Below are 288,358 nucleotides of genomic sequence, written 5' to 3' on the forward strand. Positions count from 1 at the left end.
GAACAACTACAAATACCTAGGTGTCTGGCTAGACTGTAAACCCTCCTTCCAGACTCATATTAAGCATCTCCAATCCAAAGTTTGTTCCTATTTCGGAACAAAGCCTCCTTCACTCATGCTGCTAAACATACCCTTGTAAAACTGACTATCCTACCGATCCTCGACTTCTTCGGCGATGTCATTTACAAAATAGCCTCCAACACTCTACTCAGCAAATTGGATGCAGTCTATCACGGTGCCATCTGTTTTGTCACCAAAGCCCCATATACTACCCACCATTGTGACCTGTATGCTCTTATTGGCTGGTCCTCGCTACATTTTTGTTGCCAAACCCACTGGCTCCAGGTCATCTATAAGTCTTTGCTAGGTAAAGCCCCACCTTATCTCAGCACACTGGTCACCATAGGAGCACCCACCCGTAGCACGTGCTTCAACAGGTATATTTCACTGGTTATCCCCAAAGTCAACACCTACTTTGGCCGCATTTCCTTCCAGTTCTCTGCTGCCAATGACTGGAACAAATTGCAAATATCACTGAAGTTGGAGACTCATATCTCCCTCACTATCTTCAAGCATCGGCTGTCAGAGCAGCTTACCGATCGCTGCAGCTGTACACAGCCCATCTGTAAATAGCCCATCCAACCAATTACCTACCTCATCACCATATTTGTTTTCGTTTTTTTTTCCTACTCTTTTGCACACCAGTATTTCTACTTGCACATCCTCATCTGCACATCTATCACTCCAGTGTTAATTGCTAAATTGTAATTACTTTGCATCTATGGCCTATTTATTGCCTTACTACATTTGCACACACTGTATACAGACTTTCTAATGTGTTTTTGACTAGTTAAAAAAAAAATCCAATGTGTAACTGTTGTTTTTGTCGCACTGCTTTGCTTTGTCTTAGCCAGGTCGCTGTTGTAAATGAGAACTTATTCTCAACTGAAAGTTGCCCTCATGCACCCATAACAACATAATTGTAAAATAGTCCCAACATCATCGTCTTGAAAACTGAGTCTAGCCCAAACCACTTTGATCCATCCCATATTTAGCCTGTAGTATGGAGTGGGACGACACTACTGCCAAAAGGCACTAACGTGTGTGTGTGTGTGTGTGTGTGTGTGTACAGGGAGAAAAACAATAGGGAAAAGCACATGTTTTAAGTGCTGGCCCCATAGAGAAACAGAGCTGTGCTGTTTTGGTACGTACCCAAACGGGACTTTATTTTCCTTTTCTTTTTTTTACAGTGGACGTTACATTCATTTGGGGAAACTTGATCGGGCTGGCCGCAAATGATTAGAATCACATGTTTTTTAAAGGCCCTGCTCTGGCATCGTGATGTAGTTACGGGGGCTGGAGGGGGGGGGGGGGGGTTGTAAACTGCTGGGTATAACAGTCACTTATCACACACAGCAGAAAGGGAAGGAGGGAGAGAATGAGAGGGGGACAGAGTGAGATCAGGAGCCCTCTTTGAATACGTTGAATATGCATCCATTATTTTCCTTGATGTAGCCTGATCACTGATTTTCAAATCATTGGATAAGCAAAACCAATGATTCAACTACATCGCTTTCCACCAATACAGCTATGTTATATCAGTGATTACTTGAGGGACAGGAGGGAATTATATACTTTCAAAAGGTCTCAGGAGAGAAATAGTGAGTGAGCGATGGAAGAGAGAAAGGCGGTGAGGCAAACGAGCAAGACCGAGACTAGCAAGTCCAGATGTGCCAGACTATCGAGAAATTTAAGCATGTTTGATAAATGAGGCCCCTGAAATATTTGTTCCAGAGTTTGCTTAAACAGGGCCTATTAGTTTGATTCTCCCTGCTGCCCAACATCCTCCCAGTACTTAAAGGGGAAGTTCAGTGTTTTACATATACTGTACACAGTATATTGCTAAAGTTTGTAGTGGCTGTTTAGAGAAAACAAAACAATGAATTACAGTTTCTCCTGGCCATATACTACTTTCAGTATGTGGTGCCATCTACATTTTAAGTTGTAAAATACTGAATTTTTTCTATAACGCAGCTCGTTCCAAAACACACCAGATCAACTTTATTAGTGCTACGGCAAAGGAACAGAACAGTGCATGATGTGGGACTATCACATTTCACCAGCCGTCCTCGTTCCAGATGTTAGAACGTTCTATTACGCTTGGTGGTAAAGTTTCCCCTAGGTAGAGATCTAGGACCAGCTTGCCTTCCCCAATCTATCCTTAACCATTGTGGGAAAAATGCTAAACTGACACAGAATCAGTTTCTAGGGGTAACTTCGTAAGCCCTCTATTACTCTCAGCTGATTTGGGATCAATTAAGAGAGGGAAGGAATACACAGGAGAGCCCTGGACTCTGTAAATTTAAATCAACGTTTTCCCTAATCGCTGTAAGAATTGTAAAGCGATTACGTGGCAGATGAGTGGGCTAGGGCTGGTTCCTAAATGGCACCCTGTTCCTTATATAGTGTACTACTTTTAACCAGGGCCCATTAGCGCTTTGGTTTAAAGTAGTGCACTATATAGGGAATAGGATGCCAAATGGGATGCAGATTGATTCTGTTCTCGGTACATCTGGACCACAGAGTTGGAAGATTGAAGCTATATGACCCTGTATAGTATAATGGGCTTTACTCGGTAATATGATGACTTGAAACAAATCCAGTTGTTTTGCTTTGGAGTGTGAATGTACAGAGGCTTGCGAAAGTATTCACCCCCTTGGCATTTTTCCTATTTTGTTGCCTTACAACCTGGAATTAAAATAGATTTTGGGGGGGTTTGTGTCATTTGATTTACACAACATGCATACCACTTTCAAGATGCAAAACATATTTATTGTGAAACAAACAAATAAGACAAAAAAACAGAACTTGAGCGTGCATAACTATTCACCCCCCCCAAAGTCAATACTTTGTAGAGCCACCTTTTGCAGCAATTACAGCTGCAAGTCTCTTGGGGTATGTCTCTATAAGCTTGGCACATCTAGCCACTGGGATATTTGCCCAAAACTGCTCCAACTTCTTCAAGTTGGATGGGTTCCGCTGGTGTACAGCAATCTTTAAGTCATACCACAGATGATCAATTGAATTGAGGTCTGGGCTTTGACTAGGCCATTCCATTCCCCTTAAACCACTCAAGTGTTGATTTAGCAGTATACGTAGGATCATTGTTCTGCTGGAAGGTGAACCTCTGTCCCAGTCTCAAATTTCTGGAAGACTGTAACAAGTTTCCCTCAAGAATTTCCCTGTATTTACCCCATCCATCATTCCTTCAATTCTGACCAGTTTCCCAGTCCCTACCGGTGAAAAAACATCCCCAGAGCATGATGCTGCCACCACCATGCTTCACTGTGGGGATGATATTTTCGGGGTGAGGGGAGGTTTTGGGTTTGCGCCAGACATAGCGTTTTCCTTCATGGGCAAAACACTCAATTTTAGTCTCATCTGACCAGAGTACCTTCTTCCATATGTTTGGGGAGTCTCCCACATGCCTTTTGGTGAACACCAAACGTGTTTGCTTATTTTTTTCCTTTAAGCAATGGCTTTTTCTGGCCACTCTTCCATAAAGCCCAGCTCTGTGGAGTGTGGTCCTTTGGGCAGATACTCCAATCTCCGCTGTGGAGCTTTGCAGCTCCTTCAGGGTTATTTTTGGTCTCTTTGTTGCCTCTCTGATTAATGTCCTCCTTGCCTGGTCTGTCAGTTTTGGTGGGCGGCCCTCTCTTGGCAGGTTTGTGGTGTCATATTCTTAAAACATTTTAATAATGGATTTAATGGTGCTCTGTAGGATGTTCAAAGTTTCTAATATTGTTTTATAACCCAACCCTGATCTGTACTTTTCCACAACTTTATCACTGACCTGTTTGGAGAGCTCCTTGATCTTCATGGTGCCGCTTGCTTGGTGAACCCCTTACTTAGTGGTGTTGCAGACACTTTGGCCTTTCAGAACAGGTGTATACAGTTTAAGTCGGAAGTTCACATATACCTTAGCCAAATAGATTTAAACTCAGTTTTTCACAATTCCTGACATCTTAGGTCAGTTAGGATCCCTACTTTATTTTAAGAATGTGAAATGTCAGAATAATAGAGTGATTTATTTCAGCTTTTATTTCTTTCATCACAGTCCCAGTGGGTCAGAAGTTTACACTCAATTAGTATTTGATAGCGATGCCTTTAAATTGTTTCACTTATGTGTAACGTTTCGGGTAACTTTCCACAAGCTTCCCACAATAGGTTGGGTGAATTTTGGCCATTCCCCCTGACAGAGCTGGTGTAACTGAGTCAGGTTTGTAGGCCTCCTTGCTCGCACACGCTTTTTCAGTTCTGCCCATACATACATATAGAATTGAGGTCAGGGCTTTGTGATGGACAACAAAGTCAAGGTACTGGAATGGCCTTAAGCCATTTTGCCACAAGTTTGGAAGTATGCTTGGGGTCCATTTGGAAGACCCGTTTGTGACCAAGCTTTAACTTCCATTTCTTGAAATGTTGCTTCAATATATCCACAATTTTTCTACCTCATGATGCCATCTATTTTGTGAAGTGCCCCAGACCCTCCTGCAGCAAAGCACCCCCACAACCTGATGCTGCCACCCCCGTGCTTCACGGTTGGGATGGTGTTCTTCAGTTTGAAAGCTTCCCCCCTTTTCCTCCAAACATAACAATGGTCATTATCTCTATGAGACCGAGCGCGTCTCCTTCCTGAGCGGTATGACGGCTGCGTGGTCCCATGTTGTTTATAGTTGCGTGCTATTGTTTGTACAGATGAATGTGGTACCTACAGGCATTTGGAAATTGCTCCCAAGGATGAACCAGACTTGTGGAGGTCAACAATTTGACCTGATTTGGCTGATTTCTTTTAATTCTCCCATGATGTCACGCAAAGAGGCACTGAGCTTGAAGGTAGGTCTTGCAATAGATCCACAGGTACACCTCCAATTGACTCAAATGATGTCAATTAGCCTATCAGAAGCTTCTAAAGCCATGACATAATTTCCTAGAATTTTCCAAGCTGTTTAAAGGCACAGTCAACTTAGTGTATGAAAACCTCTGACCAACTGGAATTGTGATATAGTGTATAAGTGAAATAATCTGTCTGTAAACAATTGTTTGAACAATGACTTGTGTCATGCACAAAGTAGATGTCCTAACCGACTTGCCAAAACTATAGTTTGTTAAGAAGACATTTGTGGAGTGGTTGAAAAATGAGTGTATGTAAACTTCCGACTTCAACTGTGTATACTGAGATCATGTGACAGATCATGTGACACTTAAATTGCACACAGGTGGACTTTATTTGTCTAATTATGTGACTTCTGATGGTAATTGGTTGCACCAGATCATGTTTAGGGGCTTCATAGCAAAGGGGGTGAGTACATATGCAAGCACCACTTTAGAATTTTTTGAAACAAGTTATTTTTTTTACTTCACCAATTCGGACTATTTTGTGTATGTCCATTACATGAAATCCAAATAAAAATCCATTTAAATTACAGGTTGTAATGCAACAAAATAGGAAAAACACCAAGGGGATGAATACTTTTGCAAAGCACTATCATTAGAATGTGTGAAATTGAGTCCCAGATGGTGCACTTGACACTAGCAATGACAATGAGGTTACAAGAACCACATGTTTTGTTGTCCACTAATGACCAGGTTGAGAGAGGGGTACTGAGGTACAGTAACACATCCCCACTAAGTACACTTTCCTGCCACCCCAATCTCAATTCAGACATAAAGTGTACTTCCTAGGGAACAATTCACCTTTTTTGTGATTCCTCACATCCTTTTCAATCATATTGGAGGAGATAGTCCAAGGTCCCTCCACTCTGACCTTTTTTCTAATGGGTTTTGAGAAGGTGAGGAGAGAGTGCGACAAACCCAGGAAAGGTTAACTGAGAATGATCCCACCCATGTTAGTGAAGGAGGTTCTCCAGAGTCTGGTGGATGACAACATGGTGGACTGTGACAGTGGGCACCTCAGACTACTATTGGGCTTTCCCCAGCAAGGCCCTGCACACCCGCAAGCGCAGGTTGGAGGAGCTGGACAAGCCTATGGCGGTCTAAGCCAATGCCTACAAAACATACTGCTGCAGCAGGGGTTAGAATCTGACCCACTGCTACAGAAATTCTCTGTCTTCTATTTATCCTATCCAATAAAAACAAAATATGTGTCTGGGACATCCCCCTCAATTGTGTGAGCTTCTCTGACACTGCAGGGGGGGGGGGGATTCTGGTTTAAAATAGGGCAAAGTACACTGTCAACCCCCCCATCTGACCTCTAACCTTAAGCTAATGCTGGGGGTCTACTGGCCTCTCCGCCCCTCCACTTTTAACAGCTTGCTAGACTCTTTATCGAGTTCATGCTGGCGATTAACGTGGTTCTTATTACAGAACATCACAGGCCTATAGACCTCACATTTAACATTACATTACATTTAAGTCATTTAGCAGACACTCTTATCCAGAGCGACTTACAAATTGGTGCATTCACCTTATGACATCCAGTGGAACAGTCACTTTACAATAGTGCATCTAAATCTTAAAGGGGGGGGGGTGAGAGGGATTACTTATCCTATCCTAGGTATTCCTTAAAGAGGTGGGGTTTCAGGTGTCTCCGGAAGGTGGTGATTGACTCCGCTGTCCTGGCGTCGTGAGGGAGTTTGTTCCACCATTGGGGGGCCAGAGCAGCGAACAGTTTTGACTGGGCTGAGCGGGAGCTGTACTTCCTCAGTGGTAGGGAGGCGAGCAGCCCAGAGGTGGATGAACGCAGTGCCCTTGTTTGGGTGTAGGGCCTGATCAGAGCCTGGAGGTACTGAGGTGCCGTTCCCTCACAGCTCCGTAGGCAAGCACCATGGTCTTGTAGCGGATGCGAGCTTCAACTGGAAGCCAGTGGAGAGAGCGGAGGAGCGGGGTGACGTGAGAGAACTTGGGAAGGTTGAACACCAGACGGGCTGCGGCGTTCTGGATGAGTTGTAGGGGTTTAATGGCACAGGCAGGGAGCCCAGCCAACAGCGAGTTGCAGTAATCCAGACGGGAGATGACAAGTGCCTGGATTAGGACCTGCGCCGCTTCCTGTGTGAGGCAGGGTCGTACTCTGCGGATGTTGTAGAGCATGAACCTACAGGAACGGGCCACCGCCTTGATGTTAGTTGAGAACGACAGGGTGTTGTCCAGGATCACGCCAAGGTTCTTAGCGCTCTGGGAGGAGGACACAATGGAGTTGTCAACCGTGATGGCGAGATCATGGAACGGGCAGTCCTTCCCCGGGAGGAAGAGCAGCTCCGTCTTCCCGAGGTTCAGCTTGAGGTGGTGATCCGTCATCCACACTGATATGTCTACCAGACATGCAGAGATGTGATTCGCCACCTGGTCATCAGAAGGGGGAAAGGAGAAGATTAATTGTGTGTCGTCTGCATAGCAATGATAGGAGAGACCATGTGAGGTTATGACAGAGCCAAGTGACTTGGTGTATAGCGAGAATAGGAGAGGGCCTAGAACAGAGCCCTGGGGGACACCAGTGGTGAGAGCGCGTGGTGAGGAGACAGATTCTCGCCACGCCACCTGGTAGGAGCGACCTGTCAGGTAGGACGCAATCCAAGCGTGGGCCGCGCCGGAGATGCCCAACTCGGAGAGGGTGGAGAGGAGGATCTGATGGTTCACAGTATCGAAGGCAGCCGATAGATCTAGAAGGATGAGAGCAGAGGAGAGAGAGTTAGCTTTAGCGGTGCGGAGCGCCTCCGTGATACAGAGGAGAGCAGTCTCAGTTGAATGACTAGTCTTGAAACCTGACTGATTTGGATCAAGAAGGTCATTCAGAGAGGGATAGCGGGAGAGCTGGCCAAGGATGGCACGTTCAAGAGTTTTGGAGAGAAAAGAAAGAAGGGATACTGGTCTGTAGTTGTTGACATCGGAGGGATCGAGTGTAGGTTTTTTCAGAAGGGGTGCAACTCTTGCTCTCTTGAAGACGGAAGGGACGTAGACAGCAGTCAGGGATGAGTTGATGAGCGAGGTGAGGTAAGGGAGAAGGTCTCCGGAAATGGTCTGGAGAAGAGAGGAGGGGATAGGGTCAAGCGGGCAGGTTGTTGGGCGGCCGGCCGTCACAAGACGCGAGATTTCATCTGGAGAGAGAGGGGAGAAAGAGGTCAGAGCACAGGGTAGGGCAGTGTGAGCAGAACCAGCGGTGTCGTTTGACTTAGCAAACGAGGATCGGATGTCGTCGACCTTCTTTTCAAAATGGTTGACGAAGTCATCTGCAGAGAGGGAGGAGGGGGGAGGGGGAGGAGGATTCAGGAGGGAGGAGAATGTGGCAAAGAGCTTCCTAGAGTTAGAGGCAGATGCTTGGAATTTAGAGTGGTAGAAAGTGGCTTTAGCAGCAGAGACAGAGGAGGAAAATGTAGAGAGGAGGGAGTGAAAGGATGCCAGGTCCGCAGGGAGGCGAGTTTTCCTCCATTTCCGCTCGGCTGCCCGGAGCCCTGTTCTGTGAGCTCGCAATGAGTCATCGAGCCACGGAGCGGGAGGGGAGGACCGAGCCGGCCTGGAGGATAGGGGACATAGAGAGTCAAAGGATGCAGAGAGGGAGGAGAGGAGGGTTGAGGAGGCAGAATCAGGAGATAGGTTGGAGAAGGTTTGAGCAGAGGGAAGAGATGATAGGATGGAAGAGGAGAGAGTAGCGGGGGAGAGAGAGCGAAGGTTGGGACGGCGCGATACCATCCGAGTAGGGGCAGTGTGGGAAGTGGTAGTGGTCGGAGACTTGGAGGGGAGTTGCAATGAGGTTAGTGGAAGAACAGCATCTAGTAAAGATGAGGTCGAGCGTATTGCCTGCCTTGTGAGTAGGGGGGGAAGGTGAGAGGGTGAGGTCAAAAGAGGAGAGGAGTGGAAAGAAGGAGGCAGAGAGGAATGTGTCAAAGGTAGACGTGGGGAGGTTAAAGTCGCCCAGAACTGTGAGAGGTGAGCCGTCCTCAGGAAAGGAGCTTATCAAGGCATCAAGCTCATTGATGAACTCTCCGAGGGAACCTGGAGGGCGATAAATGATAAGGATGTTAAGCTTGAAAGGGCTGGTAACTGTGACAGCATGGAATTCAAAGGAGGCGATAGACAGATGGGTAAGGGGAGAAAGAGAGAATGACCACTTGGGAGAGATGAGGATCCCGGTGCCACCACCCCGCTGACCAGAGGCTCTCGGGGTGTGCGAGAACACGTGGGCGGACGAAGAGAGAGCAGTAGGAGTAGCAGTGTTGTCTGTGGTGATCCATGTTTCCGTCAGTGCCAAGAAGTCGAGGGACTGGAGGGAGGCATAGGCTGAGATGAACTCTGCCTTGTTGGCCACAGATCGGCAGTTCCAGAGGCTACCGGAGACCTGGAACTCCACGTGGGTCGTGCGCACTGGGACCACCAGATTAGGGTGGCCGCGGCCACGCGGTGTGGAGCGTTTGTATGGTCTGTGCAGAGAGGAGAGAACAGGGATAGACAGACACATAGTTGACAGGCTACGGATGAGGCTATGCTAATGCAAAGGAGATTGGAATGACAAGTGGACTACACGTCTCGAATGTTCAGAAAGTTAAGCTTACGTAGCAAGAATCTTATTGACTAAAATGATTAAAATGATACAGTACTGCTGAAGTAGGCTAGCTGGCAATGGGTGCGTTGTTGACACTACACTAATCAAGTCGTTCCGTTGAGTGTAATAGTTTCGACAGTGCTGCTATTCGGGGGCTAGCTGGCTAGCTAGCAGTGTTGATTACGTTACGTTGCGTTAAAAGAACGACAATAGCTGGCTAGCTAACCTAGAAAATTGCTCTAGACTACACAATTATCTTTGATACAAAGACGGCTATGTAGCTAGCTATGTAGCTAGCTACAATCAAACAAATCAAACCGTTGTACTGTAATGAAATGAAATGAAAATGTGATACTACCTGTGAATGCGACCGGGTTGTTGAGTTCTATTCAGAAGACGTTGGCTAGCTGTTGGCTAGCTAGCAGAGTCTCCTACGTTAAGGACGACAAATAGCTGGCTAGCTAACCTCGGTAAATTAAGATAATCACTCTAAGACTACACAATTATCTTGGATACGAAGACAGCAAAGACAGCTATGTAGCTAGCTAACACTACACTAATCAAGTCGTTCAGTTGAGTGTAATAGTCACCACCTAGGTTGTCCCAAATGGCCCCCGATTCTCGATGTAGTGCAATACTTTTTACCAGGGCACGTAGGGTAATTTATTATTTAAGTTATGATGCCCTGGTAAAAAGTATTGCACTACATAGATAATAGGGGGGGGGGGGGCTTTTGGGATGCTGCCCTTATCTGCATAGTCTCAAGCCCACAGACAGACCGGCGCATTTCCTGTCCCAAATGCGTTATCTGTTCTTAACTGTACTCTGATTTCTGTAGCTAGCACACCAAGCAGGCACACTTGTTTGCAGTAAAGCGTATGCTTTCACTGTAAGTGGGAGGTAAAGGAATTACTTCAACACTCAAACGTGAATAATTTAATAATTTAATGTTTGCACAAAACTCAAACTGTTCATGTTGTGTGATCAGTATTTAATTTTGTTAATCAAATGGCACTTTACATATCTTCAAAATAATGACTGAAGACAAAATTAAAATGTACCTAGACTGGCTTCAGCGGTCCAGAGTTGAGTTTGAGGGGAGCGGTTAAGACCGCTGTCTTCATAGCACACAGAGCCTACCATGTCGGCATGTGTTGGAAATCCAGCCCACACCCTAATGGCACAATCTTCTCTCCCATCTTCCCTGTCTTTCTCTCACCATCTCTATCCCCAACAAAAATAATATATGTAAGGAGTACATTGTCAACTCAGTGTCTCATTTGATCATGATCACGAGGAAGCTCTAGGTTCAGAACCAAAGTAGCCTACATCTAAGACCTAATAGTCTCATTGCAGAGTTGTGGGTAGGGACTCGTTATCAGTAGCAGCGCTGAAGGTGGTGGCGGTGTCACTTAAACAGTTGGTGGTCCTCTCATTAGGGTTTCATCCTCGTGATTACCAAGTTCCCCACCCCACAGACCAGACAGTATGAAGGTGTGTACTGGGCGGTGAATAAACTGCTTCTAGTCGCCAGTGGTGCAACTAATGCGGCGGCCGCCGAGTTGGATATTAAACACAGTGGCGTGAATATGTGGTCTGTTATCGGTGACATATTTATATGGGAACCCTCCCGTCTCTCATTCTATAAACAGTGTACAAGGAAGGGGATTGGTTCTTTGTTTTACAGTCAAAGTTTTATTAAAATTGTATTTGACTTATTGGTTTGTCACTGTCTGAACTTTTGAATACAAACCGTTTAATGCGAGTTATGATGTATAGAGAGATGTAAATTAAATGACACCCTATTCCCTGTGTAGTGCACTATTTTTGACCAGAACTCATAGGGAGACAGGGCCAATGTGTAAGAATACTAACCAGTGCCATGACTTTTGATTGAGTGAGAAATATTATAGCTGCCCACAAAACACAACATTGATGTGAAAATGAAATGTGTTAATTCTAAAAATATTTTCTCGCCATAGCATACCGAGGAGAAACAAAGGAAGATGTCTCTGCAGCAGGCTGTCCACAAATCAAAAGTAGGACGTGAAGAAACCGCAAGTACATTTACGCACACATGCCAGCCTTAAAGGCCGCCCATTTTATTGTCCTTCATTTTATCACTGAATTTATCACTGTCTCACAGCAAGACTTAATGATGAGTGTTTTGTTTATCTGCAAATAATTTAGAGATTTTTTTTCTATTGTAAGATATAATGACTAGAATCCACACCTCTAAGGGGGGTTGGGGTGTGTATTTTGTTGCATATACAGTGCATTTGGAAAGTATTCAGACCCCTTGACTTTTTCCACATTTACATGGCAGCCTTATTCTAAAATGTATTAAATTGTTGTTCCCCCTCATAAATCTACACTCAATACCAATAAGGACAAAGCAAAAACAGGTTTTTAGAAATGTTTGCTGATTTATTAAGAATAAAAAATGGATAGGGAGCGTTGCTGCACAGCTATTTTCAGGTCTCTCCAGAGATGTTCAAGTCCGTGCTCTGGCTGGGCCACTCAAGGACATTCTGAGACTTGTCCCGAAGCCACTCCTGCGTTGTCTTGGCTGTGTGCTTAGGGTCGTTGTCCTGTTGGAAGGTGAACCTTCGCCCCAGTATGAGGTCCTGAGCGACTGGAGCAGGTTTTCATCAAGGATCTCTCTGTACTTTGCTCCGTTCATCTTTCCCTCGATCCTGACTAGTCTCCCAGTCCCCGCCGCTGAAAAACATCCCCACAGCATGATGCTGACACCACCAGGTTTCACAGTAGGGATGGTTTCCGGTTCCTCCAGACGTGACGTTTGGCATTCAGAACAAAGAGTTCATTCTTTGTTTCATATCAGACCAGAGAATCAGAATCTTGTTTCTCATGCTCTGAGAGTCTTTAGGTGCCTTTTGGAAAACTCCAAGCTGGCTATCAGGTTATCAGGTGCCTTTTTTTTACTGGTGGAGTGCTGCAGAGACGGTTGTCCTTCTGGAAGGTTCTCCCATCTCCACAGAGGAATTCTGGAGCTCTGTCAGTGACCATCGGGTTCTTGGTCACCTCCCTGACCAAGACCCTTCTCCCCCGATTGCTCAGTTTGGCCGGGCGGCCAGCTCTAGGAAGAGTCTTGGTGGTTCTAAACGTCTTCCATTTAAGAATGATTGAGGCCGCTGTGTTCTTCGGGACCTTCAATGCTGTATAAATGTTTTGGTACCCTTCCCCAGATCTGTGCATAGACACAATCCTGTCTCGGAGCTCTACGAAAAAGTAATCTCTCCTCCCAGGCTTTTTCTTCTTTGAACTTATATGGTGATTGGCATCTAAACATTCATAGTATTACCACGACGACTGACAACACAGTTCGTCTTTCAATCACCCACGTGAGTATAACCAATGAGGAGATGGCACGTGGGGTACATGCTTCTATAAACCAATGAGGAGGCAAGACGCACCGCGATCTTTGTCAGAAATAGAAAGGATTTTTATTTCGTTTTTTTTTAGCCCTTGACAACGCAGACGCTTGTTGATGCACACGAGCAGTGTGGGTGCAATAAATGAATAATATAGATTTCCAAATTTATTTTACGACGCGAGCACACCCAACGCGAGTGGTGTAGGCAGGGTATTAGTGATGAATAGGGATCAATAGTTAAATTTTGAGATATTATTTTTGACAATGTATTATTTTTGACAATGTAATGTTTTGACTATCGCAATATTATTTTTGAGGTAGTTGGTTGTACTTGCACAAACTCCTTCCTTCATAGCTTGTTCTCAATCTTTTTAAATGGGGAGCCAATTTTGTTTTCAACACATTTCCCTGACTGATCAAATATACTTTTCTTTTGTCTCTCTGTAGCAGACATGGTGAGCAGTATGTTTGGAACATCGAATCGCAATAAAATCAGTATCGAATCGCAATACATATTGAATTGTGAGAATTGCAATCCGTATCATATCGGCATCTAAGTATGGTGATAATATTGTATCGGGAGATCCCTGGCAATTCCCTGCCCTAATGTGTTTGCACACTTAGTGTGTGTGTCTGTCTTTTGGGTTTTCACCTCTGTGTGTGTGTGTGTCCACCTATAAAGGAGGAGCGGGCCACTCTTCTAAAGGAACTGTGGGCTCTGAGGGAGAAGAGGAGTCATCTGAAGGCAAAGCTGGAGAAGTACAGGGAGTGTGACCCGGAAGTGATCGAGAAGATGCGTGAGTACCCTGTAACCAGCCTCTGAAAAACATGGAGGCTACGTCTCAATAATCTGACCTTTTTCCTGAAGTGTGCACCCGTTCACTACTCACCACAAATTTACAAGCATTGGATTGGTGTAGGAATGAGCTAGAGGGAGTTAACACCATTTTCTTCTACCAGTCATTTCCATGAAGGGAAGTGAACAAGTGCACACTTCAGGAACAAGGATTAGGAGAATCATTGGGATACACCTGGAAATACACCCAGATGTCCCTCCAAATGTCAGGCGCTAACTTTTTAGAAATCCATACTCCTTCTGGTTCTCGAGAAAGAGGCTATTTAGTATTTTATATGTCATATCAACAATGAGTCCTGCTTCAACCACAAGCTCATTTGACTGGATTTTGAACCTTGCCCTCATTTTGTCTATCTTCAAACCTTTGCCATTGTTGAAGCCTCCCCATTCAAATTCAGTTTGGATCTAATTAATAAAAGGAGGGAATCCAATGAAACACCAGGTGCCTAGTCTGGACAGATGGCTCAATCCACAGCTGTCCATCAGGCAGGTGGAAGCCTGGACAGCATCCAAGAGAGAAAGCAATCAAGCAGCCTCATTCATACTTGCTTACATTTCTAAAATCTGGATCTGCTCAAGTGGGTAGAAATAGAATGGATAGATTGGACATGGACCCAGTCTAGCACAATGAAATAGGATCCATAGAACAGACACTCCTCATGATTAGTTATGGCTCATCCAAAATGGTGACGCCATCAGATTTGTGCAACTTGCAGTGGCGTGAAGCACGTAAAAAAGGCAAAGAAATGATGCACTGAGAATCTAGTCATCGAGCATTCCAAATATAGCCATTTTAAACAACTGCCGGTCCACCGCTACTGAACATGGCTTTAAATCGGAATGCCCGTTCTATCCCTCTAGAAAACTAAGCTTCCCAGCTGTTCTAGTTCAGTGCCTTCCCCTCCTCGACTTCTCTGGTTTCACAACTTGCTCAGTTTAACCCATCTATTAAATCAGGAACTCCAACTAAGCCCATAGTTGTTATTGCATACACAACATGGCTGACCTCTTGGGCCTGCACAAAACTTAACCGGTCGGGATTGACAGCTTGTAACGGTCTGCCCGTCTCCTGATTTTATAGACTGTTTATTTTTACACACCTCTCAACTGGTATAGGCATTACAAACGATTGGCCATTTGGACCCTAAAAAGGAATCTTTGTAGTGGCTTTTTGTGTGTGTGTGTGTGTGTCAAATCAAATTTTATTTGTCACATACACATGATTAGCAGATGTTAATGCGAGCGTAGCGAAATGCTTGTGCTTCTAGTTCTGACAGTGATGTAATATCTAACAATTCCCGAACAACTACCTAATACACACAAATCTAAAGGGGTGAATGAGAATATGTACATGTAAATATATGGATGAGCGATGGTGCAATAGATGGTATAAAATACAGTACGTGATATGAATAATGTAAGATATGTAAACATATGTGGCATTATTTAGAGTGCATTGCATAAAGTGACGAGTGATCCATTTATTAGTGGCCTGTAATTGGGTCTCAATGTAGGCAGCAGCCTCTCAGAGTTAATGATTGCTGTTAACAGCAAGGTGCTTTTACACCTGCATTGTTTGCTGTTTGGGGTTTTAGGCTGGGTTTCTGTACAGCACTTTGAGATATCAGCTGATGTACGAAGGGCTATATAAATAAATTTGATTTGATTTGATTTGATTTAACAGTCTGATGGCCTTGAGATTGACAGCTTCTGTCTCTCAGTCCCAGCTTTGATGCACCTGTACTAACCTTGGGTTCTGGGTGGTAGCTGTGTGAACAGGCAGTGGCTCGGGTGGTTGTTGTCCTTGATGATCTTTTTGGCCTTCCTGTGACATCGGGTGCTGTAGGTGTCATGGAGGGCAGGTAGTTTGCCCCCGGTGATGCGTTGTGCAGACCGCACCACCCTCTGGAGGGCCTTGCGGTTGAGGGCGGAGCAGTTGCCATACCAGGCTGTGATACAGCCTGACAGGATGCTCTCGATTGTACATCTGTAGAAGTTTGTTAGGGTTTTGGGTGACAAGCCACATTTCTTCAGCCTCCTGAGGTTGAAGAGGCGCTGTTGCGCCTTCTTCACCACACTGTCTCTGTGGGTGGACCATTTGTCTGATGTGTACGCCGAGGAACTTAACTTTTCACCTTTTCCACTGCTGTCCCATCGACGTGGATAGGGGGGGTGCTCCCTCTGCTGTTTCCTGAAGTCCATTATCATCTCCTTTGTTTTGTTGCCATTGAGTGAGAGGTTGTTTTCTTAACACCATACTCAGAGTGCCCTCACCACCTCCCTATAGGCTGTCTCGTTGTTGTTGGTAATCAAGCCCACTACTGTCGTGTCGTCTGCAAACTTGATGATTGAGCTGTAGCCCCACCCGTAACCCTTGCGAGGGTTAACTCGGAGAAGGGGAGAAAGAGGGGGGGGGGGCGCAAGTCCTTGTTAGCGGGCCGTGACAGTGTCACAGGGTGGGTTTGAGACCCAGGGCCTCCAGTTTGATGATGAGCTTGGAGGGTACTATGGTGTTGAATGCTGAGTTGTATTCAATGAACAGCATTTTTACATAGGTATTCCTTTTGTCCAGATGGGATTGTGCCGTGTGACGGCGATTGTGGACCTGTTGTGGTGGTATGTGAACTGAAGTGGGTCTTGGGTGGACGTTAAAGCTGGAGGTGATATGTTCCTTGACTAGTCTCTCGAAGCACTTCATGATGATAGAACAACAGATTGGGATAGGGAGCGATTGAATCTGTCCGTAAACACACCAGCCAGCTGGGGTGCGCACGCTTGGAGGACTCGGCTTGGGATGCCGTCTGGGCCAGCAGCCCTGCGAGGGTTAACACGTTTAAAATGTTTTACTCATGTCAGCCATGGAGAGGGAGAGAGTCCTTGTTAGCGGGCTGCGACGGTGGCACTGTATTATCCTCAAAGCAGGCAAAGAAGGCATTTTGCTTGTTTGCCTTGCGGCGGGAATAGCTGCGCCGTTTATATTCCCAGACCTCTTTCCATGGTAAATGTGGTGGTTCCCGCTTTCAGTTTTGTGCGAATGCCGCCATCCATCCATGGTTTCTGGTTAGGGTAGGTTTTAATAGTCAGTGGGTACAACGTCTCCAAGTCGGCATATAGGTTGATGTTGACCGGAACATATTTCAGTCCGCGTGATCAAAACGATCTTGAAGCGCGGCTTCCGATTGGTCGGAGTAGCGTTGAATGGCTCTCGTCACTGGTTCGTCCTGTTTGAGTTTCTGCCAATAAGACGGAAGGAGCAAGATGGCGTCGTGGTCGGATTTGCCGACGGGAGGGCTTTGTATGCATCGCGGAAGTTGGAGTAGCAGTGGTCGAGGGTATTCCGCATGCGCGTAGCTCAATCAATGTGTTGAAGGAATTTAGGGTAGACTTGTTCTCAAATTTACTTTGTTAAAATCCCCAGCTACAGTAAATGCAGCCTCAGGATATATGGTTTCCAGTTTGCATATAGTCGAGTGAAGTTCCTTGTTGGCTGTCTTGGTGTCAGCTTGAGGAGGAATGTACACAGCTGTGACTATAACTGACGAGAATTCTCTTGGTAGGTAAAATGGCCAGCACTTGATTGTAAGTAGTTCTAGATCGGGTGAGCAGAAGGACTTGAGTTCCTGTATGTTATGATTACATCATGAGTCGTTAATCATAAAGCATACATTCCCGCTCTTCCTTTTCCTAGAGAGGTGTTTATCTCCGTCGGCCCAATGCATGGACAAGCAGAGTGCCCGTTTTTAGTCCAAGCGCCTTTGCGTACCCATGTGACTCTAATTTGTGACTTGATTCATCTTGTCATCCTCTCTCTCTCAATGCTACGAGGCCTCGCTATTGAGTTGTCAATAGTTGTCATTTTTATAGCCCCAACACTGCGCTCCGCTAGTGTCACGGACACGGACTGTGCTCAGAATTTTGGGGAAACATCTGGCCTCATGTCCATTACGAAGTCCCCTTGAAAAAACAGCCCATTTCCCAATGCTGTACTCACACGGCTAAACCACTACAACAGCTGTGTGGCTCCCGCGACAGGGAACTCTTTTAGTCTGTTCTTTTATGGGTTGAACGGGTTCAATTCATTTTGCCTGTGCAATTGCTCTGCACATCAAAATAATAGGCGCAAGCGCACCAGGGAAGGCCCTTGCAGGTGTGTGTTTAAGTTTCTATTAGTGGTATGTACGGGATACATACTGTCCAAATGAAATGCTTACATGCAGGTTCCTTCTTGACAATGCAACGACAATAACAAAGACTATGGACAAGGTAAAAGGCTCACTAGAATAGAATAAACATTTTAGCATGAGTGCCTTCTGAAAGTATTCACCCCCCTTAACGATCTGGCATTAATGGCTGTGTTCCTAGGTTCCCTTTCTAGGGAGTTTTTCTTAGCCACCTTGCTTCTACATCTGGATTGCTTGTTTGCTCTTTGGGGTTTTAGGCTGGGTTTCTGTATAAGCACTTTGTGACATCTTATGTAAAAAGGGCTTTATAAATACATTTGATTGACCCCTTGATTTTTTCCCCCACATTTTGTTACAAAGTGGGATTCAAATGGTTGTGTTGTAATGTTTTGTCAACGATCTACACACGACACAAATAACTAACATTTGTAAAAAGAAATATGAAAAATAAAATGCATTATGTCTTGATTTCAGATAAGTATTTAAACCCCTGAGTCAATACATGTTAGAATCACCTTTTGGATTGCGTCCTACCTGACAGGTCGCTCCTACCAGGTGGCGTGGCGAGAATCTGTCTCCTCACCACGCGCTCTCACCACTGGTGTCCCCCAGGGCTCTGTTCTAGGCCCTCTCCTATTCTCGCTATACACCAAGTCACTTGGCTCTGTCATAACCTCACATGGTCTCTCCTATCATTGCTATGCAGACGACACACAATTAATCTTCTCCTTTCCCCCTTCTGATGACCAGGTGGCGAATCGCATCTCTGCATGTCTGGCAGACATATCAGTGTGGATGACGGATCACCACCTCAAGCTGAACCTCGGCAAGACGGAGCTGCTCTTCCTCCCGGGGAAGGACTGCCCGTTCAATGATCTCGCCATCACGGTTGACAACTCCATTGTGTCCTCCTCCCAGAGCGCTAAGAACCTTGGCGTGATCCTGGACAACACCCTGTCGTTCTCAACTAACATCAAGGCGGTGGCCCGTTCCTGTAGGTTCATGCTCTACAACATCCGCAGAGTACGACCCTACCTCACACATGAAGCGGCGCAGGTCCTAATCCAGGCACTTGTCATCTCCCGTCTGGATTACTGCAACTCGCTATTGGCTGGGCTCCCTGCCTGTGCCATTAAACCCCTACAACTCATCCAGAACGCCGCAGCCCATCTGGTGTTCAACCTTCCCAAGTTCTCTCACGTCACCCCGCTCCTCCGCTCTCTCCACTGGCTTCCAGTTGAAGCCCGCATCCGCTACAAGACCATGGTGCTTGCCTACGGAGCTGTGAGGGGAACGGCACCTCAGTACCTCCAGGCTCTGATCAGGCCCTACACCCAAACAAGGGCACTGCGTTCATCCACCTCTGGCCTGCTCGCCTCCCTACCACTGAGGAAGTACAGTTCCCGCTCAGCCCAGTCAAAACTGTTCGCTGCTCTGGCCCCCCCAATGGTGGAACAAACTCCCTCACGACGCCAGGACAGCGGAGTCAATCACCACCTTCCGGAGACACCTGAAACCCCACCTCTTTAAGGAATACCTAGGATAGGATAAGTAATGCTTCTCACCCCCCCCCCCCCCTTTAAGATTTAGATGCACTATTGTAAAGTGACTGTTCTACTGAATGTCATAAGGTGAATGCACCAATTTGTAAGTCGCTCTGGATAAGAGCGTCTGTTAAATGAGTTAAATGTAATGTAATGTAATTACAGCTATGAGTCTTTCTGGGTAAGTCTCTACCCAGGATTGTGCACCATATACCCATTTATTTATTCAACCATTTTCAGGTTTTGCCATAGATTTTCAAGCAGATTTAAGTGAAAATCTAACTTGGCCACTCGGGAACAGTCACCATCTTCTTGGTAAGTAACTCCAGTGTAGATTTGGCCTTGTGTTTTAGGTTATTGTCCTGCTGAAAGGTGAACTCATCTCCCAGCGTCTGGTGGAAACCAAATTTTGCTCTAGGATTTTACCTGTGCTTAACTCCCATTTTTTCTTTTATATCCTGAAAAACTCCCCAGTCCTTAAAAATTACAAGCATACCCATAACAAGATGCAGCCACCACTATGCTTGAAATGTGTTGTATTGTATTTGCCCGAAAGATAACACTTTGTATTCATAATTTCTTTGCCACATTTTTTGCATTATTACTTGTTGCAAACAGGATATATTTTTTTATTCTGTAAAGTCTTCCTCCTTTTCACTCTGTCAATTAGGTTAGTATTGTGGAGTAACTACAATGTTGATCCATCCTAAGTTCCTTATCACAGCCATTAAACTCTAACTGTTTTAAAGTCCCCATTGGCCTCACAGTGAAATCCTTGAGTGGTTTCCTTCCTCTCCGGCAACTGAGTTAGGAAGGACACCTGTATCTTTGTAGTGACTGGGTGTACCTGATGATCTTCTTGGCCTTCCTGCGACACCTGGTGTTGTCTGTGTCCTGTAGGGCAGGCAGTGTACACCCAATGATGCATTCAGCTGCACGTATCACCCTCTGAAGAGCCTTGCGGTCCGTGAAGAGTCTTGCTGTACCAGGCGGTGATGCAGCCTGACCGTATGCTCTACATGGTGCTCCTGTCGAACACTGAGGGCCCTCGGGGACAGCATCCTGAGGTTGAAGAGTTGCTGTCGTGCCTTCACTACGGTGTCTGTGGGGTTAGACCGTTTCAGCTTCTCTGACATGTGTACGCAGAGGAATTTGAAATTATTGACCGCCTCAACGATGGCCCCGTTCATGAGGATGGGAGCGTGTCCAACATGGTTCTTCTTGAAGTCCACAATCAGCTCCTTTGTTTTGCTAACGTTGATGGAGACGTTTACCTGGCACCATGCCGTCCGAGTGCCTACCTCCTCCCTGTAGGTTGGCTCTTCGTTGTTGGTGATGTTGATCTTCGTTGTTGTCTTCAGCGAACTTGATGATGGAGTTGGAACTACCCATGCAGTCATGGGTATGCAGAGAATGCAGGAGGGGACTGAGGATGCACCCTTGTGGGGCCCTCGTGTTGAGGATCAGTGTCGAGGTAATGTTGCCTCCCTTCACCACCTGGGCTCGGCATGTCAGGAAGTCCAGGACTCCGTTGCATAGGGAGGAGTTCAGACCCAGAGCTGTGAGCTTTGTCGTCGATGAACAGCATCCTTCCATATACATCACATACATATTCCTTTTGTCCAGGTGGGTAAGGGCAGTGAAAAGGCGAATGCGTCGTCCATGGATCTGTCAGGGCGGTAGGCAAATTGGAGAGAGTCGGGGAGGGAGGAGGTGATATGGTCTTTGACTAGCCTTGAAGCATTTCATGAAGACTGAAGTGAGTGATACTGTTCTTTAGTCTTTCAGATCAGTTACTTTCACTTTCTTGGGCAACAGGGATGATGGTATAAATCTTGAATTAGGTGGGTATAGAGGCCTGAGCTAGGTAGAGATTGAAAATGTCAGAGAACACAACAGCCAGCTGGTCTGCACATGACAATTCTGTGGAGTTGATGAGGGGATGATGGCTCATAATAATGTCTGGAATGGAGTCAATGGAATGGTATCAACCATCTGGTTCCACATTTCAGCTTTTCTTATGAGCAGTCTTTCCCTCAGCAGCCTCCACTGACACAATACCTGTTAGCAAAGGTGTCAGCTAAAGGTGACCTGCTTGCGGGGCTTTGTAGTCTTGCATGATGGTCTACATTGAGGCCAATTAGCATTTTTGAATCAGATTGAATAGAGCTGAATATATTAACAAGTCACCTTGTCCGAGAGATTTACATGGTTATCAAAACATCACGACAGGTTAAACCTACACAACTTATTTGAAGTGTTCCTAAAATCCCCTATGGGATTTACATGGTTATCAAAACATCACGACAGGTTAAACCTACACAAAACTTATTTGAAGTGTTCCTAAAATCCCCTATGGGAAAAATGAATGGTGGAGAAATTATTGGAACCATTTCCCTGTTTTGACCACTAGGTTTTATGGGTATTATGACACCTCCACTATGGGGCTCTATAACAAAGGGGTTGAATACTTATTGACTCAAGATATTTCAGCTTTTCATTTTTTATTAATTTGTAAAAATGTCAAAATATAATTCCACTTTGACATGGAGTATTGTGTGTAGACCAGTACCCCAAAATCTCAATTTTATCAATTTTAAATTTGGGCTGCAACACAACACAATGTGTAAAAAGTCCAGGGGTGTGAATACTTTCTGAAGGCATTGTAATACAGGAAGGCACAATTTAATATTTACACTTGTTTTGGGTAAGGGGGGGGGATTGGGGAACTGTTAAAATTGTGCAGTATTTCACAATCATAGTAAGAGTGTGTGTGTGTGTGTGTGTGTGGCATGAATGTATGTGTGAGCAAGTGCATGTTCGTGTGCATTGCAACCACTGAAGGCATCCCCCATCACTCACTTATCTTGACTGGTATCTGAACCCCCCCCCCCCCTCCCCCAAAAAAAGTTTTATAATTGTGGCCCATCTACTGTGGCTCCCTGGTGAAAGTGGATGCCCACCGCTCCTCCTCACCCTAGCCCCCACAGCCCGTCCCCTGAGCTCTGAAAGACAAGGACACGGCAAACTGTCAAACCCTCACCCGTGTGTGTGTTCTGCTTAAGCCTGAATGATGAGGAGTGAAAGTCAAATAATGTGATCCATATCCTATAGATGCATGGCACTCCCAGATGGATGGCTGGAGGGAGGGAGGGGGGGACCTCCCCCTATTCTGGTTCACCCTGCTAGTGGGTTTACCCACATGTCCTTCAGGAACTGATTGATTCTGGTGACACCGTTGTCGGCAGTGTGGATGCCAAGGCGCAGGCGGATGCCAAGGATGTCTCCGCCCCTACCGCTTCGCCCTTCTCTCTTTTTCACCACCATCTGCAGTGAGGGAAAAAATTATTTGATCCCCTGCTGATTTTGTACGTTTGCCGACTGACAAAAAAATTATCAGTCTATAATTTTAATGTTAGGTTTATTTGAACAGTGAGAGACAGAATAACAACAAAATAATCCAGAAAAACATGTCAAAAATGTTATAAATTGATTTGCATTTTAATGAGGGAAATAAGTATTTGACCCCCTCTCAATCAGAAAGATTTCTGGCTCCCAGGTGTCTTTTATGCAGGTAACGAGCTGAGATTAGGAGCACACTCTTAAACGGAGTGCTCCTAATCTTAGCTTGTTATCTGTATAAAAGACACCTGTCCACAGAAGCAATCAATCAATCAGATTACAAACTCTCTACCATGGCCAAGACCGAAGAGCTCTCTAAGGATGTGGCAGGGTAGCCTAGTGGTTAGAGCGTTGGACTAGTAACAGGGAGGTTGCGAGTTCAAACCCCCGAGCTGACAAGGTACAAATCTGTCGTTCTGCCCCTGAACAGGCAGTTAACCCACTGTTCCCAGGCCACCATTGAAAATAAGAATGTGTTCTTAACTGACTTGCCTGGTTAAATAAAGGTTAAAAAAAAACAACAACAAAAATGTCAGGGACAAGATTGTAGACCTACACAAGGCTGGAATGGGCTACAAGACCATCGCCAAGCAGCTTGGTAAGAAGGTGACAACAGTTGGTGCGATTATTCACAAATGGAAGAAACACAAAAGAACTGAGTTACCCCCAAAAAACAAATGTCTGCACTATACTATTGCATGGGTCTCTACTCAAATCAAATAGAATTTTATTGCTCACGTACACATTTTGCAGATGTTATCGCGGGTGTACCAAAATGCTTATGTTCTTATCTCCAACAGTGCAGTAATACCTTAAAATACAGAAGTTCTGTGACAATACTGGCCAGTTACATGCTGTATTACCTATCTCCCTCAGTAAACAGGATGCTATGATAGGAAGACAGACTTGTAAAAAAGAGCTTTGACCTTTGAAAACAATGGCAAAAAAAACTCGCTCTTTTGAAAAAGGTCATCAGTGTGTCGTCGGCTAAGTGAAACACTTCTCTACAATGGCATTTTGACTTTCGATACAAACTCGGGCTTGAGCAGAGTTTTTAAAAGTTTTTCCACATTGATCAAAATAACAAACTCATTCTTTTCAATCATATTCCAATATGCCTGTGACGTCCTAATAGAATGTGAGCTCACTTTCAGGGCTGGACAGTGCGATCATTTTACTCACACATGTGCCTAAATATTTGAATGAAAGTAGTTTTACCTTTAAGTGGTGAGGCAACTTGGGAGTGTAGCTTGCTAGCTGACTGACTTGACTGCTGACATTGATTGAGAAACCACTAATGTGATGGAAATTAACAGTTTCCAGTTTTTAGAAATGTTAAAAGTATTGAGAATGAAATATATAATTAAGTATTCACACCCCTTTGCTATGACACTCCGAATTGAGCTCAGGTGCATCCAATTTCCTTTGATCATCTTTGAGATGTCACTACAACTTGATTGGATTACACCTGTGGCCAATTCATTTGTTGGACATGATTTAGAAAGAAAACACACTAGTCTCCATCATTGAGAAATATGGAACTACCCAGACTCTGCCTACAGCTGGCCCTCTGACCAAACTGAGCAACTGGGTAAGAAGGATCTTGGTCATGGAGGTGAAGAACCCAATAACCACTCTGACAGAACTACAGAGTTCCTTGGCTGAGATGGGAGAACCTGCCAGAAGGACAACAGTCTCTACAGCACTTCACCAATCTGGGCTTTCTGGGAGAGAGGCCAGACGGAAGGCACGACGGCATGCTTGGAGTTTGCAAAATGGAAAGAGAGATCGATCATAAGGCAAAAGATTCTGTGGTCTGAGACACAAATGTAGCTCTTTGGCCTGAATGAAAAGCGCTATGTCTGGAGAAGGCACAGCTCATCACCCATCTAACACCATCCCTACTGTGAAGCATGATGGTGGCAGCATCATGCTATGGGGTTGCTTTTCAGCGGAAGGGACTGGGAGACTGGTAAGGATAGAGGGAACAATGAATGGATCCAAATGTAGGCAAATCCTTGATGAGAACCTGCTTCAAAAAGCAAAACAACCTTAGAATGGGACAAAGATTTACGTTCTAACAGGACAATGACCCTCAAGCATACAGCCAAAGCAACGCTGGAATGGCTTCAGAACAAGAATGTGAAAGTCCTTGAGCGGCCCAGCCAAAGCCCAGACTTGAATGCCATTGAAAATCTGTGGAAAGACTTGATTGCTGTTCACCGCCGCTCCCAGTCTAACCTAAGAGCTTGAGAAAATTTGCAAGGAAGAATGGGAGAAAATCACCAAATCCAGATGTGCAGAGCTGATAGACATACCCAAGACGACCCAAAGCTGTAATCGCCGCCAAATGTGCTTCAACAAAATGTATTTAATCTATTTTTGAATTCAGGTTGTAACACAACAAAATGTGCAGTAAGTCAAGTGGTATTAATACTTTCTGCACTAAGTACCCCAGCAGTTAGGTCATTTTATCTTTGAAAACTCAAACATTGAACTGATACTTTAAATTCAGCAATACAGTGTCTCCAATGGATGTGGGACAAGTAAATGGAGGTACATCAAACCTAAATTTACATTTTATAAGAAATCTTGACTCCATGTGAGCCTGCTTTGACTTAGCAGTTAGCCCGTTAGCACTGATGGGTTTGGAGTTTCAGTTATTGATATGCTACTTTCTCACAGATCCAGAGGAGCAATTCACTGCATTGTGTATTCTGCTAGCTCTCCTCTGTCTATCACACCACACGGTTCTTTTTTTCTTGCCCTGATAGCTGTTAGGCTCCCCTTGCACCCAGTACCCTGTGGTCAATGGGGTGCCGTCCACCCATTGAGGGGTCCCTTCTTCATCTCGGTCAGTGAGACCAATCCAGAATCCCCTGTCAACGTATTAATGGATGGACCTATTCCTCTCTGCTGTTTTGTGATCACCGGGTCTGTTCCTCTTCAAATCAAATTTTATTTGTCACATACACATGGTTAGCAGATGTTAATGCGAGTGTAGCGAAATGCTTGTGCTTCTAGTTCTGACAATGCAGTAATAACCAACAAGTAATCTAACTAACAATTCCAAAACTACTGTCTTATACACAGTGTAAGGGGATAAAGAATATGTACATAAAGATATATGAATGAGTGATGGTACAGAGCAGCATAGGCAAGATACAGTAGATGGTATCGAGTACAGTATATACATATGAGATGAGTATGTAAACAAAGTGGTATAGTTAGTGGCTAGTGATACATTACATAAGGATGCCGTCGATGATATAGAGTACAGTATATACGTATGCATATGAGATGAATAATGTAGGGTATGTAACATTATATTAGGTAGCATTGTTTAAAGTGGCTAGTGATATATTTTACATCATTTCCCATCAATTCCCATTATTAAAGTGGCTGGAGTTGAGTCAGTGTGTTGGCAGCAGCCACTCAATATTAGTGGTGGCTGTTTAACAGTCTGATGGCCTTGAGATAGAAGCTGTTTTTCAGTCTCTCGGTCCCAGCTTTGATGCACCTGTACTGACCTCGCCTTCTGGAAGATAGCGGGGTGAACAGGCAGTGGCTCGGGTGGTTGTTGTCCTTGATGATCTTTATGGCCTTCCTGTAACATCAGGTGGTGTAGGTGTCCTGGAGGGCAGGTAGTTTGCCCCCGGTGATGCGTTGTGCAGACCTCACTACCCTCTGGAGAGCCTTACGGTTGTGGGCGGAGCAGTTGCCGTACCAGGCGGTGATACAGCCCGCCAGGATGCTCTTGATTGTGCATCTGTAGAAGTTTGTGAGTGCTTTTGGTGACAAGCCAAATTTCTTCAGCCTCCTGAGGTTGAAGAGGCGCTGCTGCGCCTTCTTCACGATGCTGTCTGTGTCACTGGACCAATTCAGTTGGTCTGTGATGTGTATGCCGAGGAACTTAAAAATTAATGGTCCTGTTTGCACTCCTCCCAGGATTTAGTATAAGCACTACACTCACTGTCATGAGAGGTAGTAGAAACTGGAGCTTAAATATCTCCATCCCTGTTGAGAGGTTTGCTCTCATTAACGGCACTCAACAGTTAAGAAGTGCAGCTGAGCCAGACATTGCTGGCATGGTTCCTACAGGTAAGTCTGCTTTGAGTTAGCCACTAGCATGTATTCCCTCATTATTTGAGAAGCCAACCTGGAACTTTTGTGTACGGGTTGGCTACCATCTCACAGATACAAAAGTGCAGTTCACTGCATTCTCCTCTCGGGTAGAAAAATGGGTCCATCACTCTGCAGTCTGCCATGAGAACTCAGGTTCTCCTCCTCTCTCCTCCCTGCAGACAGAGGTGTGTCATCCGCCCATGTTTATGATCACCAGGTCTGCTTTCCTGCCAGGATTTAGTCTCAGTAGAGATGAAGTACAAACTGGAGCTAAAATGTCTCCATCCAAGTTTCTCTAGCCCAGAGAGCTTTTCTTGTAGACTGACAATCACTTTATTATAGTGTACACTCAGGCCTATGATCTCAGCCAGCAGGACAACAGCCCCAGACACACTGCAGCAACTTTGTACGGTCTGGACTGCTGATCTTCTGCTCGGCTCTTTGGGGTGTTGCCCTTTTGTCTCATTGCTGGGATCATGACACCTGAGGGTGCCTGCACTGTTGTAGACATTGACAAGATGCTTCTGTATGTATTCCTATTTACTCTTCTCTGCTTCACCCCTGTCAATGCTGTCTTTGTTGTCATAGATACTCTCAGACCTTTCCATGTACTACCTATGGCCTTCCGATTCAACCAGAATGTCTTTACTGCTGTCATAATACATGTCTCTTTGTCTGTGACAGTTCTGTTTAGTTAGGGACTTCCTGTCAAACCAGGAAGAGAAAGGCTTCTATATGTGAATGGCTGCAGTGCGGGTATTTTAAGTTCAGGCGGACAGATTGCTCGGCCAAAAAAGCATGAGGCTGAGGTTGAGGAGTGGGCCTAGCATATTCATCATTGAAAATTATGGCAAAAAATATACTAGTTCAGTAACTTCCAGAGTGAGACTAACTTATTTTATTAAAATGTTTTATTTAACCTTTTATTTAACTAGGCTTAACTCAGTTAAGAACCAATTCTTATGTAAAGTGTTGTTCCCATGTTTCATGAGCTTAAATAAAAAATCCCAGACATTTTCCATAAGCACAAAAAGCTGATTCTCTCAAATGTTGTGCACAAATGTGTTTACATACCTGTTAGTGAGCATTTCTCCTATGCCAAGATATTCCATCCACAACAGCATGTTCACTACACAGGTGCACCTTGTGCTGGGGACAATAAAAGGCCACTCTAAAATGTGCATCTTTGTCACACAACACAATGCCACAGATACTTAAAGTTGAGGGAGCGTGCAATTGGCATGCTGACTGCAGGAATGTCCACCAGAGCTGTTACCAGAATTGTTAATTTCTCTACCTTAAGCCTCCTCCAACGTTGTTTTAGAGAATTTGGCAGTACGTCCAACCAGCCTCACAGCCGCAGGCCACATGTAACCACGCCAGCCCAGGACCTTCACGTGCGGCTTCTTCACCTGGGGGATTGTCTGAGACCAGCCACCCAGACAGCTGATGAAGCTGTGGGTTTGCACAACCAAATAATTTCTGGAATAAAGTGTCAGAAATCGTCTTGGGAAGCTCACCTGCGTGCTTGTCGTCCTCACCAGAGTCTTGACCTGACTGCAATTTGGCGTAGTAACAAACTTGAGTGGGAAAATGCTCACTGCGTGTATGTGTGGGGGCAAATGCTCACTGGCATGCTGAAGAAGTGTTCTCTTCAGCGTTTCAACTTTACCGGGCAGACCGAAATCCTGAGCCCCATTGTTGTGCTATTCCTCCGCCGCCATCACCGCATGTTTCATCATGATAATGCCCCATTTTGAAAAGATCTGTACACAGTTCCTGGAAGCTGAAAATGTCCTAGTACTTCCATGGCCTGCATACTCACCAGACATGGCACCCATGTGAGCATGTTTGGGATGCTCTGGATTGCAGTGTACGACAGCGTGTTCCAGTTCCCACCAATATCCAGCAACTTCGCACAGTCATTGAAGAGCAGTGGCACAACATTCCACAGACCACAATCAACAGCCTGTTCAACTCTATGCGAAGGAGATGTCGTGCTGCATGAGGCAAATGGTGGTCACACCAGATACTGACTGGTTTTCTGATCCACACCCCTATATTTCAGTCAGTTTTTTTAAAGGTGTCTGTGACCAACAGATTCATATCTGTATTCCCAGGCATGTGAAATCCATAGGTTAGAGACCATTTATTTTAATTGTCTGATATGAACTGTAAGTCTGTAATATATTTGATTGTTGCGTTTTATCGTTTTGTTCAGTGTAGGTGAAACTCCGAGCAGATTTACTTTTAAAAGCCTGTGTCAGTCAACACTCGTCCATTTTTAACCTGAATTTCATTTTTTTTTAAGCTCAACTAGCTTCAGCAGTTTTAAATTGATCTACACTGCTGCTTGTCTTAACTTGCCATCCTTTTAGCAGCATCGGAGACATCAAGGATCGGTAAACAACTCCCTTCTAAAGCACAGCAACTCTTGTCATTATTGCCAGGGACAACATTTGCACACAGGCGCTATGGATATACTGTAAGTCCGCAATGGATGTTTAATCTTGGTTATAAATTCAGGGTTTAGTGTTAAGACTGACATGAGTGCTTTGTTTGGTGTCTAAGAGCTATGACGGCGTGGTGCTTTGTAAAGAATAGAGTTCAGTTAAAGTTGGCCCTTGTCTTTCAGCTTCAATCGGATTGCTTAAGTAAAATGTTTAAACAAAAATCCTAGACCAGCATCAAAACTGTGTGGACATAAACCTTGACTTATGCTTACTTATATTATACATTTTATGCTTACTTAAACACTTGATCATTACAAGCTTTTATTTCTTTGCACATAACTTTTTCTTGTAAATTTGAGTTGCCAGTGAAATCCAGGTGAGCAAGCAAGAGGGGAAGTGGAATTTGCAATTCAAAGCACGGCCTCTGAAATGTCAAGTTTGTTCCCCAAAACCAGTTTTTATTTTTGTATCCTCTCTCTCTTACACGAGAATCACTTATTGTTACTCATTTGACCATTCCCCACACAGCCTTTTGATTAAACCTGTGTAAGTACGTTGACTTGGACATAGTTACTGTTATGTATTCTTTGGTCTCAATGGGTTTGGTTAATTAGTTTTAAGAGAGCGAAATGGTATAGCTCTGTCATTATTCCTGATTGAGCTGTATTGAGTTATTCTTTGTGGACATAGGCCTGTGCGTGACAAAACAAAAAAGGCCACAAATTACATTTTATTTAATTCAGATGACTATTGCGTTTTGTTTCTACAGCAATAGCTACAAATCAAGTTACTTTCTGCCTCCACTTGCTGATCCGAAGCAAGATTTCTTTCATCTAATATCATCACCGGTGTCGAAAATCTGATCCAGGAACCGCTCCTTCGAGGGCATCTTTTCCCTGGAGACGGAGGTGTTACTTGGCTTCCAGCGACGAATGTGGCTTTGGCCAAGCTTATGTGGTCCACCTCCCCCTTGGCTGGTGCTCCCGTGCCCCTCTGCCAAGAAATTAGGGCCCCGGCGCTGCACTCTCTCCTCAACGCTAGGTAGCATGTTACACTGACATAGCAGATTGACCTGCCATCTCCGCCGCGGCTATTCATAAAAGGCTGTAATGGATGGCGCACACAGTGTAACTCACTTTGGAATTGAAAGTGGTTGGTGTGCGCTCAACGTGATGGTTTGGGCTTGTAAAGCGGCGTCAGACTGTGATTTCTCTGGTCAGAGCATTGAAAAAGAAACGCACTCCAAAGCATAATGTACTGTCGAGGTAAAGGACTCGATGTAAAACTGGCACTGTAGTGGTTATGTAGTAGTGTATAAACGTACCTTTTTTGTTTCCTGTAGTCAAGTGATGTGTACAAATGTTCTACTAAATGCATCAACTATTTCTGATGAAAGACTGAGGCTTGTTCTCAGACCCAGATTACTCCAGGACTAAAATGCATGCTCAAAGCCCTTTCCAGATACATTTGCCATTAAGGCCAGGACTAGGCACTGGGTCAGGGATACCGGCCATCAATGTCTGATTTTGTTTTTGGTCTTTGTCTAACATTTGTAGACAGTTGCATAAGTACAGTAACTATGTGTTGATGGTAGGTTTGTGTCTTGCAGGAAAGTCCAATGTCACAGCTAAAGAGGCGGTGTCCAGACGGACAGGTAAGTCAACTGAAAGACAAACCTGACTAACACACACACGAACAGGCCACGAAACTGTATGGACATTACACTGGGTTGGATGATTCAACATGGTGTAGGCATTACTGGCTATTTTCACACACACGTTTTCTTCCCCTGACCTTTTTTTTGAGTCGTGTAGGAAAAGGCACATCCATTACAAAGTGGTATTTCTCTGGGAATCCCATTCTGTGATGACAAAGCTTTTTTTTTGCCTTCACTGAAAACGCAGTACCTACTAACTAACTAACTAACTAACTAACTGCAGCCCTAAGCACTCCCCATTGTGGCCCGTGTAAACTCCCAGCATACCCTGCACAGGATTCCTGTGCACTACATGACCCCCGGCAGTAACCTGGGGTGACCAGTGACCTCAGGGTGATTATGGTCGTGGGGAGGGACTACAGGGAGTTAGAGGCTACTAGGTGGAGTTTAGTGAGGAGCAGGGTTAGTATTTACATACCAATTATCGTGTTGCAGTGGATAACTCGCCTTTAATTTACGGCCTTTCACACTGGGTGAACACACAGGCTTTCCCTCTCACTATCACACACACACACACCCAAGGGATCACACCACCACCCACTCTGTAAATAGTGTCATTGCATGACGTTAGCAAGTGAATGTTATCCGGCCTGGGTTTATTGTTAAGCCTGACAAGTCACTTAAAGGTGCAATTAGACCTATCCATTGATCCCATGGAGTGAAAGTGCTCTGCTAACCTTCTCATAAAGGATAAACTTTTACTCACAACAAATCTCTATTTGGCAACATTGACGTCAGAATTGTTTAAATGTGACTTAAATTATTTTTGTTCTGTTTGATGAATAATGCGACGCATCGGCGTGAGAACACAATCTGCGGTGATCCAATTGTTCTAATTTGACTTTTGTGAGTCAAATTAATTTAATTTCAGTCAGTTTTGAACGAATGAGATCAGTAAGAAACATGAGTTGTTTAATAAAGTAGTTTTCTAATCATTGAATTTTTGTCTCCAGATAACGTCTTTGCCATCAAGTCGTGGGCGAAGAGGAAGTTTGGTTTCGATGACGGACGCATCGATAAAGCCTTCGGGATACCTGAAGACTTAGATTACATGGACTGACTGCATGATCTGTCATTTCTATTAATTGTTTTTTGTTAATTGAGTGACAGCCATTGCACACATTGCAACGCAAGTCAGACATGTTACTTAGATCCACTCAGGCAAGCCCCTCAAAAAAACAGCCTTGTGCTTTTCGTAGTTGACTTGGAGCAGCTGCCATTTTGACGCTCGCTCATGGCCCTCGCAGGTGCAAATGCTGCTTCTGTGGCACTTGAGAAGGCGCTGTGCTAACCTTTTGGCTGTTCCGTCCGTGGTTTGGGGGGGGAGGGGCTACATTTGGGGGACACCTTTTTGCATGAAAATCAAGAGCCCAGAATCGTTGACGGAAATCTGTTTTGTCCAGCACCCCCCCACCACACACAGAAAAAGAGGGAGAGGGTCATTGTGGACATAACGTGCTTGGTGATTGACAATGCAGTGGAGAGCAAGGAGCACCGAATCACAAATAGGAGTGCCACTGAAATATTGTTGAGGAGGCTTTACAGTGGGGATATGTTTAGAATTCACCATTTAGAAGAGCCATAAATTATAACTCCCTGTAAATGTGCTTTATAGTTCTGTGGCTCTGTAGACTCGAGACAGGATTTCAGGTTTTGTTGTTGAAAACATGATGGATGATTTGTTTGAATGGAGAGGTGAATGACCGGTAACATTTCAAAGTCTTTGTGTTATATTTTCATAACTGTTGTCTTTCCACAGGCCTACATGTACCTTCATTGATTTCATATGCCTTGAATTTCCAAGCAACAGGGTGAATGCATCACCTGTCATTTTCTGTCAACTGGAATGTGGCGAAAACCTCTCAAACATAAAGGGCAGCACTTTTCTATTGTACTCCGGGATTTATTCCAACGTGGTAAGAGCAGAAGGGGTATTGTAGTTGTGATCGGTTCAGAATTATTTTTGTGCTTTTGCTGACTTGAAGTTGTGACTGTTTTTGTCAAACTGCACAAACAATGGGTAGAATTGCTGTGCTCATGGCGTTGACTCCAGATGCCATTATACTATTAGGGGTGAAATGTCAACCCATTTGTTCAAAATTAAAGTATCCTACCCACCTCTTCACGTTGTTCAAACTGTACATGGATTGTCACTGCAATTATTTACTGCTGTAACCTTGTGCATGTTCTTCAAAATGTTCAATGTATTCCTAATTCCATGCTCCCATTACAGCAGATTCAGCATTGTACATAGGGAAAGGGGGCCATCTAGTCAGTTGTAAAACTTGAATGCATTCTTCTGAAAACTCTCTTCCGCTTTTAACCAAATACCTCTGAATCAGAGGCGTGTAGGGGGTGGCTTTATTGACATCCATGTAATCAGTGCCTGGGGAGCAGTTGTTGTGGGAGGTTAATTGCCGTGCTCAGGGGCAGAACGGTAGATTGTTACCATGGTGGCTCTTGAGATTTGATCCAGCAACCTTTCGATTACCAGCCAGGCTCCTGCCACCCAGTAGGACCTGCTGCTACAAATATACTAATACTTTAATTAACAAAAATATAAACGCAATATGTAAAGTGTTACTTACATGAGCTGAAATAAAAGATCCCAGAAATGTTCCATACACATAAAAAGCTTATTTCCCTCCAATTTTGTGGATATATTTGTTGACATCCCTCTGTCTGCATTTCTCCTTTGCTAAGATAATCCATCCACCTGACAGGTGTGGCATGTCAAGAAGCTGATTAAACAGCATGATCATTGCAAAAGTACACCTTGTGCTGGGGACAATAAAATGCCACTCTAAAATGTGTAGTTTTGTCACAACACAATGCCACAGATGTCTCGTGTTTTGAGGGAGTGTGCAATTGGCATGCTGACTGCGAGAATGTCTACCAGAGCTGTTGCTAGTGAATTTAATGTTCATATCTATACCATAAGCTGCCTCCAATGTCGCTTAAGATAATTTGGCAGTACGTCCAACTGACCTCACAACCGCAGACAATGTGTAACTATGCCAGCCCAGGACATCCACCCGGGGGATCGTCTGAGACCAGCCAACTGGACAACTGATGAAACAGGAGTATTTCTGTATGTAATAAAGCCCTTTTGTGGAGAAAAAAATAATTCAGATTGGGTGGGCCTATGTGCGCCTACACCCACCCATTGCTGCACACCTGCCCAAGTCATGTGAAATCCATAGATTAGGTGCCTAATGACTATTTCAATCGACTGTTTCCTTAAATGAACTGACTCAGTAAAATGATTGCATGTTCCATTTACTTCTGTTCAGTATACTTTACCTGAATCCAGTGGGCAGATATTATTTCAAGCATAACATACCTAGTCTAAACATGTTAAGCCTAAACGTTTGAACAATGACACCCACCACGGAGAGTATGTGTGATATTTGTGTGTGAACCTGCTTAGCCTGTCCATTCTGATTCATGAGGTTGACCTGAATGTGCCAACTTTGAAGTCTGCACCAAAAAAAACTGTTCACCCTTGGAGCAGTTGTGTTCCACGTGTACTTAATTTAGATATAGGTTATTGACTTTTATGTATGCAACTAATTGTCTACCAACCATTGTTGCTAACCTAACACTGGCCTACAGCACATGGCCTGTTTCAATGTCGAACTTGAATACCAATGTCCTTTATAACTCTTGTTATAAAGTTAGTATTAGATAAAGTGCAAGAAATGTGAAAGGGTTCTCATGGCATAATTTGAGTTTGCAGGAACTTCAGATGTTCTAGCACTATGGATATGGCAGTTTGATTATTCTATATGGGAACCACATGATGGAATCTCCCTTAACCTTTGGAGTGATGACGTTATTGACTTTGTTCGTGATCCTTTGATTGGCACAATGTTTTTCAACCTCAGTAGTAGTTGGGTAGTATAGGTAATTTAAAAACATTGGGTCCACAAGCACATCATCAGAACCTAGATTTGCTTTGGGTTGACCGCATGACAGTTGTTTGCCAGCGCGGAGAAGCAAAAAAAAACGAAATAGAATGTTTCCCACAAACTTTGTTCTCTGCGAGATTTACTTGCGCATAGGACTGGCCATGCGATATTCCCATGAGTTTTTATAATTTGTTGCGTTTTAGTTCGTCATGTTCTGGTCAGCCTCATTGTGCCAAAATCAGCCAACGGAGGCAGGCAGATGAATGCAACCGCTTGGCTGTAGTCGGCGCATACTTTCCACACACACAGCGAGAAAGGGTTGAGGAACAGAACAGAACAGAACAGGGTGGGAGGGTTTGCGAGACGGGAGAGAAAGAGAAAAGCCAAGCGTAGCACAAGGCAGGCTGTTAGATGAACAGGGCAGCATGGCGGGGGTACGGGAGTTCCAACAAGGCAGCCGCTGTCACAGAACAACGTGGATTAATGTTATACTCGGAATTCTACCGCTACTTTTGCCCTGCGTACAGCATGGAGGGGCTCAATTACAAGGTCTGGAGAAGTACATTTTTCCCCCTTCAATAATTAAAACACCCATTGCGAAAATGTCGGCGAGAACTGCCGGTAACGTAACAGCTAACGTTACTGAGTTGACAGTGAAGACAAGTCGCTGTGCGAAAACGGGAACGCTATTGCAACCATCGTATTGTGGATTAAAAACGATAGTGTCGAATATGTTGGATGTATGCAGACATGTAGCTAACGTTATTCACTTATAAGGGCTAAGACTTATTTTATTTAGTATAAAAAAAAAAAGATTAGTGGCCAGTTTCCTGTGCTGGTTCATGCAAGCGATAACGTTGTTTCAGTGAAGTGTCGCGTTTACAGTAGCTAGCTAACTTCGCTACAATGAAACTTCGTTTAATTATTTTTAGCTAGCCGAATGCCATTGCTTTGACTTTGTTTTAAATGTTTCCATTTATTGATTGTTATACATGTATACCTCGGCTTTTATAAACGTTAAAGCTATGTGTTTACAAGCTAACCTAAAACCAAGCTAGCCAGTTAATAATAATAATAATAATTTGGCGGGTGCTTTTTGGCCTATTTAACACATGTACAGGTGTGTATTAATAATTGAATTGACAATGTGATTTATTGCATATTCCAACTCTCCCTGAGACACCCTCGGGGAGTGGGATCACGGACAGTTGAATACACACCTTTGTCAGTCAGGCATTTGCCCAAGTTTATGGTAAACGTTGACAAACAACCGTTTGCGCTGTCCACGCTCCACGGTAATACAATGGGGTAACGCATTTTTTTTTTATCTAGACAGTATTTCTTTAACGCTATCTGATGTGTTTGACAGCGAGTTTCTTGTAAGCTTTTCGTTGTTTACCTATTTCCCCCTCTCTTCCTCCCACCAAGCCCTGAGTCAAATGTCCAGCGTGGTCGAGGTTTGGCAAGCTGAGGATGCTGACCCAGTAGTCCCAACTCAGGTAACTTCAGTACCCAATTTATCGAGCTGGCATAAACCTTAGTTGCAGATTACATACAGACAGCCAGCCATTTACAGTACAGTTCAAAAGTTTGGGGTCACATAGAAATGTCTTTGTTTTTGAAAAAGCACATTTTTGTCCATTAAAATAACATCAAATGAATAAGAAATACAGTGTAGACATTGTTAATGTTGTAAATGACTATTGTTGCTGGAAACAGATGATTTTTAATGGAATATCTGCATAGGTGTACAGAGGCCCATTATCAGCAACCATCACTCCTGTGCAAAACACCAGTCTCAACTTCAACAGTGAAGAGGTGACTCTGGAATGCTGGCCTTCTTGGCAGAGTTCCTCTGTCCAGTGTCTGTGTTCTTTTGCCCATCTTAATTTTTGCAACTTTGCCAAGAAGGTCAGCATCCCGGAGTCACCTCTTCACTGTTGACATTGAGACTGGTGTTTTGTGGGTACTATTTAATGAACCTGCCAGTTGAGGACTTGTTTCTCAAACTAGACACTAATGTACTTGTCCTCTTGCTCAGTTGTGCACCGGGGCCTCTCACTCTTCCTATTCTGGTTAGATTCAGTTTGCGCTGTTCTGTGAAGGGAGTAGTACACAACGTTGTATGAGATCTTCAGTTTGTCATGTTCTCACATGGAATAGCCTTCATTTCTCAGAACAAGAATAGACTGATGAATTTCCCCCAAAAATGTTTTGTTTCTGGCCATTTTGAGCCTGTAATCAAACCCACAAATGCTGATGCTGCAGATACTCAACTAGTCTAAAGAAGGCCAGTTTTGTTTCTTTAATCAGGACAATTGTTTTCAGCTGTGCTAACATAATTGCAAAAGGGTTTTCTAATGATCAATTTGCCTTTTAAAATGATAAACTTGGATAAGCTAACACAACGTGCCATTGGAACACAGGAGTGATGGTTGCTGATAATTGGCCTCTGTACGCCTATGTAGATATTCCATTTTTTTTTATCAGCCGTTTCCAGCTACAATAGTCACTTACTACATTCACAAAGTCTACACTTTATTTCTGATCAATTTAATGTTATTTAAATTGACAAATGTGCTTTTCTTTAAAAAACAAGGACATTTCTTAGTGACACAACTTTTGAACGGTAGTGAAAATTTCTTCACACAAAGCCCACCACCTGCATGGGTATATCACCCTGTTTGGCTCCCATTTGGACCTGCCTTGGAGCGCAATCATATCAAGGAGATTAGTTTGCTGCTGCTACATTGTATCACATTTGTGTATTCTCTAGTTCGTCAAACTGTTCATTGTTGTGAATATTTTGAAGTCAGCTAAACGTGTTTCTGTTTGAAACGTGAGGATTTATGGTTGAAGCGAGGAGTCCAAATGGAGGCGGGAAGAACTTGCCAAGGATACCTGGCATGTGGCCTGCCCTGTTACTTGTCTGAAGTGTGCAATAAGTGTGTCCGTGAATAGCAGAGCAAAGCCCTGTCTGAAATATCTACATTTCATACATATCTAACACATTTTATTTAGCGGAATAGAAGCCTGTGAAATGCTTGGTAAAGGGCGTGTCTGACAAATATGATTTAATTTGAACTCCATCTCATACATATCTAGCATTACTATGCTACAGAGAAAATAGCCTAGCTATTCAAATCAATGAAGTTGGCTAAATAGATTCAAATATGATTTAATTTGTCTGTATTACTGGCACTATGATGCAAGAGTTTCATGATGACACCTCACAAACTTCCCACATTTCAAGTAATGAGTTGTCAGTGCTGCGATGTGCTTTGCATTTTGGCCAAGTCTGCATTGTATGCTGCCGCTGTTATGTTTGACTAGTTATGTAATCCAGGAACACACTACAGTTTTTGTTTTACTGATTGTCAGTGAAGCTACGACGGACTGTCACATTAATACCTGCAGACAGAGGCTTCTTTTAATTGAAACTAGGATAAAATATATTTGAAAAGCTTTTAAATACCTGGTCGTTTAGGTTGTGTACACCTCTTGACAGTTGGTGCAGAACTGAAACATTATGCTTTCAATTGTTTGATTTTAAGTAGAATTTGACTAGTTCCATTTTTATGTAGAAATTGGGGGGGTGTATTCCCACCAAGAAAAGGAGGTGTACTGGGCATCACAATTTACTTAGGTGTACATCTGCTCAGTGCAAAGGGGAACCAAGTTCATTCTGCCAGGGTTGCAAATTATTGGGACCTGTTGATAGCAAGTTAAAGTTACTGACCGAATGCTGAAATTGTTTACATTCCTCAGTATTTGTCAGGCTCAGGTAGGCAGGGCTGTGCTGTGAATGGACTAGCTGTGTCTCAGGTTTATGGGAAATGTTTGCAGTGATTTCTTACGTAATCTGCCTGCACTTGGCTGTGTTCACCGACGCAAAACTTTTCTTATTAAATAAGTCCAGGTAGTCCTTCCCTATTTCAGTTTATTTTCTTCCGTTTGGTGCCTAATGTACACAGTCCAGGTTTAAGTTTGTTGTTGTTGTTGGGTGGAAGATGTTAGCAGCTCACTGAGGTGATTCGGCGCAAAGATATTATGGCTTGTTAGCCATGCCATAAAAGAACACTCCCTCTGTTAACCATAACTGGTTGATCTTGGTGTCGACAATTACAATGGAATAGTCAAATATTTTTAAAATCAGGATGGTTGTTCAACCAATTCTGTGCATTTTGAGGAGTGCAACTTGGTCCCAAAAAATAGATTTCACATAATTGTAACATTGTCATAAACAGCACGTGTTTAACTTCATTTACACGTTTTCCTATCTCAAGAGGTTAAATAAATGACTATAGTCAGTGCCTATTATGTGCCAAATAAAGTTACATGGTTGACTGTAACAGGGTTGATGATTTCATCTTAAATCAGCCAGAAATCCCCTTGTGATGGGGAATGGAAGCGTGTTGTGTGCAACAAGGAGTGGCAATTGAATGCAAGCTTCAAACATTTTAAATTGTTAAAACAATTCCAGCCTCTATGGGTATCAGGGTTGACGTGTTATGGTCGAACACGGTCAGTTTTCAACCAGAAAATGGCCAAAAAGAGTAAACAGCTTAACTGTTAAACATTATACTTTTTAATTATTTTACATTTGTTTCCAATAAAATACATTGACATTCATTGTACTGTTGAATGGATGGCACATTTTAGAGGACAAAACAAAACTTAACTCACACAAAAAATAAAAAACTTAGGTGCTGCACTCGAATCAAAAATAAATATTGAGTGGAGTGCAGCACAGAGAACCAGCAGATTATCAACCCAGTTATGAAGCGGGATGAGACTATTTATCCAGTATCGGCTGACATATTTTATGAAACATTTGACTTCTATTGGAGGTATTGTATCGAATATTTTCCATATGCATTACATTCCCTAAATCCTGTAACCACATTTCAAAGATAGGTGCAGTCTCCAATTTCCAAAATTGCAATATGAGCCTTTTGGCTAATAGAGCACAAAGACAGACAGCCTTCCCTTGCTGGTTATTCCCATCAACTGAGCGATCAATGGGTCTGGGGCTATAACTCTATCAAAGGCTTTAGATAAGTAATCAAAAATGAGAGCCCAGTAGGCAGGTAACTTAGGACATGTCCAAATTAAGTTGGTCAATGTCCCCTCATCCTGCTTTCACCTCTCACACAGTGGTGAGGTGTCCGGGAATATTGTATGCAGTTTCACTTTTGAGTAACGTAACCTTAAACGGTACAAGGTTGTGTCTGGCATTCACTGAACTGTGGTTTATATTCCTGAGAGCTTCTACCCAGTCCTGAGATTTCTGAACCAAGTTCCTGCTCCCAAGCCCTTTTAACTGTCTGTAGATACCTCTGTGGGCCTGTAGCACATCATAAAGTCTAGAGACTGACCCTTTTGAATGAGGTTTGACAAGGATAAGGCTATCTAATGTAGGATTATTTGGCTTAATGCCATACTGTGGGATATGTGTCCTTAAGAAATTGTTGATTTAGAGGTATCTGAAAAAAATGTTGTTGGCATGTCATACTTATTACACTGTAATTGTTGATGAAGCTAACTGACCATCAATGTATAATTGTTGTGAGCCCCTTCTCCCTCCACTGTGAAAACACACCAGGTCTACTCTGTGCCCGGTCACTATGTGGCATTTCTTATTTTTGAGCAAATTGTTGCTGTCATACCAAACTCAAAAGAAAAACATCCCTCCGTGCAGGAGCTTGTCATGCCACCTGTATTAAAAGTGATCATAAAACAGACCCCACACACCCCCTCCCGTCCCATTACAGGAGGGGACTTGCCCAAACAAAGCAACGCAAGGAGTGCTTTATGTCTAGGCACCCTAACTAGTCATCTATAGATGCTCTGCATATAAACTAATATTATATAACACTTAACTCTCACGTTATGTGGTGAGTGGTGCTAAAACATGATAGGCTAAACAATGCTATATAAGCAATAACATCTTACCCATTATTATAAGTCCCAATTTCTGATCGAAAAGACATAGGCAGGAAATTCAAACACATTTCTGGCCTTTATTTGGCCACTTAGCCGGTTGACACAGCAGTTCTGTATCCTCAGCCAGGGAGCATGCTTGACAAGAACATGTCAGCCTCTTTTGGGTTGTTAAATGTATGTGTTGATCCCATCAACTGTCACCTTAGACCGTGCTGGGAAGAGGAATCCATATCGGATGTTGGCCACCCTCGACCCTGCATTTCTTGTGGTCCTTCTGTAGCTCAGTTGGTAGAGCATGGCGCTTGTAACGCCAGGGTAGTGGGTTCGATCCCCGGGACCACCCATACGTAGAATGTATGCACACATGACTGTAAGTCGCTTTGGATAAAAGCGTCTGCTAAATGGCATATATTGCGCAACTCATCTCTCTGTTGGTTCCTCACCTCCAAAGTAAGATCTGGGTAGAAAGACAACCTGGTAGTTGTAGTTAAGGGGGAACCTTTGACTAGCCAGCTTGAGGATGCAATCCCTGGTCTGGGGATAGTTCAGCCGAACGAAGAATGGCCTTGGCGCGCCCTTGGCTGGTTTCGTTGCCAGGGATCTAGTCATTTTTGAATGTTGTGCACTGTTACTTTATGTCCTGTAGCCTGGCCTCGTGATCGACTGTAGTCTGCTCGATCTCATGCACCCTGCCCTTAGTTGCCTTCACAAGTCCAAGTCCAAATACTCTTTGAGATATCAGCCAACCTTGTGTCCACATTCCTGCTTAGTAAGTTTATAGCAGCCAGTACGTTCGAGTAGGTTCTTTGGGGAGCTCTTGGGAGCTAGCATCTTCAGCTAACACCTCATGGGTCGGCGATGTTGAAATTGGTTCCTTGTCTCTCATCCAAATGATCTTGTTTAGCGCCCCCTTTTTTTGGTGCCTTTTCGCTTTGACATATTGCCAGACAATGTTTGAAGTTATAGGTGGCGAGAGGCTAAGATAAGTATAGCACGCTCTCTCGTGCCCCCCGCTCAGTTTCTGTTTTTACTCATTGATTTGACTATTCATGTTTTTTTTTTTTAAGGAATAGTTCACCATATTTAAACGAGTTAATTTCACGTAAGAGGGTTGAGCTTAAAATGAGGGACAAATGAATCATTCATCAAATTAAGTAAATAATAATCTTCAGAAAGGACCTTGTCAAAGCAACAAAATAACTAAGGCTTTACAATGATGGTAAAAACTTGGTGAAATGTTGGGGTTAAGTGGGTTAAACTCTTCTTAGAAGCCAGCATGTATTTATTAAGGATCCCCATCTACTGCTGCCTAGGGGGTCCAGCAATATTAAGGCAGTTATATAAAATTAAGTGATAATGCCAGAGAAGCCGGCGTTTGGAGGATATATTGGCATGGGTGTTAGGCCCGTAACGGATGTATTCAGAACCCTTAACTTTTTTCCAAATTTTGTTACGTTACAGCAGTATTCTAAAATAGATTAAGTTGTTTTCCCTCATCAATCTAAAAAAAATGTAAATTAGAAATTTTCATAAGTATTCAGACCCTTTTCAGTACTTTGTTGAAGTACACTACCATTCAAAAGTTTGGGGTCATTTCGAAATGTTTATTTTTTAAGCCATTTTTTTTGTCCATTTAAATAACATCAAATTAATCAGAAATACAGTGTAGACATTTAATGTTGTAAATTACTATTGTAGCTGGAAACGGCAGATTCTTTTATGGAATATCTTCGTAGGCGTACAGAGGCCCATTATCAGCAACCATCACTCCTGTGTTCCAATGGCACATAGTGTTAGCTAATCAAGTTTATCATTTTAAAAGGCTAACTGATCATTAGAAAACCCTTTTGCAATTGTTAGCACAGCTGAAAACGGTTGTGCTGATTTAAAGAAGCAATAGTTGAGTATCTGGAGCATCAGCATTTGGGTTTGATTACAGGCTCACATTGGCCAGAAACAAAGACCTTTCTTCTGAAACTCGTCAGTCTATTCTTGTTCTGAGAAATGAAGGCTATTCCATGCGAGAAATTGCCAAGAAACTGAAGATCTCTTACAATGCTGTGTACTACTCCCTTCACAGAACAGTGCAAACTGGCCCTAACCAGAATAGAAATGAGTGGGAGGCCCCGGTGAACAACTGAGCAAGAGGACAAGTACATTAGTGTCTAGTTTGAGAAACAGACACATGACAAGTCCTCAACTGGCAGCTTCATTAAATAGTACTCGCAAAACACCCGTCTCCATGTCAACAGTGAAGAGGTGGGATGCTGGCCTTCTAGGCAGAATTGCAAAGAAAAGTCCATATCGCAGACTGGCCAATAAAAAGAAAAGATGGGCAAAAGAACAGATACTGGACAGAGGAAGATTGGAAGAAAGTGTTATGGACAGACAAATTTAAGTTTTAGGTGTTCAGATCACAAGAAGAACATTGTTGAGATGCAGATAAAATGAAAAGATGCTGGAGGAGTTCTTGACGCTATCTGTCAAGCATGGTGGAGGCAATGTAATGGTCTGGGGGTGTTTTGGTGGTGGTAAAGTGGGATATTTGTACAGGGCAAAAGGGATCTTAAAGAAGGAAGGCTATCATTCCATTTTGCAACGCCATGCCATATCCTGTGGATGGCACTTAATGACCCAAAGCACAGCTCCAAAGTATGCAAGAAAAATTTAGGGAAGAAGCATTCCATTCTGTCTATAATGGAGCGGCCAGCACAGTCACAGCTGTTGTGGGAGCAGCTTGACCGTATGGTACGTAAGGAGTGCCCATCAAGCCAACACAAATTGTGGGCGGTGCTTCAGGAAGCATGGGGTGACATCTCTTCAGATTACCTCAATAAATTGACAACTAGAATGCCAAAGGTCTGCAAGGCTGTAATTGCTGCAAATGGATGGTTCTTTGAAGAACGCAATTATTTAGAACCTTGCCAACGTCTTGACTATATTTCCTATTCATTTTGCAACTCATTTCATTGAAAACAAGGACATTTCTAAGTGACCCCAAACTTTTGAATGGTAGTGTACATTTTGGCAGTGACCACAGCCTCAAGTCTTCTTGGGTATGACACTACAAGCTTGGCACACCTGTATTTGGAGAGTTTCTCCCATTCTTCTCTGCAGATCTTCTCAAGCTCTCAGGTGGGATGGGGAGCGTTACTGCACAGCTATTTTCAGGTCTCTCCAGAGATGTTAGATCGGGTTCATATCCGGGCTCTGGCTGGGCCACTGAAGGACATTGAGACTTGTCCAGAAGCCACTCCTGCGTTGTCTTGGTTGTGTGCTTAGGGTCATTGTCCTGTTGGAAGGTGAACCTTCAGTCTGAGGTCCTGAGCAGGTTTTCACCAAGGATCTTTCTGTACTTTGCTCCGTTCAACTTTCCCTCTCCTGACTAGTCTCCCAGTCGCTGAAAAACATCCAAACAGCATGATGCTACCACCACCATGCTTCACCGTAGGGATGGTGCTAGGTTTCCCCTAGATGTGACGCTTGTCATTCAGGCAAAAGAGTTCAATGGTTTCATCAGACCAGGGAATCTTGTTTAGTCCTTTAGGTGCCTTTTAGCAAACTCCAAGTGGGCTGTCATTTGCCTTTTACTGAGGAGTGGCTTCCATCTGGCCACTCTACAATAAAGGCCTGATTTGGTGGAGTGCTGCAGAGATGTTTGTCCTTCTGGAAGATTCTCCCATCTTTACAGAGGAGCTCTGGAGCTGTCAGAGTGACCATCGGGCTCTTGGTCACCTCCCTGACCAAGACCCTTTTCCCCCGATTGCTCAGTTTGGCCGGATGGTCAGCTCTAGGAAGAGCTGCTGTTCCAAACCTTTTTAATTTAAGAATGATGGATGCCACTGTTCTTGGGGACCTTCAATGCTGCAGAAATGTTAAGGTACCCTTCCCCAGATCTGTGCCTCGACACAATTCTGTCTCTGAGCTCTACAGACAACTCCTTCGACTTCATTGATTGGTTTTTGCTCTGACATACATTGTGAACTTTGGGACCTTACATAGACAGGTGTGTGTCTTTCCAAATAATGTCCAATGAGTTGAATTTACCACGTGTGGACTCCCAATTTGTATTAACATCTCAAGGATGAACAATGGAAACACTCATCTACATAAGGTTTCATTTTTTTTAAATTTGTTAAAAATGTGCGAACATTTCTTAACCCGTTTTCGCTTTGTCATTATGGATGGGGTATTGAGTGTAGATAGAGGGGAAAAGTATTTAATCCATTTCAGAATAAGGCTAATGTGGAAAAAGTCGAGGGGTCTTAGTAGTTTCCAAATGCACTGTATATCCTCCAAACACCGGCTTTGAGGGCATTATCACCTTCATACAATGGATTACCAACATATTCAAATAATGATTGACTTATTTTAACATTATTTATTGATTAATTTATGCATACTACTTCTTTCCACGACATATAGTCCCGACACACAAATCTAAGGATGCTACACAACCCGGCTGGTTGTTCGTTCGAATGTTTCGGTTGCTAGAGACAAGACCCCAGTCACTCTTTCTAAATGTTCCATTGCCGTACTGGCTGGCAACGTTCTTATGCCTCCTTGCTTGCTAGCTGGCTAACTTAGTCGCGTCAAACAATTCAGCCAGAATAACAACAGTAGCTGGATTTGCATTTGTTTAATTAACCTCTTAGATGTAATGGTCCCATATTTGGGAGCCTATTATTCAGTTCAGTCTGGTATGAGAGCGGAAGCCCCTATCTGCAAAAGCAGGGTGTCTGTGGAAAGCTGATTATCTTGGCTATTGATTGCGGCCTTAAATCTTTGACTTACTACCATATATGGGCATACTTATATGTAAGGGCAGGCCGAGCCAATGACATTATTTCAAGATGGCTGCTATCTACATTCTGGTTAGCGTTATGAAGCATAAATAAGGAATACGTTGAAACACACCGAAAGCCGGGACTCCACACATGAGGATACATTATTTGTCTGCCTGTGACCTACCGTTATTGATTACCAGCGCCAAGAGTCAAAATGTTTACAGCAAACATCTTACAAGGTAAGCTTTGATTTAGTCTGTGTTTTAGCTATAGTTACTTGGGGGCATCAAGTTAATCCTTAGGTTGGTAGGACCAAATCTAGCCTATTGCCAATGTTATCTGATTATGTATGATTTAATGTCAAAATCTAATATCCACAGAGTGACTATCTTTGCGCATCAAAAATATGTTGCCGCCTGCTTAGGCGCCGTAGGCATCCATTACCCAGGGGATTGGCTACTATGGCACCTTGACAGTCTTGTAGCCAATGAGATGAGCTTTCCAGGGATATGCAGTTGACCTGAGTTGGACAAAGCAAGGCGTAAAACCTTTTATGTGTAATGCGAAATATTGCTACCTGGCTCAAGAGACGAGACAACCGAGCACGCTACATTACATTATAAACAGATTTCATTGCTTTATCATAAACAATGGCTTCTCAAAGGTGAAAAAACAACTAAATATCAAACAGGAACTTACAAAGGCAGCTATGAATAAGTTTAGTTTCTATTTTTTTAATTGAACCTTTATTTAACTAGGAAAATCAGTTAAACGGATTCTTATTGACAATGATTGCCTACACCGGCCAAACCCAGACAACACTGGGCCAATTGTGCGCCGTCCTATGGGACTCCCAATCATGGCCGGTTGTGATACAGCATGGATTCGAACCATTGTGTCTGTAGTGATGCCTTTAGCACTGAGATGCATTGCCTTAGACTCCTATATAAATAATCAAAATAACTTCACAGATCTTCATTGTAAAGGGTTTAAACACTATTTCCCATGCTTTGTCAATGAACCATAAACAATTAATGAACATGCACCTGTAGAACGGTCGTTAAGACTAACAGCTTACAGGCGGTAGGCAATTAAGGTCAGAGTTATGAACACTTAGGACACTAAAGAGGCCTTTCTACTGACTCTGAAAAACACCTGCTCATCTGCATGAACATGCAGATGTGGCCAGGGCAATAAATTGCAATAAATAAATAAAATGCTATGTCCATGCTGTGAGACGCCTAAGACGGCGTTATAGGGAGACAGGACGGACAGCTTGTCATCCTCGCAGTGGCAGACCAAGTGTAACAACACCTGCGCAGGATCGGTACATCTGAACATCACACCTGCGGGACAGGTATAAGATGGCAACAACAACTGCCCGAGTTACACCAGGAACGCACAATCCCTCCACCAGTACTCAGACTGTCCGCAGTAGGCTGAGAGAGGCTGGACTGAGGGCTTGTAGGCCTGTTGTAAGGCAGGTCCTCGCCAGACATCACCGGCAACAACGTCGCCTATAGTCACAAACCCACCGTTGCTGGACCAGACAGGACTGGAAAAAAAGTGCTCTTCACTGACAAGTTGTGCTTTTGTTTCACCAGAGGTGATGGTCGGATTCACGTTTACCGTGGCCTGTACTCTGGAGTGGGATCGATTTTTGGAGGTGGGGGGTCCGTCATGGTCAGAGGCGGTCTGTCACAGCATCATCGAACTGAGCTTGTTGTCATTGCAGGCAATTTAACTCTGTGTTCCAGGGAAGACATCCTCCTCCCTCATGTGGTAGCCTTCCTGCAGGCTCATCCTGACATGACCCTCCAGCATGACAATGCCACCAGCCATACTGCTTGTTCTGTGTGTGATTTCCTGCAAGACAGGAATGTCAGTGTTCTGCTATGGCCAGTAAAGAGCCCGGATCTCAATCCCATTGAGCACGTCTGGGACCTGTTGAATCGGAGGATGAGGGCTAGGGCAATCCCCCCCCAGAAATGTCCTGGAACTTGCAGGTGCCTTGGTGGAAGTAACATATCACAGCAAGAACTGGGAAATCTGGTGTATTCCATGAGGAGGAGAGATGATGCATAATGCAGCTGGTGGCCACACCAGATACTGTTACTTTTGATTCATTCACTTTGTTCATTATTACACATGTTTGTAGAACCTGTTCATATCTCAGTTGTTGATTCTTGTTATGTTCATACAAATATTTAAACATGTTAAGTTTGCTGAAAATAAACTCGGAATGTCGGACTCATCTGAGGAGCGATTTGGACAAAGAATTTAAACCTTAAACTTCTAGAAGGATTGGCTCCATTTAAGATCTGTAAGTAAATTATTTTCATTACTTTATATCGCTAATTTACTATGTATTGTTTTATAAGTTGTCTGCTTTTTGTGCTTTGGATTTAGTTTACATAGGCCTATAATTTCAATGTTATATAATTCCAAAGTAGTTACTGTTTTTCATATTAGTTTGTTTTCTTTCATCCTTGTATCTTTGGAGAGGCCACTGAACTCTCACCGCCATTGGTTATTTGTGGTTCTCACCTGCCTCAAGTGTTACTGTTTGCATTGTGTGTGTGCTTCACACCTATGTGCATCACTCTACAGATAAGGTTTAGGCTTGGTGTTTTTACTTTACAGTAATGCCATTTTATACCTTTTAGTCAACTGTAATTGTGTCTTGTAACAATATATTTATTTTATTCACCACAGAATGGAGGATGCAGATAATTTGGATGATGAAGTTTGGGAGCCACCCCTCCCCAGCAAGCACCCCGCCGGTCAAGGTATTCAATCCCCCCCACTGCTACGGCCATCACCCCATCTGATGGTTCTACATCCACCACTCGACAGGCCCCACTCCTCTTCAACCACCCCCACTGCAGTTTCAATCACCACGCCTGCTGATGGTTCTACATACACTTTTCATAGGCCTTTTGAAAAAGAAAATAGGATGAATGGTGCCACAAGCCCCTAACAGAATAATTTCCCCAAAACCAAGGTAAAACGACATGAAAGACATCGGCGAGGGGGACCATACATTGGATCAGGACTAACAAGCTGCTTTTTGTGAAATGGAAGGACACTAGCTAAGTAACCTTGCTCACCACACAGCATAAGGCATTCAATAATGACCATGTCTCAAGGAGGGTGAAAAATGCCAATGGGGCATGGGTGAGGAAGAATGTCCCCCTTTCTGTGAAGTACTACAATTCTAGCATGGGGTGTGTCGACCTATCTAATGCTCTGATAGGCTACGACCAGGTCCTCCACCAGGTCCTCCACAAGACCACGAAGTGGTCGAAGATGATTTTTTTCACTTTGTGGACATAGCTACAGTAAATGCTTTCATTCTCTGAAAGCAGGTGGCCAAAGCAAAAGGTCAAACCCCTCTCACCCAGTTCCGAGTGCAGCTGGTGTTGGAAACTGAAGAATTGGAGGCCTAAAGCAACCTCACAACCATCACAAGTCCCCCTACTTAAAGTGAGCGCCACTATCCAACACGCATGCCAAAAGACAAAAGAACTCCAAACGTTGCATAAAACACGGGGTAGAGGTTGAAATGCCACATCTTCTGTCTGAAATGCCAGTTTTCCTTTTGTTTGTTTCCTGGCAGAAAGGGACTGCTTCAAATACTATCATGACATGCACAAGCTACAGTGAAAGTGAAATCTAATCATCTACACCTGGGATGGAAAAGGAACACGAATGCCATTTTTGTAAATAGTTCAGCTTATTTTTATTTTTGCACCTCTTTTAGTGAAGGACACATGTGTATCCAAGTTTGTTTGATAAGACATTTAAAAAATATATTTTAAAAAGTATATATTTTTGTAAATAGTTCATTTGTATGTGGGACCAATACATTGGATATGCGTAGGCTAAACGTTCAGGAACTTTGGAGATGTTGAAAAAACACTTGGATATCCCTTGTATATCCCCTGACACCACCACAATGTTTGAGAGGTTGGTGTTGTAGAAATTCGTTTTTTATAGTGAACAATAGATACTTCCAGTGAGCAAAAACAGTGCAATTAACCACAAAGGACACTTTAATGTACCCTGGATTCCCCATAACACCACCCCACTGTTTGAGTGAAGTTCATATGGTAGAAATAGTTTTTATACTGAACAAATAGCATTTAGGGATTGCAAATATGTAATCGCAATGGAATTATATAATTTAGACATATGCCACTTTAGAGAGGTTTAGGGACACATGACCAAATGTCCCGTGACCACACTTACTAAAACATCTGCCCATTTCTAGTTGTTAGGTCTATCAATCCCATTTTTTCTGATATTGTTCACATGTTGTGGAAGCCATCTGATGTGTTTCCAGCTCTGGGCATCAATAATTCACTTATTGCTTGTCAATGAAAGATGAATTTCAAAATACAAAAACAAAAAAAAGGTTATTTTGTGTGCTTGTTCTTGTTTATTCTGAATTTACATAACTCCTATCTCCTGATCATTTCTTTATAATGTCCCAGATTATACTCCCACGTTTTGGCATGTCAGAATCATGAAATTCCACATGAATAGCAGTTACTTTTGGGTATGTCTATTTAGGTGGAAATCTACATTTTTCATTTTACATTTCAAGAAGTTAGTGTTTTTTTATAGTGACATTTATTTGGATACATCGATAACAATGAGCTAATGAGGCGCGAATTTGGCTGGCATTGAAAATGTGTTCTCTCGAAAGGACACTGATGTTCAGAGATGCAAGCCAACAACACAGCTAACACAATCACTTCAAAAATGATGCCAGCTGATTCATGATTTCAACTGGCTGAGAAACGCTGCCTGCCTGTCTCGTCCCGACACCTTCATTACTGGAGATCGAATGTGAATATTGAAAATGTCGGAGAGACACACCAAGGTTTATACGAGTCTCTGCTGTTAGAAAACCAAATGTTACACGGAACCCAAACCGGCTGCGCGTGTGCGCCATCGTGCATACATTTATTTTGTCCCCCCACACCAAACGCGATCACGACAGGTTAAAATATCAAAACAAACTGAACCAATTACATTAATTTGGGGACAGGTCAAAAAGCATTAAACATGTATGGCAATTTAGCTAGATAGCTTGCACTTGCTAGCTAATTTGTCCTATTTAGGTAGCTTGCTGTTGCTAGCTAATTTTTCCTGGGATATAAACATTGAGTTATTTTACCTGAAATGCACAAGGTCCTCTACTCCAATTAATCCACACAACGGTCAACCGTATCATTTCTAGTCATCTCTCCTTCCAGGCTTTTTCTTCTCTGGACATTATATTGCGATTGGCAACTTTAATAAATGAGGTGCATTACCGCCACTGACCTCGTTCATCTTTCAGTCACCCATGTGGGTATAACCAATGGGGAAATGGCACGTGGGTACCTGCTTCTATAAACCAATGAGGAGATGGGAGAGGCATCGACTTGCAGCACGATCTGTGTCAGAAATAGAACTGACTTATTTTAGTCCTTGGTAATACAGACGCGAGCGAGCAGTGTGGGTGCAATAATTGAATAATATAGATTTATACATGTATTTTGCGTAGTCAACCTGTTAGTCTAAATGAAATGTGACATGTAGTGGAGATCAAGTTTATAAATTGCCTTGCTGGGCTGATGAGAGAGACTGTTGATTGCACAATCAGATGGAATAGAGAAATTAGGCATTTTAACGTCATATTTAGCCGGTGGTAACTTGTGGAATAGACACTGTATGGAATGCAGTTTTAACCTATCAGCATTTAGGATTAGACCCACCCATTGTAAAATGAAATAGGTTTTAATTCTACAACAGGTGTGTGTCCTCGGGCCACTACTCTACTACCACATATCTACAACACACAATCCATATGTACTTGTGTAGAGTGCATGTGTTAGTATGTGTATGCGGACTGCAAGTGTGATTTATTCAATTCTCCATGTCTATAGTAAAGGGAACTTCAATTTAATATAACAGGCTTAAATTCAACAATTTCTACTTAAAATGTCAGACGGGTGCAAAATGCACATTTCATGGACCTATGTATTATCTGTTGTAAGCTCTTCTCTTAATGGGAAGTAAATACTCCTGTTTCCCTGATAGCTTTTATGCCTAAATGCACTGATGTCCAAACTGGTTTTTACAATAGATAGGCCTAGACTAAGTCTTCCATTGGAATTGTCGTAACATCGTAGTTCAAGATAAGTCAACTAGGTCTGTCTCTTTGGCTGTGTTTAGATAAGCAGCACAATTCAGATTTTTTTTCTTCTCTCCACAAATTGGTCTTTTGACGAATCAGCTCTGAAAAAGATCTGACTTAGATCTGATGTGATTGGTCAAAAGTCCAATTAGTGGAAAAAAGCTCAGACTTGGGTTGACTGAGCACAGCCCCAAAAAACAATCACAATTTCCATGCTTTGTAAAATGTTTAAATTGAGTTTGATCCATGAGTGACTAGGCCTATATGCATACAATGTCATAGATTAACCTACACTAAAGCACCCTGCCCTTCAACTATACTGAACAAAAATGCAACAATTTCAAAGATTTTATAAGGAATATAAGGAAATCAGTCACTTGAAATAAATAAATTAGGCCATAGCCTATGGATTTCACGTGACTGGGAATACAGATACCTGCCTCACAATGGGCCTCGGGATCTCATCACGGTATCTCTGCATACAAATTGCCACCGATAAAATGCAAATGTGTTTGGTGTCCGTAGCTTATGCTTGCCCATACCATAACTCCACTGCCACCATGTTCACAACTTTGACATCAGCAAACCGTTCACCCACACAATGCCATACACATTGTGAGGCGGGTTGGACGTACTGCAAAATTCTCTAAAACGAATATTCAATTCTCTAAAATGAATATTCAATTCTCTAGCAACAGCTCATGGGACATTCCTGCAGTCAGCATTGTGTGAAAAACCTGCACATTTTAGTGGTGGTTGATTTTAGTGGTGTCCCCAGCACAAGGTACACCTGTGTAATGATCATGCTTTTTAATCAGCTTCTTAATATGCTTGTCATGTGGATGGATTATCTTGGCAAATAAGAAATGCTCACTAACAGGGATGTAAACGAATTTGTGTACTAAATTGGAGAGAAATACGCTTTTTGTGCATATGGAACATTTATGGGATCTTTTATTTCAGCCCACCCACTTATTTATATTTTTGTTCAGTGTAGATTGGCACTTTATCACAGTTGTGTGTCTTGGTTGACCCCCTCCTCCCCCCCTTTTGTTTTTACACTGCTGCTACTCGCTGTTTGTTATCTAAACATAGTCATTTACCCCTACCTACATGTACCAATTACCTCGACTAAACTGTACCCCCACACATTGACTCGGCACTGGTACCCCCAGTTTATAGGATCGTTATTGTTACTATTTTATTTTCCACTTTAGTTTATTTAGGAAATATTTTCTAAACTCTTCTTGAAATGCATTGTTGGTTAAGGGTTTGTAAGTAAGCATTTCACGTTAAGGTCTACACTGGCGCATGTGTCAAATACAATTTGATTTGATTGCCTGGTCAAGGCTTTCAATTAGTGACCCTATGTATGCATAAAGACCCACGTTGCAGTGAACAAAGGCCCTATCAAGAAACTGCACCTATATTAACCCACATTAATGTAGCCTAGATACAGAATAATTGCATAGGTTGGCCTATAAGCACTATGGAAGTACCTTCTCCCTTCCCTCTGATAAACATGATGAAATTAGTTATGTTTTGTACACTCAGTGTATATGGTAAAAATAACACCTGCTCTTTCCATGGCATAGACTGACCAGGTGAATCCAGGTGAAAGCTATCATCCTTTATTGATGTCACTTTTTAAATTCACTTCAATCAGTGTAGATGAAGGGGAGAAGAAAGATTAAAGAATAATTTAAGCCTTGAGGCATGAATTGTGTATATGTGCCATTGAGGATGAATGGGCAAAACAAAATATTTTAGTGCCTTTCAACGTGGTATGGTAGTAGGTGCCAGGTTCACCAGTTTGTGTCAAGAACTGCAACGCTGCTGGGTTTTTCGCCGTTGAGAGTTTCCCGTGTGTATCAAGAATGGTCCACCACCCCAAAAGGCATCCAGCCAACTTGACAACTGTGGGAAACATTGGAGTTACATGGGACAAGCATCCCTGTGGAATGCTTTCGACACCTTGTAGAGTCCCTGCCCCAACAAATTAAGAGAAAAAGGTTCTGAATGGCAAAAGGGAGGGCTGCAACTCAACATTCGGAAGGTGTTCCTAATGTTTGGTATACTCTGTATATATTGCATATACCTATCCTACCCTTTTAGATTTACTCAGTGTCTAGAGATAGGGACTATGGGTAGTGTCAGGACAGGGCCTTGTCAATCAACACAATGCCCTTGCACACACAAGATTTGCATCAGGAGGACATACAATAGTCATCTATGACCTCTTGCGCACACCTGGTCCTGCTGGTTATGGAGTGGCTACTTAAATTTTATTTCAGCCATTTCCAGCCAATCAGAATGGGTTTTTCCCCCGCAAAATATCTTTATTACAGACAGAAATACTTCTCAGCACAACCCCTAACGCCCCACCCCACCCCTCAGACGGTCTCGCAGGTGAGGAAGCCAGTTGTGGAGTTCCTAGGCTGGCGTGGTTACACGTGATCTATGATTGTGAGGCCAGTTGGACGTACTGCCAAATTCTCTAAAACATAAGCCTATATGTTAGAGAAATGAACATTCAATTCTCTGGCAACAGCTCTGGCGGACATTCCTGCAGTCAGCATGCCAATTGCACGCCACTCTCTCAAAACTCAAGACATCTGCAGCATTGTGTTGTGACACAACTGCACATTTTAAAGTGGACTTTTATTGTCCACAGCACAAGGTGCAACTGTGTAATGACCATGCTGTTAAATCAGCTTCTTGATATGCCACACCTGTTAGGTGGATGGATTATCTTGGCTTAGGAGAAATGCTCACTAACAGTGATGTAAACATTTGTGCACAACATGAGAGAAATAACATTTTTGTTGCGTATGGATCTTTTTATTTACTGGACTGATAGCCTGCATCTGAGGGGAGGGATGGAGCGTCGGTGAGGCTGCCTGTCACCCGACTCACAATCTCTCCTGAGAAAAGGGGAAACAGTCTTCCAGCTGATAGCAAAACAAACTTAAGTCGCACTGCATTACTTCTGCATCATGCACCAATTCATGTTGTTACTCCTATGACCAGAGAAAGTGAAATGTTCCTCAATATTAAAAAAGACAAGCCGCAAATAATAAAACTTATCGAAAAACTTTGCTATAGTTATTCATTGCAGCTGCAGTGCTGGTTGTAGGCCAGCATTTTATGGCTTATGAAACTGTTGAACAGTGCTGAATAACAACTTAAAAACAGCAGCTCATTGCGTTATTCGTTGAGTCTCTCTAGTCATGGTTTTGAAATCTCACATAATCAACTTTGCTGTCAGAGGCTTCTTTTTACAGTATGGTGCAAGGAAACTGCAGACACGATCTGAGCTATCTGATTGGCCAGCAGTAGGTCTATAGGTGCACTTGATTTGCTCTGTGCCTGCCGGGTAGGCAGAGTTCTACCTTAAGACACATTAAATGGTTCAAAATGAGAACACTTTGCCTTCCTGGTGCTAGGGCTGCTGAATCAAGTGCACCTACCGTCACCAGCACACACACATAATAATAGGAACGCAAGGCTTTATCGTTGGGTTTTTACATAAGAACATAATGTACCCATCTACCTGCTTTGAGCGTCAGTCTTGTCATAATGGGTCACCACACTTAGGCGCATTTAGAAAGCTGGTCATTTTGATGTTTTTTTGTCATACTGAAACAGAAATGTTTTAAATGTACAAACTTAGACGGCAGCTAATTTGTTGATACATTTGGATTTATGTAAGCCTAACACACTTGATTAGTTATATTTGTCCATTGTTTATTCATGATCAAATGCTGAAATACTACTAATGCACTAAAATATAATTTTGCACTGTAATACAATGACTCAATATAGAAACGATTAGGCTAAACTGTAATTACAAGACAAATATACATTCTTTAACCTTCTATGTCTTGATGTAGTTGTTTTGTAATTTAGTTGCTTTGTTTGCTTGTCTACGTAGGTGGAAGAGCGCAGCAAAGACAGTCTTCCACTGGAAGAGAGGTAAGATCTCCTAATCCCCGATATCCCTTGGTGTCCAGAAACCAACATCCTTGTTATGTTATTCATTTGTTTCACTCACACAACACACAACAATCATAGGTGAGAAAAATTGCAGAGAAATAATATCCCGCCATCATCAGAAAGGATTTGCTACGAGTGGAGAGAACAGTCCACTTTCAGTGAGAATTAAGAACAGAATATTAAAATGTAGGTAAATTAGAACTATGGAAACAAAGCACTGCAGCAGTATGCAGTTTAATCGAAGCTCAGACTATGACAGGTGTGCATCTTTCAGATGAGAGAACCAAAGTGGGCAGAAGACAGAAAATTGGGGGTGGTTGTGCAGAGTGGAATAAGATGTCATTAAATCATGCATCATTTGGACTTGTCACACACATTCACATACACTAATGTGTAGCCTATAGCCTACACATTCCGATGCATTTATATTGTATCTATGTTGTGTGCATTTATTCATTGTGTACTGAAGGCTATGCCTAGCCTATATGTTGTGTTAGATACTCGAGTTTCAGGGGGGGGGGTTCTAAGAGGCCCTTATTGGGGTCTTTTCAATATGGTGTGGCGTTTATTTGGTATGAGTGTGGGTGCGTGAACACGAGTAGGAGAGTGGGGAGAGAGCGAAAGAGCGGCACAGTACTGCATTCCAGACATATTTTAGTACTCCTTTAAAGAAAATGCAGTAGAGGTCCATCTGACAAGACTTTTTTGTTTCACTCCAGAATGGGCAGTGTCTCCTTTCTTATCGAATAGAACGTTGATATGTTATACATCTTGAAGGCAGTTAAATGTGTTCTTGTTACATGAAAGACTGGAAGCATAGATGCCAATAGCTTATTTGAAGTGTTGACCATGGTGCTGCGTTTTAAGATAACAAAATGAATTGGCTTGGCAATGACTGAAGGAGTGAGGACATGGACTAGTCTCCTAACTAACATTCCACATTCAAGCACATTGATACTGTTAATAGGCCTATTTTGTGTTTTCTGGTTCGCCATCGCACTAGTGACTAGAGAATGACATTACAAGAGTTGACAACAAGTCTGAACTGGGACTTCTTTTGCTATTCTTCTTCTAAAGTTCTTTCTGATCTAACATATAGCTGGGATTGTCATGGCAGCCACTGCTGGCAAGCTGCGTACTGCTGGTTAGTGTCAGCTTCTTCTAAAAGGCCCCTGACAGTCAAGAAACAGAGCCCTGAGTCTCCAGTGTGTACTCAACTTGTCACTGTGGAACTGTAAGTGACTCCAGTTGCTTGCTCACAACACCCTAAAATGAATTATTGTTTTGTATGGCATTTGATTTATTTTTATTTAACCTTTATTTAACTAGGCAAGTCAGTTAAGAACAAATTGTTTTTTACAATGACTGGCTAACCCCGCCAAACCTGAACGACGCTTGGCCAATTGTGCGCCGCCCTACGGGACTCCCATTCACGGCTGGATGTGATACAGCCTGGATTCGAACCAGGGACTGTAGTGACGCCTGTTGCACTGAGAGCAGTGCCTTAGCTGGTAAAGCTCCTAAGTGGTGCAGCAGTCTAACACGTAGCTAATCTAGCCTACAACTTAGGCAGTTGCTAAAAATGTCCCCCAGTACAAACACACTGGGAAGGTGTTGATTCCTTGGACAGGGCTAACATTCAACAACACTAAATTGAATTTGATACTAAACAGTGCCTCAGCGCATTGGTAGCAAAATGCAGTGGGGTAAAGTACTTAAGTAAAAATACTTTAAAGTACTAAAGTAGTTTGGGGTATATGTACTTTACTTTTATGTCACTACATTCCTAAAGAAAATAATATACTTTTTACTCCATACATTTTCCCTGACACCCAAAAGTACTTATTACATTTTGACAGGAAAATGGTCTAATTCACACACTTATCAAGAGAACATCCCTGGTCATCCCTACTGCCTCTGATCTGAAGGACAAATACAAATGCTTAGTTTGTAAATATATATATATATATATATATAAAAAAATTGTGCTGTCTGGTTTGCTTAATGTAAGGAATTTGAAATCGTTTATATTTTTACTATTGATACTTAAGTACATGTTTAGCAATTCCATTTACTTTTTATACTGAAGTATATTTAAAACAATACTTTTAGACTTTTACTCAAGTAGTATTTTACTGGGTGACTCACTTTTACTTGAGTCATTTTCTATTAAGGCATCTTTATTTTTAATATGACAATTGAGTACTTTTTCCACCACTGGCAAAATGCCCATTAATGACTTCCTACAATCACCCGATCAGTAGCTAATACGAGCTAACTGGATGCACCGTTGATTTCCTCAGGCACAGTCCCTCTAGACCCAGTGTGGAAGTGTGTCTGAGCCCAGAGAAGTGATAAAGTGGGGACAGGTAGGGCTGGTTGAATCCCCTCCAGGACTGAGGCTCCAGGGCCTGGATTATTGTACCTCTTGACACAAGGTGCCATCGCTCTTCCCTGAAGAACAGGCTGGAGATAGGGGCAGCGTAACGGGGGCTAATGACCTTGTTGTCTGTGTGTGTGTCAGGGTTTGCGTTAACACTTGCCGGGGTTTGCCACAAAAATTATAATGAAAAGCTCATAGATAAAACTGTTGCCGGCCAAAATGCCTAGGAGAAAAAAAATCCCATCGCAAGATGCTTTTTATTAATTGATGAACATTTGACCGTCATGCTTATCGGTCTATAGGTACATTTGCGTAATTTAGTATTTAAATTGGCCTGTGTATATTAGTTAGTCATCATGCATCTTATTTATCCAACACAACTATCACACGTGTCCTCTGGAAAGATTTGTAGCAGTGGGGGGGGGTCCCCTCCTATAATTTGTATGTAAAAAGGACTGAGGAGATCAGTTCTGGTAAAGGACATTCTACTCCAAAATGAATTAAAATAAAGGTATCTAAAATAGAATTTCCCCCTCCCAGAAATTAGCCCAATAACACATTTGTAAAATTATTGGGCACATTGGTAAAACATATTGGGCCATGTACAGTATATAGCCTATACATGGTCCATATTATCAGGTATGCTATAAATAGGCAACCCCATGCTTCAGCCTATCTGAATTGACCCTATTGGGCTTATCATTAGCCAAATCTCAAATGTTATCTTTTAACGAGCTATCATCTCTATGAATTGTATGTCCCATAAACACTGAATATAATGTAGACCTGTTAGGGTAACTCGCCACCTGGGGTAAAAAGCCTGTACTTCTCACAGAAACCGGTTCATATCACAACTTTTCCTGCAACACTTTCCCTGGTGTCCACTACTCTTGCTCAACCAAAAATATAATCTGTCTCATCACAATTCAAGTCATTAAAAATGCATTATTTCAAGGTAGAGGCAATTGTACCCCAAGTCACCCTACAATTGACCGGTGTTACATGCAAATGATCATCAAAATATCAGGTTTCAAGAGCTGACCCAACCAAGAACAATATCCTTCATTTTGTAAAATACTGGCATGGTGCTTAACCCATTTAACTGACTAAACATTTGTGTGCACTGAGACATTCAACTTGGCAGCAATCTCATGACCTTCTTTCAGGTCATTGAGCCCTGACATCTTTCTATCCTGGCTGAAAGTTTCCCAATTATATGCCATGTAATTTTGGTGTTTCTTCCAAGGTCATAGTGACATTCTTAACTATTCAGTTGCTTCATGAAGAAATAGTTTTGAAAATGCTTATTTCATACAAAAATGAGGAACATTTCAACCAGTTAACAAAGTCATTGGTGTTAGATTTGACAATAGAAGAAACAAAACTACTGGAACTTATGATCAAATAGTCATAACTGTTCAATTTTCTTACGTTCCAATTCTCGAGACATTGCAATCATTGGTGTTAGATTTAAACACACAGCCTACATACAAGCCCACAGGTGCATGTTCATTAATTGTTTATGGTTCATTGAACAAGCATGGGAAACAGTATTTAAACCCTTTACAATGAAGATCTGTGAAGTTATTTGGATTTTAACTAATTATCTTTGAATGACAGGGTCCTGAAAAAGGGGTTTCTTTTTTTGCTGAGTTTACTTGTAAGAGGGGTTGCTTTAGCTTGACCCTGTAGCTCTTGAACTGCTTCTTCCATGGAAGATGAACTATTTACAGTCGTTTGACCTACACCTGCAGCTGTGCAATAGCAGATGCACACATCACGTGTGTTCTTGTTAGATATTTGGTACATGGTTACAACTACAATTTGAAGGAAAATCACAATTACTTGGCTGATTATCAACAGCTGTATTAGCATCCAAGTTTAAGTTTAACTAAATTTGACAAAATACATGACAACAATCTGCTTGACCACATTTTAGTCAGTTCTATAAGGACACATTCCATGCCTCACGAGCAAGTTGGTACTAGCATGGCAAACAAAACATATTAAGTTAATCTGCATTAATGCAGGAGTCTAGCTTTGAGCTCAACAACCGTTGGAGTCACCTTAACCTTCCCAATGTCTAGGTTGTATACAGTTGTCTGTATGAAGGTGTATATGTTGCGCAGCATTGTATTGTAAGCAGTACCAAAAGCAAAGTGAGTCTTGAAAAGCTCATCGAAGGCACCAAGAGCGCTCGTTGACGTGCAGGGCTCGCTTGTCCAGGATGATGAAGTAAGCATGGATGCTGCTTTTCCTGGTCCCAACTGCAATAACATGTGTTTGGCGGCTCTGGTCAATCGCATCAAGGTGATCCTGGATACTGATTCCTGCCGGAAAACGTATCACAAGATGCTGTTCAGCTTGAGATGCGGACATCTTGCCTGGTCTTTTGCGGCCTTGTGATGAAGGATGAATCAAATGGAGAAGGATGAAGGAAAGGTCACCATCCTATTCTAAACAAAGAGATCCTGATTTAAAATGGCAAATTCCATCATCAGTTACATTAACATTTCAGAGTTAGATGACATAGCTCTTTGCTATGAGACTTGAAATTGAGCTCAGGTGATCATCCTTGAAATGTTTCTAAAACTTAATTGTAGTCCACCTGTGGTAAATTCAATTGATTGGACATGATTTGGAAAGGCACACGCCTGTCTATATAAAGGTCCCACAGTTGACAGTGCATGTCAGAGCAAAAACCAGCCATGGGGGGGGGGGGGGGTCGAAGGAATTGTCCGTAGAGCTCCCAGACAAGATTGTGGTCGAGGCACAGATCTGGGGAATGGTACCAAAACATGACTGCAGCATTGAAGGTCCCCAAGAACACAGTGGCTTCCATCATTCTTCAATGGAATAAGTTTAGAACCACCAAGACTCTTCCTAGAGCTGGCCGCCTGGCCAAACTGATCAATCGGGGAGAAGGGCCTTCGTCAGGGAGGTGACCAAGAACCCAATGGTCACTCTGACAGAGCTCTAGAGTTACCTTCCAGAAGGACAACCATCTCTGCAGCACTCCACCAGTCAGGCCTATGGTAGAGTGGCCAGACGGAAGCCACTCCTCAGTAAAAGGCACATAACAGCCCTCCCAATGTAAGAGTGGCAAATGGCACCTAAAGAATCTGACCATGAGAAACAAGATTCTCTGGTCTGATGAAACCAAGATTGAACTCTTTGGCCTGAATGCCAAGCGTCACGTCTAGAGGAAACATGGCTTCATCTCTACAGTTTTTTATTTAACCTTTTATTTAACCAGGCAAGTCAGTTAAGAACAAATTCTTATTTTCAATGACTGCCTAGGAACAGTGGGTTAACTGCCTGTTCAGGGGCAGAACGACAGATTTGTACCTTGTCAACTCGGGGGTTTAACCATTAGGCTACCCTGCCGCCCCGTTAAGCATGGTGGTGTCAGCATCATGCTGTGAGGATGTTTTTCAGCGGCAGGAACTGGGAGACTAGTCAAGATTGAGGAAAAGATGAACAGAGCAAAGTAGAGAGATCCTTGATGAAAACCTGCAGTAGTGGTAGCCCTCTAGTAAGACTATCTTGTAGGGGCATTGAATATGCCTGCCACCCAATTCAACTGCGTGCGGATACATTTTTGAACCGCGACAGCGACCCCTATCCAACGCAGGAGAAAGCCATTTGTTATATATAATAATAAATGCCATTTAGCAGACGCTTTTATCCAAAGCGACTTACAGTCATGTGCATACATTCTACGTATGGGTGGTCCCGGGAATCGAACCCACTACCCTGGCGTTACAAGCGCCATGCTCTACCAACTGAGCTACAGAAGGAAAGTAATATTTTGCACCATTGTTCTTACATAATAACCTTATACAATTTCAGAAGCACGTCAGAGTGATGGACTGTGCCATCCCCCCACGGCTTCCACAATGAATCAGTCAACTCAGACAGGCTCGAATCAGACAGGTATCTTGTAAATCAGGATTTTTTTTTGTTGCTACTGCTCAACTAAACTCTCTGTTGACCAACAGCCTATCGACCCAACAATCGACCAGTCAACTAAATGGGGTCAGCCCTAACCCACATCCATCATTTTAGGTTCTGGGTGAAAAAAATGTTTAATGCATAGTCTCAGCTATCTTACTGCATTGCGCATATTGCAATTGCCAGGAAGATTGTTTGTTAGCTAGTTTGGTTATTATTAAATGGTGGTATTGACCAACTTGACCAACCTGTTGCATCTTGCCGTGTCAGCATCTGAGGGCCAGGAGTTTTCTGAACCCAAGTGATGTCTTATCAATAGGGCCTGGAGTTTTTCCCTCTTCAGTTCTTCCTGATCAGGTCATGTGATCAGGGAAACCGGTCTCTGTTGGTCTCTGTTATACACTCTACAGCATCTCTACACAAGGTGGAGTGTCTTATGAACAGCTGGCCAATTTTCTCAGCTGGTCCTCACCTCTTTCTCTTGAAGCATGTTTGTCAGGTTAACTGGTTCAAATAAGGGCACCGCTCATGTTTGCTTTATTCATGGTAGATCCAGGAATCAAATGACAACCAAACAGAACTTATTTCTGCACTGTGTCTGTGGACAAAACATGGTCTGGGGCACACAGCATGTTTGCTGAGAAAGGGAATTTTGCCAGGGGCTGTGGTTTAAAAAAATGAATAAACACACAGCCTTGTGCAAGGGCAGCTCTGAGTTCTCCTCCTTCAACAAACAGTAGACTTATATAAAACCACCTGACTGTTTCTCTGAGTGTGAGGGAGCGCGTGTCGTCATCCTTAAAGGTTTGCTTGACCATTGTAGACCAGTTTACACGTTCTTTAGGGAAAGTTAGATTTGCATTGCTCCTCTTTATAACTTAATAGCCTACATTCATAGCCATAAACACATTTGCTTGTAATTTGTATCAAGTAGCCTATTACATAAACAAAACCTTTTGCTTCAATGTTGACTAACCCCATCTCAATTACTAGTTTTGTTGACAGATGGATAGTGGATTGAGATACTGGTAGTTCAAAGAAATAGGGAAGATTTGGCTCCCTCCTCTCAGACGAAAAAAGTGTAAGGCGATCAACAATGCCCGAGTTTGATCTGTCCCTACTCCTTTTCAGAATCACATATTAGCTGTCAGCCACCATTGCAGAGTCAAGCGTCCAAACGCTGATGGCCCTGCCACAGCTTTTTCCTCAGTTGAGAACCTCGTTGACCTTTCACCAAAAATAATATTGCGATATTGTCAAAACGATACGATATGACAGGAGTCTCCAACAGATTGATCACGAGCTACCAGTAACTCGCCAAACAATTCTGAAAGTGCATACAATTTTTATGCATTCAACCACAAACTGTCAAACAAATCTCACAATTATCAGACACCGTAAACTCCCAGCTTCCATCTAATCAACTAAACATTGACATTATCCCACGCCTGTTAGCCACTATTATCTTAAAAGTCCAACCTTACACAAATGTCTGCCAAATACTTTCCAGCAATATTACCCGTCTGTGTGATGCGCGCATTTGTTTAGCACTCCGTATGTAGCCTGTTGGTGTGATAAGTATTTTGGGTTGACAGAAATACTTTCGTCAAAACCTTATCAATTAAATGTTAACTGCACAATAGGCTTACCTGGCGGAAGTATATCATGAGTAAGTATATAATTTGTAACAGAACCATCACTAGTGTCACGTATACTCCCTCTCCGGAGGTCGTCAGGCTACTCATTTTTACGCACACATGTCACCATCGTTACGCGCATCATCAGATTCACCTGGACTCAATCACCTGCCTGATTACCTTCCCTATATATGTCAATCCCTTTGGTTCTTTGCCTAGGTGTTATTGATCCTGTGTTTGTTAAGACGCTACTGTTATGTAGTCTCGTTCAGTGTTGTTGTTTTATTAAACGTTTCACCTACTTCTCGACTAACGCCTCACCAAAGGGAAGCATCTGAGTTATTTTTGTTGTTTTGTATGTGACGTCGGGTCCGGGTGCCACTCCCGGATTAACAGGGGATGCCTCCGCTGGCTCGCCAGGTTTACAATACCCCGTTGTCCGGTCAAGCATCCGTTGCCGAGTCTACCAAGGGTGCTTCAGCGAGCTCGTCAGGCTCCCGCAACCCCCAGTGTTTCTTTCATGTTTTATTTATTATTACATTTTCACTCTCTGTACTTGCTTCCCAACTCCCAGCGTACACGTTACGACCGGCATATTAGACACCACTTTCCTCACTCGCTATGTATGCCAGGGGAATCATGAAAAAAAATCGACATTGTTATTCTCCACCCTCCAAAGAAAATGTATATGTTCTGATGGGATTTAAGCATTGACAGAACATCCAATTTTGTTTGTCTATGAACATTTTTTTTAAAGATTTAAATACAAAACTGAGAACATGATTAAATTTAACTGACAAAAAAAATCACAAGTTTAACTTAAAAATAAATAAAAAAGCTCTCATGCTAGAAATGTTTGGAGACACCTGCAATATGATTTCTCATCAAAAAATAATATCCCGATATGTAACTATCGATTTTCCTCCGCACTACTTTCTACCCTTCATACCCCTGCCATAACCATCACATTCAACATAATCTGTTTTACTCTGAAACCAGTGGAGCGTTGTGCTATAGGCCTAAACCTGTATTGATATGACTACTAACCTCAATGTCAGCTAGCCTCACCCTTGCATGTGTGGTACTTTTGAGCGTTTGGGCAGGTAGACATCGCTATTTTTGTTTTAGCATGATAATAGTCACTACGGCTCAGAAATGATCTAATGGCTTTCTCTGTATAGCAGCTGTTGCTATGAGTCCATTATGCTAAAGTGCTATCTAAACCGATAGGCCTAGATGTATTTAGAGCTGTATCAATCCCTTTTTAGGGTATGTGTGTGTATGTGGCTTTGCTTGCAAGTCTCCCTTTCCCTATTTATGCCCGCTCGTCTCTCTCGCTCCCCATCAGGGATGACCCAGTGCAAAGCTGGCAGATGAGGGGTGGGTGAGTGCTAATTTTCACACCTCCTACGGTTCCTGCACCCACTCTCGTCTCTGCTCTTCTCCAGCGTCCCCAGAGCCAGCCAAGCCTCCAATTACTCACCATGACGCAAATAGACCCACCACCAGCAGACCGTCTGTGCGATATTTAGACCCACTAGCCAGCGGTTAACCCTTAAAATCTCAGTACAAATTGAGATTTTAAGGGTATAAAATTATTTAATTTGTTCTGCAGGTAGTTTTACCTGCTCAATCTATGCTGAAGTATCAACATTATTGAAATTAAAAAATCATTGCTGTTTGTTGTCAGTGGCCAATTACGGCTATTCATTGCTATTCAACCTCAATATCCACTTCACGTAGAACAATAGGGGTTACTAGGATATAATTACATCGTCCCCCACCTTTTATTCTACAACCTCTCATCTCCTACAGCGGTGGGGAAAAAAAGCTTTGTCTCACCATAATAACACATTGTATTGGTGAGAACAGGAGGGAAGCTAAAAAAAAATTGTGCTAAAGCCAGGCTTTCATATTGTAATGCAGGCTTATGATAGCTTTGATTCACATGAGTTATATTTAGAAACTCTCTTTCTCCTCTCTTTCTTCCTCTTCTCTTTCTCACCTCTTCTTTTAATTAGCTAGCACACAGCGCTAATGCCAGAGCTCTCCTCTCCCCTACAGGCAGGTCATTGGAGCCGTGAAACAGACACCCAATCATTGCGCTCGCACAGATTAGAAAGTTGGATACAAAACGGTCGCCAACGGAATTAGCCAACTGCCACCGTGTCGAATTCTTATCTCTGAGTTTCACTCTCTTGTCTTTCTTTGTATGAGAGTTCAGTGTGCTTTGAGCTCAATGATCATTGAGAAATAAAATGTATATCTACAGAAAGCTGATATCTTTAATACCCGCAATTGCATTTTGAAATGTTATACAATCACGAGGGGCACATGAGATTGTGAGGCTCGCTCATTACATCAACCGGCCCAAGTGAAACAGGCAGGCAACAGCGGCAGGGTAGACACTTTTGTTACAGGAAGGATGATGCACTTTACTGTTTAACAAATCACGGTTTCATCTGCCCAAACAATAGGATGATTGAGGTGATCAGATAGAATGTGCTGCTCACACCAGTGCAACCAATAAAAATGTTAACTTGCAAAACGAAGTCCAAAGGTCGCAAAATGCAACTAAATGGTCTCAATCTGGACATTTTGTGAATGTGTTTGGCTGGGTACATCTCTGGCTGTAGAGGAAACCAACTGATAAATTGTTTCAGTTTATCCTTATAATGCACCACACGGTTCGGGACATTAAACACTGAACAGGGTTATTATATTATTATATTATTATCTGAGTTCATCAGTGTCAGAACATAATTAGCATGGTCGTGTTCATTAGGCACCAAACCTGAGAAACGGACTAAAACGGGGAGGGACTTCCTGGGCTTGTCCAACAAGAAACGGTCAATGTCGTTTTCTGTTGCTTGCCCTAATGAATAGAACCCATGTCCGAAGAGACCGTCCTTTATGTAAAGTCTGTTCCCCATCAACAGTCTGCACTGTGACAAAATCTGTTTGGGCCGGGAGGGCAGAGCGAAACAGTGGGCCCCGCAATATTCAAATGAACCCCAACCTGTTGAAACCAGGTAATTACACTCTCTCTTTGTCTCTCTCTCTCTATAATATAATAATAATAATAATAATACTCAGGGAGATGCTTTTTTAGGCTCATTACTGTTTTTGTGACACAGGGAGATTTTAGTTGACTGAAGTTATTACACTAAACAAAAATATAAATGCTACATGTAAAGTGTTTAGTTACATGTTTCATGAGTTGAAATAAAATATCACAGAAATGTTCTATACACACACAAAGCGTTTTGTCAAATGTTATGCACAAATTTGTTTACATCCCTGTTAGTGAGCATTTCTCCTTTGCCGAAATGATCCATCCACCTGATGTGGCATATCAAGAAGCTGATTAAACATCATGATCATTACAAAGGTGCACCTTATGCTGGGGTAATAAAAGGCCAGTCTAAAAAGTGCAGTTTTGTCAGACAACACAATGCCACAGATGAGTCAAGTTTTAAGGGAGCGTGCAATTGTCATACTGACTGCAGGAATGTCCACCAGAGATGTTGCCAGAGAATTTAATGTTAATTTCTTTACCATAAGCCACCTCCAACGTTGTTTTAGAGAATTTGGCAGTATGTCCAACCATGCTTCACAACCGCAGACTACATGTATGGCGTCACATGGCCGAGCGGTTTGCTGATGTCAACATTGAACAAAGTGCCCCATGGTGGCGGTGGGATTATGGTATGGGCAGGCATAAGCTACGGACAATGAACACAATTGTATTTTATCGATGGCAATTTGAATACACAAAATACCGTGACGAGATCCTGAGGCCCACTTTCTTTTGAAGGTGTCTGTGACCAACAGATGCATATCTGTATTCCCAGTAATGTGAAATCCATAGATTAGGGCCCAATGAATTAATTTCAATGGACTGATTTCCTCATATGAACTGTAACTCAGTAAAATCAATGAAATTATTGAATGTTGCGTTTATATTTTATATTGAGCAACAGCTTCACACTGTCCATGTGAACGTGTAGATTAGAGGTCGACCGATATAATCGGAATGGCCGATTTAATTAGGGACGATTTCAAGTTTTCATAACAATCGGAAATCTGTATTTTTGGACACCGATTTGGCCAATCATTATTATTTTTCAAACATATTTAACTAGGCAAGTCAGTTAAGAACACATTCTTATTTTCAATGACGGCCTAGGAACGAACGGTGGGTTAACTGCCTTGTTCGGGGGCAGAACGACAGATTTTTACCTCTAGCCAAATAGCAGATTATGTGAAAATGGAGATGGCTGAACTTTCTTGTTACGCCGGATGACAGATTAATTGTTGTAACCTTCAACTCCATGCAAATTCTGCAACAATTTTTCCTGCTTTGTAAAACATGTCTCAGCAAAGACTGTACTTGTCAGACACTACCCTATAGCAGACATCTATAAGTCTAGATCATAAGGGCTGGAAGCCACAAGCCGCTCTCTGTTTCCTCTTTCATACATGTAGCCTAGGTACATCTGTGTCATGTCGATTGCACATTATGTTCTCAATTCTCATAAAGCTTCATCATGAGATCCTGTTTAGATCACACTCTGGACATGTTAAAGACCACCTTGAAGGGTTATTAACAATGTAGCCTATTTTGTCATACCAAAAACTTGCAAGTCCTGGTTGTGTTGGTTTTTAGTTGTCCTGGTTGTGTTGATTTCGAGCATTGGCTTGTACCTTGTTGTACATCCATAGTCTACATGTGGCTTGATGTCAATGTAGCCGTTAATGCCGCAAGCTAGTTGTGAGTAGGTTAACTTTAGGGCAGTATGTAGATTTCATCATTTTGATTTCATCTCTAGGATCAGGCTGGCAAAGTGAATGGCCTTGGGCTGTGCTAGGCTATATATTTTTGACACTGGCTGTGGCAAGCCTCCTAACTCACTGGGTACTCATCAGTCAGTGTTTTTTTTTGGAGGAATGTAGCTCGCATAAGACATCGCCTGTCTCACTTTGGAGCAGGGTTTTGTTTAGGGAAATGTGGCGCCAGACATTTGACCGGCAACGTTTTAATTTACAGGACATTTCAGAAATGTGCCGGCCTTGCGCTATTGCGCAATCTGACAGATTTTCCACTCAAAGGCTCTGTATCTGTATGCGTGTGATAAGACAGTTTACATAATGAATATACTGTACACACGCACCAATTTAATTCCAATAAATGATACTAATTCATCTATAGACCGATAAGAATGACCAGTCAAATGTATTTCCATAGACTGATATTTCCATTCATTAATTGGCTATAAAGCATTATTTCGTAATGGATTTTTTTATTCTTCTCCTGGACAATTGGCCAGCGGCAGTTTTATTTATTGGCCTTTCAACAAAAATGTACAGACAAAAGCCCGCTATTGGCTAATAGTAATTATCTACCTCAGATCAGCCATCTTGTTTGTGTTTATAAATCAGTGGTGTTTGTGTGTGAACTGATTAGGCCCGTGTATTTCTTAGGCTTGTCCTTCCAAATCCTTTTAGACAATGTCCGACATCCACTGCAAACAGCCTCGCTTTTTCCAAGCCCTTCATGTACTTAATGCCCTGTGACTACAGCATGCACTTTCTCCCCTTCACCTCTCCCTCCTCCCTTCCTTTCCCGTTGTCCTTTTATACCTCTACACAGCACACCGCATTGCAGGCCAGCGATGCAGATCCCTAGGATGCTATAAGCGGCGGCAGCAGTTGGCTGGCGGTGACTGGTATGAGAAGCTGTTAATAATGTGAATAACCACCCCTAGCCTGAATATATTCATGGCCTATTTTATTCTCTCCGTTAATGACTGGGGGAAGCTGCCAGTGTACAATGCCTCTCAACTCGTAACCACCCGCAAAGAGTCTGTTTGAACTAAATTCAGAACCTGTGCAGGTGGGATAGCGTGCTTCAGGGATGGTATATGTTCAGTCTCCTTTTTTTTCTTGGAAAATGGTGTGTGCGTTAGCGTGTGTCAGACCATTGAAGAATAAGGCATTTTAACATGCACGTCTTTTTGAACATGAGTCTGGAGTAGGACAAGGGTTTTATGGCAGAAGATGCATATTATAATAATTTGAATGTTTATCATGATAATGATATGAAGTGCGATAGATTGGATTCTATTGGACACGTTGAGTTTATATAGCTTCCACTCGAATCCATTATATCTCATTAGGAACCTATACTGTTGGCTTCCATCATTAGCAGGGTTGGGGTCAGTACCATTTCAATTCCAGTCAATTCAGAAAGTAAACAAAATACCTATTCCAAATATGACACATGACATCACACGATATATCGCTCATCCCTACAGGAAGTTGGGCCCAGTGTAGCCTGTTACTCAGTGAGGGACAGTGTAGGACACCAGAACTGAAAGGACAGCAAGCAGTGTTTCGGGTCTGCTTTATGATATGAGTCACCTCAACAGGCACCACCCAAAAAGACATACAAACATTCTGCGGTCCATAACATTCGTTACATCTGTACACACTGTACAATCCAGTAAGTCCCCAGTAGTAGTCAACTCTCTCTCCCACACCTCCCTGAGTATGTGAGGCGGGATCCCAGCTGTTGAAAGCTTGACAGGAAACTGACAATCTGGAACTGATGGAGAGACCTCGCCAGCTTCCAGCTTACCCTCGCCATCCAACATGGCTTCCTCAATGTGTTGATTTGATTCTTATCACCCAGGGAGGGGTGTGTGTGTAGGGTAGTCTTTCAGCCCATGTGTTGCGTTTTGAGTTTCCATGTGTGTTCTGTTGATGTATACTTGGGTCTGTTTTTATTGGATGATGATTGGAGTTGATGTTGATGACACACTTCAAACCCAGAGCTCCCTTTTCTGACTTCAGCATACTTGAGCATGCCAACTTCATGTATCATTGTGAACCCCTCAATCTACACCTATATTGTTAAAGCTAGTTAGGGTTCCATCTCTGTCTCTGCTGTCAACTCACTGAACAGCTGTGTCGGCCCTCTGTCAACGGGGCCAGATCAGGTTCTCCTCCTCACACACTACAGCTGCCGGCTCCCTGCTGTGCAGCCCTCCTTCATAGTGCTCATTAGGATGGGACGTGACACACACACACACGGCCACCACAAACAACACACTGGTCGCAGCAGGCTGGCAGAAATGACCTCATACTAGCCGTCATATAGTGTGTCATTGAGAGAGAAAGCACATGTTCACTTGTTGATTTTTGGTGAGAGTGGATGTGAGAGAGTAAGGGATAGGGTGTGTGTGCATGTGTACTAAACGAGTTCCCATTACAATATGTTGTAGGCTGTGTGTGGGTTTCTTTTTTAAAATGCTACCTCTATCTCATATCAGCTTCTTTTTCACCATAACCACTCATCTCTATTTGTGCAACAAATCAGTTTTTAGAGCGCAAATCTGACCGTCTGACGCAGGTGACAAGACAATGTAACCCACTCACAGTCTCGGGTAGATGGAGTAGGGTGAATGTGCCCTAAACTCTGATCTTGGGTCAGTTAAGCATTTTCCCCACAAATGGTTAAGGATAGGATTAGGGGATGGAAAGCTGATCCTAGATCTGGTGGATGGTGCCATGGTCTCAGACAGACTACCCTAACTGATGTACATGGAATTGTCAATGTTCCAGCCCACTCACTTATAGCCCAGGGCCCAGTGTTTCTCAATACTGGTCCTGGTGACCCAACTGGGTGCGCAATGCACAGTTTTGGTTTTGCCCTGGCAATAGCACACCACACTAACCTACCTGATCCCACTTATCAACTCATCATCAAGCCATGTGATTAGTGGAATCAGGTGTGTGCACCCATTTGGTTTCCCAGTAGGGCTGGGAATTGCCAGGGACCTGTATTGCGATGCTCGTGTTTCTCATGATTCTATATGTATTGCAAGTTGATATTTAGATTGTATTGTGATTCGATGTTCCAAACAATATTGATCACTGCTTCAGAGAAACGAGAGCACGTAAGAAAACAAGTTTTGATCAGATAAAATTGCTGAAAACAAATGAGCTCCCTATTTAACCTTTTCACACGTACCAAAAAAGGGTTTGATCATTCTACAGCATATGCTTAAACCAGTGTGATTAGAATGTTTATTTAGAACGCAACAGTCAGCATTTTTTTCACAGAAACATTTTGCACACAGTCCTTACAAAGTTATGTCCTGAATGTGACCAGTTTATTTTTGGATGCAATGTTCAGACACGCACAGAAATAGCACAGTATACACAATCATCCAAACCGGAAAATGTAGGCTACATTAGTCCTAGCGTTTACTAAGAAAAGATTGACATAACACAAGCGGTCATATTTGGAGAACTTTTGGCTGACAGAAACCACAATATGAATTAGCTAATAGCAATTACTATTTATAGTTCATCACATCACAGGTTTAGCTCAAAGTTGATTGAAATAATTGAGTAAAACACTTAAAAAAATCAAAAGTAATCCGGCGATGGGTAGTTTGTGCGCGCCGCCATTTTTGTTTTTTTCACGTCAACCAAAGATAATAAAAGGAGACTATGACTTTGGTCCGTTTGTTGTATGCATGTTCAAGGGGAGGGGGGTCAATGATCATTCACTTCTGGAAGTGTATTCGAAGATTAGTGAACGATTCCTTCACCTCATTATAACATCTTTGCTCTGACAGATGTTTACGTGACACCCAGAATGATTAGGGGAATAGGAACAGCTGGGGGCAGGAACGGAACGATAGAGAGAAGAGAGAGAGAGAGGGAGAGAGAAAAAAGGGAACGAACCTAAAAAGACCAGCAGGGGGAAAACGAACAGAAGGGAAAGCAAAATGACAAGACAATATAAGACAAAACATGACAGAAATGGACTACTTCTGTGTGAATTAATGAGGAGGCAGAATACACTTAAATTCAAACTGTTAGAAAATCATTGGAAATTGACAAGTTGAAACATAGCCTATAGATAATTAGCAGGTAGCGCGTGTTAACTGTCCTGTTGCATAACAATCACATTAAAGATATTTGGAACAAGCTATGAAGGAAAAATAATATTGCGACATCAATACGATATCGTCAAATATGATATATGTAACAATCGATTTACGTTTGATAAATAAGATGCATAACGAATATACTATACACCCGCCAATTTTACAACATTGAAGTCTCCTTGACAACATTGGATTCAGAACTCTGATAGTTTAGAGTTTCAGATATGAAACTGAAGTAGATGTGTGTGATGTCTAACGTCCGAGAGCTATTCTTATTGAGCTCAGAATTAGAAACTACCACTTTCTGTTGTAACGGTGTCACTGGCGATTGGCTTCGTTGTTTTTGCCGCGTGCACCGACGCTCACCTGTAGTGCAATGCAGGGGCATGTTCATTACGGCATCGGGAAACTTTCTAAAACGTTATGCACTTTTTTCTTCGTTGCAAATCAATTTTTTTAATGAGTAGCACGCTCAAGTGTCTCACAGAGGAGTCTAAATTTCGCCACCACTCTGGCTGCATTTTTAGGCAGGAGAGTCAACATTTGCCAAGTCGCCCAAGCGCTCACTTGTTTCAAATTATAAGGTCCCATTGGAACTCATTGAGGTGATAGGCGTACGTGTATATAAATGTGTTCTTCTCTTTTTGTCTTTCTTTCGCCAGCTCCTCGTTCTACGTGCCGGAGAATGGAAGGCCGCTGCGCTTCCAGCCGCCATCGCTGGAGTTTGGGACACAGTGAGTTTTTCTCTCACTTCCTGGTTTCGAAGAAAAGGATTCATAAACATAAGCCAATGTAAAGACATTGATAAATCCCGTGTTTGGAGCTGCTATAACCAACCACCTCGTTTTCGAGTACACATGGGTGCAAAAGACACCGACTCCAAATCACAATCCGACAGTTATAAGAGTAATGTGGAAAAAGCATTTGGAAAAGCATCGTATGACAAAATCAACAAAATATCTGTAATCTTTACCTAACATTGTCTGGATTATGTCACCGGAAGCCCCCAAGAAGAAGCAAAGCCATGGAAAGTTATGATAAAAAGCCATACAAGTGTAAAAGCTCTCTGTATAAAGCGGAGAGGGGCCTTTTAAATGCAGAGGAAGCCAAAGGAACAGACAGGCGACGACCATGAGCAGCTCTCTTCCCATCAGCCGAGACTGAATAAGAGAGAGGGTCAGACCCAAGGGGAAAGGTTTAGAACTCTGCTGTTTGGCTCCTTGCTCCCACCAGATTAGCCAGACTCTTTGTTGTGTTTGGACAGCCGTCCCCACTGCTACTATTTGCAGCTGAAAAAATGTTTCCTATGACATATATCTATTCATTCTTTTGAGCCACATTCAACAGACCCCCCCAAGGTCTACGTTTATTTCCCATTTCATTTTCTTTATCTATTGGTCCAAGTGTCCAAGATATCTTATTTGTTAATTAGTTATGTTGCTACATCTGAGAAATACCCCATTCCCAAACTTTGGGTGTAGATTATAATGAACGAACTAGGAAACACTAGGTCCGACCTAGGATGTATCCTCATCCATACCTTATTGCTACAGACAACGGTTGCTATATGACTGAATTGTTTAAACATTAAAATCCCACGCCCTTGTTTTGCCACAGTGGCATCAAGCAAAGCAGGCATAACATAACACAAGCACACCAGCGCAAGGTGTTAAACACAACCTCATCCCTGCCCACTAGCCTTGCTAGCCTCTCGCTAACTAGGCTAACCCAACGACCCAGTCATTTCAGCACTGACAATATACAGTGTTGATTTGCAACATTAGCACACCCTCCTCTCTCTGTTTGCCTGGCAGTGCAGAGGGACCCAGGCATGCCCAAAGAGACCCTTATTGACTTTTGTCCCAAATGTCACCCTCTTTCCTATATAGTGCACTACTTTGACCAGAGCCCAATGGCATCCTATTCCCTATATAATGCACTACTTTTACCAGAGCCATATGGACACACTATTCACGATGTGTAGTGCACTACTTTCGCAGTATTTACTGTCATCCCGTTGTTTAAACACACAACAAACCCCCTGTCCCCACTACAATGCAGGTCCCCAGTCATGTGTTATGAGTGGATAGGACAGGCAGTAGCTCCGCACAAAGTGGATGGAATTCTTGTCATTGCCATCAGCATTGATTTGAGGAAACATAGATTATATAAAATGTATGTAATTATAAAATAGGCTAAAACACATCTACAGTTGAAGTCAGAAGTTTACAACTTGGCCAAATACATTTCAACTCAGTTTTTCCACAATTCCTGACATTTAATCCTAGTAAAAATCCCAGGTCAGTCAAGATCACCACTTTATTTTAGAATGTGAAATGTCAGAATAATAGTAGAGAGAATGATTTATTTCAGCTTTTATTTCTTTCATCACATTCCCAGTGGGTCAGAAGTTTACATGTACTTAACTAGTATTTTGTAGCATTGCCTTTAGATTGTTTAACTTGGGTCAAACGTTTCGGGTAGCCTTCCACAAGCTTCCTACAATAATTTGGGTGAATTTTGGCCCATTCCTCCTGACAGAGCTGGTGTAGGCCTCGTTGCTCGCACATGCTTTTTCAGTTCTGCCCACAAATTTTCTAGAGGATTGAGGTCAGGGCTTTGTGATGGCCACTCCACTACCTTGACTTTGTTGTCCTTAAGCCATTTTGCCACAACTTTGGAAGTATGCTTGGGGTCATTGTCCATTTGGAAGACCCATTTGCGACCAAGCTTTAACTTCCTGACTGATGTCTTGAGATGTTGCTTCAATATATCCACATCATTTTCCATCCACATAATTTCCCTCCTCATAATGCCATCTATTTTTTGAAGTGCACCAGTCCCTCCTGCAGCAAAGCACCCCCACAACATGATGCTGCGATCCCCGTGCTTCACGGTTGGGATGGTGTGCAATTCTCCCCCTTTTTCCTCCAAACATAACAATGGTAATTTTGGCCAAAAAGTAATATGTTTGTTTCATCAGACCAGAGGACATTTCTCCAAAAAGTACGATCTTTGTCCCAATGTGCACTTGCAAACCGTAGTCTGGCTTTTTTATGGCGGTTTTGGAGCAGTGGCTTCTTCCTTGTTGAGAGGACTTTCAGGTTATGTCGATATAGGACTCGTTTTACTGTGAATATAGATACTTGTGTACCTGTTTCCTCCAGCATCTTCACAAGGTCCTTTGCTGTGGTTCTGGGTTTAATTTGCACTTTTCGCACCAAAGTACGTTCATCTCTAGGAGACAGAACGCGTCTCCTTCCTGAGCGGTATGACGGCTGCGTGGTCCCATGGTGTTTATAGTGGCATACTATTGTTTGTACAGATGAACGTGGTACCTTCAGGCGTTTGGAAATGGCTCCAAAGGATGAACCAGACTTGCGGAGGTCTTGGCTGATTTCTTTTGATTTTCCTATGATGTCAAGCAAATAGGCACTGAGTTTGAAGGTAGGCCTTGAAATACATCCACAGGTACACCTCCAATTGACTCAAATTATGTCAATTAGCCTATCAGAAGCTTCTAAAGCCATGACATAATCTTCTGGAATTTTCCAAGCTGTTTAAAGGCATAGTCAACTTAGTGTATGTAAACTTCTGACCCACTGGACTTGTGATACAGTGATTTATAAGTGAAATAATCTGTCTGTAAACAATTGTTGGAAAGATTACATGTATCGTGCACAAAGTAGATGTCCTAACCAACTTGCCAAAACTATAGTTTGTTTACAAGAAATTAGTGGAGTGGTTGAAAAATCAGTTTTTAATGACTCCAACCTGAGTGTATGTAAACTTCCGACTTCAACTGTATCTGTTTAACTTAATAACGTTAGGAAATTGAGTTTGACCTATCCAATGACTTCACATTGTACAGTAGCTCTAAAGGTTACTATCACGTACATGTATGTTTTGCTTGTGGTTATGATGACACTAGAATGAGGAAAGCTTGCACCTGCAGCTATTTACTTTTTTATCTGCAAACCTAGCCTTTAAGAGTGACATTTACAGAACTGTGGTGACACTGTGGTGACTATGTTGCTAGTCCCCCTTTTTATTACAAACACATCAAAATATTAAAAGGCTAAACAGAGAGCGCTAAGCGTAGCTCCAAAGGTCACCATAGAACTTTTAATACCAGCTTGCGCTCAGTTTGTTTTTTTGGTTGATTTGAACTCCTTTGATGTCGGCCCCAGAGAAGTGTCAGATGAGCAAAGGTGCCTTCCTCGTTTCCAGGAAGTGTTAACTTGTCATCAGCTAAATGTTGTTGTAGGGTGAAGTTGCCCCCAGACACAGATCTTGAGTCAATTTTGAATTTCTTCCACAAATGGTTAAGGTTAGAATTGGAGGAGGGGAAGCTGATCCTACCTAGAGGAAACATTACTATTAAGGGACAGTTCTACCTCATGCGTTGATGCTATGTCAATGTTGACACAACCGGAAACACTTTGCATTGAGTCGCACAGTTATGCCCTGAAATTACTCTGTAACTACAGTGGTAACTAGAATGTAATCATGGTAAAACTGCAAATGGTGTAGCAATGTCTAAATTGTACTTAAACAAAAGTTAGTTTTATAGTAGTTTACAAATGTCGATGTCTGAATGCTAGAAAGTATTTTACACTGATTAAACAGTATGATCATTAAACAGGTGCACCTTGTGCTTGGGACAATAAAATATACAAAAAAATGTGCAGCTTTGTCACACAACACAATGCCACAGATGTCTCAAGTTTTGAGGGAAGCGTGCAATTGGCATGCCGACTGCAGGAATGTCCGCCAGAGCTTTTGCCAGATAATTGAATGTTAATTTCTCTACCATAAGCTGCCTCCAATGTCGTTTTAGAGAATTTGGCAGTACGTCCAACCGTACTCACAACCGTAAACCACATGTGTGGGCGAGCGGCTAGCTGATGTCGACGTTGGTGACGGGGAGGTTATGGTATGGGCCGGCATAAGCTACAGACAATGAACACAATTTGCATTTTATCGATAGCAATTTAAATGCACAGAGATGCCATGACGAGGTCCATTGTCGTGCCATTCATCCACCGCCATCCCCTCATGTTTCAGCATGATAACGCACGGCTCCATGTCGCAAGAATCTGTACACAATTCTTGGAAGCTAAAATTGTCCCAGTTTTTCCATGGCCGGCATACTCACCAGACATATCAACCATTGAGCATGTTTGGAATGCTCTGGTTCAACGTCTACGAGGCTCTGGATCGATGTGTTCTAGTTCCCGCCAACATCCAATAACTTCACAGAAGAGGATTGGGACAACATTGCACAGGCCACCATCAACAGCCTGATCAGCTCTATGCAAGGGAGATGTCTCACTGCATGAGGCAAATGGTGGTCACACCAGATACTGACTGGTTTTCTGATCCATGCCCCTTCAAATTGTTGCATGTTGCTTTTATATTTTTGTTCAGTATAGCTTGATGTTTACAATGCCTGGATAGAACAATGAGTGGTGCTTGTTATGTCCATCTCTCTCCATCTCTATCTCTCTAGGCCACTGGGGCTGCCAAGAGCTGAAACCATATACATACACAACCCCAGCCAGGAACTCCCAGTGACATTGCTGTCAATGTTTACATCCAGCAGACATTTTCACATGCCTTCGTTCCACAGAAGGGTGAGTGTGTGTGTGTGTGCCCTTCCTTCACTCAGACACCCTCTCCCTCTCTCACTCAACCACACCCACGTTCATCCAACTTCTCCCTACAATCTCTATTTTGCTTCCCTCTCCTCTTTCTCTCTGTTTGTTTCTCTCCCTCGCGCTCTCTCTCTCTCTCCTTTCTCACTCACACTGTTTTTCTCTGCTCTCTCTTCTCTCTACTCCCCCCTCTTTCTCATGTCAGTCCCTTGGGCCACCAGTACAGCTATTTAAACTCTCAAACTGCCATTGAAACCCACAGAATTTCCCTGCTCTGCTTAGAAAGTATACCAAGCACAACAGCATTGCATCACACTCTGACGACAGTGCATGTTACAACATTGCATATCACACTTTCTCCTATCGATTTCACGTTGAAATTAGCTCACGATTCATTCACACAAGGCCTCATTCTCAGCATGATTCTTCAATATGCTGAGCTCTGCGCTCCCAAGTGGGGCAGCGGTCTAAGGCACTGCATCTCAGTGCAAGAGGTGTCACTACAGTCCCTGGTTCGAATCCAGGCTGTATCACATCCGGCTGTGATTGGCAGTCCCATAGGGCGGCGCACAATATGCCCAGCGTCGTCCGGGTTTGGCCGGGGTAGGCCGTCATTGTAGATAAGAATTTGTTCATAACTGACTTAAGAACAAATATATATAAAGTGTTGGAAGTTGTGTGCTCACCAGCATACCACTGAGAGTGAAGTCATGTATGAAGTCATGCTAGTATGGACATTGTAACATAGTCGTTGCCTTCGGTGAACCCTGACCCCGTGTCCTGTCTGCTTTCAGGTAATCCCACCCCGAGGGAAGGCCTCATTTAAACTCGTCTTCCTTCCGACAGTGGAGGGATTCATAGAAAACTCATTATTTATAAACACATCGGCCCATGGGGTGCTCTCTTACCAGGTCAGTAGTCATACGAGCATATGATACTAACACTACCCGTTCTGTTTCACAAACGGCTCCCTATTTAGTGCACTACTTTTCACCAGTGCACACATGACTCTGGTCAAAAGTAGTGCACAATAGACTAGGGTTCTATTTGGGACATATGCCCTGACCCACAACCAGTTTTTTTTTTTATACGGTCTAAAAAAGAACATTGTGTGCCCGGTGGAAGTTAGTTTTGCAACAGTTTTGCAACACAGGAAGTAACTGCTATGATGTGATATTTGGCACCCTTGACCACTGACCTTTTAAATACGCATCAAAGCAGATGGGTGTTAAGAGTGACATAAGCACTATTAATAGTTAATTAAGCATTAGTTCATGGTTCTTGGTAGGGAGATAAGGGTGCCTATGCCTAAATATATAGTGTTTATCAGTGAAAAGGGACAATTTACCCAATCATTAAATTACTTATGTTTCCATTAAATAAGCTATGGGTATTGTGATATTAAGATGATCCACTCTCTAGGGTTGTATACTTCATGGCCTCTATTAGCATAAGCAATATTAGCATGCTACCTTGGATTCATTCACACTCTTTGTTTTGTGATTTAATATTCTGTGGTCTAATCAGTCCCTTTAAAATGGCCAAGTAAACAAAACTCCACTGTTGAATTGCTCTCTCTTCTGACACATTAAATATCTCTCAAGGTAAAATAAGTAATTTTAGTCATTTATATGAACGGTCCCTTTAATAGTGATGTCCTTTCATTCAGGTTTTGGGGTTGGGTGTCCACCAGGGCTCTTTAAAGGGGGTCTATAGGAAGGACAGCGTCCTCATATTCCCCCCACATCCAGAGCATCAAGCTGAGCCAAACTCAGGTACGTCCATTCCATTCAACTTGATACACTTGATTTATTTCCCAACAGGCAATTGTTCCTGGACAAGAAAGTCAACATACAACATGTGGCAACAGGATAGATATGTTTACCTCAACATGTACCATAATGCCACACACATATCAATCAAATGTATTTACAAAGCCCTTTTTTACATCAGCCGATGTCACCAAGTGCTCTACAGAAACCCAGTCTAAAACTCCAAACAGCAAGCAATGCAGATGTAGAAGCACGGTTGCTAGGAAAAACTCCCTAGAAAGACAGGAACCTAGGAAGAAACCTAGAGAGGAACCAGGCTCTGAGGGGTGGCCAGTCCTCTTCTGGCTGTGCCAGGTGGAGATTATAACAGTACATGGCCAAGATTTTCAAACGTTCATAGATGACCATCAGGGTCAAATAACAATACTTACAGTGGTTGTAGAGGGTGCAACAGGTCAGCACCTCAGGAGTAAATGTCAGTTGGCTTTTCATAGCCGATCATTCAGAGTTAGAGACAGCAGATGCGGTAGCACTTCCGGTGAACAGGTTAGGGTTCCATAGCCGCAGGCAGAAGAGTTGAAACTGGAGCAGCAGCATGACCAAGTGGACTGGGGACAGCAAGGAGTCATCAGGTCAGGTAGTTCTGAGGCATGGTCCTAGGGCTTAGGTCCATCGAGAGAAGAGAGAAAAGAGAGAGAGAGAGAACAATTAAATTCGCACAGGACACCGGATAAGACAGGAGAAATACTCCAGATATAACAGACTAACCCTAGCCCTCCGACACATAAACTATTGCAGCATAATTACTGGAGGCTGAGACAGGAGGGGTTGGGAGACACTGTGGCCCTGTCCAACCAGGCAGGATATAACCCCACCCACATTGCCAAAGCACAGCCCTCACACCACTAGAGAGATATCGTCAAAGATATGGCGGAGTATAGCCTACGGCGGAGTATAGCCTACGAAGATAATCCCCACGGCACGTACCCAAGGGGGGCGCCAAATCAGTGAAGACCAAATCAGTGAATCAACCCACTCAAGTGACGCACCCCTGCTAGGGACGGCATGGAAGAGCACCAGTAAGCCAGTGACTCAGCTCCCGTAATAGGGTTAGAGGCAGAGAATCCCAGTGGAGAGAGGGGAACCGGCCAGACAGAGACAGCAAGTGCAGTTCGTTGCTGCAGTGCCTTTCCGTTCACCTTCACACCCCTGGGCCAGACTACACTCAATCATAGGACCTACTGAAGAGATGAGTCTTCAATAAAGACTCAAAGGTCGAGACCGAGTCTGCGTCTCTCACATGGATAGGCAGACCATTCCATGAAAATGGAGAATAGGAGAAAGCCCTGCCTCCATCTGTTTGCTTAGAAATTCTAGGGATAGTAAGGAGGCCTGCGTCTTGTGACCGTAGCGTACGTGTAGGTATGTATGGCACAACCAAATCGGATAAATAGGTAGGAGCAAGCCCATGTAAAGCTTTGTAGGTTAGCAGTAAAACCTTGAAATCAGCCCTAGCCTTAACAGGAAGCCAGTGTAGATAGGCTAGCACTGGAGTAATATGATATGGTTCTATTCAAGATTCGAGCAGGCGTGTTTAGCACAAAGTGAAGTTTATTTAGTGCTTTATCCGGGTAGCTAGAAAGTAGAGCATTGCAGTCGTCTAATCTAGAAGTGACAAAAGCATGGAGGAATTTTTCTGCATCATTTTTGGACAAAGTTTCAGATTTTTGCAATGTTAAAAAGATATCCTTGAAACAGTCTTGATATGTTCGTCAAAAGAGAGATCAGGGTCCAGAGTAACGCCAATGTCCTTCACAGTTTTATTTGAGACGACTGTACAACCATCAATATTAATTGTTTGATCCAACAGAAGATATTTTGTTTCTTGGGACCTAGAACAAGCATCTTTGTTTTGTCCGAGTATAAAAGTACAACATTTGCCGCCATCCACTTCCAAATGTCTGAAACACAGACTTCCAGGGAGGGCAATTTTGGGCCTTCACCATGTTTCAAAGAAATGTACAGCTGTGTATCATCCGCATAGCAGTGAAAGTTACATTATGTTTCTGAATGACATCACCAAGAGGTAAAATATATTGTGAAAACAATAGTGGTCTTAAAACAGAACCTTGAGGAACACAGAAATTTACAGTTGATTTCTCAGAGGACAAACCATCCACAGAGACAAACTGATATATTTCCGACAGATAAGATCTTAACCAGGCCAGAGCTTGTCCGTGTAGGCCAATTTGGGTTTCCAATCTCTCCAAAATGATGTGGTGATCGATGGTATCAAAAGTAGCAATAAGGTCTAGGAGCACGAGGTCAGATGCAGAGCCTTGGTCTGACGCCATTAAAAGGTCATTTACCACCTTCATGAGTGCAGTCTCAGTGCTATGATGGGGTCATAAATCAGACTGAACAGTTTCGTATACATTGTTTGTCTTCAGTAAGGCAGTGAGTTGCTTTTAACAAAAATGTTTTGACAGGAATGGGAGATTCGATATAGGCCAATTTAGTTTTTTTATTTTTCCTGGGTCAAGGTTTGGCTTTTTCAAGATAGGCTTTGGTACACATCTGGTGGATAGGGAGCCATTTATTATGTTCAACATAGGAGGGCCAAGCACAGGAAGCAGCTCTTTCAGTAGTTTAGTTGGAATAGGGTCCAGTATGCAGCCATAAGGTTTCATCAGTGTGTCGAGAGATATAGGATTAAAGAATGATAGTGTCTCCCTTAATCCTAGGTCCTGGCAGTGTTGTGCAGACTCAGGACAACTGAGCTTTGGAGAAATACGCAGATTTAAAGAGGAGTCTGTAATTTGCTTTCTAATGATCATGCACTTTTCGTCAAAGAAGTTCATGAATTTATCACTGCTGAAGTGAAAGGGTGTCCCACCTAGCCAACATCCAGTGAGATTGCAGAGCGCCAAATTCAGAAATACTGTTATGCAGGTGAATGAGGACCCAAAAGCGACTTGGCGAAAACAGAGTCTTTAATCCAGTTTAAGGAAATAGCAATACTCCTAGACAAATCGGAGCGGTAAATAAAGCATAAGAAACAATTTCACTCGTAATCACGAGAACTGACTGGAGACTCGATAATGAACTGCAGGTTGCCTCGGGAAGGCACTTGACCGTAGCAGACTCAGACACCTGCTCACCACGCAGCATCTGAGGGAAACACGACACGACAGGGCGATACAAAGACACAGCACGGTGAACAGTATACAAGGATCCGACAGGACAGAAACGGAAAACAAGGGGAGAAATAGGGACTCTAATCAGGGGAAAAGATAGGGAACAGGTGTGGGAAGACTAAATGATTGATTAGGGGAATAGGAACAGCTGGGAGCAGGAACGGAACGATAGAGAGAAGAGAGAGAGGAAGGGAGAGAGAAAAAGGGGAACGAACCTAAAAAGACCAGCAGGGGAAAACGAACAGAAGGAAAAGCAAAATGACAAGACAATATAAGACAAAACATGACAGTACCCCCCCACTCACCGAGCGCCTCCTGGCGCACTCGAGGAGGAATCCTGGCGGCAACGGAGGAAATCATCAATCAGTGAACGGTCCAGCACGTCCCGAGACGGGACCCAACTCCTCTCCTCAGGACCGTAACCCTCCCAATCCACTAAGTATTGGTGACCCCGTCCCCGAGAACGCATGTCCATGATCCTACGTACCTTGTAAATAGGTGCGCTCTCGACAAGGACGGGAGGGGGAGGGAAGACGAACGGGGGTGCGAAGAAAGGGCTTGACACAGGAGACATGGAAGACAGGATGGACGCGACGAAGATGTCGCGGAAGAAGCAGTCGCACAGCGACAGGATTGACGACCTGGGAGACACGGAACGGACCAATGAACCATGGAGTCAGCTTACGAGAAGCTGTCGTAAGAGGAAGGTTGCGAGTGGAAAGCCACACTCTCTGGCCGCAACAATACCTTGGACTCTTAATCCTACGTTTATTGGCGGCTCTCACAGTCTGTGCCCTGTAACGGCAAAGTGCAGACCTCACCCTCCTCCAGGTGCGCTCACAACGTTGGACAAACGCTTGAGCGGAGGGAACGCTGGACTCGGCAAGCTGGGATGAGAACAGAGGAGGCTGGTAACCCAGACTACTCTGAAACGGAGATAACCCGGTAGCAGACGAAGGAAGCGAGTTGTGAGCGTATTCTGCCCAGGGAGCTGTTCTGCCCAAGACGCAGGGTTTCTGAAAGAAAGGCTGCGTAGTATGCGACCAATCGTCTGATTGGCCCTCTCTGCTTGACCGTTAGACTGGGGATGAAACCCGGAAGAGAGACTGACGGACGCACCAATCAAACGACAGAACTCCCTCCAAAACTGTGACGTGAATTGCGGACCTCTGTCTGAAACGGCGTCTAACGGGAGGCCATGAATTCTGAACACATTCTCGATGATGATTTGTGCCGTCTCCTTAGCGGAAGGAAGTTTAGCGAGAGGAATGAAATGTGCCGCCTTAGAGAACCTATCGACAACCGTAAGAATCACAGTCTTCCCGCAGACAAAGGCAGACCGGTAATGAAGTCTAGGGCGATGTGAGACCATGGTCGAGAAGGAATGGGGAGCGGTCTGAGACGACCGGCAGGAGGAGAGTTACCTGACTTAGTCTGCGCGCAGTCCGAACAAGCAGCCACGAAACGGCGCGTGTCACGCTCCTGAGTCGGCCACCAAAAGCGCTGGCGAACAGAAGCAAGAGTGCCTCGAACACCGGGATGACCAGCTAACTTGGCAGAGTGAGCCCACTGAAGAACAGCCAGACGAGTGGAAACAGGAACGAAAAGAAGGTTACTAGGACAAGCGCGCGGCGCCGCAGTGTGCGTGAGTGCTTGCTTAACCTGTCTTTCAATTCCCCAGACTGTCAACCCGACAACACGCCCATAAGGAAGAATCCCCTCGGGATCAGTATAAGCCACAGAAGAACTAAAAAGACGGGATAAGGCATTAGGCTTGGTGTTCTTGCTACCCGGACGGTAAGAAATCACAAACTCGAAACGAGCGAAAAATAACGCCCAACGAGCTTAACGAGCATTAAGTCGTTTGGCAGAACGTATGTACTCAAGGTTCTTATGGTCTGTCCAAACGACAAAAGGAACGGTCGCCCCCTCCAACCACTGTCGCCATTCGCCTAGGGCTAAGCGGATGGCGAGCAGTTCGCGGTTACCCACATCATAGTTGCGTTCAGATGGCGACAGGCGATGAGAAAATAAGCGCAAGGATGAACCTTATCGTCAGACTGGAAGCGCTGGGATAGAATGGCTCCCACGCCTACCTCTGAAGCGTCAACCTCGACAATGAATTGTCTAGTGACGTCAGGAGTAACGAGGATAGGAGCGGACGTAAAACGTTCTTTTAGAAGATCAAAAGCTCCTGGGCGGAACCGGACCACTTAAAACACGTCTTGACAGAAGTAAGAGCTGTGAGAGGGGCAGCAACTTGACCGAAATTACGAATGAAACGCCGATAGAAATTAGCGAAACCTAGAAAGCGCTGCAACTCGACACGTGACCTTGGAACGGGCCACTCACTGACAGCTTGGACCTTAGCGGAATCCATCTGAATGCCTTCAGCGGAAATAACGGAACCGAGAAAAGTAACGGAGGAGACATGAAAAGAGCACTTCTCAGCCTTCACGTAGAGACAATTCTCTAAAAGGCGCTGGAGAACACGTCGAACGTGCTGAACATGAATCTCGAGTGACGGTGAAAAAATCAGGATATCGTCAAGGTAGACAAAAACAAAGATGTTCAGCATGTCTCTCAGAACATCATTAACTAATGCCTGAAAAACAGCTGACGCATTGGCGAGACCAAACGGCAGAACCCGGTACTCAAAATGCCCTAACGGAGTGTTAAACGCCGTTTTCCACTCGTCCCCCTCTCTGATGCGCACGAGATGGTAAGCGTTACGAAGGTCCAACTTAGTAAAGCACCTGGCTCCCTGCAGAATCTCGAAGGCTGATGACATATGGGGAAGCGGATAACGATTCTTAACCGTTATGTCATTCAGCCTCGATATCCACGCAGGGGCGCAGAGTACCGTCCTTTTTCTTAACAAAAAAAAACCCCGCCCCGGCCGGAGAGGAAGAAGGCACTATGGTACCGGCGTCAAGAGACACAGACAAATAATCCTCGAGAGCCTTACGTTCGGGAGCCGACAGAGAGTATAGTCTACCCCGAGGAGGAGTGGTCCCCGGAAGGAGATCAATACTACAATCATACGACCGGTGAGGAGGAAGGGAGTTGGCTCGGGACCGACTGAAGACCGTGCGCAGATCATGATATTCCTCCGGCACTCCTGTCAAATCGCCAGGTTCCTCCTGAGAAGTGGGGACAGAAGAAATGGGAGGGATGGCAGACATTAAACACTTCACATGACAAGAAACGTTCCAGGATAGGATAGAATTACTAGACCAATTAATAGAAGGATTATGACATACTAGCCAGGGATGACCCAAAACAACAGGTGTAAAAGGTGAACGAAAAATCAAAAAAGAAATAGTCTCACTGTGGTTACCAGATACTGTGAGGGTTAAAGGTAGTGTCTCATATCTGATACTGGGGAGATGACTACCATCTAAGGCGAACATGGGCGTAGGCTTGTCTAACTGTCTGAAAGGAATGTCATGTTTCCGAGCCCATGCTTCGTCCATGAAACAACCCTCAGCCCCAGAGTCTATCAAGGCACTGCATGTAGCACCCGAACCGGTCCAGCGTAGATGGACCGACATAGTAGTACAGGATCTAGATGGAGAGACCTGAGTAGTAGCGCTCACCAGTAGCCCTCCGCTTACTGATGAGCTCTGGCTTTTACTGGACATGAATTGACAAAATGTCCATCAAATCCGCAATAGAGGCACAGGCGGTTGGTGATCCTCCGTTCCCTCTCCTTAGTCGAGATGTGAATACCTCCCAGCTGCATGGGCTCAGTCTCTGAGCCAGAGGAGGGAGATGGTTGCGATGCGGAGCAGGAAAACACCGTTGACGCGAGCTCTCTTCCACGAGCTTGGTGACGAAGATCTACCCGTCGTTCTATGCGGATGGCGAGAGCAATCAAAGAGTCCACACTGGAAGGAACCTCCCGGGAGAGAATCTCATCTTTGACCACTGCGTGGAGTCCCTCCAGAAAACGAGCGAGCAGCGCCCGGCTCGTTCCAGTCACTAGAGGCAGCAAGAGTGCGAAACTCTATAGAGTAATCCGTTATGGATCGATCACCTTGGCATAGGGAAGCCAGGGCCCTAGAAGCCTCCCTACCAAAAACTGAACGGTCAAAAACCTGAATCATCTCCTCTTTAAAGTTCTGGTAATTGTTTGAACAATCAGCCCTTGCCTCCCAGATAGCTGTGCCCCACTCTCGAGCCCGGCCAGTCAGGAGTGAAATGACGTAAGCAACCCGAGCTCTCTCTCTAGAGTATGTGTTGGGTTGAGAGAGAACACAATATCACACTGGGTGAGAAAGGAGCGGCACTCCTTGGGCTGCCCGGAGTAGCAAGGTGGGTTATTAACCCTAGGTTCCGGAGGCTCGGCAGACCAGGAAGTAACAGGTGGCACGAGACGAAGACTCTGGAACTGTCCAGAGAGGTCGGAAACCTGAGCGGCCAGGTTCTCCATGGCATGACGAGCAGCAGACAATTCCTGCTCGTGTCTGCCGAGCATGGCTCCTTGGATCTCGACGGCAGTGTTACGAGCGTCTGTAGTCGCTGGGTCCATTCTTTGGTCGGATCCTTCTGTTATGCAGGTGAATGAGGACCCAAAAGCGACTTGGCGAAAACAGTCTTTAATCCAGTTTAAGGAAATAGCAATACTCCTAGACAAATCGGAGCGGTAAATAAAGCATAAGAAACAATTTCACTCGTAATCACGAGAACTGACTGGAGACTCGATAATGAACTGCAGGTTGCCTCGGGAAGGCACTTGACCGTAGCAGACTCAGACACCTGCTCACCACGCAGCATCTGAGGGAAACACGACACGACAGGGCGATACAAAGACACAGCACGGTGAACAGTATACAAGGATCCGACAGGACAGAAACGGAAAACAAGGGGAGAAATAGGGACTCTAATCAGGGGAAAAGATAGGGAACAGGTGTGGGAAGACTAAATGATTGATTAGGGGAATAGGAACAGCTGGGAGCAGGAACGGAACGATAGAGAGAAGAGAGAGAGGAAGGGAGAGAGAAAAAGGGGAACGAACCTAAAAAGACCAGCAGGGGGAAAACGAACAGAAGGAAAAGCAAAATGACAAGACAATATAAGACAAAACATGACAAATACTCATTATAAAAAATTCAGAAAAGATACAACTATTAAACATAGGTTTAAAGATGAACTTCTTGTGAATCCAACCACGGTGTCAGATTAAAAAAATTATTTACGGCGAAAGCATACCTTACAATTATTTGAGAACATAGCCCAGCAGACAAATCATTACAAACAGTAACCAGCCAAGTAGAAGAGTTACACAAGTCAGAAATAGACATAAAATTAATCCCTTACCTTTGATGATCTTCATATGTTTGCACTCAGAAGACATTAGTTTATTCAATAAATGTTCCTTTTGTTCGATAGTCTCTCTTTATATCCGAAAACCTCCGTTTTGTTCGCGTTTTTTCAGTAATCCACAGGCTCAAACGCAGTCACAACAGGCAGAAAAAAATCCAAATTGTATCCGTAAAGTTCATAGAAACATGTCAAACGATGTTTATATCCACCCTCAGGTTGTTTTTAGCCTAAATGATCTATAATATTTCAACCGGACAATAACGTTGTCAATATAAAAGGTTAACAAGAAAGGCACTCTCTCTGGTTGTGCGCATGAAAAAGCTCTGTGACACGGCTGGGTCCATTCATTCAGATTGCTCTTACCTCCTCATTTTTCAGAATACAAGCGTGAAACAATTTCTAAAGACTGTTGACATCTAGTGGAAGGCATAGGAACTGCAATTTGAGTCCTAAGTCAATGGATACTGTAAATGGCATTGAATAGAAAACTACAACAACAACAAAATAATCCCACTTCCTGAATGGTTTTTCTCAGGTTTTCACCTGCCAAATAAGTTCTGTTATACTCACAGACATTATGTTAACAGTTTTGGAAACTTTAGAGTATTTTCTATCCAAATCTAATTATCTGCATTTCCTATCTTCTGGGCCCGAGTAGAAGGCCGTTTAATTTGGGCATGCATTTTCATCCAAAATTCCAAATGCTGCCCCCTACCCTAGAGAAGTTAAATAATGCAAAAACAAAGTGTTGGAGAAGAAAGTAAAAGTGCAATATGTGCCATGTAAGAAAGCTAACATTTAAGTTCTTTGCTCAGAACATGAGAACATATGAAATCTGGTGGTTCCTTTTAACATGAGTCTTCAATATTCCCAGGTAAGATGTTTTAGGTTGTAGTTATTATAGGAATTCTAGGACTATTTCTCTCTATACGATTTGTATTTCATATACCTTTGACTATTGGCTGTTCTTATAGGCACTTTAGTATTGCCAATGTAACAGTATAGCTTTCGTCCCTCTCCTCGCTCCTACCTGGGCTCGAACCAGGAACACATCGACAACAGCCACCCTCGAAACAGCGTTACCCATTGCTCCACAAAAGCTGCGGCCCTTGCAGAGCAAGGGGAACAACACCTCCAAGTCTGAGAGCGAGTGACGTTTGAAACAATATTAGCGCGCACCCCGCTAACTAGCTAGCCATTTCACATCGGTTACACCAGCCTAATCTCGGGAGTTGATAGGCTTGAAGTCATAATCAGCGCAATGCTTGAAGCATTGCGAAGAGCTGCTGGCAAAATGCATGAAAGTGCTGTTTGAATGAATGCTTACGAGCCTGCTGCTGCCTACCACCTCAGTTAGACTGCTCCATCAAATATCAAATCATAGACTTAATTATAACATAATAACACACAGAAATACGAGCCTTAGGTCATTAATATGGTCGAATACGGAAACTATCATCTCGAAAACAAAACGTTTATTCTTTCAGTGAAATACGGAACTGTTCCGTATTTTATCTAACGGGTGGCATCTGTAAGTCTAAATCCTTCCTGTTACATTGCATGATCTTCAATGTTATGTCATAATTGCATAAAATTCTGGCAAATTAGTTCGCAACGAGCCAGGCGTCCCAAACTGTTGCATATACCCTGACTCTGCGTGCAATGAACGCAAAAGAAGTGACACAATTTCAACTGGTTAATATTGCCTGCTAACCTGTATTTCTTTTAGGTAAATATGCAGGTTTAAAAATATATACTTCTGTGTATTGATTTTAAGAGAGGCATTGATGTTTATGGCTAGGTACAGTCGTGCAACGATTGTGCTTTTTTCGCAAATGTGCTTTTGTTTAATCATCCCCCGTTTGGCGAAGTTGGCTGTCTTTGTTAGGAATAAATAGTCTTCACACAGTTCGCAACGATCCAGGCGGCCCAAACTGCTGCATATACCCTGACTCTGTTGCGTTAGAAGTGACACATTTTCCCTAGTTAAAAGAAATTCATGTTAGCAGGTTTAAATATGCAGGTTTAAAAATATATACTTGTGTATTGATTTTAAGAAAGGCATTGATGTTTATGGTTAGGTACACGTTGGAGCAACGACAGTCCTTTCTCGCAAATGCTCACCGCATCGATTATATGCAACGCAGGACAAGCTAGATAAACTAGTAATATCATCAACCATGTGTAGTTAACTAGTGATTATGATTGATTGATTTTTTTATAAGATAAGTTTAATGCTAGCTAATAACTTACCTTGGCTTCTTTCTGCATTCGCGTAACAGGGAGGCTCCTCGTGGAGTGCAATGTAAAGCAGGTGGTTAGAGCGTTGGACTAGTTAACCGTAAGGTTGCAAGATTGAATCCCTGAGCTGACAAGGTAAAAATCTGTCGTTCTGCCCCTGAACAAGGCAGTTAACCCACTGTTCCAAGGCCATAATTAAAAATAAGAATGTGTTCTTAACTGACTTGTCTAATTAAATAAAGTTGTAAAAAATAATAATAATACTAATAATAAATCGGCCAAATCGGAGTCCAAAAATACAGATTTCCGATTGTTATGAAAACTTGAAATCGGCCCCAATTAATCGGCCATTCCGATTAATCGGTCGACCTCTAGTTGCGACTGCATCTAGGGTATTACGCAAGGTTAAATTTAGTTCCTCAGTTAGGTGGTTAAACAACTGTTGTACTCTGACGTCTTTGGGTAGGTAGAGGGAGTCTATAAGGGCATCTAGGAATCTTTGACTATAACTATAACTGCCTTGAAAGTGAGAGATCTAACATTAACGTGGCTTGCGAAAGTACTCACCCCCTTGGCATTTTTCCTTTTTGTTGCCTTACAAACTGGAGTTAAAATAGATTATTTTGGGGGGTTGGTTGTATCATTTGATTTACACAACATGCCTACCACTTTGAAGATGCAAAATATTTTTTATTGTGAAACAAACAAGAAATAACACAAAAAAACAGAACTTGAACATGCATAACTATTCACCCCCCAAGTCAATACTTTGTAAAGCCACCTTTTGCAGTAATTACAGCTTGGGGAATGTCTCTATAAGTGTTGCACATCTAGCCACTGGAATTTTTGTCCATTCTTCAAGGCAAAACTGCTCCAGCTCCTTCAAGTTGGATGGGTTCCGCTGGTGTACAGCCATCTTTAAGTCATACCACAGATTCTCAATTGGATTGAGGTTTGACTAGGCCATTCCAAGACATTTAAATGTTTCCCCTTAACTTCTTGGTGACAGGGGGGCAGTATTGAGTAGCTTGGATGAATAAGGTGTCCAGAGTAAACTGCCTGCTACTCAGTCCCATATGCTAATATATGCATATTATTAGTAGTATTGTAGTATCGTAAAACTGTTTGAATGATGTCTGTGAGTATAACAGAACTCATATGGTAGGCGTAAACCTGAGAAAAATCCAACCAGTAAGTGGGAAATCTGAGGTTTGTAGTTTTTACAACTCTTTGCCATTCCAATATACAGTATAAATGGGGTCATATTACACTTCCTAAGGCTTCCACTAGATGTCAACAGTCCTTAGAACTTTGTTTGAGGCTTCTACTATGAAGGGGGGCTGAATGAGAGGGGATTGAGCCAGGTGTCTGGCAGAGTGCCACAGGCTCGTGACGCGCGGTCACGAGGGAGTTAGCTCTCGTTCCATTGCTTTTCTACAGACATAGAAATTCTCCTTTTGGAACATTATTGAAGATTTATGATAAAAACATCCTAAAGATTGATTCTATACTTAGTTTGATATGTTCCTACGACCTGTGATATTACTTTTTGAACTTTTCGTCCGAAGTTCGACTGGACCTGCACGCGCGTTTGGATTTGTTTACCAAACGCCCTAACAAAAGAAGCTATTTGGACATAAATGATGAACTTTATCGAACAAATCAAAAATTTATTGTGGAACTTGGATTCCTGTGAGTACATTCTGATGAAGATCATCAAAGGTTAGTGAATATTTATAATGCTATTTCTGGCTAATGTTGACAACACAATATATATTTTTGGCTGCTTTGTTGTCTGAACGCTGTACTCAGATTATTGCATGGTTTGCTTTTTCCGTAAAGTTTGTAAAAAATCTGACACAGGGGTTGCATTAAGGAGAAGTACATCTCTAATTCCATGTATAACACTTGTATTTTCGTCAACATTTATGATGAGTATTTCTGTAAATTGATGTGGCTCTCTTCAAAATCACTGCATGTTTTAGAACGACTGAACGTAACGCTCCAATGTAAAATTAGATTTTTAAAATATAAATATGCACTTTGTCGAACAAAACATGCATGTATTGTGTAACATGAAGTCCTATGAGTGTCATCTGATGAAGATCATCAAAGGTTAGTGATTAATTTTATCTCTTTGTGCTTTTTGTGACTCCTCTCTTTGGCTGGAAAGATGGCTGTGTTTTTCTGTGAGTTGGTGGTGACCTAACAAAATCGTTTGTGGTACTTTCGCTGTACAGACTTTTTGAAATCAGACACTATGGCCAGATTAACGAGAATGTTATCTTTAAAATGGTGTAAAATACTTGTATGCTTGAGGAATTTTAATTATGAGATTTTTGTTGTTTTAAATTTGGCGCCCTGCACTTTCACTGGCTGTTGGCGAGGTGGGACGCTACCTTTCCACATATCCCAGAGAGGTTAAACCAATTGAGTGTTGATTTAGCACTATGCTTAGGGTCATTGTCCTGCTGGAAGGTGAACCTCCGTCCCTGTCTCAAACCTCTGGAAGACTGAAACAGGTTTCCCTCAAGAATTTCCCTGTATTTAGCCCCATCCATCATTCCTTAAATTCTGACCAGTTTCCCAGTCCCTGCCGATAAAAAACATCTCCATAGCATGATGCTGCCGCCACCACCATGCTTCACTGTGGATGGTGTTCTCGGGGTGATGAGAGGTGTTGGTTTGCGCCAGACATAGTGTTTTCCTTAACTTGTTAGAGAAGTGCTCCCGCTGTGGGAACATCAATCAACGGAAATTTCAAGTGCGCCACGTATAGTTTTTGATAAAACTCTTGATAAAACTTTCATTAAAATGCACATACAATGTACTGAATTAAAGCTACACTCGTTGTGAGTCTATCCACCAAGTCAGATTTGTAAAATGCTTTTCGGCGAAAGCATGAGAAGCTATTATCTGATAGCTATATCCCCCAAAATACTGCAACGTCACCTAACGACAGATTTTGTGATAGCCGGGGCTACCCAAAACACAGAAATAAAATATAAAACATTCATTACCTTTGACGAGCTTCTTTCTTGGCACTCCTAGATGTCCCATAAACATCATTTTGGGTATTTTTCGATTAAATCGGTCCATATATAGCCTAGATATCGATCTATGAAGACTGTGTGAACAACGAAAAAAATAGCGTTTTCTAACGTAACGTCATTTTTTAAAAAATAAAAAGAGTAGACGATAAACTTTCACAAAACACTTCAAAATACTTTTGTAATGCAACTTTAGGTATTAGTACACGTTAATAAGCGATAAAATTGATCACGAGGCGATGTAAATTCTATAGGTGTCCGTCTGGAAATAATGTCCGGGTAAATCTCAACCAAAATATCCGGTCGGATACCTGAAGAAATGGCTTGTCTCTTCTTCGTTTGACCAAGAAACAAATCGTAGTCAAATGACAAGACTGTTGACATTGTGTGGAAGCTGTAGGTATTGCAACCTCGACATCATTTAATCTGGGTCACCTTTAACAATTCTTGGAAGTGGCGCATGGATATTTATTTCCATTTGCAGTGATCAGATTTTCCTGCACTTTTCGATGAAACGCACGTTCTGTTATAGTCACAGCCGTGATTTAACCAGTTTTAGAAACGTCTGAGTGTTTTCTATCCACACATACTAATCATATGCATATACTATATTCCTGGCATGAATAGCAGGGCGCTGAAATGTTGCGCGATTTTTAACAAAAAGCTGCCAAAATTCGCAGGGTTCAATTAATGGGCAAAAAGCTCAATTTTAGTCTCATCTGACCAGAGTACCTTCTTCCATATGTTTGGGGAGACTTCCACATGCCTTTTGGTGAACACAAAACGTGTTTGCTTATTCTGGCCACTCTTCCGTAAAGCCCAGCTCTGTGAAGTGTACGGCTTAAAGTGTTCTTATGGACAGATACTCCAATCTCCGCTGTGGAGCTTTGCAGCTCCTTTAGGGTTATCTTTGGTCTCTTTTTTGCCTCTGATTAATGCCCTCCTTGCCTGGTCTGTGAGTTTTGGTGGGCGGCCCTCTCTTGGCAGGTTTGTTGTGGTGCCATATTCTTTATATGTTTTAATAATGGATTTAATGGTGCGCCGTTGGGTGTTCAAAGTTTCAGATATTTTTTTATAACCCAACCCTGATCTGTACTTCTCCACAACTTTATCCCTGACCTGTTTGGAGAGCTCCTTGGTCTTCATGGTGCCGCTTGCTTGGTGGTGCCCCTTGCTTAGTGGTGTTGCAGACATTTTTGCCTTTCAGAACAGTTGTTTATATACTGAGATCATGTGACTCTTAGATTACACACAAGTGGACTTTATTTAACTAATTATGTGACTTCTGAAGGTAATTGGTTGCACCAGATCTTCTTTAGGGGCTTCATAGCATAGGGGGTGAATACATATGCACGCACCACTTTTTTTCCGTTCGCTTTAAAAAATATATTTTTTAACAAGTAATTTAAAAAAAAATTCACTTCACCAATTTGGACTTTTTTTTATGTATTTCCATTACATGTAATCCCCCCCAAAAATCAATTTAAATTACAGGTTGTAATGCAACAAAATAGGAAAAACGCCAAGGGGGATGAATACTTTTGTAAGGCACTGTAAGTAGCCCTATTTTGAGATGTGAGATATCACAATCTCTTTCAATAATGACAGGAATTGAGGTCTTTATTCCAGTGAGATTGTTAAGGCGAACACCGCCATGTTTAGTTTTGCCCAACCTAGATCGAGGCACAGACACGGTCTCAATGGAGATAGCTGAGCTGACTACACAGACTGTGCTATGCTAGTGGCAGACTCCACGAAACTGGCAGGCTGGCTAACAGCCTGCTGCCGGGCCTGCACCCTATCTCATTGAGGAGCTAGAGGAGTTAGAGCCCTGTCTATGTTCATGGATAAGATCGACAGGGCTCTAACTCCTCTAGCTCCACAATGAGCATTCCAGGCTCACATCATACCTACAAACACATTTACCACAACATACACCGGTTGTTGTATTGTGTCTGACATCTGATAGCCATCAGCAGCTGACTTCCCCTATTTGCCAGTCCTGACACAGAGATAACCCAACACACACACACACACACACACACACACACACACACACACACACACACACACACACACACACACACACACACACACACACACACACACACACACACACACACACACACACACACACACACACACACACACACACACACACGAACAAACCAGAGGCATAAACACACATTTACATGAGAGGCGTACGTACGTACACAAGGTATATCACATTCATGCATGCAGACACTGTCGATGCATGCGCACACATGATCATATTTATATTCGTGTATACAGAATCACACACTTGTGTCTAAACAAACACACACACACACACACACACAAGGAGCATGCAAATAGTCACATCACACATGTACTCTCGCCCACTTTTAAAAACATCAAGGGAAGGAGTGAAAGCGGCACGAGGCTTCTTCGGAGGAACGTTACCCACGGCAACAGGAAGCGGGTGGCAGTTTCAAAATGTCAGCCTGGCTGCGTTCCCACAATCACTCAGACTGGCTTCTAGTTGTTTTTTGGGGTGGGAGGGGGGGGGATGGTCGTTGTTATTTCACAGTATGGTTTACTTATACTCTACCACTTATTTTGAACACACTTCTTCTGTTACAGCAATGAAAGCACTATATGGCGTGCGAAACTAATGTTTTACAAGACAACATATGGGCTGCGTTTTAAATCAATGGCACCCTATTGCCTATATAGTGCACAACTTTTGACCAGTGCACTATATAGAAAATAGGGTTTTGGTGAAGAAGTGCACTATAAATGGAATAGGGTGCCATGTGGGACATAACCATTGTTTCTTCACTGATCTGGATATGCTTTTATGAGAGGTTTCGTTATTATTAGACAGGTGTTGTGAGAGTAAAGTCATTCCTGTATGGTGTTTGTGGTTTGTGTCTCTGTAACATGGCTGTTGAGCTGCTGAACACATAAACAGGTTTAGATATAGACCGAGCTTGAGCAGACAGATTCAAATTTTGTTCCCCCTTCTCTTTATTTCTTTACTCTCTGTCACTTTATTTCTCTCTCTCTTTCTTTATCTTTCTTTCTCTCTGTGGCTCTCTTTAGTGGAGAGGTTGAAATTGTCTCTCTCACTCTCTTTTTGTCTCCATCTCCCCCCCTCTCTCTGACCAAGTCATTGGATGAGGTAACTGTTATTTCTACTGTGTGTAGCTTTGAGCTCACCACCACTTTTGATATTAAATAATGCACTATGCACCAATCCAAATACACTGTCATGTATAAATACTGTTACTGAAGTCAAAGGTCTTGACTGGTGAATACTTGTGTTATAATAGTGTAAAAGAGATCTGCCTTGTAGTTGGGATAACCTACAGGTCATGTTAATAAGTCAATTAATCAGTTTTGAATTTATAAAAGCCTTTTTACATCAACAGTTCACAAAGAACAACCCTGTCCAGAACCGCAAAGGTCATAGGGTTCAATGACTGAGATGGCAAATATGCTGTTCATGTACAGTTGAAGTTGGAGGTTTACATACACTTTGGTTGGAGTCATTAAAACTTGATTTTCAACCACTCCACAAATTTCTTCTTAGCAAACTATAGTTTTGGCAAGTCGGTTAGGACATCTACTTTGTGCATGACACAAGTCATTTTTCCGACAATGGTTTACAGAAAGATTATTTCACTTATAATTCACTGTATCACAATTCCAGTGGGTCAGAAGTTTACATACACTAAGTTGACTGTACCTTTAAACAGCTTGGAAAATTCCAGAAAATGATGTCATGACTTTAAAAGTTTCTGATAGGCTAATTGACATCATTTGAGTCAATTGGAGGTGTACCTGTGGATGTATTTCAAACTCAGTGCCTCTTTGCTTGACATCATGGGAAAATCAAAAGAAATTAGCCAAGACCTCCGTTTTTGTAGAACTCCACAAGTCTGGTTCACCCTTGGGAGCAATTTCCAAACACCTGAAGGTACCACATTCATCTGTACAAACAATAGTATGCAAGTACAAACACCATGGGACCACGCAGCTGTCATACCGCTCAGGAAGGAGACGCGTCTCCTAGAGATGAACGTACTTTGTTGCAAAAAGTGCAAATCAATCCCAGAACAACAGCAGCGACCTTGTGAAGATGCTGGAGGAAAAATATTACGGTTTGCAAGTGCACATGGGGACAAATATTGTACTTTTTGGAGAAATGTCCTCTGGTCTGATGAAATAAAAATGTTACTGTTTGGCCATAATGACCATCGTTATGTTTGGAGGAAAAATGGGGAGGCTTGCAAGCCGAAGAACACTATCCCAACCATGAAGCACGGGGGTGGCAGCATCATGTTGTGGGGGTGCTTTGATGCAGGAGGGACTAATGCACTTCACAAAATAAATGGCATCATGAGGTTGGAAAATGACGTGGATATATTGAAGCAACATCTCAAGACATCAGTCAGGAAGTTAAAGCTTTGCCGCAAATTGATTTTCCAAATGGACAATGACCCCAAGCATACTTCCAAAGTTGTCGCAAAATGGCTTAAGGACAACAACGTCAAGGTATTGGAGTGGCCATCATTATGCCCTGACCTCAATCTATTTGAGGGCAGACCTGAAAATGCGTGTGCGAGCAAGGAGGTCTACAAACCTGACTTAGTTACAGGAATGGGCCAAAATGCACCCAACTTATTGTGGGAAGCTTGTGGAAGGCTACCTGAAACATTTGACCCAACATAAACAATTTAATGGCAATGCTACTAAAAACTAATTGAATGTTTGTAAACTTCTGATCCACTGGGAATGTGAAAAAATAAAATGAAAGCTGAAATAAGTCATTCTCTCTACTATTATCCTGACATTTCACATTCTTAAAATAAAGTGGTGATCCTAACTGACCTAAGACGGTGAACTTTTACTAAGATTAAATGTCAGGAATTGTGGAAAAACTGAGATTAAATGTATTTGGCTGAGGTGTATGTAAACTTCTGACTTCAATTGTATGTTACCAATGTTTTGCTTAATATAACCTCACATAATTAGTTTGTTATTTATGTTACACATGCCTGTATTTATTTCTTCACTAGTCAAATCAAATCAAATTGATTTATATAGCCCTTCTTACATCAGCTGATATCTCAGTGCTGTACAGAAACCCAGCCTAAAACCCCAAACAGCAAGTAATGCTGGTGTAGAAGCGCGGTGGCTAGGAAAAACTCCCTAGAAAGACCAAAACCTAGGAAGAAACCGAGAGAGGAACCAGGCTATGAGGGGTGGCCAGTCCTCTTCTGGCTCTGCCGGGTGGAGATTATAACAGAACATGGCCAAGATGTTCAAATGTTCATAAATGACCAGCATGGTCAAATAATAATAATCACAGTAGTTGTTGAGGTGCAACAAGTCAACACCTCAGGAGTAAATGTCAGTTGGCTTTTCATACCGCTCCTGCTGTCTCTAGAGAGTTGAAAACAGGTCTGGGACAGGTAGCACGTCCGGTGAACAGGTCAGGGTTCCATAGCCGCAGGCAGAACAGTTGAAACTGGAGCAGCAGCTCGGCCAGGTGGACTGCAAGGAGTCATCACGGAGTCACCATGCCAGGTAGTCCTGAGGCATGGTCCTAGGGCTCAGGTCCTCAGAGAGAGAGAGGGGGGGAGAATACTTAAATTCACACAGGACACCGGATAAGACAGGAGAAATACTCCAGATATAAGACTGACCCTAGCCCCCTGATACAAACGACTGCAGCATAAATACTGGAGGCTGAGGCAGGAGGGGTCAGGAGACACTGTTGCCCCATCCGATGATACCCCTGGACAGGGCCTAACAGGCAGGATATACCCCACCCACTTTGCCAAAGCACAGCCCCCACACCACTAGAGGAATATCTTCAACCACCAATTTACCATCCTGAGACAAGGCCGAGTATAGCCCACAAAGATCTCCGCCACGGCACAACCCAAGGGGGGGGTGCCAACCCAGACAGGAAGATCACGTCAGTAACTCAACCCACTCATGTGATGCACCCCTCCTAGGGACTCAGCCCCTGTAATAGGGTTAGAGGCAGAGAATCCCAGTGGAGAGAGGGGAACCGGCCAGGCAGAGACAGCAAGGGCGGTTCGTTGCTCCAGAGCCTTTCCGTTCACCTTCACACTCCTGGGCCAGACTACACTCAATTATATGACCCACTGAAGAGATGAGTCTTCAGTAAAGACTTAAAGGTTGAGACCGAGTTTGCGTCTCTCACATGGGTAGGCTGACCATTCCATAAAAATGGAGCTCTATAGGAGAAAGCCCTGCCTCTATCTTTTTGCTTAGAAATTCTAGGGACAATTATGCGGCCTGCTTCTTGTGACCGTAGCGCACGTGTAGGTATGTACGGCAGGACCAAATCGGAAAGACGGGTAGGAGCAAGCCCATGTAATGCTTTGTAGGTTAGAAGTAAAACATTGAAATCAGCCATTGCCTTGACAAGAAGCTAGTGTAGGGAGGCTAGCACTGGAGTAATATGATCAATTTTTTTGGTTCTAGTCAAGATTCAAGCAGCCATATTTAGAACAAACTGAAGTTTATTTAGTGCTTTATCCAGGTAGCCGGAAAGTAGAGAATTGCAGTAGTCTAACCTAGAAGTAACAAAAGCATGGATGAATTTTTCTGCGTCAGTTTTGGATAGAAAGTTTCTGATTTTTGCAATGTTACGTAGATGGAAAAAAAGCTGTTCTTGAAACAGTCCTAATATGTTTGTCAAAAATGAGATCAGGGTCCAGAGTAACGCCGAGGTCCTTCCCAGATTTATTTGAGACGACTGTACAACCATCAAGATTAATTGTCAGATTCAACAGAAGATCTCTTTGTTTCTTGGGACCTAGATCAAGCATCTCTGTTTTGTCCGATTTTAAAAGTAGAATGTTTGCAGCCATCCTTTTCCTTATGTCTGAAACACAGGCTTCTAGCGAGGGCAATGTTGGGGCTTCACCATGTTTCATTGAAATGTATAGCTGTGTGTTATCCACATAGCAGTGAAAGTTAAAATTACGTTTTCAAATGACATGCCCAAGAGGTAAAATATATAGTGAAAACTATAGTGGTCCTAAAATGGTAGTGGTCCCTCTATTCACATTACTGGCATTACCATATCCCCTCTATTCACATTACTGGCATTACCATATCCCCTCTATTCACATTACTGGCATTACCATATCCCCTCTATTCACATTACTGGCATTACCATATCCCCTCTATTCACATTACTGGCATTACCATATCCCCTCTATTCACCCTACTGGCATTACCATATCCCCTCTATTCACATTACTGGCATTACCATATCCCCTCTATTCACATTACTGGCATTACCATATCCCATCTATTCACACTACTGGCATTACCATATCCCCTCTATTCACATTACTGGCATTACCAACATTTACAGTTGATTTGTCGGAGGACAAACCATTCACATAGACAAACTTATAGCTTTCTGACAGATAATATCTAAACCAGGCCAGAACTTGTCCTTGTAGACCAATTTGGGTTTCCAATCTCTCCAAAAGATTGTGGTGATCGATGGTATCAAAAGCAGCACTAAGGTCTAGGAGCACGAGGACAGATGCAGAGCCTCGGTCTGACGCCATTAAAAGGTCATTTACCACCTTCACAAGTGCAGGCTCAGTGCTATAATGGTATTTATAAATCCTGTTAGACTTTCATCTAAAAGAGTGGTGGATGTAATTTTGTTATTTTATCTGGATTAATTCAACTGTTTTTAATTTGTTTAGTCTAATCAACATGACTTTTCAAGCAATTTGTCTCATCAAAGAGCATTGGGATGAAGGCTGATTTATCAACCTCTGGATTGTATGTTTCTGCCATTGGATCTTTGTTCTCTGTTTTTGCTCTTCCAGGAAGATTCTTCCAACATCACTATCCTGGGGCTACTGCTGGAGTGCAGTTTACCCAAGAGCATATACAGCCAGCCGCAGGTACTGGGCATCTCATCACTTTTTTAAACCACCCCCTTTTCACTGCAATTTCATCAATATGTAAATTGTTTATCATTTTTAACAGACCAAAATATACTTTACATTAGTTTAAAAAATGTACACAAGATAAAAATATAAACAATGCTAAACTAAACAGATATGCATGTGTATGACCACTTTATATTTTCAAGACAACCTATTTGTCAGGATTTGGCCAGGGTTGTTCCGGTTTTTGGTCACTAGATGCCCCCATTGTGCTTTTTGACCTTTTGTTTTCCCTTGATCCCCATTATTATTTGCACCTGTGCCTCGTTTCCCCTGACTGTATTTAAACCCTTAGTTTTCCTCAGTTATTTGCTCTGTGTTTGTATGTTAGCACCCAGCCCTAGTATTCTGAGAACTCTTGTTGATCCCGGTGGACTCTCTTGTGGAATTCTGTTTTTTGTTCTTGTTTATTTATTTTTTGAGTATCTTTTGAGGCTTTTTATGCTTTACCTTCCACCTTGTGGATTTACCTTTTTGTCTTGGAGGATTACTTTTGTTCTTGTGGAATTCCTTTTGAGGTTGTGGAGTTACATATTTTCCTTAAGGACTTCACTTTTTACTTCATTAAATACACCGTCTCAAGTACTGCTGTGTCTGCCTCATCTTCTGGGTTCTGCCGACTATTTGTGGCCCAGTTGGTTAAGTGACTGTTTCTCACTCCGGAGACCCGGGTTCGTAACCGGGTCCTGACACTATTTGCGTTTTAAAGGGCAAAACATTTCAATGACAAAGTCCTTATTCCATGCTAACTGTAAGAATACTTTTTCATAGCACTTATGGCCATATACTGTTTATTTAATTCTTTTTTTCAACTATTGTCAACATGAGTGCTGAATACTCCTTAACTGTGTGTACTCACTATCGTGTTGGCTTCATGGTAATCACAAGGTTATTCTCCTGTAGTCAGTTATAAGACCTATGTTACGTGAATTGTGGCTGTAAAGTTTACTGCAGAATCATTGCTCGTGATGAAATTGTTTGAAAGGTTGTGTACGGGACGTCTATTGAGTGAGCTGCAGTGTTGTGATATCTGACTGCAGTCTGGTTCCTCAAGAAGCCCCAAGGACAGTGAAACCACTTTCTAGGTGCATAATTGCTTTCTCACGAGACTGTTAATTGGCCGGGAGCTTCCCTAAACACAGGTGGCTCAATCACCGCCATGGTGCAAGCCCCACCCACCACTATCTCCCAAACCTAACCCAACTTTGTTTTGTTTGTTTGTTCATAATGACTTGTGAATACTACTAGTATGGTATAGCCTGGTCCCAGATCTGTTTGTGAAGTATAGCCAACTTCTATGGTCAGGGGGGATAAGTACTAATATGGCTTCTTCAGGAAGTGTGTGTATCTGTTGTATCCACAGGGGCTTGGTGTTTGTTATTTTAGGCCGAGGCCCTGTGGGGTCTAGCCAGGGATAGCGAGCTGTCTGTTTCTTAAGTCCAGGCCTGAGTCACTCCTCCTAAGATGACAAGGCCTGGTTTGTGCCGAGCTTTGCACACCTCAGATGCTGATCTTGTCAGCTTAAGGCAGGGTTTGTGGGTTAGGTACAGTACAGAGGGACTGGAGAGAAGCAGGTTGATGCTCATAGTTTTACCTCTAGCTGTGTGTGTGTGTGTGTGTGTGTGTGTGTGTGTGTGTGTGTGTGTGTGTGTGTGTGTGTGTGTGTGTGTGTGTGTGTGTGTGTGTGTGTGTGTGTGTGTGTGTGTGTGTGTGTGTGTGTGTGTGTGTGTGTGTGTGTGTGTACAAGCATGCACCCACACTCTTAGTATCCTCCCACTCTTCATCGCTTCCTCTTTTCCCTTTCTTACACAATTTGACTCATTTGTCTCTCACCCTGTCCCCCTTTCTTGCCCCCCAATCTCTCTCCACATTCCACTGATCGCTCTTTCTACATGCCTCTTCATTCTCTTTTTGCTCTATTCAACCAACCCCCTCCCCCTTTCTCCCTCCTTGCTCCCTCTGCATAACTGGTATGCCTTTCTGCCGTATCCCCAGGGGTCGTGCTTCCAGAGTGTTGAGGACAACGCGGCCAGGGTGGAGCAGGGACTCAACCTCCAGATCAGGCTGTCGGAGCACACAGAACGTCCTGCTGACCTGGACAAGCTCAAGCCCTACATCATCGAGCACATCCTGGTCCTGTTGGTTGCCCCAGCGACGGGCTGCTGCTCCGCCAACGGTGGGTGTCGGGGGCTAGGGGACTAGTCTTTGGGGGTGGAGGTGGGGTAAGGCATGAGAGCTATAGGAACAACTTCAAATATTTTCGGATGTTGGTAGGATTCAATAGAGAATGTTGGTGTTCTGCTGGTTTAGGGACCTCTGCACCCCGCCTAAAGAAAAATCGGAGAGAAACACTGATTAGGATTTGGGAGCCTTACCACTTACCATTGAGCATATTTTTTGTATTGTATTGAACCTTTATTTAACTAGGCAAGTCAGTTAAAAACAAATTATTATTTATAATGATGGCCTACACTGGCCAAACCCGGACGTCGCTGGGCCAATTGTGAGCTGCCCTATGGGACTCCCAATCACGGCCGGTTGTGATACAGCCTGGATTCGAACCATAGTGTCTATAGTGACGCCTCAAGCACTGAGATGCAGTGTCACCTAGTCAGCTGTACAACTGAATGCATTCAACTGAAATGTGTTTTCCGCATTTAACCCAACCCCTCTGAATTCTAGAGGTGCGTGCGGGGTGCTGCCATAATCGATATCCACGTTTTTGGCGCCCAGAGAACAGTGGGTTTTTTACCATTTTTACCATGTCAGCTTGGGGATTCGATCCAGCAACCTTTCAGTTACTGGCCCAACACTCTAACCACTAGGCTACCTGCGCTACTCGGGAGCCAAGCTAGTTGTAGAATCAAACATGTACTTCCCCAAATTCTCATCTTAACCATTAAAGGGGAAACCGCAAAACTGATCTTAGAACAGCCCATAGGTGCGAGTTCGTCCTGTATCCTCATCACCATCAAACCCCATATTACATACACAGGGCCATTAGCGCTCCTTAATCCGGACTAGACTATATTGTGTAGAATCGACTACCATCTCCCTGCTCGAAGATCACAATCACACCAGGCATGTAGCCTATAGATTGATGGTAGATTAACATTGGTTTTGTCCCAAATGGCACCCAATTCCCTACATAGTTCACTACTTTTTACTAGGACCCATAGGGCTCTGGTCAAAAGTAGTGCACTATATAGGGAATTGGGTGCCATTTGGGATGCAGATTTGTTTAGATGTTCTTTCCTTGTTCTTCTGTCCACTGACTCTACATCATAAACAACTAAGGGATGTTTTCCTGGCTTTCTCCATTTACATTGTAATAGTAGACTTACACTAGGGTCTGTTTCCCAGACCCAGATTTTTGTATTTTTTATTTTACCTTTATATAACCAGGCAAGTCAGTTAAGAACAAATTCTTATTTTCAATGACAGCCTAGGAACAGTGGGTTAACTGCCTGTTCAGGGGCAGAACGACAGATTTGTACCTTGTCAGCTCAGGGGTTTGAACTTGCAACCTTTACTTGTCCAACACTCTAACCACTAGGCTACCCTGCCGCCCCAGATTAACTGGCACTATGGCTGTAAAGTCAACCTTTTCATGTGTGAAAGAAAACATGCATTATTTGACATTAGATAGAACATTAGAACATTTTTTTTTCTGTGAAACAGTGCTAAAACAGTGAACTTAGTGACCCCTAGTGAACGGGTTGGTCATGATGCGTGAACCGTAGCACAGGCACTGTTCATCCACAGTCTCACTTGCAGAGAAACCTGAGGTTGAAAGGAATTGCCAGAGCCAAGGAAATCAGCCCCGAAGTGTCAACTCAGCACTTTCATCCACCAAACTGCTGCAATGCTGCTGTAGGCTAGGGCACTCAGTTTTTATGATTGCAGCATATTGTAAATGTAATCACCTCCTTTCACTTAATGCTACTGTGCAGGTCATACCAAAGTAGCACCGCTTTTACCTAGTGAGTAACATTAGATCTAATTTTAAGTTAATTGTCACAGTCATCTGACCTTATATGAGGAGTTATATCAGTCAATTTTTGTCTTCTGTACAACTGATGGGATTGGCATGCATGAATGGGATAGATAGGGCATTTACCTTCTACCTTGAAATGGGCATCATAGAGCATCAGCATTACGCTCTTAGATTATGTGCATGGAATATAGTCACAGTACCTAAAAGGATGAGCTCTCAATCATGTCAAGTAGCCCTGAAGATTGCTTTGTTATTGACTGTCTGTCTAAAGGTGGATGTATCCATTTTATGTGCATAGTGACACCTACTGGCGGCAGAGAGAAGTGCAATTTTCAGTGTTTTGTTCGGCAGCAATACAGAATTGATTCGATCCTGTCATTTATGTTGATAACATGTCATTAACCTATTGTGTTTTAATTGTATCCTACAGGGGAGTTAAACATTGGAATTTGTATGTTGAATTCAGGAGGAAAGAAGCTTTATGTGAAGGTAAGTTTCTGTGCAAACTCATGCATAGTACTCAAATGGAGTCTATTTAATGTCTTCAGTATTACCCATGCAGGAGTTTATATTGTATCTAACAGCAGTGTTGTTCTTTTTTTCTTAGGAAATGCAGTTGTTATCCAAAGTGGACAGTTCTCTGGAGTTCAGCCCAGTCCTGCTGAGAACATCAGCAACAAACTTCACACAAGTGGCTACTCTAGCCTGCAGAGGTACATTTACATGGCAAAGTAGAGGAATACTGGGTCTGTTTGCCATTTGTGGTAATAATGTTGATGTCTTAAAAGTAAAGGAACTTGCGAACTGCTCTTAATATGTCATCATCAAATTATTCCCAAGCACCTGCGCGAGATATTTTGCTAATGAGTTGATAGCATGTGTGTATATGTATATTTAAGCAATAAGGACAAAGGAGTTGTAAGTACAGTGCCTTCAGAAAGTATTCATACCCCTTGACTTATTCTAAATTTTGTTTCTACAGCCTGAATTCAAAATGGATTACTTATTTTTTCCCACACCCATCTATGCACAATACATCATAATGAAAAAGTGAAAACATGTTTCTAGACAATTTTGAAAGGTTGTTGAAAATGAAATACAGAAATCTAATTTACATAAGTATGCACACCCGAGTCAATACTTTGTAGAAACACCTTTCACAGTGATTACAGCTGTCAGTCTTTCTGGGTAAGTCTCTAAAAGGTTTCCACACCTGCCCATTGTTCTTTTCAAAATTCTAGACCATTTTCAGATCTTGCCATAGATTTTCAAGTAGATTTAAGTCAAAACAGTATCTCAGACACTAAGGAACATTCACTGTCTTCTCCATTGTAGATGTTGCCTTGTGTTTTAGGTTATTATCCTGCTGAAAAGTGAATTAAGCTCCCATGGTTTGGTGGAAAGCAGACTGAACCAGGTTTTCCTCTAGCGTTTCGCCTGTGCTTGGCTCCCATAACATTTATTTTTTATCCTGAAAAACTCTCCAGTCTTTAGCGATTACAAGCATACCCATAACATGATGCAGCCAACACTATGCTTGAAGATCTGGAGTGTGATACACAGTACTACTGTATTGGACCCAGAGGTGCCTTACTGCTATTATAAACTGGTTACTAACATAATTAGAACAGTAAACAAGTTATTTTGCATCACACAGGCAATCAGTATCCAAGACCAAAAGTGTGTGTGTGTGTGTGTGTGTGTGTGTGTGTGTGTGTGTGTGTGTGTGTGTGTGTGTGTGTGTGTGTGTGTGTGTGTGTGTGTGTGTGTGTGTGTGTGTGTGTGTGTGTGTGTGTGTGTGTGTGTGTGTCTACAGTGCCTTCAGAAAGTATTCATACCCCTTGACTTATTCCACATTTTGTTGTTACAGCCTAAATTCAAAATGGATTAAATAGATTTTTCCCTTACCCATCTACACCAAATTCCCCATAATGAGAAAGTGAAAACAGGTTTTTATAAATGTAAAAAAAAAAAAAAAAAGAATACTGAAAAATCTAATTTACATAAATGTTCACACAAATGTGCTATGACGCTCCAAATTGAGCTCAGGTGCATCCAATTTTATTTTATCATCCTTGAGATGTCACTTCAACATGATTGGAGCACCTGTGGCCAATTCAATTGTTTGGAAATGATTTAGAAAGAAACGCTCCTGTCTATATAAGATCTCACAGTTGACAGTAGTTTTGTATACCATATAGCTGGGTATTTGGAAATGGGCCACAGAATGATTTTTCAATACCGTTAAATAGTTCTTTTAAGTTTTTTTATTCATTTGAATATTTGTAGCTACTTTTTATGTAAATACCTGCAGTCAACTTGTGCAATATGTTAGGAGATCGCATTTTCCATTTCACCTGTCACAAGATATTTTATTATGAAGCTTACCGATAGTCCTCAGTCACAAGATCTTTTATTATGAAGCTTACCGATAGTCCTCAGTCACTCACTGTTGTGCAGCACGCGCCAGGTCATCTAGTTACAGTATGGAATTCACAACTAAATGTTTGCCAGCTAGATATCATGTATAAAATGTTCGCTATGCAATCATTAGCATTTAGTTAGCATTCTCTATGGCACATATGTCAGAGTCAAGGCCCGCGGGCCACATCCGGCCCGCGAGAAGGTTTTTTACGGCCCCTGGGATGATCTTGATTTATTATTAGAACCGGCCCGCAGACCGCAGCAAGCCGGCAGCCCGCAGATCTTTTACACGCACCAATACTACATTTCCCACAATGCAACGGTGACGCACCGAGCAGTAGGCTGCTTCATTTCAATATTTATTGGCACAGCAGTTGTCAGCATCACAGTAAAATTAACTTTCAGATACCCATAAAAAATGGCAAAACGGAAGGTGGACACTGAGAACCGGGGGTTTCAAACAAGGTGGGAGTCGGAGTATTTGTTCACGGAGGTAGCTGGAAAACCTGTGTGTCTTCTGTGTGGAGAAAGTGTGGCGGTACTGAAAGAGTATAATCTGAGACGACATTATGAAACGAAACACGCGGACAAAAACAAGAATATGGACATGGAACAAAGGCTACAAAAGGCAGAGCAATTAAAACGAGGCCTCAAATCTCGACAGGCTCTGTTCAAAAAAGCCAAATCACAAGGCCAGGCTGCTGTCAAGGCCAGTTTTATTTTGGCAGAAGAGATCGCTAAATCAGCCCGGTCATTTACGGAGGGGGATTTCATCAAAAACTGCATGATTAAAGTTTGTGACGAAGTTTGCCCAGAAAAAAGGCAACTCTTTTTAAATGTGAGTCTGAGCAGAAACACCATTGCCGAGAGAGTAGACCAGTTGTCCATCAATCTAAAAGAGCAGCTTGTGAAAAAGGGAAAAGATTTCATTGCATATTCCTTGGCTGTGGATGAGAGCACCGACATTTCTGACATTGCCCAGTTGTCAATTTTCATCCGCGGAGTGGACTCCAGCCTAAGCGTGACAGAGGAGTTTTTGGCTTTACGTCCTATGCATGGCACAACTACGGGGCATGATTTGTATGAAGAGGTGTCAAGATGTGTAAATGAGATGGAGCTGCCTTGGGAAAAACTCGTGGGTTTGACAACCGACGGAGCACCTGCGATGTGTGGACACAGGAGCGGACGGTGGCGTAGATACGGGAAAAGATGCAAGAGGAAAACGCGACAGGTGAGCTGACAGCTTATCATTGTATCATACACCAGGAAGCGTTGTGCGGTAAAGCCTTGAAAATGGAGCATGTAATGAGCATCATCACGCGCACAGTTAACTTTAACAGAGCCAAAGGTTTGAATCACCGCCAGTTCAAGGCATTTCTGACGGAGTTAGAAACGGAGCATGGTGATTTGCCTTATCACACAGAGGTGCGATGGCTAAGCCAGGGAAAGGTGCTTCAAAGATGTTTCGAGCTTCGTGAGAGATTTGTCTGTTCTTGGACAGCAAAGGGAAAGACACAACACAACTCCGAGACGAAATGTTTCTGTGTGAAATGGCTTTTCTGTGTGACATTACGAGTCATCTGAATGCAATGAACTTGCAGCTGCAGGGTCGGGATCGTGTCATCTCTGATATGTACAGTACAGTGAAGGCATTTAAAACCAAACTGACTCTGTGGGAGACGCAGATGCGGAAAGAAAATTTGAGCCACTTTCCCAGCTGCCAGACCATGAAAGAGAAGCTCTCTACCAGTGCGTTCCCGAGCGCACAGTTGGCTGATAAAATAGGTATGCTTGCCGCTGACTTTCGACGCCGATTTGCTGACTTTGAAGCACAAAAAAGCAGGTTGGAACTGCTCGGTAACCCATTTGCTGTTGACGTGGAAAGCTCACCACCAAACCTCCAAATGGAGTTGATTGACCTCCAATGCAATGATGCACTGAGGGCAAAATATGCGGCAGTGGGTGCTGCGGAGTTCGCCCGTTTCCTCCCGACACAATGCCCCAGCTGCGCATCCAGGCTGCTCAAACGTTGTCTATGTTTGGCAGCACATACCTGTGTGAACAACTGTTTTCTTTGATGAACTTGAACAAAACATCACACAGAAGTCGACTTACTGCTGAACACCTCCACTCAATTCTGAGGATTTCCTCAGCTCAGAGCCTTACCCCGAACATTGATGAACTTGTGGAAAAGATGGGACACCACCAAGTATCACCCTCAACCTCAAACAAGTGAACATTACTGTGCAATCACATATTTAGAGTTTTTACTCAGTTCAAGTTTAAAAGTTAAAGTTTAATATTTGTTTTCACTGCATGTTACTTCTCCTTAAACAAAGTGTTGTTTTTGATTAATAGATTTTTGCACTTTATTTTATTGTATTTCAATCCAATTATATTTTAAAAATATTTCAGTTGAGTGGATGATAGAAAATTGCTATTGTTTTTTTCTTTGAAGTAAATTTAGCCCACTTTTGCTAAAATAGAAAATATAGGCTACTGATGGTGCCTTGAATACCGGTTTCTTTCATTTAATGTTCATGTTATGGGGATTTTTATATAAAGGAAATTTGTCTTTTGTGTCTGTTGAAAATTAAAGATTACTGACAGAGCCATAAGAAAATATTGCTTTATTTATCTGATCATATTGGAATATATTTGTTAGGTTTTCAGTAGGTTCAATTAGGTTCACTAGACTATATGCGTCATTTAAAAAATTTTCAATGAACATTCGAACAGTCCGGCCCTCGGCTTGTAGCTAAATTTTTTATTTGGCCCTCCGTCCATTTGACTTTGACACCCCTGCTCTATGGGGTTTACAAATAGCCACCTTGTGTTCAGTGCTGGTATTACTGAATATCCAGGTACAAGGTTGGTATGACAATCTGGATATCACCCAAACCTAGTTGACAGTGCATGCCAGAGCAGAAACTATACAATGAAGTCCAAGGAACCGTCCGTAGATCTCAGAGAGAATTGTGATTAGGTGTATATCTGGAGAAGGACATCAAATCATTTCTAGAGTGTGTCCTCCATCATTGGGAAACTGAAAAAATATGGAACTACCCAGACTCTGCCTACAGCTGGCCGTGTGAGCAACCGGGCAAGAAGGACCTTGGTGACCAAGAACCGAACGAACTACAGATTTCCTTGGCTGAGATGGGAGAATATGCCAGAAGGATAACAGTATTTACAGCACTTCACTAATCTAGGCTTTCTGGAAGAGTTGCCGGACGGAAACCACTCCTGAGAAAACTGCACATGACAGCATGCCTGGAGTTTGCAAAAAGTCACGTGAAATACTGAAAAGAAGGCAAAAGATTCTGTGGTCTGATGACAAAAAGGGAACTGTTTGGCCTGGATGCAAAGCGCTATGTCTGGATAAAACCAGGCACAGCTCATCACTACCGTGATTCATGGTGGTGGCAGCATCTTTGCTAAGGGGATGCTTATCAGCGGCAGGGAATGGGAGACTGGTAAGGATAGGGGGAACAATGAATGTAGCCAAATACAGGCAAATCCTGAATGAGAACCTGCTTCATAGTGCAAATGACCTTGGACTGGGGGCGAAGATGTACGTTCTAACAGGACAATGACCCCAAGCATACAGCCAAAGCAACACTGGAATGGCTTCAGAACAAGAATGTGAAAGTCCTTCAGTGACCCAGCCAAAGCCCAGACTTGAATCCCATTGCATATCTGTGGAAAGCCTTGAAGATTGCTGTTCACCTCCATTCCCAATCTTCAGAAACTCTGCATGGAAGAATGGGAGAAAATCCCAGAATCCAGATATGTAAAGCTGATACAGACATACCCAAGACGACTCAAAGCTGTAATCAAATGAAATTGTATTACATTTACATTTAAGTCATTTAGCAGACGCTCTTATCCAGAGCGACTTACAAATTGGTGCATTCACCTTATGACATCCAGTGGAACAGTCACTTTACAATAGTGCATCTAAATCTTAAAGGGGGGGGGGGGGGGGGGGGGGGGGGGGGGGTGAGAAGGATTACTTTATCCTATCCTAGGTATTCCTTAAAGAGGTGGGGTTTCAGGTGTCTCCGGAAGGTGGTGATTGACTCCGCTGTCCTGGCGTCGTGAGGGAGTTTGTTCCACCATTGGGGGGGCCAGAGCAGCGAACAGTTTTGACTGGGCTGAGTGGGAACTGTACTTCCTCAGTGGTATTATTCACATGCGCCGTATACAACAGATGTAGTAGACCTTACAGTGAAATGCTTACTTACGAGCCCTTATCCAACAATGCAGTTTTAAAAAATACAGATAAGAATAAGAAATAAAAGTAACAAGTAATTAAAGATCAGCAGTAAAATAACAATAGCAAGACTATATACAAGCAGGTACCGGTACAGAGTCAATGTGCGGGGGCACCGGTTAGTTAAAGTAACTATGCATAGATGATAACAACAGAGAGTAGCAGAGGTGTAAAGAGGGGGATGCAAATAGTCTTGGTAGCCATTTGATTAGGTGTTCAGGAGTCTTATAGCTTGGGGGTAGAAGCTGTTTTGAAGCCTCTTGGACCTAGCCTTGGTGCTCCGGTATCACTTGTCGTGCGGTAGCAGAGAGAACAGTCTATGACTAGGGTGGCTGGAGTCTTTGACAATTTTTAGGGCCTTCCTCTGACACCGCCTGGTATAAAGGTCCTGGGTGGCAGGAAGCTTGGCCACAGTGATGTACTAGGCTGTTCGCACTACCCTCTGTAGTGCCTTGCGGTCAGAGGCGGAGGAGTTGCCATACCAGGCAGTGATGCAACCAGTCAGGATGGTCTCGATGGTGCAGCTGATTTTGGTCCTCTATTCACGCTTTGCCTGAATGATGGTTCATCAGAGGGCATAGCGGGATTTCTTATAAGCTTCCAGGTTAGAATCCTGCTCCTTGAAAGTGCAAGCTCTAGTATTTAGCTTAGTGCAGATGTTGCCTGTAATCCATGGCTTCCGTTTGGGGTATGTACATATAATCACTGTGGGGACGACATCATCAATGCACTTATTGATGAGGCCGATGACTGATGTGGTGTACTCCTCAATGCCATGAGAAGAAACCCAGAACATGTTCCAGTCTGTGCTGGCCAAACAGTCCTGTAGTTTAGCATCTGCTTCATTTGAACACTTTTTTTATTGATCTTGTCACAGGTCAGATATGCCATGGAGGGCGAGGGAGAGCTTTATATGCGTCTCTGAGTGTGGAGTAAAGGTAGTCCAGAGTATTTTTCCCTCTGCTTGCACGTTTAACAAGCTGATAGAAATTTGGTAAAACAGATCTAAGTTTCCCTGCGTTAAAGTTTCCCGGCTACTAAGAGCGCTGCCTCTGGGTGAGCTTTTTCTTGTTTGCTTATGGCGGAATACAGAATACAGCATTCAATGCTGTCTTAGTGCCAGCCTCAGTCTGTGGTGGTATGTAAAACAGCTACAGAAAAGGTAGATAGTGTGGTCAACAGCTTATCATGAGATACAGTGCCTTGCGAAAGTATTCGGCCCCCTTGAACTTTGCGACCTTTTTCCACATTTCAGGCTTCAAACATAAAGATATAAAACTGTATTTGTTTGTGAAGAATCAACAACAAGTGGGACACAATAATGAAGTGCAATGACATTTATTCAGATATTTCAAACTTTTTTAACAAATCAAAAACTGAAAAATTGGGCGTGCAAAATTATTCAGCCCCTTTACTTTCAGTGCAGCAAACTCTCTCCAGAAGTTCAGTGAGGATCTCTGAATGATCCAATGTTGACCTAAATGACTAATGATGATAAATACAATCCACCTGTGTGTAATCAAGTCTCCGTATAAATGCACCTGCACTGTGATAGTCTCAGAGGACCGTTAAAAGCGCGGAGAGCATCATGAAGAACAAAGAACACACCAGGCAGGTCCGAGATACTGTTGTGAAGAATTTTAAAGCCGGATTTGGATACAAAAAGATTTCCCAAGCTTTAAACATCCCAAGGAGCACTGTGCAAGCGATAATATTGAATTGGAAGGAGTATCAGACCACTGCAAATCTACCAAGACCTGGCCATCCCTCTAAACTTTCAGCTCATACAAGGAGAAGACTGATCAGATAGGCAGCCAAGAGGCCCATGACCACTCTGGATGAACTGCAGAGATCTACAGCTGAGGTGGGAGACTCTGTCCATAGGACAACAATCAGTCGTATATTGCACAAATCTGGCCTTTATGGAAGTGGCAAGAATAAAGCCATTTCTTAAAGATATCCATAAAAAGTGTTGTTTAAAGTTTGCCACAAACCACCTGGGAGACACACCAAACATGTGGAAGAAGGTGCTCTGGTCAGATGAAACCAAAATTGAACTTTTTGGCAACAATGCAAAACGTTATGTTTGGCGTAAAAGCAACACAGCGCATCACCCTGCACACCATCCCCACTGTCAAACATGGTGGTGGCAGCATCATGGTTTGGGCCTGCTTTTTTTCAGCAGGGACAGGGAAGATGGTTAGAATTGATGGGAAGATGGATGGAGCCAAATACAGGACCATTCTGGAAGAACCTGATGGAGTCTGCAAAAGACCTGAGACTGGGACGGAGATTTGTCTTCCAACAAGACAATGATCCAAAACATAAAGCAAAATCTACAATGGAATGGTTCAAAAATAAACATATCCAGGTGTTAGAATGGCCAAGTCAAAGTCCAGACCTGAATCCAATCGAGAATCTGTGGAAAGAACTGAAAACTGCTGTTCACAAATGCTCTCCATCCAACCTCACTGAGCTTGAGTTGTTTTGCAAGGAGGAATGGGAAAAAATTTCAGTCTTTCGATGTCAAAACTGTAATCTTACAGCTGTAATCGCAGCAAAAGGTAGCGCTACAAAGTATTAACTTAAGGGGGCTGAATAATTTTGCACGCCCAATTTTTCAGTTTTTGATTTGTTAAAAAAGTTTGAAATATCCAATAAATGTCGTTCCACTTCATGATTGTGTCCCACTTGTTGTTGATTCTTCACAAAAAAATACAGTTTTATAACTTTATGTTTGAAGCCTGAAATGTGTCAAAAGGTTGCAAAGTTGAAGTGGGCCGAATACTTTCGCAAGGCACTGTACTCTACCTCAGGTGAGCAATAGGTCGAGACTTCCTTAGATATCGTGCACCAGCTGTTATTTACAAAAATACACAGTCCACCACCTCTTGTCTTACCAGATGCCGCTGTTCTATCCTGCCGGTACAGCGTATAACCAGTATGTTGATAGTGTTGATGTTCAGCCACGACTCAGTGAAATGTAAGATTATACAGTTTTGAATGTCCTGTTGGTAATGTAATCTGCATAGTTCATCAATTTTATTCTCCAAAGATTGCACATTTGCTAGCAGAATATAAGGAAGTGAGGGTTTATTCAATCGCCAACAAATTCTCAGAAGGCAGCCCGCCCTCTGGCCCTTTTTCTCTGCCTCCTCTTCACGCAAATCACGACGATCTGGGCCTGTTCCCGAGAAAGCAGTATATCATTTGCGTTGGGCTTGTCAGACTCGTTAAAGGGAAGAAAAGGATTCTGCCAGTCCGTGGTGAGTAATCTCAGTCCTAATGTCCACAAGTTATTTTCGGTCATAAAAATAGCAGCAAAATAAGTACAAAATAAGTTTTAAAAAAATACAAATAAAAAGTTGCAAATAAACAAACAAAAAACACGATCGGTTGGGAACACGTAGAATGTCAGCCTTCTTCTCCGGCTCCATTTTACATTTTGTTTGTGCGTATACGAAGTATTGACTCGTGGGTATGAATACTTATGTAAAAGAGATTTCTGTATTTCATTTTCAGTACATTTGCAAAGATCTCTAAAAACAAAAAAAAACATATTTAATACATTTTGGCTGTAACACTCTGTAATAAGTCAAGAGGTATGAATACTTTCTGAAGGCACATGTTATATTTATGCCACTCTAGATATGTTGTTAGCTGCTATCACTATGAAAAATACAACTGTCCCGGAACGTAACTGCTATCTATGTTATGACTGTGTTCAGCAGGGTCTCTGCCAGGTCAGGGTAGAAGATGCTCCAGTCATATTAGCCTACTGGTCCTGGGGAATCACACAGTGAACACTTTCCCTGGCTTCCACAGCACACACAGGTAAGACCATACAGATACTCTGCTCAAATGGAGATTTCTATTGTATTTTCTGCCCTCAAGGTGTGTTAGACGCCTTCTATGTTCTGTTTTCAGCTTGTAAATACAAAGTATCAAGTCCAGATAACAAAAAATCACTAGAAAATGTAGTGAATGTGTATCAACACAATTTAAGAGACAGAGTGCCTCTCACTCTTATAGGCCACATGTAAATGGTTGTCCCTCCTCTCTCTAGGGGGTTGGAGCTGTCTAATCTCTTCCAGGTGAGGCAGAAAGGTGCAGACCACGTGGACCTGTGGCTGACCAACACCCTCCACTTCCCCCTCACCGTCCAGGATGCCATCCTCTCCCCGGAGTCCCAGGGCTTACTCAGGGTAGGGGGGGGGTGTTCTTTTTCTGTAGTTGCACTGAGCATCTCAGAAGATAGCTACATCATACAAATGTGGTTCCGTGAATTCCGTTGAGATTGCAATGAAGTCGACCAGAAGGTCAACTCGACAGAAATGTCAAAGTTCAGCCCGAAAACTATGTGCAAAAGTAGTTTGCCTTGTTTAAAAAAAAATACAGATTGGTACAGATGCACAACTCGGCCTCTCAACATTTCACAGGCCTTGGTTTCCCAGGTTGAAATCAGTCTCTAGTTAAAATATGAGAGAATGAGATCTGCGTAGTTACAGTTGAATATCCTGCTATCGGTATGTCCGTGCTGACAGTCTGTCCCCCGTGTGTCAAGGTGGTCAACTTCAGCGGGGCAGTGTCAGTGCCCCAGGGTGGCTGCTGGCGGATCCTCTCCCTGCAGCTCCTCAACAGGAGCCTGCCCCTAAACCTACTCTCCACCCTCTCTCTGACCACTGGTTTGTGTCTGGCCCTGAAACTACCCCTCCACTTTCACTCCACCCTGGCCAAGGTAATACTACCAATGATGCCAGTCTGAATACACATTATGTACACTCCACACTGGCCAAGGTAACACTACCAATGATGCCAGTCTGAATACACATTATGTACACTCCACACTGGCCAAGGTAATACTACCAATGATGCCAGTCTGAATACACATTATGTACACTCCACACTGGCCAAGGTAACACTACCAATGATGCCAGTCTGAATACACATTATGTACACTCCACACTGGCCAAGGTAATACTACCAATGATGCCAGTCTGAATACACATTATGTACACTCCACACTGGCCAAGGTAACACTACCAATGATGCCAGTCTGCATACACATTATGTACACGCCACCCTGGCCAAGGTAATACTACCAATGACGCCAGTCTGCATACACATTATGTACACTCCACACTGGCCAAGGTAACACTCCAAATGACTGTGCATACACACTCCTCCATACTCGATAGACCAGCATTTCTTAAGAAAGGAGTGCACGTTTTTGCCCTAGCACTGCATGCCTGATTCCATTAATCAAACGATTGATGATGAGTTCATTCGTGTAATCAGGTAGTGCTAGGCCAAAAACAAAGATGTGCACCTCTTTGGGACTCCAGGATCAGGGCCGTGCCCACAAAGAGTAAGATCTAGGATCAGTTTGGCCCTTTAGGTCATAATGAACAAGATTATATGGACAGATCCTAGATCAGCACTCATAACCACACTTTACACTATTACTGTACATTGTTCTGATCTCTATACTAATGTTTAACATCTGCTCACTCACACTTTTTTTCTGATATAGTACAGTACAGTGTGTGTTTATATATATGTGTATACATACAGTGGGGCAAAAAAGTATTTAGTCAGCCACCAATTGTGCAAGTTCTCCCACTTAAAAAGATGAGAGGCCTGTAATTTTCATCATAGGTACACTTCAACTATGACAGACAAAATGAGGGAAAAAAATCCAGAAAATCACATTGTAGGATTTATAATGAATTTATTTGCAAATGATGGTGGAAAATAAGTATTTGGTCAATAACAAAAGTTTATCTCAATACTTTGTTATATACCCTTTGTTGGCAATGACAGACAAGCTTCAATTCCATACAACACTCCTTCCGTGCTCTTAAACGCTAGTAAAACCAAATGCATGCTTTTCAACCGTTCGCTGCCTGCACCCGCACGCCCGGCTAGACTGTAAACTCTCCTTCCAGACTCATATCAAACATCTCCAATCTAAAATCTAATCTAGAGTCGGCTTTCTATTCCGCAACAAAGCCTCCTTCACTCACGCCGCCAAACTTACCCTAGTAAAACTGACTATCCTACCGATCCTCGACTTTGGCGATGTCATCTACAAAATAGCTTCCAATACTCTACTCAGCAAACTGGATGCAGTTTATCACAGTGCCATCCGCTTTGTTACTAAAGCACCTTATACCACCCACCACTGCGACCTGTATGCTCTAGTCGGCTGGCCCTCTCTACATATTCGTTGCCAGAAATGGTGGTGGCAGCATCATGCTGTGGGTATGTTTTTCAGCGGCAGGGACTGGGAGACTAGTCAGGATTGAGGGGAAGATGAATGGAACAAAGTACAGAGTTCCTTGATGAAAACCTGCTCCAGAATACTCAGGACCTCAGACTGGGGTGAAAGTTCACCTTCCAACAGGACAACGACCCTAAGCACACAGCCAAGACGACGCAGGATACTCTTCGGGACAAGTCTCTAAATGTCCTTGAGTGGCCCAGCCAGAGCCCGGTCTTGAACCCGATCTAACATCTTTGACCTGAAAATAGTTGTGCAGGGATGCTTCTGCTTGTAGTGTCATACCCAAGAAAATTCAAGGCTGTAATCGCTGCCAAAGGTGCTTCAACAAAGTACTGAGAAAAGGGTCTGAATAATTATGTAAATGTGATATTTCATCATTATAACAATTATACATTTGCAAAAATGTCTAAAAAGCTGTTTTTCTTTGTTATTATGCAGTATTATGTGTAGTTTGAGGGGGGAAAAAAACAATTAAATAAATGTTAGAATAAGGCTCCGTAACAAAATGTTGAAAAAGTCAAGGGGTCTTTCCAAAAGCTCTGTGTGTGTGTGTGTGTGTGTGTGTGTGTGTGTGTCTTGATAGATAGATACACTTTTATTAGAATACTCTTCCTGCACAACCACTCCACTCTGTAGAGGGAAACTCTCTTCAAGCTGACACAGTCAAACGACATTATATTGATATGACATTCTTCCAGCCAAAAATAACTGGGAGTGTGTTTGTGTGTGCCCTCTCCAGCAGGGTAATGTTGTGTTTGAAGCGGAGGGGGAGTATGCCCGACCATGTCCTCTCAGACTGTCAGAATCAGGTGAGACGTGCGCACTCGCTTGTGGCGTGCATGCATGAGTCATTGGTCTCTGCTGTGTTTGACTGATATGTGTGCGGGTGTGTGGTCCACTCAGGCTGTGTTGTATGGGTGTTTCCAGGTCGTGTCCAGTGGCAGCGCTCTCTCCTCCCAGACTCCTCCTCCTGGATGCTGGACAGCAGACTGGCCTCGGAGCTCTGCGCTCGCTGGCAAATCCGCAAAGACCAGCTGCCCTGCAGGTGAGACACACGGTTGATCACTTCACTCCTTTACTCTGTCTAGTCACTCCTACACATACACACACGTATTAGGGTGGGTGGGCCACACACATACACACACGTATTAGGGTGGGTGGGCCACACACATACACACACGTATTAGGGTGGGTGGGCCATACACATACACACACGTATTAGGGTGGGTGGGCCACACACATACACACACGTATTAGGGTGGGTGGGCCACACACATACACACACGTATTAGGGTGGGTGGGCCACACACATACACACACGTATTAGGGTGGGTGGGCCACACACATACACACACGTATTAGGGTGGGTGGGCCACACACATACACACACGTATTAGGGTGGGTGGGCCACACACATACACACACGTATTAGGGTGGGTGGGCCACACACATACACACACGTATTAGGGTGGGTGGGCCACACACATACACACACGTATTAGGGTGGGTGGGCCACACACATACACACACGTATTAGGGTGGGTGGGCCACACACATACACACACGTATTAGGGTGGGTGGGCCACACACATACACACACGTATTAGGGTGGGTGGGCCACACACATACACCATTCTTCACTTCACTCAGTATTATCTAAACACTCCTAACACACATCACTTATAATGACGTTGGGCCACACACAACACACTTACAGTTCCTATTTTGTTCTGTTCGCTGAAGGTGGCCCAGACTACCAGCGGAGACCTCGTCCCCTCTAGACTTTGGTGCAGTCCCTGTCAATGAAAGCAAGGTAACCCAAACATGTTTTTATTACACAATAATAGTTGAATAGCTCTGTGGTACAGAAAGTCAACAATTCACCTGCAGCAGTTTGAAGACTTCTGATATTTGTAATAAAATACAAAAAAATATAGCTCTACAATCTGCATTTTTAACATCAGCATGCTTTTCCATTACGCTGTCTGTGTAATGCAATGTCTTGTTATGTTATATGTCAGCTGTGAGCCATGGAAACCAAATGTCAATGCACAATACATATTTTGAACGTTTCCCCCAGGTTAAGCTGCTGACTCTGAAAAGCCCCTCCTCCTCTGTGGTCTATGTGGAAATCAGAGCCCTCTCCCTGTACCCGGCCCCCCTGGAAGCCCTTGACCTCCTCACCAAATGGTACGAACCCAAGAACACCTTCCCTCACCATTAGTTGCACACGAGATGCATTCCCTTGGGTAGGTTTCAATAGTTTATTGTGGCTTCCTGTCCTCGTCTCCTTTCCTTCATCTGCACTGAAGTGAAACAACTGGACAATATTGCTTTCACCCATCCTACGCGTTTTGAGATCAGCGCAGATGAATGGAATGGAAAGTCACTTCAGACTATTATAACAAATTCCTTCGCTTTAGTTTCCCACTCCTTAAAGGGACAGTTCACACAAACATTAGTTGATTTTAGATAGAACTGCCCCTTTAACATTGCAGTTTCGTACCAGTTAGTTCTGAGCGTCCCTTGTAGGTGTTATTGATGAGGCGTCTCACTGTTTGGCCACTTACTCTCTCACCTGTTTCTCCAGGTTCAACATCAGCCCCCTCTCTGTCAATATCAGCACTACGGAGTTCACTCTGCTGCCTGCAGAGCACAAGGTAAGGATGTTGTGCATTCTGGGAAATGTAGTTTGTGGTCTGTTCTACTGTCTGACTATGGGACTTGGGCTGCTCTAATGTATTAGGTGTAGGGTAGGGATGGGGGCGGGGGAGGGGGGAATCAATACAGTTGAGTATAGAAATATTATTTTTGCTGATTTTATATATACATTTCTAGGTACTGTGGTTCTTCCTTTAAAAGTTGCATCATACTGCAGCACACCTGGCAGGCTGCTGCATAATTCTATGGCACTTTAAGTTTCAGCCATTAATGCTAGTTAGTCCTAGTTTGACCACCAGGGGGCATTAAATATTACCCGCAAAACACCAGTCTCAACGTCAACAGTGAAGAGGTGACTCCGGGATGCTGGCTTTCTCGGCAGAGTTGCCAAGGAAAAGCTGTATCTCAGACTGGCCAATAAAAATAAAAGATTTGGATGGGCAAAAGAACAGACACTGGACAGAGGAACTCTGCCTAGAAGGCCAGCATCCCGGAGTCGCCTCTTCACTGTTGACGTTGAGACTGGTGTTATGCGGGTACTATTTAATGAAACTGCCAGATGAGGACTTGTGAGGCGTCTGTTTTTCAAACTACACACTCCAATGTACTTGTCCTCTTGCTCAGCCCTCTTGCCCTCTTGCACCGGGGCCTCTGGGTGCAACCGGTCAGCACCTTAGGGGTAAATGCCAGTTGGCTTTTTATAGTCAAGCATTCAGAGGTCAAGACAACGTGTATGTGTGTGTGTGAGAGAGAGAGAATCGAAACACGAACAGTAATGTGGAATATAGCAATAAGAATGTCCGTTTAATATATATTTTTTTCATTTAAACTTATAATAAGAAAATATGCAGATCACCTCCTATTACCCTTCTCAGAGTTTTAAGAATTGTGTGTTCCATTATTTGTGGCATTTAAAGCATATTGAAGAAAGAAGCAATAGGATTTGAAGCAATAACCTACCCGCATGTGGTCAACTATTTCAGCACCGTTTCGCACTGCTCTGAGACAAGCATGGGGGCTGATCTTGATAATTCAATGAGATTTTTATTTTCACTGATTCTCCATTTGGGTATTGGTTATACTACAATTAGGGTGTGCGAATATTAGGATTATTTTGCTCTTATTACTGTAGCCTACTCCTAACTGGTCACGTTGTACAGCACCATTTTTCCGGAAACACTGAGGATTTAGTTTTTCTTGGAATAGAAACACCATAATATTAAGCAAATTAATTAAGCAAATTTCTTAAAATCAGTCTCATATACTATGCTATTACTTAAATTATCTAGTACAGCCAAACTAGCATTAATGGCAACAATTGCTGATACTTAAAATAACGTACCCTAGAATTCCAAGGTGTGCTGCAGTACGGCGCAACTTTTACAGGAAGAACCTTTGTAGGCATGGTGCCAGGTTTCCCCCAGATGTGATTCTTGGCATTCAGTTTCATCAGACCAGAGAAACTCCCAAGTGAGCTATAATGTGCCTTTTCCTGAAGAGTGGCTTCCGTCTGGCCACTCTACCATAAAGGCCTGATTTGGTGGATTGCTGCAGAGATGGTTGTCCTTCTGGAAGGTTCTCCCATCGCCACTGGAGCTCTTTCAGAGTGACCATCGGGCCCTTCTCCCCCAATTGCTCAGTTTGGCCGGGCGGCCAGCTCTAGGAAGGGTCTTGGTGGTTCCATACCTCCATTTAAGAATGATGGAGGCCACTGTGTTATTGGGGACTTTCAATGCTGCAGAAATGATTTGATACCCTTCCCCAGACCTGTGCCTCAACGCAATCCTGTCTCGGAGCTCTACGGACAATTCCCTTCAACCTCTGCTTGATTTTTGCTCTGACATGCACTGTCAACTGTGGGACCTTAGACAGGTGTTTGCCTTTCCAAATCATGTCCAATCAATTGAATTTACCACAGGTGACCTCCAATCAAGTTGTAGAAACATCTCAAGGGATTATCAATGGAAATGTATGTAAATGTTAAAAAAAAGGATATTTGTAAACATTTCTAAAACCTGTTTTTGCGTTATGGGGTATTGTGTGTAGATTGATGAGAAAAAAATATTTTTGATCCATTTTAGAATAAGGCTGTGACGTAACAAAATGTGGAGAAGGGGGAGGGGTCTGAATACTTTCCGAACGCACTGTACAGTATTGTGTATCCTGATAATATCGTATCGTGAGGTCCCTGGCAATTCCAAGCCTTAGTGTAGGGCGATGTTGCCCCTAGATGCGGATCTTGGGTCAGTTTCACATTTCCCCCATTAATGGTTAAGGTTAGGACTGGCGGAGGGGAAGCTGATCCTAGATTTGTACCTAGGGGAAACTTCACCCCACCCCATTACAATGAAATGACAGGAAATGTTTGCTGCTCCCAAGTGTGGTATTTTATTGACCTATGGTGGATCGCTAGCTAAGTCACCAGCCTTGCGGCAAACATTGAGCGGACATTTCCTGACTTTTTTTTTTTTTTTTGCATTATTCTTTGGTCCTATGTGTTTTAGTAATTCCTTTCTTTTGACACTCCAGCTCAGATTTGTTCAATCCACTCCTAGGGAATCCAGGTTAGTCCTGGGCTAGCACAAATATGTGAACCCCCTGGGGGTCCCCCCCCCCCCAGGAATGGATTGAGATACCCTGCTCTAGTTATGGGAAACCAATGCGGTCGTCAATCATTAGCCTCTCACCTGGTGTCCCAGGTCTGAATCGGTCCATGATTAGTGGAGAATGAAAACCAAGCGTCTCAGCCCTTTTAGATCAAAATGAATAAGGTTTCATGGACAGGCAAGACCTGATCCTAAATCAGCACTCCTACTCTTGATATGCCTGATACAGACAAACCCAGAAGTTTTTCAGCTGTCCAGGAGACTGCAGTTGAAAAATACTTGCTATATAAAGTGTGCTATGCAGTGATATATGAACCATTTCCACTAACCCTCGCCCTCTGTGTTGTCTGCAGGGGGGTGAGGGAGTCCTGCGTTTCCTCCTCCAGCCGTGGGAGAGCAGGGAGGTGGCCGTGGTGTTCACCCCCTCCGAACACAAACCCACCACCACCATCCTACTCATCAGGTACACTATAATTGTCACCTCTACATTATGACACGTTTAGAAATAGTCTTCTGATATTCATATTTCATATGAACTAACAAAGACAAAATGGCCACATAAACAGTACTGTGAATAATTCCCTCCAATTGTTGCGCACTGGTACCAGTAGTTGTAATTACAGTAGTTATTTGCAGTACTATGCGAACATAGATTTGTACGTGATGTTTTTCCACATTTGTGGTTGTTTTGGTCAATAATGTAGCCAAACTAGATGGCACCAGGTATTTTAATGACATTTGACAGATTTGAGTATGGTGCCATGTGCTGTGTGTCTGGTTTTGGTGAATCACAGCATTGGTGACTGTCTAGTGTTGAGTTTCCATTCTGTTCAAGTCTTGTCTGTCACTCTGCTGTTGGAGCGTGAGGAACAGGAAGTCGGGGAGCTGAGACTTGAGCCCGTCTGACTCTCTTTCTCCTTTTTTTTCTTTCTCTCTTCCTTGGTGTCTCTTTGTCTCAGGAACAACTTGACAGTGTTTGACATGGTGACGGTGCGGGGCCATGGGTCCAAGGAGCTGCTGAGAGTGGGGGGCAAGTTGCCGGGCCCCGGGGCCTCATTACGCTTCAATGTCCCTCAGTCCACCCTCATGGAATGCCGAGACGGTGAGCCAACCACTCGGTTCATTTTATATTTGTAATTTATCCACCTTTCTCTCATTGAGAGAAAATCTAGTTTGTGCACCTAGTGGCAATAACAACAACCAGTGTGTTACTCCACAAAAATCATCAATGATAGGGTTTGATTATATTTAATTTAAGTGCGGTATATGTAGGGCTGGGTGATATGGCCAAAATATCATATCACAATATAAAAAAAGGATGGTATTTTATATTTTTGAATACTAAAAGTTCTACATTTGCTGTATGAGTAATATGTGACCCTAGGCTGGCAACACAAACATTCTAAGTGATTCCAATGGGTCTTTCTCCATTTTGATTTGTTTTATGCTGTTCAATTCAACCAAACATTTTCATACATTTCTGTGTTTCCTGCACTTATTTGAGATCATTTCCACACTGCCACGTAGGGCTGCACGATATGGGCAAACATTCTAGGCCTTATTTTTTTAACCAAATGTTGCAATTGTGATTTGACTTGTGATTTAGAGTACAACACTTGGGTGAACTAATTGATTATTTTAATTCTATAGTTAGAATATAATAGTGGGCACTTTGAATACAGTGTTGTTTGACATGACAACAAGTTAAAATGCCAGGGAGGAGTTATTGTGACAGGGTAGGAACCAAAGTGTTAATAAGTGTTTCCTAGGAGACCCTATAATATTTGGCTACATTTAATATTTTCTCTTAGCTACTTCATGTATCTAACATATTCATGCTTTGCGTATTCCTCTTTGATTTAGAAGAGACTGTTGCACAAACAACCTGCTGATTTAGGTCAACACCATCACTGCTATGTTGGTATGCTAGCCAGCTAACTATCGATTAGCATTAGTGGCTAACAAGATTAAGACCCAACTTGCTAAGAAAAGACAAACTAGCTGTTTGCAGATGTAAGAAACACAAACTAAGTGTAATTATAGAATGCTAGTGGATTTATATTAAGAAGCAAAGTGAAAACAGCATCGTTGTCATCAACGTTGTTGCTGTTGCGGTGCTGCATGCAGACTAAACGCAAGTGTCTCGTGGTCGAGGAACAGCAAATGCGCTCCATGAGGGAAAGGGAGAGGGGCTAGGTGTGGAATACCGTTATATCGTAAAACACGGTATACCGCCCAACCCTAAGTGTATGCACTGTATGTAGCTAGATCTTATTAGATGTTTATCAATATTTGAATGCATTACTAATACAATTCATTAGTCAAGGCAAATGACAATGCTTTGTGGTATTGGAAAATTGAATGCAATGCCTTTCAGGTTAATTGATAGGATATCACATTTGGAATTCAAACTCAATTTATAAGGCCCTTGAATTTGAAACTAGGCTGCTTAATCATTGTCTTAGTGTGGTAGTTCTGCTGTACAACCTGTAATAAACTCCTTTTAATGGCACAAAGCAGATTTATTGTAATTAAACGGACAATAAAGCGTGTCTTATCTGTGTGTTCTCCTACCTAGGCTAGTTAATCCTCGGTGGCATACCGAATGTCACCCTATTCCCTTTATAGTGGCATACTTGGTCAAAAGTAGGGAGCCTGGTCAAAAGTAGTGCATTATAGAAGGAATAAGGTGCCATTTGGGACTCAGCCCTTGTCTTGCTCTACTGTTCTTAAGAGTGTGTGGCTGGCTACATTCATCTATTTCCTATTCTATTTTTCTATATTCTATTTTTCTATTTCATCTAGTTCTTTATGCATCAAACAAAAAATGCTTCCTCCCATCTACCTCCCAGGCCTGCGTGCCAACAAGCCTCTGTTTGCCATCCGGAAGAGCTTCAAGGTGGAGAACGCCGGGGAGCTGCCCCTTACGGTCACGTCCATGAACATCAACGGCTACAAGTGCCAGGGCTTCGGCTTCGAGGTGCTGCAGTGCAGGTCATTCAGCCTGGACCACAACTCCTCGTCCGAGATCACCATTGCGTAAGTCAAGTGTCGGAAGAATGGACGCAGATTGTTGTTGAACCTTTCTTTATGTGAACATATTTTGTATTAACTCAGCAGTAGTGTACATGCTTCAGGTTACTTTCAAGTGAAGGGTACATAAAGTAATGAAAGAAAAATGGATGTATCATTTTTGTATTCAGTCCAAACGTATCAAGACGTTTGTGTTGTTCAGTCGATCATTTGTTGTTATACGAGACGTATCAAGAAATTGTTTTTGGACATTTGTATCGCTCATTGACCTCTCATCTCCTTCTCTCCTTTTCCCCCCACTGTCTCAACTTATATTTTCTCTATCTCCACTTCCCCCTCTTTCTTCCCTCTTTGGTTGTCTACCCTCTCACCCCTTCTCGTAATCTCCCCCACTTCCTTTTCACCTTCCTCTTTTCCCCCTTCATCGCTCGCTTGCTCTCTCTCCTCTTACTCCACCTTCTCCCTCCCCTTCTCTTACTCCACCTTCTACCTCCCCTTCTCCCCCCTTGCTCCACCTTCTCCCTCCCCTTCTCTTGCTCCACCTTCTCCCTTCCCTTCTCCTGCTCCACCTTCTCCCTCCCCTTCTCTTGCTCTACCTTCTCTGCTCCCCCTCCCTCTTCTCTTGCTCCAACTTCTCCCTCCCCCTCTCTTGCTCCAACTTCTCCCTCCTTCCTCCCTCTCTTTCTCCACCCCCCTCTCTCCCTCCTCCAGGTTCACTCCAGACTTCACGTCGTCCTGGGTGATCCGGGACCTGTCCCTGGTGACGTCGCGCGGCTCATTGTTCCCCTTCACCCTCAACGTGACGCTGCCCCACCACATGCTGCCCCTCTGTGCTCAAGTGGTGCCCAGACCCAGCTGGGAGGAGACATTCTGGGTGGTCACCCTCATCTTCACCTGGTCAGTGCCACCCCGAGACGCATAGACCAGTACTAACTTAGTGCCAATGCTGGGTGAAGAAAAGCCAATGTCGTACATATCGTCATTATTTTTTTGTTGTTGCATTAGAGGTTTCAGGTTGAAAGACAATGGACTTTGACTCCCCAAGCAGATTACCGGTGTCTACTTCTTTCTGTCAATTTGTTGGCACTGGTATCACCAATGAATAACCAGCCATATCCTCTCTCACTCCTCTCAGCTTCTCCCTGGCAGGTGTTTGTCTGATGGCTTTCCACCAGGCCCAGTACATCCTGTCTCAGTTTTCCAGCCCCACCACAAGGAGCATCTACAATTCTGCCCTGTCCCGGGACAACGGCCCCGTCAACAACATCACCCCCAACGGAGTCAAGTAAGACCCGTTTCCAATCAAATATGTGTACCCTACATCAACAGTTTTACATGGTTAATTACCAATATAAAACATGATTCAAGTCAGATGTTTTGGTGGTACTTGATATAACACTCCAGTAAAAGTTTTCCATCAACCATGTTGTAAAAGTAGTTGCATGTTATCTACATAAACCTTGCACTAATATTGTTCTTTAAATGAAGCTTATCACCCATTTGATTCGCTGGTGATAATGCACTGTTATGGGTTTACACATACACAGTCTCTAACTGGTTGTTGTCCGTGTCCAGTAAAATGAAGGGCAGCTGCAAGACGTACGCGGAGACCTGCCACAACTCCGACAAAGGAAAGGGGCGTGGCTCCCCGGCAGTGGCCAACAGCTCCACCCCCCGACCACAGCCCTTCTCCTCTTCCTCCTCCTCCAAGAAGGGTGCCTCCGCCACCCCCTCCCAGCCACAGAAGAAACATAAGGTGTCCGTTTACTACGGCAAGTACAAAACCAGCTCCTCCGCCACAGCGGCGACGGTGCCCGAGGAAGAGCGGGAACTAGACCTAACTCCCGACCTGGGAACCCTGGAACCTTACCTGAGCACGGACGCCTGCAACAACAACGAGCCCACGTTCCTCTGTGAAATCGACGTTAAGAAAACGACACGGCACTTTAAGGAAGTTCCCCCACAGAGAGCCGCCCAGCGGGAGGACAGCAAGGGGCCAGCGGCCGTTATGTTTCCCGTGGAAACACAAGCCGGCTTCCCCGACAATGTCACTGTGGGCCCGGGCCCCCGACCTGGTCTCCTGCTGTGCAGCCCCGTGACAGAGAAAGGGTACGACCTCGGTACACATTCGCAGTTTGCAGAGAAGAGGGACACAACAGAGAAAAGGGACAACTCTGAGCTGGAGGTGATACACAGGGTGATCAATTGGCTATTACTTGGTTTTATTTGATAGCTCGCTCTGATTGATGCTTGTAGCCTGGTTTCTCCTACAGCTGTGTCGAGATTTTTTTGTGTGCAATCGAAGTACTTCAGTAGAGCGTGGAAATGTGAGTGTAATCTTTCTCTCGTTCTCTCTCCCTCCAGACCAAAGAGGATGGTAAAAGCCAGAGGAAGAAGGCAGAGAAGACGGAGGCTGGTGTCCCAGCCGGGAACAACAAGGCAAAAAAGAGTCGCAAGAAGAACACAGAGGGGATTTCTGGGTACCTGGCATCTTCAAATCGATAGACGGCGATAGACAGCGTGCTCACTTACAAATTAATCTTGACAAATGGTTTGGTGCAGAATTCCATTTTGTAAAATCTATAGAGAATGAAATTGACAGCACTCAAAGCACTTAATATTTTCTAACTGGGTAGAAAGTGAAATGGTGAATTAGATTATTTCGATTTGGGATTGATTTAAATTTAAGAAACAACCTTTAATTAGCTACCCTCAGCAGACGTTTATAGTAGAACATTCAGCTGTGTTGAAGGTTTGTAACCCTATTGATGGTAGAATCACTGCAGGAAATTTAAAGACATTGACAAGGGACATTGGTCTTTGCTGTTCCCACAGGCTACCTGAACACAGCGTGGTTGTGATGTCAGTGCAGGAGAGGGAACCGGAGTGGAGAACGGGAGAACAACAACAGAATATGAACGGAACCTGCACTCGGAACCGCTGCTCCACAGGAAAAACAGACGCACCAAAGCCCAGCCCCAACCCCGGCAGCCCCCTCAAACAAAACGGTGGGTACATATACACACACACCAGGGTTTCCGTGAGGAAAATGTGGCGGCGGAAATTTGACCAGCAACCTTTTAATTGACCGGACATTTAAGAGATCTTACGGACTCATGCATTGGGTGCGTAGTAACTGATTAGGGCGTCCACCCATGGTTCGCAGAATGACATAAATCACATTTTAGATGGTGGTCATTCATATTAACAGAACATGCAACGTGCGGAATATCGAATTCTGATGTGCACTTTGAAGATGTTAGAACTGTCCACGTGTACTTTTCCTCAGCCAAGAAGAAGAATAACGAACAGCAAAACCACTAGCCTATGTCAATTACTATCCCCCATGGTATAAACGTTTACCTATTCTATTGGTCAGCTTATCGAGAAAGAAATGGCCTATTCCAAACATACTCTGGGACAGTTGTGAGACGATGGATCCCAAATTCATACAACCAGTAGGCCTAGGCTATATTTAAAAAAATTAATCTGTTAAAAAGCAATGAGTTTGACTCAACAGATCACAACGTTTAGCTTAAAATGGTGATCAACTATTATTTCTTCACATTATACGCGCAGCGATGCGCACGACTCAGGAGGCTACGCACAAATGTTTGTTCCATAACGCAACTGTCAGCACACATGCGAGCAGTTTCATATTTTATAGGCCAAGAGCAGGCTATTACCGGATAACGGAAACCCTGACAAACTCAAACACACACATACACTCAAAAAGCTGGGACATCTATGGTTACACCCCTCAACCACTTGATAACCTGTGGCTATATCTGCCAGTCTGGTTAACTTCACCAAAGTTAAACCCTACCCCTCACCTAAACCACCATCCTGTTAAAAGCATTCTGCTGTGTCTGTGATGATGATATGGACATCTCTAAGTGTCTTTACACCCGACTGACCACAAGAAGGCGCCAAAGTGCCTTTTTTCTTTTTCAACACATCGACACGGTAGATGTTTCAGTACATGTCCAGTTTTGCCACATTATCAGAAACATCGGGAATTCCCAATTAAATGCGATGGCTAAAGACGAGAGTGAATGAGCTAACGTTAGTAGATTGACATTTTATATGGAATATTGGACAGTCCTCAGCATCTCTTTCTTTCTTTACATTTGACATTTTCATTTAAAGAGTTGGAAACAGAAGGGAAGATATGCAAGTGGGAGAACCTTAGGAAGGTTGGCCATGGGGATTGAAGGGATGGTATATTTGACTGGCCTTGGAGTGTCACTGCGTCGGCCACAGGCTTTACACAGTCCTCAACATCTCTTGCCCTCCTTCCTGTTCTAGGTGTGTGTCTGGTGCGGCCACGGCGGAAGTGTGTGGAGCGGCGCGTGGCTTGCGAATCGGGCTCAGACTCGGGCAGCTCATCAGGCAGCGTGCGGGCGAGCCGCGGCAGCTGGGGCAGCTGGAGTTCTGCCAGCAGCGTTGAGGGAGACAAGGACCCCGACGCCCCGCACCAGCGCACACACCACTGCGCTACCTCAGCCAGGAAAAGTATGCACGCTCACACACACATACACACACTGCACTATATACAACACACACACACACAAGCACACTTGTATCTATACACCGAGTATACAGTACATGATGCTCTTTCCATGTCATAGAGGGACCAGGTGAATCCAGGTGAAAGCTATGAACCCTTATTGATGTCACTTGTTAAATCCACTTCAATCAGTGTGGATGAAGGGGAGGAGACAGGTTAAAGATGGATTTTTAAGCCTTGAGACAATTATGGATTATGTGTGTATGTGTGCATTCAGAGGGAATGGGCAAGACAAAAGATTGAAGTGCCTTTGATCAGGGTATGGTGGTAGATGCCAAGCGCACCAGTTTTGTGTGTCAAGAACTGCAACACTGCTGGGTGTTGTGCAACACTGCTGTTTCACATGTGTGCATCAAGAATGGTCCATCACCCGAAGGACATCCAACTGTGGGAAGCATTGGCGTGAACATGACCTCGTATCTCTGTGGAATGCTTTCAACACCTTGCAGAGTCCATTGCCCCGACGAATTGAGGTTGTTCTTAGGGCACAAAAGGGGGTTGCAACTCAATATTAGGAAGGTGCTCCCAATGTTTTGTACACTCAGTGTATACACATTCTCCCCACTCGCTACTGCAGCACCTTGGACAGGGAAACACTGTCACAACCACTGCGCTGCTCTTATCAGGAAACGTGCCCCTAGAGCAGGGCTCTTCAACCCTGTTCCAGGAGAGCTACCGTCCTGTAGGTCTTCACTTTAACCCTAATCTAGCGCCACGGTTAGTTAATAGCAATAGTTTATCACATAGTTGGCTTGGGGATTTGAACCAACGACCTTTCGGTTACTGGCCCAACCGCTAGGCTACCTGCAGGAAGCCTACAGGAAGGGTTGGAGAACCCTGCCCTAGAGTCGCAGATTAACTTTAGGGAATGTGTTTTTTCCCCCTGGTCCCTACATATTGCACCTTTACTATTCCCAACTCTCTCTCCGTCTCATCTGTTGCTCTGTCTTTCATCAGCAGAGCCACGTGTCTCCATTCCATCCCGCACATGTGCTTCTCATCAAAATGCCCTCCTTTCACTCCAGAATAGTAGGTCCGGACCTATGCTCTGGAGCTCCGAGGCCTGGGGGGGTGGGGTTGGGGGGGTGGGGTTGGAAGTGGGACTGGAGACTCTACAGAGCACCGTGGTGCTGGGTTAGGTTAGGCCAGATGTTTTCTTGTCCTTTGGCTCTGAGTGACTTTGTCTGTCTTGGTTAGGGCTGAGATTCTCAAATTCGGCATCTCTGAATCCACGTCAGTGTACACCTCATCAGACATGGAAATGTTGCATCCATCTTTCACCTCACCTGTTCTCCATCTCTCTTTTTCTCTGCCCATTTTTCTCTCTCCCTCTTCCTCCGTCTACAGCACTCTCTCTCAGCCATCTATTTCCTGTGTTTTGAGGGGTGCAAAATCCACTTGTCACTTAAATTTCTTACTCTGATGACTCTTTCTCACACTTGCTAGTGCCATTGGTTTTTTTCTCGTTGATGTAAGGACCCCAGAAATGTTTCTAATGACCTGCCAAACCCACTCTGGTAATGGCTGAAATGGGCTCAATGGAATACATTGGTTTTCCTGTGCATCTATAAGAACGCTAACACAACGTCTGGGATTTAAACGCACCGTCTCTCGACAGTTACATCACAAGAAAGATACCTTATTTTGATCGGTTTAGATTTATGTGCAATCGAAAAAAGAAAAAAAAGTAATGATTTAGTTCAAATGTTTGCAAACTAGTGGCACTGAAGTCAAAACAACTTCTGAAAAATAAAGCTTCGATTATAGTGATATTATGTCTGATCTCGCAAACAATGGAAAGCAGGTATAAGTAGGTGTAATCCAGAGCTAGTGTTTTGATTTAAAAAACGCATGGTTATCCTTCTCTTGACACACTTGTTGAATTATGCAAGAGAACATGACAACAATAATGAATCATTCATGAGGCTGTCTAGACAGTGCAGGTAGGCCCTTTATATAAATGTATTCATGAATGCAAATACACCCAGGCAAATGAGGCACATAATATTGTTAATTATATCACAAAGTATTTAAAAAATACCTGGGAATAAAAAAAAATGTAATACCTGAATTCCCACCAAAATGCCTGAACTCCATTCGTTATTTGTCCGTGCCAGTACAATGTTTTATGTGCAAAAATGCAGTCAATATCTGATTGATTAAAATAAAAATCTAAAAGTTTGTAATATTTTTACTGTTGCATTTATTAGAATTGTTATTTAAACGCTTTAACAATTTCGATTAACATTACTACTCCCACGCTCTCTCTCCCTCTCTGACGCTGATATAGTAGAAAAAGGATGAATGAACTAACATGTTTTCATTAGAAAGCAGGGTCAGAGTTGTGATTTGTAGCTGTGTGTCTGTGTCCACAGGGGACTCCATGCAGTACGGCGTCTACCCAGCCGAGAGGGACTGCTACCAGACCATGAACTCCACCTACAAGGCCCAGAGGTACACACACACACACACACACACACACACACACACACACACACACACACACACACACACACACACACACACACACACACACACACACACACACACACACACACACACACACACACACACACACACATTAACTGATTTAATCACACAGACAGATAAATACACACATGAGTTTCAAGAAGTGTACTATCATTCTAAAAGTCCTTACTGACAAAGACACTTTGATCCTATCAACCCTAATGGAGAAGTCAAAGTTCCAATAATAATGATCATTATTGATGTACATTTTTTAAGTGCTTTTCATTACACACATAATCTCAAAGTGCTATATATGTCCCCTGGTGTGCAGCATGAATAACCTGTACAGGAAGGAGCCTTGCCAAAGCTCAACAGAACCCGCCCCAGTGCCCCCCAGCTTTGCCCCCTGCTTCGCTTCTGTAGAAGCCCGCACGGACAGCACCGTGGGTGAGTGAAGTGCTCAGTCAATAAATGTTGACATACCTGGACATCAGAATCTGTGTGTAAAATGTCTTGTCTGTTATAAATAGAAAGTTGATCTCAAAAAGGGAAGTGCTATAAAATTAGCATGCAAAGGGTATTGTTTTGTTTGTCATTCCATAAATGTGTTTCACGAATGAGTGCGATTGCTGTAAATGTTTGGTGTCATAAATCGGGGATGACCAACCCTCTTTCTGGACAGCCAAGTATGCAGGCTTTTTCTCCAACCCTACTATAAAGCCTGTGTTACTGCTTACCTTGTTATAAATGCTCTATGTTAATTGTTTCCCTCTTCTCTCTCAGATGTGGCGGGCCAGTATTTTCCTGAGGAGACTTGGTCGGCTCCCTCTGTGCCCCTCACCAATGAGTTCAGGTACAACGCCTCAGAGGCCGTGCCCTACGTACCTCAAGCCTCAGCCCCCTTCAATGGGTATGTCACTAAGCCGAGAGGGAATTTACAAATGGTGTCTTTTCTACAATCATGTTGTAGCTTAGGAAGCCATTTTTGATTGTCAGGCCATGTCGATCATACAGCTATTGTATACAGTAAGCATTTGCCTATGAACCAGAGTTTATAGACCTGAGGTGGTGTGCAGTGCCCTAGTAGGAAGTCGACTGTGCGCAGCTCACCCTGCACTATTACCTCAAAGATTTTAAAAAACATTCTCATGTCTACCTACTTCTCATAAGCTTCCCAGTAAAGCATTTAAAACAATCAAGAATGCCAGGAGAGTGCTAAAAATAGCCCACATTAACATATGCATCCTAAGAAACAAGGTTCATGAAATAACTTGCTAATAATAGATGACATTCATATTCTAAAACTCACTTAGATAATACCTTTGATGAAAGGTGGTAGCAATACATAGTTATAACATCTACAGAAAAGACAGAAATGCCAGTGGTGGAGGTGTTGCTGTCTATATTCAGAGCCACATTCGTGTAAAGCTTAGGAAGGATCTCATGTTAAATACTGTTGAAGTAATATGGCTTCAGGTTCACCAGCGTCACCTAAAGCCCATTCGGGTGGGAAGCTGCTATAGACCACAAACTGCTAACAGTCAGTAACTGGATAATATGTGTGAAATGCTTGATAATGTATGTGATATCAATAGAGGTATATTTTTCTGGGTGACCTTAATATTGACTGGCTTTCATCAAGCTTCCCACTCAAGAAAAAGCTTCAAACTGTAACCAGTGACTGCAACCTTTATTTAACTAGGCAAGTCAGTTTAAGAACAAATTCTTTTTTACAATGACGGCCCACCCAGGACAAACCTGGACGATGCTGGGCCAATTGTGCGTCGCCCTATGGGACTCCCAATCACGGCCGTATGGGATACAGCCTGGATTCGAACTGTAGTGACGCCTCTTGCACTGAGATGCAGTGCCTTAGACCGCTGCACCACCCCCCACTCTGGGTTCATGTTATCAGTCAACCTACCAGGGTATTTACAAACAGCATAGGAATGAATTCATCAACATGTGTTGATCACATCTTTACTAATGCTGCAGACATTTGCTTTAAAGCAGTATCCAAATCCATCGGATGTAGTGATCACAATATATTAGCCATATATAGGAAAACCAAAGTTCCAAAGGCTGGGCCTAATATAGTGTATAAGAGGTCATACAATACGTTTTGTAGTGATCCCTATGTTGATGATGTAAAGAATATTTGCTAGTGTGTGGTGTGTAATGAAGAGCAACCAGACGCTCCACTTTACACATTAATGAAATTGCTTTTTCCAGTTACTAATAAGCACGAACCCATTAAGAAAATAACTGTAAAAACGGATAAATCCCCGTGGATTGATGAGGAATTGAAACATTTTATGGTTGAGAGGGATGCGGCAAATGGAATGGCAAATAAAGTCTGGCTGCACAACCTATTGGCAAATGTACAGTACTGCAAACTGAGACATCATGTGACTAAGCTGAATGAAAAGAATAAACTATCCTATGAAACAAAGATAAATGAAGGATGGTAATACGCTTTGCAGCACCTTGCCAGCTACTTTAATGATTTGTTTTCATCGGCATGATTAGCAGACTTAAGCATGACATGCCAGCAACAAACGCTGACACGACACGTCCAAGTATATCTGAACAAATTATGAAAGACAAGCATTGTCATTTTGAATTCCGAAAAGTGAGTGTGGAAGAGGTGAAAAAATCCACCTGGGTCTGACAACTTGGATGGAAAATTGCTGAGGATAATAGCGTACAATATTGTGACTCCTATTTACCATATTTTCATTCTAAGCCTATAAGAAAGTGTGTATCTCAGGCCTAGAGGGAAGCAAAAGTCATTCCGCTACCCAAGAATTGTAAAGCCCCTTAACTGGCTCAAATAGCCGACCAATCAGCCTGTTACCAAATTGTGTTCGACCATATTTATTTTGTATTTATGCTGCAATGCTATTTTACAGTAAACATATTGACAACAGACTTTCAACACTTTATAGGGAAGGACATTCAACATGCACGGCACTTACACAAATGACTGATTGGCTGAGAGAAATTGATAATAAAAAGATTGTAGTAGTTTTGTTAGACTTCTGTGCTGCTTTTGACATTATCGATCATAGTCTGCTGCTGGAAGAGCGTATGTGTTATAGCTTGACACCCCCAAATATATTGTTGATAAAGAGTTACCTGTCTAACAGAACACAAAGGTTGTTCTTTAATGGAAGCCTCCAACAAAATCCAGATAGCTACAGAGAATTCCTGATTCCATGTATGCGGATGACTCAACACTTTACCCGTCAGCTACTACAGCGAGTGAAATTACTGAAACGCTTAACAAAAAGCTGCCGTCAGTTTCAGAATGGGTTGCAAGAAATACGTTTTCCCTAAATATTTCTAAAACTAAAAGCATTGTATTTGGGAAAAATGATTCACTAAGCCCTAAACCTCAACTACATATTCTATTGAATAATGTGGAAATTGAGCAAGTTGAGGTGACTAAACTGCTTGGAGGTGTTGATGCAACAGTAGCTAAGATGGGGAGAAGTCTGTCCATAATAAAGCTCTGCTCTGCCTTCTTAAATCCACTAAGTCAAGAACAGACTATGAGAGGCGCACAGTGCTACATAGAGCCATGGCTACATGGAACTCTATTCCACGTCAGGTAACTGATGCAAGCAGTGTAATCATATATATATATATATATATATATATATATATATATATATATATATATATATATGCATTTTTTAAAGAAAAATACACCTTATGGAACAGCGGGGACTGTGAAGAGACACAGGCACACACATAACACACACACTCTACACACGCGTATGGCTTTTGTATTGTTGATATGTGGTACTGGAGTAGTGGCCTGAGTGCACAGACTTAATGTAATGTCATGTAATTATATGTAACTGCCTTTAATGTTGCTGGACTCCAGGGATCCTTAATAAATGCAAATGTGTTTACCCCTGTGATGTGGTTACCTGTCAAATCATAGACTTTTTTTATTGTGAAATGATGTGTGTTAGCTCATTTACGATTTTGTGTTTTCGTTAATGTATATTTGTGTTCTTGAACAGCTTCCCTTGGAACAGTGCCAACAGCCAATGTAACAGCCCGTATGCATACTGTGGCCAGGGCAACTACATGTCAGCAGGTAGGCGTCAAATCTACTGTGTTATTGCGTGTAAAATGTCTTCTACAGGTCTCCCTTGAAAAGGCCGTTTGAGCTCAATGGTACAACCTGGTGAAATATCATGGGAAAAACACTTACCATTGTATCTGTACCATCGGTCCACAGGCAACACCAACTTCCACAACAGTTTCCCGTGCCAGCCAGAGAGCCAGGCGGTAGCCTACAGCCACCGGCCCAGCTGGAGCGAGGAGTGTTCCCAGGAGGCTCCCTCATCCTGGGATACAGCCGGCTGTGTGGGCAGCAAGGTAAACCCCCGGGACCCGCTACTGGCTCCATTCAACCTAATATCTATCATTCCTGTCCCTGTCTGCGTCAGTCAATGACCTAGTCCTAACCACGACTTCGTGCAGCTTTACTAAGTGTCTGAACCAAAGAAAAAGCTAAAACAGGAAACTGCCTTCATTTACACTTAAGATTCATGTTTTTTTTCTTCAAACCTTTATTTTGCCCTTTTGATCCGTCCGCAATGTTTAACTCCTTGTTGAAAACACTTAGTAAATCTCTCTCAGTTAAGCGTATTATTTAATATGATATTTTAATATAAAGTATAAAGGATTGTTTGGAATTATTTAAGTGGAAAATGAATCTGAATCTGTGGAGCTACCGTTTTGTTGACTGTCTGTTTTCTGAAACGCCCTTGGCCTCTGTAACCTCTGTTTTTCCCTTTTGGTGTGCTGTCTGTGGTTACCAAATTTAACATCACAATCTAACTGTGTGATTTATAACAAAGCAAATAGAGCTTATAAAATAGGAACTGCAATCTCTGCGGTTTGATGGGAATCTAAGGAGTTGAGGCTTTGTCTTTTTCTCTTGAGTGGAAAACTTCCACTTTTTACAAACTACCCACCGTGGTTCTGGCCTCAGCATGGGTCAATACAATGTTGATCATAGTCGTTTTGGCTGTACTCATTGACAGTCTCTCTAGTCATTTTTGAAATCTCATTTTGAAATCTCACAGTATCAACTTTACTGTATGCCTTATGCCTGCTACGGTCGTCTGTGCCATCCGATTGGTCAGCGGTAGACCTCTAGAGCACTTGATTTTCTCTTTGGGCACGCTGTGATCGCAGAGTTTGTACCTTCAGACACATGAAGTGGTTAAAAAGGGCAACAGTTCTAGAGGGAACATTGTGTGTATAGGAATTCAAACATAGCTTCTCATAAACTTTACTTTTAGATTTTTGCCATCAACGAAGTGTCCAGCAACATTTAATACGATCATTTCTTTGTCAAATAAATGGTGCCATATCTTTTCTAAACCATATTTTGTTTTCTCTCTCTCTCTCGCTTTGTTTCCCCTGAAGCCATATTTCCCTGGCACCAGGAGCCTGTCCCCCATGTCCAGTCTGTTCGGTTCCATCTGGACCCCCCAGAGAGGGCCATACCAAAGCCACTTCCAGCCCGAGCGCTCAGTCCCCATGTCCCCAGTGTGCCCCGTCTGCCCCATCACCCCACCTCACGCCCCCTTCAACCGGGAGCCCGGGGGCATGTGCCGCCCCAAGCAGTACTCCAGCTTCAACCCTTTCGGCCCCCACATGAACCTGGACTTCTGGAACTCCTCATCCAACCGCAGCTCAAACTCGCAGCTGTCCAACGACTCGGGCTACAGCGGCGACGTTTAATCAAAAACCTGGCATTACCGACGACAACAAACAAAAACGATGCTATAAAATAGAGGAACAAGAAATGAATGTGCTTTTATCGATAATGGGGGGAAAAATGTGAATATTCCTTTACTTTTTATGTTCCTTTTTTTTCAAACGTTCAATGTTGTGAAAAGTTAAGCATTTGTTGTATATTTTTCTAGTTGTTTTGCAGTTTTGATCATAGAAAATAAAAAATGTTTAAAAAAAATTGTACTTGATGTCTTGTTTGCTTTGTCCCCCACGCTACAGCTATTTAGAATATGGCAGTAACCGAAGGACCGCATAAGCCTGTTATCTTTGCCATCCATCTAAATCACTTTCATACAGCAGTTTAAATTGCTTTTCAAAAACAAGTATAACCAGAAAATGTCACAGAATTCAGATGTACAGTCGTGGCCAAAAGTTTTGAGAATGACACAAATATTAATTTCCACAAAGTTTGCTGCTTCAGTGTCTTCAGATATTTTTGTCAGATGTTACTATGGAATACTGAAGTATAATTACAAACATTTCATAAGTGTCAAAGGCTTTTATTGACAATTACATGAAGTTTATGCAAAGAGTCAATATTTGCAGTGTTGACCCTTCTTTTTCAAGACCTCTGCAATCTGCCCTGGCATGCTGTTAATTAACTTCTGGGCCACATCCTGACTAATGGCAGCCCATTCTTGCATAATCAATGCTTGGAGTTTGTCATAATTTGTGGGTTTTTGTTTGTCCACCTGCCTCTTGAGGATTGACCACAAGTTTCCTGGCCATGGACCCAAAATATATTTTGTTCCTCAAGCCACTTAGTTATCACTTTTGCCTTATGGCAAGGTGCTCCATCATGCTGGAAAAGGCATTGTTCGTCACCAAACTGTTCCTGGATGGTTGGGAGAAGTTGCTCTCGGAGGATGTGTTGGTACCATTCTTTATTCATGGCTGTGTTCTTAGGCAAAATTGTGAGTGAGCCCACTCCCTTGGCTGAGAAGCAACCCCACACATGAATGGTCTCAGGATGCTTTACTGTTGGCATGACACAGGACTGATGGTAAGCGCTCACCTTGTCTTCTCTGGACAAGCTTTTTTCCGGATGCCCCAAACAATCGGAAAGGGGATTCATCAGAGAATTGACTTTACCCCAGTCCTCAGCAGTCCAATCCCTGTACCTTTTGCAGAATATCAGTCTGTTCCTGATGTTTTTCCTGGAGAGAAGTGGCTTCTTTGCTGCCCTTCTTGACACCAGGCCATCCTCCAAAGTCTTCGCCTCACTGTACATGCAGATGCACTCACACCTGCCTGCTGCCATTCCTGAGCAAGCTCTGTACTGGTGGTGCCCCGATCCCGCAGCTGAATCAACTTTAGGAGATGATCCTGGTGCTTGCTGTACTGACACCTTCACAACAATTGAACCGCTCTCCTTAAAGTTCTCGATGAGCCGATAAATGGTTGATTTAGGTGCAATCTTATTGGCAGCAATATCCTTGCCTGTGAAGCCCTTTTTGTGCAAAGCATTGAGGGCACGTGTTTCCTTGCAGGTAACCATGGTTGACAGAGGAAGAACAATGATTCCAAGCACCACCCTCCTTTTGAAGCTTCCAGTCTGTTATTCAAACCTAATCAGCATGACAGAGTGATCTCTAGCCGTGTCCTCGTCAACACTCACACCTGTGTTAACGAGAGAATCACTGACATGATGTCAGCTGGTCCTTTTGTGGCAGGGCTGAAATGCAGTGGAAATGTTTTTTGGGGATTCAGTTCATTTACATGGCAAAGAGGGACTTTGCAATTCATCTGATCACTCTTCATAACATTCTGGAGTATATGCAAATTGCCATCATACAAACTGAGTCAGCAGACTTTGTGAAAATGTATATTTGTGTCATTCTCAAAACTTTTGGCCACGACTGTACAACAGGTGATGCCCTAATAATATACAGCGAAACTAAGTGAAATAGAGACCAAACCAAGTAATCAATTGATTCAAATCACTGTGCACAATTGATATCAATCAATTAAAAGTATGTTTATAAAAGTCCAATTTTTAAGATTCTAGGATGAGGATATTCATTGTTGATCTTCGACCATGAATTGAACTATACTGAACAAAAATAAAAGCAACGTGACAATTTCTAGTTCATATAATGAAATCAGTCAATTTAAATACATTCATTAGGCCCTAATCTAGGGGCTGGGAGGGCATAAACCCACCCACTTGGGAAGCAGGCCCAGACAATCTGAATGAGTTTTTCCCCACAAAAGGGCTTTATTACAGACAGAAATACTCCTCAGTTTCATCAGCTGTCTGGGTGGCTGGTCTTAGACCATGTGGAGGTCTGTTATTGTCCCCACCACAAGGTGCACCTGTGTAATGATCATGCTTTTTAATCAGCTTCTTGATATGCCACACCTGTCAGGTGACTGGGTTATCTTAGCAAATGACAAAATGCTCACTGACAGGGATGTAAACACATTTATGCAAAACATTTTATAAAAAAGCTTTTTGTGCGGATGGAACATTTCTGGGATCTTTTATTTCAGCTCATGAAACATGGGACAAACAATAATACTTGATAAAACCAGTCCCCATGTTTCACTCTGGCTTCACTTCCTCTTTTGACTCAATGTACTGTTCCATATGTATTGTTGGACAGAGAAAAGGGAAATACTATATTATGCTCACTATTTGGCATCATTTCCCTGGCTACCCAAACTCCTTGCTACGGCCAAACGCTACGCTATGCCACGCCATTCCAATGGACAGTATATTGCTTGCAAGAACAGGCGCCAAGGAAATTTGGGACAGTCAAATTGTCACTGACCGGTGAGGGAGACTCAGAACACATTTTAGAAGACGGACCACTCTTATGTTCGTTTGAATCAAGGAACCTAGTGGTTTATTTTTCTCTACATTTCTCAAGTTCTAATCATTAAAAAATAATTGTCATAGTTGTATAAACACTGTGGCCAGTTTATTAGGTACACCACCCCGTTCAGGAAAATGGTTCGCTCCTACAGACAGTGAGTCACGTGGCAGTGGCTTGCTACATAACGCAGGCTGAAAGACATTGAGGCATTCAGTTACTGTTCGATTGGGGAAAAGGACTGACCTAAGCGACTTAGTGCCAGGCACGCCGGGTCCAATATCTCAGAAACGTCCGGCCTCCTGGACTTTTCACGAACGACAGTGCAAGGGTTTACCGGGAAAACAAAAAACATAGCCAGTGGCAGAGTCCTGTGGACGAAAACAGCTCGTTGATGAGCTGTCCAAGGAGAATGGAAAGGATCGCGCAAGCTGACAGGCGGACGACAAACAGGTAAATAATGCCGCAGTATAACAGTGGTGTGTAGAAAGGCATCTTGGAGCGTAGAACTCATCAGTCCTTGTCACGGATGGGCTATTGCAGCAGAAGACCACACCGGGTTCCACTCCCATCAGCTAAAAACAACAAGAAGCGGCTCCAGTGGGCACGCAATCACCAACTGCGCAATTGAGGAGTGGAAAAACATTGCCTGGTCTGATGAATCTCGCTTCCTATTGTGTCATGCTGATGGCAGAGTCAGGACTTGGAGTAAACAGCATGAGTCCATGGCCACATTCTGCCTGGTGTCAACGGTACAGGCTGGTGGTGTAATGGTTTTCCTGGCACATGTTAGGTCCTTTGATAACAATTGAGCAACATGTACATGCCCTGAAGAATTCAGGCTGTTCTGGAGGCAAAGGGGGGTCTGACCCGGTACTAGATGGGTGTACCTAATGAACTGTGTATAACTAGCTGTATGTTGTATCTTACAACCTAGTTATTATGATCTGAATAATTGGGTACACTTGTATGAATAAACATTTGACATGCTTATTTTCATGTCTATGAATTTGAGGGGTTACATTTCTCCAGCCCGATCCATCAGCAGACACAGGGATGGGAAGAAAGATTTCTTGAGCAATCTTGAGGAGCTTGTGTTCCATGTCAGTGCTCTAGAAGTCTATGAAAATTGACTTTTAGAGTACATTGGACCTGTTGGCAGTGTAACACTTCGCCTAAACAATCAATTTTAGAGAAAAATGTTCTTGGTTTACAACAGGGTTCCCCAAATTTGGCCTGTGGATGGTTTTATTTGGCCCCCCAAGTTTTTTGAGCACATGGAAGACTGGAAAAACACCAGTTGGCTCCAAGTGATTTTCATTTAAGATATCTGTTCCCAAGTATTCCCACGCATAATAGAGACACGTGATCGTGTACAAATGTAACCAAAGGTTTAAAATGAATATTTTTTTAGTCAAACATATGTTTGGGCTTCTTGCGGTCAATTTGCAGTCTACAAATGATTTGTAATTATATTCCTGCCCCCTACCGTCCAAATAGGCCTGCGGCTGAATCTAGTATATTTCATATCCCAACACAATATTAATTTTCACAGAGACAGAATCACAAAGCAATGACAATGGGGGGGATTTTACATTTACATTTACATTTAAGTCATTTAGCAGACGCTCTTATCCAGAGCGACTTACAAATTGGTGCATTCACCTTATGACATCCAGTGGAACAACCACTTTACAATAGTGCATCTAAATATTTTAAGGGGGGGGGGGGTGAGAAGGATTACTTTATCCTATCCTAAGTTAAGTTATTTATCCTATCCTATCCTAATTTTGGGCAGTAAAATACAAAGGTGTGAGAAACATTGTTCGTAGAGATGTCAGTGTTTTCGACGTAGCTTTTATTGAATTACAAACTCAATGCTGTCCTATAATGAGGTAGAGGTTTCCACATTTATTCTGACTGGCCATTGGGGCAGTGGAGACAAGCCTCACCTAGGCATGCCAGTCTCTCTTGGCTAAGAGTTAGGAGAGACCGACTGCATCACTTCTTCTTTTTATAAGAAACAATGTGTTGAAAATCCCAAATGGTTTGCATAGTCAATTTACACACAGCTCTGACACACACGCTTATGCCACCAGGGGTCTTTTCACAGTCTCCAAATCCAGAACAAATTCAAGAAAGCGTACAGTATTATATAGAGCCCTTATTGCATGGAACTTCCTTCTATCTCAAATTGCTCAAATAAACAGAACATCTGGTTTTTAAAAAAACAGATAAAGCAACATCTCACTGCACAACGTCACTCCCCTATTTGACCTAGATAGTGTAATGGTTTTCTTCCGTTGAAGGAGAGGACCAAAGCGCAGCGTGGTTAGTGTTAAACATCTTTAATATAGACGATAACCGAGAACACTACAAAAATACAAAACAATAAATGTGAAAACCGAAACAGTCCTGTGTGGTGAAACAAACACAGACACGAAAACAATCACCCACAAAAACACAGTGAAACCCAGGCTACCTAAGTATGATTCTCAATCAGAGACAACTAACGACACCTGCCTCTGATTGAGAACCATACTAGGCCGAACACAGAAAAACAACCTAGACACACAAAACATAGAATGCCCACCCAGCTCACGTCCTGACCAACACTAAAACAAGGAAAACACAAAATAACTATGGTCAGAACCTGACAGATAGTTTGTGTGTATACATTGATATGTAGGCAATGTGTGCCTTTTAACATGTTTTATGTCATTCTGTCCATGAGCTGTTCTTGTCTATTAATGTTCTGCAAGAATTTGGTATAATTTAAATTGAAAAACAATACGTTTTGAATCCGGCGTCGTATTGTGTATCAGTTCATAAACCATGTACCATGGAATCGGTACATCGACAATCTCTTCCCAACTACAATATTTTGCAGCCTGTATGGCACAGCTTATCATTTTCTTTAACCAGTTTTGGTCTTTAATGCAGGACTGACAGACAAGTTCCTTACCTTCTCCCTCATCCACTTGCCTCTTCCATTTTTACTGAAATACTGTAATTAGTTGGTTGTAATTTTGGATAGAGCAGACATTTCCATAGTTTTGTTGGCATAACTCTACCAGTCCTATGTATGACATAAGATTATACTGTTTTTTCTTCTCCAATAATATCATTTTTAAAAAATCAATTAGTATATTTGAGTTATTTATTGTAATATTTGTTCTGTCTTTTCTGGTGGATTAAACTGAAATTGCAACCAACTTTCTATGGCTTGTTTTAGAAATAGCAATATTTTGGAGAATTTGTTTTCAAATAACCGAAGGTGAAAGGTTGTAATCTGAATAAAGGGAAAAAGGCCATTCTTGAACACTGGGTGAGACTTTATTACTAATCTGCTAGAGAACCAGTTTGGATTCAAGCCTTTATCGAGAGGTCTAATACTTTAATATTGAATATTTCTTGCCCTCTGAATTCATATTCATTACCGTGCATTCAGAAAGTATTCAGACCCCTTGAATTGTTCCACAACTTGTTACATTACAGCCTTATTTTAAAATTGATTAAATAGTTTTCCCCCCTCATAAATCTACACACAATACCCCATAATGACAAAGCAAAAACAGGTTTTTAGAAAAAAAACGATCACATTTACATAAGTATTCATACCCTTTACTGAGTACTTTGTTGAAGCACCTTTGGCAGTGATTACAGCCTCGAGTCTTCTTGGGTATGACGCAACAAGCGTGGCATACCTGTATTTGGCTAGTTTCTCCCATTCTTCTCTGCAGATCCTCTCAAGCTGTCAGATTGGATGGGGAGTGTCGCTGCACAGCTATTTTCAGGTCTCTCCAGAGATGTTCGATCGGGTTCAAGTCCGGGTCACGCTGGGCCACTCAAGGATATTCAGAGACTTGTCCCGAAGCCACTACTGCGTTGTCTTGGCTGTGTGCTTAGGGTCGTTATCCTGTTGGAAGTTGAACCTTTGGCCCAGTCTGAGGTCCTGAGCACTCTGGAGCAGGTTTTACTTTGATCCGTTCGTCTTTCCCTCAACCCTGACTAGTCTCCCAGTCCCTGCCGCTGAAAAACATCCCCACAGCATGGTCCTGGGAGACTTTAAGTGGCTTTTGGAAAACTCCAAGCGGACTGTCGTGCCAAAGAGTGGCTACTGTCTGGCCACTCCACCATAAAGGCCTGATTAGTGGACTGCTGCAGAGATGGTTGTCCTTCTAGAAGGTTATCCAATCTCCACAGAGAAACTCTGTTGCCTTTTCAGAGTGACCATTAGGTTCTTGGTCACCTCCCTGACCATTGCCCTTCTCCCCCGATTGATCAGGTTGGCCGGGTGGCCAGTTCTAGGAAGAGTCTTGGTGGTACCAAACTTCTTCCGTTTAAGAATGATGGAAGCCACTGTGTTCTTGGGACCCTTCAATGCTACAGAAATGGTGTGGTACCCTTCCCCAGATCTGTGCCTCGATACAATCCCGACTCCGAGCTCTACGGACAATTCCTTCGACCTCATGGCTTGGTTTTTGCTCTGAAATGCACTATCAACTGTGGGATCTTATATAGACAGGTGTGTGCTTTTCCAAATCATGGCCAATCAATTGAAATGATATGAATGCTTGGTCAGTATTTGTATTACACCATTCCCTTCTCTAAACTGATTAGTCTCTTATTAATATGGTTTTGATCCCCCCATGGGTTACATATTCTGAAAATATGTTTATCTGTAAATTGATAGTGATAAAACAAAAATCCCCAAACTATCACATTTGTCCTGTTTGTTACAATTGTTTTTGAAAATAAATATAGGTATGTACAAGCTGTATTCTTTTGAAATATATCCAGCAGATAGCTCTTCATTATTGTATACATTTTACCCGAAGATATATTTTGTTCAGGGCCTCAGTGCCCAAAGTATTGGTTTGGTCTGGGTCTTGGCTAGTCTTTGTGGTCTCAACTCATGTGGTCATGATACATAACATCACTAGCCCAGTTTATACCTGGTGCTCACATGTGGTCGTCGTCATCCGATCAAGACTATCCAATCACAATTTGACACATCTATACTAAAATGTATATTTTATCAATCCACTTTCTCTGCATTGTGAACAGATTTTGTGATCCCTCTGTATGCAAATTATTTGACAGATATTGTTTCAAATGAATATCAATGTATTCATGTTAAGACAATGGTGCCACCTGTTAACTTTACAGGGCTAGATAATGATGATTTAGATGTTTTTACAGTCCAGATCTGTCTACATTTGTGAGATATCCAGACACAACGAGTGCTCTGCTACCTCTGCAGGTGGTCAGGAAGATCAGATCACAATGTGTTTTTTAATCATCTACACCTGTCTGCAAATGTGGGCACAATCAGTATGTTGACAAAATCAGGACAAAGGACGTGTGTTAGCACCAGGTATAAACGAGGCTACGGAGTACCATCTCTTGCCCTGGCACCTGGCTTTAAATGTGGATGTTGAATTGGCATGATAATGTTTAGGGAGATGGATACTTTAAGAGGGTTGGTCTGCGTCTTGTTTTTCCACATTTCAACAGATCTTGTCATCGTCTCAATACGCTAAATTTAGCTATGGTTGTCAAGAAGTTAGATCTGGAATGGTTCTGAAGAGGTTGTGTCTGGTTTTCCGGTCTTCACTTTATATCTGTTCCCAACATATTAATAAACATGCCATTGATTAGTCAAAGACTTGTATTTTAAGGTTCCTTGAATTGTTTCCTTTAATTAAGAGGGACCAAAAGATGCATATCATTTATAAGAATTACACTTCTCAGATTAAGATTATACAAACATATGTTTAGTGTTGTAATTTACAAAAATATATATCACCATCTGAATACACACGTGTCAACTGCTGCTGTCTCCCGAAACTATGTACATGAATACAAGGTTTCTGATATTTACAGAGTACTATATAAAGCAATATTTTACACACACACACACACACACACACACACACACACACACACACACACACACACACACACACACACACACACACACACACACACACACACACACACACACACACACACACACACACACACACACACACACACACACACACACACACACACACACACACACACACACACACGTTGCATTCACCCCTAAAAATGAAAACACAAATCGACCACTAATATACAATCCTGATATACTTAGTTAACATACCCAAGACACGCTGCCATAGTGAGAAGAAATGTCATTTTAAAAAGTTGAGGGAAACAGAAATGGCACGGTAGATGGGCACTCCACAATTAGATCACCAATGTCAAAGGAATTTACTTGAAAAATCTTGATTTCATAATCAATAATTGTGGTAGAAAAATAAACAGTGCAGTATTGAGGCTCGTGTACAAAAAGGTGACATAGTCCATTGACTGCAGAGGGTCAAAAAATGGATTGTCGTCACTGCAATGATATGGGGCTGCTGAACTTGCAATGCCAGGGGCACATTGGAAGTACTATCTAAAAGGCAGAGAATATAGCCAGCTATCTCTCATTGCTTGAGAAAAATAATAAGTAAAAAAGCACATTACATTGTGTTTCGTTACATACCATATCATCATCTTAAAGAATACATCTGAAACAATATCACACCATGCACACAGAAACCACACACTCTCCCTCTCACCTAATGACAGGCCAATGCACTAAATGTATCCAGCCTCATCATCAAGTCTGGATAAGTGTAGCCTAACAGACGGCATTGCATAATGAAAAAATGAAAAGAATGATTTTGAATCTTTTCAGAAACACTGAAATATGCATACAACATTACAGGTAGTATGTAATAGACCTGCAATATTCACCTGTTTGTCTTTGATTTTAATGTCATGTGATTTGTCTTATCTTATAAGGACTATTGATGGATCAAAGGAAATCCTAATAAACAATAAACGTGTTGAAAAGTAGCCCGTGGCAGCGCTAAACATGGTACTAAAAACAAGATGTTTAACAATACTGACTGAGAACTAGTTGCATTCGGATCGGACCAGATCCGGCTCTTAGAGTTTAGATAAGACTCATCGGGTCTTGAGTCTGGCTTCGCTCAGCACTGCAGCTTGCGGATGCTGCGCGAGATCCTCTTGAACACACGCTGGCCCCGCTGCCAGCGCTTGAGCGAGGTGATGACCAGGTGGCCATCCATCTTCTGGCCCATGACCAGGTAGGAGGCGTTGATGTCGTTCATCTCGTCGCACACACACTGCAGGCCATCCTTGAGCCAGAGCACCGTCTTGCGCAGGTCTCGTTCCGTCACACCGCTCAGCTTGTAGATGGTCTTGCTCTTGGTCTCGGGCACGATCTTGGTGTCGCCGTTCATGTAGGAGATCTCCTTTACCTTGATCTTCAGGGCTGCGCAAAGCAGGCGGGGTTGATTGAAAGGAAGAGGTTGAGGTTAATAAGGTTTCGATTTGTTGGACTTGAAACTGGGTGCTAACAGGCCTGCAGTAGGTAGCCGACATTTGTATATCTATAAAAGCAAAGGCAAGACTGTATCTACTTAGAATTCAGGAGTAGGACTTACCGAAGTCGTTTTTGCACAGGTTGTCAACTATTTCATTGTCATTTTCCTCCTTTTCCTTGCAGGCGTCACACACTCTGGGCACTACAGGAGAAACGAGAGCAGATGTTTTATACTCCCACTGTAAATTCAACAGGTGTTCGTTCTATCAACTATAACACAATGCAGCCTATGACAGTGTAAAGAGTAAAGCTATTCAATGCATTCTGTCTCACATTCCACTGTTGAGTGATCCTCGGGAGTAACCCGTGGAGATCGTGCTGTTTAAACATCCCCTAATTAAGGGAACAACCCAGTAAACACAGGCCCTGCCCAAAGGAAGGTATTCCACAAAACTCCCCACTAATTAACCTGATGTTCACTCTTATGAAAATCCACGAGGGAATGGAGCTCCAGGAACATGTTTTGTTTTAGGCTATTACGTTTTATTTAATTACTCCATTACATTACTCCATTACATTACTCCATTAGCTCTCAATAGGCTACTGTATAAAATATACCATCGGCTGTTTGCTGTAGTCATGTTATTGTAGGCTAAGACATCTTTTGCCTTGACTTTATTTATTTTATCAGTATTCTGTATCTGAAAATCTTACTCAAAATGTTACACTTTTTGTTATGTTACCATAATGTTACCATACCTGTATTTTTTCAGAACTGGTTAAACAGGTGTACACAAATATATAATCGATTTGAGGTTTATTTTTTTGAATAACTGAAGTGTAGTCTAGCCGAATTATGCCAATACCTTACCTTCTTTGGTAACTGGCATGAAATAATCGATGCCCGCTGGAGGGATACACAGGTCATTGTCTTGGGGGAAGCGCTCGCAGTCAAGCATATCTGGCCACGGGAACCCGAACGCGGACATCACCGGTGCGCAACCGTGTTTGACGCTCACGCACAACGACCTGCACGGCTGGATAGGCTCGTCCAAATCGTGCAGACACACCGGTGCAAAGAGAGAGCAAAGAAACTTCCTCGTGTCGGGGTGACACTGCTTCTGGACCAGTGGAATCCACGAAGAGGCTTGCTGCAAAACCTCGTTCATGGTCTCGTGCCCGAGAAGATTCGGGAGGCGCATCTCGGTGTATTCGATGTCATGGCACAATAGAAGATTGGCCGGGATGGGCTTGCAATTCTTTTTGAAGAATAACTCGGGCTGACCGAAATTGTATAATCCCTGGATGGCCATGCACGCAGGTAATGTAATCGCCCATATTAAGGACATAATGTAGTAATTCATAGTTGTTGCCTAAATAAAATACAAATGATCTAAAGTTAAAAAAAAATAATGTAATCAAAAGTTGAGCTGCAATTCCTTCATCCAGGTGTTCTTCAGCATCAGTAGCCTACATGAGTAGAGGATCACTGACAATGTTCTGAATATGTAGTAGCCCAACACGGTGTTTTCTTGTGGGCATGTTTGGGAGGAGTCAGTGTCGTCAAGTGATCTCATCTATTGGTCCAGTTTCACTCCTCGGTTTCAGGTGAACATTCGACTGGCAGAGTTACATTCTCAATTATTTTGAGTCTGGGTGGAATTAAAGTCAATTACTACTATTTAATACAAACAATTCAACAATAGAGCTCACCAGAGAAAGATGCATGAAAGTGTGCACTGGGATAGTTTCTAGTGTACAATGTTCTTCATGTCTCATTTCGAGTGTACATTTATAGTGTACAATATTCTTCATTTCTTATTGTAGCAAAAACATATGTATACAAACCAAGGTTTATTTGAAAATATGGCACTGGAGAAGAAGGCAGACGCTTTACATGTCCCCAACTGATTGTGTTTTTTTTGTTCTTTATTTGCGTTTTTTTTACAACTTGTATTTTGTGCAGAACGTTGCCACTACCGTCTCTTATGACAGATAATAACCTCTGAACATCAGGACTGCTATTACTCACCACGGACTGTCAGAAACAAGCCCGACACAAACAATATACTTTCTCGGAAAACAGGCCCATATCGCCATGATTTGTGTGAAGAGGCGGAGAATTCGAGGCAATTGAATAAACCCCCACTTCCTTCCATTCTGCTAGCAAATGTGCAATCTTTGGAGAATAAAATAGATGACCTACGGGCAAGATTAAACTACCAACGGGACATTGAAAACTGCAATATTTTATTCTTCCCGGAGTCGTGGCGGCAGGATAGAACAGCAGCGGACGTCTGGTAAGACAAGGGGTGGCGGGCTATGCATTTTTGTAAATAACAGCTGGTGTACAATATGTAAGGAAGTCTCAAGCTTTTGCTCAGCTGATGTATCTCATGATAAGCTGTAGACCACACTACCTACCTAGAGAGTTTTCATCTGTATTTTTCGTAGCTGTTTACATACCACCACAGTCAGAGGCTGGCACTAAGACAGCATTGAATGAGCTATATTCCGCCATAAGCAAACAAGAAAATGCTCACTCAGAGGCGGCGCTCCTAGTAGCCGGGGACTTTAATGCAGGGAAACTTAAATCCATTTGACCAAATTTCTATCAGCATACAAAGCTCTCCCTCACCCTCCATTTGGCAAATTTGACCATAACTATATCCTCCTGATTCCTGCTTACAAGCGAAAATTAAAGCAGAAAGCACCAGTGACTAGATCAATAAAAAAAGTGATCAAATGAAGCAGATGCTAAGCTACATGACTGTTTTGCTAGCACAGACTGGAACATGTTCTGGGATTCCTCTGATGGCATTGAGGAGTACACCACATCAGTCATTGGCTTCATCAATAAGTGCATCAATGACATCGTCCCCACAGTGAATGTACGTACATACCCCAACCAGAAGCCATGGATTACAGGCAACATCCGCTAATCTAGCTACAAGGCTAGAGCTGCCACTTTCAAGGAACGGGACTCTAACTCTGAGTTTATAAGAAATCCCGCTATGCCCTCAGAGGAACCATCAAATAAGCAAAGCTTCAATACAGGACTAAGATCGAATCGTACTACACCGGCTCTGACGCTCGTCGGATGTGGCAGGGCTTGCAAACCATTAGATTACAAAGGGAAGCACAACCAAGAGCTGCCCAATGACACAAGCCTACTGGACGAGCTAAACTACTTCTATGCTTGCTTCAAGGCAAATGGCACAGAAACATGCATGAGAGCACCAGCTGTTCCAGCAAACTGTGTGATCACACTCTCCGCAGCCGATGTGAGTAAGACCTTTAAACAGGTCAACATTCACAAGGCCGCAGGGTCAGACTGATTACCAGGACGCTTACTGCGAGCATGCGCTGACCAACTGACAAGTGTCTTCACTGGTATCTTCAACCTCTCCCTGTCCGAGTCTGTAATACCAACATGTTTTAAGCATGTTCTTGTGCCCAAGAACACTAAGGTAACCTGCCTAAATGACTACTGACCCGTAGCACTCACGTCTGTAGCCATGAAGTGCTTTGAAAGGCTGGTCATGGCTCACATCAACACCATTTTCCCAGAAACCCTAGACCCACTTCAATTTGCATACCGCCCCAACAGATCCACAGATGATGCAATCTCTATTGCACTTCACACTGCCCTTTCCCACCTGGACAAAAGGAACACCTATGTGAGAATGCTGTTCATTGACTACAGCACACCATAGTTCCCTCAAAGCTCATCAATAAGCTAAGGATCTTGGGACCTAACACCTCCCTCTGCAACTTGATCCTGGACTTCCTGACGGGCTGCCCCCAGGTATTTGTATTTATTATGGATCCCCATTCCCACTCTTCCTAGGATCCAGCAAAATTATGGCAGTTAATACCATTTTAAAACATTACAATACATTCACAACACACTGTGTGCCCTCAGGCCCCTACTCCACCACTACCACATATCTACAGTACTAAATCCATGTGTGTGTGTGTGTGTGTGTGTGTGTGTGTGTGTGTGTGTGTGTGTGTGTGTGTGTGTGTGTGTGTGTGTGTGTGTGTGTGTGTGTGTGTGTGTGTGTGTGCCAATGTTTGTGTTGCTTCTCAGGCCCCGTTGTTCCAAAAGGTGTTTTTTAAATCTAATTTTACTGATTGTGCGTCAGTTACTTGATGTGGAATAGATGGTAAGGGTAGGTAACAACATATCCGCCACGCTGATCCTCAACACAGGACTCGCTCAGGGGTGCGTGCTCAGCCCCCTCATATACTCCCTGTTCAGTCATGACTGCACGGCCAGGCATGACTCCAACGCCATCATTAAGTTTGCAGATGACACAAGTGGTAGGCCTGACCACAGACAACGACGAGACAGCCTATAGGGAGGAGGTCAGAGACCTGGCCGTGTGGTGCCAGGACAACAACCTCTCCCTCAACATGATCTTGACAAAGGAGATGACTGTGGACACCAGGAAAAAGAGGACCGAGCACGCCTCCATTCACATGGACGGAGCTGCAGTGGAGCAGATTGACGGCTTCAAGTTCCTTGGTGTCCACATCACCAACAAACTAACATGGTCCAAGTACACCAAGACAGTCGTGAAGAGGGCACGACAAAACCTATTCCCCCTCAGGAAAAGATTTGGCATGGGTTCTCAGATCCTCAAAAGATTTTACAGCTGCACCCTTGCATCACTACAAGGTATAGTAACTGCTCGGCCTCCAATTGCAATGCACTACAGAGGGTAGTGCAAACGGCCCAGTACATCACTGGGGCCAAGCTCTCTGCCATTCAGGACCTCTATACCAGGCGGTGTCAGAGGAAGGCACTAAAAATTGTCAAAGACTCCACCCTAGTCATAGACTGTTCTCTCTGCTACCGCATGGCAAGCAGTACCGGAGCGCCAAGTCTAGGTCATCCAAGTCACAAGACTCCTGAACACCTAATCAAATGGCTACCCAAACAATTTGCAATGCCCACCCCTTCCCCCTCTTTACACCGCTGCTACTCTCTGTTATTATCATGTTTGCAGTCAATTTAATAACTCTATCTACAGGTACATATTACCTCAACTAACCGGTGCCCCCGCACATTGATCCTGAACCTGTACCCCCCTGTATATAGTCTCGCTATTGTTATTTTACTGCTGCTATTAGACCCAACGAGATCCTCTGGACTTAGTCCCCTTCCCCTCACTCTCATTTTTTTTTAAATGGCTGAAAAGTCAAACTAGTACTGTATTTGTCATTTTTACTTGTTACTTTTATTTCTTATCCATATTTTTTTTAACTGCATTGTTGGTTAAGGGCTCGTAAGTAAGCATTTCACTGTAAGTTGGCACACGTGACAAATAATATTTTATTTTATTTCATTTAAGTTATTTCACTACCAAGCATACCTCTTTGCAATTGGAGCCAGCAGAATGGGAGAAATACCTCACACATGGTACAAAACTATCAGTCTTGCACTTTTTTTTACTAGCTAGAGCTATGTCACTTAATTTAGGCTTTTCAGTCTCCTATGCTTTTTGAGTCAGCTGCCCAAAACAATGGTAATACATGAACTAATCAAAACCCATAAGCTACACCTTGTCTTTAGGAAGTATGGACTTAGGAAAACTATGTGGAAAGTGGCACTCGACTCAAATTAACGCATGGATAAATGATCATCATCGCCAGAGGTTAAACCTCCTGGCCCACTCCTCAGATTTATACACCATATGGTGAAATATAGTCCAGTGTGAGAACCAGAGCTTGGCACATTGGACCCAGGGGTGAAACTCTATCTTCCCCCATCGGCTGCAGCCCTAGCCTGACTCCCATCCCACTCAACACCTCCTGGGCTGGAGTCTCGTCTACAGACAGCCAAATGGTTCTTCTCAGCCTTGACATCCTGCCCTATTTTCTTCTTGGGGGGGAAAAAAGTGAAAGAACGAATGGTGAAAGCTTTATTTTAAAGGTTGATGTTGTTCATGCTCGCAGGAGTCTTTGCTCCGACAAGTATAACTAGATCAATGTGTAAAAGGGAGAGCTGGAGTTGACATGGTCAGCAACCTAAGTCATGGCCTCCATTTCCTTACTAGAAAGTCAGTACTCTGAGAAGAATGTTGATTTTCAGCCACACACAATAACATAAGGAAGCATGTACATTGCATTGTTCTAGTGAATTTTAAATTGGATAAAAGCAACACAAATGTGTTCTTGCTCGTTAAAGATGCACTCTCGAATAATTTCAGCCGGTAGTTTTGAAAAAGATGCTCACGATCAAAAAAGGTTCCCCGATTTTTGTGTACCACGTCATCCAATTGTGTACTGCGTCATCCATTTCCTGTGATACCTTATGGATTTGACAATTCGTATGATATCATACCAATTTTGCAATTCGGGTGTATGTTAAAGGTGCACTCAGGGATCTTAAGCACAAGAAATTGTAACATATTGCACAAATTGCATTTGTAACTTCCCTTCTACTCTCTCCCACAATAAGATGTTATTGCCTTGTAGTTGACATGTTACCTACCTTGACAATAATGCAGTATGTATGCTATAATAAGAGTACACAACCTATGTGCATGTACAATTCTTTAAAAAAAAAAACTTTATTTAAGAACAAATTCTTATTTACCATGACGGCCTACTGGGGAACATTGGGTTAACTGCCTTGTTCAGGGGCAGAACGACAGATTCGATCTTGCAACCTTTCGATTACAAGACCAACACTTTAACCACTAGGCTACCTGCCGCCCCTATATGGGTTTTTACGATAGAAAAACCACATTGAAAAAATAAATGAGGAAAGAATGTGTTATTGTAATGGTGTGATTTATGGCATCACCCAAAACGGTTATAAATGAAATACGTTTTTCAAAAATTCAATGAGAAATCTATCAAATGTCATAAAGCTGTTTTTCTTTTAAAATTGTGAAAATTTTACGAGGCCCATAAAGCTTTTAGCCGTGTGCCATCCATGTCAAACAAGCCAAGAATTGACAACCCCCACCTTTTGGATGGAAAAGCCAATGAACATGATTCCTCGCTAAAGCTCTCTTCTGGGACAGGAAGAGCAATATGTATATGTGGTCTCGCCATCTCTTCTTCACTTCTCGAGATCCCCTTCCAGCACCACACAACAAGCAGATCTGTTCAAATGACATTAGTTGTCTTTCAAATACTTTAGCTGTGATTAATTGCCCTGCCTGTCAAAATTGTACCAATGGAATAGTCCCAAAAGAGCAAATCCCACCCACCTGGCACAGTGGCACAGGCAGGCTCAAGCAAATGTTTATAGTATTTGAAGGAAAATCAGGTCTGCATAGCAGTCACTTTGTTCGCTCTAGAAGTCGATATAAGTAAATAGCAAAAGAGGGAGGAGAATGGAAGTCAATTGAAAACAAGAGAGTCATTTACAGTGTCTGAATTAAACCTATCATTAAAGTTTATAGCTTTAAGTCCGTACATTTTTCAGTTGGGAGGGATAAAGAGGATGGATGCGTTGGGAAAATGCTTAAAGTTTGGGGACTTTTATTCCGTGGTAAAACAAGACAGAACTTCCACAATATAAACAACTAGGAGTGTTTTGCATGAGTAAACTGTCTTTCAGTCCAAATGAATAGCTGACTATTTACCCATTCCCTTAAATGAGGTGTTTTATTGTTCGCTAACCATGATAAAATACTTCTAAAATTCTCCTGGAATGAGTCATCATAGAATCATGAGTAGATGGCATACCTTCTACTGAGTCACACATTTAATCTCTTTATAGAGGCTTGTATGGATTTGTTACGAATAATAGTACCTATTACGCCCACATTTCGGGAAGGCAGATCACCTAGAGCGCATTTAGAATGTATAAACATATGTATTTGCTGTCAAAGCAAGGCCCGTGTGTGTTGGGACAATGTGAAACTGACTACAGGACACTTCCATTTTAACCATCCTCCAATAACATTTAGACTGCTGCTTGCTCAGTGTCAAGTGTGCACGTACCGGAGTGTAACTTATCTACAACTGCTTTTTATTTACATAGGGAAAATGTGCCTCCCCCCAGTGGTCTAAGGATCAACTGAGTCCAGTGTTACGTTTGTGGTGCCCCCAGTGCCTTGGAGTCAAAGGTTTACCCTGTTTTTATGGGGCAACGCTTCTCCCTTCATGCTTGCTCCTCTTCGTAGTGTGCAAATTCCACAAACACTTCTGCGAAGACAACCTTGAGGTCGTATTTACTCACTAAAGCCCCTATTAACCCGCTACTGGGCCGCCTTTGACCCTCAGGGTCCAGAGGCTAAGCCACGCAGCGAGCCCAGCTATTTAAACCCAAGGTTTGATAGTTCAAGTGACAATCCCTTCTGTTGGGCTACCGAGGTGACATAAAGGTTACAAACGGGAGCACGGCTTATACTGGGGAGTCTTAACGTCTCGCTACACCAGGGCCTGTATTCACAAAGCGTCTCAGAGTAAGGGCGGTGCCCTAGGATTAGGCCCCCCCCCCCCCCCCGTCCATTATGATCTGAAAGGGAAAAATGATTCTAGATCGGTGTACTCCTACTCTAAAAAGCTTTGTGAATACGGGCCCAGAGAATGGTTGTGGACCCATTCAATGGGAAAGTGAGGGGGCATAGAATGTGTGGTTTCACGGGTCATGGGTAAAATCACTGGGGAAGCAAAGCCAGAAAAGAAACCACATCACAACCTGTATGTGTTGTGATAATTGTGTTGTTTTCTCTATAACCTATTAGGTCATATGCCTTGCCACTGTGATATATAGGTCTAAGGCCGAGACAATAAGAAGATACAGTGGCAGAATAAATTCAAACACACCTTTGTTTCGTCACAAAACTGGAGAGCAGCATCTGTCCAGTGAAGTCCACAAAGCGTATTTCATTTAACAAACAGTTACACGACCTACAGCATGGTCAAGCCAGTTAATGTTGCCGTCATTTTCATACTATTGATTTCGAACCACGGAGAGTTCCCGCAAGTCGCTAAGACCACAGGAGCTGCCATCTGCTACAGATTGCTACATATTGAACTTCCATCCTTTCAGGCCAGGGGCACAATGTATGAATTTATGGTTGGTTGGATCAGAATCACAGTTATATAATCACTAACCAGTACGGAGAATGAATTAAAAACAAATTGCTATCTCCATCCATGGCTAATTTAGGAAAGGGACAATTTTATCTAACTAGCTAGCCACCAGAGGAAAACAACACAATGAGATGCAATAATGCACATTTTTTTCTGTCAATGACTATTTGTTTTTGATGTGATTGGTGTGAAGCCAAATTCAAACTGTCTTCCCATGACACTTCTATTCACAGTTGAGGTCGTTCAGTTTAGCTCAACGCTGATGGGATATTATGATTATTTAAAAAATTATTATAAAGGGAGGCCAAATGCTCACTGGCTTCCCTTGTATTCAATGCTACAGGCAGCAACAAGGTCATACTCTCTTTGACCAGACAGCATCAGATACAGTTGAAGTCGGAAGTTTACATACACCTTAGCCACATTTAAACTCAGTTTTTCACAATTCCTGACATTTAATCCTAGTAAAAATTCCCTGTCTTCGGTCAGTTATGATAACCACTTCATTTTAAGAATGTGAAATGTCAGAATAATAGTAGAGAGAATGATTTATTTCAGATTTGATTTCTTTGATCACATTCCCGAGTGGGTCAGAAGTTTACATACACTCAATTAGTATTTGGTAGCATTGCCTTTAAATTGTTTAACTTGGGTCAAACATTTTGGGTAGCCTTCCACAAGCTTCCCACAATAAGTTGGGTGAATTTTGTCCCATTCCTCCTGACAGAGCTGGTGTAACGGAGTCAGGTTTGAAGGCCTCCTTGCTCTCACACACTTTTTCATTTCTGCCCACAAACTTTCTATAGGATTGAGGTCAGGGCTTTGTGATAACCACTCCAATACCTTGACTTTGTTGTCCTTAAGCCATTTTGCTACAACTTTGGAAGTATGCTTGGGGTCATTGTCTATTTGGAAAATCCATTTGCGGCAAAGCTTTAACTTCCTGACTGATGTCTTGAGATGTTGCTTCAATATATCCACCTAATTTTCCAACCTCATGATGCCATCTATTTTGTGTTGTTCACCAGCCCCTCCTGCAGCAAAGCACCCCCACAACATGATGCTGCCACCCACGTGCTTCATGGTTGCGATGGTGTTCTTCGGCTTGCAAGCCTTCCCATTTTTCCTCCAAACATAACGATGGTCATTATGGCCAAACAGTTCTATTTTTGTTCCATCAGACCAGAGGACATTTCTCCAAAAAGTATGATCTTTGTCCCCATCTGCAGTTGCAAACCGTAGTCTGTCTTGTTTATGGCGGTTTTTGAGCAGTGGCTTCTTCCTTGCTGAGCAGCCTTTCAGGTTATGTCAATATAGGACTCGTTTTACTTTGGATACTTTTGTACCTGTTTCCGGCCAGCATCTTCACAAGGTCCTTTGCTGTTGTTCTGGGATTGATTTGCACTTTTCGCACCAAAGTAGTTTTATCTCTAGGAGACAGAAGACGTCTCCTTCTTGAGCAGTATGACGGCTGTGTGGTCCCATGGTGTTTATACTTGTGTACTGTTGTTTGTACAGATGAACGTGGTACCTTCAGTAGTTTGGAAATTGCTCCTAAGGATGAACCAGACTTGTGGAGGTCTACAATTTTTTTTCTGATGTCTTGGCTTTCCCATGATGTCAAGCAAAGAGGCACTGAGTTTGAAGGTAGGCCTTGAAATACACCCACAGGTACACCTCCAATTGACTCAAATGATGTCAATTAGCCTATCAGAAGCTTCTAAAGCCATGACATAATTTTCTGGAATTTTCCAAACTGTTTAAAGGCACAGTCAACTTAGTGTATGTAAACTTCTGACCCACTGGAATTGTGATACAGTGAATTATAAGTGAAATAATCTGTAATAATCAACAATTGTTGGAAAAATGACTTGTGTCATGCACGAAGTAGATGTCCGAACCGACTTGCCAAAACTATAGTTTGTAAACAAGAAATTTGTGGAGTGGTTGAAAAATGAGTTTTAATGACTTCAACCTAAGTGTGTGTAAACTTCTGACTTCAACTGTAGATGGGCTAGACATACAGAAACAGAGGTGTGCTGTTTCGCTTGCTCGGATGCTTTCTCCAGTGAGAGAATTCTCTTCGAATTGAAGGGAAATGATGAAACACAGAGACACGAAATATACATTATTGTATAAGTATTTTCCTTGGTAATTGTTTTGGGGAAGCCTGGCTTCCCTTGGCACTCATGAATACACTCCACTGTGAACGGAACACTGCACACTGTCTGTACATCATCCTAAACCTCTTCCTAATCCTCTTTCAGAGACAAAGCCCATGTCAGAGTGAAATAAACCAGGTGAAAGGAAAAGCACATTGAGGTTGGGTTTTAAGAATTTAGTCTAGCGGTTAAGAGTGTTGGTTCAGTAACCAAAATGTCACTGGTTCGAATCCCCGAGCCGACTAGGTCAACAAAACTGTGGCTGTCCCCTTGAGCAAGGCACTTAACCCTATCTGCTCCTGTAAGTTGCTCTGGATAAGAACGTCTGCTAAATGACTCAAATGTAAAAAGCCTCAAGTAAAAGAGAGTTCCTTTTCAAGAAAGCCTTTCCAAATATTCTTACAGTGTGATCCCCACACCTCTAACCACAACTGTCGGGCTCCCCTGTGCCAAGTACAGTGTGTCACCAACACTGCAATGTTCCACAAAACCACATAATTGCTATTCGTACCACAAGGGTGATGTAAAGCAGTGTACCCTGCAACCAAGAACCCCAAACAGCCCAATCTGTGTTGGCCCATATTTGTCCTCCATAGCCAAGGGAGATGCTCCCTAACGAAGCATAGATCTCAGGTCAATCTGGAGTTTGACAACTTTATGGGTAGAGGTTAGAGTCAGGAATCGGGAAACTGATCCTAGACCTGTGCTTAAAGGGGCCACGTCTCCCCAGAAAGACTACCAGGAGGTTCTCATTACAACTGTGTCAAATGAGACGCAGCTTTGTTGGAGCGACCCGCTCATCTGTAGGCTGGTAATCCTTCCTTCCTCTCCCTCCCCCCCTCCATCCATCCCTCCCACCCTCTCTTTTTACATGTTTGATTGAGAATCGCAGGCTGGACTACTGTCACAAGCCATTAGTAAGGGAATGTTTCCTCAGGTTCAGGAGAAACCCAAACCCCACTGGAAGCCTTTGAGGAATCAATTCGTCGAGCGTCAATAAAGTCTCTTGCGGTGTGAAGGGGGTTTGGACCATCGGGCGCGCTCGAATGTAAAACTAGAGTTCTCTTTCATGTTTTCACATCAAAGTCGCTCTTCCTTGATCAGAAAGCTATTTTTTTCCCCATCTGCACTTTACAACATTTTTTTTTAAGGCTTGCTATTTGGGAAGGAGTTCGCTAGTCAGGTCTCTGAATATGTTTACTGTAATTTGGTTGTTAGCGACATATTTCTAATTACAGTAGCTGGGATTAGTGTCAGTGAAACAATGTAAGCCAAATCTTTCATCACTATGATACGACATTCTGTTCCAATCATGGTACCAGGAGAATTGTTGTTGGCTTTCGAGAAGGGCTTTTATGAAATCAAAATTTCAACTATGTTTTGAGGTTATACAGTGTTTAAAACAATCTTATATTGATGGAGTAAGTAAGACTCATGAGGCATTTCTTAAAATCAATGGGTACATATCATATATTTAAAAAGCTAAATAAAATATCAACCCTTTAAGCACTTTCTAAGCTTCTCAGGCTGCGTTTAGACAGGGAGCCCAATTCTGATCATTTTTTTTTCACTAATTGGTCTTTTGACCAATCAGATCAGCTATAAAAAAGGATTGTGTGAATGCAGCCATAGTGGTCTGCAAGTGCCAATCTATCATAAATCTTAGATCTGCAGTGTATGAATCTATTATATATGATTTATGGTCTGAGTGACAGACCGATGCTTTGTGAGATCAACAAGGCTGTTCCACTTCTACTCTGTACTTATCACGTAGGGAATCAACAGAGAATCAACGTATAGTCCAGGATATGTACTGAAGTCCACATGGACCACATGTACTAATGACCTTGTTAGCCGTAATCCCTCTGCATACATTGACATAAGAGGGTAAGGAATTCATCCTATCTAAAATGTATTAAAATCTTTAAATCTCAAAAAAGTTCCAGACAGTCATATAGATAATGGTGTAATTTATGAAATGCCCCCCATTACAGAGGTAAAATTGTTTCAGTATGGAGGTTCAGGCAGCTGTGACACAATCAACTCTCATGCTAAGGGGGATAATAATCAGCTTCTACGTCAACTAGATCTACAGATCTGTACAATGCTCAAATTCTATTTCAACTATATCTACATATATACACTGAGTACACCAACCATTAGGAACACCTTCCTAATATTGAGTTCCACAGGGAGGCTGGCCTATGTTCAAGTTCGCTGGATGTCCTTTGGGTGGTGGACCATCCTTGATACACACGGGAAACTGTTGAGCGTGAAAAGCCCAGCAGCGTTGCAGTTCTTGACACAAACTGGTGAGCATGGCACCTACAACCATACCTCGTTCAAAGGCACTTACATTTTGTGTCTTGCCCATTCACCCTCTGAATGGCACACGCACAATCCATGTCTGAATGGTCTCAAGGCGTAGAAATCCTTCTTTAACTTGTCTCCTCCCCTCCATCTACGCTGATTTGAAGTGGATGTAACAAGTGACATCAATAAGGGATCATAGCTTTACCCTGGATTCACCTGTCATGGAAATGTTTTAATGTTTAAACATTAGGTTAATGTTTTGTATACTGTGCACCGTGTGAGTCAAAGACAACAGCATGGTACAAAAAAAGCTTCTTCAGGCTCGTCTCTGTAGAACAACCCGTTATGATTCTAGGTAGAACCATTTTCTCCCACAAAGAACCCTGTTAAAGGTGTTTTTTTCCTCATGAAGACTGTTTTGTAGAACCCCTCCCAGATGAAAAGGATTCCATTTTCCTTACAGAGAAAATGCTTCCAAAATGGTTCTTTGTGGGTTGAAAGGTTTTTTACCTAGAACCATAAAGGGTTCAACTACTACAAGGACATGAACTGAACAGACACAATGTCTATATGATTGACTGTTAGTTAACATGAGGTCTTCCCCTTTCAGACAAGCTGGAAAAGTGTTTTTTTGGGTTGGGATCAAATAAAAACTTAGGTGGTGTTGGGCGCTACACATTTTTGGCAGATGAGTAACTCGCCAGCGAGGCACGTTGGGCCACACGGATGAAAGTCAACCATTATGACTACAATTGAAATGGTCATAAATGCTCTGCGTTGGTAAATTTAACAAACACATTTTGTGGTTTCGAAATTCAAACCACGTTGCTTTTGCTGACTAGCCTTACGCTCATGCGATGATTATATTTCTGGGAACGACCTTGGCACGCTTTAATGTTCGACCGAAAGGGAGGGGTACCTTTTTTAAATAAAAAAGTCAACAGCTTGCCGTTTGAAAAGGTCAGAAAAGCGTTAGAACATAAAGTGCAGCACGTAAAACATTGGGCCGAGCAGTTTTACGCTATACAGGATGTCCGCGACACACGACAAGCGGATGCTTCGGAATGGCCTTGCCCTTTGACCTCTGACCGACACTGGAGCTGGAAGTCTCACACTGAGGGACTTAGAGGGACTTTTTACGACGCACACCAAAGCAACGAGGAGCCCTGGGGTTACTGCACTGTCTATGGATGACCCAGACCTGATCTCCATCTCATACGGAAGGGCACCACCATCCCATTATCGCCCCATTCCCTGCCAGATGCATTCCTTCCCAATAGGAACCTCGGTGTTTACCTAAATCAGTCCTTGTGGAAAAAGAGAGGGGGCTACCGACCTACCTACCGCTCTAAATCGTTATTAGCAAGGCTTGGAAAACATACAGATGAGACGTTAACCAATGAAACAAAATGGAGCAGCTGCCAGATTTCCACTATGGCCAAATGTAAAAGGTGGGATCATTTCCTGACATTTCGCTCACGTTTATGCCCTCGGAAACTTTCAGTTGATGTACATAGTTGATGTGGCATAGTTTTGAGAAAAACGTGTACGAGACTAGCTATATAAGTCAGAGGCCTATCAGTTGCTATATTTATAGTCTGTGTGCTGTATTTTGGACAGTCTTGATGAAACCATGGAGTCTGTATAAGAGCTCCATAACCAATAAGGGAGAGGGTCTAGGTTTTAGCTCCATCTGCAAAATACTGGAACAGAAAGAAAGGTGGCTTAACAGGTTCATAAACCGATTGTATTTTGTATCTAATTAACTGACCCAAAATTTTGAATCGTGCACAGGTCGGCACGGAGCGCCACATTTGTCAAACTTCAACTTGAGCCTTTAAGACCTCAGTCTTACGTGTACAGTGTACCTTTTTGGTCTGAAGCTGTTAGACGCGATATCACTCTGTTACTTAGACTTGTTTTAGAGTTTCCAGTGCTGCTTTTCTGCTACATTTGATTGATATCAATGATCCAGGCTCCATCAATGATTGAGCGTTACTCTACCTGGGCATTCTAGAGGAATGGGACTAAATCCAAAATGCCCCCCCCCCCCCCCCCCCCCACCACTTCTTACCTCATAAAACAAGTCAGGATGTTTTTCCAGATAACGTAAATATGGCCAATAATGTATTTATCTAAATGCAAGTGCTTCAAGACAAGCACCAGTAGTCTCAGTGACATGAACAAATGACTGCTCTTGCACCAGTCATGGATCATTTGCCAGTGTGTGTTGTGAAATACAGTCTCCACAAACCCTCCTCTTAATTTTAGCCAACATGACTGTGGGTGTACTACGTGACCCGGAGTGACCCCGGGAATACCAGACGCAGACTCATGTATAAATAAAGCACCGGCATTCCCACTCAGAGTCGCAGCCACTGCGACAAGGCCGGAATTCGTTCACAGGGATCAGCCGAGACCCATTAGGTTTCACTTGAGCAGAAACAGACGTGAGCGCAACCATCTCCTTCATCGTATCACAAACAAACCCCCGCCAGCCCGTAAATGTGAAATGTGACCTGTGGTCCGTCTCTGAAGTCACTATCAAAATAGAATTATCCAAAAGGCACACTACAGAAGGCCTACAAACTAACGTTTCTTTTCGCTAGGTAATTATTTCAATTTTTAATGGTCTTGTTTCCATTTCTGCCTGTTTGAAATGGTTTTGTATTTTCCAGATTTTGTTGCATTAGTCAATGTGATACAACTGGAATAATCTTAAGGTAATTCCTTTGAAATGCCAGTGATTGATATGAAGCAGATTGTGTTGAGGTATGTGGTATGTAAACAGAGCGTACAGTATAACACAGATTTCTTGGAAATGTGGAAATAGTATGAAAGCAAACCACTCAATAATAATCTGAGAAACAAGCAAAAATGTGGTCGCAGCAAATCAAATGAGTCATTTCTGTATATTGACATCTAACATGGATTTAGTTACATACAGGACGAGGGTATTGTTTAAAATAAAAATATACACCAATCGCTTTTGCAAGATGAGCTTACAAAAGCTGCAAGAATATCAAAAAGGTAAAAAGTTGAGAAGCCTTTGCACTGTAGGAAGACGACAAGCTACAGTAAAGATAAAATGAAACATTGCTTCGAGGCAGAGGACTTGGCATATGTTACGGTGTAAGAGTATTACATATAAAGACTGATTATGGTTAGTGTCGTGCAAGGCATCTCTTTCTCAGCCAAGTATGGCACAGTTACATCATCATGTAATCAAAGGTTTCCCCTCTCACACAGCTGAAGGATGGACCAGTGCTCCACACAACCTGCAGCAATGAGGGGTGGTGGTGGGGGGGTGATGTGATCCTGTGTGTGTGTGTGTGTGTGTGTGTGTGTGTGTGTGTGTGTGTGTGTGTGTGTGTGTGTGTGTGTGTGTGTGTGTGTGTGTGTGTGTGTGTGTGTTAGTGTGTGTGTGTGTGTGTGTTAGTGTGTGTGTGTGTGTGTGTGTGTGTGTGTGTGTGTGTGTGTGTGTGTGTGTGTGTGTGTGTGTGTGTGTGTGTGTGTGTGTGTGTGTGTGTGTGTTAGTGTATCCACGAATACTATCACTACGTGTTCAAATAGTCACAACAAGAGATCAAGGACTCTCGAAAAAAAAACAGGGCTCGGGTGGGGGGTTAAAAAAAAGGGAAGGGGTCGATTTCCATTTAGAATCCATGTTTCAAATGGGACAATTGGGTATTGACATGACAAAGGTTGCACCAGAATGTCCATATGTCGAAATGTCCATAATGTTGAAACATCCTTTAATTATACAAATGTCAGCTTCTAACCTCACTCTTATGCAACTGCATTTAGTGGAATTGAATTATGACAGTAATATCCACTTTTGTTGCCCATTTGCTAACTGAACCTCACTGTGCAGTCAGTGTGCTTTCATCACCGGTACCGCCATGCTCTGGCATGTTGACGTTTTTCGCCAAGAAGTCGAATTATTTTGACAAGGCTTGATGGATGACCGTGTGCAGCCACTTCAAATAAGTCCTGCTGCATGTAGAAGCCAATGCGATAATTCCCTTGGCGAGTTGTATTCTCTCATTTGAGGAATGTCCTTCGCTCTTCCCTGACAGAGCCAGACAATTGTGACCACAAGAATGAATTAGCCAAACATTTTGGAAGGATGCATTTTCATGGGATCGCATGTACTGTATTAATCAATATGACAACTGTGTATGCCAAAATATCTTCTTTTTTAAATATTTTTTTTAGCAAGAGGCATTGTTGCTGTAAAGGTTCGTCACATAGGTGTTCCTAATGTCAGAATACAGTCTATATTGAAAGGGAGTTTTGCTTTATATTGAAAATAACTTTCCGTAGCGCAGCTTGCGCAGGCTTTTTAACCATAGCAGGAAGTGTTTCCCCTGACATTTTGACTGTTTTTAAATAATACACTGACAAACACTGTCATTATACCCTGATGAAGACAGCTTGTCTGTCCAAACGTTGGACATCAATATGTTTGCATCTGAGCTCCTATAGAGCGCGTCTCACCTTTATTTTATAATACACTTTACCATCCAAGTTTGACACTTTTTAATTTATGTACCTTTATCCAAATAGAAATAGATTTAAAAGACCCTGTGTCTTCATGTCTGCAAGACATACTTGTAATTATTTAGCACCTATGGACCAAAGCAAGGCACTACATTAAAGGATAAAGAAGGTCTTTCCCCGGCATGGGATACATTGACATTTGAAACATTGATATTGTTCCCAAGGAGATTACCTTCCTCCTGGTCCACAGTACAATAACAACGTTTGATATAGAGTTGTAGTATATAATTGACTACATGAAGACAGATTTGTACCTCTCAAAGTAAGTCGAGAACATGGTCTCCAGATCAACCACAAAAGTTAATTCCACTTGCCTTCTAGTGTAAAGATAGCATAGGCCTTTTGGTGGATAGCCCAAATTCCTACCCTTTCTTAAATACATTGCACAGTTTATTTGCGTTGACTTACAGTACAGAACATTTTCGCTTTACCTGCACCGTGCCAAGAGTGTTTGCTAACTTGGAAGTGTGCTTGGATGGAACAAGCCCAAGGCACGGCACATGATACCTGGAGAGTCCTGCTGCGAGCAGCAGAAAGAGACCAGGCATTAGCCTTAACCTATTTGGGAGACACGCCCCTGCACACACACTTAAAAATCTCCTGCACGTTTACTAAATGATGGCGTCCTGTAAACGCTGAAGGCATTTCCAAAACCTTGACGAGACGACCTCCTTCAAAGTCCCCACGTGCTAATTATTTGACATGTTGGGCCTCGTTTTAAAGGAGAGGTAGGATGGTAGCTCGACTTCTCTAAATGGAAACTAAGTACTGTCTGCTTGCATTTACCACTTTCTTTTCGACAATAAATGAAATCCAATTCAGTTGATTTTGTTTGTAGATTTTGTCTAATCACGTAGTCTGGTCAGTTGTAGGGTGTGCAGGCTTTTGTTCCAACCAAGCATGACACACCTAAAATAGCACAGAGCAAATCAAGCTTAGTGTTAAGATCAAGGTTAGTGTTAGGCCCACAAAAAAAGCCTGCACCAGGATTGGTAATCGCTAGTCAAGGTAAGGAGCACCAATGTGATCGGTGTTCGCTAAGCTGTGGCAGACCCACTTCTCTCCAACTGGTCTTCAAACATACCTTATGACTATGATCAGAACATTGAACTTGCATTCAAATCCAAGGAATTACTATACAATAAATGACATCATAATAATGTTTAGATTACGATTGCCCCAACCGAACACTTTCCCTTCGGTAGACCTTAGTTACCCTCTCAAGATGACATCACCTTTTTTACAAAATTCTCTGACGCATGTTGTTATCTTGATCCATTCCATGTTCACGACTGTCTGAAATTTAGCGCTGCTCAAAATTGAAAATAACAAGTGACAAACTTACTCAGTCTCAAGACGATGGGGCTTCCTTCCATTCACCGTATTCTCAAAGGGAGATTTAGGATCTGTTGCGCAAAGCACGCCTCAGTCGCACTCCAATGGAAAGTAATCGCTGTTTTGAAGAACGAGTGGACACAGTTCAGCAGAAACCCGATCTCGCTGCTGGCGAGGCAGGAATCTTGAGAACAGTTGTGGCCATTTACTGATTCCAGACTCTCTCCTAATCCCATTGTCATCTCAACCACTCATTGTCAATTTAGTGGAAGTGATACAGTATTGTGAACTTGTGAAAGAGGTGAGTAAACAGCCTTATTTGTGAACTCTCCAATGTCAGTACTGTCCAAACCAGTACTTTATAGGAGTAAGTTCGCGTCAGGGGAAGTAGACGAGAGAATACTTTCCTCTGGTCCTTTGAAAACCTTTTTGTTTACAGTCAACTTATTAGCAGCTAGCGGCCCTAAGTGTTTGATACCGCTCTCCCTCCAAACTCCCAGTGCAGCCAAAGCACTTCAAAGGCTGCAGAGGCCTCAGAGTCTGGTTAACCAATGGGACATTTCATTGGTCAGTGGTACTGAACTCGTGCCGCCCGCCACCTGCTTTTTTTCTCTCCCATTGCTGGCATGGGGGTGTGGTGTGTGTCAAGTAGGGGTGGTTCAGGAAAGGCAAAGCAAGCTGTCAAATGTATGAGAACGGTTCTGGGAATGGCCACTCACCATACAACTCCGCAAGGGTCCTATGCTCATATGTGTGTGGGTGGGGTGGGGTGTGTGTGTGTGTGTGGGGGGGGGGGTTACGAAAGTTTATTGATAGGTCTCTTTACTATATAATGTCAAAGTGGAAGAACATTTCTAACATTTTTATTTTATTAATGGTAAATAAAACACTAATGTGCCTTGATTAGATAAGTATTCAACCCAATGAGTCAATAAATGTTAGAATGACCTTTGGCTGGCCTCCCGAGTGGTGCAGTGGTCTAAGGCACTGCATCACAGTGCTTGAGGCATCACTGCAGACCCTGGTTTGATTCTGGGCTGTGTCGCAGACGGCCACAACCGAGAAACCCAACCCAGCATCGTCTGGGTGAGGGGAGGGTTTGGCCGGCCGGGATGTCCTCGTCCCATCGCGCTCTAGAAACTCCTGTGGCGTGGTGGGCTGGGTGCATGCACGCTGACACGGTCGACCAGTTGTACAGTGTTTCCTCCTACACATTGGTGCGGCTGGCTTCCGGGTTAAGCGAGCAGTGTGTCAAGAAGCAGTGTGGCTTGGCAGGGTTGTGTTTCAGAGGACGCATGGCTTTCGACCATTGCCTCTCCCGAGTCCGTAAGGGAGTTTTCAGCGATGGTACAAGACTGTAACTACCAACTGGATATCACAAAAATTGGGGAGAATATTTTGGGGAAAAAGATTAACCTTTGGCAGCGATTACAGCTGTGAGTCTTTCTGGGTAAGTCTCTAAGAGCTGTGCACATCTGAATTGTACACTATTTGCCCATTATTCATAAAATTATTCAAGCTCTGTCAAGTTTTTGATCATTGCTAGATAGCCATTTTCAAGTATTGCCATAGATTTAAGTCAAACTGTAACTAGGCTACTCAGGAACATTCAACATCTTCTTGGTATGCAACTCCAGTGTATTTTTGTCTTTGTATTTTACATGAATTTGGTGAATTTGTCTCCCAGTGTCTGTTGGAAAGCAGACTGAACCAAGTTTCCTCTAGGATTTTGCCTGTGCTTAGGTCTATTCCGTTTCTTTTTATCCTACACAACTCTCTAGTCCTTGCTGATGACAAGCATATCCATAAGATGATGCAGCCACCACCATGCTTGAAAATATGAAGAGTGGTACTCAGCGATGCGCTGTGTTGAATTTGCCCCGAACATTTTTTGTTGTTGTACACGCTTCCTTTTCATTCTGTCATTTATGTTAGTATTGTGGAATAACTAAAATGTTGTTGATCCATCCCTAGTTATCACTCATCACCAGATCCATCCGTCACTGGGGGGGGGGGTGGAGAAGATACCCAGGAAAGAACACCTGCCTCTGGGGACCTCACCTCTCAGCTAGCCCCCTCAGCCCCCTCTAGTAAAGACTGGGAGTCAGGAAATTCAAGAGGTTGGGAGGCAAAGTCAGGCAAACTTGGCATGTCCAACGTCACGTTGTTATAGGCCGGCGCTACGAGACGGACCGAGGTTGTGGTATAATGTTACCGCAAAGCCACACATGCTGCAGACCCAAGGCAAAAGAGATCAATAGGAATCTTCAGATTTCATCTATTTTGATCTTGAAACGATCCAATATCATCAAAGACTTGGGACTGAGAAGAGCGTAAATTATTGAAAAAGATGACCTGTATTCCACAGTGTGAAAAAAGTAAACCACCCTACTGAATATTCAGATACAGAAAAGCAATATATTATCTGAATCAGTTGAAAGAGACCAGGGTGTTCAATACATCTAACTACTTTGTGCTCTAAAAAGAGACTACACACTGAAGAACAGTACCCCCTCCTTCTAAACTCAGCAAAAAAAGAAACGTCCCCTTTTCAGGACCCTGTCTTTCAAAGATACAGTTGAAGTCGAAAGTCATTAAAACTCCACAAATTTCTTGTTAACAAACTATATTTTTTGGGGAAGTCGTTTAGGACATCTACTTCGTGCATAACACAAGTCATTTTTCCAAAACTGTTTACAGACAGATTTTCAATTCAAATTCACTATCACAATTCCAGTGGGTCAGAAGTTTACAAACAATAAGTTGACTATGCCTTTAAACAGCTTGGAAAATTCCAGAAAATGATGTCATGGCTTTAGAAGCTTCTGATATGCTTAATTGACATAATGTGAGTCAATTGGAGGTGTACCTGTGGATGTATTTCAAGGCCTACCTTCAAACTCAGTGCCTCTTTGCTTGACATCATGGTAAAATCAAAAGAAATCAGCCAATTTCCAAACACCTGAAGGTACCACATTAATCTGTACAAACAATAGTACGCAAGTATAAACACCATGGGACCACGCAGCCATCATACCGCTCAGGAAGGAGACGCGTTCCGTCTCCTAGAGATGAAAGTACTTTGGTGCGAAAATTGCAAATCAATCCCAGAACAACAGCAAAGGACCTTGTGAAGATGTTGGAGGAAACGGGTACAAAAGTATCTATATCCACAGTAAAACAAGTCCTATATCGATATAACCTGAAAGGCCGCTCAGCAAGGAAGAAGCCACTGCTCCAAAATCGCGATAAAAAAGCCAGACTACGGTTTGCAACTGCACATGGGGACAAAGATCGTACTATTAGGAGAAATGTCCTCTGGTCTGATGAAACAAAAATATAACTGTTTGGCCATAATGACCATCATTATGTTTGGAGGAAAAAGGGGGAGGCTTGCAAGCCGAAGAACACCATCTCAACCGTGAAGCATGGGGGTGGCAGCATCATGTTGTGGGGGTGCTTTGCTGGTGCACTTCACAAAATAGATGGCATCACGAGGTTGGAAAATGATGTGGATATATTCTCAAGACATCAGTCAGGAAGTTAAAGCTTGGTGGCAAATGGTTCTACCAAAAGTTGTGTCAAAATGGCTTAAGGACAACAAAGTCAAGTTATTGGAGAGTCCATCACAAAGCTGCAGAAAATTTGTGGGCAGAACTGAAAAAGCATGTGCAAGGAGGCCTACAAACCTGTCTCCGTTACACCAACTCCGTTAGGAGGAAAGGGCCAAAATTCCCCCAACTTATTGTGGGAAGCTTGTGGAAGGCTACCCGAAACGTTTGACCCAAGTTACACAATTTAAAGGCAATGCTACCAAATACTAATTGAGTGTATGTAAACTTCTGACCCAATGGGAATGTGATGAAAGAAATAAAAGCTGAAATAAATAATTCTCTCTACTACATTCTTAAAATAAAGTGGTGATCCTAACTGACCGAAGACAGGGAATGTTTACTAGGATTAAATGTCAGGAATTGTGAAAAACAGAATTTAAATGTATTTGGCTAAGGTGTATGTAAACGTCCGACTTCAACTGTAATTCGTAAAAATCCAAATAACATCACAGATCTTCATTGTAAAGGGTTTAAACACTGTTTCACATGCTTGTTCAATGAACTTAAACAATTAATGAACATGCACATGTGGAACGTTCGTTAAGACACTAACAGCTTACAGACGGTAGGCGATTAAGGTCACAGTTATGAAAACTTAGGACACTAAAGAGGCATCCAAACATCACACCTGTGGGACAGGTACTGGATGGCAACAACAACTGCCCGAGTTAAACCAAGAACGCACAATCCCTCCATCAGTGCTCAGACTGTCCGCAATAAGCTGAGAGAGGCTGGCCTGAGGGCTTGTAGGCCTGTTGTAAGGCAGGTCCTCACCAAACAACGTCGCCTATGGGCACAAACCCACTGTTGCAGGACCAAACAGGACTGGCAAAAAGTGCTCTTCACTGACGAGTCGCAGTTTTGTGTCTCACCAGGGGTTATGGTCTGATTCGCGTTTATAATCGAAGGAATGAGCGTTACACCAAGGCCTGTACCCTGGAGCGGGATCGATTTGGAGGTGGAGGGTCCGACATGGTTTGGGGCGGTGTGTCACAGCATCATTGGACTGAACTTGTTGTCATTGCAGGCAATCTCAACACTGTGCGTTACAGGGAAGACATCCTCCTCCCTCATGTGGTACCCTTCCTGCAGGCTCATCCTGACATGACCCTCCAGCATGACAATGCCACCAGCCATACTGCTTGTTCTGTGTGTGATTTCCTGCAAGACAGGAATGTTAGTGATCTGCCATGGCCAGTGAAGAGCCTGTATCTCAATCCCATTGAGCACGTTTGGGACCTGTTGGATCGGCTAATGAGGGCTAGGTCCATTCCCCCCAGAAATGTCCTGGAACTTGCAGGTGCCTTGGTGGAAGAGTGTGGTGGTAACATCTCACAGCAAGAACTGGCAAATCTGGTGCAGTCCATGAGGAGGAGATGCACGGCAGTACTTAATGCAGCTGGTGGCCACACCAGATACTAACTTACTTTTGATTTTGACCCCCCTTTGTTCAGGGACACATTATTCAATTTCTGTTAGTCTCGTGTCTGTGGAACTTGTTCAGTTTATGTCTCAGTTGTTGATTCTTATGTTCATACAAATATTTACACGTGAGGCAGTACACGTGAGGCGTATAGTAACAAACTGTCTGGGCCCCCACACGGATTCATGTTGGAATATCCATCTTGCTTTGGTCAGTAGATTTAAAAAAAATGTAAAAGCCATGACTGCCCCGTGAAACACACTGAACTCCAACTCGTATCCTGTCTGTGTTCATTTTCCTCAAGACTTCCAGGTACGGGCACTGCCACGCACTCTGGCATCCATCTCCCCACACACTTGTCAAACATCTGAAAGCCATAGAGGAGATGATCCACTATGAAGGTGAGCTATGGTCACCGAGTGACACACTCTCTACTGTTCTAAAGAGTCCTCCATGGAGCCCTTCCTGTACAGGTTTCATGTAACCTGTTTAACTGATAACGTATACTGTGTGGTTCGAAAAGCTGGGAATGAGAGCACTTTTGGGGTCAGGACTTGTAGGTGAAATTAGAAACTGCCGGACGGTACATTTAAATCATGCACAACAATGAGGTGTCATTCCAAGATGGTATGAGAGCACTACATCTTACTTTTACTCCACGCTCAGAGTAAACATTTTCTTCTCTAGCTGTTTGTCAACCATGTTGCCTTTATTTGGTAGTTGGGGGAGGAGGGGAGAGAAAATGAAAGAAAACATTCAACCTTGACTGTGGCCAGCTCGCAAATAAAGCACAAAGCTAGCCCCGAATATCAGTTTATTTATGTACGTCTTCAAAGGGCAAAAGGTCTGAGGGAAGGCCAACTTACAGATTTAAAGCATCGATGTTGACTCTTTGCCCATATGCTGAGTGTCTGGACTTAAAAGGGCCTAGCGGTGATTTATGGCCGAGCAGACATTTTCCTCGCTACAGTAGTGCTGAAAGACAGTAAACAGATTACAGGGTTCGCTGTAAATCTAGACTGTCATTTATCTGTGTTTAATGTGTTTTGCCATTCTATATTCAATCCACTGCAGATGTGTACACTTTCAACGGTTTACTCAGGTTGTATTTTCTTAAGTATATAACAAAAAAGCTTATCAAATTGCACAGGGAAGTATTTCTACAGTATAGGCGACCATGTTGAATTAAATGTCATGTCAATGTTTTCCCCCAGGAAATGGAATTATTACATTTATGGAATTATGATTTAATACATATGACTAAAGTTGTGCATTTTAATAACTAGGGGGGAAAAAAGCTTGTTTTTCAAGTGATTAAATGCAAGAGCTGAGGTGGCCATTTTGAGTTACATTTTCTATACGTCTATCCCCCAAAATTCCCTCTAGTTGCCCGTGTTTGAAACAAAGACATTAAGAGCCCTCAGTGTATCGTGTTTATTTTAGACTAACCAGTAAAGTTAGAGTCTGGGGATATTTAGTTTAGAAAATCGTGACATAAGAAATGTAGCCCTAGTCTCCAATTGATCTCTTTATGAAGCTAGCCAGATGCTTAGATGGCTGCAAAATAAACAGAGCCAGACCCTGTTGAACTGGCAGTCTGGAATGTGTGCTTTGGAGGCATGCAAGGTGATGTGCATTATGGAGCAAATTTGGATTCAAGTAGTATTTTGGGGTGGGCGGGGGGGGGGGTTCAAGTAGTATTTGTAATCTTTCAAAAGCTGCCAATGCATTTTGCCTGAGCCTGTCCATAGTGCCAGATGGGTGTGGTTTACACATGGGACTATTCTGTTGGTTCCATTGTGCCAGGCAAAATCATGAGCACAGATAAAGTATTTCAGTGATTTGAAATAGTATCTCAACCCAGGTCTGGTACAAAGTGTGGATGGCACAAAATAAAAATGATACAATTCCCACGTGCATCTACAGTACATATTTCACCTTTTGGATGCGGCCCCACAGAACATTTCATTTTTGTGTTTCACATGTTGGAACATTTCTCTGCTCTTAAAGTCACACATTAAAGCCGGTTGGCTTCCCAAATTCGAATACACATTTCTTTAAGTTGAGAGCAGTCAACCGTTACTTTAAGAACATTGAAAACAGGTTCGGCCTGCTCAAATGTAGAGCTGTTTGAACATTCTATCAGATTTAGCGTTGGATCAAATCTTTTAGCACTGCCTTCTGATCGCACTCCAGAAACATAATCATTATAAAACAACTTGTCACCCAGACTGTACACCCCCCCTGTCAGTGAGTGTTGCTCTGCCAAGTCCCAACGCAATCTCGATTTTGCAGCAGATGACTCAGCCCCACGAACCTTGAGGTGTTTCAGAGCCCAGGCCACTGAGAAAACAGATATTCAATATCAAGTGATGGGTGTAATATGAAATCCAAGCCAGGTTAGAGTGCAGCTGTCTTGAAATGACCACCACGCATCCCTGCCCAACTGAACATCGGACCCGCGTAATCATGAGCATGAAGTGCTCGTCTGAGGCAAGGAGATTGTTTTACTGCTCTGAACGGAGCACATTGTCAGCTGACTGACAGGCGTTGAAGAAGCGTTGATGGAACATCTCAGAGGAGCTCCATATCCCTGCCTGGGTCCCCTGACTCTCCCAGCTATGTGCCAAGACATGCATATGCTTGTTTTACCAGATCACATGACACAGGAAAGATCTCTCCATCGCCTGTGCTTCCCAAGGCCAAAGACAGAGCAGAGCTGTAGTCCAAACCAACCCGTCAGGAAGGAGTGACCCAGAACTGAGTCAATAAATAAGATGCCTATCAGGCCCTATACATAGACTGCATGAAGCCTGCACGGTTAACTGACTAGCCACTCAAATGTTTATTATCCTTAATTAAGATACCTGATAAGGGCTCCGAGTCTTAGACCTCTCCTGGCACACGTTCCTAAAGATAGCATTTTTTGGATTAGCACCAGACCAAGTGGAGCCGTGTCAAATCGGCCTGCATTTTATTGCTTTTGGAGCAAAGGAATACGTGGGCGTTTAGATGGCCCATTATGGACAGTAAGGGACGCTTGGGTGGGTGCAAGGAAAGAAATGTCTGAAAGTCAGGGCCTATTACTTCTCCATGAGTCTTTCACCAGCAGTTTCGGAGGCCATTTTATAGTCTCGAGGTGCAGACTCATTTGAGTTGAAAATGAGTAAAAAGACACATTGACGAGGCTAATTCAGATACCTTACACTTTTTGAAAATAGACCACCTCCCAAAATGGGTTTCACAGCCAAAGGCCATTCCATATTTTCACATCACGGTGGCCAAATGTATGGATGGTATGTCCATCTGTTAATCTTGAGACAGAGGCTCTAATGAAGTGTTTGGATGCTTCAAGGACCTCTGGTGTAGTAAGAGAAGTGTGACTCCTCATTGCCACACTAGCTTTCATACCAGACCAAAGGTATGAATAGATTATAAAATAGATTCTTGCTCTCCAACCAAGAACAATCGATGTATCCTCTCCGTCGCGGTGACCCGAACGTAAGGAAACAGGTCATCAATATTAAGGATGCTCTCAAGCTGAGCCAAGCAGAGGAGTGTTAGGTCCCCCGAGCTCAGACACTGTTTACACTGCCACGGCCTAAACCCTTGGAAAGAGAGAAGCATACTGTATCTTCATCTTTCCTTCAGCACTTTCCTTATAGCTGTGAGGTGGAAAATGCACAAAGACCTCAAAGACAGTGTGAGGAATGAGATGAAGTGTCATGGCAAACATGTTCTACTGTATAACCTCAGAGCAACAATACCAGCCTCTGAAGCTTGGCATTCTCACCTTGGCCCTTAGAGAGCCACAAGCGAGCAACTATTCTATTAGTCAGGGAATGGTTACACTCTTTAATTCGGTCTAGATTCCATTAGAAACAGATTCAAACAATTGTTTTGCGTCAGGCCTCCTTCAACACTGGGCTAACGCAGTGTGGCCATGTGGAATAATGTTGGATGGAATCAAAATGCTGTTTGATCGTGATTCCAAGACACATTTCTTAAGAGTGAGACGTTCAGTTTCGAAACAAGCATGTTCCACAATAGGAAGAACAACAAAAGGGTTATGTTTTTTTGTTGTTCTCTACGTGGTATCAATACGTTTCTGAAATGTGATAGTTCAGTCTAATTTAGAATTTCTTAATGGCAGAGGGAGTCTGGAAACATTATTGCTCTGTAAGCAACACACATTTTCCATTGGAATGGTTTAATTTATGAACCACATTAACAGTCAGTTCAACGATGAAAAGGAATGGAGAGACAAAGTCACAAACCATTGGCGGAATTAAATCGTACACTAATTGTTGTTCAAGTCAGTTAGAAGTGCCCCCCCCCCCCCCCCCCCCACATATCAGAGCTAAACGATAGCAGGACATAGTTTAACATCCTTAATCTGACATTTGTTTATATGCATATTATGATTGAGCAATAACATCAAATACATTATCTTACACACTGTACAATAAAGTGGTTTTAGTATGTATAGAATACAAATCAGCGCACACAGCTATATCAAAAGACACCACCTGCCCTGGCTCTTTGTTCAGACTTTTACATATATTACTTTTTTATTTTATTACAAAAGCAAGTTATGAAAATATTAAATGCACCACAATGCAAATCATTCACTGTACAAATACATTTAATAAATGTCTGATTTCACCCATGCATCTGCATTACCAATAGATGTGCCAGATGACAGGATATTGTTCAACATGAGCGAATGTTGATTTGTGGATCCTTTAAGTTGAGAAACAAATTGAATAGTTATGTGATGTTAAAATCAGATTTAAAATAAGCTCGATAACCGGATGATTTAATACTAGTATTTGGCATCTATCATACAAAACAATATATTTCAAAGTGAATATAATCAAGCTGCTGTTGTCTAGCCTGAAGACCCCCAGCCCAGTCTCTGAGACCATCGGGCAGGCGTTGGGGGTCCGCAGTGTGAGAACCGAGGGCGAGGGAGAGAAACTGGGCATCATGGCAGACGGGGTGAGCACCATGTTCCTGGCCAGGGGCGCGTAAGCATATTTTGGGTAGGAGGGCCTCCGGGTCAGGGTGTGTTTGGGGCATCCAGGGGACACAGCCCTGAGGCCTGGCTGCGCCACGCCTGTGATGAGGAGATGCCAGACCATTGGTTCCGCGGTCAGTGTCCTGGGCAGTCACCCGAACCAACCTGGTGCCCGCTGGGCTGCTCTCGCTGGCCTGAGAGTGATACTCTGCGCTGACAAAAGGTGGCGCGTTGTTGTCCGCCAGGGTCACCGCCACGACCGCCGAACTGTTGAGCGGAGGTGAGCCGTGGTCAAACTGTCACTGTCAAGATGTAGCTCTCAGTAGCTTCGCGGTCCAGCGGTTGGCACAGAACCAGACTCCCAGCGGTTCTCTGCTGGCTCTCCATTTGGACTGCACCTACAGTACCTCGATACAGAACATTTACATCATTACATTTACATTTAAGTCATTTAGCAGACGCTCTTATCCAGAGCGACTTACAAATTGGTGCATTCACCTTATGACATCCAGTGGGACAGTCACTTAACAATAGTGCATCTAAAACTTAGGGGGGGTGAGAGGGATTACTTATCCTATCCTAGGTATTCCTTAAAGAGGTGGGGTTTCAGGTGTCTCCGGAAGGTGGTGATTGACTCCGCTGTCCTGGCGTCGTGAGGGAGTTTGTTCCACCATTGGGGGGCCAGGGCAGCGAACAGTTTTGACTGGGCTGAGCGGGAGCTGTACTTCCTCAGTGGTAGGGAGGCGAGCAGGCCAGAGGTGGATGAACGCAGTGCCCTTGTTTGGGTGTAGGGCCTGATCAGAGCCTGGAGGTACTGAGGTGCCGTTCCCCTCACAGCTCCGTAGGCAAGCACCATGGTCTTGTAGCGGATGCGAGCTTCAACTGGAAGCCAGTGGAGAGAACGGAGGAGCGGGGTGACGTGAGAGAACTTGGGAAGGTTGAACACCAGACGGGCTGCGGCGTTCTGGATGAGTTGAAGGGGTTTAATGGCACAGGCAGGGAGCCCAGCCAACAGCGAGTTGCAGTAATCCAGACGGGAGATGACAAGTGCCTGGATTAGGACCTGCGCCGCTTCCTGTGTGACAACAAGAACCTCCTGTCCTTGTTGCCACTAGCAATAACATAGTCCCGTTGGGTGTTTTCATATGCCCAGAGGGTCAGCAGGGTGGTGCCCTGCCCAGAGGGTCAGCAAGGTGGTGCCGACGGGGGTATCCTCAGGGGGGCTGACCATGTAGGTGTCATGCTGGTAGAGCGGGGTGCGGTCATTGGCATCCAGGACCACAATGTCCACGGAGGTGACCGTAGAGTGGACTGGGTCACCCCAGTCTCTGGCCTCAACCAGGAGCTGGATCACGTTACCATTGGTAACGTACTTCAGGAGCTTGTTGGTGAAGACCGACCCTACAAATGGGTTTGGAGTTAGCCATCGTCTCCGATTTGAAAACAGTGAAAAACATCTTACTAGTGTTTTTAATCAACTGAAAGTGCTGCAAGTCTTTTAGATATTGCTTTATTCATATACATAATTTAAAAGCGCTTAAAAATAAAAATGTTGTCGTCATTATTAGACAACACTCAAAATGATCTATTTTAGCATTGTCTAATGTAGGGGCATGTTTCAGGTGTCCACTCAGTCTCCAGCTGCTGAGGGAGGCTTTACCATGCTGACTGTCAACACAACTCACTGCTCTCTAGCTGTTATTATGGTAAAGAACAGCCTATCAAAGAGCAACGTTGGTGGAATGCCCCTTTAACCAGGAAAGTCCCTACAGGTTTTGGCAACCGCAAAACCTGTAGAATAAGATCACTCACTACCTCATGTGTTTCACCCATAGCTCAGTCTATGAATCTGAGAGTGATTACATTTCTCCAGCCCCATTCCTTAGCTTTATAGCAAACCGAGTGGTGGGGCTGCTTGACTGAAACCCAAATTCAGGATTTGTGGCTTTAATGCCCTCTGTAGAAGTGCATTCTGTGGGCTTTTGGCTGAAGTTTCCTTTGAGAAAGTTGAACTATCGAATGAGTTTACTGATGTGAGCACAGAAAATGGAGACTGAAAACCCAAGCAAGATTGGTCCTTTTCAATACATGGAATTGACTATGATTGTATAGCCAAAACAATTTGGGATATTACCCAGCCTCCTATAGTATTTCAACTCATCTTGAAACACATTCACATAAGTTTAAACATATTTCAGTGCTGGAAATAAGAGGAAACACAAAAGAACAAGCCAGTATCTGTTTCTGGTTCGAGTTAGGATTAAGACACGATTCCAAGAGGCTCAATTCTAATATTGATGCCAATGTAAATTTCGCTTCCCATAAGTTACTCGCACCACAAAACATGGAGAACACATTTCTCAGATGTTACTTTCGAGGGCCAGCGACTTTAATAAGGAGGCGGCTACAAATATTTTTTTCAAGAAAGAAAAAAGGTTTTCTGACTTCATTTCTGCCATCTATTCAATATTTCTTTTGCTAACGTGGAAAGGCTCACCACAAGGTAGATGTGTGTGTGTGTCTGGTGAGGGATTTGTGTTCCATAACTATAACTATCTTGTAATCCATCATTAAAAGACAGATTGTAGCTCTAGCTACCTGGTAGGAGTCCTGGGAGAAGACGGGCACGTTATCGTTGACATCCAGCACTTGAACCTGGACCTTGGCTGTGGTCAGGTGGAGGGAGTCAGAGGCCGAGGTCCTGGTTCAAGTGCCGGATGTCAACGATAATGTGTCCGCCTTCTCCCAGGACTCCTACCAGCTGGTCAGGTGGAGGGAGTCCGAGGCCCACACCGCCAGCCTGTGTGCCGCCTGCTCCTCACGGTCCAGCATCTGCGTCAGGGTCACCACGCCCGTGTAGCGGTTGATGGCGAAGCTCCCAGCGGCATTGGCCGAAAAACTGTAGATCACAGTGGCGTTAGCCTCTTGTCGGCTTCAATTAGTCTTCACTCGTTGGGTTGGGGAGGGCGATGACTTAACTGGGCTTCTCGACACGGGAGATAACAAACCCGGCTCTTAAGCAGACCTGTATATCACTGACCTCTCATCAGCAATCTCTCCCACTCACCCTTTCTTTTTTCCTCTCTCTCCCCTCCACTGCACTCGATCGCACATCCAAGCCCGTAAAAAGTGAAAGGATGGAGAAACGGAGGCTACTGACAGTGTGAATACTCTGGATAACCCTTGATGTGTAGAACTGGGCATATACTTACTGTTGGCACAAACCCCCATTTCTTGGCACTGAGTGAAAATACGCTCGCCGTGCTAGGAAAAATGTGATTTTAAACAAAGGGAATATAAAAGATGAATATGAAAACCGGGCTGGCTGCCAGACAGCCTTAAGACGTGGACCTTGGAAAGCATGTGGCGGTAACTTTTCTTTTACAGCTACATTTTGACAGGCTGAATCGTAGGAATTAAGAGAAGCACATTTTGTGGCATCGCGGGAGTATTAGGCCTATTTCTTCAAGACCTAGCGGCAGCTATATAGATTCAGCATGGTATTTCTGACAGGCTCGTCCTTTGCACTCTGGGTATGATTGGGAGAATGGTCCCGGTCCATTAAAAACATTTTCACGTGGGCTCTGCTAAGAGTTCACACTTTACAGACTTTGTGCCTAAATAAGTTCCATTGTTACCCTTCAATTGGACTAAAATTGATTTAGAAGGGACTGGATGGGACAGCAGTTAGGGCCGTAGCCTCTGGTGCACATATGTGCACTTCGGCATAGGGTGGTATGCGGCCTACACATTTTTCACAGTGACACATTCTCTCTCTATCCCTCCAATCTCTTCAATTCAAAGAACACTAAATACTAAAGTATGAATATTTTATCATTAGAACAGGTGAGTTGACTATCTGATCAGCCTAATTCTGATGAAAGCTATTCATGTAGCGTTTTACGGCATTTAACTTGAATCTAATTGGTCAATCTAATCGTGCTTACCGTTGTCTGGGTGTATGTAGAAGCCGTATAGAGGAGAAGAGAGGAGTTTGTAGCCGAGTTTGCTGTTAAGCCCAGAGTCTCGGTCCATTGCAGCCACAGTTAGGCTCAACACGTTGGCAGGAGATAGTTCTGGAAACTTCATCTGGGGGTGCAAACAAACAAACATCTTATGTCAAATCCCAGGACAAAAATACATACATTTATAAACATCTCAAGGAGGACTTTGAGTCACAAGACATCACTGAAGACTGAGGGAGTACAATGGTGTCACATGGATAGATCAGACATTGTCCAACTTGACATACAAATCCCCTCATCCTCTCAGTGAGACGGTCATGTTTACATTTTAAAAGGACTTCATTTCTGCCATCTATACAATATTGTTTTTGCTAACGTGGAAAGGCCCACCACAAGGTAGATGTGTGTGTGTGTGTATGGTGAGGGATTTGTGTTCCATAACTATAACTATCTTGTAATCCATCATTAAAAGACAGATTGTAGCTCTAGCTACCTGGTAGGAGTCCTGGGAGAAGACGGGCACGTTATCGTTGACATCCAGCACTTGAACCTGGACCTCGGCTGTGGTCAGGTGGAGGGAGTCAGAGGCCGAGGTCCTGGTTCAAGTGCTGGATGTCAATGATAGCGTGCCCGTCTTCTCCCAGGACTCATACCAGGTGGTCAGGTGGAGGGAGTCCGAGGCCCACACCGCCAGCCTGTGCGCCGCCTGCTCCTCACGGTCCAGCACCTGCGTCAGGGTCACCCTGCCTGTGTAGCGGTTGATGGCGAAGCACCCAGTGGCATTGGCTGAAAAACTGTAGGTCACAGTGGCGCTGAGGTCCACGTCGCTGGTGCTCACCGTGTAGCCCGCTGGGAGGTCTAGTGACCAACAAGATAACAGTGTAAGAGGTATTTAGTACCAAATAGTCTATATAGTCAAATGCACACCACTTGATAGGGGGTACTGGCCTGAGCCGAAGAGCAGTTGTGTGTGCGGGTCCTATTTCATCTCTACAGGTATTTAGTACTACAAATTAAACTGAAACATTCTCTAAAGTTAACAATACTCGTGGATATCCCCCTCAATCAATGAAAATGGCTTTTGTCCCGACTTCTGCTGTAACAGCTGATTCAACTAATCATACAAACCTTGGTTAGCTGAATCAGTTGAGCTGAGCTGGGAACTGCCCTATGAGCAAAATACATTGGAAAGACATTGAAAATATGTATTTTTGGTTGGAAATACCAATTTCAACATTTTTTACTCACTGGGTGGGCTTGATTTGTCTCAGGAAGTGATCTTCACTCCTTCAGAACGGTGGCATAAGGACAGAGCTTTGCCTCAGGCACAACAGCCCGCAGGACTGTTACAGAGGGACTTCATCCTTTCACCAGCTACCAAATCTTGGCCTACTGTGAAGATGCTTTATATGCACACACACAGGAAAAAGTACCCAGTTGTCATACTTGAGTAAATGCCATGATATCTTAATAGAAAATGACTCAAGAAAAGTGAGTCACCCAGTAAAATACGACTTGAGTAAAAGTTTAAAAGTATTTGGTTTTAAGTATACTTAAGTAAGAAAAGAAAATGTAAATGCAAAAATATACTAAAGTATCAAAAGTAAAAAGTATAAATAATTTAAAATGACTTCTATTAGGCAATCCAAGCAGCACAATTTTCCAATTTACAAATAAAGCGTGTGTTTGGTGAGTCCACCACATCAGAGGCAGTTGGGATGACCAGGATGTCCTCTGTGAATTGAACCATTATCCTGTCAGAGGCAGTACGAATGACCAGGGATGTTCTCAGTGAATGTTCCTGTCCTGTTAAGCATTCCAAATGGAACGAGTACTTTTGGGTGTCAGGGAAAATGTATGGAGTAAAAAAGTTGTCAAAAATATAAATAGTAAAGTACAGATACCACAAAAATTACTTCAGAAGTACTTTAAAGTATTTTTACACCACTGCATTTATACACAGACAGACACACAGTACCAGTCAAAAGTTTGGACAACTACTCATCCCAGGGTTTTTCATTATTTTTATTATTTTCTATATTGTAGAATAATAGTGAAGACATCAAAACTATGAAATAACACATATGGAATCATGTAGTAACCATGATGGGTGGAAGTTCTGGCTTTGGTGTGTCCCTGGCCTCGAAAAACGACCATGGAAGAAAAGACAAGACTGTTGGAAGTTCTTGCTGCAGGCAACTAATGAAAGAATCCTAACTGGCTTATGCCAACCAACACACTGGAGCCTAAGCAATGTCTTTGATTCCAGCTTCAGAGAAGTATTCTGGAGAGGAGAACAAGTTCTTTTTGGGGTTTTATGTTACTTATTGAAGACTAGGACAGTGAAGAGGAGACAGAAAAGGTGTTAGAGATTGTGAATCAAAAAGGTACTGAGCTGGATTTAAACACATGCTGACTCTGGTATACATGTGTGCCGGGGATGTTGGCACTAACCACTGGACCACACAAAAAATATCGTTTTTTAGTATTGGAAAGGTTCAGTTCATACCTGTGTGTCGGTTAATGGTGAAGGCGCTGTTCTCGTTGCCGTTGAAAATGCTGTATTCGATTCGCCGTCCATCGGTCGTGGGCCACCACGTTTCCCATCCACAAGCCTGGGGGGGAAAGGAGAAGAGATGGAAGATTGGAAGATAAGTCTCAATGGCTTTTAGCACTCACCTGAACGGAAAGGGTTTGACACCCTCGTAATAGAGTGACGCCAGTAAAGAGTTTGGATAAGGTATTGAACATACACAGCAGACTTAAGTGTTTGATCGAGCCTGACTGGAGCGCCAGATGGGCTGGGTTGAAACTTTTCGGATTATTCTATTGGTTCCATTGAAGCAGCCAAGTTCAATCAAGGACGTTTTTGATAGAAAACAAATACTCGTTGAAACCAGGTCTGGTACATATCAATGCACTTGTCTTGAATAGTTGTACTGATGTTAGAGCAGTTCTTACGTACCAGTTTTGCTGTTTTCCATCACAACTGCTTTGTAGAGCATCTCAGTGAAGTGCAGTGGCTCGTCCTCTCCCTTCAAGTGAATAAGGACCAGGCAGGTAGAAGTGAGAGCTGGCTTCCCCAGGTCTGCAGCCAACACCTGCAGCTTAGCACCCAAGAGACTCTGATGAATGGATGGGTTGTTTTCCACCAAGCTAAACCACACAGTCCCGTTCTCACCACTGTCGCCGTTCTCTGCAGTCACCATGGCAACAATATTGTTTGGGATCATCTCCACGGTGACCCAGCCGAACAACGTGGTTCTCCGCGCAGACAGGCGCGTCGGTGTCCTCCACATGCACGGTAACCACGGTGGCGGACCTCCGTGGACCTCTGGCGCAGCCGTCGGTAGCCACGGCCCTGAAAGTATACTGAGCGCGGCTCTCTCTGTGATTTGGCTGGGTCGTCCAAATCACGCCCGTGGCTTTCTCTACCGAGAAGGCCCCCAGGGTGTCCTCGGCCAGAGAGAATGTCACTTCGCAGTTGGGGCCCTGGTCCGGGTCCCGGGCCTCCAGACGCAGCACCTCCTCAGCCAAGGAAGCGGGGTAACTCTTGCGGTGAAACGAGGGACTGTTGTCGTTCGGGTCCAGCAGGAGCACCAGGAGCTGGGTGAAGGAGTTGACGGGGAGGGGTGGCCTGGCATCGCTGGCCTGGATGCAGAGGGTGTAGCTGGGCCGCTCCTCTTGGTGGATGGCCCGCGTGGTGCTGATGGCGCCCGTTGTGGCATGGATGGTGAAACGCCCGCCATAGTCCTCGCCTGGAGGGACTCCGGTTACACTCCGGTTAAACTTAACGAAATAGACTGTCCTTTGAAACTGAAGACGTACTTCTTTCACAGCTTCTCTACATTGTACCAACATCTTATACTGCCCCCATCCCCCAAATATGATATGAAACAGATTTTTTTTCTGGGTTCATTTCCCCCTTTGTTTTCATCTGACCGTACCAGTGGAAAATTGGCCCGACATCTCTTGGTATTTCACAATCACCGGGTCCATTCTGGCACAGCTTCAAGACATTGGGGCTTTCCTGTGATTACATTTCCTTAGTAGATTTAAATTGTTCAAACTCAGTCCCGACTGACATCTGCTGATGTAAAAAGGGCTTTTTATAAATACATTTGATTGATTGAAATATCGTCATGTGCATATCTGAAAGCAGTTGTATCACAACATATTATTGCATATTTTGGATGTAATTGTGTTCGCACGAGGCGGGGGAGAAAGCACGCGAGAGGCCCTAGGCCAAGAAAGCAAAACAGTCTGTGGAACATGCGTCTACCCACAAAGCTGAGAGTCGGAAATGACACCCTATTCCCTATGGTGCAGTGCCCTTCATTTGACCTGAAATGGCACCCTGTTCCCGATTTTTGTATAATGCACTTATTTTGGTCTGGTCAAAAGTAGTGCACTATAAAGAGAATAGGATGCCATTTTGGACACAGACCAATATGTCTAAAAGGAGCCTTGTGGAATTTGCTGGGTTATCAATCATATTGCGAGAAGAAAAAAGCAGCGCATTGGTTTTAATGGAAAGCGTGAGTGAGTTTTGGTGGGAAATGCTGGAGCCGTAGACAAGGGTTGTTAATATTGAAATGGTTCGTTTTCATGTGCGTGCATGCCTGCCATTTATTGAACAATGTCCTATTTATTACATGGTCCTTGTTTTGAATGCCTTTGCTTCATGAGCTGGACTGATGGTGCCATGGCTGCGTGCCCGCAACCTTGATACTGTTTTCGTGTTTCTGTGTTGTTTTCTAAAATACTTCATTTCTCCATGATTTAGCTTGTGTGGCACAATGGAACCAAAATATATTTCCAAACCCTGTCTATCTGGCAGGCTAAAGCAAACGCTTCAAGTGTTTGAAAGAACTGTCTGTTATTTTGTGTACCGTGCATCTGATATCGGCAGGATGTGAACAGTAACCGGGAACTAACTGTCCCTCTATCTCTCTACCAGGAGAGAATGCTGCGGCACGGTACAGCCTTTTGCCCGGCCCGAGCTATGACTTTTTCTCCATCGACCTCCACTCTGGAGAGATCTGCACCATCTCCCAACTGGACGGGGAGCTGTACTTCACCCTCAGAGGTTATATACATGAAATCAAATCAAAACAAATTTTATTTGTCACATACACATGGTTAGCAGATGTTAATGCGAGTGTAGCGAAATGCTTGTGCTTCTAGTTCCGACAATGCAGTAATAACCAACGAGTAATCTAGCTAACAATTCCAAAACTACTACCTTATACACACAAGTGTAAAGGGATAAAGAATATGTACATAAAGATATATGAATGAGTGATGGTACAGAGCGGTATAGGCAAGATGCAGTAGATGGTATCGAGTACAGTATATACATATGAGATGAGTATGTAAACAAAGTGGCATAGTTTAAAGTGGCTAGTGATACATGTATTACATAAAGATGCAGTAGATGATATAGAGTACAGTATATACGTATACATATGAGATAAATAATGTAGGGTATGTAAACATTATATTAAGTAGCATTGTTTAAAGTGGCTAGTGATTTATTTTACATCAATTCCCATCAATTCCCATTATTAAAGTGGCTGGAGTTGAGTCAGTGTGTTGGCAGCAGCCACTCAATGTTAGTGGTGGCTGTTTAACAGTCTGATGGCCTTGAGATAGAAGCTCTTTTTCAGTCTCTCGGTCCCAGCTTTGATGCACCTGTACTGAACTCGCCTTCTGGATGATAGCGGGGTGAACAGGCAGTGGCTCGGGTGGTTGTTGTCCTGATGATCTTTATGGCCTTCCTGTGACATCGGGTGGTGTAGGTGTCCTGGAGGGCAGGTAGTTTGCCCCCAGTGATGCGTTGTGCAGACCTCACTACCCTCTGGAGAGCCTTACGGTTGTGGGCGGAGCAATTGCCGTACCCGACAGGATGCTCTCGATTGTGCATCTGTAGAAGTTTGTGAGTGCTTTTGGTGACAAGCCAAATTTCTTCAGCCTCCTGAGGTTGAAGAGGTGCTCTTTTTTTATATGTGTGTTGGTTCTTTGAGTCTCTGGGAAAGTTCAAGTTGCACTGCACCTTTCAACAACCGTTGAATTACCTTGAAAGAACCACAGAAATATTGTAACTAACAGTCATGGTGTATTTTGTAAGTCAACCAATGCTCACCTCAATTACACGCACACACACACACACACACACACACACACACACACACACACACACACACACACACACACACACACACACACACACACACACACACACACACACACACACACACACACACACACACACACACACACACACACACACACACACACACACAGTGTACAGTCGTGGCCAAAAGTTTTGAGAATGACACAAATATTAATTCCCACAAAGTTTGCTGTTTCAGTGTCTTTAGATATTTTTGTCAGATGTTACTATGGAATACTGAAGTATAATTACAAGCATTTCATACGTGGCAAAGGCTTTTATTGACAATTACATGAAGTTGATGCAAAGAGTCAATATTTGCAATGTTGACCCTTCTTTTTCAAGACCTCTGCAATCTGCTCTGGTATGCTGTCAATTAACTTCTGGGCCACATACTGACTGTTGGCAGCCCATTTGGGGTGGCAGGGTAGCCTAGTGGTTAGAGCGTTGGACAAGTAACCGGAAGGTTGCAAGTTCAAACCTGAGCTGACAAGGTACAAATCTGTCATTCTGGCCCTGAACAGGCAGTTCACTGTTCCTAGGCCGTCATTGAAAATAAGAATTTGTTCTTAACTGACTTACCTGGTTAAATAAAGGTAAAATAAAAAATTCATTCTTGCATAATCAATGCTTGGAGTTTGTCAGAATTTGTGGGTTTTTGTTTGTCCACCCGCCTCTTGAGGATTGACCACAAGTTCTCAATGGAGTTAAGGTCTGGGGAGTTTCCTGGCCATGGACACAAAATATGCCTTATGGCAAGGTGCTCCATCATGCTGGAAAAGGCGTTGTTCGTCACCAAACTGTTCCTGGATGATTGTGAGAAGTTGCTCTCGAAGGATGTGTTGGTACCATTCTTTATTCAACGTCATGTGATACGTAGAGACCGTTATCCTGTACGGCAGTCCTCTCTCATTTAGGTCATTTAGGCCTCTTGGCTTGTCACATCTGTTTCCACCATCGGGCTTAACAAAATATCTTGAATATATTCAACACTCTTTCTCTTGCTCCTTCTCTCTCCCTCTCTTTGTTGGGTTCTCTAACTTTCTCTATCGCTCCCTCTCTCATTCTCCCTCTTTCTTGTGCTCACTCCTTCGTCGCTCCCTCTGTCTACCTCTCTCCCTCTCGTGTCCCTCTTCCTCACTCTCTCCTCCGCTCTCTCTCACCACCACTCTCTCTCCCTCTTTCAATCCCTCTCTTTTCTTCTTGTATGGTTCACAGCCAGAGTCATAAAGAACTCGGTCTACCCACTATATGAGAGCAATATTATTCACCAGATTTGGCTGGACGTCCAAAATGGCACCTGATTCCCTACTTAGTGCACTGCTTATAGGGAATAGGGTGCCATTTGGGGGACACACGCTTGAAGTTTAGGGGCACATTAATGACAATTCCGCTCCGACGTCGCCGTTTAGCATGTCGTTAGGTCAGTCCAACTACATGTCCCAAATGACAGGGAATAAGGTGCCATTTGAGACACGGACCATTTTTAGGGGCCTGTCTGGAGAGAAAGAGTCGTTTGGGACAGGGCCCTTTTCTGATTCCCAGATCGAAACCTGTGCTAAGGGGGTAAATCACCTCAAGATATGACCTGTCACTTAAATAAAGGAAAGAAAGAAAAAGGAAAATATTTGGCTAACCTCTACATGAGCCCCACCAAGTGCTGCAGTCTGATTCAATGCTGGTGGATCACCCATGTACGCATGCTCACACACACACACACACACACACACACACACACACACACACACACACACACACACACACACACACACACACACACACACACACACACACACACACACACACACACACACACACACACACACACACACACACACACACACAACCACCTTGAAACCCCCCCACCCCCGCCTAGTCCAATGCTTGTCTCAGGCACAAAACAGATGAAAATGCTTCGAAACGGATAGCTATCTGAACGTGTCCAAAAGGAAACACTTGTTAACCGTTGGGAAACGTTTTTTGCTACGGTGAGCCCTAACGAAACACTACCCAGGTCGATGGTTTGAAGGAAGAACAGGGAGAGGCGACAGTAGGGTAAGAGCTACGAGTACTAGAGACACACAAATTGATGTCCCTGACCTAGTCAAACCCCCCCCGCCCCTTTCACCCCTAGCCCTACCCGACAGGCAGGTCAACTGGTAGAGCAGCCCTCATCAGGCACCAGCCAGCGCAGGTCTCCGCATGTGGTTCACATTACCACACACTTTCACGGGAGAAATGTAAGTCCACCACTAATTGTCAGGGGTGAAGGTGGGGTATATTCTCTTCCCTGTCTAGTGGCTATGGTGACTATAGTGGACGGTGTTGTACTGTTTTATTTATTTAAAAAAATAAAAAAGGTACATTTCATTTCGCTCATTTAGCAGAACCTCCATATAATTTGATTCATTATGATCTAAAAGGCCACGTTAATCCTCTATCAGCACTCGTACTCTGATAATCTTTGTAAATACAGGCATTGAACCATTTGGACAATAAATAAAACATCTGACCCTGGACCAGTGGTTCAAGGTAACTTCGAGAGGGGGATATGTTGGTGACATTTACATTTCCAGGTCAAGTGAGATAAGCAATCACCATGGCAATAATTACACAGCAATTGGACAGTCAGAAGCTGTGCATGTTGGGTCGTAGAACAAAAATCCCTAAGGGTCCAAATCCAAACATTCGTTTTTTTATTAATGATATGACTGGAACTACCATGTACATAAGCAACTCTAAACACAAATGTCTGATGCACACTATAGGGACAATTTGAACAGTAGTGTGCTGCATCCGCTATTTTATTTTCTCATAGTTTCAGCAACTATGGTGAATACATAACCAGGCCAGCTCCAGACAGTTTGGCTCAGTATTGGGAAAAGGGTATGAATGATGAATGTATGTTGGACATTGTTGGCATGGGACTTGTCAAAAACACGAGCTGGACAGAACAATTCACAAACATGTCAATAACCCACCATGAATTAAAGCTCTACTATGACTAATAGCTTTTATTTCTTGTATAAAATAATATTTTTCCTTGTGGGAACACATATTCAAAAACATCCCCCCCAAAAAATCCAAACTATAAAGTGAAGGGTATTATGGGATATATATATATATATTTTTTTTACAAATACTGTCAAACAAAATGGAAGACTGACAAGGAGAGGGAAGAAAAAGGAAATGTGAAGTACACTACCGGTCAAAGGTTTTAGAACACCGACTCATTCAAGGGTTTTTCTTTATTTTTACTATTTTCTACATTGTAGAATAATAGTGAAGACATCACAACTATGAAATAACACATATGGAATCATGTAGTAACCAAAAAAGTGTTAAACAAATAAAAAAATGTTTAATATTTGAGATTCTTCAAATAGCCACTCTTTGCCTTCATGACAGATTTGCACACACTAGGCATTCTCGCAACCAGCTTCGTGAATGCATTTAAATTAAGAGGTGTGTCTTCTTAAAAAAGTTCATTTGTGGAATTTCTTTACTTCTTAATGCATTTGAGCCAATCAGTTGTGTTGTGACAAGGTAGGGGTATACAGAAGATAGCCCTATTTTGTAAAAGACTAAGTCCATATTATGGCAAGAACAGCTCAAATAAGCAAAGAGAAATGACAGTCCATCATTAATTTAAGACATGAAGGTCAGTCAATCCGGAAAATGTCAAGAACTTTGAACATTTCTTCAAGTGCTGTCGCAAAACCCATCAAGTACTATGATGAAACTGGATCTCATGAGGAACGCCACAGGAATGGAAGACCCAGAGTTACCTCTGCTGCAGAGGACAAGTTCATTAGAGTTACTAGCCTCAGAAATTGCACCAAAATAAATGCTTCACGGAGTTCAGACATCTCAACTTCAACTGTTCAGAGGAGACTGCGTGAATCAGGCCTTCATGGTCGAATTGCTGCAAAGAAACCACTACTAAAGCACAGTAATAATAAGAAGAGACTTGCTTGGGCTAAGAAACACGACCGATGGACATTAGACTGGTGGAAATTTGTCCTTTGGTCTGGAGTCCATATTGAAGATTTATGGTTCCAACCGCTGTGTCTTTGTGAGACACGGTGTGGGTGAACGGATGATCTCTGTATGTGTATTTCCTACCGTAAACCATGGGAGGAGGAGGTGTTATGCTGTGGGGGTGCTTTGCTGGTGACACTGTCTGTGATTTATTTAGAATTCAAGGCATACTTAACCAGCATGGCTACCACAGCATTCTGCAGCGATACGCCATCCCATCTGGTTTGGGCTTTGTGGGATCATCATTTGTTTTTCAATAGGACAATGACCCAACACAATTCCAGGCTGTGTAAGGCCTATTTAACTAAGAAGGAGACTGATGGAGTGCTGCATCAGATGACCTGACCTCCACAATCCCCCGACCTTCTGTAGCTCAGTTGGTAGAGCATGGCGCTTGTAACGCCAGGGTAGTGGGTTCAATCCCCCGGGACCACCCATACGTAGAATGTATGCACACATGACTGTAAGTCGCTTTGGATAAAAGCGTCTGCTAAATGGCATATATTATTATATTTATTATTAACAAATTGAGATGGTTGGGATGAGTTGAACCGCAGAGTGAGGGAAAAGCAGCCAACAAGTCCTCAGCATATTTGGGAACTCCTTCAAGACTGTTGGAAAAGCATTCCAGGTGAAGCCGGTTGAGAGAATGCCAGGAGTGTTCTTCCTGATCTTCCTGTCTGGGTTGGCGCCCCCCGCGCCCCCCCCCCCCCCTGGGTTGTGCCGTGGCGGAGATCTTTGTTGGCTATACTCGGCCTTGTTGGTGGTTGAAGATATCCCTCTAGTGGTGTGGGGGCTGTGCTTTGGCAAAGTGGGTGGGGTTGTATCCTTCCTGTTTGGCCCTGTCCGGGGGGTATCATCTGATGGGGCCACAGTGTCTCCTGACCCCTCCGGTCTCAGCCTCCAGTATTTATCCTGCAGTAGTTTATGTGTCGGGGGGCTAGGGTCAGTTTGTTATATCTGGAGTACTTCTCCTGTCTTGTCCGGTGTCCTGTGTGAATTTAAGTATGCTCTCTCTAATTCTCTCTTTCTCTCTTTCTTTCTCTCTCTTGGAGGACCTGAGCCCTAGGACCATGCCTCAGGACTACCTGGCATGATGACTCCTTGCTGTCCCCAGTCCACCTGGCCGTGCTGCTGCTCCAGTTTCAACTGTTCTGTCTGTGATTATTATTATTTGACCATGCTGGTCATTTATGAACATTTGAACATCTTGGCCATGTTCTGTTATAATCTCCACCCGGCACAGCCAGAAGAGGACTGGACACCCCTCATAGCCTGGTTCCTCTCTAGGTTTCTTCCTAGGTTTTGGCCTTTCTAGGGAGTTTTTCCTAGCCACCGTGCTTCTACACCTGCATTGCTTGCTGTTTGGGGTTTTAGACTGGGTTTCTGTACAGCACTTTGAGATATCAGCTGATGTACAAAGGGCTATATAAATACATTTGATTTGATTTGATTCAAAGCTGTCATCAAGGCAAAGGGTGGCTATTTGAAGAATCTCAAATATAAAATATATATTTATTGTTGAACACTTTCTGGTTAATACATGATTCAATGTTTTATTTCATAGTTTTGATGTCTTCACTATTATTTTACAATGTAGAAAATGAAAAACCCTTGAATGAGTAGGTGTTCTAAAACTTTTGACCGGTAGTGTATGTAAACATGCATTATTTAGTATTTTCCATAAATACATTTTTTGTTTGTTTTTATTACCAAAAAAAATGTAATCTGGACACATCCCCAAAGCAAGGTTTGGAGCCAAGTACTGAGCAACCAGTCTCTCCTCAAGATCTTTCCACACCGAAGCGGGAGACAAAAATTAACCACCAGCGAAAAGAAAAAAAACCTTCTTCAACTTTCCACCCGGTGTCAGTCGAATAATAATTTGCTAATGATAATCAAATAAATGATTGTGGGAGAGATGGAGAGAGAGTGGCCATCAAGGCACGCCACAGATTCTGGCCACTCCAGAGACAGGTGATTACAGGATGAAAACATGACGCCTATTAGCACAGATGGTTGGGATTATGGACTCATCAGTGGAACCTTTCACATCTCCTGGAGGAGCGAGGGGTTTTACTCTGCTTGTTGTTCTTGGACACTGTTCTCACCCCCAAGAATGTCTCACGCGCACGGAGACACACGCTGAGACAGACATACACTCACACACACACCTCCTTGGTGTTTAAAACACCACCCTCTCCCTCGCGCCACCTTCTTCCTCAACTTTCAATATTTGGGTGAGAAATTAAGAAACTTGATTTGGGTGCCGGTGGGCTACGGTGGGGCAAAGTGTTACAATAAACAGGGCCAACGTGTGGATGTGCGAACACGATTCATTTGGGGCTTGAGTTTAATGTGTGCTTGAACTAGCCTGCGTAGAGAAAACAAACAGTATAAGAGGAGATCAGGGGAGCTGCCTCTCTTTCAATCAAACCCAAAGGCTGCGTACCAAATAGCACCATGTTCCCTATATACTGCACTACTTTTGACCAGAGCCCAATGGATCTATATGTTTGGGAATAGTGTCCCATGGGCCCATAGTGCTCTGGTCAAAAGTAGTGCACTATGTAGAGAATAGAGTGCCATATGGGACAAATGGAGAAGTTGAAATTCTTGAGCTGTCAGGCCTCTAGGGCTCTACTGAAAACTCACGGATTGAGCTGGATTGTCGGTTAATGGTGCCCCCCATCAGTGTGAAATACTGGTGATTGACATGAACCACATATGGATGGGGGGAAGGGGGGCAAAAGGAAAAATTGGGGGAATGATAGACCTGTGTGTGGCTTTTCAGGACACAAGGTTACCCAATAGTTGCACTTTCAAAATACTTTTTGCGATAGCAGAAAAGACACAGGAATCCCAAAATATTTCCATAAACTATAGATATTTCATATAAAAATTATTTCCCTTAATATTCTACCATTGGACAGTGAACAGTTTGAGAGAGGAACATACGGATCAAATGTAAGTATAAAAAAAGTGTCCCAAACCACAATCCAAACCATAGCCAACTTGGTTATTTTACTAAAAGACATTTTATGGTCAGGATATTGGGTTAGAATGGATAACCAACAGTCTTTGCTGACCACTATATCATGGGACAGATAGGACTCAACCACAGTAAGATAGGCTACCTCAAAAGAATAATTAACATGCTGATGCTGCCACCTAGAGGACAGACTGATCTACTGTAATGTGACCACTGTGTACATCTAAACTGTGGATGGGTTTGTCTACAACGAGTGATGTGGGCTCTAGGTTATCTAGAGTATTATTCTGCCCATGGTTCTCTTTGTCCTGATCGCCCTGCGGTTGGGGGTTTAATCATCTGATGCATCTCTGCATAGCACTCCGCATTAAGGAGATGTATTGTGGGTAAGAAGATGGCTTGGAGTTAAGGGGGTAAGACCCTGTGATCTCCAGCGAGTGTACTTTTACAAACTGCCTTATGCTACAGAAACAGGAGAGGCTCTTTCCCTATGGACCATTTTGGCTCAGACAAGGCTTACTTCGAGATGAGGTGCAAGCTAGCGCTGCGGCACAGAACAATATCTTCAACAAATAGTCGAAGCACTGCAAATGGAGAGAAAACGGCGACTTTATGTTTTGTCTGCATCCGAACTGAACAATTAAACAATTTGAAAAAAGAACCGTGTCCAGAGTGGTACGTACCGGAGTCTCGGCAACGCTGGCTGTGTAGACGTCCTGCTGGAACAGGGGAGGCTGGTCGTTCACGTCCCCCACCTCTAGCCTCAGGGTCTGGGTAGAAGAAAGAGGGGACCCCTGGTCTGAGACCTGGATGGTCAGGGAGTGGGAGGACTGGAGCTCGTAGTCCAGAGATGATGCTAGGTACAGCAGACCAACGAGGGGAGAAGAGGAGAGTTGAGACTGATGTACTGTGGCAGTGTTTCCCTGCCATTGTATTGACAGAGTGGGCCCCTAATTTTCTCTGTTACCCTCCACCTAAAGAGACTCAGTTTGTCTGAAGGGATCAGTTTGAGCAAGGAAAGGCGCAGAATCGCTAATCATGATCACATAATGAGTAGTTATTTGGGATGCAAAGTGATTCGAAGATCAGTGATTCATTTGGCAATTTTGATGCCAGAGGATCTGGACATTTGCCTGGCTACTAAGAGGTCTACCGATTATGATTTTTCAGCGCCGAAACCGATTGTTGGAGGACCAAAAAAAGCCGATAAAGATTAATCTGATTATTTTTATTTATATATTTGTAATAATGACAATTACAACAATACTGAAAGAACACTTATTTTAACTTAATATAATATATCAATAAAAATCAATTTAGCCTCAAATAAATCATGAAACATGTTCAATTTGGTTTAAATAATGCAAAAACAAAGTGTTGGAGAAGTAAAAGTGCAATATGTGCCATGCTGCAGTTGTGCCATGTTGCTCAGAACATGAGAACATATGAAAGTTGGTGGTTCCTTTTAACATGAGACTTCAATATTCCCAGGTAAGAAGTTTTAGGTTGTAGTTATAGGAATTATAGGGCTATTTCTCTCTATACCATTTGTATTTAATATACCTTTGACTATTGGATGTTCTTATAGGCACTATAGTATTACCAGTGTAACAGTATAGCTTCCGTCCCCCTGCTCGCCCCTACCTGGGCTCGAACCAGGAACACATCAACAACAGCCACACTCGAAGCAGCGTTACCCATCGCTCCACAATTGCCGCGGCCCTTGCAGAGCAAGGGGAATAACTACTCCATGTCTCAGAGCGAGTGACGTTTGAAACGCTATTAGCGCGCACCCCGCTAACTAGCTAGTCATTTCACATCGGTTACACCAGCCATTAGGCTGATAGGCTTGAAGTCATAAACAGGGATGTGCTTGCGAAGAGCTGCTGGCAAAATGCACGAAAGTGAAGTGTGAAGTGCAACGATTACCGAAAAATACAGATTTCCGATTGTTATGAAAACTTGAAATCGGCCCTAATTAATCGTCCATTCCGATTAATCGGTCGACCTCTACTAGCTACCCAGACTCCTTGCTCCGGCCAAACACTCTGCCACGCCCAAAGACTTTAGTTTTATTTACCGGAGTACCTCCATGACCCTTCATCGAATGTAAACACATTCGGGGCAGTCTCAGACTAAAGTATGTAGCGAACGACAGAGCAGCGGAGGAATTTAGTGTGATTCATCAGGCTACCTGGATGCTCTGCTTTGGGGGCCTTGTGCTTCGCCTGGAATTAAACTATGGAAAGACTGTATTGAGGTAAATGATTCCTCATACATTTTCCAGAATCATATTTTCGTCATTCATTAAAATACTACCAAGAGCATACCTGTTTTCTCCTCCAAAGTAAAGAACCCTTCCTTGTTCCCAGAGAAAAGACAACAGGTGACCTGGCAGCTTTCACCCATGTCATCATCCATGCCCACCACACAATGCACCAGGCTCCCCACCTCCGTGTCATCCATTATGAGGGCCGTGTCCTGGGAGACAAAAGCCGGACAGTTGTCATTCACGTCCAGCAGGAACACCTGAGCAGCCACAGTCGCAAAATAGTGGTCAGCCGCCCTTGCTGACGGGTCGGTGGCGGTGACCATGAACGTGAAGCTCACAGTCCTCTCGCGGTCCAGGGGAGCGGTCGTGGTGAAGGTGCCGGGTGGATAAGGAAGCGGGTGGGGAGCGGGTGGATACGGAAAGAAAATGATGTTGAGGACAACAACGATGACCCTCCTGACCTGCCCAGCTCAGGGTCAAAGGTCAATGAGTAACGCAGGCCGCTGTTGGCCAGGCTCCCGTCGCCGTCTTTGGCGATGAAGGTGGACACACACGTTCCAACTTCTATGTCCTCCAGAAACCCCAACGTGACCACCTTGCAGGGGTACCAGGGTACGTGGTCGTTACGTTTGTCCTGGGTCCCGTGGCGTCCTCACCATGTACAACCAGAAAGTAGCATGATGTAGACTCATAGTCCAGCAGCTGGTTGAGGTACAGGTCGCAGGACGAGCTGTCCAGGCCAAATTGAAGGACCCCGTCGTCCTCGGCGATGGAGTAACGCAGCCTGCCATTGGTTGTTAGGGATGGGGAGAGGTGGACGGAGCCGAGACAGTGCCGGGTTTGGTGTCCTCCCTCACGGAGAAGGCTCGTACACTTTGGGGGTGGGTGCCACCGTGCTGTTTCTCTGCAGCCTGAACATGGGTTGAATTCAACTTCAATTCAAACCATTACATTTCTAATTGCCCATGCAGACTTAAGTAGTGCAAATCAATTATTGTAATTACACTACAATTCCAAACCATCTACAGTAATCATCAGTTGTCTCTATTACACATCATGAGATTATGTCTCTTAATTGCATGATACCCTGGATAAGAGCAACTGGTAAAGGTAAATGGCAAACATGTATGGGCATGTCATAGTAGTACTCAGTGAGAACGGGGCCGATATCAATCCCATTATGCAAAAGACGTCAGGTTACCTAGAGGTGAATGGCGGCTGTCTCCTCTAGGGGGACAGCTCCATTGTCGGTGGCAACCACTCTCAGGGTGTATTATTTCTTGGCGTTCTGGGCGAATAGCTCCGTATGTCTCCGCTCTGACTGTCTATCTCAAAGTGGCCCTGTTCCTCATCAGGGAGTGAGTGACAGAGAGACAAGAACACTACGTGAAGCGAGAACAACACGTCGTACAGACATAGATGAAGATGATATGGTGCTCATCTTCATTATTTTGGATTGATGGGTATAGCTGGATCTACACAATGGCACGGAATGAGGGCAACATAAGACTAACTTTGAGCTCTAAAAACACTAACCTTAAAGACAAGGATCTGAACGAACCTAAATCTTAACTTTGATTTTGTGATGAACTGTCCCTTTAAGGTACTTGGCATCCGAATAAGACAAATTCAAATACGTCAAACAATTCAGGGGTTTCGATTTGAAATCATTACCTGAAGTCAGAGAAAACCAGACTGTTGCATTTTCTCCTGCATCGAGGTCTTTGGTAAACATCACGGTCACCAATGAGCCTGTGGGGGACCCCTATACATTTCTGGCTCAGATGATAGCCTCATTTACTCTGCCTTCAGAAAGTATTCACGCCCCTTGAATATTTCCACTTTTTTTGTTGTGTTACAACCCGAATTTAAAATGGATTGAATGTACATTTGTCAGCCCTGCCTACACACAATATCCCATAATGTAACATTTGAGTTTTTTTGCTACATTTAAGCAAATTAATAAAAAATGTCAAGCTGAAATGTCTTGAGTAAATAAGTATTCAACATCTTATGGCAAGCCTACAGTTCAGGAGCAAAAATGTGCTTAACAAGTGACATAAGTTGTATGGACTCACTCAGTGTGAAATAGTGTTTAACATGATTTTTGAATGACTACCTCATCTCTGTACCCCACACATACAGATAATTGTAAGATCCAGCAGTCTAGCAGTGAATTTCAAACACAGATTCAACCACAAAGTCCAGGGAGCTTTTCCAATGCCTCTCAATGAAGGTCAACTCTTGGTTAAAAATACATTTAAAAAACACATTGAATATCCCTTTGAGCATGGTGAAGTTTTGTTTGACAGAATTTTTCTAAAATAACACTTGATAAATGTTTATTTTAGATGACATTATTTACATGTCTAATGATGTTTTGATAAGAATTAAGTTGATAATTTTGCTATTATTGTTGCTTTTCCAGTATTTTCTTCTTGGTATTCCATGTTTGTAAAATATGTTGGTGGTATGTTAGTTAAAGTCAGGAGCTTACATCAGTAGCCTATTATGTTTAATATTTCAGAATGCAGCCTGAATATCCACTCTAAACTGCGCAAATTTCAACCATGTACACTAATTGTATCAGTGTCTCACAATGCTTTCCTCTTTCTATCAGTGTGGAATTACACAAAAATGCTATTTTCAATCTGATTTTAATCTCAACCCCTCCCATGGTTTCCTCTTATAATTGTGAACTGGGCTGATGTTATTGCATTTAATATACAGTGCCTTCGGAAAGTATTCAGACCCCTTGACTTTATCCACATTTTGTTACGTTACAGGCTTATTCTAAAATGGATTAAATATTTTTTTTCCACCTCATCAATCCACACATAATACCCCATAAAATGTTTGGCTTATTTATTACAAATAAAAAAAACAGATATCACATTTACATAAGCATTCAGACCCTTTAACTCAGTACTTTATTGAAGTGCCTTTGGCAGCATGACGTCTTCTTGGGTGTGACGCTACAAGCTTGGCACACCTGTATTTGGGGAGTTTTACCAGCGTTCTCACCAGGTCTTACCAGCGTTCTTTCCCATCTTCCAGTTCTCAAGTTTCTGTTTTCTAGTTTCCACAGTTCTGATTATTCTGCCTGCCCTGACCCCGAGCCTACCTGCCGTTCTGTACCTCTCTGACTTTTGCCTGCCCCCTGTTTGGGTCAATAAACATCTGTGATTCTAGCTGTCTGCATCTGGGTCTTATCCTGAGTTCTGATAGTCCAATCAATTGAATTAACCACAGGTGGAATTCAATCAAGTTGTAGAAACATCTCAAGGATGATCAATGGAAACAGAATGCCCCTGAGTTCAATTGAGGCTCATAGCAAAAGGGTCTGAATTCTTATGTAAATAAGGAATTTCTGTTTATTTTTTAAATACATTTGGTAACATTTCAAAAATGGGGTATTTTGTATAGATTGCTGAAGATTATTATTTATTATTATTATTTCATCCATTTTAGAATAAGGCTGTAATGTAACCCAAATGTGGAAAAAGTCAAGGGGTCTGAATACAGAAGGCACTGTATATGCTGCTCAAATAGCCTCCAAGTTTTCTAGCCAAGATATAACAGAGCGTTACTTTAAATCACATAGTATAATGACCTCTACCTTATGATACTGCTTCCTGGTAATGCTTCCATTTTTAGTGCAACTGTGTTCAGCTCCCCTCCCTTCTACTGTCATGCTTGTATTTGGCCAATAACTTGAATGTGTTTAGAGGCAAGAACTGATAGGTGGGAGAGAAGAGAGGAGGAATACTAAAAACAATTACCCATGACGACAGACGTGACACAGGGCATTAGGTGATGTCTCGCATCTCACGGGAAGCCAACATATGAATCTCATTAATTAACCTAGATTCTACCTCAATTGCCTTGTCATTATTCATAGAAACCAGAGAAAGCCCTTTGGTTCAATGAATTGTCTTATTAAAGTGTACATAGTCATAAAGAAAGTCAAAAGACTGGTGTGTGCACGTGTCTGTATATGTTTATTCTTTTGCACTTCACATGAACGTTTACAACAACAAAAAATTCCCCAGCAAAAAAACATGTACAAGTACATTGCTTTACATAGTGACACCCTGGCTGCATGCTTTCCTGTTTAAGGAAACATTTGATTGTTTATTCTAGCCTGGGCGGTAGGCCAAATGTGTGTGTGTGTTTTATTTCGGTGTGTGTGTATGTTGTCTGTGCAGATGTGGCAAGGTGTGTCCATTGCTTTTGCTTTTAGACAAGAGTAGGAAAATACATTTTCAACACTGAGTGTGTTACAGGCAACTTTAGGACAAAGACTATGAAAGAAAACAGCAAGAAAGAGTGATTACCTCTCCCACCACCACTGAAATAAAACGCAATTCATCAGTGATGGTATCGCAACTCTGCTGCACTGCCAGGGGGTCGACCCAGGGGGTCCACGCCATGGGACCAAAAAACTAATGGCGACAAAACTGATAGCAAAGGTTCTTACTTTCAGATCTACACTAAACAAAAATATAAACTCAACATGTAAGGTGTTGGTCCCATGTTTCATGAGCTGAAATAAAAGATACCAAAATTGATCCATACCAAAAGTTTATTTCTCAAAAATGTTGTGCACTGATTTGTTTACATTTTAGTGAGATTTCTCCTTTGCCAAGATAACCCACCCACCTGGCAGGTGTGGCATATCAAGAAGCTGGTTAATTTTAAACAGCATGATCATTACACAGGTGCACCTTGTCCTGGGGACAATAAAAGGTCACTCTAAAATGTGAAGTTTTGTCACAAAACATAACGCCAGAGTTTCAAGCTTTGAGAAAGCGTGCATGCTAACTGCGGGAATGTCCACCAGAACTGTTGCCAGAGAATTGAATGTTCATTTCTCAACCATAAGCTGCCTCTAATGTCGTTTTAGAGAATTTGGCAGTACGTGATTGTCAACGTTGTGCCCCATGGTGGTGGTGTTGTTATGGTATGAGCAGGCATAAGCTACGGACAACAAACACAATTGCATTTTATCTATGGTCATTTGAATGCACAAAGTACCCACCGTGACGAGATCCTGAGGCCTAATTGTCATGCCATTCATCCAACGCCATCCTCTCATGTTTCAGCATGATAATGCATGTTGCAAGGATATGTACACAATTCCTGGAAGCTAAAAATGGCCCAGTTTTTCCATGGCCTGCATACTCATCGGACATGTCACTCATATTTGGGATGCTCTGGATCGAAGTGTACAACAGCGTGTTCCAGTTCCTGCCAATATCCAGCATCTTCACATAGCCATTGAAGATGAGTGGGACAACATTCCGCAGGCCACAATCAACAGGCTGATCAACTCTATGTGAACGAGATGCATCGGGCAAATAGTGGTCACACCAGATACTGACTGGTTTCCTGATGCCCTACATTTCTTTTAAGGTATCTGTGAAATTCATAGATTAGGGCCTAATTAATGTATTTCAATTGACTGATTTCCTTGTATGAACTGTTACTCAGTAAAATCTTTGAAATTGTTGCATGTTGCATTCATAATTTTGTTCAGTACAGATAACGGTAGCCTACGTGAGTGCAGCTGAGCATCGACTATGAGAGAAAGAACAGCCTATTTGGACAGTCATCCCTGATTTCTCGGCAACTCCAAGTGAGACTCCACCAACAGAGTCCCTCTTCATCAATCAGACTGGTGATAGCAGCGCCAAACAGATATTAGCTCTTGCCAAGAAATATCTCATACCCTGTTATGATACAGACAGGAGACGGACTCTAAGGGAGCATACACAATTTCCACTCACCAATGTAGTATTTTAGCTTCCTAACTGAGCCACAGTAAGCCTAATAACTAATCACAATGTCACATAATGAGAAGTAGGCTAGGCTAGGCTAAAGGTGAGATAATGAAACAGACAGGCGAAGGAGCCCACACAGGGACCCTCATTTCATTCCACAAATGTATCATTTTGGGGCCGTTTGAGACACAGTAATAACCACAGCAGCACAAAATGACAAGCAGCCTAGAAGGGAGTCTTACGATCAGTAGCAGGTTTCAGTTGGGGCCAAGTGCGGTTCATATAGTTCTCTGAGGTGCCATACCCATGTGGATTACAGTAGCTTGTCATTTGCATTAACTGTATTTTGAAAGAAGAGTTGTTATCTCGGACCAGGCTAATACTTCATCTGTCTTTTCTTTTGTGTCCAAATTATATTTTTGTTAACAGGAAAAGACATCTAAACAAACGCTTCAACCGTATCTGCATGGATTGGATTCCTGTGTCGTTATCCTTCATTAAAAAAAAAAAAAACCCTCAATGCTGCATTAAGACCTGACCTGCTCTGATCTCTGTAAAGTTGACGTATGCATTATGCAGACCTTTTGTCTTTTTCCCCTTTCAGGCTCAACATTAACATTCACACGATCCCTTGACAAAGAGTTCATTTGGAGGCCGCCCTTAGATTGAGTGTATGTGGTTCCTGGAAGACCCATATGCCTCCACTGGGAAAAGGGCGGTGTTCAGTAATGCATACCGTAGTAAAACCTTTTAAGAACAAAAGCTATTTCTTAGTCCAGGTAGTCCCTCCCTATTTCAGTCCGCTTTCTTCTGTTTGATGCCCGATGACCACAACCCTTATGCTTGACTACCTATTTAATAAGAGCAAGGCTATCATAGATACTGTGTGTAGTCCTACAACAGGGCTATACAGTATACATGCTCACATACAGTACACACAACATAGAAAGAGGTCATTAAGTTGGCTCTGTTCTAGCCTATTTTCCGGCCCTTATTCTCATCACACCAAACAACTTTTTATTTCATCCATATAATCCTGCCTTGATGCAAAGGACCCAAACCATTTAAATCATTGTGTGTGTTGGTTAGTTAGCTAACAATGTTTCATTCACACATTGCTTGTGGAAAGGCACAGTAGCCTTTGTGTTGTTAATAGAGAAATGTCCCTGTAGACCAGAATCGATTTAAGCCATGGTGAGTGAATCATGGCTTCTCTAGAGTGTGGATAGGATAAAATGGGTATATACAAGGTGATTTCCCAAAGGAGACCAAATTGCGTTCTCCTACAGTATGGATATGATTTGGTTTTGAGAGGGTGTTGGGTCTAGAGAAGTACCACGCTATTGGCAATTCTCTTTGAGGTAATACAGTATTTAACACCATGTATCCAATATCCATTGAGGAATATCTGTGAGAAAACCATAGTTAACACACACCGCTGCACAATATGGCCTTGGGATTGTCATCGGTCTTAAATGTATTGAATGAATATAACATGACCGTAGCATTTGGGAAGTGAACTGAAAATCGGATCTTTGTAGTGGGGTGCAAGACCTGTAGTTTTGATGGCATCTCAAGACCAGTTAAGCATTGTTCACACTGCAGGCCTTAATGCTCAAATCAGTTTTGTTTTTCAAATCCGTTTTGGAATACTGACTGTCCAAACAGCAAGTTACAAGTGACCAAATCGGACTTGTGTGTTCAGACAGCAGCCATTTGTTGACATGGCTAAACTAGTTGTCATAGTAACAACGGGTGTGGGCAGTGGTGTAGGCTGATTGGTGGTGGTACTCATGCTTCCTATCATACAGAAGTTAGGTGACAACAATGCCTGCCATGGACGTTTCCCAGTAGCTTTGTATGTTCAAAATCCTAGTGTAAAAACACATTTAATAAAGCCTCAAAGGATAAGATGATCCAACTTTTTCTAAAAAGTCATTTTTGGCTAGCCACAGCAGTCACCTAGCTATCTGGATAGCTGTTTTCGCTTTCTAGCACATTCACTTATTTGTTTGCAAACAATTAACAAGCGAGTTTAGCTACCATATGTTCTTGTCAAAACTGTCAACAGAGTAAATAGGAAACAACAAGATATGCTAAAAACCACTTGAGAGCAAATAAATCAGATTTGACTGTTCAGACAAGTCACATGGCCAGGAATCAGATTTGTATCTGATTTCAAACCACCTACTAAGGTAGTTTGAAATGTGGCTTGAATTATCTGATTCCATGTGCTTTTTGGCTGTTCAGACTGCAGATAAAATAACAGATTCTTATTAGATTATTGTATTGTCCCTGCTATATGCAAGTACAGCATGGCTTCTTCCATGCCACCTGGTCCTTTATGGACTACACGTTGACCGTGAAGGTATGTGTTTAAACCCGACTGCGCCACTGCAGCAAAATAAGTGGATATTAGATCAGGGGGTTTTAAGCAATTATCCTCCTAACTCCCCTCCACTTTGGCGATATCCATTTTAGGTAGTCAGTGCGTAACGAACGAGACAGGGAGGGCAAAAACTCTTGGCCTATTCAGAACCCCAAGTGACAGCCATGAAATCTCTGCCAATGCTGCTGTCACTTGTATTTACCACAGTGTTTCTGAAAGGAGAGGAAGCTCCCGCCACGCGCTGCTCCGCATAAAGCCCTTGCTCACAGGTCGTCATGGCAATAAACCTTCCACCCAACGAGTCCCGGGCCACCGCAAGTACTCTGCTTTACTAAAGTGCTTGATTGGTTTTCCTCTTACAAATCGTGTAGTTTATGGTTCAAATCATTCCCATCGAACTGTTCCTCAGCAATTACTTTGGATACTGTTCGAAAAGGCATTTGAGCCAGTGAAACATTAATCCCTCTTGTGTAATAATTCAATGAATGTGAGCATCACTCCAGTTACACTGAATGTGCGATTGTAATTAGGGTAGGCTACTCAGTAATTGTATTTGAAAACAGCTGATGCATTTTTTAATGAATGAATTAAGTCTGAGTTAGGTGAAGTGAGTAGACCCTATTCTGTTCATCAATGTATTGGTTCTGACTTGTTGCATCCTCTATTACCACTGTGATTATTATTTGACCATGCTGGTCATCAATGAATGTGTTGAACATCTAGAAGAGAGATCTACCCTTAATGACCATGACCTCTTAGAATCTCCAACAGGCACAGCCAGAAGAGGATTGGCCACCCCTCAGAGCCTGGTTCCTCTCTAGGTTTCTTCCTGCCTTCTTGGCCAGGTCTCTCTCTTGGCCAGGTCTCTCTCTTGGCCAGGTCTCTCTCTTGGCCAGGTCTCTCTCTTGGCCAGGTCTCTCTCTTGGCCAGGTATTTGCCCGCTTACACTTAATAACTGGTTCAATTTTATTTATTTTTTTACCATTTTCATGTAGACTTGATTGTTTGTTGCATGACAGACAATGACAGGAAAGTTGTCCAGGTCATGAGGTAGTAAAGCACTTAATTTTTTTAAATTTTACCTTTATTTAACCAGGCAAGTCAGTTAAGAACACATTCTTATTTTCAATGACGGCCTGGGAACAGTGGGTTAACTGCCTGTTCAGGGGCAGAACGACAGATTTGTACCTTGCCAGCTCGGGGGGTTGAACTCGCAACCTTCCGGTTACTAGTCCAACGCTCTAACCACTAGGCTACCCACCCACCCAACCCCAAACCATCACCATGCTTGACTGTTGGTATGAGGTTTTTATTTATTTATTTTACCTTTATTTAACTAGGCAAGTCAGTTAAGAACAAATTCTTATTTTCAATGATGGCCTAAGACCAGTGGGTTAACTGCCTGTTTAGGGGCAGAACGACAGATTTGTACCTTGTCAGCTCAGGGGTTTGAACTTGTAACCTTCCGGTTACACTAGTCCACAGCTCTAACCACTAGACTACCCTGCTACCCTGGAAATCACTGTTAGGTTTTAGCCAGGCATAATGGGACCAATTTCATCCAAAGAGTTGACTCAAGTTTTACAAAAAGCACCTAGAGGATCATCAAGACTCTTGGAAGAATGTTCTATGGACAGATGAGTAAAAAGTATAACCTTTTGGACATCAAGGGTCCCATTATGCCTGGGCGAAAACCAAACACTGCATTCCACAGTAAGAACCCTATACAAGGCCTCCCGAGTGGCGCAGCGGTCTAAGGCACACCATCGCAGTGCAAGAGGCGTTACTACAGATCCGGGTCCGATCCTGGCCTGTGTCACAGCTGATGGTGAGGGTTTGGCCGGCTGGGATGTCCTTGCCCCATCGTGCTGTAGCAACTCGATGTGGCGGCTGGGCGCATGCACGCTGTCTTTCGCTTGCCAGCTGTACCGTGTTTCCTCTGACACATTGGTGCATCTAGCTTCAGGGTTAAGCGATCAGTGTGGCTCGGCGATGGGACAAGACCATAACTACCAATTGGGGAGAAAAAGGGGTAAAAAATACAAAGAAAAAAAAACATATACCAACGACCAAGCATGCTGGCTATAGTTTGGGGATGCCTACACTTGTCCTTGATTTCGCATCCTCTGTCTTGCAAACACATGTGACTGCCCTCTTAACCACTAGCCAGCTGCGCCACCAAAAAATGAACAATTCCATAGCACAGGTGGAGTCATTTCAAGCTGGGGAGTGAGGTTACGAATGTTGACTACTAAAAATGCTCTGTTCCAATGCTAAAAAATTGGTAGCACTTTACCAGATACTCTACATGAGACTTTGTGAGTCCATAATATTCAAACCTACCCGGAATTCAGGCCTGAGTAACACATTTCAAATCTTAAAATCGCAGCCCTAATCATTGCCTTGACTATCATATTAATAAATAATCTCCCCAAATTATTTCCATTATTTTAATAATTCTATTCATACCATTTTCAAACCATTGTGACAACCTGAACCAAACTGTGTTGGCTTGCATAATTTCTTTCCACAGTATCCTTTTGCTGTATTTTGTGTTGTGTTTGTAATACTGTATGTCTTACAGGAAGACAAGCTGCAGCATATGACCTTCTCCTAATTAAATCAGCTAATTGAAGCACCTGTTGTTCCCTAGTAAATGTGCTGTTTTTAATCAAACTACTACTGAACCTACGCACTGAAGAAGACTTGTTAGCCGAAATGTCTGTGTATGTTATCCCCCTGCAGTAAAACATTATTTTACAAATCGAAAAGGAACAGAGAGCTTTTTAAATATATACTCACTGGTTTTACTAACCCTTGGGGAGATTGTGATGGTTTACTTTTGATCACAGGCAACATAATGTTTTTCAGTACAGTTTCAGCAACTATAGTGGATGCATATCCAGACCAACTCATAAGCCAATTATTACCTTACTTTTACACTACAAACTGTAGTGGTGTGCCGAGTAGTCGGACAAAATGAGTATCGTAACAGATGTGGGCAATTTTCTGGATATGATTGTGATCTGTGTATTTTTTGTAATTATCCATGATGGGGAAAAACATTTATTTCCGGGTGCCAGCACGCATCTTTCTCATGTCAGTCAGTCACGTGCGAGGTTCTACGTGGTCTAAATAACTCAACTGCTAGTTTGCCTGTCTGTAAAGAGAAGGGCTGGCTGTACATTGATCCTGCTGCTCTGATTGTAAAGGAAAGGAAAGGGAAAGGGGGATAGCTTTTTTTTGCAGTGAGAACATGCAGGGAGGTATTTTGCCCAAATCTATTTCAGGCATATTAAAACACTTTCGCTTCTTCTGATCCCGTGTATCATCAGATCCGATCCGATTATCAACTGTCAATTTACGTATACGATTACGAACATGAGTATGGCCATGTCGGCACACCACGAAAGTTGGAGCTGTCAGAATTCGTACTCTCTCGGCGAGGTGCAGTACGATAGCCTGGTTTCCATCCTGAATATCGCCGCTCTGTTTCACCAATTGATTTGTCATTCACTGATTCAGTCTGGAGTCAGGTTGTAGAGGGTAAAGCTGGTAAGAGATGGAGGAGGATGCGTACTCTCTCTGGGAGTTGCAATACTATAGACTTGTTTCCAGCCTGAATATTGCGCTGTTTCACTATTGTTTTGCGTCCATTCACTGACTCAGTCTGAAGTCATTTAAGCTCGCCCAGGTCACTTCACAGAATCAATGAAATGTTCTGAAATGTGCAAACTCTGCTCATCAAGTGGACCGGTTTCAGTAGAGAGGGACTGGGGACTGATAAGAAAAATAACTACCAAATCAGCTTCCCTTTGAAAAGTAGTGGCTGGTTTAGGTATATGACAGCTCCAGGCTGAATCAGTGAATGAATGGAAACTTCAGGGTGGATTCCAGGCTAGTGCTGCCGCAGTGCAATTTCTGTTGCATAAGGTTAGAGATGATGGTTCGTGAACAAAAACATCATATGAAATGGCTGTTTTCACACGTTGAGCTTAAATTTCAAGTTAAACCATATTTTTCAGATGCATTACATTTAGAATTCACATGAATTCACATGTGAAATTGCGAGTTCAACAAAACAATCAATCACGTGAAAATCACATTTGCAGTTTCACATGTAAGACAACTCCACATGTGAAAAACTCACTTTCATAATGTATGTAGAAAAGCAAGTTCACATTTGAAAAACATTCACATGTGAGAATCACATTTGCAGTTTTACATGTAAGAAAACTCCACATGTAAAAATATAACTTCCACGTGTTATCCTTATTTTTTTATCCTGTTTTCTGATTTGTGCGCATGTTTACATTTTTAAAAATCTAGCGATAGCATGTTTAACTAAAACTGTTGAGTTTCGTGGTCATTTTGATGTATATCTTTTTTTCTGATTATCCCATTTACAGTGCATTCAGAAATGATTCAGACCCCTTGACTTTCCACATTTTGTTAAAGCCTTATTCTAAAATGGATTCAATTGTATTTTTCCTCATCAATCTACACATAATAACCCATAATGACAAAGCAAAAACATTAAATGAATGTCAAATTGAAATATCATATTTACATAAGTATTCAGACCCCTTACTCACTACTTTGTTGACGCAACTGTGGTAGTGATTACTGCCTCGTGTCATCTTGGGTATGAAGCTACAAGCTTGGCACACCTGTATTTGGGGAGTTTCTCCCATTCTCTGCAGATCCTCTCAAGATCTGTCAGGTTGGATGGGGAGTGTTGCTGCACAGCTATTTCAGGTCTCTCCACAAATGTTTCAAGTTCAAGTTCAAGTCCGGGCTCTGGCTAAGCCACTCAAGGACATTCAGAGTCTTGTTCCGAAGCCACTCCTGCGTTGTCTTGGCTGTGTGCTTAGATTTGCTGTCCTGTTGGAAGGTCCTGAGTGCTCTGGAGCAGATTTTCATCAAGGATATCTCTGTACTTTGCTCTGTTAATCTTTCCCTCGATCCTGACTAGTCTCCGCCACTGAAAAACATCCCCATGATGTTACCACCACCATACTTCATTGTAAGGATGGTGCCAGGTTTCCTCCAGACGTGACGCTTGGCATTCAGGCCAAAGAGTTCAATCTTGGTTTCACCAGACCAGAGAATCTTGTTTCTCATGGTCTGTCCTTTAGGTGCTTCTTGGCAAATCCAAGCGGGCTGTCATGTCTGGCTTCTGTCTGGCCACTCTACCATAAAGGCCTGGTTGGTGGAGTGCTGCAGAGATGGTTGTCCTTCTGGAAATCACGCACAGAACGAGCAGTATGGCTGGTGGCATTGTCATGCTGGAGGGTCATGTCAGGATGAGCCTGCAGGAAGGGTACCACATGAGGCAGGAGGATGTCTTCCTGTAACGCACAGCGCTGAGATTGCCTGCAATGACAACAAGCTCAGTCCGATGATGCTGTGACACATCACCCTCTGACCATGACTGACCCTCCACCTCCAAATCAATCGGGGCGGCAGCGTAGCCTAGTGGTTAGAGCGTTGGACTAGTAACCGGAAGGTTGCGAGTTCAAACCCCTGAGCTGACAAGGTACAAATCTGTCGTTCTGCCCCTGACCAGGCAGTTAACCCACTGTTCCCAGGTCATCATTGTAAATAAGAATATGTTCTCAACTGACTTGCCTGGTTAAATAAAGGTTAAAAAAATAAATAAATAAAAAATAAAAAAAGATCCTATTCCAGAGTACAGGCCTCGGTGTAACGCTCATTCCTTTGACGATAAACTCGAATCTGACCATCACCCCCGGTGAGACAAAACCGTGACTTGTCAGTGAAGAGCACTTTTTGCCAGTCCTGTCTGGTCCAGCAATGGTGGGTTTGTGCCCATAGGCGACATTGTTGCCAGTGATGTCTGGTGAGGACCTGCCTTACGACAGGCCTATAAGCCCTCAGTCCAGCCTATTGCGGACAGTCTGAGCACTGATGGAGGGATTGCTGCTGCCTATGCTCCTATTTTAGTAGTTATTTAAAGTAAATAAGGCATACTTTTATGATTTCTGAATACCAACTATCAATTTTAGGTCATGTAATTTCAGGTAGAGATATCTCACGAAGCAACTATTCTATCCTCCTCTCTGTGTCAGACTGGACAAGTAGGGGCACAATAGATTGTTTTAGATGCCATTCCCTCAGGTGTTACTCTGTTATTCAGGAACATGTCAATACCTGACCCTCAGAGCCAACCTTCTATTGACCCTGTTGACTCATCAGTAGGAAAGATGTGTTTCTCTTTTTGTCCATTCAACAACAGAGCGATACGAACCTTGTTTCAGCAGGATGTTGTATCTATACCTTATGTCATGCCTTATGGGAATGGATTTATTGATAATATCTGTTGGAAAAAAGTTTGGATGTTGCCACAAACATACCTACTTGTTAACAAAATGAAGGAAGTTTCCTTTAAAATTATTCATAAATATTATCCTGTCAACCACTATATGAAGAAGTTTAAGGAAAACATCAACTCAAATGGCTCCTTTTGTAATGACCACCCAGAAACAGTGTTGCATCTTTTTTGACATTGTATTCATGTAAGAAAACTGTGGCAAGACATCAGTAGATTTCTAATTGAACACATTTATAAAGATTTTGCACTATTGTGGAGAGATGTACTGCTTGGATACTTTACATATGATATAAATAAGCTGAAACATTTTTATGTAATTAATTTCATTATTCTTTTGGCCAAATTTCATATACACAAATGTAAATTTACAAACAAAAAAAACACATTTTCTTACCTAACAAAAATAAATTGAACTGTATTTTAAGACAATTAAATACTCTAATCACAAAAAAAGCTGTTAGAATTATAAGTGTATGTATGTCCCTTAAGGTCCTTGTGTAATTGTAATGTGATATTGTACCCTCTAGCTCGATTGTCCATTGTATATCATCTATATATACTTGTCTTCCCTCATGTACTTTCTGTATTGATTTGTTGTTAACAAAAAATAAAAGAAGAGGGAAGAAGTAATTATTTATTAAATGTACCACCCTTGGCCGGAAACTCATCACTCCTTCATCCTGCGATGATTGTGTTTTCTGCCAGCGGTGGCTTTATATGCGAGTCAATTGTGAGTATTTGTCTACTTATATTAAATATATAATTATTAATATACGCCTACTGTATGATAACTAGCAAATTAATTAGCTAACTAAAGTTAGGCTGCCTAGCTGGAACTTCTGAAGAAAGAAAATGTTTTATTTCTACAATTTCCAAAAGATAACCAAACAAAAACATATTTACTTTTTACGAGAGGTGTTTCGGAATTATTTGAATTCGTTTTTACTTACACTTGTGTGTTGACTTCTCTATTGATGTTGTTTTGAAGTTTTCGCGGACTTTTCTTTGCGGATGTACAATCGTCGCGAATTGAATTATGGGGAGTTTCAGGCCCAGAATAAACATAATGGTACACTCGCAAAACCGACTAAAAACGAGGGCTGAGGGGTTTACTTGCAAACTTCCCTTGCTTGGCTTATCATTTGGACCGGCCCCTAACAATGGCGAGGGTGTCTTAAATGTTTGGACCTTAACCATATGCATTTAGGTGTCAAGTGATTTTGTTGACGTTTATTTTTTTGTAATATATACTCTGGGCCTGAAGCTGCATCAACCTAACAGGAGATGCATGCCATGGTGGAAACATTTAAGGTATATAACAGGCTAGTGTTTGCACTTAGATTAGAACTGTTAAACATCCATATATCTCTCCAAAGTAAATATTTGCAAATATATCAGTAACAAATCGAAGACCTAGTTGTTTGACAGAATTAATCAAATGTAGTCAGAAGGTAAAACAATATGGATTTGCTGTCTGATATTTGAATGATTGTAGAGTGATTCCCAAACATGTTGTCACTCGGGATTGTGTTTTTTTAGGTTCACTGAGCGTAGGCAGACGCCTGATCTGACCTATTTGTCCTTCACCGAGTTTAAAACCAGCAGTGCCAGAATCAATCGAGCTTTCTAGCCTATTTGTGCCAGCTGAAACTGGGGGTACGTCATTATGTGCGCGCACAGTTTATACTGCAGAGGCTTGGGGGCTCCGCCGTGCCATCGCGCTCACATTCAACAGGATGCGAATGGAAACTATACTTCGCATCTTGCCATCTTTACCGAAATAGTGGCGTGCATTCAAAACCTAGAACTCTAAATGGGATGTGGTCAGGCGACTGCGGTGGAGTCGAAGTTGACCGGTCGTTTTATTCAAAGTTGAGAATATTTATACTGGCGTTTTGCGGAGAGGTGCGTTGCGCGCAGTGGTGCGGCTATCTACTCTTGTTTCTCCAAACATTTCAAGGACACAGACAGAAAAAAAGACTTGTTCCACAGTAGGAAGTGAACATAGAAGTCAGAATGGCAGCTGTGGCACTCAATGGATCGAACATAACTACGGGGAACTTTACGAATCAGTTTGTTCAGCCGCCTTGGCGCATTGCCCTGTGGTCGGTCGCCTACAGCTCCGTTTTGGCGGTGGCTGTGTTCGGAAACCTCATTGTCATATGGATCATTCTCGCCCACAAACGAATGCGGACAGTCACCAACTATTTCCTTTTGAACTTGGCATTTTCGGACGCATCTATGGCCGCCTTCAACACTTTAATTAATTTCATATACGCTGCCCACGGAGACTGGTACTTCGGAGAGGCTTATTGCAGGTTTCAAAACTTTTTCCCCGTCACCTCCGTGTTCGCAAGCATCTATTCGATGACTGCAATTGCCGTGGATAGGTAGGCAACTGATGCTGATTATGCCTACTTTTTAAATCACTAACGGTATTTATTCATTATGATGATCTATAAACGTTATTATTCAACACGTCTCATGATTCATAACAAGCATTTTCTACCAGTAATGCTGATGAGGATGTAGGGAGTTGGTATCCCTCCATCTCCCCTTACATTGTTATTGAATTGAGATCACACCCCATGGTTACATTTTTTCCTGTTTAATATTAAGGAAATGTGCATTTCATTGTTTATTCTATCCAGGCAGTAGTGTGTGTGTGTGTGTGTGTGTGTGTGTGTGTGTGGGGGGGGGGGGGTGTGGGGGGGGGGGGGGGGGGGGTTTGTGTGTCTGCTGGGGAAGGCAGTATATTGCATGTGTAATCATGAATTTGTGTATGTGGATGCCTGTGTACACGCATGTGCGCACATTTATACCTTTTTGTGTGTGTGAGGCAGTGGAGAGGTTCAAAGCAGCACCGACCACAGACGATAATGAACAGATTAAAACTATTAGTAACCGTGAACTTAGTAATGCTTTTCATCTTATTCACGGAAGTCAGGGGAGGTGAAAAATGTTATATTCCATCTGAACTTACCTTGGCAGTCATATCAATAGACATGGAATATCCAGACTGCTGACCTCAATCCAGAGCACAGCTATATTACAGGTTGTGTGTTGGAAATGTCCTTGTGATTCAAACTGTACACCTAGACAAAGCTGGTGTCAGGCTTCTGTAGCATATTCTGGCATATGGGATTGTTGGCTTGTCATCATTATGGTCCTGCTACACTATAGCCATCGGGTATCTGGCGTTGCCGTCTTTGAAATCAATGAAAGCTGCTGTATTGTCCATGTTGTGCTCGCATCCACATACTAAGATTCATGAAGCCAAGGAAATAGTAGTGAGAAGAAACTCTAGCTACATAGATTATTTTCACATTGTATACAAAAGAATCTTGTGCAATTAGAGGATCATTTAGTACAACCACTAGCAACAAGTTAATGAGTACTTGCGAAAAACTGGACTAAAGCTATTGCATTTACGCATAATCAATGAATGTGGTCCACTAGGGAAAAATAGAATAAGGACGCTTTTCCCTTCTGCTCCTCCACTCTGAAAACAACACGCTCTGTGTAGCAAGTAGAACGTCACATTGACACGACACTGATGGCAAGCTTGCATGTGGGGTGGCAGAGTATTTTGTGCACGTGTGAGCAAATGCTTGCATCTGTGTAGGGGTGGCAGTGTGTGTGTGTGTGTGTGTGTGTGTAGGTAGGTAGGTATACACTCATACGACCAAAAGGGAAAAATACATTTATCAACACAAACACCAGTATCCACTTTACTTATACTCAAGGAAACCAAAACCTACATTTAGGAAATGCCCCGCCAAGACAGCTTGGAAATAACTAATCAGTCGTTTGACAAATCGGCGCAAGCCCGCACTATTATTGCTCATTTTCAGACGCAAATAACTTATTAATGGCATCTTCAGGGGGTGTTACTGGGGAAGCCTACACACATCCATTCCAGTAATGGAGGTGCCTCAGAGGGTTGTGTTATTGTGCCTCCACTTCACATCAGTTGACCATGCAGAGAAACACTACCCCTTAGATAATTGTGCGTAGTTAAATATTTATAGTACGCTTGGATCTGTGCTGTCTTGTCAATTCCTATGGCCATTGTTATGCCTTTGTAACCAGTGTGAAATGGCTAGCTAGTTAGCGGGGTGCGCGCTAACAGTGTTTTAATCCGTGATGCCACTCGTTCTGAGACATTGAAGTGGTTGTTTCCCTTGCTCTGCAAGGGACGGCTTTTGTGGAGTGATGGGTAACGGTGCTTCAAAGTCTGAGCGAGTGACGTTACCGATTGAAATGCTATTAGCGCCCACCCCGCTAACTAGCTAGTCATTTCACACCGGTTACACTCACCCTCCTTTTCCGCAGCAACCAGTGATTCGGGTCACAGCACCAATGTAACAGTGTTACTTCCGTCCCTCTCCTCGCCCCTACCTGGGCTCAAACCAGGCACCCTCTGCACACATCAACAACTGCCTCCCATGAAGCATCGTTACCCATCGCTCCACAAAAGCCGTTCCTTTGTAGGGCAAGGGAAACAACCACTTCAAGGTCTCAGAGCAAGTGACGTTGTGTTGACACCATTCTCAGATGGTCTGCTAAAGAGATGAGACAGACAAGACAAGAATTGTTTCCTAACTCCACAAGCCTAAAGGGTTGTTTATACCCTAGCCAAAGCCAGATGCCAGACTTTGCTTGTAAAAATAAAAAACACACACAAAACATGCTTGCACTGACTACACATACGCACACACTTCCATCAAAGGCATCCACATACCCTTGCATCAAACACAAGAGGCTTGGCACACACAAAACACATACATCCCTCAATGACTGTTCCTCTTCTGTGGTGTCACTTAATGAGATTATCATATCAAATGGGACTCTGGCTGATTCGATATGGATGAATATCCTCATGTTACATCATACTATAGAGCTATGGTGTGATAATGGAGGCGAAGTAGTGAGTGTGAGGCACTGGTATCTCCTGCAGCTCTGGCGACAACACAAAAGGCGCACCCTTTAGGCTCTGCTCTCAATGACCTTCCTGCAGCCGAGGCAGACAAATTCCATCTTTTTAAGTGTCCCTTCGATTTCATCACCCAATGCCAGCGATTAAAGAGAACATAGATTTGACCCAGATTGAAACACACAACCTCCAGTCCTACTTGTTTCATGGCTGAACGAACTGATGCGCAGCGCAATCCAGACAGTGTGTCGCCTTGGAAATGGCACCGGGTTGCAATGTTGGGGTCATCCGTACATGTGCTCCCCTTCCACCCCTCCATCCCTATTTCCTGTGGAAGTGAAATGCATTTGCTGTGTGAACAGCACCTCGGATAAGACTCCTATACACACCTTTGATTAAAAACGGCAAGACACCCTCACACACTCGTTTGGAGGGAAGAGTGTGACGAGGTGCCAGTCTGTCAGCGAGTGTATTTTTTTGAGATGGGACTGATTTAGATTTAACATTGTTGTTAGTTCAAAATCAAATCAAATTGATTTATATAGCCCTTCGTACATCAGCTGATATCTCAAAGTGCTGTACAGAAACCCAGCCTAAAACCCCAAATGGCAAGTAATGCAGGTGTAGAAGAGTTGACACTCTTCAAGCAAGTCTCCGACTTCAGTGTTCTTCGTTATTCTTAGATGGTCATGTTAGGCGCAGTAGCCTCTAACTGGCGTTAAGTTACAACTTTATGCAAGTTACAACTCTGAAAATCATTAAAGATCCAATGTAGATGTTTTTATCTCGGTATCAAATCATTTCTGGGTAACAATTAAGTACCTTTTTATTATGAATATTTTTATCTAAAATTGTAAAAAAAAGAAACAACAATAGCTTCTTAATAAAGAGCAAGTTAGCTATTATATGCAGAGAGGTGGTGTCACCAGGCAGGCCAAAACTCCATCCCGCCAAACAGGCTGATTTCAGGCGGTCTTTTCAAACAGCTCTTTCACTTAAAGGTCATTATAATTTTCACAGTATTATTCCAATCTCATAGTGTGGAGATATATATATATATATATTATATATACACATACACACACGTTTTTGACTGCACTGGGCCTTTAATGAATGAAACGCTCAAATTCTTTAATTGCTAATTTTGTGATGCAAACCTAAGACCTCAGGAAAACACCATAATGAGATTTCTGTGATGAAATACATTGAAGCCCTGAAAGAGCAGCCCCCTGCGTGGCACTGTACTGCACAGACACTGCTACTGAAATGTAATTGATTAATTCTGAATTCCTCTCATCTCAATACCAGGGCCCAAGTGCCACTCAGACTAAATACCAAGTGATTATAGAAGAGTTGAGGGACTGCTCTCTGGCCCTTTGGAAGTTTTCCAACCGTGATTGAGATGGCAGCCAGGGCTCTGAAAGTTATCAGAAACAGAGTCCGAGGCGCTTCATTCAAGGAAAGGAGATGCTAATTAGCATTAGCATCAACATGCCGTGGCACTCAGTAATGGACCGTCATAAAGTGAGGCAAACAAGAGGACGCAGCAGCATAATAAAATGTGTCTCCAGGCTTACAGTGTGTTCAGAGTAATCTACTAATTTGGACGATCCATTGTTTCAGCTTTGTCCTTGGCTTTGCCCCAAAGCCTCTTGTTTGATATGAATGAATCGACGTTACAATAGAAACCGCCAGACCACAAGTGGATTTCTGAATGTCTTTGTGTTTTGGAAACACTAGACACAAAGACAGAAGCAAGGAAGCAGTCAATTCATTCTCAATTCAGTACAGGAATTTAATTAAAGAATTCAAATTGCATGTCAAAAATGTAAAATAACATTCACACATTAATTTATGTAATTTGCCACTACAAAAAATTCATGTATGGGACTTCCAAGACTCCTCACACCCTGAAAGAGAGGACTTCCTCTGATTCAGAGGGGTTGGATTAAATGCGGAAGACACATTTCAGTTGAATGCATTCCGTTGTACAACTGACTACCTATCCCTTACCTTATGTTTGACCTTTGACCCCACTAGGACCATGCCTCAGGACTACCTGGCATGATGACTCCTTGCTGTCCCCAGTCCACCTGGCCGTGCTGCTGCTCCAGTTTCAACTGTTCTGCCTGCGGCTATGGAACCCTGACCTGTTCACCGGACGTGCTACCTGTCCCAGACCTGCTGTTTTCAACTCTCTAGATACAGCAGAAGCGGTAGAGATACTCTTAATGATTGGCTATGAAAAGCCAACTGACATTTACTCCTGAGGTGCTGACTTGTTGCACCCTCGACAACTACTGTGATTATTATTATTTGACCATGCTGGTCATTTCTGAACATTTGAACATCTTGGGCATGTTCTGTTACAATCTCCACCCGGCACAGCCAGAAGAGGACTGGCCATCCCTCAAAGCCTGGTTCCTCTCTAGGTTTCTTCCTAGGTTTAGGCCTTTCTAGGAGGTTTTTCCTAGCCACCGTGCTTCTACACCTGCATAGCTTGCTGTTTGGGGTTTTAGGCTGGGTTTCTGTACAGCACTTTGAGATATCAGCTGATGTATGAAGGGCTATATAAATCAATTTGATTTGATTTCAATGTCTTGACCCCTGCAGGTACATAGCCATCATCCACCCTCTGAAGCCCCGGTTGTCGGCTACAGCCACCAAGGTGGTGATAATGTGTATCTGGGCGCTGGCCGTGGTGCTGGCCTTCCCACTCTGCTTCTACTCCACCATCCGCATCCTGCCCCGCCGAACCATCTGCTACGTGGCCTGGCCCCGCAAGGAGGACGACCCCTTCATGTGAGTCACGACACCTTTAGCCCTGTGTAGCCTCTTTTGTAGACTAGCCTCATCCAAGCCTTATATATATTTGAAGTATTTTTATTTTTATTTGGATAGAGAGCGATAGAGGTGAAAGGTAGGAGAGTGCTGAAAGAGCAGTAGGCCAGATCTGAACATATACGGGCAGCGGTACATCGCACCAGGCCACCTCATTCTAGACTTCTATACGACTACTTCATATGAGTCGTGTTTATCACCCTAAGACTCTTTTATCATCATAAGCCTCTTCATTTCACTCCGTTTTACATGGTTACACTTTATGGCAGCTTATGTATTATGGGAACACTGCCGCTAACTCGCTCTCCAACCAAGGTGCATGAATTGAGGAGCAAACTGAAGTGAGGAGCATATTCAGCAACTCTTGGAGGACAGTGGAAGTTGATAGAAAAGTGAATTTATTGTTATTTCAGCTCATGGCCTTCTTTAGGGTTGTATTATGGCAGCATTATGATGCATTATGGCAGCCATATTGTGCCAGAGCGCTCATCACACATTGGCTGCGACAATGGAAAGATGTGACTGTACCAGTTGAGAGAGAGAGATGATTAGCTTGCCTGCTCTGGGCTAGCTTAGCATAGCCCTTTTCACTCTTCTCTCTACAACTCAATGTGTTATCTCAACTCACTCCTTTTTGTTGTGTTACAGTATAAACACGTCATCTGACTAGTACTCTTCTCTCTTCCCTTCTGCTTTTCTCCTCTCTGGAAGTGCACACTGGTCCTGTCCTCTCTCTCTGAGATTTGAACAGCTCTTTTTATCATGCCTGTCTAGTTTACCTCACTCTTATTTTCCTCCTTCCTCTCATCTGTTACTTCTCTGCCTGCATATCCACTTAAAAAATGGGCCAGTGCCATTTTGCTCATTGTTGTTTCATCTTTGTTTACATTCTGGTTTTCTCTCTGTCATGCCCAGGTTTCATATCATTGTGATGGTACTGGTCTACCTGCTGCCCCTAATGGTAATGGGAATCACCTACACCATCGTCGGGGTGACTCTGTGGGGGGGAGAGATCCCAGGGGATTCATCTGACAACTACCACGGCCAACTCCGGGCCAAGAGGAAGGTAAATCCAGAGCTGACTCGGGATTACAACCCACAACACAACGTACTTCCGATGCTCTGTCAGTACCACTGACCAAGAAAAGGTATCTTTGTTTCTGGGGTGACAGTGCTTCACGTCTCAGGAACTTTAAGGCAGTAGCAATGCCATATAAGCCATCCACTAGGATTTTCACAGATAGATTGATTATTGTGTACTGGCTTTTTGACTATCTTAAAAGTGCCCAAAAAATCACTAAATTGAGTTGGTTGAGGGTTAGTGTACTACGGGGACATATAATTCATCAAAACACACATACTACACACACACTGTACTATGGGTACAAACTCGTAGTGCGTTTATAGCAAGATAATGGAGGATTTACTGTGTCTTTGTTTCGACATTCACAGTAACTATTACGTTACAGTCTGGGTCACCTAATCCAGCACATTGGTCAATCTCCACAGACAAAAACCTATCAACACAGCACAGACCTTTAAGTCTATGAAAACTGAATTTGAGACATTCGTTTTGTCTGACTTGTGGTCACCGTTCCTCCATCGACCCTGTTTCTTTGACGTAGCGGCTTTTTGACATGCAGCGCTAGCTCTGAATGCTAATGGCGTCCCGAGGCACTGTGAGCTTGGCCCTCCATCTTGTCCCGATGTCAAAAGTCAACACTTGGATATACTCTCCGGACTGTCTACTTTGTGAGTCACAGGCATACTCAGACAGTCAGAACAGGTGACTTGTCAGTGTGGTTTTCTGGTTTTGAGAATAAAACGTGCTTCCTAAGAAAATAGTCGTGTTAAACGGAAACAGGAAATAGGCAGCATTAATTGAAAACTGGTCCAACATTTCGGTACACACTCCATACAACAGATTACATTTGGATTTTGACCCATTTTGTCCCAAGGAAGCTGTGCCAATACAATTCGGTATCGACCACAGTGGGTGGGTCAGGCCCTGTCCATTCTGGCACTAAGCCTAAGAGGCTCCCTAAAGGTGCAATCTGAGATTCAAACAACAACAAAGCTGACTCCCTGACACTTTTTTGCTAAACAGCTAAGAACTGGCCATCCATTTGAGTTAAAACATGTATGTACTAATTCCAGATTGCCCCTTTAAAGTGGGAGCACTGCTGGGTAAATGACCTTAAGCCGACAGGAAATATGAGAGATGCACCTCCACTGGGAATTAATGAGTGATAAGGATTGGACTGGAGGCACTAGAGTGTCCACACTCTAAAGACCACAGAGACAAGAGAGATGGAGTGTGAAGTTGGCTAAAACATGAACGGACTGGAGCACCAGCCTAGGCTATTGTATGTGAAGAGACCTTTCTATTTATCAGAACAATACCTCTGCATAAACCATAGAGTTTCAATAGTAAGAAGGTCACTCCCCCCCCAGACACATATTCATGAAGCATCTCAGAGTAGGAGTGCTGATCTAGGATCAGTTTTGCCTGTAAGATCACAATGAACTAGATGGCAACTTTACATGAAGTAAAGTTGTGGGACTTGCTTTAGCTCTTTGAAAGTATTTTTGTGGTACTTGACTATGTAAAACAAAGGAGTTACTGTACATATAGTCAAAGGTAAATGTAGAAATTTTTTATTGGTCTGATTTACTTTGATGTACTACTATAACAACCTTTATTAGGCTGTATCACAATCGGCCGTGATTGGGGGTCCCATAGGGCTGCGCACAATTGGCCCAGCGTCGTCCGTGTTTGGCCGCTGTAGGCTGTCATTGTAAATAAGAATTTGTTCTTAACCGACATGCCTAGCAAAATATTTTTTTTAATGAAATATTACTTTTGACGGTGCGGCAGTGAGATCACACATTTAATCATAAATAACTACACTCTGACTACTACACTTGTATACACTCTGCTACTAGAATACGACAGTATATGTAAACTGTAATAGTAGAGCACAGAAGACAATGAGGCATTGTTTAAGTTTTTATATAAATAAACTAACATGTCCTGTCAGGGCTGGAGGAAGATCAGTGAGAAGAGTGACCCACTGGTGGGAAAAGGAAAACCCCTTCCCTCTGAGCACCTTTAAACCCAAGGGACACACACACACAAGTTAACTGAGCATAGCATACATAGGGCCCTATACAATCCACAACAATGCTTAAACCTACATCATGGGCCCCTTTTGAGGTCTGGGGAAAAATAGAAATGTAGGTTTTGGGTGTGTTTTGCATGAGTTTGCAAAACAAATGGCCATTTAGATTGATTTAAATAATCACATCATTCTACCAGGTACAGTGGGGAAAAAAAGATTTAGTCAGCCACCAATTGTGCAAGTTCTCCCACTTAAAAAGATGAGAGGCCTGTAATTTTCATCATAGGTACAATTCAATTATGAAAGACAAAATGAGAAACAAAATCCAGAAAATCACACTGTAGGATTTTTAATGAATTTATTTGCAAATTATGGTGGAAAATAAGTATTTGGTCAATAACAAAAGTTTATCTCAATACTTTGTTATGTACCCTTTGTTGGCAGTGACAGAGGTCAAATGTTTTCTGTAAGTCTTCACAAGGTTTTCACACACACTTGCTGGTATTTTGGCCCATTCCTTCATGCAGATCTCCTCTAGAGCAGTGATGTTTTGGGGCTGTTGCTGGGCAACATGGACTTTCAACTCCCTCCAAAGATTTTCTATGGGGTTGAGACTGGCTAGGCCACTCCAGGACCTTGAAATGCTTCTTACGAAGCCACTCTTTCGTTGCCCGGGCGGTGTGTTTGGGATCATTATCATGCTGAAAGACCCAGCCACGTTTCATCTTCAATGCCCTTGCTGATGGAAGGAGGTTTTCACTCAAAATCTGACGATACATGGTCCCATTCATTCCTTTACACGGATCAGTCGTCCTGGTCCCTTTGCAGAAAAACAGCCCCAAAGCATGATTTTCTACCCCCATGCTTCACAGTAGGTATGGTGTTCTTTGGATGCAACTAAGCATTCTTTGTACTCCAAAGATGACGAGTTGAGTTTCTCCTTTCTCCCAATCTTCTTCTGGATCATCCAAATGTTCTCTAGCAAACTTCAGATGGGCCTGGACATGTACTGGCTTAAGCAGGGGGACACGTCTGGCACTGCAGGATTTGAGTCCCTGGCAGTGTAGAGTGTTACTGATGGTAGGCTTTGTTACTTTGGTCCCAGCTCTCTGCAGGTCATTCACTAGGTCCCCCCGTGAGGTTCTGAGATTTTTGCTCACTGTTCTTGTGATCATTTTGACCCCACGTGGTGAGATCTTGCGTGGAGCCCCAGATCGAGGGAGATTATCAGTGGTCTTGTATGTCTTCCATTTCCTAATAATTGCTCCCACAGTTGATTTCTTCAAACCAAGCTGCTTACCTATTGCAGATTCAGTCTTCCCAGCCTGGTGCAGGTCTACAATTTTGTTTCTGGTGTCCTTTGACAGCTCTTTGGTTTTGGCCATAGTGGAGTTTGGAGTGTGACTGTTTGAGGTTGTGGACAGGTGTCTTTTATACTGATAACAAGTTCAAACAGATGCCATTAATGCAGGTAATGAGTGGAGGACAGAGGAGCCTCTTAAGTACAGGTCTGTGAGAGCCAGAAATCTTGCTTGTTTGGAGGTGACCAAATACTTATTTTCCACCATAATTTGCAAATAAATTCATAAAAAATCCTACAATGTTATTTTCTGGATTTCTTTTCTCATTTTGTCTGTCATAGTTGAAGTGTACCTATGATGAAAATTACAGGCCTCTCTCATCTTTTTAAGTGGGAGAACTTGCACAATTGGTGGCTGACTAAATACTTTTTTGCCCCACTGTATGCATGGGCACTTCGTAGTTCGCATTTAATTGAGAAGGTTTTTGGGAAAGCCTCTCCATCTCCACCAGAAGTAGTTTATCATTAGCATCATCGCTAACGGCTACACAAAGTCTAGACCTACACGCACACTGCACACACAGACTGTGACAGTCCTGTGCCATTTTAGAAAAAAAATACAAATCACTGATGCTGACTGACTGAACTGAATAGGCTACACAACTCTCCTTCATATTAAAATCTCTATGTTGATGCGTGTAAAGGACGTTTTCACGCGCTATTTAAAATTTTAAAAACTAGAAAGTTTCCCTTTACCCTACATATCAGATTCTAGTGTGTTGTTGTTAGGGGTGTGGCAACCTGGCTTTACTCTTATTCGTAATCGTATCCATAAGTTGATATTCGTGAACGGGAAAAAAATAAGTGTTTTATAATGCCTAAATAGGTATTTTGCCAACATCTATCTGTAGATTTATAGAACAAAAAAGCTGCAGATTAGGAGCAGTGTACAGAGGTGTGTGTGTGACTGTGTCTTGTACTCAAAACATAATATATGTTGGATATAATTCACATTGATAGCTGCTAGCAAACGTTCCTCGCCTGATGATTTATCATAGTAGCAGGCTGACAGGAGGCCGCAGTAATCTAAATGATTAGACCGAAACATGCTATCAGAAGTGATTAGGTGAAATATGAAGCGAGTGAACGGAGACTACTTCGCTCTAGCCAATTAGGGTAGCAGGACCAATGTACAACCCACCCTTCTCCTGACAGACAGGAAAATGAGCCAGTTAAGTTATTTAGAGCATGATGTATGATCCTGAGAAGGAAGTAGCTTCTTTCTTGGTGTTCACAATTCTTCATCGTCAGTACGTTCTAAATTCAATCACCCTCTTCACCCTCCTAATACTTTTTGCCTTCACTGACCCATGTGCTCCTCTGTGTGTGGGAGAATCCATAGCAATGGCTCTGTTTGGGAGCTCAGTGAAGAGACAGAGCAGTTCGCTGATGTTAGCTAGCTACTTTTCATCACTTTATACTCCGACAAACTGCTGTAACTTTTGATTGTCAGCAGATATTTTTGTTCCCGATTTCAATAGTAGAGAATTGGAGTAAGATTGCATATGCTCTAACTTTTTTGCCTAAGTGGTTGGCAAAGAGGTCAATTTTACAGTCAATAAAATAGAATATTGGAAGTGATGTCATAATGGGGCCTTTAGAATGTTTACTTGAACCTTTTCACATGTGAGTTTCAAACATCTCTAATGGTCGCCCCAGCGTGAGTTGTTTTATCCACTTGATGTCAGAATGCACTCACTGTTCCAAAATGTGATTGTTATGCAACAGAACAGTGTGTCACTTGTTACTTGCCAATTCCAAATGATCTTCTGACATGTTTTATTTTCTAACAATAGTGTGATTTGAGGTGTGTTCTGTCCATTTCAGTGTTGCGAACAATTTGTTAGGTTTTACTGAGCCAGACAAACTTCTCTCTTCGATGGGAGCCCAAGCACTTCCGTAGTGTTTCCGCAGATCAAGTATGGAGACATTTGAGGTGAAGGAATGGTTCTCTCATCTTTTGAGTAAACATCAGGAATTTAATTGAAGGGAAGTGAATGATCGTAGATGACACACCCCCTTCAACATGCATACTGGGAGCATCAAATTGTATTTGTCATATGTGCCGAATACAACAGATGTAGTAGACCTTACAGTGAAATGCTTACTTAACACTTATTTTTCTTGAAACTGCATTTTTGGTTAAGTAAAACATGCAAATAAATAGTTAAAGAACAGCAGTAAAATAACAGTAGCGAGGCTATATACAGGGGGTACCTGTACAGGTTAGTTTATGTAATTGAGGTAATATGTACATATAGGTAGAGTTAAAGTGACTATGCATAGATAATAACCAGAGAGTAGCAGCAGTGTAAAAGGGGGACGACGACAATTCAAATAGTCTGGGTAGCCATTTGATTAGCTGTTCATTGTGTCAACTGAAACGTAGTAATGGTGTTGGAGTCGTGCCTGGCCATGCAGTCATGGGTGAACAGGGAGTACAGGAGGGGTCTGTGCATGCACCCCTGAGGGGCCCCCGTGTTGAGGATCAGTGTGGCAGATGTGTTGTTACCTACACTTACCATCTGGGGGCAGCCCATCTAGAAGTCCAGGATCCGGTTGCAGAGGGAAATGTTTAGTCCCAGGGTTCTTAGCTTACTGATGAGCTTTGAGGGCACTATGGTATTGAACTCTGAGCTGTAGTCACTGAATAGCATTCTCATGTAGGTGTTCCTTTTGTCCAGGAGGGAAAGGGCAGTGCAATAGAGATTCCATCATCTGTGGATCTGTTGGGGCAGTATGCAAATTGGAGTGGGTCTAGGGTTTCTGGGATAATGGTGTTGACGTGAGCCATGACCAGCCATTCAAAGCACTTTGAGTGCTACGGATTGGTAGTCATTTTGGCAGGTTACATTTAGTGTTCTTGGGTACAGAGTAGAGGTCGACCGATTAATCGTAATGGCCGATTAATTAGGGCCGATTTTAAGTTTTCATAACAATCGGAAATCATTTTTGGGGGGTGACGAATTTGGTTATTTTTAAATTTTTTATTTTTTAATATTTTTTATATATATACATTTTTTTTAATACCGTGGGGCAAAAACGTATTTAGTCAGCCACCATTTGTGCAAGTTCTCCCACTTAAAAAGATGAGAGAGGCCTGTAATTTTCATCATAGGTACACTTCAACTATGACAGACAAAATGAGAAAATAAAATCCAGAAAATCACATTGTAGGATTTTTTATGAATTTATTTGCAAATCATAGTGGAAAATAAGTGTTTGGTCACCTACAAACAAGCAAGATTGTCTGATAAGCTTGTGTCACTGGGCAGTAGTTTGCAAGCACTGCCACATCCGACGAGCGTCGGAGCCGGTGTAGTACGATTCAATCTTAGTCCTGTATTGACGCTTTACCTGTTTGATGGTTCGTCAAAGGGCATTGTGGGATTTATTATAAGCTTCCTGCTCCTCGAAAGAGGCAGCTTTACCCTTTAGCTCAGTGCGGATGTTGCCTATAATCCATGGCTTCTGGTTGGGGTATGTACGTGCGGTCACTGTTGGGACGACATCCATCAATGCACTTATTGATGTGACTGGTGTGGTCCTCAATGCCATTGGAATATGTTTTGGGATTCTTCTGGTCTGTGCTAGCAATACAGTCCTGTTGCTTAGCATCTGCGTCATCTGACCACTTCTTCATTGACTGATTCACTGGTGCTTCCTGCTTTAGTTTTAGCTTGTAAGCAGGAATCAGTAGGATAGAATTATGGTCAGATTTGCCAAATGGAGGGTGAGGGAGAGCTTTGTGTGTGGAGTAAAGGTGGTCTGGAGTTTTTATTTGTATTTTGTATCCTCTGGTTGCACGTTTAACGTGCTGGTAAGAATGAGGTAGTTTCACTGCATTAAAGTCCCTGGCAACTAGGAGCGCTACCTCTGGATGAAGTCTCTTTCTCCTGCGCGTGACTGCCTTGTTAGGTGTCTGAAGTAAATCATATGCGTCCGACTCTTTAAAGAGAAAATCTTTGTCCAGTAAGAGTTGCGTAATCACTGTCCTGATATCCAGAATCTATTTTTGGTCATAAGAGTAAGAGTTGGTGGCAGAAACATTATGTACAAAATAAGTTACATATTTTGTGTCTGGACTATTAACTAGGAAGTCGGGGCACCACGGAAAATGTTGATTACAAAGTTATCATTTTCCAAATATAACTATTCAGATATTTTAATATCTGATCAATTAGTCTTCTATTTAATGAATTATTAATTGTTACTTCATTAGTCTCATTCCAGACGTTGTAAAAATTATTGGTTATCTGCACGAAACCTAGTTTCCATAATGAATCAGCAATACACAAATTGGCTTAATTATTTATTTACTAACTAAATAATCACAGAAATACATAACAAACAAACAGTAGATATTGGTTACTAACAATGACAGGAAAGTCCTTAGTGGGCTAAGCCGGTATGACTGCTTGGTAGACAAAGGGAAGGGGGTGTGGACTGCTCAAGAGCGGGAAACTCATAGCTGATAACTACGCTCATAGAAATGAATATTTTACATGAACGACCGCTCATTCGAAAAGAAATTGCAATTTGCATATTTACGATATGCATTTATTTATTCTGAAATGTTATTCTACTCGAACACATGATTAGATAATTTTACTAGTTGTATTGTAGTTGAACCTACAGATTATTTTTGCCATTTGTTTTGGAGGTGGAAGTCCACTGGACCACTGGACGACCAGTGTGGTACACGCCAATAATATCTTAGATGTGTTCTAAGAGGCTCCTAGACGGGGATAATGTCTGCTCCTCACTGTTCTCATAGGGGTGTTTACAACTGGATTTGTTTTCTGCTCTGGCGGCCTCGTACGGTGTTGCACGAAGTCTCAACCCCCCCAGCGGTTGGTGTTGGTATCCGAGGCACAAACAAAAAGGTTGGACCCTATGTGCGAGGTGTCAACGGCTGCATTGTTATGAGAATGTCTGTGACCTTTCAACCAAATCTCCTGGTGTTTGTGCTTCAAAACGCTCAGTGGCTGTCGAGGCCTGTCAGACACCACCGCGTCTGCATGTGGCAATCTCTTCAGCACCTGTGAACTGAGACGAGGATATCTGTCTGTGATATCGCAAAGGGTTTCACGAGTGGGAGTCATCTGGTCAGTTGCTGGACTGACGCCATTAGTGTCATTGTACGGGGTGACACTCCCTCACAAAGCGGAAGGTGTATGTATCATCGGAAGCAGAGTATACTCTGCACATCAATGTTTTTCTTGCTGAGACGGCCCCAGTGCCCGACGGCAAGAGCAGTTAATCTCAACTACAGTATTGCACGACTTCAAGGAGGAGGGAAGTTGCTCATTCACAGAGACTGCTGGCTCGAAATCATGAAAATAATGGTCAATAAGGTTTGCTGATGGGATGTGTCTATCGTAATATCTCCTTGGATCGGTTTCAGAACGTCATTTTCCCAAGGGGTGCTTTCGACAGATTCCCCTCGTGGATGACTGCATTTCAGCTAGCGTTAGGGGAAGACAGTGTGGTCAGTGGAGAAGGCACTGTGGCCTGTGACCATACATGGTTGGTTTTCCAATCCATCAGTGGGAGTAACCGATCCATCAAGTCTGCTCCGAGTAGTAGGGGTTCAGATTCAAGGCTGGTAACATGCACAGGGGGAACGAGCGATATGTCCTGGAAGGGTCGTTCCAGCATGACTCTCAATGTGAGAGGCGAGGTAGTCTGAGTGAAACCTCGAAGTGTAGTCCTCCAGGACTGCTTCCAGTTATGTCTGTTTAGATTCACGTTTAGTGGACAAATTCCCCACAAAGTGGAGTGGTCGTTCGCAACGACGTGATGTGCCATTTCTGTTCAAGGTGAAAAAAAAATAACTTTTCTGATTTTGAGTGGGCTTTGTTTTAGCTTAGCTTTTGACCTTTCTTCTTCGCAACCTTTGTATCAGAGTCGATAGACAAAGCCTATGGGTCTTGTTTCTTGATCAAGTGGGCCCTGGATAGGGTCTCAAGTGAGAGGGGGAGAAATTAGATTTTTTACTTCCTTGCTGGGGTGTTAATTCCTGCGAACCTGGTGTCCGGCAATTCCCCGTCTAGTCCTTGTGACTTATATTTGACCCTTCTCTCAATTTTGTTTGCTTTAGTTCTTCACGTAGTGGAACTTCAAGGGATCATTGGTCTACATTTTGATTGTCCTTTAACCCTTTGTTACCCTTGTGCTCTGACACTTTGTGTGGGTTGTGTGCAGGAACGTAGAGAACAGGTCTATTGTAGCGGAAGTCGTTTCGATGGCCACGTACTTTACAGTTATTTCGACCGTGGAGGTCATTAGAATTGTGGTTTTGTGGTAGAAACCATTGTTGTGCGTTAGCTCACAATGCTTCAATATCTGATAATGCACCCTCTAACTGGAGTGAGTGCTCCTGGTCAATCTTCAAAACCTCAAAAGCTGTGCCGGCAAGCTCTCGGAGTTGTAAGATAGGCAAGCCAACGTGGACTGTAGTGCCCAAGTAGGTAATGAAGGTGGGACACGTTCGACAGAAACATTTGTTTGAATGGTAACAGCTCTTCCATTCTTGTGTCAGTGAGTAGGACAAAGTAAGCTGAACAAAGACTATGATAGTAAGCTTGTGGGTGTTCATTCTGAGCTTGTTTGACAGTGTTAACTCAAGACACTGACGTCACCAGATACGCGAAACCGGGACAACTTCTTATGGGCAACACACACACCTCTATTCGTATCTAACTCAGTCTGTTTGTACAGTAATCTGTTTGCACAACTAATATATATATATTTTTAATTATTTTCACTTTATTTAACTAGGCAAGTCAGTTAAGAACAAGTTCTTATTTTCAATGACGGCCTAGGAACAATGGGTTAACCGCCTTGTCCAGGGGCAGAAGACAGATTTTTTACCTTGTCAGCTCGGGGATTCGATCTTGCGACCTTTCGGTTACTAGTCCAACGCTCTAACCAGTAGGTTACCTGCCACCCCGTATATACTTAATTCAATCATGAAAACCTCATTCTATTTTAGATTCATTGCATGAGGCGTCAAAACGATAGTCTGGACTATTATTAAATGTGAAGACTGATATTTTATCAAATCAATTCTCTGTGTAATAATAATAATAATAATCATAATAATAATTATGTGATTAAACTAACCATGTAACCTTTAACTAGGAAGTCGGGGCACTACAGAAAATGTTCAGATATTTTAAAATCTGATCAATTAGTCTTCACCTTATTAGTGCCATTCCAAACTTCATAAAATACTTGGTTAACTTTATATGTAAACCCATATTTTCTCATTTAGAAGGGTAACATCACATCTTTTCACAAATCAACTCAGCAAAAAAAGAAACGTCCCTTTTTCAGGACCCTGCCATTCAAAGATAATTCGTAAAAATCCAAATAACTTCACAGATCTTCATTGTAAAGGGGCTTAACACTGCTTCTGAAGCTTGTTCAATGAACCATAAACAATTAATGAACATAATATATGCCATTTAGCAGACGCTAAATGCACCTGTGGAACGGTCGTTAAGAGATACTGCTATGTGTTTTTCCTGTCCTGTCATCAAATTAAACACACTTGTCATAACTGTCCCTTAAAGTGTCCACAGACCATTCCAACATTCTCAAAAGTAGAAATAGTTTAATTCTCCTGTTTTGGGGATTTAGGAGTTTGGCCAAGTGAAGTCCTTTTAGACATGCAGTATTGAGAGAGAACGAAGTGGGAGAGAGGGTCCCTTCCAGGAATTTACAACCTGTTGTTAAGTCATAAAACTGTAGAGAGAGGGCCATGATCCTCCCCCCAGGGCACGTCATAACACAGAACTTTAAAAAAAAACACAATCGCACAATAGGTTAAGAGCCCATAAAACGGCAGCCATCTCCTTCGGTGCCATTTGTTTCACCAAGCTCATCTTGTCTCCTCTTATCTGGCGGCTCGCACAAACTACCCATCGTTGGATTACTTTCGATTACTACTCCTGAACATTGCATCCAAAAATAAACTGGTCACTTTCAGGACATAACTTCGTAAGGACTATGTTTGTGCAAAATGTTTGAAAAAAGTGTGGCCCGCTTTTAACGCTGATTGTTGCGTCAATCAAAACTGGACGTTCTAAATAAGCCTTATAATCACACCGGTTTGAGCGTTTTAAAAAAGTATAAGATCAGCACTTCTACTCTGAGGCGCTTTATAAATACGGGCCCAGGTGAATGGGGTTCAGATAAGGTTAGGTGCTCAGAGACGGTCTGAGTATGGAGTTGGTGGCCTCAGGCACTGTTCTGCTCTGTCAGCCCACGCTGAGCCTAGCTTAGCGACTTCACTGTTTTCCTCTAAGTTTCTTATTATCCTGTTTTCCAAAATAAAATACCATTTGCTTGAGGAGTTGAGAGCACTGTATTGTCATAATCTGAATTATTTTGATGCGTACAGACTATTATCTTTACAAGCTTAAGGTACTGTAAGGCAAATGCCTGAGAAATGAAACATTGTGGGTGTACCCATGGTGGTGATCAACAGGGACTGTGGATGTTCTTTGGATGAAAACATTTCTTGATTTGAACTGGCGCCCTCTGAAAGTCTCCCTCTATTCTTCTATTCTGTGTAATTCTCTAGCTAGAGGACTCCTGATATCTTCAGGATTGATAAGTATCATTTTTGTCTATATATTGTTGTCTGGTACTGTCTTTTTGCTAGATAGGGCCATCTACTTTAAGTGCTGCCTGTCTTCCCAGCAGCCTACTTGGTGAGTGAACTGCTGACTGTACAAAAGCTGAGGAACATCCAGGCACTTTCTACAGGTGCTAGAGTTGCAGGCAAACTCATGGAAAACAGAAAGGAAAACGATGCACACAGCTGCTCATGTGTATATATACAGTATATCACAAAAGTGAGTACACCCCTCACATTTTTGTAAATATTTGAGTATATATTTTCATGTGACAACATTGAAGAAATTACACTTTGCTACAATGTAAAGTAGTGAGTGTACAGCTTGTATAACAGTGTCAATTTGCTGTCCCCTCAAAATAACTCAACACACAGCCATTAATGTCTAAACCGCTAGCAACAAAAGTGAGTACACCCCTAAGTGAAAATGTCCAAATCGGGCCCAATTAGCCATTTTCCCTCCCCGGTGTCATGTGACTCATTAGTGTTACAAGGTCTCAGGTGTGAATGGGGAGCAGGTGTGTTAAATTTGGTGTCAGCTCTATCACACTCCCTCATACTGACTGGTCACTGGAAGTTCATCATGGCAAAGAACTCTCTGAGGATCTGAAAAAAATAATTGGCCTGGGCTATAAGAAGACCCTGAAACTGAGCTGCAGCACGGTTGTCGTCCCAGAAGGAAGACTCTTCTAAAGATGATACACAAGAAAGCCCGCAAACAGTTTGCTGAAGACAACCAGACTAAGGACATGGATTACTGGAACCATGTCCTGTGTTCTGATGAGACCAAGAAACTTATTTGGTTCAGATGGTGTCAAGCGTGTGTGGCGGCAACCAGGTGAGGAGTACAAAGACAAGTGTGTCTTGCCTACAGTCAAGCATGGTGGTGGGAGTGTCATCTGAGGCTGCATGAGTCCTGCCGGCACTGGAGAGCTACAGTTCATTGAGGGAACCATGAATGCCAACATGTACTGTGACATGCTGAAGCAGAGCATGATCCCCTCCCCTCGGAGACTGGGCCGCAGGGCAGTATTCCAACATGATAACGACCCCAAACACACCTTCAAGACGACCACTGCCTTGCTAAATAAGCTGAGGGTAAAGGTGATGAACTGGCCAAGCATGTCTCCAGACCTGAACCCTATTGAGCATCTTTAGGGCATCCTCAAACGGAAGGTGGAGGAGTGCAAGGTCTCTAACATCCACCAGCTTCGTGATGTTGTCATGGAGGAGTGGAAGAGGACTCCAGTGGCTACCTGTGGAGCTCTGGTGAACTCCATAAGGCAGTGCTGGAAAATGATGGTGGCCACACAAAATGTTGACACTTTGGGCCCAATTTGGACATTTTCACTTAGGGGTGTACTCACTTTTGTTGCTAGCGGTTTAGACATTAATGGCTGTGTGTTGAGTTATTTTGAGGGGAAAGCAAATTCACACTGTTATACAAGCTGTACACTCACTACTTTACATTGTAGCAAAGTGTTATTTCTTCAGCGTTGTCACATGGAAAGATATACTCAAATATTTACAAAAATGTGAGGGGTGTACTCACTTTTGTGATATACTGAGTATATATACACATGAGCAGCAGTGTGCAGCGTTCGATAAACTCTTCGATAAGGCCAAGAGGAGACAGTGTGTTAGCCTGTGAATCCAGAAAGATTCCCTTTGAAGAAGGTTCCTCTCAATGTCCCCTCCCCTGCGTGACATCTTGACCATTTCTATTCCAATGCATCTCAGAGAACTAATAGGATGCCCAGCTTGTACAAAATGATCAGTAACCCAATTTTTAAAAAATTATAATATATATATATATTTTTTTTCTTCACCTGTCTGTATATTGCTGCGGTGCTCACTGATCCGTGTCTTAAGGCTTCTGCGGGTTTTCCCTATGTAAGACAGACCACAAGGACATTTCAACATGTAAATAACATTGTGGACATGAAGGTAATCAGGCCCTTGAACTTAAATCTTTGTCCTGTGCGGGGTGAGTAAATGAGCTGTGTTGAGTACATTGGCCATATTTGTAATTACCCTCTGGAACCTTGTCTAAGAAAGTTTCCCTTTTCCCAGATTTAACCACAATATCTCTCACGTTTGGGGGTCTGTTTAAAGACCATACATGGGGATATTTAAAAATGGGTTTCAATTGTGGGTCAGTATCAATAATGTACCAGTACATCCTGATAATGTCCTTTTTAAATGACTTCCCCAATGGTGAGTATTGGGTAAAGCATAATGTGACATGTTCTGCTTTTTCTTTGACTTTTGGTTGAAGACTTTCCACCTGTGTTAGTCCTTCAAAACAATCATTGGCATGTTTTACCCAATTGTCTTTATACCCCCTTTCCTTAAACCTTTTATAATAATAATAATAATAATAAACCATTTTTATGTGAGGTCCCTGGTCTGTTTCTGATAAGCTTTTATGTGAGGTCCCTGGTCTGTTTCTGATAAGAAGCGTCAGAGCTGCATATTCTTCTGATGCGACTGAATTGATTTAACGGGATACTTAAAAAAAAAATGAGTGGACGTGGAATAAAGCGGTCACCTTTGAGGGTATTCCTGTCCATAGGTTCCTATAGAGATCTGTAGAGCGGGAGGTTTTGTCCTTAACCATCACATCAAGAACTGATTTGTGATAGGTCATAGTTAATGGTGATGTGAATGTGTTCATTCATGAAGTCTAGATATGCATGGAATTCCAAAAGTTCTTACTGGGTGCCTGTATAGATCACGAAAATGTAATCCAAATATCTCAGAATTTCTGAGAATATTGGAGAGAAACGGGTTAGGGTCTGGATTCAGCACCACCTGTTTTTCCAAACATTCTTTAGATATAGGTTAGCATCATTAGGAGCCATATTGCTCCCCATCGCTGTCCCTTTGGTGTGGAGGAAAAAGTGTCCTCTGAAGAGAAAATAGTTGGTTAGTACCAGTTCAGCCAAGTCCACAATACAATTAGTGCTGGGAAGAGCATTAGGGGGACATTCATTGAGGTAGAACTTGAGGGCTTCTAGGCTGTTCTGATGGGGGATGTTAGTATATAGACTGGTAACATCAAAAGTACACAGAATATAATTTTTATAAAATCAATAGAGTCTCTAGTATATGAGGGGAGAGAGAGATCGCCCAGGGTTTCACAAAATGGTCTACAACGGTAGAGATATTCTCTGTCAGAGATCTGTTATTACTCACAATGGGCCTGCCTGGTATAGGTGGTGTCATGCTCTTGTGAATTTTGGATAGAGCGTATATGACAGGTGTGGTTGGACAGTCAACTTTCATAAACTCATATTCTGTCATTGTAATTAGTAGGGCCCTTTGGGGAGTCATTTCCTCAGGGCGAGAGTCAGGTTCATTGTCATTCAGGTTATCAATGTGAAAAACATTAGCACTATTTCCTGTCTGGTTACTAATATCGTTCAATAGATTAACATTGGCATGTGCATTGGAACCCCATTACCAAAAAACTCAGTCAATCTCAAACTGCGGAAAAACCTTTGAAACTGTATCAAAGTCATTGGCCTGTGATGTTGGGACAAAATGGCTGTCTCTGGCCATCCCTCCAGAAATATACCTTATGCTCCTTGTTGTCCACAGTATCACTCTCAAACTTGTGACTGTTGTTGTTTTGGTAATCAATGGCTGTATTGGAGGGGGGTGTGATTTCTCCTCTCCTAGGCCATTAGTACCGACCAGGTGTGCTCTTCCTCTTGGCAAGGCAATTAGCAATCAGTATTAGTACTTAAGTCTTCCCTGTTTTCGCAGCGACGGCTAAAACCGGCGATTTCGTCGCAACACAAAGACTGTTCTGTAGAGTTATTCGAGGTAGGAAAGAGAGGAAGGCTCCACACCACTCCCATATCTTACCTAGTTCTTTTCAGATCTCATTTTTCTCTTTTGTAACTTTTGGCAACTGTGTTTTTTTTATACCTATTCGCTCCTCTCACTGTAAGCTTTACAGATGCTCCCCACACCTTGGCTGCAACCCTTCTAATTTAGTGTACCCTGTGTGCACAACCCATGTGGAATTCCTGGTATCTGCCGATCTGCAGTCAAAAATGCAGTTTCTCAGCCTATGCTGCCCTTCAGTCCCTTGACATTTTGGCCATGACGGAGACATGGATCCCCACAGAGAACACTGCTCCAAATGCTCTTTCTTCATCTACGTTTTCTCATAGTCTGAAAGCGTCTGTTTGTGGTGGCACAAGGCTAATAATTTCTCCTAAGTGGAGGTTTTCTCTTTTCTCCCTCGCTCACCTGACCCTCCTCATTTGAATGGCATGCTGTCACTGTCACTTGTGCAGTCAGGATTAACATTGTGATCATCTATCGCCCATCAAGTGTTCTTTCAGAGTTCAACATTGAGCTTGACACCTTGATGAACTAATTTCCTGGCAATGGCTCACAGCTCTTTGTACTTGGCGACTTCAACCTCCTGACATTTGCCTATGATGAATTTCTTTCTCTTTCTCTTCCTCGTCTCTTCTGACCTCATCCTTTCCCAGTCCCTTCACATTAACAAGGCACATAATACGGTTGACTTCATCTTTACTAGAGGCTGTTCAGCCCTCCCCTCCTGCTCTATGGCTAAGTGACTCATTGCGAGTTTACAGAACAGGGCTGTGGGCAGCTGAGCGAAAATGGAGGAAAACAAAACTTCCGGAGGACCTATCAACTTTTCACTCCCTCCTCTCTACCTTCTCCTCCTCTGTATCCACTGCTAATGCTACTTTCTATCACTCTACATGTCAAGCTTCTGCCTCTAACCCTAGGAAACTATTTACCACCTTCTCCTTCCTCCTTAATCCGACACCCCCTTCTCCTCCCTTTCTGCGGACAACTTTGTCAACCACTTTGAAACGAAGGTTGACGACATCAGTTCTTCATTCACCCAGCCTATTTAGTCCACTGGTCCCACTCACACAGAACTACCCTAAGCCTTGACGTCTTTCTCCCCTCTCTTTCCACATGAAATCCTCCCCATATCCTCTTCTCTAGATCATTGTTGGAGACCTTCTCCCATTCCTCACTTCCCTATCAGCTCATCTTTGACCACTGGCTGCATCCCCCTGGACTTTCAAATAGCCCGATTCACTCCCCTCCTAAAGATACACACTCCACTCCTTTGATGTCAACAACTATAAACCAGTATCCCTTTTTTCTTTCCAAAACAATTGAGCATGCTGTCTCTGACCAACGCTCTTCTTGACTACACCAGCCAGGCTTCAAGATGGGTCACTCAACTGAGACTGCTCTTCTGTGTCACGGAGGCTCTCCACACTGCTAAAGCTGACTCTCTCTCCCTGTTCTCATCCTCCTAGATCTATCCCCTGCCTTCAACACCATAAACCATCAGATCCTCCTCTCCGCACTCTGAGGGCTGGGTGTCTCAGGCTCTGCACACTCTTGAATTGCACCCTACCTGGTGCATCATGTACTCTCACTACTGGTGTCCCCCAGAGCCCGAGTCTAGGCTCTCTCCTTTTCTCTCGAAACTCCAAGTCACTTAGCTCCTTCATATCCTCACACGGTCTCTCCTATCATTGGTATGCAGAAGCCACTCCACTACTTTTCTCCTTCCCCCTTCTGACACCCAGGTGGCTGATTTTTTTTTAAATTTTTTTTTTAGAACATTTAGAAAATCAGACCCTTTTAATCAGTACTTTGTTGAAGCACCTTTGGCAGCGATTACAGTCTTGAGTTTTCTTGGGTATGACACTACAAGCTTGGTTTCATCAGACCATAGATTCTTGTTTCTCATGGTCAGAGAGTCCTTTAGGTGCATTTTGGCAAACTCCAAGCGGGCTGTCATGTGCCTTCTACTGAGGAGTGGCTTCCGTCTGGCCACTCTACCATAAAGGCCTGACTGGTGGAGTGCTGCAGAGATGGTTGTGCTTCTGGAAGGTTCTCCCATCTCCACAGAGGAACCCTGGAGCTCTGTCAGAGTGACCATCAGGTTCTTGGTCACCTCATTGATCAAGGCCCTTCTCCCCCGATTGCTCCTTTTTGCCAGGCAGCCAGCTCTATTGAATAGTCCTGGTGGTTCCAAACTTCTTCCATTTTAGGAATGATGGAGGTCACTGTGTTCTTGGGGACCTTCAATATTGCAGACATTTTTTGGCAACCTTCCCCAGATCTGTGCCTCGACACAATCCTATCTCAGTGCTCTACGGACAATTCCTTTACCTCGTAGCTTGGTTTTTGCTCTGACATGCACTGTGAGCTCTGGGACCTTATATAGACAGGTGTGAACCTTTCCAAATTATGTCCAATCAATTGAATGTACCACAGGTGGACTCCAATCAAGCAAGTTGTAGAAACATCTCAAGGATGATCAATGGAAGCAGAATGCTCAATTTCGAGTCTCATAGCCAAGGGTCTGAATACGGTATTTGTTTTATTTTTAAATCAGTTTATTTTTAATCAACCTGTTTTTGCTTTATCATTATAGGGTATTGTGTGTAGATGGAAGACTTTTTTAAATGTAATCCATTTTAGAATAAGGCTGTAACGTAACAAAATGTGGAAAAAGTCAGGGAGTCTGAAAGCGTTCCGAATGCACTGTATCCACTTGGATGTCGGCCCACCACCTCAAGCTCAACCTCGACAAGAAGGATCTGCTCTTCTTCCTGGGGAAGACCTGTCCGCTCCAAGACTTCTCCATCACGGTTGACAACTCCCCCGTCCTAATCCACGTGCTTGTCATCTCTAGTCTGGACAACTGCAACTCTCTGTTGTCTGGGCTCCCCACTTGTGCCATCAAACACCTGCAACTTATCCAGAACACTGCAGCCCGCCTGGTGTTCAACCTTCCCAAATTCTCCTATGTCACCCCACTCCTCAGCACGCTCCATTGGCTTCCAGTCGAAGCTCGCATCCACTACAAGACCATTGTACTTGCCTATGAAGCAGTAAGAGGAACTGCCCCTCCGTACCTTCAGGCTATGCTCAAACCCTACACCCCAACCCGAGCACTCCATTCTGCCACCCCTGGTCGCTTGGTCCTCTCACCCCAACGGGAGGGCAGCTCAGTCCAGTCCAAGCTCTTCTGTCCTGGCACCCCAGTGGGGGAACCAGCTTCCACCTGAAGCTAGGACAGCAGAGTCCCTGTCCATCATCCGAAAACATCTGAAACCCTACCTCTTCAAATAGTATCTTAAATAATCCCACAGCACCCCCCCTTCACAACATCTGAACCCCTGATCCACATACCCCATGTAAATGTAAAGTATTGCAGCTTAATATTCAGCACATTTACTTCAGCTGTGCTGAAGCTATGAATCAAGCTCCAACACTACTTTTTATTGAACTAGAACATCTAAACCAGTGTGGCTGCATTGCAACCAACAGGCACTGTGATAAGAAATACCGCTGGCCCTGTGTTTCTTAAAATGCTAATAACAGGAGATTATATGCACCTGCGTGTTAAAGCAAACTTGCTTGCTTAACAACAAGAGATCAACTTTTTTGCTGGTTTATTTTTGTGGGTTTTTGGTAGCAAGCAAGTTTGCTTTAACACGCAAGTGATTATGATACCAGATAGCTGCATCTACGTTCTCTACTCCCGCCCCCAATGAAATGTTGACCTATCAGGCTCATCGGAAACTGTAAGGCTGCTGAATGTAACAATTTATTGGAGTATTTCATTTTTAAAGTAGGCCTACATTTCATTCAACCTTTTCACCTTAAATGGCAAACGAATATAATATATGCCATTTGAACTTAATTAGCCTACATTTATTTGATAATGTATAGGCTGTATAACTCAATCACGGTTAAAATGATCAGGTCGGAAGTGTGTCAGGAAGCATTGAATAGCTATAAAAGCCATAATTCCCTGACATTCATCATTATTATCTCCATTCAACTGAAATGATGTCGGAGGAGGCTCTCATTTCCTTTTGTTGCTTGAACCTCCGCTGTGCAGACCAGGCCTGGTACTCCAGGTTATATTTGGTCCCTGTCTGGTGGCATGCACACAAAATCTAGGAAAAATGACATTAGGCTTTGGAGAAATGCCTCGTAATGACACCTGTGAAACCAGTACCCCATCTGGGTATAGAGTGGAGTCGCTCGAAGCATCATCGATTGTGTCTGGCAGCGAAGCAGAATTGGAAAGAGGTTGGATGCATGTTGCTGTTGACTTGTGATTGGTGGATAGATGGATTACCTGGGTAGACCTGGATTTTTGCCTTTTTTTAAAAATCCAATAAGACTGTTTGTTAATCCCCATGGTACACTAACGTGTGATACACTGGCTCCTTCTAAACTGTGCAGATAAGAGGGCAGGAGCAGCAGGGGTAATCCTCCTAGTCTTGACTGTTGCTGCATTCCAAATGGCACCCTATTCCCTATATAATGTGCCAAGCGAAAGTCTAACTTTGCACAACATATATCTAGGGTTGCAAAGGGTCGGAAACCGTCCGGTAAATTTCTGGAATTTTTCCAGAATATTTCAATGGGAAGTTAAGCCTGGGAATTTGGGGAATTTTTCTTAAATTCATCAAAAAAAGTTAGCTTATAACAGTGAACATTTTTTGTGGGATACACATGGCAACTCTAGGTCTTGTGGAATATTTTGGTTAAACTGTCCCCAATTCTATGGAATTGCAACCCTCTGCATGCACAGTTCAGTCTTCCATCACATGTGCAGTGCACTCTTCCATCACATGTACAGCTGATTCTCAAGATCTTGCACACTAATGAGATGCTATTGAGCCCACACTACTACACTGTCTGAGCCAAGGACTACATGCTTTATAGTAGCCTACAGCAAAGTGTGTTTAAATAATTTCTAACTTGTTAATGATTTCTACTAGTTAGTTTTTTCTACCATGTGGGTTTTAGCTTGCTTGAGCCTGCTAATTGAGTGTTAATTCACCCGTTTCCATACATGTTTGATTTTATCTTACAAATTAGTTGTTTAATCTAACTGCTTAACTACTTATCTGTACATGGAATTGTTTGTTTTTCCCCCCTTTTTCCCCACTGGTTCACCTCTGATGCTCGCAGGCAATGTGTATTGTAAGAGATTTCTGAATGTTCTTCGCCCAGCATATACCCCTTCAACCAGACATGCTTGAACTACTAATTTGCTGGATACAGTGTTCAAGTGAAGGTCAAGCAAATCATAGAGAAAGCAGACTGTATTGCAATCATCTCAGATGGTTGGTCGAATGTTCGTGGGCAAGGAATAATGAACAATATCATCTCCACCCCTCAACCAGTATTCTACAATAGCACAGACACAAGGGACAACAGACACACCGGTCTCTACATTGCAGATGAACTGAAGGCAGTCATTAATGACCTTGACCACAGAAGGTATTTGCACTGGTGACAGACAATGCTGCGAACATGAAGGCTGCTTGGTCTAAAGTGGAGGAGTCCTACCCTCACATCACACCAATTTGCTGTGCTGCTCATGCATTGAATCTGCTCCTCAAGGACATCATGGCACTGAAAACAATTGATGCATTCTACAAGAGAGCCAAGGAAATGGTTGGATATGTGAAAGGTCATCAAGTTATAGCAGCAATCTATCTCACCAAGCAAAGTGAGAAGAATAAGAGCACCACATTGAAGCTGCCCGGCAATACCCGTTGGGGTGGTGTTGTCATCGTGTTTGACAGGCTCCTGGAGGAGCCTGTCAAACATTTCTCCAATAAATGGCCAAATCACAGCCTGCCGATATGGACAGCCCCATCAAGAGGATCCTTCTGGATGATGTATTTTGGGAGAGGAGTAAGCAGTCTGAAACTCCTGAATCCTATAGCAATAGCCATTGCACAGATTGAGGGGGACAATGCTATCCTGTCTGATGTTCAGACTCTGCAGATGGAAGAGAAGAAATCCGTACTGCCCACTTCACTGTTGCTCCAAGCAGAGGAATCTGCAGTTCTGAAATGCATCAAAAAGCGTGGAGACTTCTGCCTGAAGCCCATACACGCCGCAGTGTACATTGGACCCAAGTATACTGGCAAGAGCATCCTGTATGGTGCAGAGATCAACAAGGCCTATGGTGTCATCACTACCGTGTCTTGCCACCTTGGCCTGGATGAGGGCAAGGTTCTTGGCAGTCTCGCAAAGTACTATTTCAAGTAAGGGCTTTGGGATGGAGATGCAATAACTTTAAAAAAACATTTGGAAGGATTTAATAATTTGCAATGATGTCCACTTATGATAAAGTAAAAGGTTTAGGTTTCTATCTACATATATGTTAAATATATCCAATGCAAAAAAAAGCATCTATATTTAAATGGTATTAATATTAATTTACACATTTGTGTTAATTCCCATATATTCCCACGGACAGTTTCCATCTCTGAATATTCCCCAAAATGTGCAACCCTACTTATATCGATTGTTTTGTTAACACTGCTCAGTATATGTGGTTGGGAATCATAATTGACTTGACTAGTTAAATAAAGGTTGAATAAAAAAAAAATGGACAGCAATAGTCTAGCCTTGTCTCAGATTTTCGGGCAGATTTAAGTCAGGTTTGAGGCTGGATCATTTAGGAACACTCAACACCTCTTAGTAAGCCATTCTGGTGTGTTTTTGGCATTAAAATGTAAGTAATTGTTCCACTGAAAAATACAACTGCTCCAGGATGAAGTCTGAGGCAGGGATTCCTCTAACTGTTTCCCTGGGCTTTGCTCCTTTCATTTGTCTTTTGATCCTGAAACTCACTTTGCCGGTGATAAGCATACCCATCGAATGATGCTTCCACCACAAAACTTTAAAATGCTCTTTCTGCGTCTCTCTTTCTCTCTCGCTATTTCTCTCTCATTGTCAGTTGCTCTACATACTCCGGTTTTCCCTTAGTCTAACCAAGACCATTCAGCTCGCTTACTGAATAATTCAATGACCATTATACAAATGTAAATGATCATTAACATTCAGTATTTATAGCACAAGGTTTCTCCCCCTGTGTTAGTTTAAATCGACATAATTGTATTTTTCCCCCCGTTCGCTTTAAAAAAAAATCTGCTTCCAAGTGGTTGTTGTGAAATATGAGGTCTTGAGGGCATAATATTGACAATAATAGGAATATTTTTTTTTAAAAGGATTAACACTTTTATTTTGTGTAGCTTCTGGGTGTATAAATATGTATTCATATACTCTCTGGTTATTTGAGTAGACTGTATATTCAAATCAGTAGGTGTTCTGTAGGACTGAATTCAAAGGATTTGTAGCTTCTTTGTGTTGAGCCAGGGTGAATTAAATATTCAGTATTTGTTTTGTGCTTTTGAAGGATTTCATGTCCTCACCAGAACTTGTCTTGGAAATGAATGGATCCCACATTAAAAACAGTACATTTCTTTGACATACAGTATGTTTTTCTAAACTATGCTTTTTTTTGCCACATTCATAAATCTCTGTCACAACGTCACTCGAAGAGCAGAAAGTACTGTACTGTACAGTCTTTTACATCAGTTGCATATATGTTTTTGAAAGAGCATTTTTCGCAACAGTTTTTTTTTTCTTTGAACAAAATGAGCCTTTAAAACCAAAAAGACAAAATCGGGTCAATTGCTATTGAAGGCCTCAGGGAATGAGTTGGCCATTTATTTTCTTAATTGCATTTAGAGGTTATTATCTAAGTTCTTATATGCAAAGGAAATAACATGAAAATGGACTGCACTGACCATTCCTTCCTTAAGAGTTTTTTAAACTCTACATAACAGATGGCCTGGAAAGTGCTCATCTCAACAGAGACTCCTTTTGAGGTTTAAAAACACCCTTTAACTTACCCAGCTTACAGTCATGAGGTTGGTGTTTGTTTTTACCTCGCAATCAGTGGGCCCTAAAACCAAGGTCTTTTTTTTGTCAGCGAATTGCATTGAAAACGGACCATTAAACACTATTTCCGAACATTTTCATCTGAGTTCCGGAGGCAGCAATAGGCCATTAGAAGAAACCCACTGGGCACGTACTGGTTGAATCATAGTTGGAGTGCCATGAGATGGGCGGTGGTTGGGACTACTTCGTTGGTTCCCTTGAACAAGGCTCAAGCTCAAACAAGTGCACCTGAAATGCTATATTTGAAAGTAAACGAATACTATTTCAACCCAGGTCTAGCAGAGAGAAAAACCAAAACCACCAGGTCGTCAAAACCCTGTATGGGGGAGTGTGTGTGTGTGCGCGTGCTTGCAAGGGGTCATGGGTAACCGAGTCACCACCAACACTAATGATTGCTGACAGCAGGCGGTTGCTTCAGATTGCGTAAATGGAGAGTGCAAAAATGAGGCATAATCAACCCACCTCATCACCTACCTAATCAGACAGTTACTCTTTCTGCGGCACCCATCGCTCTTTCCCTGCCACCCTACGGCGAGTGGCACTTATGAGTAAATATGTCCCACTCTTCTCCCTTTGAATGAATGCATACCTGATCCATTCTTGATAGCTCCGTATTTATCCTCACTTGTTTTGAGTCTCTAGCTCCCCTGCTCTTCAATGTGTGTGCTCGAGTGTTGCGCGAGATGCCACTTCATTTGCTTTTTACTAGGATATTCATTGCGATGAATGATGGTTCATTCAGCTGGTTCTGGGTTACACTGTACTTTCCATTTAGTTTTGAGCTGCTGTGTGTGTGTGTGTGTCCGCGTGCGTGCACATTAGTATGCATTCTTACATGTTTGTGAGTGTGCGCTCCATGTGTTTGTTGCTGTGACTGTGTCCTGTATTTTTTACCCAGTGGTTGATACATCCCCTAGCTCTTTATCTTCATAGCGTACATATTATTAACAGGGAACCAAACCCACTTAACATAGACAGAATCCATATTGCTCCCGCCAACCAGCCCAGCAGTAGTGTTACTAACACATTCTGTGACCTCTCTAGTTTTCTCCCACGCCACAGGCTTTTGTTTTGTTGAGCTGTCCGCTCGTTTTAGCCACAAGTGTCCTCTGACAAGGAGAAAGGACATTTACTTGCTAGAGAACAACCATCCTCCATTTTTATCTCCACTTACTGACATGGAAAAGGAGAAAATAGACTCAATTATCTATATTTCCTGATATTTAAGTGTAAACACTTCTTTAAGGTGTGTGTTGCTGTTATTTGCTAGGAGTAACATTTCTTTCAGATTACAAAAACCGATTGTCCTGGAAAAATCTGATGTGATTATTTTCCTGTGGTTGAAAATGGCTGTTGTCCGCTTATCTTACTAACACTTAAAAACCCTGACTTATCAACTGTCTCATTTGCTGTCCTCAACTGGTCAGAAGTAGTGCACTTTAAAGGGAATAGGGTGCCGTTTGGGACACCACATTTGTCTGTGACATGTTGACTACATGACCGTTGTTTCTATTGGTTATTATAAGACATGACCACATGTAGCCACGGGCAGAGACTGGCATTTTACTAGGTATGCTAGTATTGCTTCCTTATCCTTCCAAGAAACACTGAAAACAACACATGTAATGTACTGTCATTAGGTACAATACCATTGATATGCCAGCCAGACCTGGGTTTGAATAGTATTTGTTTTCACTGAAATACTTTGAGAGTTTAGTTTGGCGTTGCCGGGAGTGCCAGGTTGGGTAGAGTTTGCATTGGTTCCAATGGCTCCATCAAGCCACACAAGCTCAATCAAGGACAGAAAGAAAACAAGTACTATTTAACGTCATGGACATGAGAAATATAAGATTATCTTGCCTTGTTTCAATTATTGTGCAGGCATCCGTGAACTTTTGTCACTCCATATTGGCTGCCAGAAATAGAGATGAGGAACATTTGTATTGTATTTTAGTTCTCTCCGGGTGGTTTTCCTTCATTTTTTGCTCTCTGCCTGTCTGGGCTCAGTCGTGTGGCGCACTCTGAACTTTGCTTTTCTGAAAAGTCCTTCTGTTGAAGACGGCCAACTCTTTTCCCATGCTCGTCCAAAGACAGACAGACAGACCACACCTGTCACTGTGTACGCTAACTGTATCCACAATGCTACAGGACGTGGGAAGATTGCTTTATTCAGGAAATCTACCTATCTTTCAATATTCAACCGTTTTCAGTATTATTTTTAATTTGACAGTGACATTGCTGCTTTTGTACCGTACACTTACTGATCCAGTCTTTCGGTGTAGATTTTCCTTGATGCTCATCAGTTTTTGAACAAGTCCATTCAACCTTGAGCATGACCATATTTTACGTTTGCGATAACAACTCCTACCACCATCTAACAACCACACCATTGTGCAGTCTACCTACACAAAGCTAAGGGCTTTGTCCAAAATTGCTACCTATTTTAACCTAACCCATAGGGTTCTGGTCAAAAGTAGCGCACTGTATAGGGAATATGGTGCCATTTGGGACAAATCCAAGCTCGCTCTTCAGAAGAGAAGCCATGTCCTGGGGATTCAAAGGGGGGGCTAAGATCTTTCCTGCCAGTCTCTCGGTAGGCTGAATGGTCAGCCTCCGTTTCTTTAATCTTCGAGGCCACAGGTCCTTTTTGAGGAGAAGAGAGATGTGCAGTGATAGCAGTCTTTCCGCAGTGGACACAAACGCATGCGCGGTGCACGCACACTCGCCTTAAGGGGCTCTGTTATTATCTCCTGCCTGTCGGATCTGACGCCCACCTGGAGAAAAGATCACCCCTTAGTGTGAAGAGTATCGACCCTGAGAAATGTCTTCAGTCTCTGAAATACTTCTGGGATTGTGGTGCAGACTACAGAATACCACCAACTGGTGATAGGAAACTGAAAGCTGGAGTTCACTTCTTCCCATTTCAACCGTGTTTTTGTCACCATTTTCTCCCTGAAGAAAATGATGGTTTAAAAAGGCCAGTGAACTGGGGTGTTTTCTTTTTTTTAAGCAAGATATCTAACCACCACTTTATTTATATATCTATATCTACAGTAACATACATTTAGTTTTGAAAAGTGCAAAGAGCAGACACACAGACTCTGATGCACTTCTTCCCTAACCCTGGCCTATTATCTTTGATCATTGTAGCCTGTAAGTTTACTCATATACACTCCAGCTAGTCAGAGCTCCTACCTGGCTCATTAATGCACACACACACACACACACACACACACACACACACACACACACACACACACACACACACACACACACACACACACACACACACACACACACACACACACACACACACACACACACACACACACACACACACACACACACACACACACTGGAAGAAGGAAACCGCAGGCTAAAGCTTCATTTCCCTTCTCCAAATGAAAGAGAGACAGCTTTCTCTCTGCTCTCCACAGAATAATAACCGCAGAGTGCACTTTACAGGCTAATTAGCTTAATTTGTCTGGCTGATTGAGTGGCAGGAGAATGTGTCTGTTTATCAGCAGACGCCATACAGTGTCCAGACAGCTCGCCTCACGGGGTTGAACGAGAATTGAACTAATGTTACCTCACACCTCGCATCTCCCTCCCTCACCTCCAGGTGGTGAAGATGATGATCATCGTGGTGGTGACCTTCGCCCTCTGCTGGCTGCCGTACCACGTCTACTTCATCGCGACGGGCCTCAACAAGGCTCTGATGAGGTGGAAGTCCATCCAGCAGGTCTACCTGTCAGTGCTGTGGCTGGCCATGAGCTCCACCATGTACAACCCCATCATCTACTGCTGCCTCAACAGCAGGTAAGGAGAATACACACGTGCACACAGGCTGGCAAGCAGAAATGGGAACAGGCAGAGGTACATACACATACGCACACACACACACACCCACGTAGCTATATTTTCATGGTCGACGGTTAGAAAGGGCATGGAAATTATATGTATGCTTTTGGCCTGCCTCTGTGTAGGTTCATAACAATCCTTGAAAAACAACTAAGGTGCATTAGGAGGTCGAAGCTTTGAACATCCGGTAATCCTCCAAACACTGGACGAGAGACATGTGCTTCAACAAAGGTCCAGGGCATGGCAATCTTGATTTTTTTGATTTTTTTGTGATTTTCATGCACTCTTGAAAATGCAACAAAAAAAAAACGAACCAATTTTAGGACTGAGGATTGAAAGTAAAGCTACTTCGAGGACATCGTTAAGAAATGCTGACGAGACCTGGAAATCAAAGCATGGTTTAAATTGGTTACCATTGTATGCTTTTTGTCAATTAATCCTAATGCCATGAAAAGAGCATGGCAATTGTATATCCATCGAGACAAGCTCTGTGCCTTAGTCTTTCCTTTGCCCGGCCTCAGAAATCTCATGACCAAATTAAATACAGAGCAAGAACTGCCTTGAAGGAGCTTCGGTGCTCTGAATCCAGAGTCTGAGTGTTGATGAATGCTAACTTGTGAATGAAGCTCCCCAGTGCACTTAGGTACACGCAGGCAATTATCTAAACCACATATAGCACTCTTACCATCAACACAATCAGGCTATTCATGAAGGATGTGCTTTGCCCCCTTCATGATGTGTGTGTATATATAAAAACAACATTTCAATATTTTTTGGCTATTATTAAGTAAAGCCTTGTCTGAGACAAAATGGTCAATATGGCAGGAGCCTGTTTCGGTAGAGGTGAAGCAGCTTGTGTGCTTTCGGTTGATGATTTATGTCATTATACAACTCTCTCTTAAACCTCCCTGCACTGTATACATTGGTATGTAATTTGTTTACTCCTGCCATATGAAAACCTGGATTGTGTTCAGTAGGTGGAAAATGTTTTGGAAACATGGTGGCACGTGTACTGTGCTGCTTTAACTCTTCCAATAGGAACACAGATTTTCCTTTTCTGTTGAAAAACATTTCATAACAGCGTTCCCATGAACACTACCCAGTTTGTAAAATCACATGTCATTCACACCCCTGCCCCCCTCTCTATTCCCCCCTCCCCTCCAGGTTCCGGGCTGGCTTCAAGCAGGTGTTCCGCTGGTGCCCCTTTGTCCAGGTGTCCAGCTATGACGAGCTGGAGCTGAGGGCCACACGCCTCCACCCGGCCCGCCAGAGCAGCATGTACACCTTGTCTCGCATGGATACCGCCGTGGTAGTGGTGTATGACCCTGTAGACAGAACAAACAACCAGAACCAGGCCAGGAAGAAGAGCTACGTCAACCCCAGAGTGGAAAACGGGCTTGGTTGCAATAGGAACGGGGCCAAGGCAGGCTGCGCCCCCAATGCTGAGGCTGAGGACTTCTCCTAAAGGAGGGCATACGAGAAAGCAGACAAACACACTGGCATGTGTTCACACACACAGGCATGTAAAGAGTGGTAACTTATACTGTGTACAGTACATGCAAAAACAGGTAGACATTGCAAACATGCATACAAGACATGCTGTCCCTGTCAATACACACACATGCAAACACACACTTTTCAAAGAGTTCAGAAAACACATGTTAGATGAGAAGCAGGAATTAATTGTCAAATATAACCATCAGATAACATATTGTTGTACGGTCTGTAATACTGAGTGTACTGTATATAAAAACATGCATATGAAAAAAATATACATAAAATGCCTGGCCAAGTAACATCCTGAATGTAAAGGCTACTGAGTGTTCAAAACATTATGAACACCTGCTCTTTCCATGACATAGACTGACCAGGTGAACCCAGTTGAAAGCTATGATCTCATATTAAATCCACTTCAATCAGTGTAGATGAAGGGTAGGAGACCGGTTAAAGGAGGATGTTTAAGCCTTGAGCCAATTGATACATGGATTGTGTGTGTGTGCCATTCCGAGGGTGAATGGGCAAGAGAAAAGATTTAAGTGCCTTTGAACGGGGTATGATTGTTACTATCAGGCGCACTGGTTTGTGTCAAGAACTGCAACGCTGCTGGGTTTTTCATGCTCAACGTTTTCTGTGTGTATCAAGAACGGTCCACCACCTAAAGGACATCCAGCTAACTTGAAGCATTGGAGACTACATGGGCCAGCATCCCTGTATAAAGCGTTCGACACCTATTGTCTGAAGGTGTCGAACGCATTGTACAGGGAAGTTAGGAAGGTGTTCTGGATGTTTTGTACACTCAGCTCCAAATGTATTGGGACCGTGACAATTTTGTTGTTTTTGGCTATGTACACCAGCACTTTGGACGTGCAGACTGTCAGCTTTAATGTGAGGGTACATTCGTCCCTATCGAGTGAACCATTTAGAAATTACAGCACTTTTAGATATATGCCTGCTAGATACCAGAGAGAATGCATTTTGGGGAGCGACCTATATCTTTAGGTAGTGTGTCCATAGTTACCATTTGTAGCAGTGGTTTTTAGCTGTAGTCTTACGTATATGTATAGAATGACTGGTCCCAGTTTAAACAAACTACAATTTATAAAGGCTTCATATGGCATACATATAGTCTTCATAAGCACTACAGATTCTACAAAGTCTAATGTCATGTAGTTACATCATGTATAGAATGACCAAAGTATCACATCTATCCCTCCTGTCACACCCGTCTTTGTGATTGTCTCCACCGTCCTCCAGGTGCCGCCCATCTTCCCCATTATCCCCTGTGTATTTATACCTGTGTTCTCTGTCTGTTGCCAGTTCATCTTGTTTGTTCAAGTCAACCGGCATTTTGTGTCTCAGATCCTGCTTTTTCCAGTCGCTCTTTTCTCGCCCTCCTGCTTTTGACCCTTGCCTGTCCTGACTCCGAGCCCGCCTGCCTGCCTGCCGACCTGTACCTTTGACCCCCTCTGGATTACCGACCTCTGCCTTACCCTGATTCTGCCTGCCACCCGGTACCGTTGCCCCACCTCCGGTTTACTGACCCCCGCCTGCCTTGACCTGTCTATTGTCTGCCCCGGTTGGAATATTAAACTATTGTTTATTCGAAGTGGTCTGCATCTGGATCTTACCTTCATACCTGATACCTCCATTATGCCCCAATTGTAACCCCTATAGCAACTTAGTGATTTCCGTGTTAAGTGTTAGTGTGTATGCACGTTGTTTTTCCTCCGACATGGTCAACGTTAGGTCACCATTAGCAAAAAAGCAAACTTAACGATTACACAAATTTGCACATAAATAACTAGCTAATTATTTATTTAAAGCGGCGGTCATTGATCTGAATCTGAATGCTTAGTACAGTGTGAATATTTTTTTACTGCTAATGTTTTAAAGCAGTATCCATATTTTTCTATGTGTGAGTAGCTTTGTGGTTATGCACGTTTTCAAATAAGAAAACAATTGCAGGAAAAACTGTTGCGGAATGGAATTAAAATAGCAGATGACAGTTTTTACTACTACTTTTCTTTTGCCTTCATATTCCCATTGAGAAGTGCGTCACCTCCTGCATTGTACTTACATATAGTACTGTAGCTTTGAATAAAATGCCCACAAGGAGGTCTTTAGATGATATTGTGCATGCGTGTGCCCACGGAGCAGAGTTTTCATGATCACAGTGTCTGTGTGTGTGTGTGCATCCACACTGCAGGGTTTATATGACCACAGTGTTTAGAATCTAGATGTTAGGTAAAACCTTGGGCCATCAATTAGATGGATGCCATAGTGAAAGAGGGTTGCCATCCCATCACTTCCAGTAAGGGGTAGTAATTTCTTCCCTGGGTGTGTGTGTGTGCTTGCGTGCACCTACTATGTACATTACATTTAAGTCATTTAGCAGACGCTCTTATCCAGAGCGACTTACAAATTGGTGCATTCACCTTATGACATCCAGTATGTGTATGCGTGTGATCCTTCAGGGTTTAAATCAAGTGCTGGCACTGGGCTTCTCTTCAGCCTTTGTCATGTTTGGCTCGACACGCCAAGAGAACAACCATGTTTGGTTTAGGGTATTTCTTCCCCTGACCAATGAGAGTGAGCCGTGTTCTACCCAACAGCCCAGTGCAGTATAATGACATTACGTGCCATAGCACAGGTTCCACGACTGTCTGATAGGGGGTCTCCTGCAAACTCCCTCAGGGGGCAAAGATAATTCAAAGCCTGAGGCACCGGTCTCACCTTGGCCCCCCCCCCAAGGCCCTTGTAGACGGTGAAGTGTTGTATTATTATTTTTTCTCTATCCAGGTGACAGACTACCCACCTGTGGCCCTCAGCTTGACTTAAAGATAACATGAAAATCACAGCTGTGTGAAGGGGGGGGGGAGAAAAGAAATCATCCTGCTTTTTGTCCGTGTTAAGGTAACAAACTGTACACACAACAAGTCACGTTCGATAGCGTTCATATATCAATGGGGTTGCATCGCTGTGAAAGGTTGCATCACAAGTGATAAATGTAGTTCTTTAGTTTAATACTTGAGCATGATACCAAACGTCAATGAGTCGGTTAATCAAAAGATAATAAGAGCATTGTAACTTTGATCAAAGACATTTCTAGATGTTTTTTTCATGACACGCACTTTTGTTTAGTTTTGAAACGAGCTCATGTGACCAGTTGATTTGATAGTGATGTAAATGCATATATTACAGTGAAATCAGGCTAGATTCAGTTTAATATTGCCATTCTGTGAGGATATTCGCCAATGTTTCCTTACCCCAGACGTGAAGTCAACATGGTCTGTAAAGATAGTGACGTTAAAACCACTGTAGTTATATGCCACTTAAGCTTAATTTTCTATGTATATCACTTAGTGACATTACTTGCGTCACTATAATGATGTATTCAACCATTGTAGTTGTGTGTCACCTAATGTGATTTATTACTTGGATATCACTTGCGATGACATATTCCTCTTATGTCATTATAATGACGTATTGTCTAAGATTTAGGGACAGGTTGTCCTATAACGTGTCAACATTCTGACATATTTCTAATGAGGTATGTCTGGTGTAGTGTTGCTGGAGTATGCCAACAGAATGCTCTAAGCCTTTATGAAAGATTGGAAAGAAATCCTATATTTGTATTTCATCACCTGTTGTCATGATGCGTTTTAGCTCCTTGTATTTATCGTTCAATCCCATTTTTGTTTTTGATAGTGTTATTCGTGAGGATATGGTTTGATACATCAAGAAAATCCGGAAAGAAAAAAAAAACTGTTGCGATGTCAGTCGTCCATTGTATATTTATGTTACTGAAGACGGTGTTTTCAGTTTAATGTATAACTAATAGTGCCTCTATCAAATGGTAGGTCTTTTTGCTTTGCAGTTGTCCAGATTAACTGATGTGACTTAATTGCAAAGGGCCCTGGATAAGGATATACCACAGTGCAATCAGTCGCAACAGCTTCACAAACACTCCGTGCTAAAGGCAGCATACGGTATGCAACAAACTCCCAGTTGACATGTGCTGTGTAGTGATGTAACATTGGCGTAAGATATTATGAATGTTCATGTGGTGCTTATAAAGTTTTCATGTGATGCTTATGCATGCGGTACAAAGTATTTCTGCATAACTTCTAAAGTTAGATTTTAATGGGCCAGTTTCATGGACCCAGATGAAGTTTATTCATGGGAATCAGATGTTCCTTTGAATAGGCTTAGTCTGGGTATGTGAACCCAGCCTGTACTAAACCGTATTGTTTAAGCTTAATGTCAAGGTTCTGTCTATGCTCTTATCACGAATGCTTACATCTACACAACCCAAAATATTGAATATAACTGACTTGATTGTAATACATTCCAAATTGACGAAACGTACACGTGGAGAATCCTGTTTGCTCAGATTGAAAAGTGTTTTATGTAGTTATGTACATTTACAAGCGCCATCTGAACGGTGACCAGCAGCATGTGTATAACTTGCAGTGTTTCACAGTGATAACAGTAGCACAGGGCTTACCAATGTAAGACTTGTAATCATAAATCAATCCATTCAATTCTGTACATTGTGAACACTTTTGTGTTAGCTATTTCTGACCTACCGGTGGAGTTTTGGTTGACTTTCGTCACAACGTGGACTTTGTCAATGTTGATGTAACGTGTTTGGTTTAACGTGATCCTGTAAATAAAATAGTTTTGTTCTCTATTAGGTGTCCCTGCTAATTATTCTCGTTGATGCTGTGTCGACATTCTGTGGCATTTACATGACCATTGTGTAGTTGTGGAAGTGAAAGTCACCCACTAAAATACTACTTGACTAAAAGTCTAAAAGGATTTGGTTTTAAATATACTTAAGTATCAAAAGTAAATGTATAAATCCTTTCAAATTCCTTATATTAAGCAATCCAGGTGGCACCTTTATTTTAATTTTTTAAATTTTAAGGCACACTCCAGGACTCCATCATTTACAAATGAAGCATTTGTGTTGTGTAGTATTATCTAAAATAAGGACGCATGACAACGAGGTTCTAGCTCCAGCATGTTTACTAACCTAACCCTCGCATTTCATACATAGGTACAGATACCCCAAAGGGACATCCTACTACATCTTCCCCTCTCCCATGAACAAGAACTCAACATGCATAACTGAAATACTGGAAACCAGTATTATTCTCTAACATGCTACTTCCCATCCTGAAACAGTATGAAAGCATTAAATCACACAGTATGAACATTAACATAGGTACAGTCTCTTTTTGCTGGGTATGGTCCCCAACAGTATGTTTTCCCTTCACGTAACATAGTCTTTCAGCCACTCTGGTTGCTTCACATCCCTTTTTGGGCACGTTTGTGGCTCTGTGAGCATTCTCTCTCCTTCACCGTCTTTTTGTGCATTTTCTGTGGCCTCAGTCTGTGTGGCTGGTAGAGCTCTGAGGTGTGTTTTGTTCCTTCGTACCTCTTCTGAGCCTGTGTCCACCACATAGGAGTGTGGGGCATCCGCTTTCCTCAACACTATTGCTGGTGTCTTTGAGTTTGTAATCCACACACGTTGACCTTCGGTCAGCTCTGGTCTCTCCGTAGCACGGTGTCTCCGATTGAAGTCTCCAGTTTGCTTTTGTTTCAGACGTTTGTCCCTCTCAGCGAAGTCCTTCCTGTTAGGCCATCGGGGTTTAAGCTGAGCCGGCGAGACAGGAAATGGGGAACGCAGCCTCGTGCCCATCAGGAGCTCGGCGGGCGCGGCCCATGATGTAGTGGTGTAGCTCTGTAAGCTAACAGAGCCCTGTATGGATCCTTGTTCTTTTTCAGCAGTCCATTGTGTCATGTATTGTCATATATTGTCATGTCTTGTCCCTGTGCTTTCTCTTCTATTCGTTTCCCCCTGCTGGTCTTATTAGGTTTCTTTCCCTCTCTCTATCCCTCTCTCTCTCTATCGTTCCGTTCCTGCTCCCAGCTGTTCCTCATTCTCCTAACGACCTCGTTTACTCTCTCACACCTGTCCCCTATTTTGCCCTCTGATTAGGTCTCTATTTCTCTCTCGGTTTCTGCCTCTGTCCTTGTCGGATTCTTGTTTGCTGTATGCTGTGTCCTTGTTCCGTCCTGTCGTGTTTTGCCTTATCATCAGATGCTGCGTGTGAGCAGGTGTCTCTGTCCGCTACGGCCCGCGCCTACCCGAAGGGACCTGCAGTCTGTTGCCGCTTATCCTGCAATTCCCCTCAACAACTAGAGGATTATGTTTTCCCCGTTTGGACATTTCCTGTAAAGGATTGAGGATTATGTTATCTCTGTTTGGACTTTAATAAACTCAGTTTCTGTTAAGTCGCTTTTGGGTCCTCACTCACCTGCATAACACCTTGACTGTTTTCACAGCTCTCTCTCTGCCTCACCATTACTCTGTGCATGGTAGGGGCTACTGGTCACATGTGAAGTCATATTCTGCAGGGGACTAATGCGAAATCCGTCAGCACTAGCCACTGGCCTGTCCGTGTTTGCGCCAGAGCCCGTTGAACTTGAAGTCGCAAACCCTGATATCCCGCCAGCTTCTTCCTCTTGCAACATGTTGCTTAGCAGTAACTTTGTTTTTGCTCGTTAGCTAGCACAATAATGATATGCGCTGTTTTATCTCCAACAATGTGCCCTCCCTGCTTTGAAACAGCCTGAATGTTTGTCAATTTTAAAACCACTTCTGACACCATGTAGTATGATCTAAAATAAGGACGCACGACCACGAGGTTCTAGCTCCAGCATGTTTGCTAACCTAACCCTCGCATGTAATATATAGGTACGGATACCCCCAAGGGACATCCTACTACATAGTGTGTCCGCCAGATCAGTGTCCGTAATGTTTTCTTGATAAGTGTATATTGGACCATTTTCTTGTCCTGCTTAGAATTGAAAATGTAACAAGTACTTTTCAATGTCAGGGATAATGTATGGATGAAAAAGTACATTATTGTCTTTAGGAATGTAGTGAACCGATAGCCCCAAAAACGACTTAAGTAGTACTTTAAAGTATTTTGACTTTAGTACTTCACATCACTGCCATTGTGTCGTGGAATTTAGCTACTGCAGTTTTCCTACGAAGAAAAGTGCTTCAAGGGTTGTCTGGGATTCAAACTACAACAACGTGTTCACCCCACCACGTTTTGGCATCCCTTGTGGATGCTCTGTCAACATTCTGTGGTACAGTATTTACATGATCATGATGTTGCAGAATTTAGCCATTGTGGTTTCCCTTGAATCTAAACTAATTGTTAAAGTGGCGTGGGGGACTGTCAAAACCAAGCAGATATCTAACCAATTATCCTCAACTAAAGTCAAACCGATGCTTTCCTACTAGGAATCAGCCGTGCATAAGGTCGTGGAAGGGAATATTAGTCAACCGCTCACACAATCGGAACTCACTCAGACGTGACTAAATACTCCAACTCAACCAGATGATCGTGGACTTCAGGAAACAGCAGAGGGAGCACCCCCCTATCCACATCGACGGGACAGTAGTGGAGAAGGTGGAAAGTTTTAAGTTCCTCGTGGTACACATCACGGACAAACTGAAATGGTCCACCCACACAGACAGTGTGGTGAAGAAGGTGCAACAGCAAAGCGCCTCAACCTCAGGAGGCTGAAGAAATGTGCCTTGTCACAAAAAACACTCAAACTTTGACAGATGCACAATCGAGAGCATCCTGTCGGGCTGCATCACCGCCTGGTATGGCAACTGCTCACCCCCCCACACAGCAAGGCTCTCCAGAGGGTCGTGAGGTCTGCACAACGCATCACTGGGGGCAAACTACCTGCCTCCAATATACCTACACCACCCGATGTCACAGGAAGGCCAAAAGGATAATCAAGCACAACAACCACCTGAGCCACTGCCTGTTCATCCAGAAGGCGAGGTCAGTACAGGTACATCAAAGCTGGGACCTAGAGACTGAAAAACAGCTTCTATCTCAAGGCCATCAGACTGACTCAAATCTCTAGCCACTTTTAATTAATAATTGGATGTAATAAATGTATCACTAGTCACTTTACACTATGCCACTTTATATAATGTTTACATACCCTTCCATACTCCTCTCATATGTATATACTGTACTCTATACCATCTACTGCATCTTGCCTATGCCGTTCGACCATCGCTCATCCATATATTTATATGTACATATTCTCTTATACACACACGTGTAAAGAATGAATAAGGTAGTTGTTGTGAAATTGTTAGATTACTTGTTAGATATTACTGCATGGTCGGAAACTAGAAGCACAAGCATTTCTCGACACTCACATTAACATCTGCTAACTATGTGTATGTGACCAATACAATTTGCTTTGATTTCAACTCCCATGTGAACATTTTTGGGACAGGCATTCCTCTCTGGATTTGCAAGGAGGCGTAGAATTGGGCTCATCTCTGCATCTTCCATGTGCAGCCTTTATGCAGCTCTATGGAAGGACAGCAGACGAGCTGTGGAGGAAACGTTTTGACTGTAGAGGATTACTTTCTTCCAAATACTTCTGAGCTTGCCAGGCACAGTGGAACCAATTAAATAGTTCCAAAAGTGCAAATCCCGCCTAGCTGGCACCCCAAACAGAGTCAGTTAAAGTACATTATTTGAGAAAAAGAGTTACGGTCTACCCCTTAGTTCAGAGACGTGTGAATGTGTATTGATATTCAAGAAGCAGAACCAAGACCATGACTTGCCTTGGCTCGCAGCCCTCACAAGACAATACCGACAATTCACCTGCTTACACTCCAAATGAAATCAGAACTAACTCCGTCATAAACGCTACTCGCTTCAAACCCTGTCTGTATCTCAAATGGCACCCTATTACTTATTAAGTGCCCTACTTATGACTAGGGCCCATAGGGCTCTGGTCAAAAATAGTGCATTATATAGGAATAGGGTGCCATGTCAGACACAGCCTCTTCCTCAGACTATAAGCTTCTTTATTCAATTGTCTTAACTTAGTGAGCTATTTACAAGATCCTCAAGAAAAGATTGCCCGACCGAAAGACAGACTGTCAAGACTTTACGCTAATTGCCCACATATTTGTATCAACGTGTATTATTACCACCCAGGCATCCTTTCCTTTTTAGTACATTGAAGTAGGTCAGTTGACAGACTGAATTTTTAGGCGTGCCTCACTTGGTATAAGCTGGGTGTTCACTGTTCATTAGCTGAGGTGAAAGCGTTTGTGTTGAATTGTTTTTTGAAAGCAAGTTAACGACACAGAAAAAGGTTGGAACAAGATATCATTATGTTTTTTCTACTTACTTTACCACCTTATATACAATTTCCTCTGACATTATTACATTTTGAGGTAATCGGATGTTTTCTTCCCCTTTCAGTTCAAGATGCTTTAGCATTGACAGTATCATTGTCCTCAAACATCATCATTTCAATATTCCTCTGTGTGGTGATTCCCTGAAGAGGGCAGAATGAAGCCACGGGATGATGCAGGGTTGATGGCGTTGCTCATTACGTTAGTGCAGTCTGAAGTGACATGGTTATTAATGTAGCGAAGAGGCGTATTGTACTAGGGCCATCTTGTTTATATCTTGCTGTCGTTGAATCTGTTGTTATTGCAGAAGTAATGAAGCACAATAAACCGATCTCTCTGTTCTTCCATTCGCTCTCATCTTCCCACACTTTACCACCCAGCGTGTGCTCTAGCTTGAGTATGTTCTTGGTTAAATTAATGTTTCATTTGAGCACTATACATTAGTGTCTACAGGAATTATTGGCCACCCTTGGACTTTTCTCCCCATTTTCTTGTTTTACGATGTGGAATTAATGAAAAAGTATATTTTTGACCCTAAACTTACTCCAAAATGTAGATAGACAAAAAAAAGACAACATTTCCCTCAAAATTAAATGTGTATTTCAGAGGTCATATCTTCTTGGGTAGCGAGAGAAAAAAAAGAAAACAAAATTGAATGCAGTGGTGTGAAGTACTTCAGTACAAATAATTAAAAGTACTAAAGTGGTTTCTAGGGTATATGTACTTTACTATTTATATTTTTGACAACTTTTAATTCTACTTCACTACATTCCTAAAGAAAATTCGGTACTTTTTGCTCCACCCAAAAGTACTAGTTAAATTTTTTGTGCTTAATAGAACAGGAATATTGTCTAATTCACACGCTTATCAAGAGAACATCCCTAGTGCCTCTGATCTGGTAGACTCATTAAACACACGCTTAGTTTGTACATTTTGTCTGATTGTTGGAGCATGGCCCTGGCTGTCCGTAAATTAACAAAACACGAAAATGATTACATCTGGTTTGCTTTATATAAGGAATTTGAAATGATTTACACTTTTACTTTTGATTCTTAAGTATTTAAATCCAAATACTTTGGGTTTTACTCAAGTAGTATTTTACTGGGTGACTTTTACTTGAGTCATTTTCTATTAAGGTATCTTTACTTTTAATCAACTATGACAATTGGGTACTTTTTCTCACCACTGATTGAATGAGTAATTCAGTGATCTGGGCTCGTATCCATATAGTGTCTCAGAGTGGGAGTGCTGATCTAGGATCAGGTCCCCATCTGTCCATATAATCGTATTAATTTTGATTTAAAAAGGGCTACTGATCCTAGATCATCACTCCTACTCTGAGCAACTTTGTGGATACGGCCCTGATGTCATTTTAGAGAGCAGCTACTGTGATTCCATGGAAGTGGGTTTTTTTTTCAAACTCACACCAGTCATGGTTGGAATCACACCACTAAATAAGGCAATTGGCACGCAGAGGCTCTTCTGAGAGAACTGTTGCTGTAGCAGCCAAGCAATATATCCTACCACCTACGTATCACATGGTAGAGCAGCGTGTGCGTGCGGACAGTTTGTGGCTGCTCTGTGTCAGTGCTCTTGTCAGGTTAAGTATTAAATATTGTGCATTCGCAAAGTATTCAGACCCTTTGCCTTTTTCCACATTTTGTTACGTTACAGCTTTATTCTAAAATAGATTAAATGAAATATTTTACACAGTACACCATAATGGCAGAGTGAAAACAGGTTTTAGCAAATGTATAAAAAATGAAAAACAAAGATTTATTCACACCCTTTGCTATGAGACTCGAAATTGAGCTCCGGTGCATCCTGTTTCCATTGATCATCCTTGAGATGTTTCTTCAACTTCTTTGGAGTCCACTGTGGTACACTCAATTGGTTGGACATGATTTGGAAAGGCACACGCCTGTCTATATAAGGTCTCACAGTTGACACTGCATGCCAGAGCAAAAACCAAGCCATGTGGTCGAAGGAATTTTCCATAGAGCTCCAAGACAGGATTGTGTCAAGGCACAGTTCTGGGGAAGGGTACCAACATTTTTTTGCAGCATTGAAGGTCCCCCAGAACACAGTGGCCTCTATCATTCTTAAATAGAAGTTTGGAACCACCAAGACTCTTCCAGAGCTGGCTGCCCGGCCAAACTGAGCAATCGGGGGGGAAGGGCCTTGGTCAGGGAGGTGACCAAGAACCAATGGACAGACTTCCTTTTTGGAGATGGGAGAACCTTCCAGAAGGACAACCATCTCTGCAGCACTTCACCAACCAGGCCTTTATGGTAGAGTGCCCAGACGGAAGCCACTCCTCAGTAAAAGACACAATAGCCTGCTTGGAGTTTGCCAAAAGGCCTCCAAAGGACTCTCAGACCATGAGAAACAAGATTCTCTGTTCCAATGAAACCAAGATTGAACTCTTTGGCTTGAATGCCAAGCGTCATGTCTGGAGGAAACCTGGCACCATCCCTATGGTAAAGCATAGTGGTGGCAGCATCCTGCTGTGGGGATGTTTTTCAGCGGCAGGGACTAGTCCGGATCGAGTTAAAAATGTACTTTGCTCCGTTACGTTGATGAAAACATGCTCCAGAATGCTCAGGACCTACATACTTGGCGAAGGTTCACCTTCCAACAGGACCCGAAGCACACATCCAAGACAACAGAGGAGTGGCTTTGGGACAAGCCTCTGAAAGTCCTTGAGTGGCAAAGCCATAGCCCGGACATGAAACCTATCGAACATCTCTGGAGATATTTGAAACAGAGCTTGAGAGGATCTGCAGAGAAGAATGGGAGAAACTCCCCAGATACAGGTGTGCCAAGGTTGTAGCGTCATTTTTATTTTATTTATTTATTTCACCTTTATTTAACCAGGTAGGCAAGTCGTCATACCCAAGAAAACTTGAGGCTGTAATCGCTGCCAAAGGTGCCTCAACAAAGTACTGAGTAAAGGCTCTGAATACTTAAGCCCAGACAATGGAATGAACTCTTTCCTGTCTTGAAAGACAGTTAGTTCCATCAGTCTCTCAAGGATCCTATTTATCCTATATTCAGGGGTCAGTTTTTAAAAATGTTTAATCCAGATCAAAAAGAGCCTGTGTTGTCTTAATTCCATTCCCCTATTAATTCCATTCCCCATTCTTAAAAAATCTGAAGGGGAATTTTTCAATCAAATGCCATGGGTTCATAAACACAGTATTTGTGCTTTCATAATGATTTGGTGTACTTTTTTTCTTGAAAGAGGAATAGAATTCGACACATCACACAATCATTAAGATGTGTATTAAATGTTATGGGCCCCTGGGGGGGGGGGGGTCCAGATAAGTCTTGTCTTTTATCTTTTATCAACTGCACTTGCAACCCTGCACACCTTCACATGAGTATTACGAATTCAGAGTCAAGCATACAGATCTTTCATCTTACTAGTCACATCATAAACTTGTCTTATACGGTATTCCATACAGCGTGTCTTGACATTGATACCTGCATTCCAAAAGAGATTGCTTTCATATTCGCTCCATAGTCCATTACAAGTTTAAAGCTTTCTCTGAAAGCGTGTCCCTCATGTGAAATATATATGCTGAGTCTTTATACAAGTCAGAGTGTGAGATGGATAATCCCGGAGAGAGGTTTACACTCGAGACACCATATCTGGTGTGTGTACGTTGATTCTGAGCCGGGCCTCTTCCTTCGGATTTTGATTATGTAAGATGCCTCAAAAAAAGCGACAACCTCTCTTTTTCAAATAAATAGAAATGGTGAAACCGCTTGATGCCTTTATGATGATGACGATTCCTATGAATTATAGATGAGTCTGTAACGCAGACTTCCCTCCATTTACTTTCACAAATCCATGGGAAAGATCGCCCCACACACGCAACACACATGCCACTTCTTAGATGTGTTTCTCGTTGCGAATGTACTCTCGATCGTCAATACAATACCAGCACTTCCGTCATATGCATTCGTCTTCCTTGCCTGCTATCCAAATATCTATTCTAATTTGCATATCTTTCAACATACACTACTGTGTGTCTGTGCCACAGGATGTTTTGATGGGTGGTATTACACCACAAGGAGGCTTTGATATAGGTATGTTATGTAGGCTGTCATCTCTCCTCTTTTTTTGATCCAAAGGTTACCCAGTGATTTACATAAGTTTATATGTGTATTTATGCCTTAATTTTCATCAATTAGATTTCTGGCAAAGTAGCTCAATCCTATCCCCTCTCTTTGGAGTCTGACTGACTGTTGAGATTTGCACATATTTGGTGTCTTTTTAAAGCCCATGTCTGTTTACCACAGCTGATACACTGGTGGGAGTATTACTTGAATGCAGTTTCTCAAGCAATTATTTAGCTAGTACTCTCTGGGAGTGGTCTGAGTGGGGAGGGGGAAACTAGCTGATATTTGGCAGAGAGGTTTGGAACTCTGTTTTTGGTCTATTAACCAATTTACCGCATGGTGAGGTCACCATGGAATGCCGAAACTGACAAGTAATTTTTCCAGCAATTGTTTACAGGCAGATTATTTCACTTATAATTCACTGTATCACAATTCCAGTGGATCAGAAGTTTACATACACTAAATTGACTGTGCCTTTAAACAGCTTGGAAAATCCCAGAAAATAATGTAATGGCTTTAGAAGCTTCTGATAGCCTAATTGACATAATTTGAGTCAATTGGAGGTGTACCTGTGGATGTATTTCAAGGCCTACCTTCAACCTTCAAACTCAGTACCTCTTTGCTTGACATCATGGGAAAATCAAAAGAAATCAGCCAAGACCTGAGAAAATAAATTGTGGACCTCCACGCGTCTGCTTCATCCTTGGGAGCAATTTCCAAACGCCTGAAGGTACCACGTTCATCTGTACAAACAATAGTACGCAGCCGTCATACCGCTCAGGAAGGAGTTGCGTTCTGTCTCCTAGAGATGAAAGTACTTTGGTGCGAAAAGTGCAAATCAATCCCAGAACAACAGCAAAGGACCTTGTGAAGATGATGATGGAAACGGGTACAAAAGTATCTATATCGACATAACCTGAAAGGCCGCTCAGCAAGGAAGAAGCCACTGCTCCAAAACCGCCATAAAAAAAACAGATTACGGTTTGCAACTGCAGATGGGGACAAAGATTGTACATTTTGGAGAAATGTCCTCTGGTCTGATGAAACAAAAATAGAACTGTTTGGCCATAATGATAATCATAATGTTTGGAGGAAAAAGGGGGATGCTTGCAAGCCTGAAGAACACCATCCCAACCGTGAAGCACAAGGTGGCAGCATCATGTTGTGGGGGTGCTTTGCTGCAGGAGGGACTGGTGCACTTCACAAAATAGATGGCTCATGAGGAAGGAACATTACGTGGATATATTGAAGCAACATCTCAAGACATCAGTCAGGAAGTTAAAGCTTGGTCGCAAATGGGTCTTCCAAATGGACAATGACCCCAAACATACTTCCGATGTTATGGCAAAATGGCTTAAGGACAACAAAGTCAAGGTATTGGAGTGGCCATCACAAAGCCCTGACCTCAATCCTATAGAACATTTGTGGGCAGAACTGAAAAAGCATGTGTGAGCAAGGAGGCCTACAAACCTGACTCAGTTACACCAGCTCTGTCAGGAGGAATGGGCCAATATGCACCCACCTTATTGTGTGGAAGCTTCTGGAAGGCTACCTGAAACATTTTGACCCAAGTTAAACAATTTGAAGGCAATTCCACCAAATACTAATTGAGTTTATGTAAACTTCTGACCCACTGGGAATGTGATGAAAGAAATCAAATCTGAAATAAATAATTCTCTGTACTATTATTCTGACATTTCACATTCTTAAAATAAAGTGGTGATCCTAACTGACCTAATTGTGTAAAACTGAGTTTAAATGTATTTGGCTAAGGTTTATGTATGCTTCTGACTTCAACTGTAGGTCTATTGCATCAAATGCTTGGGGAAATTCATGTTCCCTCACTCACACACCTCACCATGTGTTCACAGCATGTTCCTACATGAGTATGAGTGTCCCTAGCGACTACAGGAGTGACCCAGGTAGAAGATGTCCTTAAGCTGCACTTCCTGTGTGTGTGTGTGTGTGTGTGTGTGTGTGTGTGTGTGTGTGTGTGTGTGTGTGTGTGTGTGTGTGTGTGTGTGTGTGTGTGTGTGTGTGTGTGTGTGTGTGTGTGTGTGTGTGTGTGTGTGTGCTGTTATGGGACAGATAACAGCTTCCCTCCCCACCTCTGTGCTTTGTGCTCCACCACTCCCACAATAAGACTTACTGATGTAGGTAGAGGATCTTTTGAAAGTAGCCCTTGGGTGAGCATGGTAGAGGGTTATAACGATATGGTGGTGGTGGTAGGATTAGATGCAACAGATATGCAAGATCTCTCAGTCCATGTCAGCCAGTTTGATATAGTGCTTGTAACTACTTTTAATGGAGAAGATTTCGACCAACTAGATTGTCGATCTATACCAATTATATCAAGTACACTTCCAGCTAGACTATACATCTAAGACAACTAAAAGATGACGCAAGCACACATATTTTATTTTTGTACCTTTTCTAGTTGGATAAATGATACCAACGAGGTTGATCACAATATATAAGTTGAAGGAGACTTGTTTAGTGGAGGAGATGCATTGGCTTATTCCATCTCTCTATTCCCCAGTGTGCACATCAAATCAAATCAAATGTTACTGGTCACATATACATGGTAAGCAGATGTCAGTGTGTGTGTACGAAATGCTTGTGCTTCTAGTTCTGACCATGCAGTAATATCTAACAAGTAATCTAACAATTTCAGACCAACTACCTTATACACACAAATGTAAAGGGATGAATAAGAATATGTACATATAAATATATGGATGAGCGATGGTCAAACAGCATAGGCAAGATGCAGTAGATGGTATAGAGTACGATATATTACATATGATATGAGCAATGTAGGGTATGTAAATATTATATAATATATATAAAGTGGTGTCGTGTCTTTGGCATCATTGAATTAATTTTCTCAAATCAATTCTCTGTAATTATTATCACGTGATTAAACTAATCATGTAATTGTAATTAACCAGGAAGTCGGGGCACCAAGGAAAATCTTCAGATTACAAAGTTATCATTTTCCTAATATCACTTTTCAGATATTTTAATATCTGATCAATTAGTCTTCTAATTAATGAATTGTTCTTTACCTCACGTTAGTCTCATTCCAAACGTCGTAAGTTGTTGGTTATCTGCATGAACCCAGCCTTCACTATGAATCATCCATACATCAATTCTCTTAGTAAATAAATGATTAACTAAACAATCACAGCAATGCCTAACAAGCAAACAGTAGATATGGTTACACGGAAATGATATGGGGATGTGCCCTAGTGGGCTAAACCGGTATGGCGGCTTGGTAGGCAAAGGGACTGAGAAAAGCACACAAGACTCTACACAGTTGATAATTATATTGATAGAAATACTAATCCTTTGCACATGAACGCTCACTCATTTGGGAATAATTGCAATATATATATATATATGTATTTACGCTCAGTGTGTCGTCGTGATCTCTGTTGGAATCGTCCGTCTTTCTGTTGGAAAGTTCATCTGAACTTCTCTTTGCGTCCCTGGAGTCCTTTGTGGTTAGAATGGATACTTCAGAGTAACATTCAGAAATGTTCTTGTAGAATAGATGTTTTGGCGGTTGTCGGTCTTCGCATTCAATGGTACATAATTTCTAGCTGCAGACTAGTAATTAGTATCGAAGATTTGTTGGTATCGTTAGTCTCTTATTCTGTCGGTATCGTTAGTCTCAGAGTTGAACCATTTCGAACAGTGTATCTAATGCTCCAGGTGGTTTGGTTAGGAATTCAAAAACTTTCGCCCCCTCTGTGATCGAGGTGGTCTACAGATGATTTCACGAGGTGGTGTTTTTATTTGGAACAGTAAAAAGGGGCTGTTGCATGATGCCATATCAATGTCTGTGTAAAGGGGTGTGTAACTGGTGACAGGGAAGTCAAACGCAGGAGAGCAGAACTTGGTGAATAGCCTGAGCAGTTTAACACATAAAACTAACAGCATAAAAAACAACAAACACATGGGTACAAAAACCCGCAGCGCACCAGTAACACAGAACAATAAACAGTTCCCGACAAGGACATGGGAGAAACAGAGGGAAAATATACATGTAAATAGGGAATTGAAACCAGGTGAGTGTGAAAACAAGACAAAACAATTGGAACATGAAAATGGATCGGCGATGGCTAGAAGACCGGTGATGTCGACCGCCGAACGTCGCCCGAACAAGGAGAGGAACCGACTTCGGCAGAAGTCGTGACAGTCTGTGCTCATGAGGTGGGCCAATAACTTAGTTCAACTTTAAAGGGAATTGGATTCTCTTTCAGTAAACAGTTTAAAATTACATTACATAATTTCACAACTAGTTTAATATTTACTCATTAATTTTATACAATAATTAGATGCAAAACCTCATAACTGAGGCTCCTGTATAAAACAGAGTTCTGGCTGTATTGTCTTTCCTGAGGTCACAATCATAAAACATAACGGACTGGTCGTAGCTGGTTTCTCCACCGACCGTTTACATGTTCTCCAAAACCTGGATATTGTTCAGTTCTCAAGATCTGTGATGTAGAAGAAGTCCCTTTGTTCTACTGTGAAACCCTCTTTCTATACTGCCTGGCCCTGAGGAGAGTCTCCACATGCAATTTACGACGTGAGATAACAGAACCTGGGTGTAGGAGGGAGAGAGAGGTGGTCAGAGAGAGGGGGAGTGTACTCGCTATACCCAAAGAGTGCCACGTCATGACATTGGCATTGTTTAAAGTAACTAGTGATACATTTATGGCATCCAATTTTTTATTAATAAAGTGGCTAGAGATTTGAGTCAGTATGTTGGCAGCAGCCACTCAATGGTAGTGGTGGCTGTCTAACCGTCTGATGGCCTTGAGATAGAAGCTGTTTTTCAGTCTCTCGGTCCCAGCTTTGATGCACCTGTACTGACCTTCTGGATGATAGCGGGGTGAACAGGCAGTGGCTCGGGTGGTTGTTGTCCTTGATTATCTTTTTTGGCCTCCTGGAGGGCAGGTAGTTTTCCCCCGGTGATGCGTTGCACCACCCTCTGGAGAGCCTTACGGTTGTGGGCGGAGCACAGATGTTGGTTTAATGTAATTTCATTGAAATTAAGAGGAAGGAATGTTGATTCAACCAGTATGTGTCCAGTGAGTTCACCGTCACCCTCTCACTTTTTGGTAAGCTTGACAAGAGCTCGTATCTATGAATATGCAATAATGTGAATATGCATGTCTCTTAATGCCTGTTGAACATTTCTGTTTTAATTATCAGTGGACAAATGCATATTGGCCAAGAATATATATTTTTTAAAGGTCAATGAAATTGGAAAAAGGGATTAGTGTTTTGTTAGGACAAGCAAGATGTATTTTGAAATCACCATTTATTTACAAGAGCAGCCAAGTTTTCATAGGTGAAGTGTAGGGGTTTGGCCGTCATTTGCGCAAAAAGGTGATCAACGGAGACTTTCCCCAAGGTGTTATTGTATTAACTCAATGTGTAATTATGAGATAATTGTTCAAAATGATCAAGTAATCTGTTACCTTCTGATGTTGCATTGACTAAATACTTTTCACCAGAAAACAGGGGTATCATTTGGCAAAGTGTCACAATAAATCCATTTAAAGGCTTAAATGAGTCCCATTTTTGTGCAGATTTTACCTCACAATCAAGTGGAACAATCAACAATAGACACATTCAGTTAATGTCTCTAGCCTCACATAGTACATTCCCAGAGGGGAGAGGAACATACACAAACAAAAGAGAGTCAAGCTTATCAAAAAACCTTTTACACACACACACACACACACACACACACACACACACACACACACACACACACACACACACACACACACACACACACACACACACACACACACACACACACACACACACACACACACACACACACACACACACACACACACACACACACACACACACACACACAGGAAGGCAGAAACATGCACACTATAAATGAGTCACCAGGGAAGACAAGAAACGGCACCTTCCTGGACTTAAAGGATGAGGATAACGTCGTGAGACCTGGTAGTTAAGTGTAGTTCTGTGTTGAATGAACAGTCTCAAGCTTTTCCGGCATTTCTGTTCGTTATTTTCACCACTTTCCATCTCCTTTCAGACCACCATTTTGAGATTTTTGAGTGGCAAATCGGAAGCATCTCTAAGGTCCTTGGGAAGTGGAACGGAAAATATAGACTCTTGATTATAAATGCTAGTCACACATACAAAATGAAACATTCCATGTAATACACAAACACATATCATATGACTATAGTCGGTCAAATATGCCACCAGTATAAATCGATCAGTTGCCAGCCCCAGCCATTTAAAACCTTGCTCATTGCCATGCCTTGGGCTCCTAAAGAGAGCTGGCATGGTTACATTAATCATGGCTGCCATTTGTAGAATTACCTGAGGTAGGATCTATCTATCTATCTATCAACACAGATAGATAGATAGATAACCTCCAGTACCTCTGTTCAGCAGTACAGAGAGATATCACAAACAGCACCTAACTGTGATACAGTCTACAGACAGTATGATAACCTTTAGACAGAGATGAGCTAAATGTCGTGCTGTCTGTTGCCTAGAACAGGCTGTGGCCACACAGTGACACATGAAAATGGATACACATCCCATCATTGTACATTTTTGTCCGACAAAAGTTCAACTCAAGTCAACTATTTTCGGACGAGTTGAGATGCGCACAAAGGCCAACATATTGTGCATTTTTAACGGACAATTATCTCTGTTCTAGTCATCCATCAACGGATCACTCCCATTGAAAACCCGATGGCTTTATCCTTAATATTCGGAGACAAAATCTATTTTTGCCTGCAGCCTGCAACACTATAAAGAGAATGATATATAATGTATCCAAAGCGACTTACAGTCATGCTTGCGTAAATGTTCTGTGTGTGTGGCCCCAGCGGGATTCGAACCCATGACGGTGCAAGTGCCATGCTCTACCGATTGAGCCACACAGGACACTATTTCTATTGGGTTGTTGTGTGTTTTACCTCTCATTTTCTTTTGTCTTACATGAACCTCATCTTTTCATTTCCATCTTAGGTTTCCCTCAAAGCGCAATTTATCCCTGAATGACAGTGGCTTACACACACATGCGCGCACACACTACGCACACACACACAAGAACACAAACGCGGCACACACACAATCACACACACACACACACACACACACACACACACACACACACACACACACACACACACACACACACACACACACACACACACACACACACACACACACACACACACACACACACACACACACACACACACAGACACACACAGACTTTCCTCCTCAGGAAGATGTCAGTGAGACTATCATGTTCTCCACAAGAAGATTACTCAATCATGAACAGTGCAGTTTGCCCTGCAATCATACAAGCACTTCTCATTGGCCTGCCACAGGCACAGAGTTGCCCTCTGTCAAACTGCGATTAGGACCTACAGATTGTTCACTGGGATGAAATGGCTGTTCCCGCTGGCTGTAGTGACCAGCGGACATTCCACTCGATTCAAAGCGTCGCATTGGAGAAATAAACTGCGCAGCTGAGCCTCAGACTCCCTAGACACAGAATATGGTTGCTGCCTCCCCTGCCGCAAAACAATGGTCAATTACATTCAGATATAATACAGCTCGGGAGTTTTTCCTCAACATGCTCTTGGGAGTCTTTAAAAGCAATGAACAGATTACAAAAACAACTAGATTCATTTGAGTAGATTTCCTCTGCACTCAATATCTAAAATATTGCTCAGGGCAATAACCAAGAGCCTCAGGATCAATTCAAGCACTATCTTATCGTCTCATTGTTGCCAACATCTTGTTTTGCTCTGGTCTTTTGAGATTAGCCGATCCTTGAAAACAATGAGTAGGAACAGCAATGCTTTGAGCAGGGTCCTGATGGGCCCCCAGGCTCCAAATTAAAGAGTGAGTCCTGCCAGGCAATCACAAAGCAATCACACCCCTATCTGTGCTACCCCTCGGGCTCAGCACGGCTAGATTACTCAGGGAAAGAACATTGGTTCAGGGGGGATGTAACTTCTCTATGCTATCTTGGAGTGGAGTGGCTCCTTAACAGTACAGCACATTGGGCGGATGCAGGAGTGCACAATGTTGACCCTTGAGGGTCGTAGTCAACGTCTGCTTGTTTTTCATTCTCTTCGGTTGATAATCAGATACTGAGTTGGACCAGGCAAAACAAAAATGGTGTTTGATCTCCATAGGCAATCCTAGAATGTTTGTCAAAAAGCAAGGAACAAAAACCAGCAGGACTGTGGAGCTTTTCAAGATTGCACTGGTGCACCCTTGGTTCTACTTAATGTAGTGTGATGCTGTGCTGTCGTTACCCACCTCATGAGTCAGAGGATACCTGACGTAACACATCATGTATCCTGTTGTCCCCGTTGATTCCAGTTCTGATATCAGCAGCCATTCATGCTTTTGTGTAAAAAAAAAAAACAACCTCCGTGTGAATAGTCAGATTCCCTTTCCCAATTCATGTTAAATTTGATGTTTTCATAGGGCGCTGAGGAAGAGATTACTTTTGAAGATATTAATGCCTTTCGGTGATAGTTATCAGTCTTGGGCTCGTGTGGCCAGTCAGTGAGGAAGAAAACAATGTTGATTTCTGAAGAAGATCAAAACTTCATGACGTACATTGTCAAGATATCAATCCTCAATCCTGAATCCTGACTAACCGTCCCCATGTATTTAATAGGCTAGTGTTGTTTTTGCAAATTATATCAGCAACCATTGACCTTTTGCTTGCATTAGAGATAACAAATATACATTTTTGAAATGCATTTTTAGAAATTCTCACCCCAGGTGATCCTTCATGATCTATAGTGTTTCTTCAGGCCCTGTTTTGGCACTTTCATTTTTCTCATCCATTTTAGCCTCTCTGGCTGATAATAATGTCCCACTTCAAGCAACTCAGAGTCAAAAACCAAACTAATCCATCGTACCCTCCTGCACTCTCAGATCTCCTCTTTATGAAAAAAAATCAGGCCTGGGCCAAGGCTAGACAAACTGTCTCATTAGCTGATTGGCAGCTATTTAGGCGGTTGAGAAATAGGTGCACTGCCTCAGTTAAACAGGCCAAACGACTTTCTTAGGCAGACTGTGTTCCCTCTAAATACTGGAAAACTGTTAATTCACTGAAGCAGGGTAATTCTTCTACTTCCCTGTCTAAGCAAGTCGTTTTAGACTCCTGTATTACTACTGAAAAAGTTCCGATTTGTGATGTTTTTAAATCTGCATTTTATCTCAGCTGGTTTCTTATTTGAATAAAATACTGGTCTTAGCCAGTCAGTTGACTGTTCTTCCCAGTTGCCTCGATGGATGATCAGTCAATCTCAAGTGATTTAGTGGTAGTCAGGGTTTTTCTTTTAGGCAACTCACAGAAACAGAAGGTATTGCTGCCTTATGAGCTATTGACAGTAATAAATCTATAAGTCATTAGGGGCTGACAATTTGGACCAATCATTGCTTGAATTTGCAGCGCCTCTCATTGCTGGCTCAGTAACACACATTTTTTTAATTGAACTTTATTATCAGGAAATATTCCAAAAAGTGTGGAAAGCATCTTTTGTGCTGCCACTCCGTAAGGGCGGGGATAGTAGTGATCTCGATAGTTATCGATCCATTTCCAGGTGTCACGCCCTGGTCTTAGTATTCTGTGTTCTCTTTATTATTTTGGTCAGGCCAGGGTGTGACATGGGTTATTTATGTGGTGTGTATTGTCTAGGTTTTTTTTGTAGGTTATGGGATTGTGGTGTAGTATAGTAGTCTAGGAAAGTCTATGGTTGCCTGGAGTGGTTCTCAATCAGAGGCAGGTGTTTATCGTTGTTTCTGATTGGGAACCATATTTAGGCAGCCATATTCTTTGAGTGTTTCGTGGGTGATTGTTCCGTGCTCTGTGTTAGTTTGCACCAGATAGGCTCAGTCACTTTGGTTTTTCTTTTTTCCTTGTTTTGGAAGAGAAGAGAATGTGAGCCGGGTGCGCCATTCTCCTTGCGGAGATGGTGCAAAATCCATCAACACGGTCGGTCCCTGGGATTGGGCTGGCCAACACGATTCGGTTTGCTTGGAAGGAAAAGGAGTTGGAGCCTTTAGGACGGGAAACTTTTGGAAGGACAATCTTGATGGGGATTCTAAAGCTGACGGTGAAGGACGTGTTTTGCTTCCAAGGCAACTCGTTGGAGGGAGCATACGACGTGGCACTAAATACAGAGGAGAAACATGATGATATCCTGAGAAGGGCAAGAGCAGTGGGAGGTGAGAGGCCGATGAGCCACTATGAAATAACAAGCCTGGCGAGGAACAACTTTAGGGTTGTAACTGTCAACATTTACAACCCATACGTTAAGGACGAAGAGGTGAGGGCCTTTCTGGGGAGATACATGGATAACATCTCCTCAGCAAGGCACCTCAAAGACTCCCTTGGGTTTTGGAATGGGAGGAGAGGCTTCCAGGCCCTCCTCAGGGAGGACCCAAAGGGACATGGTGGCTACCTCCATCCTCCTGCTATGTTCTCCCTAGGGGCTGACAGGGGGACATTGTTTTATGCACGTCAGCCCCCATTTTGCAGGCGCTCAATGGCATACGGCCACATCTTCGAAGGATTGTGACAAGCCTAAGGAGTGCCACGGGTGTGGCTCGTCAGCACACCTGTGGCGAGGGTGCCCGGCTCGTCAGAGGTCATACGCGTCTGCGGCTGGGGGGGGAGCAGGAGCGGGGGATGGGGGAAGAAGGGGAGGGGAAGGAAGCACGCCTCATGACCAGAGTACAGGTCCAGAGAGGAAGGCCGCAAGAAAGGAGGAGGAGCAAGAAGCGGTGGATGGAAGAGAGAAGGAAACGGAAGGCATGGGAGTAGGAGAACCAGGAAAAGCGGCGGAAGAAGGCAAGCGAGAGGAGGAGCATGAGAGAGAAGAAAGCGAGGGAGGGGTGGTGGAGAAGGAGATGGTGGAAGAGCAAGTGGAATGGGGGAAAGTGCCCTGGTGGAAGAGATGAGGGGTATGGTGGAGGAGCTGGCGGGGGGGAGGGTGGTATCTCTCCACTGCCGCCATCACCAAAGCAGAGAGTGAAGAGGAGGGTGCGATTGGCCGACAGTGAGAGAGAGGGGATGGCCAAGAGAGCGATGGGGGTGGGAGAAACCTCTGGGTTGCTGCTGGTTTCCCCAAGCCCTCAACTTCTGTTGGGTGGGGACACACCTAACAAGACCCAGGACTGGGTACAGGAGGAGTTAGGGAGTTTTTTGTTTGGGGACTCAGCCTCCCCTATTTTTTTCCAAACCAGCTGCAGCGCTGGGGAGGGGGAGGAGTGTGGAAGTAGACCCAGGGCACCCCGGAGCCAAACACTATTCCTGCATCCTGGGTTGGACGTCGGGAGTACGGATGGTGTTATCACCGGTAGATATGGAGCAGGGGAGCACCGGGTGAGTCTCCTGTTTTTGTTTTTTTCTGTCTGGGTTTAGTATTTGAGTGTATTACATGTTTTTATTTTTATTCTTTCATGGGGTCTAATTTTACTTTTGTTAGTTTAAATGTAAGGGGTTTAAGGGATTTTGTTAAGAGGAGGGTGGTTTTTAGTTATTTGGAGGGTGTGGGGTTTGATTTTTGTTTTTTACAGGAGGTTCACCTGAGGGATGGAGGGGATGTTAGTAGGTTTAAGAGGGAGTGGGACAAGGGGGAGTCAGTTTGGGGTATTGGGGGGGTACACTCATCGAGGGTAGGGATTTTGTGTGGGCACAGGGAGGTAAAAGTGGAAGGTTCTTTTGTGTTGATGCAGGGGAGGGTTATAGGGGTGGATGTTACGATAAGGGATTGTAAATTTAGATTAGTGGTGGTGTATGGGCCACAGGTGGTGGCAGACAGGAGGGAGATGGTGGACTGTCTGGCGCCCCTGTGTGTCACAAATAGGAAATTAGTGATGGGGGGGATTTTAATACAGATTTAGGAATAGGGGGGATAGCAGTGCAGGTGCCATCACCGGGCTAATGGCTTGCCATGGTCTGGTTGATGGTGGCCTGCACACTACTCCGAAAATGGCCGGTCCTACACGGCGCAACTCCAGGGGGGTTGCGTGGAGGCTCGACTATATTTTTGTACCCAGGTCTTTGGGTAAGTTGTCTGGGCGGCTGTTGCCTGTTTTCTTTTCGGATCACGACGGGGTGCTCCTGCAGGTTGGGTCGCCAGTCTGCCTCTTTGGTAGGGGGTACTGGAAGTTAGATCGGGATGTGCTGGAGGAGCAGGCTTTTGTTGACAGGTTTTTTGGTTTCTTTTGGAGGCTTGAAGGCCTCCGGTCCATGTGTGAGGGGGTGTTAGAGTGGTGGGAATTAGTTAAGGTGAGGATTAGGGCTTTCATAATAGGGTATTGCAAGAGGAAAAAAGGGAGGAGAGGAGGGAGGTGGATCGTGTCCAAAGGTTAATTGAACTTGAGTACGAGGCAGGCAACCTCGGCGGGTCGTTTGACTGGGAGAGATCCGCAACCCTAAAGGCGCAGCTCAGGGAGTTGCAGGAGCGGAAGGCTCGAGCTTTCCTGGAGCGTGCGCATAGTGGCTTTCTAGAACACAATGAGACTTGTTCTGCTATGTTCTTTAAGTCGGTTAGGGCCAGACAGAGTAGGAAGGTAATGCATGGCGTTAGTTAGGGAAGAAAATGGTAGTATAGTTAGAGAACCAGAGGATATGGTCAGGGTGACAACTGATCATTTCCAAGGTTTATTTAAGGAAAGGGAAATAGATGGAGAGCAGGGAAATGTGTTTTTAGAACACTTGTCCAGGCGGTTGCCAGAGGACATTAGAGAAGTGATGGAGGCCCAGATCTCACTAGAAGAGGTTGAGAGCGCTCTCAGGAGGATGGGAAAAGGGAAGGTGCCTGGGATGGATGGGCTGCCGGCTGAGTTTTATCTCAAGTTTTGGGGTATACTTGGACCAGTGGTCCTCAAAGTCTTGAAGGCCATGCTTGAGATGGGGGTCCCGGGGGGGATCAATGGCTGTTGGTGTGCTGTCACTTTTAAATAAGACGGGGGAAGTAACAGACCTTGGCAACTGGCGGCCGTTGGCCATGCTGTGTGTAGATTACATTTACATTACATTTACATTTAAGTCATTTAGCAGACGCTCTTATCCAGAGCGACTTACAAATTGGTGCATTCACCTTATGACATCCAGTGGAACAGTCACTTTACAATAGTGCATCTAAAACTTAAGGGGGGGGGGGGGGAGAGGGATTACTTATCCTATCCTAGGTATTCCTTAAAGAGGTGGGGTTTCAGGTGTCTCCGGAAGGTGGTGATTGACTCCGCTGTCCTGGCGTCGTGAGGGAGTTTGTTCCACCATTGGGGGGGCCAGGGCAGCGAACAGTTTTGACTGGGCTGAGCGGGAGCTGTACTTCCTCAGTGGTAGGGAGGCGAGCAGGCCAGAGGTGGATGAACGCAGTGCCCTTGTTTGGGTGTAGGGCCTGATCAGAGCCTGGAGGTACTGAGGTGCCGTTCCCCTCACAGCTCCGTAGGCAAGCACCATGGTTTTGTAGCGGATGCGAGCTTCAACTGGAAGCCAGTGGAGAGAACGGAGGAGCGGGGTGACGTGAGAGAACTTGGGAAGGTTGAACACCAGACGGGCTGCGGCGTTCTGGATGAGTTGAAGGGGTTTAATGGCACAGGCAGGGAGCCCAGCCAACAGCGAGTTGCAGTAATCCAGACGGGAGATGACAAGTGCCTGGATTAGGACCTGCGCCGCTTCCTGTGTGAGGCAGGGTCGTACTCTGCGGATGTTGTAGAGCATGAACCTACAGGAACGGGCCACCGCCTTGATGTTGGTTGAGAACGACAGGGTGTTGTCCAGGATCACGCCAAGGTTCTTGGCGCTCTGGGAGGAGGACACAATGGAGTTGTCAACCGTGATGGCGAGATCATGGAACGGGCAGTGCTTCCCCGGGAGGAAGAGCAGCTCCGTCTTGCCGAGGTTCAGCTTGAGGTGGTGATCCGTCATCCACACTGATATGTCTGCCAGACATGCAGAGATGCGATTCGCCACCTGGTCATCAGAAGGGGGAAAGGAGAAGATTAATTGTGTGTCGTCTGAATAGCAATGATAAGAGAGACCATGTGAGGTTATGACAGAGCCAAGTGACTTGGTGTATAGCGAGAATAGGAGAGGGCCAAGAACAGAGCCCTGGGGGACACCAGTGGTGAGAGCGCGTGGTGAGGAGACAGATTCTCGCCACGCCACCTGGTAGGAGCGACCTGTCAGGTAGGACGCAATCCAAGCGTGGGCCGCGCCGGAGATGCCCAACTCGGAGAGGGTGGAGAGGAGGATCTGATGGTTCACAGTATCGAATGGCAGCCGATAGATCTAGAAGGATGAGAGCAGAGGAGAGAGAGTTAGCTTTAGCAGTGCGGAGCGCCTCCGTGATACAGAGGAGAGCAGTCTCAGTTGAATGACTAGTCTTGAAACCTGACTGATTTGGATCAAGAAGGTCATTCAGAGAGAGATAGCGGGAGAGCTGGCCAAGGACGGCACGTTCAAGAGTTTTGGAGAGAAAAGAAAGAAGGGATACTGGTCTGTAATTGTTGACATCGGAGGGATCGAGTGTAGGTTTTTTCAGAAGGGGTGCAACTCTCGCTCTCTTGAAGACGGAAGGGACGTAGCCAGCGGTCAGGGATGAGTTGATGAGCGAGGTGAGGTAAGGGAGAAGGTCTCCGGAAATGGTCTGGAGAAGAGAGGAGGGGATAGGGTCAAGCGGGCAGGTTGTTGGGCGGCCGGCCGTCACAAGACGCGAGATTTCATCTGGAGAGAGAGGGGAGAAAGAGGTCAGAGCACAGGGTAGGGCAGTGTGAGCAGAACCAGCGGTGTCGTTTGACTTAGCAAACGAGGATCGGATGTCGTCGACCTTCTTTTCAAAATGGTTGACGAAGTCATCTGCAGAGAGGGAGGAGGGGGGGAGGAGGATTCAGGAGGGAGGAGAAGGTGGCAAAGAGCTTCTTGCAAAGGTTTTAGCAGACCGGTTGCGCACAGCCCTTCCCTACGTCGTCCATGAGGATCAGACGTGCGGGGTAGAGGGCCTCTCTATTAGATGGAACCTACTGTTAATCAGGGACTCCATCGCTTGGGTTGAAGATAGAGGACTGCCTTTAATGGTAGCAGCGCTAGATCAGGCGAAAGCCTTTGATCGCGTGAATAGATCCTTTTTATTCAGAGTGTTAGGTCGATTAGGATTTGGGGAGAAGTTCATAGGATGGATTCGTATATTATATGTCGGAGCGGGGTGCCGAGTTAGTGTAAATAGTCACTTGGGTGATGTTGGGTGCCCACTCTCGGCTCTCCTCTTCGTTCTGTACATGGAGCCTCTGGGGGCTGCCATTAGGGCAGACACAGGGGTGGAAGGCTTGTTGATCCCTGGAAGTGGTGGGCTGCATGTTAAGATGACGCAGTACGCCGACAACACTTCCTTGCTGTTGTGCAAGGACTCGTGCCTGACAAGGTCCCTTGCCATCTTTGGGGATTTCACCCGAGCATCGGAAGCGGTTCTGAACCATGCAACGTCTTCCGTCAAGTTTTTCGGGAAGATGGCATGGTAGAACGGATGTGCCCGGGGGGTTATCTCTCTGTGAGGGGGCCCTGAGGATTCTCGGGTCCATTTTGAGGCCTTCGGCTCAGCGACGCTAAACTGGAACATGCGTATCGCAGTGGTACAGAGGAAGCTAGCAATGTGGAAGGCTAGGTATTTGTCTTTTATGGGCAAAGTCCTGGTCCTAAAGGTGGATGTGTTGTCGTCTCTTTTGTATTTGGCGTACATCTACCCATTGCCGGCTTGTCTGAGGAGGCCTCTAGTGAGGCTTGTGTTTCAGTTCATGTGGAGTGGCAGGTGCGAGTGGGTCGCCAGGGCACGTATGCTCTGTCCCATCGGGAGGGAGGTAGGGGGTACCACATTTCCCCCTCAAGCTGGACACAATTTTTGTTTCTTTCTTGTTAACGGAGCTTGCTCATCCAGTGATACACCCATCCGGTTACCTCCTGCGGGTGTTCTTCTCGTATCAGGCGAGAAGCGTAAAGGTGTGGTCTAACACGGGTCTTCGAGCGGAACAGCTGCCGTGGCACTTTGGTCATGCGGCCAAGTGGCTGCGTGCGCACCCTGAGGTTGAAGTTGCCCGAGTATGTACGAGGAGGTCAGAAAGGCAGGGAGTCCGGCGCCTGTAGTGGGCATCTCAGAAGTGGTCTGGGAGGGAGTGCAGGCGCGGGGTCTGGACAACAGGCTCAAGGACCTGAATTGGTTGAGCCTCCATAGTGCTTACCGGTACGTTCCATCATGTACCGGTGTAGTTTGGTGCAATCCCCCACCTGTCCAAGATCCTCTTGTGGCAGGGAGGAGACTGCGCGCCATGTCTTTTGGGACTGTGCCTTTGCCGGAGTAGTATGGTTTCTGCTCTGGCTTCTCACAAGTCTCTTTAAACGGGGGCTGTGGGAAGCCAGGCAGAACATGGTGAAGACAGGGAGAGATTGGGGGTGGAAGGGATAGAAAATTATGAGTTGTAAAGAATGAATGGTATTGAAGGTAATAAATAATTTTTTCACGTTATTTTTTCACGTTACGTTGATTGTTTTTATATTGTTCCTATTTTCATCTTTATTAAAGATGTTTAATAATAACCACGCTGCATTTTGGTCCTCCTCTCTTACAACGGAAGAAAACCTTAACAGAATCACCCACTACAACAGGACCAAGCGGCGTGGTAACAGGCTGCGGCAGCAGGAGTAGCGAAATCCAGATTTCTGGACATGGGAGGAAATCTTGGACGGTAAAGGACCCTGGGCACAGCCAGGAGAATATCGCCGTCCCAAAGAAGAGCTGGAGGCGGTGAAGGTGGAGAGCCGCTGGTATGAGGAGGCAGCACGGCGACGCGGATGGAAGCCCGAGAGTCAGCCCCAAAAATGTCTTGGGGGTGGCACACAGGGAGTATGGTGAAGCCAGGTAGGAGACCTGCGCCAACTTCCTGTGCTTACCGGGAGGCTAGAGAGACCGGGCAGGCACCGTGTTATGCTGTAGAGCGCACGGTGTCTCCAGTGCGGGTGCATAACCCGGTGCGGTACATACCAGCTCCTTATATCGGCCGGGTAGAGTGGGCATCGAGCCAAGTGTCATGAAGCCGGCTCTATGCATCTGGTCTCCAGTGCGTCTCCTTGGGCCGGCTTACAAGGCATCAGCCTTGCGCACGGTGTCCCCGGTTCGCCTGCATAGCCCAGTGCGGGCTATTCCACCTCGCTGAACACTAGGCCGAACACAGAAAACCAACCTAGAAACACAAAACATAGCATGCCCACCCAACTCACGTCCTGACCAACTAAAACAAACAATTAACACAATAACTAGGGTCTGAACGTGACACATCTTCTGAGCATGACTCCTAATCGTTGGAAGGTTTTGTTCATCGAGAGATGCAAAGAACCTTGTCAGTGACATTGTTTTGAATAGTTCTCCAATCACTGCATCAGACTGAAGATCGTTCCACACTGGAAGGTGAAAGGAGATGAACCAACAGCATGCCATTTTCCAACACTTTGAAATCCTCAAAACGTCAAGAAAACTCACCGCTCAAAGCACACAGCAGCGATGTATACTTCTCCCGCTGGTCATCTGATAGGGAACAGACTAGTAGTGTCGGGAATGTGGGTGAGATTGTTGGCTTCTACTTGATGGGTCACAATGAGTCATTTTTGCTTGAAGGCTTTGACAAGGCTGTACATCTGATGTTCAAAATGGCCCTTCCCTTGTAGTTTTGAATTCAGTTAATTCATGATGTCCACGGTGAAGGCAAAATCAGCAAACCATTCTTTATCTTGCAGTGGAGGGATATCTACACATTTTCCTTTCATTTGCAAAAACTCAGCAATCTCTGACTTCAGGTCCCACCCTTTTAAGCACCTTCCCCAAACTCAGCCATCTCACGTTTGTGTGGTAGGGGAGATCTGCATGACCCGACTCTGTCTCTTCCAACAGTGAGACAAACTGCCTGTGATTTAAAGATTTAGATTTTATGAAGTTTACCACTTTAGTGACTGTATCCACAACATGGCTCATTTTCAGAACACATTTACAGAGCACCTGTCATGTTTTGTCTTATATTGTCTTGTCATTATGCTTTCCCTTCTGTTCGTTTCCCCCTGCTGGTCTTATTAGGTTCGTTCCCTTTTTCTATCCCTCTCTCTCCTCTCTCTATTGTTCCGTTCCTGCTCCCAGCTGTTCCCCTATCTTGTCCTCTGATTAGAGTCCCTATTTCTCCCCTTGTTTTCCGTTTCTGTCCTGTCGGATCCTTGTATGATGTTCGCTGTGCTGTGTCGTTGTCTCGCCCTGTCGTGTCTTGTCTCCTTCAGATGCTGCGTGTAGCAGGTGTCTTGGTCTGCTACGGTCGGTGCCTTCCCGAGGCAACCTGCAGTCAATGGTCGAGTCTCCAGTCTGTCCTCGTCACTACGAGTGGATTTAAGTTTTTTCATGTTTTGTTTTCGTCTTGAGTTTTACTGGAATAAAGACTCTGTTTTCGCTAAATCGCTTTTGGGTCCTCATTCACCTGCATAACAGCACCTCCTGATGAATAATGCAATGCAGGAAAATAATTTTCTGATCTGGTTTCAGCTTGGCTATTTGATCTTGTATCCTTTTCAAAAGGCCAACATTTTTTCCTGTCAGGTTTGGGCACCTATCAGTGGTCACACTGTATAACTTTTCAAAACTCAGTCCCAGCTTTGCCACACACTTATTAACCTCTTCCATTAAATTGTTCCCTGTGGATGTGCTCTTCATTGACTGCACTGAAGCAAACTCCTCTGTAATTTCAAAGTCTGGGTTTATGCCTAGTAAGAATATCAACAACTACGCCGTGCCTGATTTTTTTTTTTCATGTTTTTTTGTAACTTATTTTGTACATAATGTTGCTGCTAACATCTCTTATGACCGAAAAGAGTTTCTGGAAATCAGAACATCGATTGCTCACCTTGAAATGGACAAAGAATATTTCTTTAAGGAGTCGGACGAGAGGGATTTACTCCAGACACCCGAACAGGCCCTCCTACCCGTCATTCGCAGGTGAAAGACACTGAAAAGATATCGCGGAAAGAGATGGGGGTGCCTTGTGAGGATCCGCCGATGAGTGGCTACTCTGCCCTTGCCATCCGTACTACTGGCAAACGTAGAATAGCTGTGAAATAAAATGAAAGAACTAGAAGCATGTATATCCTACCAACGGGACATAAAAACTGTAATATCTTTTGTTTCACTGAGTCGTGGCTGAACGACGGCTTGGTTTGACACTATCGGCAGTATAGAATAGCGGCCTCTGGTGAGACAAGGTGTGGTGGTCTATGTGTATTTGTAAACAACAGCTAGTGCACGATATCGAAGGAAGTCTCGAGGTTTTGCTCGCCTAAGGTAGAGTATCTCATGATAAGCTGTAGACCACGCTATCTACCTAGAGAGTTTTCAACTGTATTTTTCGTAGCTGTCTACATACCACCACAAACTGATGCTGGCACTAATATCGCACTCAATGAGCTGTATACCGCCATAAGCAAGCAGGAAAATGCTCATCCAGAGTTGCCGCTCCTAGTGGCCAGGGACTTTAATACAGGGAAACTTAAATCCGTTTTACCTCATTTCTATCAGCATGTTAAATGGGCAACCCGAGGGAAAACACTCTAGACCACCTTTACTCCAGACACAGAGATACGTACAAAGTTCTCCCTCACCCTCCATTTGGCAAATCTGACCATAATTATATCCTCCTGATTCCGAGGCACCAGTGACTCGGTCAACAAAAAAGTGGTCAGATGAAGTAGCCCGCCTGGTGTTCAACCTTCCCAAGTTCTCACGTCACCCCGCTCCTCCGTTCTCTCCACTGGCTTCCAGTTGAAGCTCGCATCCGCTACAAGACCATGGTGCTTGCCTACGGAGCTGTGAGGGGAACGGCACCTCAGTACCTCCAGGCTCTGATCAGGCCCTACACCCAAACAAGGGCACTGCGTTCATCCACCTCTGGCCTGCTCGCCTCCCTACCACTGAGGAAGTACAGCTCCCGCTCAGCCCAGTCAAAACTGTTCGCTGCCCTGGCCCCCCAATGGTGGAACAAACTCCCTCACGACGCCAGGACAGCGGAGTCAATCACCACCTTCCGGAGACACCTGAAACCCCACCTCTTTAAGGAATACCTAGGATAGGATAAGTACTGTAAGTCGCTTTGGATAAAAGCGTCTGCTAAATGGCATATATTATTATTATATTATTAATCCCTCTCACCCCCCCTTTAAGATTTAGATGCACTATTGTAAGTGACTGTTCCACTGGATGTCATAAGGTGAATGCACCAATTTGTAAGTCGCTCTGGATAAGAGCGTCTGCTAAATGACTTAAATGTAAATGTAATGTAGATGCTAAGCTACCAGTCTGTTTTGCTAGCACAGACTGGACTATGTTCTGGGATTCTTCCGATGGCATTGAGGAGTACACCACATCAGTCACTGGCTTCATTAATATGAGCATCGATGACATCGTCCCCACAGTGACTTTACACACATACCCCAACCAGAAGCCATGGATTACAGGCAACATCCGCACTGAGCCAAAGGGTAGAGCTTCCGCTTTCAAGGAGTTGGACTCTAACCCTGAAGCTTATAAGATATCCCGCTATGCCCTCCGACGAACCATCAAACAGGCAAAGCGTCAATACAGGACTAAGATCGAATTGTACTACAGCAGTTTCGACTTTCGTCGGATGTGGCAGAGCTTGCAAACTATTACAGACTACAAATGGAAGCACAGCTGAGAGCTTCCCAGTGACACAAGCCTACCAGATGAGCTAAATCACTTCTGTACTCGCTTCGAGGCAAGTAACACTGGAACATGCATGAGAGCACCAGCTGTTCTGGATGACTGTGTGATCACGCTCTCTGCAGCCGATGTAAGTAAGACCTTTAAACAGGTCAACATTGACAAGGCCGCAGGGCCAGACTGATTACCAGGACGTGTACTCCGAGCATGCGCTGACCAACTGGCAAAGACCTTCACTGACATTTTCAACCTCTCCCTTTCTGAGTCTGTAATACCTACATGTTTCAAGCAGACCACCATAGTCCCTGTGCCCAAGAACACTAAGGTAACCTGCCTAAATTACTACCGACACGTAGCACACGTCTGTAGCCATGAAGTGCTTTGAAAGACTGGCCATGGCTCACATCAACACCATTATCACAGAAACCCTAGACCCATTCCCATTTTCACTCCACACTGCCCTTTCCCACTTGGACAAAAGGAACACCTATGTGAGAATGTTATTAATTGACTACAGCTCAGAGTTCAACACCATAGTGCCCTCAAAGCTCATCACTAAGCTAAGGACCCTGGGACAAAGCATCTCCCTCTGCAACTGGATCCTGGAATTCCTGATGGGCCACCCCCAGGTGGTAAGGGTAGGTAACAACACATCCACCACACTGATCCTTAACACGGGGCTCCTCATTGGTGCGTTTTCAGTCCCCTCCTGTACTCCCTGTTCACTTATGACTGCACGGCCAGGCACGACTCCAACACCATCATTAAGTTTGCAGATGACACAACAGTGGCAGGCCTGATCACCAACAATGACGAGACAGCCAAAAGGAAGGAGGTCAGAGACCTGGCCGTTTGGTGCCAGGCCAACAACCTCTCCCTCAACGTGATTAAGACTAAGGAGATGATTGTGGACTACAGGAAAAAGAGGACTGACCACACCCCCATTCCCATCGAGGGGGCTGTAGTGGAGCAGGTTGAGAGCTTTAAGATCCTTGGTGTTCGCATCACCAACAAACTAACATGGTCCAATTATCCTGACTGTTTGCATCACTGCCTGGTATGGCAACTGCTCTGCACTGGTTTGAAGTCGTAGGCAGGGCTACCTCATCACGAGCGCGTGAGTCAAACTCACCTCTGCTACATTCACCCCCTTCTGCGAGAGAACTCTTTATTTCCTTGCTTTTTCAGGGACCACCTCAAAGCTAACTGAGGTCCCCCAGGGCTCAGTCCTAGTCCCCCTGGTTGAGAATAACTCATTTAGATGACACAGAAACCATATTCTCAAACACAGCAGACTGCCGGGTTCCGTCAGAGTGCCTTGCCTTATGAATGATCAAAGATATCCTGCCAATAAATATTTTTAATTCAGTCAAGTGATCCATACCCTAGCAAAAAAATAACAGACGACAATGCTGATTCAAGTGAATACCAATGGATTATTGTCACGGATCCCTTCTGAACTGTCATTACGCACTGGTCCCTATTCCCATTGATTAGTTATTGTATAAGTGTGCCCTTTGTTCACCATTGTCCTGTCGATTATTGTTCCAATGTCCATTGGTTGTGTGAGTACCTGTGCTTTGTTGTTTTGGCTTTCGTGCCACGTATATTGTGCAGATGATTATGGTCTCGTCCCATGTGATAATCATTGTGTGCTTGTGTTATTTATTCAAGGTACTCCTTGCTCTTTTGTTTGGGTTTCTACCCTGTGTTTTGTATATGTGTTTGTTTGGTATTCGCCCTGTGCCTTTACATAGCACGCTGTAATTTGAGAAATAAAAACCCTATTACGCATTTCTGCGCCTGTCTCCCGATCTATTTATACCGACGTGACAGTGACAAATAAACTTTGATTTGATATGTTACATATAGTAAATCCCTGGTCAGGCAACATCATAATAGTGCATTCGACTATATATCCTATTTTTCTACTTTACAGACATACATTTTCATTATGTAGTTCTCAAATCTGTAGTACACAAACCAGTTTAAAT

The 288,358-nt window shown here is 43.2% G+C and overlaps 4 protein-coding genes and 1 pseudogene across 5 annotated transcripts; 4 read left to right on the plus strand and 1 right to left on the minus strand.

Moving 5' to 3' along the window:
* The first annotated feature begins 5,906 nt into the window (after positions 1-5,906).
* On the plus strand, positions 5,907-33,402 carry LOC124001260 (annotated as a pseudogene).
* A 1,979-nt stretch (positions 33,403-35,381) lies between these two features.
* LOC124001259 (transmembrane protein 131-like) lies at positions 35,382-104,372 on the plus strand. Of its 2 annotated transcripts, XM_046307912.1 has the most exons (9): positions 35,382-35,691; positions 36,571-36,641; positions 56,000-56,040; positions 73,661-73,732; positions 78,511-78,634; positions 79,450-79,566; positions 80,325-80,430; positions 102,121-102,198; positions 104,239-104,372. In XM_046307912.1, exons 1-9 carry the CDS (start codon positions 35,568-35,570, stop codon positions 104,259-104,261), a joined length of 756 nt encoding a protein of 251 aa, XP_046163868.1. In that variant the 5' UTR covers positions 35,382-35,567; the 3' UTR covers positions 104,262-104,372. The 2 variants fall into 2 exon arrangements, with proteins under 2 accessions (XP_046163868.1, XP_046163869.1); XM_046307913.1 differs by lacking the exon at positions 73,661-73,732.
* Positions 104,265-140,574, plus strand: LOC124001257 (transmembrane protein 131-like). Its single transcript, XM_046307911.1, has 26 exons — positions 104,265-104,419; positions 106,671-106,729; positions 106,848-106,953; positions 116,669-116,774; positions 117,007-117,145; positions 117,505-117,678; positions 119,966-120,035; positions 120,154-120,271; positions 120,970-121,039; positions 121,307-121,416; positions 121,817-121,886; positions 124,847-124,956; positions 125,453-125,595; positions 127,346-127,532; positions 128,238-128,423; positions 128,662-128,811; positions 129,102-129,711; positions 129,891-130,006; positions 130,362-130,534; positions 131,835-132,041; positions 134,472-134,550; positions 134,897-135,012; positions 135,349-135,475; positions 138,600-138,676; positions 138,821-138,960; positions 140,020-140,574. Exons 2-26 carry the CDS (start codon positions 106,694-106,696, stop codon positions 140,335-140,337), a joined length of 3,738 nt encoding a protein of 1,245 aa, XP_046163867.1. The 5' UTR covers positions 104,265-104,419; positions 106,671-106,693; the 3' UTR covers positions 140,338-140,574.
* Positions 140,575-149,483: 8,909 nt separating this feature from the next.
* LOC124001997 (secreted frizzled-related protein 2-like) lies at positions 149,484-152,102 on the minus strand. Its single transcript, XM_046309199.1, has 3 exons — positions 151,469-152,102; positions 150,719-150,799; positions 149,484-150,546 (listed from the first exon to the last, which is right to left on the minus strand). The coding sequence occupies exons 1-3, from the start codon at positions 151,959-151,961 to the stop codon at positions 150,242-150,244; spliced, it is 879 nt and encodes a 292-aa protein (XP_046165155.1). The 5' UTR covers positions 151,962-152,102; the 3' UTR covers positions 149,484-150,241.
* A 63,713-nt stretch (positions 152,103-215,815) lies between these two features.
* LOC124001978 (neuromedin-K receptor-like) lies at positions 215,816-252,587 on the plus strand. The gene is made up of 5 exons (XM_046309168.1): positions 215,816-216,455; positions 221,615-221,803; positions 222,758-222,908; positions 250,405-250,601; positions 251,808-252,587. Exons 1-5 carry the CDS (start codon positions 216,082-216,084, stop codon positions 252,106-252,108), a joined length of 1,212 nt encoding a protein of 403 aa, XP_046165124.1. The 5' UTR covers positions 215,816-216,081; the 3' UTR covers positions 252,109-252,587.
* The last annotated feature ends 35,771 nt before the right edge of the window (positions 252,588-288,358 follow it).

This window comes from Oncorhynchus gorbuscha, linkage group LG17 (genome assembly GCF_021184085.1).
Source record: "Oncorhynchus gorbuscha isolate QuinsamMale2020 ecotype Even-year linkage group LG17, OgorEven_v1.0, whole genome shotgun sequence".
In the NCBI taxonomy this organism is placed as follows: Eukaryota; Metazoa; Chordata; class Actinopteri; order Salmoniformes; family Salmonidae; genus Oncorhynchus; species Oncorhynchus gorbuscha.

Excerpts from the sequence above, each read along its gene's own strand:
- LOC124001978 (XM_046309168.1), top strand. The coding sequence starts at position 216,082 with ATGGCAGCTGTGGCACTCAATGGATCGAACATAACTACGGGGAACTTT. Across the intron at positions 216,456-221,614 it reads ACTGCAATTGCCGTGGATAG|GTACATAGCCATCATCCACC; the intron begins GTAGGCAACTGA and ends TGACCCCTGCAG. Across the intron at positions 222,909-250,404 it reads AACTCCGGGCCAAGAGGAAG|GTGGTGAAGATGATGATCAT; the intron begins GTAAATCCAGAG and ends CCTCACCTCCAG.
- LOC124001997 (XM_046309199.1), bottom strand. The coding sequence starts at position 151,961 with ATGAATTACTACATTATGTCCTTAATATGGGCGATTACATTACCTGCG. Across the intron at positions 150,800-151,468 it reads CATGCCAGTTACCAAAGAAG|TGCCCAGAGTGTGTGACGCC; the intron begins GTAAGGTATTGG and ends TTTCTCCTGTAG. Across the intron at positions 150,547-150,718 it reads CCTGTGCAAAAACGACTTCG|CCCTGAAGATCAAGGTAAAG; the intron begins GTAAGTCCTACT and ends TGCTTTGCGCAG.
- LOC124001259 (XM_046307912.1), top strand. The coding sequence starts at position 35,568 with ATGGCGGGGGTACGGGAGTTCCAACAAGGCAGCCGCTGTCACAGAACA. Across the intron at positions 78,635-79,449 it reads TGCCTTCGTTCCACAGAAGG|GTAATCCCACCCCGAGGGAA; the intron begins GTGAGTGTGTGT and ends GTCTGCTTTCAG. Across the intron at positions 80,431-102,120 it reads TCAAGCTGAGCCAAACTCAG|GAAGATTCTTCCAACATCAC; the intron begins GTACGTCCATTC and ends TTGCTCTTCCAG.
- LOC124001257 (XM_046307911.1), top strand. The coding sequence starts at position 106,694 with ATGTTGAATTCAGGAGGAAAGAAGCTTTATGTGAAG. Across the intron at positions 128,424-128,661 it reads GTCACCCTCATCTTCACCTG|CTTCTCCCTGGCAGGTGTTT; the intron begins GTCAGTGCCACC and ends CACTCCTCTCAG. Across the intron at positions 135,013-135,348 it reads CCGCACGGACAGCACCGTGG|ATGTGGCGGGCCAGTATTTT; the intron begins GTGAGTGAAGTG and ends CTTCTCTCTCAG.